Source organism: Ovis canadensis, chromosome 9, assembly GCF_042477335.2.
Source record: "Ovis canadensis isolate MfBH-ARS-UI-01 breed Bighorn chromosome 9, ARS-UI_OviCan_v2, whole genome shotgun sequence".
Taxonomy (NCBI): Eukaryota; Metazoa; Chordata; class Mammalia; order Artiodactyla; family Bovidae; genus Ovis; species Ovis canadensis.
Window position 1 is genome coordinate 103651102 of NC_091253.1, and position 266132 is coordinate 103917233.

At 42.7% G+C, this 266132-nt stretch overlaps 5 protein-coding genes, 4 long non-coding RNA genes and 1 other non-coding gene across 22 annotated transcripts; 6 read left to right on the plus strand and 4 right to left on the minus strand.

Annotated features, from left to right (window-relative positions):
• Window positions 1-60098: 60098 nt before the first annotated feature.
• Window positions 60099-65069, plus strand: LOC138446332 (uncharacterized). The gene is made up of 2 exons (XR_011259272.1): window positions 60099-60239; window positions 62117-65069. It is a non-coding gene; the product is annotated as an uncharacterized lncRNA (long non-coding RNA).
• A 7737-nt stretch (window positions 65070-72806) lies between these two features.
• On the minus strand, window positions 72807-75893 carry LOC138446013 (uncharacterized). Its single transcript, XR_011259093.1, has 2 exons — window positions 75668-75893; window positions 72807-73781 (listed from the first exon to the last, which is right to left on the minus strand). It is a non-coding gene; the product is annotated as an uncharacterized lncRNA (long non-coding RNA).
• Window positions 75763-109442, plus strand: SNX16 (sorting nexin 16). Of its 12 annotated transcripts, none has more exons than XM_069600715.1 (9): window positions 75763-75857; window positions 78497-78745; window positions 78833-78972; window positions 84726-84812; window positions 92341-92489; window positions 101412-101481; window positions 105529-105665; window positions 106186-106305; window positions 107024-109442. In XM_069600715.1, the coding sequence occupies exons 2-9, from the start codon at window positions 78598-78600 to the stop codon at window positions 107115-107117; spliced, it is 945 nt and encodes a 314-aa protein (XP_069456816.1). In that variant the 5' UTR covers window positions 75763-75857; window positions 78497-78597; the 3' UTR covers window positions 107118-109442. The 12 variants fall into 12 exon arrangements, with proteins under 12 accessions (XP_069456816.1, XP_069456812.1, XP_069456807.1 ...); XM_069600713.1 differs by having other exon boundaries at window positions 75825-75948; XM_069600717.1 differs by having other exon boundaries at window positions 75849-75898.
• Window positions 109443-121172: 11730 nt separating this feature from the next.
• On the plus strand, window positions 121173-124636 carry LOC138446015 (uncharacterized). The gene is made up of 3 exons (XR_011259094.1): window positions 121173-121362; window positions 122302-123300; window positions 123589-124636. It is a non-coding gene; the product is annotated as an uncharacterized lncRNA (long non-coding RNA).
• Window positions 124637-133455: 8819 nt separating this feature from the next.
• On the minus strand, window positions 133456-165792 carry CHMP4C (charged multivesicular body protein 4C). The gene is made up of 5 exons (XM_069600720.1): window positions 165339-165792; window positions 143078-143255; window positions 139109-139223; window positions 135803-135965; window positions 133456-135246 (listed from the first exon to the last, which is right to left on the minus strand). Exons 1-5 carry the CDS (start codon window positions 165526-165528, stop codon window positions 135182-135184), a joined length of 711 nt encoding a protein of 236 aa, XP_069456821.1. The 5' UTR covers window positions 165529-165792; the 3' UTR covers window positions 133456-135181.
• LOC138446344 (U4 spliceosomal RNA) lies at window positions 143831-143974 on the minus strand. Its single transcript, XR_011259282.1, has one exon. It is a non-coding gene; the product is annotated as a U4 spliceosomal RNA (small nuclear RNA).
• A 10122-nt stretch (window positions 165793-175914) lies between the features above and the next one.
• Window positions 175915-202860, plus strand: ZFAND1 (zinc finger AN1-type containing 1). The gene is made up of 8 exons (XM_069600724.1): window positions 175915-176048; window positions 179118-179160; window positions 180070-180109; window positions 185364-185491; window positions 185577-185668; window positions 186756-186874; window positions 198446-198601; window positions 198693-202860. The coding sequence occupies exons 1-8, from the start codon at window positions 175994-175996 to the stop codon at window positions 198861-198863; spliced, it is 804 nt and encodes a 267-aa protein (XP_069456825.1). The 5' UTR covers window positions 175915-175993; the 3' UTR covers window positions 198864-202860.
• SLC10A5 (solute carrier family 10 member 5) lies at window positions 202379-204925 on the plus strand. Its single transcript, XM_069600721.1, has one exon. It carries the CDS (start codon window positions 202379-202381, stop codon window positions 203693-203695), a length of 1317 nt encoding a protein of 438 aa, XP_069456822.1. The 3' UTR covers window positions 203696-204925.
• A 2238-nt stretch (window positions 204926-207163) lies between these two features.
• On the plus strand, window positions 207164-243587 carry IMPA1 (inositol monophosphatase 1). Of its 2 annotated transcripts, none has more exons than XM_069600722.1 (9): window positions 207164-209004; window positions 214850-214912; window positions 215286-215419; window positions 217248-217352; window positions 218587-218632; window positions 220805-220913; window positions 223942-224050; window positions 240821-240972; window positions 242008-243587. In XM_069600722.1, the coding sequence occupies exons 1-9, from the start codon at window positions 209002-209004 to the stop codon at window positions 242121-242123; spliced, it is 837 nt and encodes a 278-aa protein (XP_069456823.1). In that variant the 5' UTR covers window positions 207164-209001; the 3' UTR covers window positions 242124-243587. The 2 variants fall into 2 exon arrangements, with proteins under 2 accessions (XP_069456823.1, XP_069456824.1); XM_069600723.1 differs by lacking the exon at window positions 207164-209004 and adding an exon at window positions 211520-211629.
• LOC138446019 (uncharacterized) lies at window positions 215859-241135 on the minus strand. The gene is made up of 3 exons (XR_011259095.1): window positions 240329-241135; window positions 238065-238161; window positions 215859-216646 (listed from the first exon to the last, which is right to left on the minus strand). It is a non-coding gene; the product is annotated as an uncharacterized lncRNA (long non-coding RNA).
• Window positions 243588-266132: the final 22545 nt, after the last annotated feature.

Here is a 266132-nt window from a genome sequence, read left to right on the forward strand (position 1 = left end):
CAAGATAATCACGATGGTGTGATCACTCACCTGGAGCCAGACATCCTCGAATGTGAAGTCAAGTGGGCCTTAGGAAGCATCACAACGAACAAAGCTAGTGGAGGTGATGGAATTCCAGTTGAGCTATTTCAAATCCTAAAAGGTGATGCTGTGAAAGTGCTGCACTCAATACACCAGCAATTTTGGAAAACTCAGCAGTGGCCACAGGACTGGAAAAGGTCAGTTTTCATTCCAATTCCAAAGAAAGGCAATGCCAAAGAAGGTTCAAACTACTGCACAATTGCACTCATCTCAGATGCTAGCAAAGTAATGCTCAAAATTCTCCAAGCTAGGCTTCAACAGTACGTGAACCATGAATTTCCAGATGCTCAAGCTGGATTTAGAAAAGGCAGAGGAACCAGAGATCAAATTGCCAACATCCATCCTAAAGGAAATCACTCCTGACTATCCATTGGAAGGACTGATACTGAAGCTGAAACTCCAATACTTTGGCCAAATGAACTGATTGGATCATTGAAAAGGCAAGAGAATTCCAGAAAAACACCAACTTCTGCTTTATTGACTATGTCAAAGCCTTTGACTGTGTTCAGTTCAGTTTAGATCAGTTCAGTCGCTCAGTCATGTCCAACTTTTTGCAACCCCATGGATTGCAGCATGCCAGACTTCCCTGTCCATCACCAACACCCGTAACTTACTCAAACTCATGTCCATTGAGTTGGATCACTACAAACTGTGGAAAATGCTTAAAGAGATGGGAATACCAGACCACCTGACCTGCCCCCTGAGAAATCTGTATGCAGGTCAAGAAGCAACACTTAGAACTGGACATGGAACAACAGATTAGTTCCAAATCAGGAAAGGAGTACATCTAAGCTGTATACTGTCACCCTGCTTATTTAACTTATATGCAGAGTACATCATGTGAAATGCCGGGCTGGATGAAGCAAAAGCTGGACTCAAAATTGCCGAGAGAAATATCAATAACCTCAGGTATGCAGATGACACCACCCTGATGGCAGAAAGCAAAGAACTAAAGATCCTCTTGAAGAAAGTGAAAAAAGTTGGCTTAAAACTCAACATTCAGGAAACTAAGATCATGGCATCCAGTCTCATCACTTCATGGAAAATAGATGGGGAAATGGTGGAAACAGTGAGACTTTATTTTCTGGGCTCCAAAATCACTGCAGATGGTGACTGCAGCCATGAAATTAAAAGACACTTGCTCCTTGGAAGAAAAGCTATGACCAACCTAGATAGCATATTAAAAAACAGAGACATTACTTTGCCAACAAAGGTCCATCTAGTCAAAGCTATGGTTTTTCCAGTAGTCGTGTATGGATGTGAGAGTTTGAGTATAAAGAAAGCTGAGCACGGAAGAATTGATACTTTTGAACTGTGGAGTTGGAGAAGATAAGAGAGTCCCTTGGACTGCAAGGAGATCCAACCAGTCCATCCTAAAGAAAATCAGTCCTGAATATTCATTGGAAGGACTGATGCTGAAGCTGAAACCACAATACTTTGGCCACCTGATGCGAAGAACTGACTCACTGGAAAAGACCCTGATGCTAGGAAAAATTGAAGGCAGGAGGAGAAGGGGACAACAGAGGATGAGATGGTTGGATGGCATCACCGACTCAATGGACATGAGTTTGGGTAAACTCTGGGAGTTGGTGATGGACAGGGAAGCCTGGCATGCTGCAGTCCATGGGTCACAAAGAGTCAGACATTACTGAGCAACTGAACTTAAGGTTAGGGTTCTGAATGGACATTGACATAAAGCTTAATATGGACATTGAACTATTAAAGTCAAAAGACCTCTACAGAAGAACCTGTCCTTAAAGGCATTCCAGTTTGAGATTGTCGACTGAAAAATATAGCCACAATCTGAAAGTAGAGAGTTATTTTATTTGGTGGGAATTTTTAGGACTCCAAGCCAGGGAGACAGTATCTCTGTAGCTCTGAGAAAACTACTCCAAGGAGGCTGCAGGGGGAGTCAGGCAATATACAAGCTTGCCACAAAGGCAGCAGGCAGTCTGAACATTAAGATCAGGTATGGGTGAAGGAACTTTGTGCTCTGTGTGTGGGAAGATGCAAGCCGCTGGGCTTACTGGGTTCATCCCTTTAGTATGCACCACAGTCATCAGGGGTCAAATCCTGTTTCCCTGTTCACCCTAAGGAGTGGCGGAGGGCTGCTTCCTGCATTCCCCCGGCTCCTCCGCAATCACCGTGTGGGTGGGGTGCCGGCATCCTCTGGATAGCAGTTTGAGGATCCCACATGCACAGTTGGAGACCGGACATCCTGATAGCTGCGACATTTCTTGTCTATTGATATGGCAGGAGATAGTTTCATTTCACAAGACTCAATTTCAGAACAATAAAGCCTATGCCTTTTAAATGATATAACATGAGGCTTTAGTAATAGATACAGTTTACCTTAGTGGATGCTTTTAAAAAATTATATCTAAATATTATTCTCTGTTTTCTTATTACTCCTAACATTCTAGGTGTCAAAACTGTATATTGTGAAAAAAAATTTTAATTTTACTTTCAAGTTTAAAAAGACAGGATAATAATTTTCACTTTAAAATTCTAAAATTACAATTAAAGTATAAGTACTATGAACATAATATACAATAACCATAATCATAGCAACTTCTCTAGGTCAGGAAGTAGGTTTCATACAGCTCAACCCTTGCTATTAGGTAGTTAGAATAGGAAACAGGAATCCAGAATGGCGGTGGCAAAGGAAGGTGGGAGGTCGGAGTGCAGACCTCAGTTAGAACAAGCAGCCCTCCTGGGCAGCGCAGTTTACACAGGGAGGGCCCAGGGGAGCGGAAAACACACAGAAAAAGAGGAGCCCAAGGGCCGGGGTCTGTCTCTCTCTCTCTTTCTCCCTCGCTCTCTCCTTCGCTCTCTCTCTTCGCGTCTTTTAGGTCGGCATGCCCTCACGCCTCAAAGATGTATTTTCCTTTATTTTCTAAATAGAACTGAGCTGTAACACGGAGCCGTAACACTGGTCCATCCAAGGGCTGTAACGCTGGTCCGTCGCTTCAAATTTGAGTTGTAACAAGACAGAACCGAGGAAATTACATCCTTCCCAGACACTTGCCATAAAAATTCAGTGCTATCCAAATTACTTATTTATTTTTATTGGCGGATAATTCCTTGACGGTGTTGTGTTAGCTTCTGCCGAACGACAAAGTGAATCAGCTGTGGGTACACACACAGCCCCTCCCTCGTGCGTCTCCCCCATCCCACCCCAGGGCGTCGCAGAGCCCGCGGGCTCCCTGCGCCTCCAGCAGCTTCCCACCAGCTGCCTGTGTCCCGCGGGCGGTGAATCCGGCAGAGCAGCTCTCTCAGCTCAGCCCACGCTTTCCTTCCCTCCTGCGTCCACAGATCGCTCTGCACGTCTGCATCTCTATCCCTGCCCTGCGAATACGTTCTCCTGCACCATTCTTTCTGGAGTCCACAGATGCGCCTTAATATACTACACCTAACTTCCTCTTTCTGACTTCCTTCACCCTGTATGGCAGACTGGGTTCTTCCACATCACTGCAAGTGACCAGTTTGTTCCTGTTCATTACTGAGTAAAATTCCATTGTGTATACGTACCACAGCTTTTCATCCATTCCTCTGTCAATGGACATTTAGTCCTGACTACTGCAAACAGTGTTGCAGTGAAAACTGAGGTACATGTTTCTTTTTGAATTACGGTGTTCTTAGGGTACATGCACGGTTGTGGGATTGCTGGGTCTTTTTTAGTTTTTTAAGTGACCTCCATACTGTTCTCTAAAGTCAGCGTATCCAAATTATTTTTAACCAAATTACTTTTAAATTGTTAACTGCTATATATCTATACCCCAATGTACAGAATATAAATTTAATTCATAAGTTTATAGTTTGTATATAAATTAAATGGATTTAGCAGACTAACAATGAATTTAACAGATTTAAATTATGTTTAATGGATTTAACAGACAAATCATGCTGAAAATGTAATTAATTACTTAGTTAAGTTAATTACATTTCTAAAACATCAACCAAAAATCATCTGGGCTCAGATTTCTTATCATCAAAATGCTAAATGACAGTGGAGCAAATTTTCCATTTTCTATGTGAAATTGTAATATACCCTTACTTCTGAGGGTGAATCTAGAGCCTATTATACAGAGTGAAATAAGTCAGAAAGAGAAAGAAAAATATCATATACTAACACATATATATGGAATCTAGGAAAATGGTACTGATGAATTTATTTGCAAGGCAGCAATGGAGAAACAGACATAAAGAACAGACTTATGGACACGGAGAGAGAGGAGGAAAGGATAAGACGTATGGGAAGAGTAACATGGAAACTTATATTACCATATGTAAAATAGATAGCCAACAGGAATTTGCTCTATGTCTCAGGGAACTCAAACAGGGACTCTGTATCAACCTAGAGGGGTATAATGGGGAGGGGGAGGGAGAGAGGTTCAAGAAGGAGGTTCAAGAAGGAGGAGCCATTAACCTATGGCTAATTCATGTTAAGGTTTGACAGAAAACAACAAAATTCTATAAAGCAACTATTCTTCAATTATCAATTTTAAAAATGCTAAATGACAATGGAGCAAATTTCCAATTTCTATGTGAAATTATATGCTCACTTCTGTACCATGGCAAATTATAAATCCGATGTGAACACAAATCAAAAATATCTTGAGATATTCAAGAATTTAAAACATCAGTTGACTATTCTTTCCAAGCATGTGAGCATGCATATTCAGTCGTGTCCCACTCTGTGCGACCCCATGGACTGCAGCCCACCAGGCTTCTCTGTCCATGCGGATTCTCCAGGCAAGAGGACTGGGGTGGGCTGCCATTTCCTCCTCCGGGGGATCTGCAGTCTCTTAGGTCTCCTGCGCTGGCAGGCGGGTTCTTCACCACTAGTGCTGCCCGGGAAGCCCCCAGATTTCTTTCCAAGAAACCCACTTAAATAAGAGTGGAAAATAAGAAAGAAGACTTGGGATATGAAATACAGCTTTCCCAGGATTCTGATAGAATGAAGTGTGCAAATAATAGCTGTGCAGCAGGTCTAGGAAATAACAGGTCCAGATGAGAAGAGGAACTTAGTGGGCTCTAAGAAGAAATTTGGACGTGAGAGCTGGACTGCGAAGAAGGCTGAGCGCCAAAGAATTGATGCTTGTGAACTGTGGTGTTGGAGAAGACTCTTGAGAGTCCCTTGGACTGCAAGGAGGTCCAACCAGTCCATCTTAAAGGAGATCAGTCCTGGGTATTCATTGGAAGGAATGATGCTGAAGCTGAAACTCCAATACTTTGGCCACCTCATGTGAAGAATTGACTCACTGGAAAAGACTCTGTTGCTGGGAGGGATTGGGGGCAGGAGGAGAAGGGGACGACCGAGGATAAGATGGCTGGATGGCATCACCGACTCGATGGACATGAGTTTGAGTGAACTCTGGGAGTTGGTGATGGACAGGGAGGCCTGGCGTGCTGCAATTCATGGGGTTGCAAAGAGTCGGACACGACTGAGCAAATGAACAGAACTGAAATGAACTGAGGAAGAAATTCTTCCTAAAGAAAGCCACAAGAAACAACACAGAAATACAGTTTATGAAAAACTCATCTTTGTTATAAGAAGTCAACGACAGTGTGGCATGATTTACAGAAATTTATGAAGGGTTGGAAAAGCTAACCCAGGGACTTCCCTGGCAGCCCAGTGGTTGACTCTGAACTTCCACTGCAGGGGAGTGGGTTCAGTCTCTGGTCAGGGACTTGAGATCTCACATGCTGCTGTGGTACATCCAAAAAAAAGAAAAAAAGCGAATCCATTTGTCCTTAATCTTGGTGATATTCTTTTTCTAACCATGAAGTATTAACAGTGGGCCTTTAGGAAGGAATTCTAGCAAGTAGTGATGATTCTGAAACTAAAAATATTAAAATAAAATTTATTTAGAATCAATATATGAAAGATCCTAAAGTATTTATTTAAATACAGACAATACCTGAAATATTTATCTGGATGCAGGCAAAGCATAGGGTAGTTACCTCAAGTCAACCTCTAGATTAACAGTGAAAGACCCCATTATGCTTGCAAAATCAAATATAAATATTATTAGTAATAATAATGTGAAAGTAAAGCTATAGATGGCACAATTAGGAGAGGAAGGATAAGGGCAGTAACAATTATGTCTCATATTAGTGCAAAGCCAAGAAGAGTTACTATCTGATTTTGATGAAATAATAAGTGTAAGTTGATAAATAATGCTTAATGTTATGAAAGTGAAAGTGTTAGTTACTCAGTCATGTCTGACTCTCTGCAACCCCATGGACTTTAGCCTGTGAGGCAGCTCTGTCCATGGGATTCTCCAGGCAAGAACACTGGAGTGAGGGTAGCCTTTCCCTTTGCCAGGGAGTCTTCCTGACCCAGGGACTGAACCCAGATCTCCAGCATTACAGGCAGATTCTTTACCATCTGAGTCACCAGAGAAGAGTCTGAATTTGAGGAATAATAAGTATAAGTTGACAAATAATGCTTAAAGTTATAAAAGGAGCTAATAAAAGATAATTAATAATACCAATAACAATGATTGAGAAACGAGGAAGGGATTGAAAAATATGAGTTAAATACCAATCTTCCCTAGTCGAGTCAATAGAGCTGATATTTCCAAAGCTGATATTTCAAGAACTACCTTATAGATGCATGGGATTATCCAACAAAAGATCTAATAATAACAGTTGAAAATGATTGTTTCTGACAAGGGAGTATAAAGGATAGAGCTTTTCATTATAAGCTTGTCTGTACTGCTGGAATTTTTAGCATACCCATTCTGTTTTGATCACAACAAATAATTTCAAATAAAATATAAAACAAAGAGAAAGAGTATTTCACAGATAATAGCATGTAACCTTGACTAACAAATGAATGCTCTGAATATATTGCCACTGACATGAGAAAAAAAGCCTATAAAGGCAAGAATAGAACAAATTTCTCTAAGAGGTAGACAATGGCTATAATTCATATAAATTATTCTATGTGCAATTTCATTAGCAATAAAACAAAAATTGATACAGCAAGAATAATTCTACTTCTAAAAGTTCCGCAAGCAATTCTCTTGTACAAGCTAAAGGGAATGTTGAGTCAAAACACTGCAGAGCAGCTTCAGGGCTAAGTCACCCCTGAAAAGATCCAGGTCATCAGTAAATCAAGGACTTCAACAAATCCTTAAAAGGATAAGAAGGTTTAACTCTATTCCAATAATGAGATATATAAATAATGAAAAATGTCAGCCAGCACAGTCTCCAGCAGAATTTCTGAGCCATCCACAATGCTTTCATTAAAGTTTGACTGTCACCAATTAATATAATAGAGAAAATGTCTCCTTCAAAGCTAAGACCTTAGGATCCAGAGGCCTTTCTCTTTACTTGCAGTCTTTTAGTTTACGTCACCTAAATGCCCAGACTATTTTAACAGTTTTAGAAATCTCAGACCCCAAACTACGTAAGGAAGATGCAATGTAAAAGTTCACGATTTTATGTTATTCAACAAGCTTACATACTGAAAACACCAATTGTCTTACAGTCTTCTCAGCTTCAAATGAGTTTCAGCCAGCCCCAGGAGTTGGCAATGGGCAGGGAGGTCTGGCATGCTGCAGTCCATGGGGTCGCAAAGGGTCGGACATGACTGAGCGGCTAGACTGAACTTCTCAGCTTCACCCCTTCTCCAGGTAAACTGGATTCAGCTGTGAACACATCCATGACGCATCAGGTGCTTATCAGGACACACTTACTCCCACCTGCTTCCTAAGAGCAGGCATTCTATTTCTGACCACAAGCTTGCATCTGCAACTTGAGTTCAGGGAAAATCTACTATTCTCACACAGCCATCTAGGTGCTACTCAATATCTTACGGTGAGTAGTGTGGTCCAAAGAATCTTTCTGCTCTGAAATGCATTCAAGTAGATTCTGTTATGTTAGTTACTACAGGACTGCATGACCAGGTGGGTTACACTGCTTGTGCCAAGATGGGGAAGTGGGATGGGAAATCTGTGTGTGTGTGTGTTGCTCGTGGTCACGGGAAGCCAGGCGTTATTAAAGTTACTAGAAGGAGGGAGCGGGAGGAGATCTTAAGTCATATTATGTAACATAACAGTTATAGTAACTGGTGCTCCAAACAGATGTGTAACTTCTCTTAAAGCACCGTAGTATATGATACAACTGCAAAGCTCCAGCAAGAAACACAATGCAAAACCCCGGAGAGCCCGAGAAACAGGCGATAACAGCAAGAGCATCGACAATTAAATGACAAGTATCGAGTGCCTGTGACTCATATAGTTCACCTACACTTACATTTATCTATCTTATCTTATTTAATCTCAAAAAATCCTATGCACTAAGTGCTATCACAACCCTTATTCCATTGATGAGGAAACGGAGACTTGGAAAGGATCTCTAACTTGCCCATACCTCGCAAATGGTATAACATCGATTCAAACCCAGACAGTAGAATTCCAGATCTGACATGATTAAGCACTCAGCGCCTGCATAGCTCAAGGGGGCTTCCCCGGTGGTTCGGTGGTAAAGAATCTGCCTAAAATGCAGGAGACGAAGATTCGATCCTTGGGTTGAGAAGATCCCCTGGAGAAGGAAATGGCAACCCACTCCAGTATTCTTGCCTGGGAAATCACATGGACAGAGGAGCCTGGCGGGCTACAGTCCATGGGGTCAGAGAAGACTTAGTAACTAAACAACACAGGTCAAGACAAAGATTTACATATAAAGAGTAGATGACTGATTTTACTGAAGCTGAGCTAAAAGATATGCATTAGGTATCAAAAAATAAGGGTTAAAAGGAAAATAAGAAAAGGGGGGTAACAACCTGTTGAGCTAGTACTAAGAAAAATTTAAAGGTGCCTAGGAGATCAGCCCTGGGATTTCTTTGGAAGGAATGATGCTAAAGCTGAAACTCCAGTACTTCGGCCACCTCATGCGAAGAGTTGACTCATTGGAAAAGACTCTGATGCTGGGAGGGATTGGGGGCAGGAGGAGAAGGGGACGACCGAGGATGAGATGGCTGGATGGCATCACGGACTCAATGGACATGAGTCTGAGTGAACTCCAGGAGTTGGTGATGGACAGGGAGGCCTGGCGTGCTGCAATTCATGGAGTCGCAAAGAGTCAGACACAACTGAGCGACTGAAATGAACTGAGCTGAATCTCTTTTGTAAATATCTCCCAAAACTCAAGACTGATACAGGAAGTAGTTAGGTATAAATCACAATTAACAAACTACGAGAAAGGCAGAGGTAAGGCTGAACATAGTTTAAGAGTTTATTTGTAAGCAATTTTAATTTAATAGCATATTTTAATAAGGGCTTCCCTGGTGGGTCAGGCAGTAAAGAATCTGTCTGCAATACAGGAGACCTGACTTTGATCCCTGGGTCAGGAAGATCCGCTGAAGAAGGGACTGGCAACCTGCTCCGGCGTTCCTGCCTGGAAAACTGCATGGACAGAGGAGCCTGGTGGGCTACATTCAGTCCATAGGGTAGCCAAGAGTCGGACACGACTAAGTGACCAATGCTTTCACTTTTTAATAAAACAAGTTAAATTTATTTCTATGCATAAACAAAGTACTATGAAAGGAAAAGAAAATATATTTTAAAAACTAAAGGATCTAATCTTATTTTAAAAAGACTGATACACAGAGATTTGTATGGCAAAGGGAGGTGATGAAATTATGAGGTTCAGTATTACAGAAGTTTAATAGGTCATTAATATCTATTTCTGTGTTCAAGCTGACATTCGTTTTTATCTTTTTCTGTAAGCGTTATGGCTGCAACTACATTTTCCCTATTTGCTGAACTTTGAACCTGATATGTCTAAGACCCTCAGTAGTCTTTCAGAAGGAATTAAACTCTAGCCTTTTGGAGAATAGAGTAAGCCCAACCTAATTGAAAAGACTCAAGATTCTATAACTCTGGATCTACTTTGGGACAGAAATTTTTTCAAGACCATTTGGAGTTGAAATACTATCTTCTTTGACAATTTTGTTTTCTAAGAGTTGTGAATACATTTAAATATTAGATTAATAGATGAATAGGTGAAAAGATAGGTAGGTAGGTAGAGAGATGGACTGATTGATTTCTAAGAGAACTTGTGAACACAGAATGTAAACTATGATTAAAAAAAAAAAAACAGTGTAGTCAAAAGGAAAGAATTAAACTCAAAATTCTATCCAAAATAATTCACTTTTGAGATTTCACCAATAAATTATTTACTGAAGTTACACAGACCAAATTTAATATTCTTTGTCAGTGGGACACGTCATGGCTTGTCACCTTCATATCTAAAAACAACTTTTTAACTCTTTTTCTTGAGTTGGCTCAGGTTCCCACAAGTTTCTCTCAGATATTGCCATTTAGCAGTGTGATTGCTACATGTAATATAATATGACAAGACTGCCCATTAATGTGTTCTCTAAAACACCCTTAAGTAACTGATTTAATACAATATTTAGAATGGTGCAATCAGCTGGGAAATCTTGCTCTTGACTATAGTGACTGCTGAGCACAGATGGTAGCATTTCCCTCCAGCCTTTTATCCCTGAGCTTTCAGGGGCAATTTGTTCCCCCTGGAATCAAGTGCTCCAAATCAAATAAAAGTTTTAAAACAATGTTTTCTTCTCTAGAGCACAGAATTTAAAATAGAATAAAGAGGATTCTCCTGCTTAATTTACTATTTTCTTCCTTTCTCTAGAAAATTACTGGTCACACTCAGTTCCCATTAATTGTTCAACTACAAAGGTTATTCAGAACTTCAACATAATTGATGCAGACTCATTACAACAGAAGAGGTTTTTCTAAATGTTACTTTTCCAAGCCTCATTTTTTTCCTTATCTAGTCAAAATACAAATGTAGGATCCACTGTTAAACTACATTTCTCTAGCCATGGAGCATAAATATCTGTTTCTCTCCAGAAATCATCTATCACAACAGAATCTCCAGAGTCTTTATTTCAGATTTACTGGATCAGAATCTCTGAAAAGAAGGCAAGATAAATTGCATTTTAACAAGATTCACAAAAGCTTTTTGGACACATTAAAATTTGAAAGTATTAAATTATAAATTCCATAATTCCTCATCTTGATTGTAGACTTATTAATTGAAGCTTTATGAAGAAGTGAAAAAATTAACATTATATATATATATTATGTGCACATATATAAATAATAAGTTAGTAAAATATTATAATCAAACTTCAAGACTTCAAACTCAGACCCATTAACTATAAGATATTTTTTTAATTTTCAAATAAAAAGGTAAGCCATACTAAATGAAACTTAAAGGGATTGAGATTCTTATTATTTTTAACATGTATATGAAAATATTGAATTCAGAACCAAAAGTTAGGTCAATGAACTCATTGCTCATTCATTCTTTAGCTGATCCGTGTCAATCATTCTACTAAGTGCTGAAGATAGAAACATGAATTAGATATACTCCAGCTAGTAGAATAAACACAAAAAAAGAGTTCTCTGTAACATAACGCAGTAAATATAGGCAAAGGTATATCAGAAGCACCAAAGAATACAACTATCTCCGGCTGGGTGCAAAATGAAGGGATAGTGACAAGACTTCTTGGACATGACTCATGGACTGAGACTTTAAATAGAAGTATCAGTTAGATTGCTCAAGAGTATGAGATAAGAGGATTCTAGGCAGAGACACCAGAATGAACAAAGATACGGAGACAAGAAAAAGTATGGTTTGTGAGAGAAACTGGGAGTCATTCAGTGACCTGAAGAGAAAAACCAGTGTCAGGAATTGGTTTAGATTTGAAACTTGAAGACAGGCAAAAGTCTGATCATTAAATGCCTGGTGAGACATGTGAACTGCCTTGGATTTTAAGTACTTTTTACTTTGCTCTTCCCTTCTCCTGGGACTCCAATTACAGGTTTGATAGACCACGTGGTCATATCCCCAAAGTCACTGAGATTACACACGTTTCAGTTTTCCTCTCCCCAGGCCTCACTGTCTGTGCCCTCTACATCCATATACTCAGGCTCACTGACCCCTACTGCAGTGTCTCACCTGCTATAAAGTCAATCCAGGGGACTGTGTTCTGATTTTATTTTTATCTCTAAAACTTCCACCTCACTTTGTATCCTTTACTTCTCTTCTCTTTATGCTCATTTTCTTTTTTTCACTTTTTAAGCCTTTTTTGTATTGCAGCATGGTTGACTTGGGCTTGCCTGGTGGCTCACATGGTAAAGAATCTGCCTGCAATGCAGGAGACCCAGGTTCACTCCCTGGGTAGGGAAGATCCCTGGGGGAGGGAATGGCTGCCCACTTCCTGCCTGGAGAATCTCACGGACAGAGCAACCTGGAGGGCTACAGTCCATGGGGTCACAAAGAGTTGGACACGACTGAGAGACTCAGCAGAGTTAATTTACAATATTACATTAGCATTAGCTGTACAACAGAGTGATCAAAATCTTTATAAATGTCAGGCAGAGAGAGACAAATAGTGCATATCTTCACTTGTGGAATCTAAAAAATAAAACAAATGGATGTAACAAGACAGAAGCAGACGCAGAGAATGAACTAGCGGTCACCACTGGGGAGCGGAGTAGGGGAGGGGCGAGATCGGGGAAGGAGAGTGAGGACAGACTGAGACGCATAACATGAATAAAATAAAAGCAGGTGATGTACAGCACTGGGGATGCAGCCAATATTTGCTCATGTTTCCTTTTAAATCTCTGAGTGTATTTATAATCTGACGTCATTTGCTAATGGGATAATATTCATCACTTTGCGCATGCTGCTATAGACTGATGTTTCCCCTACTATGGTCACAATTTCCTTCTTCATAAGTCTGGTAATTTTTTATTTATTGATAGATATTGTGTGTGTTTTCCCATATTTGGAGATTAGGTTTTGATCTGACAGGCAGTTAACTTACACGATACTTTTGAAATTTGTTTTTAAACTCTGCAGAGTGGAGATAAAATACTCCTTCTCAGTTAGGTTTCTGCAAGAAAATTAAACCCTAGTGCCTAAGGCAATATTGAACATAATGAATTAATTATGTCTTATGTATTTAGAATGGTATTATATCAACCCTGAAAGAAACAAGAAAAGAGCTATCCGCATTTTCCCCACAGAATGCCAGCTGAGAAACACCAGTGGTTCAGCTGCACTACTAACGCATGGACTTTAGCAGCTTCTCGGAAGGTCCAGGTGTTTAGGGAGGACTCCTCATTCGAACTAAAACTCAAATGTCTTCCAGCTGTGTGTGCATTCTGGAAACGTTCAGCTTACAGCTTCATAGCTGTTCTTTGCCTGACCTCGAGCAGTTTCACCATACACATGTACAACTTAGTATTTAGCAACAAATTCAAGGAGATTCTTGACAGATTTTTGACATTTTTTCTCCAGGCAGCCTCCACCTCCTCGCTATTTTGCTCCATAAATTCCAAATGCCTCAAGGTTCCTGGACAACAGTTCTGTCTACTCAACTCAGTAATACCACTGTGCTCTGTTCGAGACCCCCTCTCTACACTGTAGTCTGGAAAGTGTTTGAAGACAAAATAACTGTTTTGTGCCAATTATTTGCCCAATGTCCAAAAACTGTTGCAGCGTATATATTGTCCAGTTTTATCATTATTTATGGGAGGAAGGTAAGTCCAGTCCCAGAGTGAAAGCTTTACCTTGGACCTTAAATTATAGCTGATGGAGAGCCAACAGAGGATTTTAATCAGAAGACTGACATGGTTAGCTTTGTATCTCAAATGACTGTAGCAGTCCTGTGGAAGGAGAAGGTGAAAAAGATTAGACTGATAAAAGGGAGAAGCTCCAGAAATACTTAGGAGCTGAAACCATCAGGATGAGATGGTTTATTTTTTAAAAAATGTGAGAGGAAGGAGTCAGAAATACCTGTTAAGAACTTAAGCTTGGGTGTCTGAGTGCCATCAATTTATATGAGAAAGGGGACCTAGCTGACGGCAGTTTTGTTGTTCATATTGTCTGTGAGGCGTCTTCGGAACATCCAAATGGAGAGAACCTTTGAAGCCTTGACTACACAAACCTGAAACTCAGGGGATACGATTTTGGTTGGAAGAAATAAAATCACGAGCAATGAGCACATAATATACAGAAACTACAGAGGAAACACTATTGTTCAGGAAGATTATATGGACCCCTAAGACAACATGGGGGAAATAAGCACACTAACATTTAAGGGTGAAAGGGATGAGGTGGAGCTGGAGAAGTCCTCTGGAATGAAGAGAACCAGGAGACTGCAGAGTTTTCAAGGTAATGAAGACTATGATTTCAAATGAGAGCTCTAGCTAAGTAAAAGCTAAGAGAATGGTCATTTGCTTGTGCAATTAAAGAAGTAGAGGGCCTTTACTCACTTAGTAGGTGAGTGTGGCTGAAAGCCAAATGCCAACAGGCAAAGAACATGACGGGGAACGGAGAGCAAGTGAAGCCGACTCCTGTAAAGGCTAAAGAAAGCTCAGGAAGACATGTGTGGGTCAGGAGAGAAGACCTTTAGTATATGAGACTTGAATTCCTGAAAGCTGAAGAGAGGAACTTAAAAATACAGGAGAGGATGGAGAAAATGGATTAAGGTCACAGAAGAGAGAGGCCAAGATGAAGTCAAGAACACAGAAGGATCGATTAGCCTCGATCAAGAGCCTTAATCTCCACTGGTGTCAGAGGAAAGAACATAGAAGTCAGCAACGAAGCCCACACAGGTTTGTTCTGACCGAGGGTTCCCACCTGTTTCCAGAGCAGTGACAAGACCTTGATCTGAGGATAGACTGCTACAGAGGCTGGGAAGAGAGAGCAAGGGTGTTGGAAACTGAGGGCAAGGGCCTTATTCTGAGAGACAGCTTTCGTTCAAAGCCTCTACGGTGCTTTCCTGTTGACTCAGTCAGCAAAGCATCTGCCAGCAGTGCAGGAGACTGCCTGCAATGCAGGAGACCCAAGGTCAACCCCTGGGTGGAGAATATCCCCTGGAGGAGGGAATGGCAACCAACTCCAGGATTCTTGCCTGGAGAATCCCATGGACACTACAGCCCACGGGATCTCAAGAGTCGGACACACTTAGAGACTAAACCACCACCACCACCAGTGACAAGGACCCTGGCTAGGGAACAGTCGCTGAAGGCCTTATTATCAATGCAAGCTGTCACATAGCATTCAGAGAATTTACAGGAGGGGGATACACATGAGAATGTTAATCACAACGATGATGATTAAAACCTGTCCTGACAGATACCTCTCCACCCCGACCCTAACCCACCCGCCCTGTCCCCCCACACACAGGAACTCCCTTCAGAACCGCAGTCCCCTGGCTGCCGAGAAGGCAGTGAAGCCTCAAGGCAAGGGAATCTCCGCAGAAGAGAGGTGCCGTCCCCAAGGTCACGATTCATTCCCAGCTACGGTCTGCACCCCCTGACTGGTCAATGCAAGGACCCAGAAATCCGGCCTCTGTGCCCCATGGGTGGGCTGAACTGCCATTCCAGTTCCAGGTCCCTAGAGAGCCGGCGGAGGCCGTGCTCGCTGTGGACCAGCAGTCCGACCTCTCTGTGTCCACTACCTCCCCTTCCTGCTCACACAGGGGCGTCACACACAGTACAGGACGCTCAGGTCTGAATTTCAGACAATCGTGTTCTGAAGACTGTGTTTCTAATTAAAAAGTACTCATTGCTTGCCAGAAATTTTTAACTGGGCATCCTATATTTTTACCTGCTGAATCTGGCAACCTTATCCACAGGTTTTAATTCTGAGAGTAGTTCCTAGTAAACTTCCTTCACACCAACTCCATTTCAGAGATGGCCTCCAGGGAATGCAACCTGCACTCGTCAGTGAATTCTGGAATTAGTTACCTACTGGACAGCTGGCAGTGAAGAACCCATATCTGGGCATAAGCAGAATATGAACAGTTCCCAGAAGTAGAGTGACGCATGCGTGCTAAGTCGCTTCAGTCGTGTCTGACTCTGTGACTCCATGGACTGTAGCCCGCCAGGCTCCTTTGTCCATGGAATTTTCCAGGCAAGAATACTGGAGTGGGTTGACATTTCCTCCTCCAGGGGGATCTTTCCAACCCAGGGATCAAACCAGAGTCTCCTGCATCTCCTGAATTGGCAGGCAGATTCTTTACCACTGGGCCACCGGGAAAGCTGGAAATAAGAGGTAGCCTTATTTATATCCCTCCCAGGGAAGAACTTGGAGAATTTTTGCTTTTTCCTCACAATTTAGGGCTCTATGGGTTGAGAAGTCCTGACTCCCAAAGCAGGAATTCTACCAGGGGAAACGACAAAAATCTCACTAAACTTTAAGCTATGGTTATCTCTCTAGCACCTTAAGCTTCATGTGACAAAGGACCAGCAGGCAAGAAGTTACCAGACTGGGCAGAGGCAGTTGGTCATTAGAAAGAGACAGAGCTACTATCACATCATGGAGGCAGGGAGAAACAGGTTTGGCGCCCTTAGACATTGCCTGTTACTCCCTCGCTCAGTTTTGATGGTAAGCAGACAAGTACAGAACTCATGACTAGAGAAGGGCATAAATGACTAGGCGCTTTACTATTCGCCCTAAAATGTACTGTGGTGGGACAAGAAAAAATCAAAAGACAGAAGAATAATAGAGGAGTGTTATATAGAGGTCAGAACAAGCTTTCTCTATCAGAGTACATTGATTTCGCCTATCATCTTCTCCTGATTTTCCAAGAATAGAGATCTATTATCACTGAAAAAATTACTACATTATAGAGAATACAAATTAGTGTTTACTGAGAATCTGCTATATGTCAGGCAGTTTTCTTACATTATTCCCACATTAATTCTTACAACAACCTACAGGTTAAATCTTACTCGCCACGGATTGGAAATTGAGTTTTAAGAAGTGAACAGTGAAAGATATTTCTCTTACAGGATGCCCACCTGGGAAACTAATAGAACCTGGGGCTTCAGACAGACCATGGAGACTGAAAACAACACTGATACGGCCAATTAAAATGCTCAAAAGCATGGCTCTGCGATAGAACTTTCTAGGATGATGGAAATGTTTAATATCTATGTGTTTTCTGTCTCACAGGGTAGCCGCTAGCCACAAGCAGCTAGTGAGCAACTGGCATGTAACTAATGCAACTGAGGAATTTTCTTATTTTATTTAAATTTAATTAGCTTAGATTCTCATTTAAATATCCATTTGTATTCAGTAGTACAGATCTAAAGTACCCCTGGAATTTTCTTTGTGCTTCTAATAAAATACACCCAGGGGTTAAGATGGTTGTTACATCAATGCAGCTCTGCATTTCCAGCATTAAGATCTCCACTTTATTGACCATACTTTTCCTCTCCCTCGAGTTCTGACACAACTGCCCTCATGGCACTCCAAGCTCTAACTCTTAAGCAGAGCGAATGTGTCATACAAGCTATGGGCTCCCGGGCAGCTCAGCAGTAAAGAGCCCACCTGCAATGCAGAAGCCGCAGGGAGACTAGTTTGACCTCTAGGTCGGGACGGTCCCCTGGAGGAAGGCGTGACAACTCACTCCAGTCCTCCCACCAAGAGAATTCCATGGACAGAGGAGCCTGGCGTGCTACAGTTCATAGGGTTGCAAAGAGACAGACACGACTGAGTGACTCAGCATGCACACACACATCACAGACATCCAGTAAAGATATTTTTTAGCAGCTACTGCCAATTTCAGAGAGACCCTACTATACAGAGGCTTCTCTGCTGGCTCTGACTGTAAAGAACCTGCCTGCAATGCGGGAGACCTGGGTTCAACCTCTGCTTTGGGAAGATCCCCTGGAGAAGGAGATGGCTGCCCACTGCAGTGTTCTTGCCTGGAGAATTCCGTGGACAGAGGAGCCTGGTGGACTATAGTCCATGGGGTTGCAAACAGTCAGACACGAGCTACTTTTTCCTTCTTCATAAATCCTTAGCTAGATAAAGCCTAATTTTTCTTTCTCAAAAATAATGTAGATCTATATTAAGTTAAACAGCTGTTTTCTCCTTTTTGTTGTTGTTTTTATGCCTGGTTTTGTCGAGAGGGGCCGGTTTTGTTTTGTTTTTCACCGTGTGACTAATCTTTAAATGTCGCCAATTTACTGTTTACTGTCTGTTCAACCTCCTTCTCTAGAGATTTAGACCAAATAGATTTTTCCTGATTAGGTTGCTCATCATTATTTTTTGAGCTTCCAATTAAGTATCATCTGGCAATCTGGCAATTTTGTGAAACATTGAAGCAGGCTGTATTCAGTTCTGCCTTTTAACGTTTAACTTTCATTAAAGAGAATCTATTTTGAGACCACTGCAGAACTGAGACCTCCAAATATTTCATAAGTTTTGACACTTTGCCAAACCTACAAAAAGCTACACTCTGCTTAAAGGGATTTTTTAAATCAAATCCTGACAGACCATTTACCAAATTGAGTATCTTTAACTAATTTTCTGGCTTCTCTCATTTAATCTAGCGAATCACACTGAAATTCTTGAGTTTCGGTAATTCCACAACTTCCACAAATGTTTTGCAATTAACACTCCCTTTCTACAGGTAAAGTATGAAGTGAGAGAAACACCTCTTTGAGAGTGCTAGCAGGGTATCTCTCCCTGCCTTCATGAGCACTCACTTTTAGCACCTGCTTCTTTGCTGAGACGAAAAAGGTGTAGGTTTTTAAAACCTAGAGTGTACTACACATTAAAAAAACAAAAAGAAACACCAAACTTTTACCCTCCAGTTCTTATGGCTTTCAAGTAACTGGCTAGATGATAGAGGCCACACAAAGAGAATCTGAGCAAATGCTCAGCTCTCTGAAGCCAGAGAACCTGAGTTTGAATCCTGATTCTATTGTTGAACATTAGACAATTATTGGACATGTCTGAACCTCTGCTTCTTCATCTAAAAAATAGGGATAATAATACTACCTACCTTATAATGTTGTTTTGAAAATTAAATAAGTTAATATTTGTGTAGCACTTAAAAATAGTGCATGGCATAAAGAAACCTAGCCTAAGTACATGGAATCATAGTATACAAGGGTTGACTAGAACTCCAGATACTATTAACTTTATGTGTATATTTAACACTTGCATGATCTTAGAAACACTTCTTACACATACCTTTGAGACTGTAGTATTTAGATTCTAGACATAGCACTAAAATTTTAAATGTTCATTATAACTTTATACAAAGAGGATTCACAGAAAGGGGGTTTTCACTCAAATTAGAGACTGGTGTTGTGGTATTTCTGTAATGGATACAGACAAGAGCTCTGTCTTCCTAATGGAAACAATGCCTACAGTTCTCACAGTGATGACAGCTATGGGCAGTGATGTGTCTACAGGCACTGCACTGCATTATTCATTCTGAGCAAATCTGCTCATTCAATCAACCGGTGCTCCTAAGTCACCTCCATTTCACCTCTTTCTTTGATTTTATTCACCTTTATTACTAAGTATGAGCAGTAACATTAGCACCGAAATGGCTTTCATGACATTTTACCTTTTACTCTAGTAAAGGATAAAGACATTAATAAAAAAAAAATCACAGAAATGTGAAACTTCAACTGATTTATATGAATTTACTTGAGCATATTAATTGAAGATGTGATCTAGTCAAGAGATTAAGGAATTTTCCCTAGAGAAGAGAGAATTGAACAGATGCCTGAAGGTGTGAGGAAGTTAACCATTCCTAGAAACAGCATGAGCAAAGTGTCATGGAATGAAGTGAAGGTGAATGAGATCATCAATAAAGCTGGAATGGTAGAGAGAGAACAGACCACACTGTGATATTAGGCTACGCTATGGAATCTTACCCACGTCATACAGCCATAAAATCCACTGAAGGATCCTAACCAGGAGGTGAGGAGGGAACAAAGATGATCAGGTTTGACTTCACAGCAAATTAGTAGGCCTACAAGGAGAAGAAGACAGACAGGGAGAGAAGGAGGTAACAGTTAAGTCAGTTAGTAGGGAGGCTATTTAAATATGCTGTCTTGAGCTCCCAGGTGACTAATGGAGATGGAAAGAGGTATAAATTCAAGAGATACTTAGGAATCTTGATTCACTGGGTGTGGGAGGTGAGGAAGAAGAGGTGTCAAAAGCAATTCCTAACTTCTGACTAGTATAACTAGACCAGATTTAGGGAGGGAAAAATCATGAATTTTGAGGGGGGGGATTGCTGCATTTGAAAAGCTTTTCTGTGTGTGCTGGTTTTCTCTGTTCTTTTTTTAATTTAAAGTGCGGTAATTTACGACATCGTATTAGTTTCAGGTGTACAACATAGTGACCCAATATTTCTGTAGATTATAGTCCATTCAAAGTTCTTATAGAATATTGGCTATATTTCCAATATTTTGTGCTGTACAATATATCCTTTGGCTTTATTTTTTTGTTATTTTAAAATTAGTTTTTATTGGAGAATAGTTGCTTTGCCATGTTGTGTTAGTTCTGCTGTACAGCAGAATGATTCAGCCATACATATGCATATACACACGCCCGCCCCCTTTCGGATTTCTTCCTGTTCCTGTCAGCACAGTGCATTAGGCGTGCTCTCACTCGGTATCTACTCCATACGTATACCAGCAGTGTATGCGCGTCAGTCTCCATCTCCCAGTCCCACCCCCTTTCCCCCTTGGTATCCATATATTTGGCCTTCGCTGGTGGCACAGACGATAGAGAATCTGCCTGCAATCCAGGAGACCTGGGCTCCATCCCTGAGTCCAGAAGATCCCCTGTAGAAGGGAACAGAGACCCACTGCAGTGTTCTTGGGGCTTCCCTGGTGGTGTTCTCTATGCCTGTGTCTCTATCTCTGCTTTGCAAATGAGGTCATTTATGCCATTTGTACCTCTCAATTCCTACCTTATTTTGCCCCTCTCTCTTTCCCTCTCCTAAAATATTCAAATACAGATATCAAGTTCACGGTGAGAAAATGTCTAATTTTAAATTCAACAAATTAGCTGGTACCAGACTACTCTTCCCATAGTAAATGATTATAAAACTGACAAAATATATGAAACAGTATTTTCAGATCTTGGTCAAGAAGGCAGCACTGAACTCTAATCCCTGAGAAAGGAAATACACAAAAGAAGTCCCATCATTGCCCTGAATTTCTGCCCCAGTGAAAATTTCCAGATTACAATGCAGGGAGGTGGAGCCCAGCAGAGCAAGGCAATACCACTGGGCTGAGGGATCGAAGGCTGAAGCTGACGAAGAAACTAAGGTTTGTGGAGCTGGATGGTGTAGACAAGGAAGCTGCACAGAAAAAAAAGAGCTCACAAATAGACGTAAAGATCATCTATTACCTAGATATCTGAACATGTTACAAACTTTTGCTCTAAATATTTAGCAGGCCTTCAGGACACGCGTCCAGAGGCAGCTGTTCTCCCGTCCCTGCCGGCTGCCAATAGTCCTTGCTTCGTAGCTACATCACTCCCACCGTGAACACAGTCAGTAATGTTGTGTTGTTGTTTTTTAATAAGAAACAAATTGACTCAAAATGACTGAGAACAAAGTTTTAACATTTTAGCCAATGAAATGCCAAGAAAATGCAAATTCCAGAATCTAAAAAGTACACTGGTGCCTCATGGACTGTCTCAACGAGGAAAGCGGTAGGTTTCCTCAGGCATTTTCTTAAGGACAGAAATGAGCTCTGACTCTTACTCACACCTGGAGGCAAAGGTCTGTGAGTCACATCTCCAAGCCAACAACTGCCACGAGAGGAATAAAAGAGGGATTGCCTCTAACATGCTCGTATACCTACTGCCAAGCCCCTCAGGATTAACAGTAAAGGGTGAAAAGCATGATCCCACAAGAACACGGAGAGCTGGGAGGTACGGACAGCGAATGGGAGGCGTCAGAACTATCGCAGAAGGTAGAAAACACGACCGCGGCGCAATACGCGCGACGATTCCGCAGCCAGTGTCGCAGGTGCCGCAGGGCAGCGGAAGCCAAGAGCGGCGACAAAGCCTCACCGAGAGGCCGCGGGAAGGAGAAGCCTCGCGTAACGAAGGCTCGTCTTTAATATATCGACCGGCCGAAAAGTTTGTTTGGTTTTCCATACCACCTTATGGAAAAACCCAAACCAACTTTTCGGCCAACCTGACAGTAACAAGATCTAGTAGGTATCTAAAATCACGAAACGAACAGAAGCAGCTTCTTTGGACGTATGAAGGAAATGGCAGGAAATGCACAGAGAGAAGGCCGCGCAGCCCCCTTGAAGGGACCCGATCTGGAGTAGAGAGGAGGGGTGTAGAAAACAGCCGCACTCGGTCGTAAGCTTTTAAACTGTGTGATTTTTAACCCTACATATTTTGGACTGATGAGAATTCAGATTGCTTTTCTAAAGTTCAATAAGGCTCAGAATAAGTTCAGTAAGTTTATCAAATACGTCTTTTTTCAAATGTCACACTTTATTAAAAAGGGCTCCAGTTTTCTCAAAAGATCAATACTGTCATTTTCTGACAGTCAGTCTCCTCTGAGTATTACTGTTGAAGGTTGTATATTAATCACTGGCACACGGCGCTAGAAAGAACCTTTCTCTTACGGTTCTTGATTAAAGGATTATCACTTTACTTCTACATTCCTTCCATATATTAATCAATTTGCGAAAATCTTCCCACTACAAACCTCCACTTGCTCACCCTCTGACATGATATTTGAGGAGACATAAAAGATATTCCAGGAGACTGGAAAGAGAGTGGAATTTGAAGCCAGATAGACTGAACTTTGAACTCTTGTTTTCTAACTTCCTAGCTTAAATATATTTATTAATTTCTCCAACCTACATTTTCTCATCTATAAAATGATAGCAATTCCATTATCGTATAAAATAATGTACATAAACACCCTGCAGTGTGCACGGCATGCAGTAGGTATTCAGTAAATGATGGGTATTTTCTTACATCCATTACATGATGGATTTCTATGGTATCTTAATCAGAATTTTGTAATCCGAGTGCCTATAAATTCACAGGCCTACACAACAAGGCCATGTATCCTTTTAAAGTTTAAATTATCATCATCCAACTGTCCACAAGCTTTATTAACCAAAAGATGGTACCCCTAAGTGTCCCCAGTTATTTTAGGTCATCCAAGGAGCCCTGACGGTTGTCCAGAAACCATCACTCCACACTGCTCCTCAGTGTCCTGCCCGTGAGGCACCAGAGAAACCCCCAGACCAGCTCCACCACCACCTCCCGCGACCTACAGGGCCTGAGGGGAGACTCGGGCATGAAGAGGCAACCAGATGAGAGCCCAGACTACAGACAAGATCTGTGAGAGTTATCTGGGGGCGGGGGGCGGGGATAATTTAAGTTAGTTGTTTTTTTTTTAATGAGGCAGGTTTTTAGTCTGTGCATGGGAATTACTGCAGCTAGTTTATCTGCCTTTGGTAAAAAGAGGAGCTACAGCCAGCCATTCTAAATGCTTACGATTCAAGCAGGGGCACGTTTAGAATCAAAAAATTTCTTGAATCAAAGTAACATTGTACCCATCTGAAAAACACAGTGAATCTTCATCATTCGCAGATTCCGTATCTGCAAATTTGCCCACTTGCTTACAGTTTATTGGAGATGCTGAGAGTGGTGAAAAATACGTCATCCGTGCCTGTTCCCGGTGGAAGGCAGAGAGATACTCTGCCTCCCTGTTCTAATTCTCACAATGTAAACGGTGTCCTTTTAAACAAGTGTCCTTCTCAAGGGTATTTAGTGCCACATTTTTCACACGTCATGCTTTCTGTTGGTCATTCCCCTGTGGACAGTGGCCCTGAGCACAGTGCTGAAGAGCTGGCTAGTGTTTCCAACCAAGTATGGGGGGCTGTGATTCGTCTTATGGAGAAAATACATGCGCTAGATAAGCTTCCTTCAGGCAGGGGTTACAGAGCTACCAGCTGCAAGTTCGCTGCTGATGAATCAAGAATATATATTAAATAAGGTTTTTTTTTTAAACAGAAACGTGTATAAAAGAAGGTTACGTACTGAGTGGCTGATGAAAATGCTGTGACTACAGCTCACTGGCATCCAGCCCTGCATTTCCCCCGGGGCCATGATTCCTCTTCTCTGATTCAGTGTTCCTGAAAACCCCTAGATAACAGAAACGAATCATAAGCATCTACTATAGTCTGAGTTATTAAAGTAGTTGAGGGGCCTCTTCTTTGTCTGGGCACTAGGGGAAAATGAACCAGGGAGACGTCAGCTCATTGGGACAGGCTGGGGAGACAAGAACTAGTGAGATTCTGACTCTGCTGTGACAGAAGTTCTTGAGAACGCAGCAGGGGGGAAAGCTCCAAAAGGTCTGAGCCGTAGGTTGCCACAGGTGGTATCAACCGTACCTCAGAATGGACCCTTCTCCAACTCCCCCAGGACTAGCAAGATGAGGGTCCAGGCCACTCAGTCATGGTCCAGGGGAAGCCATCCGCCCTGGAGCTGCCCAGCTCATCTCTACCCAGGGATAGAATGCCTTATTCCCGAGAATCAGCGCGGAGCCAGAAGGGGCAGAATGGGGCCTGGGAAGGACTCATTCTCAGGTTTTCCTGTTTGGGGCCTACACTTACTAAATGGGTTTCTTTCTCGTTTGTTTGTTTAAGTGCCCAGTGTTAAAAGGGTATTGATTTACTTGAACTAGGCAAGCAGACTAGAGTGAAATGGAAAAGGGATGGTAAATCAATAAAGTCAGCCTTTAGAAGCTCTTCTGAAACACTCCAAAGTAACTCTGTTTGCTGTTCACAAGGTCCTGCGCAAGAGTCCTCTCAGCTTCTGACCATCACCTCTTCCTGGCACCTCCCCACATCTTGCTGAGAGCAGCAGTTCTGTTAAGTCTTTAAACACGGCTAATTCAAACCCAGGAAATCAGTCCTGAATATTCATTGGAAGGACTAATGTTGAAGCTGAAACTCCAATACTTTAGCCACTTGGTGCAAAGAACTGACTCAATTGAAAAGACCCTGATGCTGGGAAAGATTGAAGGCAGGAGGAGAAGGGGACGACAGAGGATGAGATGGTTGGATGGCATCACCGACTCGATGGACATGAATTTGAGTATGCTCCGGGAATGATGGACAGGGAGGCCTGGCGTGCTGCAGTCCATGAGGTTGCAAAGAGTCTCACAACAGAGCAACTAAACTGAATTCAATTCAAACCCAGTTCGTTTGCCTGCTTGGAAACAGATTCCAAGCACTGGCTTCATTCTCAGTTCCTTTTCTTTCAGAAGCAACACACACACACACACACACACACACACACACAGAAGCACACCAACTGGTACAAATAAATACTGGTAGAGGCAGCTTTTGCATTATTAGTCTTGTAGTTTAGCTCAACGAGCCCCAAATGGAGAAAAGAGTAGACAAAGAAATGCCCTGCCAACTAAAGACAACAGCAAGAACACGGTGCTTACCAGGTACTAGGGACAAAGTCTTACCTACAGTAACTCATTTAATCCTCACAACTCCATGAGATGGTGATTTTCATAACCCTCATTTAAGACCTATGGCAATCAAGGGGTAGGTAGAACAGTTGAGTAACTTGCCCAGAGTTGCACAGTGACGAGCTTGAACTTGGGCAGTGTGGCTCTACAACCTGCTTTCTGAACCAAAGCACAGCACTGCCTCCCCTACACAATTAGCTGACAAATACAAGTATCTACATGAGAACTTCTCTGAAGCTTGGGCAAGTTTTATAACATGAAACTGTCTTGAACGTTTTCAAGGATTTGTGATGTCCCGTGTAATGCCATTACCAAGGGCAAAATTGTTCCAGTTAGCAGGTGGCGCTGTTTTTCCCTTTCTAGAAAAACACAAGCTAATCTGAGGAACAACGGGCCTTTCCCCAGTTTCCCATAGATAACCCAGTTCAGATTCAAGAGCATGGAGGTTTTGGTTGAAAAATACGGTTATGGGCTTCCCTGGTGGCTCAGGGGTAAAGAATCCACCTTCCAACGCAAGAGCCATGGGTTTGACCCCTGGTCCAGGAAGAACCCACATACTGCAGAGCAACTAAGCCCGTGCACCGCAGCTGCTGAGCTGTCTCTGGAGCCTGGGAGCCTCGACGAAGGAGCCCACGTGCTGCAGCCGCTGAAGCCCGAGCACCCCAGAAGCCGTGCTCTCCAGCAGCAGAAGTACTGCAGAGAGGGGCACACGCCACAGCTAGAGAAGGGCCCCTGCCTGCTGAGACGAGAGGAAAGCCCACCGACGAGAGCCAGCAGAGTCAGGAAGTGAAATAATACATAAAATTAAAATTAAAAAAACACACACACACAAAAATACAGTCATGGTTCTGTGGAGTAGGGAAATAATAACTTTTTGTGATTCTCTGACGGCTGGAATATGAGATGAGAAAAAGGTGAGGTGAATCTGAGATCACATACTCAGAGGAGATGGCACAGCGTTTATGATGAAGGGTGACAAAAAACACTGAGGACACGAGGAAAGGCCATAAACCATGACAAGCAAGTCAGCCTCTGCTATACTGAGACTGCCAACAGAAACATCTGTCAGCCTGGGAGCTCTGTGTCCTGTCAGTCAAATATTTACCGACTGCTTCTCAGGAAGATGCTCAGTGGTAAACATTCCGCAGAGACAAACACATTATACAAATGCGGTAAAATGTGTTGGAGAGATTTCCAGCCACTGCCAACCTCATCTGAGCAAATCTGAACAGTTCATTAACATCCAGACAACCATCCACATCTGACACTCCAGTCATTTTAAACCTTTCAAAAGTGAAAAGATTCAATAGAAATCACCAAAACAAAGTATGTTTCCTACTGTTTGATAAATCAGTAGTATTGTGTTTCTCACAAATATCTAACTCTAGACAGAACTTCAGTGTAGCGATGTGAACAGACTTACAAGCAATATTTTATTTCATTTGTTTGAAGATACCTGTTGATTTCTTATATGTAAACTCCCTAGTTCATTTAATTATTTCTAGGTGATCTGGAACACCATTTTAAAGTTGACTACCCTTCTTTCAGCCTTCCCAGGTGGTGCTAGTGGTAAAGAACCCATCTACCAATAAAGGTTAGACCTAAGAGACATGGGTCTGATCCCTGGTTCGGGTAGATTCCCTGGAGGAGAGTATGGCAACCCACTCCTCATCTGAAGAATCCAGGGACAGAAGAGCCTGGCGGGCTGTAGTCTACAGGTTCACAAAGAGTCAGACACAACTGACGTGACTTAGCATCCGTGCACACCCCCTTCTTTCACACGCCAATCTCTTTGAGATATACAGACTTAATATCTATTAATCAGGCAACAATCATTTGAGTTCTATATACATAAAAGAAGAAATTTCCACAATAATGTCTCTCATTCTTAAATATTGGTCGTGTTGTAACAAGATAATGTTGCCATTTATGTACTAACATAGAATTACTTTACACAGTAAGGTATTGATTTTCAAACTGCTCTCCTGAAGCCCAGGGTTCTGGGATGTGTAAGGAGTCTATTTGGGTGAAAAAGATGAAGAGAACTAAATGGCCAAGGGAACTGGGCCCACAAGCATCATTGTAATCAATTTTTAAATCTATCATAAATTACAGTCTTACATACAATATTTTGGGGAGAAAAATAATTTCTAGCTAAAAAAAATAGGTATTATCTCTAATGGAATTCTGTTCTGCCAAAGGAAAATACTGCAAATCTAATTCTAGTCTCCACCCTGTAAAAATGATAATTATTTTTAGTGGTTTCCAAGATAATGTGCTTCAATTATGCTCAGCTCTTGGTTTAGGTAATTTCATATTAAGTGAATCTCAAATGTAATCAAATATCACAAAACATTTAAGTCACACTTTTAATCTGAAAAAAAATTTAGATACCTTTACCTAAAACAAATATATTACCTTTCACAATAATCATCAAAATGAGGTGAGGTTTTCTTTTGTTTTCCACACCTGTCAATAATGTTTCTTGGTTATTTGCACTTAAATTGACTATTTTCTCTCCAAAGTATTCTACCATCTCCACAAGTTTATTTTTCTATTATTCTATGTGAATAAAAATGAGGCATTCCTATCATACAACAAAATTAAATTATGTTATATGCCTGAAGTTCAAGGATAATTTAATTTTACATTTATTCATTTGTGGTATTTCTAAATTCATTTGAAGTGCTATGTTATTGTACAGAAAAATGTTTCCATCTTTATAATGAAAAATAACTCCATAATTTCATCAAGATTCCATTTAAAGTTATAGAGATAAGAAATATTCAAAATCTCATCAACAGAATTCCTTCATAAATATCAATAGGTGACCAACATGTGTGAGTTGTGAGAAGCGTTTTATACAGAATTAAACTGTATGTAGATCTTTTTATATTCCTCATCACCTCCTTAAAATACGGGAAATTAATAGATTGACAACACTGGATAGAAACTTTGAAATTATTTTATCTAACACATTGTTTTATTGTTTAACATGGTGAATTTAAAGTCCCCCAAAACTCTTCTATCCAAAGCCCTCTCAATTTCATTACCATAAAACAGAATACTATAGACGATGGCATGTAATGACCATAATAGAGAATTGTAGCTGCACGTCAAGACAGCCTTCCCTGAATTCCTACCCTCCAACAGAAATCATAACAATAACCAAAGCACACAGGACATGTTCTATTTAAATATATTTACCAGAAGATTATAGGAATAGTTATTAACATAAAAATATAGATAGCGAGCATTAAATGAGAAAATGACACTCAGATACTAAGCCAACTGCTTAGCCATTTATCACAAACTTTCCCATCTTCGGAACGTCCCTCTGCTCAGGCACAGAGACCAAGGGGCAGACGGCTCCTCGGTGTCCCTCCCACTCTGGCCCGAGGAGGCCCGAGCTCTCTCATCAGGCACTGGCATGCTGGCACCCTTACCATTTCCAGGGTTTTTACAGGAATCATCTCTCACTTTCAGAGAATGGTTTTCAACAGACTGAGAGACGATCACTCTCCTCCTCTCAGACATGCTCAGTCATGTTCACTCTTTGTGACCCCCTGCACTATAGCCCACCAGGCTCCACAGGCCATGGAATTTTCCAGGCAACAATACTAGAGTGGGTTGCTGTCTCCTACTTTAGGGGATCTTCCTGACTCAGGGATCAAGCCCACATCTCCTGCGTTTCCTGTACTGGCAGACAAATTCGTTACCACTGTGCCACCCGGGAAGCTCCCAGGGACAATCAGAAAGTCTAGCAAACAGACAAGATAGCACACGCAAAATTCACCTGGGACCGCAGGCAAGGCGGTGGTGAGGAAAAGTCACCTGAAAACTAGCAAGGAAAGAGATCATTTGTAAAAGGGAATAAAAGGCTGTTTAATCAGGATTTGCTGACAACTGAAAAGAGACATGTATTCTCAAAAACATCATAGACTGTTATTTAAAGCAAAGAACTTTCGAGCACCCTAAGAAATAGGCAATCATTTGGAGGTACTCAAAAGACTGACTGTAGCTCAAGAGGGAAATGTTTGTTCATGGACAGTTGAAACTGATATTAGGCACTAGAGATATAGGCTAGCTATCAAAATGTCATTGACAGAGAACATAGTGGTTTCAAAATTAAACCCAAATCAATTAAGCTAACATAGTGGGATTACAAAATAAATCTCTATTACTACAATATGGGAAAATGAAAGCCAATCTTATCTTTCTAGTGAACCACATTTCACTGAGTAACAAGGAAATTTATACTTTCCAATTAATACTATCTCAGTCATTTCAAGTTTAACTTGTCTCCTTTTAGTATACAATATTTCCTTTCAAGTAACTATGGTTCAAGGATTCTCCCTGTACTTTCCAAAGACTACCAGAATATCTCCCATTTCACCTTCTCTTCTACAATGTGACCTTACCACATACCAGAAAGAAGTGGGGTCTAATTTCCTCAAGGAAGATATACAGAAGATATACAGATGGCACATGAAACGATGTTCAACACTGCTTAGTGTCAGAGTGATGCAGATTAAAACTACAATGACTCGCACCACTCAGAACAGCCATCATCAAAAAAAAAAATCTACATGCAATAAACGCTAGAGAGGGTGTGGGGAAAATGGAACCCTCTTTTGCTGTTGGTGGGAACATAAATTGGTACAGCTACTATGCAGAACAGTATGGAGGTTCCTTAAAAAACTAAAAACGGGACTACATTATGATCCAACAATCCCACTTCTGGGCCTATACATGGAGAAAACCATAATTTGAAAAGATACATGTACCAAAACGTTCATAGCAGCACTACTATTTACAAAAGCCAGGACATGGAAACCACCTAAACATCCATCAACAGAGGAATGGATAGAGAAGCTGTGCTGTATACACACACACATACACACACACATACACACACACACGTGTACACACATACACACACATGCATACATACACACACATGCACACACACAAACACATACACACCCATATACATGCACACATACACACATGCACACATACACACACATATACATGCACGCATACACATACACACACATGCACACACACACATACACATACACAACCCCATATACACACCCACATAAACACATGCACACATACACACACACACATGCACACACACATGCACACACATGCGCGCACACAGGCACACACACATACACACGTACACGCACCCATATACGTGCACACATAACACACGCATGCATAACACACGCACACATACACACGTGCATACATATACACATATACACACACATAACATATACACGCACATAACACACACGCACACATACACACATGCATACACACATATACGCATATACACACGCCCATATACACACACACATAACACATACACACATGTGCACACATGCACACAGATACACACAACACACATAACACACGCACACATAACACATACACATACACACATATACACATGTGCACACGCACACACACATGCACACATGCATGCATACACACATACGCACACATACGCACATATACACACACATATACCCACACACACACACATATAATGGAATATCACTCAGCCACAAAAAACAAACAAAATGATGAAGTAATGCCATTAGCAGCAATGTGGATGGACCTAGAGATTGCCATACTGAGTGAAGAGAGACGCACAAAGACAAATATCATATGATATCTCTTATATGTGAAATCTGAAAAGGGGTACAAATGAGCTTAGTTACAAAACAAACGTAGAAATTAAATGTATGGCTACCAGGGAAGAAAGGAGGGAGGATAAACTGGGAGATGGGAGACTAGGATTGACACATAATACTGCTATATATAAAACTCACAGCTACTAAGAGCCTACTGTATCGGACAGGGAACTCTACTCAATATTCTGGAACATCTGATATGGGAAAAGAATCAAAAAAATACGTGGCTATATGCATCACTCATCCACTACACTGCACCCCTGAAACTAACACAACACAGTAAATCAACTATACCAAAAAAAATCACTTTTGAAAACTGTAATAAGGTGCTACCACATACCGCCATGATGGCTATCACCAAAGAGTCTACAAACGCTGAAGAGGGTGCAGAGAAAACGGACCATCTTACATTGTTGGTAGGAAAGCCAATTTGTACAGCTAGTATGGAAAACAGTATGGAGGCTTCTCAAAAATCAATAAATAAATAAAAGTAGAGTTGCCATATGATCCTGCAATCTCATTTCTGTGCATATAGTCAGAAAAAACTATAATGTGGAATGATACTTTCACCCCAGTGTTCATAGGGGCACTATTTACCATAGCCAGGACATGAAAGGAAAATAATGTCCATTGACAGGTGAATGGATAAAGAAAATGTGTGTGTAATGGAATACTGCTGCTGCTGCTACGTCACTTCAGTCATGTCCAACCCTGTGCAGCCCCATAGACGGCAGCCCATCAGGCTCACCCATCCCTGGGATTCTCAAGGCAAGAACACTGAAGTGGGTTGCCATTTCCTTCTCCAATGCATGGAAGTGAAAGTGAAAGTGAAGTCGCTCAGTCGTGTCCAACTCTTGGTGACCCCATGGACTGCAGCCTACTAGGCTCCTCCGTCTATGGGATTTTCCAGGCAAGAGTACTACTCAGCCATAAAAAAAAGAATGAAATCATGCCATTTCTGGAAACATGGATGGACCTACAGATTATTAGAGTAAATATAGTAAGTCATAAAGAGAAAGATAAATACCATATGATATCACATCTATGTGGAATCTCAGATAGAAGAAGCAAGAACTATAATCCCACAGACTCCAAAGTGAAAAACACAATCACAGAGAGCTAACCACAATGATCACATGGATCACAGCCTTCTGTGACACAATGAAGCTACGAGCCATGCCATGCAGGGCCACCCAAGACAGACGGGTCATGGTGGAGAGAGTTCTGACAAAATGCGGTCCACTGGAGTAGGCAATGGCAGACCACTCCAGTATTCTGCCTCAAGAATCCCATTAACAGTATGAAAAGGCAAAACAGATATGACACCAAAAGCTGAGCCCTGCAAGTCAGAAAGGGCCCAATATGCTACTGGGGAAGAGCGGAGAAATGATCCCAGACAGAATGAAGAAGCTGGGCCAAAGCGGAAATGGCACCCAGTTGTGGCTGTGTCTGATGAAAGTGAAGTCTGATGCTGTGAACAATGTCACATAGAAGCCTGGAACGTTAGGTGCATGAATCAGGGTAAACTGGATGTGGTCCAGCAGGAGATGGCAAGAGTAAACATCAGTATTTTAGGAATCAGTGAACCAAAATGGATGAGAAGGGGGGAATTTAATTCATGGCTGTTATACCTACTACTGTGGGCAAGAATCCCTTAGAAGAAATGGAGTAGCCCTCAAAGTCAAAAAAATTTCAAAATGCAGTACTTGGGTGCAATCTCAAAAACAAAAGAATGATCTCAGCTCCTTTCCAAGGCAAACCGCACAGTATCACAGTAATCCAAGTCTATGCCCCAACCACTAATGCCAAAGAAGCTGACACTGAACAGTTCTATGAAGACCTACAACACCTTCCAGAACTAACACCAAAAAATGATATCTTTTCATCATAGGGAATTGGAATTCAAAAGTAGGAAGTCAAGAGATATCTGGGATAACAGGCAAGTTTGGCCTTGGAGAACAATATGAAACAGGGCAAAGGCTAACTGTTTTGCCAAGAGAACACACGGGTCATAGCAAACACCCTCTTCCAACAACACAAGAGATGACACTACACATGGATATCACTGGATCATCAATAATGAAATCAAACTGATTATATATTCTTTGCAAATGAAGATGGAGAAGCTCTATAAAGTCAGCAAAAATAAGACCTAGAGCTGACTATGGCTCAAATAATGAACTCCTATTGCAAAATTCAGGCTTAAATTGAAGAAAGTAAGGGAAACCACTAGACCATTAAGGTATGACCTATATCAAATCCCTTATGATTATACAGTAGAGGTGACAAATAGATTCAAGGGATTAGGTCTGGTAGACAGAGTGTCTGAAGAACTATGGATGGAGGCTCATGTACAGGAGGTGGTGATTAAAGCCATCCTCAAGAAAAAGAAATACAGGAAGGCAAGTGGTTAACTGAGGAGGCCTTACAAACAGCTGAGAAAAGAAGAGAAGGGAAAGGCAAAGGAGAAAAGGAAAGACATACCCAACTGAATGCAGAGTTCCAAAGATAGAAAGCCTTATTAAACAAGCAAGGTGAAGAAACAGAGGAAAACAGTAGAATGGGAAAGGCTAGAGATCACTTCAAGAAAACAGGAGATACCAAGGGAACATTTCTAGCAAAGATGGGTACAATAAAAGACAGAAACAGCAAGGACCTAGCAGAAGCAGTAGAGGTCAAGAAAAGGTGGCAAGAATACTGAAAGAAACTATATAAAAAAGATCTTAATGACTTGGATAACCATGACAGTGTGGTCATTAACCTACAGTCAGACATCTTGGAATGTGAAGTCAAGTGGGCCTTAGGAAGCATCACAATGATCAAATCTAGTGGAGGTGATGGAATTTCAGCTGAGCTATTTCAGATCCTAAAAGATGATGCTCTGAAAGTGCTGCACTCAGTATGCAAGCAAATTTGGAAGACTAAGCAATGGCCACAGGGGGAAAGTTCAGTTTTCATTTCAATCTCAAAGAAAGGCAATACCAAGGAATGTTCAAAGTACCACACAACTGCATTCATTTCACATGCTAGCAACGTAATGTTCAAAATCCTTCAAGCTAGGCTTCAACACTATGTGAACTGAGAACTTCCAGATGTACAAGCTGGATTTCGAAAAGGCAGAGGAACCAGAAATCAAAGTGCCAATATCCATTGGATCATAGAAAAAGAACTACTCCAGGAAAACATCTACTTCTGCTTTATTGACTACACTAAAGCCTTTGTGTAGATCACAAAAAAACTGGAAAATTCTTAAAAGAGATGGGAATACCAGACTGCCTTGCCTGTATGTAGGTCTGAGGTCCTTTACACTCAGACACTCTTCGTCTCATCTCTGAGCCTCTGACGGACCATTGACACGACCAGTCCCTCCATGTCTCCTCTCTAGAGGATACAGAACTTTCTTAATTTCCTCACACTCTGTGCATACCCAGGAACCAAGAAGGCCGCCTGTGTCATCCCCTCACCATACTCGCGCTTTCACCCTTGCCATATATGTGAGGTTTTCTCTGAACTTTGCAGTCTCCCCTGAGCTCGCTTCTACTTGGCCCTCTGATGTGGTCAGATTCTTCCACACACACGTGCACGTTTTTCCCACAGACGCTGGGCTCCACTTCCGAGAGGAGAAAAATGAGGGCATGAAAACCTAACCTCTTGACCACATCTCCTCTCTCTCTTTTCTCTTCCTAAATCCACATGCTCAGAAAAGGAGAGCATCCTACATATGTTTTTTCCAAGCAAACACTTCTTCATTTTATCTATTGATAACTCCTTCCCAGGAGACATGAAAACTCAGTTCCCAGCCTCAATAATAGAAGAGGGGTCTTCTCCACACTAAGAGATCATATAATCTGAACATCCCTGGCATGGCTCTTCATACGAAAGTCATAAAACTACTAGGAAAAAAGTCCATTTTGGCTTAATATCATGAAAATATCATTTCTGTTACAACACGGAATATTACCGTTTTCTAATCTTTAAATGGGAAAGTGAGCAGAAAGGGACCTGCTTTACCGCTGAGTTGTTTCACTCAGGAGACATAATCTGACTGCAACATATTGGGATCATATTTTTAAAAGTACAGTGGCAGGTTTTCTGATTCCTTTGGATGTGGGTTTCATATCCTCTGGATGTGATCATAGTGTAAGAGTGCAGACATCTCACATGGTATTAATAAATACATAATTAGCAGGTGAAATGAAAATCATTTACCATATGGATTCATAGAGCATCTTCCTCTTAGTGTCTTTATGTCGTTCTGGTAATTCCCAAAACTTCCACGGGGCAAATTTATAAAACAGTGAATATTTGCTTATTTTTGTCCTCCTTATCCATCATTGTTGCCCATTTGTTAAACGGGCAAGATAATTTATATTTGTGAATCAGTTGTCCCCTCTGTACAGCACTAAAAAGCAACAGGAAAATTTCCCGTACCCAAGTCAGATGTAAGGCTACCGACAACAATGCCAATCTGGAACTGAGTAAGAGTCAGTGCGTGGAGTGATCTCTCTAAAGAACTCTTGGGTTTAAAATACATATGTCTGACTAAACCCTAGTCTATGTGTGATCAATACATTAACCAATTTTCTGTTGTTTAAAGTCAAGGGCCAAAAAAAAAATTTTTAAACAAGGGCCAATTACTATAAAATAGCGACAATATGTTTATCACTATTTAACCATTAAGACTTGTCTTCTAATGAGAACTTTTAAGCATATGAACATCAGTAAAATATGCTTCTGAATAAAAAAGAAAATATGGATAGTTCATTATCCATCTATAATTAACCATTATGCCACCTCTATGAAACTGTAAAGGAGAAAGCATTTTAAATTCACATAAGCCTTTTAAATCAGTAGAAGACAGGCACTCTATCTTGCTCATCTCTGTATTTCCAACACTAGCATCTGGCACATAAGCATTCTGAATAAATGAATGAGCCTAGACCAACCATTTTATTTTACAGCTAAGGAAACTGAGACCCAGAGAGGTCATACGTCTTCTCCTATCGTTCAGTAAGAACACTAGGAGGCTGCTAAAGTGAACCTGTACTCAGCATGAATGTTTCATTAATGTTGCTTATGTTATTAATGTATATGCTTATGGTTTATCACCTCCATATACACTTTTAGTATTTGCTCTAGTAATTTAGTTTAATATTGACAGGTACACTCAACTACATTTAGGTTCTTTTTGCTAAGTAAGATATAGCTACTTTTTCTACTGTTTGTTGATAATAAAACAAGAAGAAAAAAACAACAAGAAGAAATTATGTGTATACAATATTTAGTCAGTTTGGGACATATGGCTTCACTATACCCTAAGCTAAAACTTTTCTTTGGAGTGAAATATGTAAGAGATACTCAGGTGCAATAATATAACTAAGTAATTCTGTATGTTACATATGGTCCTTTTGAAGAAGACCAAAAATCTTTAAAATTTCATAATATTGAAAAGTAGGTTGTAGCAAGGCTCTGCTGCTGCTGCTGCTGCTAAGTCGCTTCAGTCGTGTCTGACTCTGTGCGACCCCATAGACGGCAGCCCACCAGGCTCCTCCATCCCTGGGATTCTCTAGGCGAGAACACTGGAGTGGGTTGCGATTTCCCTCTCCAATGCATGAAAGTGAAAAGTGAAAGTGAAGCCGCTCAGTCGTGTCCGACTCTTAGCGACCCCATGGACTGCAGCCCACCAGGCTCCTCTATCCATGGGATTTTCCAGGCAAGAGTATTGGAGTGGGGTGCCATTGCCTTCTCCAAGGATCTGCTACTGCAATTTATATTATTTATTATATATTATTTAGAATTTTTTACTATTTATTGAACAGAAATATATTTATTAAAGGAGAAATACATTTTAATGCAGATTATTCCTAGATCCTTCTTCTATAATATCTTGAAATTTCTACTTAAATTCAGTAATATTTATTGTGTGCCAAGCAGAATTGCCCACCCTGATTGGAATTTTCAGTCTAAAAGGACAAAGGGGGAAAAAATTAAAATATGATTGAAAAGTACCACTGTAGATCTCTATATACATTATTTTAAGGGTGAATATTAGAGATTATTAATTCTGCCTGGGAATCCTTTGAGGCATTTTTTAGAAGAGGTGATTTTGAGCCAGGCTTCAAGGCATATGGAGGAAGTATCAGATTAAAGGAAAGAAATAAAGCTCAAGACCTAAGGAAAAACATGCACAATTACACACAAAAAAGTGTAACAGCTGACAAATACAAGGCGCATCCGATGGTGTTGTGTGAGTAGAACAGGGGACATGAAGAACGGACACTTCCCTGGCATGATTCTCAAAAGCAGAGCTGGGCTCAGATTTTCTCAAAAGTAGAGCTGGGCTCAGATGATGAAGAACATTTTCCATCATGATAAAGAGTTTAACCTCATCTCCCAGGTAATGGAAAGCAATTTCTAAGCGGGAAACTAGTATAATTTGCTTTATAGATTAGAAAAAAGAATCCGTTGGAATAATGCAGAGACTGAAGACAGATTAATAAGAAGGTTATTTAAACAGGTCAAATTTGATGACAAGAACATTATCAGAGAGAACAGAAAGGAGGGAGCAGATTCTGGATACCTTTGAAGAGTTCCTCCTAAAGCCCTTGGCAACTGATGAGCTGTGGACCTTAAAGAGAGACCTGAAGCAAAATTCCTCAGCTGAGCGGCTGAATGGATGCCTGGCAACTTTAACCAAACTGAAATGCACTAAAAAGAGAGTCAGGAGATCATAGCGTTTGTAAGACACAACAGCAAGTGCTCAAAATTTGAAAACTAAATAACTGATTGGTTTAATTTTCATTCAACTAGTAAATCAATCAACTCTATTTTCTCATCACAATGAAAAGCTATATGAGGCCGACAAAGGGCCCTGTTTAATATTCTGCTCCTGAAAACACTATTAAGACATAGTTTGATATAGACCCAAGTCAGACAGAAGATGGGATAACCTTTAGCTTCCCTTCCTTCTTGTAATGAAACCATAGGGCGTGCAGCTTATTTTCCAATCCTGATGTCATAGTCCACGCACGTAAAGGGATATTTGCTCAGCTTCACACTTATCTTTCTCCCCCGCCCCCCCCTACTCAGTCTAGGGGAGATGGGCTGAATTACCTAACAAGTTATTGAGTTTGGAAACTATTACAATGTTAGTTCAAGTCCTCCAGGAAGTTTATGCAAGACAGGATGAGACATGCAAGAGGTTACTGGAGGAAGTGCCCGTTAAGGATGAGGGGAGAGGAGACAGGGAAGGCAGGGAGAGCCTCCATGATGCAGTGCGGGTCTGACTGCGGCTGCGGAGCATCAGTAAAACTCTCAGACCACAGCGCCATTCCGAGAGGCTGGGCAAGGCCAACGGGGCCCTCACAAGGAGGCTGCCCACGAAAAAGCCTGAGGAAGGAGTGGCACCAGTCCGCAAGCCCTGCTCAGTCCGCGCTGGGAGCAGCCCCAGGAGCGCCGAGCTGGCTCCAGAAAGGGCAGAAAGCGGGGCAGTCGGCCAACCACGCTCCCCGCCGCAGAAGACGCAGGCACCGCGCCCGCTCAGCCCGGGAGAGAATGAGCCTCACTGTCTTGCACCTTCCCCCTCCTTTTCTTGGGAACCAGACTCCCCGCAAATTGTTAGACACTCTACTGCTCCAGGTCAGGACATAAGATCTACCCTATGGAGGGCAAGGAGTCCTGTGTTTATTTTTCAGGGAGGAAATATCTTTGTAACAGAAAGGAGGCTGAATCTTTGGGGACTGACATACCCTAGGAGTGATGAAGGCTTCTGGGGTAAGCTATGACCCATGACTTCAGGCTTTTTTGTTTGTCTGTTTACTTTGACCATGTGTAGAAATTATGGACCTTGAAATCTACAATTATCCATTTGTTGTTTTGTTTTGCTGTTCCTGCCCTGGCCTGAGAGACTGTGAGCTTTAAGGACGATGGCATTTTTTCACTTGCTGTCTATCACCGCTTACATAGGCGCTTTCTTTGGGAGGGCAGTGACATCTGCCCCAGGACTAACACGATGATGGCCATAACAAAGGTGGGGTTGCTGCTCCATCGAAGGAAGATCTACAGCTGACTCAGGAGGGCTACAACAGGCTCAGGAGGAGGGCTCCTTAGACAAGTATGGCTTCCTAGGCAGCCACGGCTGAGGCAAAGCTCAGCTGCAAGAAGCAGTCTTTTTACACAGAGGCCCTAAAATTGGACAGGAGACAGAACATTTGCCTCTCTTGTGCTCAAGAAAATTAGAGATACCAAGGGAACATTTCATGCCAAGATGGGCTCAATAAAGGACAGAAGTGGTCTGGACCTAACAGAAGCAGAAGATATTAAAAAGAGGTGGCAAGAATACACAGAAGAACTGTATAAAAAAGATCTTCACGACCCAGATAATCACGATGGTGTGATCACTCATCTAGAGCCAGACATCCTGGAATATGAAGTCAAGTGGGCCTTAGAAAGCATCACTATGAACAAAGCTAGTGGAGGTGATGGCATTCCAGTTGAGCTATTTCAAATCCTGAAAGATGATGCTGTGAAACTGCTGCACTCAATATGCCAGCAAATTTGCAAAACTCAGCAGTGGCCACAGGACTGGAAAAGGTCACTTTTCATTCCAATCCCAAAGAAAGGCAATGCCAAAGAATGCTCAAACTACCACACAATTGCACTCATCTCACATGCTAGTAAAGTAATGCTCAAAATTCTCCAAGCCAGGCTTCAGTAATACGTGAACGGTGAACTTCCAGATGTTCAAGCTGGTTTTCGAAAAGGCAGAGGAACCAGAGATCAAATTGCCAACATCCACTGGATCATGGAAAAAGCAAGAGAGTTCCAGAAAAACATCTATTTCTGCTTTATTGACTATGCCAAAGCCTTTGACTGTGTGGATCACAATAAACTGTGGAAAATTCTGAAAGAGATGGGAATACCAGACCACCTGACCTACCTCTTGAGAAATCTGTATGTAGGTCAGGAAGCAACAGTTAGAACTGGACATGGAACAACAGACTGGTTCCAAATAGGAAAAGGAGTACATCAAGGCTGTATATTGTCACCCTGCTTGTTTCACTTCTATGCAGAGTACATCATGAGAAACGCTGGACTGGAAGAAACACAAGCTAGAATCAAGATTGCCGGGAGAAATATCAATAATCTCAGATATGCAGATGACACCACCCTTATGGCAGAAAGTGAAGAGGAACTCAAAAGCCTCTTGATGAAAGTGAAAGAGGAGAGTGAAAAAGTTGGCTTAAAGCTCAACATTCAGAAAACGATAATCATGGCATCCAGTCCCATCACTTCATGGGAAATAGATGGGGAAACAGTAGAAACAGTGTCAGACTTTATTTTTTTGGGCTCCAAAATCACTGCAGATGGTGACTGCAGCCATGAAATTAAAAGACACTTACTCCTTGGAAGAAAAGTTATGACCAACCTAGATAGCATATTCAAAAGCAGAGACATTACTTGGCTGACTAACGTCCGTCTAGTCAAGGCTATGGTTTTTCCAGTGGTCATGTATGGATGAGAGAGTTGGACTGTGAAGAAGGCTGAGCGCTGAATAATTGATGCTTTTGAACTGTGGGTGTTGGAGAAGACTCTTGAGGGTCCCTTGGACTGCAAGGAGATCCAACCAGTCCATTCTGGAGGAGATCAACCCTGGGATTTCTTTGGAGGGACTGATGCTGAAGCTGAAACTCCAGTACTTTGGCCACCTCATGCGAAGAGTTGACTCATTGGAAAAGACTCTAATGCTGGGAGGGATTGGGGGCAGGAGAAGAAGGGGATGACTGAGGATGAGACAGCTGGATTGCATCACTGACTCAATGGACGTGAGTCTGAGTGAACTCCGGGAGTTGGTGATGGACAGGGAGGCCTGGCGTGCTGGGATTCATGGGGTCGCAAAGAGTCCGGACATGACTGAGCAACTGAACTGAACTGAGCTGAACTGAACCCGAGTTTTGCCTATGCTGCACCACACTAGTGAGTGTCCAGGTTCAGATTTTCAGTGTCAGGCACAGATAAACAGTACAAAGAAGACAGGCAAAAAAAGAGGCTTTGACTATGGGATGGAAATGAGAAACTCCCTGAGATTTTCTGTCTGAAAATTTCTGTCCACCATTAAAATTTCTGAACTTTGAAAAGCAGCAGCCATGTCTCAAATGCAAGATCTGGAAGAGGACATGGTCCACAGAAGTGGATTTTGCTCCATATACACCAAAGAAAAAATTAAACTCTTACTTATTTCTCCCATTTGAGTTTATGACTTCTGGACCAACTCTCAAGCCTGGCTTTACAGCAAAGCTAGATCAAGAATATTTTCTGTGATAGGCAGTTTAAGAAACATATGGCTAATTTATATTTTGGGTGAGATAAAACCTGTGGGAGTTTAGAGAAAATAGTTATCAAAGAAAAACCAGGACAAGACTCATAATATCAGAAAATTATCATTTGGAACATCTACCAATGAAGAATCCTTCTTAAGTCATTTCTTATTTCCTAATTGATAAAAGCTTCTGAAAGTGAAAGTGAAGTCGCTCAGTCGTGTCCAACTCTTTGCGACCCATGGCCTGTAGTCCACCAAGCTCCTCCGTCCATGGGATTCTCCAGGCAAGAATACTGGAATGGGTTGCCATTCCCTTCTCCAGGGGATCTTCCCGACCCAGGAATCAAACCCAGGTCTCCCACATTGCAGGCAGACGCTTTAACCTCTGCACCACCAGGGAAGCCCTTAAATACAAGAATACAGTCTCTCAGAAAACCTCCTACAGAGACACAGAACTTCAGATCCAAGTACTAACACCAAAGATTTCAAGGGAGAAAAGGAAGCCAGGTTGAAAGAAGAAGGGGGAGGAGGCGGGAAAGGGGGGCAAAAGGAGTGGCCTTACAGAGGCCTCCTGCCACCTGCAGATACCCAGGCGTTATGGGACTTTTCCCTGGGCCTCCAGAGAAGAGAGGACTGGAACTCAGCCCTACCAGAAATCAGACCAGACCAGAACCAGAATTCGAGTTCTCTGCCAAGAGGAGGTGATCAGTCTCCAATCCTCAGCTCAGATTGAGGGCCCTTTGACCAGATTCCTGCGTCCAGGACCGGGGGTCTAGAAAAACAGGGAAGGATAAGAAGGGTTAAGGAGAGGAAAGAGAGAGGGGAGGGGAGAGAGGTCAATAAAGTCTCTTGTTCCTTACCGGTCAGGGCACTCTGGCCAGTTGTCTGTGTCAGGAGGAGACCAGGGACAAAAGGGTCCCAGTTGCGGCCACTGGGTCTGGTCCATCAGCAGGCAAGCTGGCCCCTGAGTACCCCGAGTGGTCAGGATGTCAGTCTCAGGGAAGAAGGGTCCCCGCCAGAATCGCCATTTGTTGCAGGAAGGCGGACCCTTTCCAGGGCCCGAAACTGGGCTCTTGTCTAATACTCGGAAATGAATTGTCCGAGGAGACACGAGTGCTGACGAAGAGATTTTATTGGGAAAGGGTGGAGAGCAGCAGCGTAAGGAAACCCAGAACTGCTCTGCCGTGTGGCTCACAATGTCGGGTTTTATGAACCAATGAAGAATCCTTAAGTCATTTCTTATTTCCTAATTGACAAAAACCTCTAGCTTTAAAAAAAAAAAAACACGTTATTTTATATTGGGGTATCATGTCATGCTCGGTTGTCCAGTCATGTCCAACTCTGCATCCCCATGAAATGCAGCCTGCCAGCGTCCCCTGTCCATGGGATCTTCCAGGCAAGAATACTGGAGTGGGTTGCCATTTCCTCCTCCAGGGGATCTTCCTGACCCAGAGATCAAACCCATGTCTCCTACACTGGCAGGCAGATTCTTTACCACTGAGCCCCTTGGGAAGCCCTGAATTGGGATATAGCCAATTAATATGATAGTTTCAGGTGAACACAGAAGGGACTCATCCATACATATACATGTGTCCATTCTCCTCCAATCCCCTCCCATCCAGGCTGCCACATAACACTGAACAGAGTTCCAGGTGCTATACAGTAGGTCCTTTCTGGTTATCTATTTTAAATACAGCAGTTTGTACGCTTTTTTTAAAGTGTGGCTTTTTTTAAAGTCAAATCTTTCTTTTTCGTACTTCCGATGCTAGATTCAGCTTTGTCTTCTGGGAAAGCTTCAAAATTTAGATATTTTGATGTTCAGAGATTTTCTGAGGAATAAGTTTAAACTAAATACATTAACAAAAATGAAAAAAAAGAATTTTTTTTTCTGCATTCCTTCACTTACACATCCTTGAATCAATGCTGTGGTCTTTGACAAACAACACTTACTTAGACTAGATCTTGGGTTCTGGATTCTGGAAATATTACTTTGCCTTGTATAACTGCTCTAGGAACTAGGGATTGGCTCATTTCACAATTTGTTGTGTCTGCCTAAAGCCAACACTTTCTAATGTGCATTTGGTCTCTTTAAAAAAAAAGAGGGCAGCTCATAAGACAAACATTGGACATTAAACAAAGATGACGTCTGAGACTCTGAAGGACCTACACCCAGTGCAGGAGGGAAGAGTCCAGCCTGCAGCTTTTCAAAGAAACCCAACTCCGCCAAGCACTGAGAAACGACTCTACCTGAGGCTGAGCAGAATGTTAAGTTAAACAGGAGGGACTTTGCACTTAAATTTCTCTGGCATTCTACAAACACAAAGGCAACAGAATTTGATTTTGGACTTTATTTCCTTCACGCTTTTTCTTAAACTTGAATTGGTGAGCTGGTTCTTTTCTGCCTGCTCTCCAGATCTCTCTGTATACTTCTTGCCCCAGAGGCGGTGCAGGCGCTTGGCCCTCTGACTCTCCACTGAACTCACCCCCAGGGAAGCACCGGCAGGACAAGAGGGAACTTAGGGCACGTGTTTATCCTCTCTGTTCCTCCCAGGTAGCCGTGAGTTCCTTTTCTCTCTCTGTGTAAGGTGGCCCTCTCCATGCAACTCCTCTCTCCAGAGTCTGAGGCTCCCCTGCTCCGTGGGTCCCTTCAGGCCCAGCATGCTATCAAGTACCCCTCCTGATAACCCCAGGATGCTCTTCATCCTTCTTCACTTTGGATGCCTTGTCTCCACTGCGGTCAACAGTTCTTTTATTAAACCCTTCTCTACTGCCCAGGGTGAGCTGCCATCTGCTTCCTACTAGAAGTTAATGGATACAGCCTGGAAGGGAATTCAGTGGACAAGTTACATTTCTCCCTGGGAATCTGATAATAAGAAGAGGATTGTATTTTATGATTTTTCATTTGCTCTCTTTGAAGAACCTCTGATCGCCCCTTCTGGATATGTGGTTGGATACATTTGGGATGTGAAGTAACATATAAGTGAACTTCAGCCTTCAATGCAGAGAAGTCTTGGAGGAGGTAATTCAATTGGCTGTTGGTTTGTCCTAGAACCGTTTGAGTGTAAAATCTATACTGCCTAGAAGTGGCCCCAGTGGGTACTCAAAGGCGCAGTAACCAGTATTCGCAGAGCAGCCTCAGGAGAAGGGTCATCCTGAGACGCCCGCTCCCCTTTCCGGCTGACAGGGCTATAACTCTGGCTGACCAAAGACTAACAGTTAAGCCCCAGATGGTAAAGCCTCTGCCTGCAGTGCAGAAGACCCAGGTTCAATCCCTGGGTCAGAAGATCCCCTGGAGAAGGGAACGGCAACCACTCCAGTATTCTTGCCTGGAGAGTCCCGTGGACAGAGGAGCCAGGTGGGCTACAGTCCATGGGGTCGCACAAAGTCAGACACGACTGAATGACTAACACTTTCACTTCCCAGTGGATTAAGGTGCAGAAGCTTAGGCAGTTCTCATGGTGAGAGATGTTCCCTGGCCCCTCCTGATGTTCCCCTGGATGCAGAGGGAACCTCATCAGTGAAACGCTGCTGGCCTCTCTCCACCCATAGCCCCCCAGTTCCCAACCCCTTAAATGACACCACGTGACTGGTGAGTCCACGAGAAAGTGGGTGTGAAGCCCTTCCTCCGGTTTGTGCATTCTTTCAGGAAGCCTCTGCCGACAGTGAGCAGGCAGTCTGTTCAGCTCCAGCCACAGATTCCCACCCTTTGGTTCGCGCTGTGTGTGCAGAAGGCGGTCTTAATCCAGACAGTTACGACTCGGTGAGGAAACTGATCTAATTCCAGAATTCAGTATGAAGAAACACATTTGTATACAAACACAGGCCATCAGAGATAATATTTGGACTTCCAACTGCCTTGCTCCTTGGAGAACAGAGGTAGCATTTATTTGTCATCCTCCATGACCCCCCAAAAGTTAAAAGTTTCTCAGACTAAATTCCGTATTTTGCTAACATGATTTCTTGGCATTTATACCACGTAAATACTAATAAAGTTAATATCATTAACCTACCATCAAAGACTGGCTTTCCCCTGAGGCTCAGTGGTAAAGAATTCTCTGGCCAATGCATGAGATGCAAGTTTGATCCCTGAGTTGGGAAAATCCTCTAGAAGAGGGCTCAGAAACTCACCCCAATATTCTTGCCTGAAGAATTCCATGGACAGAGGAGCCTGGTGGGCTAAAGTCCATAGCATGGAACAGTTGGATACAACTGAAGTGACTTGGCAGGCTCGCACCACCAAAGACAAAGCTGTGATTTCATTATTTCTTTCACAAGAAAGGTAAATGCTATAATTGCCAGCAAAAACACAAAACGTTAAACTACATAGCAATCAAGGAAAAACCAAAAATAATATATCTGCCATTGTTTGGAAGATTTCGATTTATTAAGCCAAAATGAGCATGTAATTCTTGAAAAAACCACCTTGAAAACTGAATTAAAATAAATGGTGGAATTTTTCACTTAGTGTTACCTCTCCTGAGTCTTCCATCATTTTCTGTTCAGATAAACTACCAGCTTTGTTTCTTCTTCTTTGTCCTCCGTGTGGAGAATAAAGGTCAAAATCTGAGCGTGCATCTCTGTGGCAACTGTGACTGCTGATGAGGGCGTCGGGAAAGGAGCAGCTGACACCAGGCCAGCTCAAATGACAGAAAAAAGCATTGCACTGATAAGGGAGTCAGGCCTTCCTTGTGCTGTGTCATGTCTGATAGCAGTGGAGCACGCAGGGTAAGTGCTGGTTGACAAAGATACGCTCTTATGTGAAAACTATCAGAGTTCAAATGAGGAAGATTGCTGCTTGGGAGGAATATTTCTGGGTTAAACAATTGAAGAGCTGCCAGAGCAGGCCACTGGAGGGTCATCAACAGCCCTGTTGAGAAAAAGACAAGGCTGGTGGGAAATTTCCCAACACGAGTCCCAGCATTGGTACTGGTGATTTTGTGACATGTCTCTCTGGTGGTGGATTTCACTTCCTGAACAAACCCTTTTCTCAGCAAGGTTTGAGCCGGTCTGTGCTTGATACCAAGAACACAAGACTGACTTGTCCCAGGAGGGACAGTAAGTCACAATGCAAGCAGTGTGGACCAGAAGGAGAATGCTCTGAGAACACCAAGAGAGGACACGGCTCTGCCAGGAGAACCCAGAGATTCATGGGAAGTTGTTCTACACATAAACTACGTCTTGCAAGGAAAGATGACTCACTGGAAAAGACCCTGATACTGGGAAAGATTGAAGGCAAAAGGAGAAGGGGGAGGCAGAGAACAAGGTTATACTGTATTGCCAACTCAATGGACATGAATGTGAGCAAACCCTGGGAGATGGTGAAGAACAGGGGAGCCTGGCGTGCTGCAGTCCATGGGGTCTCAAAGAGTCACACACAACTTAGAGACTGAAAGAGAACACGGAAAAAACAATGTTTGAGGAAGGAAGGGGTATTTCACGAACAAGGAGTGTTCTGCATTACTGTATCACCCGTGCTCATCAACCATAAACTTTCACCCAACATCAGCTCAGTGTCAGAAACTTTGCCAGGCAACGGAAATACCTGCTGTCAAGGAACAGTCAAGTTGAGGATACAGAACATATTTATGAAGCGTCAAACAACATGATAAAGTAGAAGATACTACACAACAGGTCAGGCAGTCAGCTAGTCCAGTCACTCGGTCACGCCCGACTCTTTGTGACCCCATGGACTGCAGCACGCCAGGCCTCCCTGTCCTTCACCAGCTCCCAGAACTTGCTCAAACTCATGTCCATCATGTCAGTGATGCCATCCAACCATCTCATCCTCTGTTGTCACCTTCTCCTCCTGCCTTCAATCTTTCCCAGCATCAGGGAAATGAGTCAGCTCTTCACATCCGGTGGCCAAAGTATTGGAGTTTCAGCTTCAGCATCAGTCCTTCCAATGAATATTCAGGACTGATTTCCTTTAGGATGGACTGGTTGGATCTCCTTGCAATCCAAGGAACTCTAAAGAGTCTTCTCCAGCACCACAGTTCAAAAGTATGTAACAGGCAATAATGAAGAAAGCCAAATATCCCAGTTTTAGGGAAATATACCAATATCAGGCTAGTAGAATCATTTCAATAAGAGAATAGAACCAAACCAACATCCTTGAGTAGTGGTATGGTTTTTCCTGGAAAAAAAGGAGTTTTCCTGTGTCAGTCATACAGAAAGAGGTTAAACCAGAGAGCTGGGATGGGAAGGGGGTGGTAGGGACCTTGGGTATGAGGGACACTAGTCTTTCGGGGAAGGGGCATCTGATGTACTGATGACTGAGAATTCTGGAGTGGTTCTAACGGTGAGGCGTGAGTTGTCCCTGGTCAGAGGACACAGGCTGAGAGCTAGGCAAAGAATGAGGCTATAAGCGATCAGAGGTGTGAGCAGAGGTTTAGGCAACGATTGCCAAGAATTATCTAACTTAAACCTCCCTACTCTTTTTTCTTTTACCATGGTGCACCTAAAAGACCTGAGCAAGAAGTAGCAGGGTCTCAGTTGGATTGAGGCTCATTTAAGAAGGCCTAGTACAAGCACTGTGGGAAAGAATGGCAGGAGTGAGGGTAGTTCTTCCCCGTCCCGGAGAGGATCAGGAGGGGTAAGGCAGGGAGCCAGGGGGCGGGGTAAGGCAGGGAGCCAGGGGGCTGGGCAACGCAGGAGCACCGTGTGGAGCGGCTATCTACTGAGCTATCAGTGGTCAGGAAGGCAGAAGACACCTGAGATCAAGCTCTGTTCATGAAGAAGACTGAGCGGAAGAACCTGGGGTGTCTGGGTCTGAACAGTCAAGAAACCGTACTCTGGGAAGGGCCAGAGATAGCTAAGGTTCATTGTGTGCGCCTGTGTGCTTAGCCGCTCAGCCGTGTCTGACTCTAAAGGTTCCCTTTAATGAATCTCATTTTCTGTCACATAAATTTATGGGAGATTTGCCATACCAATTTGCATATAAAGATAGTTTGCTGTGACTTGATAATAACAGATCTGATAACTGAGGGCTGCACTATTCAGAAGGTAACCATCTGTCTCTTTGCCCAGGTCAGCCCCGATTTATGCCAGTTGTCCCAGCGTAATTATCAGTGGTACGAACGTTCACTATCAACAGAGTCCCAGCTTGAATAAGAAATAATGCAACTTCTCTAACTGAGCACAGCATCAATGGCAAAGAAAAGAAACACACCGCTTCAGACGAGCAGACATCCCTGAGGAACGGGGCTTGGTTCTGAAATGCGTTGAAGCAAAAGAGAGCTGAAATAAAGAAAAAAAATGTAATGATTTTCGGAAAACAAGTGGCATGTGAAAATAAAGTCAAATCTGCCAATTTTGCTGATACAATGTATTGAATTCTTTCCATGTGTCACATATGGTTTTCTGTGATTTTTATGTAAGAACATTTTACTCCCCATAATAACTCTATGTAGTAGATACTGTTATTAGTTCTCTTTCAGTGAGACACAGGCAGTTTAATTAATTTACCCAAGCTATATAGTGAGAAGGTGGCAGAGCAGGAATCAAATACAGGCAACCTGGTCTCTCTAAAGACACTGCCTATCAGGGAATAATGAGCAGATTTATTTTGGTCAAGTTTTTGATGGGAGAATAGCTGTAGATAAAGTTGGCAAGATGGATTAAAGGGTCTGCAGTACCTAATACAGCATCCATACTTCATTCGCCACATGGTACAGACTTAGTGAGGAGTTCTGAGATATTGATTTGGGCAAGTCTTATTTTCAAAAGATTTATCTTTGAGAGAAGCATACAGAAGGAGTCAGAATTAGACTTAAAGGTTGTTTTAATCATACTGGTTTATAATCTCTAATTCATTATGATTGTTACCTTTAATCTACACATTGATATAAACATAGGTGACATTTTTAAGAATTGCTTGCAACTGAGATTTATGGAGAATAAGATTAACAATCAGAATACAGGAAAAGAAAGCTACCAGGGAGGGAGATACACACAGATATTTGAACATATAAATATTTCTTGTTTAGAGATAGGTATCTAAGACAAAGCCCCAGAGCCGAGGTGAAACCCTGTAGGAGCGGATTAAGGCAAAGATGAAAGGAGAAATGAGCCGCAGGACTATGAAATGAGATCAGTGTTTCAGGAAAGACTGGGCATGCTGCTTGCTAGTAAAGTGAGCTCAATGGACAGAAATTTCAGTTCAAACCAGGAAAGAATTTTCAAAGAATTACAACTCCACAAGTGTGATTCTATGAGCACTTGTTCCCAAATTCCTATATTCTAAAAGCTAATCTACTGAATGTCACACAAAAATGGGAAAGAAATGTAACTGACAGAGCATATACATACATACACACGCACACACTTACACACACAGAAGGCAGTAAATGTTCAGTCAGAGAAAGAGAAACATGCATAGTACACACACTATAGGTAAGCTGGTGAGAGGTGAACAAATATTCCTAGGATGCATGCGTGCTCAGTTGCTCTAGCCAGGTCCGACTCTGCAACCCTAGACTAGCCCACCAGGCTCCTCTGTCCATGTGGGCTCTCCAGGCAAGAATACAGGAACGGGTTGCCATGCCCTACTTCAGGGGACCTTCCCCACCCAGGGATCAAACCCGCATCTCTTGTATTTCCTGCACTGGCAGATGGGTTCTCCACCACTAGCGCCATCTGGGAAGCCCTTCACAGGATATGTAGATATTAACTAGATAAATGAACGTCCACGCAAATAGGCAGGTAAGTATTATTACATTTTTTATCAAATTTCCCAATTTCCAAAATGTGAGAACCCAATCAAGACTCCAAGAGTGTTAGGGCTATGCTTGAATAATGATTTGCATGGTCCATGTACCAGTAAATGGGAAAAGGAAAATGACTGAAGACTTTAGTAATTATTTCTAACATCTGGATTTGGACAATTAGCATTTGTTATTGAGGTGAAAATTGGGTAGTATTTCACAGTGTTAAAAATCTACTGAGTATTGGAGTTTGGGGAGATCATTTTCCCTAAAAGGCAAAAAAAACAGTTAAAAGTATTCTTTCATCATGTGAGAAAAATGAATTCATCATGCTTCTTTTATAAGCATCAACATTTGAGGAATCCTACTACATCCAATGTAGTGTTTTTTCATGTACTGGAATTGTGTATGTGTGTGTATGTATAATATAAAATGAAAATTATATTTCTGAAAAATTAAATTATATTCATCTCAAATAGTAAACTTAAAAATTAATTGTTAAAACTCCTATGAAAGCAACTCAATTAAAATCATATATATTTTATTTACCCTAATACATATGTGATATATATATAGTACATATATACATCCAGTTTCCCTTCCTTTGCCTAAGCAACTTATATCTCCCAGTAGCCCAAATGAAAATTCCAGTACAGAACCAGACACTTGTCTTCTAATGGCAATATAAATATTATATTATAATATATATTATGTATAATATACTCAAAGTAATATAAATATTACTTTAAAAATGGATTCTGCAGAGGAACAGGAATAAAAATATATTCATTTTAGATCATTTATTTCAGTAGAAAGACAACTAAAGTTTTTTATTTATATTTTTACTTTATATAATGAAGTCATTATTTCCAGATGATAATTCTTCTGTCCAATTGCTTGAAACCACTGTCATAATAATTCGATTCAGATTGGGAAGAAACAATCATAGTCACTTTTCAATTAAGAGACATTTCATTTTCCAATACCTCCAGTTTCTTCATTTCTTCTAAAACTCATTATAAAATAAATTATTTCATTCAGACCAGGCAATTTCTGAAAACACAATCAAGGGTTACAGCATAAGCATGAATTTTTAATTTTTTAGTTTATCTTTTTCTCGGGAACATTGTACATTAACAGTCAGAAACTCCAGCTTTTAAAAATATTTCCCTAGGGTAGTACATTTGCAGTGAAAAACAATATTCAGGAAAACTATCATTTTTCTCCAGGATTAGCATCATATAGCACCATTAAAACATGCTTTGTAAGACACAAATGTTGTCAAGAAACAATGATTGGTGTATGATCAAAGAGAGCAAATAAAAGGAAGTTTAAAATAAAAACAATCCCAGGTATGTGAGTTTTTAAAGTCAGGAAAATAAAAATGTATTCTTCATATGTCTATGCATGTGTGTGTATGTGTGTTTAAGCTAATTTCAGAAGCAATGCTACTCCCTAAAAATTTAGTAATCAAGCAGGACTTTCCAACACCATGTGGAAGGGCCAAAATAGAGCTTATATATTATTAATTTTTTCCTTTCCTTTATCAAGTTTTTATTTAAAATATATTAAATATATTAAAATACATTAAATTAAAATAATAAATATGTGATACTATATTAATAAAATATTGTATCATATAGTTTATTATATAATTAAATTATTATGTTATTTATACAATAAATAAATTAATTAATTATATTAAAAACTTTAAGAAGGAAAGGAAAAAAATTACCTATAATTCTTAGCTCCAAGAATTTCACCACTTTACACATGCAGTTAAGTCATTAAATCTTTTCAACAGTTCAGTAAGGAAGGTTGTTATCACTGCCTTTATTTTATGGATGAAGAAAGTGAAGCTGAAAAGAAAAAAAAGGAGCAAATTACCCAAGATCATACAAATTGTGGCAAAGTAAAAATTTCAAACCAGACGTCAATTCAAAATCCTTCCCTTACTGACATGAGGATTCTTTAATGTACTATACTATGATTTACCTAGACAAAGCACAATGAAGTCAGCATTGAAAAGACATAAGAAAATATTGATAGCCATTTAAGAGAGTAATGTGCTAGTAGCTATCAAAATTTTAAACATAAAAAAAGTATATCCTTTTACCCAGTAATTCACTGTTAGGGAACCATCCTATAGAAATTCTTGTTATGCACAAGTACACCATTGCAACATTAATTATAATATTCAACAATAAAATGTAGGCTCACCTTACTGTTCAGAAATAAGGAACTATTTCATTCATAAAGTGTGCCTACACCACAAAATTGTACATAACAATATAAGATTATGGTGATTCTACACATACATACACAAAAAGATCTCTAAGATGTATCTTTAAGAGTAAAAGAAAAATAGAATATTACAAGTAACATGATCTTATTTATGAGTTATATTAAATTACAAATAGAATACTGATTGATAGATAAATAGACATATTGAGAAAGAGACCTTCTTACCATCCAGAGATCCTGCAACCTGATTTATCTTTACTCCTAGAAAGAGCCCACATTACATTTCAAAAACCAAGAATTAAAATGTTTCCTTCACGGGTCTATTGGAGCTTCAGGACTGAACCCACTACTACCATATTCACTGTAAAATACATCTGACATTTACCATTTTAAAGCACTTTTGCTCAGTTCCCACAATATCCATAATCAAAGTATCCCAGAGCAGACAAAAGCCATGTCATACTATGCTATGCTAATATAAACATACATACATTTTATGCTAATATAAACTCACCTTTATTCATTTGACAAGCATTTATTGAGGGTTTACTATGAGGCTGCTCCTCATAATATGTGCTGTCAGGGTAGAAAGATGAATCAGATTGGATAAAGATCCTAACACTGAATAAAACGAGCAACAAGAGTGTATGTGTTGGGAGAAGCAGTGAGTTACAAGATCTATGCACAAAGAACGTAATTTAAGCAAAAAAGTGAATAGATGACATCAAAAAGGTACCAAAAAACATACAAACTATGGTCTCAGTGATGTGCAAATCTCGAAGCCTTCTGTAAGAGTCAAAACTCCAAATTCAAGTTATCATGTCACTTTCTTCGCTTGTTTATTCACAACAGTTCTTTTAAGATGGTGCTGATCCCACAACACTCTACTCTTCGATAGAACCAAGGGACGCGCACACAAAGTCGGAGACCAGTGAGACGGGTCTGCTGAGGCGGCTCCACTTACTGGCTGTTTGGGAGCATCATCCAAACCCTCCGAGCCTCCATGTGGGAAACTGTATTTTATAAAAGTGATCGCAACCAACACTCCTCTTCAGGACCTTGTCGCTTCTGCATCAAGGGGAAAAGCCAGTCTCCTCGCCTTGCGTCTGGGCGCCCCCATACTCACACAGTCACCCAGCAGCAGAATGCGGCAAGCTGCACTGCCGCTCCATTCAAGGCTGCTGACACCAACGGCCTCCCTCGCCCCTCTCCCTCCGTCTCTTTCCGTCTCACCCTCCCTCTCCACTCCTAACGCTCACCCCTGAAATCAACCCACCACGCTCACAGTCCTCAGCATCCATCAGCACCAACTACTCAACTCGTCAGTGGATGAGCCTTCAGATGACCACAGGCTCTGCTTTCCAAGCTTCCAGCTGAGGTCATGGACACTGCGGAATGGAGAGATAAGCCATTCCCATCTGAATTTCTTGTCCACAAATCCGTAAGCATAACAAATGGTTGCCTTGATGTAATCTGTAACAAGGGTAGAGTAATTAGAGCACCCAATTTCCTCATCAGAACAAAGTGGGGAGAGAGCACGGGGGCAAGAGAGTGGTTTGGGATTAAGAAATACAAATACACAGTAATATATAAAATAGATGAGCAACAAGGGTATAATGTACAGTACAGAGAAATATACTCACCGATTTTTAATAACTTTAAATGGAGTATAATCTATAAAAATATTGAATCACTATGAGGTACACCTGAAACTAATAGCATCAATAAACTATACTTCAATTAAAAAAAAATTACTGAGACTTGTTTTGAGGCCTAACGTGATCTATCCAGGAGACTGGATAGATTCAGCCTCCGTTCCAACATCCATTCCATGTACGCCTGATGGTATTCTGAAGTTTTTGAGTGGCATATTCTACAGGTATTATTAAACACATCTGATCTAAAGTATTGTGTAAGGCCAGTGCTTACTGACTGATTTTTGTCTGGATGACCTATCCATGGATATGAGTGGGGTTAAAGTCCCCTACTATTATTGCATTACTGTCGATTTCTCCCTTTACATCTAAAGTTACTATTCACTTTACATGTTTAGGTGCTCCTGAGCTGTGTGGATAAACACTTAGCAACATTATATCCACCTCTTGCACTGACCTCCTTTATCATTATGTAATGCTCTTCTCTGCTTTTTGCTACAGTCTTTCTTTTAAAGCTCATTCTGTTTGATATGAATATTGGTACCCCACCTTTCCTTCCATTTCCATTTCCATGGAGCATCTTTCTCCTTCCCTCCGTTTTCGGTCTTTGCGTGCCTCTAGATCTGGAGTGAATCTACTGTAGGCAGCGTCTCCATTCAGTCGCCCTCTGTCGACTGTTTATCCCGTTTACATTTGAAGCGCTATTGACAGGTATTCCATACTGTCATTTGTTAGCCATTCTTCGTTTATGTCTGCTCCGTTCTTTCTGTGATCTTTTCCCTTGTGATTGAACAACTTTCTTTCATGTTGTTTAGGCTCCTGTTTTGTCCGTGTGAACCGATTGCACGTTTTGGTTTGTGGTTTAGCACACAGTTCATATACGTCAACCTGTATGCTGCTGCTGCTGCTGCTAAGTCGCTTCAGTCGTGTTCGACTCTGTGCGACCCCATAGACGGCAGCCCACTAGGCTCCTCTGTCCCTGGGATTCTCCAGGCAAGAGTACTGGAGTGGGTTGCCATTGCCTTCTCCAGTGCATGAAAGTGAAGAGTGAAAGTGAAGTTGCTCAGTCGTGTCTGACTCTTAGAGACCCCATGGACTGCAGCCCACCAGGCTCCTCCGTCCATGGGATTTTCCAGGCAAGAGTACTGGAGCGGGGTGCCATTGCCTTCTCCATCAACCTGTATACAGTGATTTATTTTAAGCTAATAGTTGTGTAACTTAAAATGCTTCCTAAAATCACTACAATTTTTTACTTCACCTTCCCACATTTTTATGTCATATCTTTTTATGTCTTTTTAGTTTTTATCTCATATAATTATTATAGTGGATTTTATGACTTTTGTCTATTAACATTCATACTACTTTTTAGGTGGCTGAACCACTGCCTTCACTATATATTTGCTGTTACCAGTGAGATTTTTTTTCTTTCATATAGTTTCTTTTTCCAAGTTATGGTTTTTTCTTTCCTGCTTAAAGAACACTCTCTTAAATTTTCTAGTAAGGTCAGTTTAGTGGTTGTGAACAGCTTTAGTCTTTGGCTGTCTGAGAAACTCTCTCTCTCCAATTCTGAATGATAGTCTTGGCAGGTAGAATAGTCTTGGTTGAAATTTTTTTCCCTTTCAGCACTCCCTTCTGGCCTGCCTGTTTTCTGCTGAGAAATCAACTGTTAGCCTTACGGGGTTTCCCTTGTATGGGACGAGCTGTTTTCCTTTGCTGCTTTTAAAATGTTCTCTTTACCTTGTGCCATCTTAATTATGATAGGTATTCATGCGAATCTCTTTGCCTTTTTCTGATTTGGGATTTTGGGCAATTCTTCGACCTGGATATTTGTTTCCCGGCCCAGGTTAGGGAGGTTGTCAAGTCACTATTTCATCACACACACTTTTTGCCCCTTTTTCTTTCCTCTCCTTTTGAGAGTCCTAGATGCGGATGTTAGCACGCCTGATGTTGTCTCTGCAGTCCCTTAAACTACTCCCATTTCTTTTAAGCTCTTTCTTCTTTTGCTGTTCTCATTGGGTGCTTTGCACTACTTTATCTTCTAGATCACCGATCGATTCTTATCATTTTTTATGCTGTTTATTCCCTATAGCGTATTTTTTATTTCAATTTTTGTATTTTTCAGCTCTGACTGGTTTTTCCTTTCGTTTTCAAAGTCCCTGTTGATATCTTCTGTTTCTCCATTCTCCTCCAAATTTCACGGAGCGTGCGTATGACTATTACTTTGAACTCTTTATCAGGTAAATTATCTCCATTTCCATAGGATTTCTTCCTGGGGTTTTATCTTGTTCTTCCATAGGGAACATATTTTCTGTCTCCTCATTTTGTTTAACTTTCTCTGTTTCTATGAATTAGGCAAAACAATTACCTCTCCCACTCTTGACGGTGTGTGTGTATAGGCGAGCCTCTTATATAGACTGCATGTATTGGGGGGTGCTGAAGTGGGTGCCAGCTGAGGGTGGCATCCAAGAGTTGCCTTGACAAGACGGCTGGAGCTGGGGCAGGTGCAGACACGGCAGGGAAGGGTCCGGGGTGTGGCACATGAGGCCCACCTTGGCAGGGTGACTGTGGTGGGCACACTAGGGGGAGACCACAGAGCATGGCATGCCAGGGCCCCTTTGGGGGACAGTAGGAGCTGGTTTGAGCCAGGGCCCGGAGGCACACTGACAGGGCTCTGGCAAACCTGCCCAAACACATTCCTGCTTACACTAACAAGATGTCAGGGGAACAAGGAAAACGGCACTCTGCTCGCCAGCGAGTCTGCCCAGGAGAGCTCCAGAAGACCCCCGCCGACAGGCCGACGCTCCAGGGTTAGGTCTGATGCGTGGACTTCCTGCACGCACAGTCCTCTCGCCTGGTACTCCAGCGCACGCAAGTCTGCGCACCAGCCCCTCCCAGCTATCCCTTCCTCCTGGAGGTACCTCCATCTCTCCGACCCGTCTGGAGGCAGCCGCTCTCTCCTTTGCTGTGCAGAAGCTGTTCAACTAGTCCTTAGCGCTTCTTCAGGAGAAATGGCTCTATTAAGTATAGATTCAATGTGTCCATAGAAGCATGTGAACTCAGGGTCTTCCTACACTGCTCTTCTTGAACTTACTCCCTTCCACCCCCGCCCCCCCCCAGTTTGTTCTCTACATAGTAACAAAAGTAACTTATAAAAAGTAAATTTGAAAACAAAAAAAAGTAACTGAAACTTCTGCTTTAAAAAGAAAAAGGAGATCTTCTTCCCCTTATTTCTCCTGTGAAGTACAACTGAAAACCCTGGAAACTGTACGTAAAACAAACATAAGAAGACTCTGAAAAGTGGAGAGAAGGCAAACCAGCCAGGTACGCGATGACAGAGGAACCACAGAGCAACGAGTTAACCTGTGTTTTCTGTTAAGCCCATGTACCCCAGATCTGGAGGTGAAGAGCTGGCAACTCAGAAATGCCAACAGACATACACGAACAAAAAGCCCAAACAGAAGCCACACATCTTTGGGGATCTGAGAGGGATAAATACACCTGGAAGTGAGAGGGGAGGCAAGAGTCGGGGGAGAGGGTTCGTTAGCAACAGCTGCCTGGGCCGCTGCTTCCCTTTTCTCCTCCTTTCAGCCCCGCTCACCTACTTCTCCCCCCACAGACCAGGGTAGTTTACGCTTCAGATCCCCCGGCTACACTTCCAGGCCATCACCACCCACTCGACTCCACCACCACCAGACAGGAGTCAGACTGTCCAGTGAAATCTGGGAACAGGAATGAAGGAAACGAGAAACAGACAGAGAGTGAGACGCCCAATTAACCTCTTAACTTCCAATAAATTCTCAAAGTGTCAGTGAAGAAGGGAAAAGAGAGGAAGCTCTACGGAAATGGTGTGGCGACCCCTACGTCAGCGCACATCGTGAACACTCGCTGAGAGCTGCAAACTGCACCACATTCAATCAAACGGGGAAGATTTTTATGGAAGACATGAACATGTGAGAATCAGCTGAAGGAAGGATTCAGCGAGTCGCTGGGATGTAAGAAAGAAACTTAGGAAAAACTGCAAAGGTGTCAACATAAGAATTGAACCAAAAAGGAAATTTAGTATACAACTACTGTTATATAAATATATTAAAATATATAATAAAGTTTCATTTTTAAGGTCCAAATCAGTGTTGAAACTGAGCATACTAGGAAGCAGCTCAAACCTTGAAATGAGCATTTTATGTATAAATCCATTAGTGTTGTATGCAATATACTAATGAATTACTCTAGGTTTTTTGAATTCCCAATAAATACTTTTGGATAAAATTTTCTAAAGTTAAAAGCAAACTGAATATATCAGAAACCATATCAAGTGACTTGCATATAACATATATTAATATATATTCAAATACCTTTTGTTTTGCTATCCAATGATTCCTTTTAAAGCTGCTTATGATTTTTTGTTCAGCATATATAACTGTGAAATGCTAAATATTACCACAAGGTGGCTCTTCTTATATTCTAAATGAACCGTATCATGTAAGTAGCACTGAAAAGACAATTTCCATAGAGAATATATTATTTCTTATATGTTCTTTTAAAATGAATACTATTGAAATAAAGCCAGTCTGGGAAAGGAGAAAAATATAATATATACAACTACATACTCTTTCAATGATTTTGGTGTGTTCATGGTGGAGGAGAGAGGGCAACTGACTTGAAAATCCATGCTTTAACCTTTTTTACTTGTATAGTTCCAAGAGTATATTTCCAATTCAGTGCTGGGTATAGGATACGAAATGTCAGATATGAAATAATTTACTTAAGGAATGTCTTAACTAACATTTGAGAGAAGCCCAAATTATCAATACAAAACATTCATCCATTCAACAATTATATATTGGTTCTGACTACATTCCAGACTGCAATAGTCAATATAACAGAATGGTTCAGAACACAGACCCTGGAGCCAAACTGTCTAGGTTCCACTAGTAGTCTCGCCCACCTTACCATCTGTGTCTTAGAAATACTTAACTTATTGTACCTATATTTACTCACATATGAAATGGGCCCAGTAATACAAGCTATATAAGCTTCCCATGTAGCTCAGTCAGTAAAGAATCTGCAAGCAGTGCAGGAGACCCATCCAGATTTGATCCTTGAGTTGGAAAGATCCTCTGGAGAAGGAAATGGCAAACCCCTCCAGTATTCCTGCCTGGAGAATCCTATGGACAGAGGAGCCTGGCAGGCTACAACCCATGGGGTTGCAAGAGTCAGACACAACTTAGCTACTAAACCACCACTCGCCAGTACAAGGTTATCATGAGAATCAAATACTCAACATAAGTAAAAAGTATAGAAGAGCACTTTCTAAGTTTAAGTACTTAAGTATTAGCTATAAAATTAGGTACTGTAGTTAATTTAAATCACATCAGCAAATTCCTTGACACTCCTCCCATCAAAATTCTTATTTTCTTTTCTTTAGGTATGCTGCTGCTGCTGCTAAGTTGCTTCAGTCGTGTCCGACTCTGTGTGACCCCATAGGCGGCAGCCCACCAGGCTCCCCCGTCCCTGGGATTCTCCAGGCAAGAGTACTGGGGTGGGGTGCCATTGCCTTCTCCACTTTAGGTATGAGCAAGCCTTAATAAGGTGTTCCCGACAAGCAGAAATGCAGGTTAGTTTAAAAAAGCAATACAACCTCAGCATGGTCCACTCTTTCTTAGGATGCTCACCCTTGGAAGCCAGATGCTATATTGTCAGGAAACAAGGAGCAAGACACAAGGAAAGTCCAGGGGGAGGGGTCCTGGGCAAGAGCCCCAACTAAGGTTCCAGGCAACCGTGAGCATCAGCTGGCAGGCGTGCGTGAAGGAGCCCACAGGTGACCCCAGTCCCACCTTCGAGCCGCCCGAGGTGCTGCTCAGTAGAACAGAGCCAACTTTTCTTTCCCAAGCCATGCCTGCTTCCTTTGCAGAGGCATGAGCAAACTAAATGCTATCGCTTTAAGCCACTATATCTGCATGTTTAATCACTCACTAATAGATAACCAGGACAGGCACTGAACCCATAAATAAGACACAGCTTCTTCCTTCAGAGAGGACTACAGTGAGTACACAGGGGCAGCGTGACCTCCTAAGAAAAGGTGTGGACTTTGGAGTCCGATAGTCCAGAGTCCGAATCCCATTTAGTGCCAAACACCTCCCTGAGCTCTGCTTCTTCATCTGGAAAATCAAGGTAAATAATAACCCTTGCCTTCAAAGGATTGCTCTATACCCTAGCAAATCACCTCCCCGCCTTGAGTCTTACCTTTCTATTTCTTCCAGATGCCAGAGACAGAGGAATCGGTCTGAAATGCAAATGTGATCCTGGGACCTTCTCCCTGTCTTCCCACTGCCCACTCCCGAGAGGAAACTTCTCTGTTTCTCAGCCTTGCTTTCAGGGCCCTCTGTGACCTGGTCCTCCACCTTCCTGGCCTCATCGTGAACCTTCCCTAACTCTATGCTTTGAGATACTTGTTCTCTGAACATTCTCTTCTTGCATTTCCTTCCGAAATCCACAGAATTACCAGTCCAGTCTCTGTGTGGTGTCCCAGCCACAGAAACGTGAGCCTTGAGTCCAGAAGTCGGAGGGACAGCATAGACCTTAACTGTGACGTTCTTAGAGAGGGTAGACCTTAACTGTGACGTTCTTAGAGAGGGGAGACCTTAACTGTGACGTTCTTAGAGAGGGTAGACCTTAACTGCGACGTTCTTAGAGAGGGGAGACCTTAACTGCGACATTCTAGAGAGGGTAGACCTTAACTGTGACGTTCTTAGAGGGGGAGACCTTAACTGTGACGTTCTTAGAGAGGGGAGACCTTAACTGCAACATTCTAGAGAGGGTAGACCTTAACTGTGACGTTCTTAGAGAGGGTAGACCTTAACTGCGACGTTCTTAGAGAGGGGAGACCTTAACTGCGACATTCTAGAGAGGGTAGACCTTAACTGTGACGTTCTTAGAGAGGGGAGACCTTAACTGCGACATTCTAGAGAGGGTAGACCTTAACTGTGACGTTCTTAGAGAGGGGAGACCTTAACTGCGACATTCTAGAGAGGGGAGACCTTAACTGTGACGTTCTTAGAGAGGGTAGACCTTAACTGCGACGTTCTTAGAGAGGGGAGACCTTAACTGCGACATTCTAGAGAGGGTAGACCTTAACTGTGACGTTCTTAGAGAGGGTAGACCTTAACTGCGACGTTCTTAGAGAGGGTAGACCTTAACTGCGACGTTCTTAGAGAGGGTAGACCTTAACTGCGACATTCTAGAGAGGGTAGACCTTAACTGTGACGTTCTTAGAGAGGGTAGACCTTAACTGCGACGTTCTTAGAGAGGGGAGACCTTAACTGCGACATTCTAGAGAGGGTAGACCTTAACTGTGACGTTCTTAGAGAGGGTAGACCTTAACTGTGACGTTCTTAAAGAGGCGACCCAGGACTTTCACACAGAATTTCTCAGAATGCTACCTAGGCATTGCCTTTATGCAGCTTTCTTTCCCCTGAAGGTTTTCCATGGCCTCTGAAGCTGGCAAAGATCTTTTCCCCCATGTGGCTTCCTTACAGTCAGGTAGTTCTCCCTCCATTCCATCCCACCCCCACCATGCAGCTCTCTTGGTCCCCATTCTTCCACTCAAGCCCACTAGCTAAGGTAATCCATCCTAGGATGGCCCAGGACAGCCAGACAAGCCAGCAGATCAGCCCCCTAGAATTCTCTTGCATCCTCAGAGAGGGAGCACACATGGAGCTTCCTGGGAATGGCAGTCACAACTACCCTCTTTGTTGCTGAAATTATTTTTGAAAAATCAGGCTATTTCCATATTGCATGAAAGACCTAAGCAGCAAGATTGACTCCTCTAAGGTCTAGGGCGCACAGAAAATTGTACAAATTCATATACTTGCAATGCTTTGCCCCTAAGACACTTGACTCTGCCATGCTGTTCTTCACTACCTGACCTTAGAAAGTACTGTCCTGCCTAGAATGTCTTCCTCCCTCACTTCCAATCCCACGCGCTTCTCCTGCCTGACTTTTCATAATCCTTCAGGTCTGACCTTACTAACAGGTGCTGTTTCCTCCAGGAAGTCCTCGCTGACAGCCCACCTGCAGCCTGGGTTGGCCCACCTCCTCTGCATGAACCCTCTGCCCAGCTGCAGTGCTTGCTACGCTGCATCGCAATAGCCTGTTTGGTCTGCCACCTTTGAATTGCGCTGTGAACGCCATGAGGGCAATAGCTGATTCTGACCCGATCAGCACTGTATCTCTCGGTCCAGAGCACGGTAACCGTGAGTCTTCAGTAAGCGCCCACGGTGAGGGAGAGTAACTGGGGCAGCACACGCCACTTGACGGCCACTATCGATGGCCCAGCACACAAGCCCCAACTCCGGGCAGCAGAGCCGCTTTCACCCTTACACTGACCGGGCACCCTGCTGAGAGACCCATCCTGCCATCCAGAACACACTCATATTTACTTATTCAAGTGCCTATCTCTATTTAACTGCTCAACCAAGCTGGTGAATATTAAGTGTTTATTTGTAAAGAGCTAGCACTCAGCACTGTGCTTCACACACGCAAAGTGCTCTGGAAATGTGGGCTGACTGAACGAAGTGGGAGACAAATATGAAGACAATTTCAGCACCGTGTGATCAAGGCCGAAATTTACACAAGGGACACACAGAAGCACAGAGGAGGAAATGCCAACCAAGCGTGGGCAACTTACGGAAAAACACACGAAGGACCTAAAACGTGAGCTTTATGAACAGGATCTTTCAAAGAGAGAGAAGCAGCAGCACAGACCAAGGAGGGGAGACATGTCACATCTGCAGCAAGCACGTCACCCAATACATGGGCTAAAGAGAGAGAGAGAAATCAGGAAGGAGGCTAGAGAGGCAGGCAGCAGCCAGACCAAGGAGGGGAGACATCTCACACCTGCAGCAAGCGCATCACCCAATACATGGGCTAAAGAGAGAGAGAGAAATCAGGAAGGAGGCTAGAGAGGCAGGCAGCAGCCAGACCAAGGAGGGGAGACATCTCACATCTGCAACAAGCGGGTCACCCAATACATGGGCTAAAGAGAGAGAGAGAAATCAGGAAGGAGGAGGCTAGAGAGGCAGGCAGCAGCCAGACCACAAAGTCTTTGTTCGGTGCCAGTTGTCAAGCAAAAGAGTTTTGCATTTCATCTCTTAAACAATGAGTGATAATGAAAGAATCTGAACAGGTGAGGTAGGATGCATATAGAGCTATGTTCCAAAATTCTAACTCTAGTAGCGAAAGACGAGAATGAAAGTCTGGTGTCAAACATACCAGTGTGGAGTCAGTTGTCTCAGTCCAGGCCAATATATACGGATGCCCAGAGGAAGGTATTTGTAGTGATAACAGAAGAGAAAACAGTTTTGAAAGATATTTTTAGAGACAACCAACAGACTACTTCTGACAGGGTGGAAGGAAGGGAGAAATGAAAAGCTGGGATAATTCTTAAGTTTTTATTTCAAGTTATCTGGCTGGTAAAAATACTGTCACCAACAAAAGCAGAGAGGAGGGAGATACTGGTCTTAGAGTGATGATGGAACATTCAAGTAGAAATTCAACCGTCTTCAAGGACTAAGCCCAAGGGGAATGTTCCTCCCTTTTTTGTTCACTTCTAGAAAATAAAAACCTGGGGGTGAGGGTTAGCTTTACCATTTTTTCCAACTGGACTGTTAACAACAGGCAAACACTTCTCATCACTCAGCAGACACAATGAACCTTGCTTAATTAATCCCAATTAATCTTGCTTAATCAATAAGGAAATTTATTATCTCAGACCACTTCAAAACCAGAAGCAGTGTGGACTCCAGGAACAGTGAATTCAGAGGTGCCATGACGTCATCAGGACGCTTACCCTGCTTCACTACTCTGCCATCCCCACACTGCTCCATCCCAAAGTGACTCCCTTGCGGTTGCAAGATGACAGGTAACGGCAGTCAGGACTCTGCCTTCCTTGCTCATAGCCAACCGCAGAGAAGAGAATATTTCCCCTCAAGTTGTTGTTGCTGTTGTTCAGTCGCTCAGTCGTGTCCGACTCCTTTGTGACCCCATGGACTGCAGCACGCCAGGCCTCCCTGTCCTCCACCATCTCCCAGAGTTTGCTCAAACTCACGTCCATCGAGTTGGTGATGCCATCCAGCCATCTCATCCTCTGTTGTCCCCTTCTCCTCCTACCTTCAATCCTTCCCAGCATCAGGGTCTTTTCTAACGAGTCAGTTCTTCCCATCAGGTGGCTGAAGTATTGGAGCTTCAGCTTCAGCATCAGTCCTTCCAATGTATATTCAGGACTGATTTCCTTTAGGATGGACTGGTTGGATCTCCTTGCAGTCCAAGGGACTCTTAAGAGTCTTCCCCAGCACAATTCAAAAACATCAATTTCTCAGAATTAAAAGACATGTGTGCCCCAATGTTCATTGAAGCACTGTTTACAATAGCTAGGACATGGAAGCAACCTAGAGGTCCATCAGCAGACAAATGGATAAGAAAGCTGTGGTACTTATACACAATGGAATATTACTCAGCTATTAAAAAGAATGCATTTGAATCAGTTCTAATGAGCTGGATGAAACTGGAACCTATTATAGAGAGTGAAGTAAGTCAGAAAGAAAAACACCAACACAGTATATTAATGCATATACGTGGAATTTAGAAAGATGGTAATGATGACCTTATATGTAAGACAGCAAAGAGACACAAAGAACAGACTTTTGGACTCTGTGGGAGAAGGCAAGGGGTGGGATGATTTGAGAAAATAGCATTGGAACATGTATATTACCATATTGTGAAACAGATCACCAGTCCAAGTTCAATGCATAAAACTGGGCACTCAAAGCCGGTGAACTGGGATGACCCCGAGGGATGGGATGGAGAGGGAGGTGGGAGGGGGTTTCAGGATGGGGGACACATGTATACCCATGGCTGATTCATATCTATGCACAGCAAAAACCACTACAATATTGTAAAGTAATTAGCCTCCAATTAAAATAAATTAATTAATTTAAAAAGAAATAGGGCTGATTTCTTTTAGGATTGACTGGTTTGATCTCCTTGCTGTCCAAGGGACTCTCAAGAGTCTTCTCTAGCACCACAGTTCAAAGGCATCAATTCCCCTCAATTTAAATCATTCCTTTTTCTTGGCCTTTCTCTTCACCCTTCTCTTCACTTCCTTATGTAGCAAGCATCTCAAAAGTGGTTCTGTCAAATTTACCACATTACTGACTGGGGGATTTTTGAAGAAACTAACACCTGTGGCTGGAGATTTGTTATGCAGGCAAATATTAAAACATTCCAGTCAATAATGTTTGGGTAACAAAAGATGTATTAACATGCCTATGGTCAGTAAGTTGGTAAGAGAAAGGAAAAACTTTAAGGATATTGACTAGCTTACAGAACTCTGAAATCCCTGGGGACACTGCATGCATGTATGCTAAGTTCAAATCCTGGAAGATGATGCTGTGAAAGTGCTGCACTCAATAGCCAGCAAATTTGGAAAACTCAGCAGTGGCCACAGGACTGGAAAAGGTCAGTTTTCATTCCAATCCCAAAGAAAGGCAATGCCAAAGAATGCTCAAACTACTGCACAATTGCACTCATCTCACATGCTAGTAAAGTAATGCTCAAAATTCTCCAAGCCACGCTTCAGCAATATGTGAACCGTGAACTCCCTGATGTTCAAGCTGGTTTTAGAAAAGGCAGAGGAACCAGAGATCAAATTGCCAACATCCACTGGATCATGGAAAAAGCAAGAGAGTTCCAGAAAAACATCTATTTCTGCTTTATTGACTATGCCAAAGCCTTTGACTGTGTGGATCACAATAAACTGTGGAAAATTCTGAGAGAGATGGGAATACCAGATCACCTGACCTGCCTCTTGAGAAATCTGTATGCAGGTCAGGAAGCAACAGTTAGAACTGGACATGGAACAACAGACTGGTTCCAGATAGGAAAAGGAGTGCGTCAAGGCTGTATATTGTCACCCTGCTTATTTAACTTCTATGCAGAGTACATCATGAGAAACACTGGACTGGAAGAAACAAGCTGGAATCAAGATTGCCAGGAGAAATATCAATAACCTCAGATATGCAGATGACACCACCCTTACGGCAGAAAGTGAAGAGGAACTCAAAAGCCTCTTGATGAAAGTGAAAGAGGAGAGTGAAAAAGTTGGCTTAAAGCTCAACATTCAGAAAACAAAGATCATGGCATCCAGTCCCATCACTTCATGGAAAATAGATGGGGAAACAGTGGAAACAGTGTCAGACTTTATTTTTTTGGGCTCCAAAATCACTGCAGATGGTGACTGCAGTTATGAAATTAAAAGACGCTTACTCCTTGGAAGAAAAGTTATGCCCAACCTAGACAGCATATTCAAAAGCAGAGACATTACTTTGCCAACTAAGGTCCATCTAGTCAAGGCTATGGTTTTTCCTGTGGTCATGTATGGATGTGAGAGTTGGACTGTGAAGAAGGCTGAGCGCCGAAGAATTGATGCTTTTGAACTGTGGTGTTGGAGAAGACTCCTGAGAGTCCCTTGGACTCAAGGAGATCCACCCAGTCCAATCTGAAGGAGATCAACCCTGGGATTTCTTTGGAAGGAATGATGCTAAAGCTGAAACTCCAGTACTTTGGCCACCTCATGCGAAGAGTTGACTCATTGGAAAAGACTCTGGTGCTGGGAGGGATTGGGGGCAGGAGGAGAAGGGGACGACAGAGGATGAGATGGCTGGATGGCATCACGGACTCAATGGACGTGAGTCTGAGTGAACTCCGGCAGATGGTGATGGACAGGGAGGCCTGGCATGCTGCGATTCATGGGGTTGCAAAGAGTCGGACACGACTGAGCGACTGAACTGAAATGAACTGAACTGATGCTAAGTTGCTCAACTGTATCCAACTCTTTGCAACCCTGTGGACCGTAGCCCACCAGGCTCCTCGGTCCTTGGGATTCTCCAGGCAAGAACACCGGAGTGGGTTGCAGGAACATATCCTGCTTGGGCACTCAGTCATACCCGACCCCGTGGACTATAGCTCACCAGGCTCCTCCGTCCATGGGATTCTCCAGGTGAGAATACTGGAGTGGGTTGCCATTTCCTACTGCAGGCAAGCTTTCTGACCCAGGGATCAAACTCACATCTCCTGTGTCTCCTGCACTGGCAGGAGGATTCTCTGCCACTGTGCCACTCAGAAAGCCCAAAACCAAACCATATGAGTCTTGTGAGCAAGCCACTACCTCTGAGCATTAGACCCTGTACTTCACACAACACAGCAGGCGTGGGAAGAGTCCTCTGATTGGTCATGCTGAGGCATGTTCTGTACCCTAGCTGGAATGAGGTTCAGAAAGCAAGGATACGGCAATCTAGAATTTGAGAGTGGGAAGTGGGCTCTGACCTCTCACCAAGATTCACAGGGTGGGAATTCCCTAGACGCAGAAAGACACTCAGAGAGTTGGCATCCGATGAAGTCCACTGCAGAACTGTTACAGGAGCTTCAACCAGCTCAGCCACCCATATGGATGGCGCTCCCTGGGGAAAAGAGGACTACGTGAGCAAAGCGCAAAGGGGGTGCCTGACAAAGTCTGCAACACTTGGGGATTCAGGCAAAAGTGCACGTTCTCCGTCTCAGTGGTAGCAGACTGCTGCCCGGCAGGCCTCCCGTTCAGCGGGGCAGCGAGCCCTGCAGGAAGTCCTCCAGCTGGTGTCTGTGTGAGAGCTTGGCTCAAGGGGCACTGAGTGTCTCACCTCTGGTCGTGGGAAGGCAACTGTGGAGCTGTCGATACGAGCAGGATCCTGCCGGTGGCAAAGCAGGGGCAGCGGCTCACCCAGCCGTGAAGGGAGTAATAACCAAAACAGAGTCCCTGGCGCAAAGAAGACGACTCCTGTGGAGTTTAAGGATGAGCAGAAAATGGAAAATTGACACAACACTAGAATTCCTTAAAATGAAGTGGGAACTTGAAACTAGCAAGACTGGGATATTAGTGTTAAAATTCAACGTGTCAGAAACAAATGGATCACATATGCAACTGCAGAAACATCTGGCGTCTTACTTCCTGGGACCAGAGCTCTTAGGAAAAGGAAGAAAGAGCGCTCTGGCTAAGTGGTTTCCTTTTTCCTCCTACACAGCATATGAGGCAGCCTTCCTAGAATGCTCTGCCTACATCCTCAGGTTTGCAAAATTGTTTTCTTCTAGATGTCCAAATCTCAGCAATCAAGACACATGTTCAGAGCGGTCTGCTCCGACGCCCCAGTGGGTAACTGCTGCACATTCCCCTGCCCCACCGACTCTGATCATGTGACTCACCCTATTGTCTTCAAAGAATATAAACCTAGATAAACTCTTAACACTTATTTCTTGTTACGTTTATTGGCTGTCCCCACGTAAACATTTACCAAACACGGGTTCCATGAGAAGAGTGGTTTTGCGTATGTTGTTCCTGATAAATTCCTAGAGGCTTAGAACAATAACTGGCGCATATGGTGGGCGGGCAACAAAGCCCTGTCAAATGAAGAGGAGGGCGGGCTCCTCAGAGTGAAGGCTATTCAGTATCACACAAACATTGAAACTGCAAGTCTGTCTTTATTTCAGTTCAAACAACTTTGTCTCTCATTATTAAAAAATTTCTGTATAAAATCCTCTACACCTTTTCTGCCTAGGATACTCCTCTTCCCAACTGCACCCCCACTTCCAATTCCTATCCAGGCACATACTCTACCTGCTTAATTCCTTCCCAATCCTTCTGGTCCATCCAATCTTTCAACAAGGAAGATGAGAGAAGCCAGGGCTCAGAATCAACATAAACATCAAATGAGAACAGCAGGAGAGCCTCTGAGGACAGGAGAGGCACAAGAGAACATCTACCAAGACAGAGCATTTTAGGAGCCAAACCCAGGATGTGTGAATTATACTACAGCTGGGCAAGAGTCAAAGAGAAGGACAAAAGAAATGAAATCACTCGGGCCAGCTCCCATAGCGTTAAATGAAGTGAGACGCCATGTGTTTCTGGAACTAAGTCTAAAGACTTCACTTTCAATCTCTGTCTTGCCAAGGATGGCCTTCTGAGGGGCGATGCTTCATCCCATAAGATGAAAGAGAGAGGGATGGTGGGAGAAATCTGAACATGGGCTTCTGAGACAGACAGAACCGGGCTTGAGTCCTTTAACCTTTCCAAACAAGGCTGTTCTTGTGGCTTAGTCACTGAGTCGTGTCTGACTGTTTGCAACCCATGGACTGTAGCCCACCAGGCTCCTCTGTCCATGGGACTTCCCAGGCAAGAATACTGGAATGGGTTGCCATTTCTTTCTCCTCCAAACCAGATAACTTCTCAGAGAATAACTTTTCATATATAAAGAGCTGCTATTTGGCCTCTTAGAGACTCAGTCCAGAAAGAATCAATCATAACAACACTATCTGACTCATGGGATTATTTTGAGGGTTAAATAAGTTAATGTACATAAAATAAATAGTGCAGATCTCTGCTCATAGTTAACTACTATTCATTGCATATGATAGGTACTTAATAAATGGCTGGTAAATTAATTAATGAATTAATTCATCTAGAGGAAACAGACCATAAAAGAGATAAAAGTCATTACATGAAGGGACTCATGGACCTACTCAAAAATTTAATTTTATTCTCTAAACCAGGAGTGGAAAATGTGTAAATCTAGAAGAATATTCTAGGAAATGTGCACCAGTAAGATGAGCCAGGTATTTTAAAAAGTACTTATTATGGAGACTATACCCAAAGTACCTGCCTTATTCGGGTACCATATAAGGTCAGCACATGGATGTCCAATACACAGTCCTGGCCCTTATGCTGTACATTTAATGAAAGTGAAAGTGTCAGTTGTTCAGGCATTTCCGACTCTTTGCAGCCCCATGGACTGAAGCCCACCAGACTTCTCTGTCCATGGGATTCTCCAGGCAAGAATACTGGAGTGGGTTGCTGTTCCCTTCTCCAGGGGATCTTCTCAACCCAGGGATCAAACCCAAGTCTCCTGAATTGCAGGAGGATTCTTTACTGTCTGAGCCACCGAGGAAGTCCTCACAAATAATGCAATGACTGCCTCCACTCATGTACCAAATACAAGGTGCTCACAGAGGCTTGTGTAAGTGCTCACTTAATTCCATCTGAAGAAAGCAGGAAGGTATTACTAATGAAGCTATATTTGAGATGGACTTGAGGGATGAGTAGGAGCTCATATCTCTATTTCCAGCTACATTCAAAGGCCCTTCAATTCAATCAGGCTGGTCTACTCAGAGTTTCACAACACTCCACACAGTTATGCCCTTTCTCGAGTTTTTTACTTTGCCCAGTGTGCTCTGCCTGGTGGCTCAGACCATAAAGAGTCTGCCCATAAAGCAGGAGATCCAGGTTCAATCCCTGGATCAAGACGATCCCCTGGAGAAGCAAACGGCAACCCACCCCAGTACTCTTGCCTGGAGAATCCCATGAATGGAGGAGCCTGGCAGGTTACAGCCCATGGGGTCACAGAGTCGGACACAACTGAGTGACTTCACTTTCATTTTCGTTTTTTGCCCTGCCTGCATCCTTCACTTATTCAATTCCTAGCAACACTTTAAGCCCAATGTAGGTCCTCCTCATGCACAAAATCTATGAAGACTTCCCAGGCATCAAATGTTAACTGAGAATGTAGCAGGGGCAAGACACTATTGGAAGGATGACAGACATTTAGGACCCAAGTGCAAATGTGCTCAGAAAAGGGCATCTTACTATCCCGAGTAAGAAGCTTACCAGTTTGAGAACCAAGAGTTCATGGGCAATGGAACTGATTACAAACAGATCCTTTAGCTTCTGTTTTCCTTTCTGTTTTTGAGGAAATGAAAGGGTCATTTTAGAGTCATTTTAGACTCTAAAATGGAGACTTATCTTCAAGATCATTATGGTCTCTTTCAGTTCGAAAACTGATTTTGCGAAGAAATTTGGTCTCTTTGTTATATTTCCAGTAGAATTTCCACACATGCTTTCAAAGTCTTTCTTATGTAATAGGAGTAGAAAATTACAAATCCATGCTAGTAGTATGAAAGGCTCTTCTCTGTGCCATTATAAATGCCATGTAATTCCCACCCTGGATTTAGGGCATCCACAGGTCACACACTCACTGTAATAAAGTTGGCTATCATGTTGCTCCATTGCTACTTTGGTCACCTCCTGTCACTCTAAGAACAGACTACCTATAGTTCTTTTTCTGAACTTTTAAAATTTCATGACAGGGAGAAAACAGAGGGCAGGTGGAGTTCAGATCCTGACTATTAAAATTATAGAAACACTGCCTATGGAAAACAAGGAATCCGTGAAATTATACCAAAGTAATAACTGCAGCCATGAAACCACAAGACAATTGCTTCTTGGCAGGAAAGTGATGACAAACCTAGACTGTGTGTAGAAAAGCAGAGACATCACTCTGCCAACAAAGGCCCATATAGCCTAGGATGTGGTCGCCCCAGTGGTCATGTATGGTTGAGAGCTGGACCATAAGGAAGGCAGAAAACCAAAGAATTGATGCCTTCAAACTGTGATGCTGGAGAAGACTCCTGAAAGTCCCTTGAGCAGCAAGGAGATCAAGCCAGTCAATCTTAAGGGAGCTCAACCCTGAATATTCACTGAAGGACTGATGCTGAAGCTAAAGCTCCAGGATTTTGGTCATCTGATGCGCACAGATGACTCACTGGAAAAGTCCCTGATTCTGGGAAAGATTGAGGGCAGAAGAAGAGGGTGTCAGAGGATGCGATAGCTGGACGGCATCACTACAATGAACATGAACTTGGGCAAACTCCAGGAGATGGTGAGGGACAGGGAGGCCTGGTGTGCTGCAGTCTAAGAAGTCGCAAGGAGTCGGACACAACTGGGCGACTAAACAACAACAACAATAATTGGAAAAGAGTCATTTTATGTTATTTCAGTTATTTCAAATCATTGATAAGGGATTGTTTGTATTTTATCAACTGTCACTTTGCGCATTCAGTTTGTCTCATTTCAATGGGCCATATTAGTTGTACTCTCAGTTATAAGCAAAATAACCAGCTCTGGCTAGATTTAAGTAAAAAGCAAATCTACTGGAAGAACATTAAGGTACTCATGAACTCCAAAAAAAGTGGATAATGGGGAAGAACCAGACCAACTCCAGTGACCTCAGCCATGGGACTTTATGGACCTTCACACAAAATTTCCTTTATCTGACTTTAACTCCTGTGACTTCCAGTCTGTATACTCACCTTCCTACAAGACAGTAGAAGAGAGTATCATTTGGACATAACTGGGTCAAAAGTCCTGTTCAGACACAATCAACTATGACAAAAACTTGTTAAAAGAGTAACATATTATGAACATGACCACAAGGACTCATCCTTGTAGAAGAGGGACAAACTTTACAGAAGGGGGAAATGTTGAGATCTAAGAGGCTACCTCAAGAGATGTCTGCCTATTGCACATAATTTATTCTGCTGTGTTTTTTCTTACCTTCATTCTTCCTCCCCCTTAAACCCTCTACCTCTATGTGCCAATATCTACATATCATTGTATAAAATCATACCTTGAGCGGGCTCCATATGTCCTGCTATGTGTATATGTTTTATACAAAATTAAAATTATGAAAGAAGAGAAAAATGATCTTCTGTTACTTTAAAAATTAAAATGAATGCAATTCAATTTGATTGTGTGCACTGTATAAAGGCATCATAGCTCAAATAAAATATTCCATACACAGAGACTAGCCATTAGATGCTATCTGTGTTAATATAACTTTTATTTTGACAATCACAGATATTCTTTCTTGATTGTTAAGGATGTCCTGGAGCTCAGAAGTAAACCCATATGCATACGGCCAATTCATTTACAACTAAGGAGCCAAGAATATTGTTATTGTTGTTTTTCAGTCACTAAGTCGTGTCCAACTCTTTGCGACCCCATGGACTGTAGTACATCAGGCTCCTCTGTCTCCAGTATCTCCCAGAGTTCACTCAAATCCATTGAATCAGTGATGCTGTCTAACCATGGACTCCTCTGTCACCCCTTTTCCATTTGCCTTTAGTCTTTCCCAGCATCAGGGTCTTTTCCAATGCGTCAGCTCTTCACATCAGGTGGCCAGAGAAAAGCTTCAGCTTCAGCATCAGTCCTTCCAATGAATATTCAGGGTTGATTTCCTTTAGAGTTGACTGGTTTGATCTCCTGCAGTCCAAGGGACTCTCAAGAGTCTTCCCCAGCACAATTCAAAAACATCAGTTCTTCAGTGCTCAGCCTTCTTTATGGTCTAACTCTAACACCTACATGACTACTGGAAAAATCATAGCTTTGACGATATGGACCTTTATCAGCAAAGTGATGTCTCTGCTTTTTAATATGCTATCTAGGTTTGCCATAGCTTTCCATTCAAGTTCGAAGCATCTTTTAATTTCATGGCTGCAGTCACTGTCCACAGTGGTTTTGGAGCCTAAGAAAAAAACCTGTCACTGCTTCCACTTTTTCTCCTTCTATTTGCCATGAATTGATGGGATTGAATGCCATGATCTAAGTTTTTTTCACGTTGAGTTTTAACCTAGCTTTTTCACTCCCCTCTTTCACTTTCATCAAGAAGCTCTTTAGCTCCTCTTCACTTTCTGCCATTAGAGTATTATTATCTGCATATCTGAGGCTGTTGATATTTCTTCTGGCAACACTGATTCCAGCTTGTGATTCATCCAGCCCAGAATTTCACATGATGTACTCTGCAAAGAAGTTAAATCAGTAGGGTGACAATACACAACCCTGACATACTCCTTTCCCAATCTGGAACCAGTCAGTTATTCCATGTCCAGTCCTAACTGTTGCTCCTTGACCCACATACAGGTTTCTCAGAAGACAAGCAAGGTGGTCTGGTACTCCCATCTCTTTAAGAATTTTCCACAGTTTGTTGTGATCCACACAGTCAAAGAGTTTAACATAGTCAATGAAGCAAAAGTAGATATTTTTCTGGAATTCTCTAGACTTACTATAGTGATCACTTCACAATGAGTACAAATATTAAGTCATTATGTTGCATACTTGAAACTAGTATAATTTACACTGTTAATTGGAATCTCATTAAAATATTTTTAAGAAGTGTTCATTTTCTAAAAGTAAAATCTAGACATTCATCTATGCCAGATATTCTGGAAGACAAAGAATACATATAGTATGCAGGTCCTGTATGCTCCTTTAAATAATTTGTGAAGGAAGTTCTTCTTGGACAATTCCAATGATCTTTTCTAAATCTTTTTTCTATCCCTAACTGAGGTATGTGTATACTTTGCTTCTTGAAAGTTTAATATTCCTTTGCTTCCTGGATATTAGATTATAAGATTTTCCATTTTCAAACTTATCTTTTGCTGCAGTCCTGACAAGTGAGGGAAATGTTCCAAAGCTCCTTTTTCTTTTCTACACCTTTATTAACTTACAGAATTCAAGGATATATCTGCCACCTCTCAGCCAAGGCTGCCTAGTCTATCCTGAAAACTACCTCATGTTTTAGTCTACCATCTCTACAGAATTCTTTTTTATTTTTCAATTTTATTTATTTATTCCACTGTAGGAGGAAGCATGTGGGATCTTAGTTTCTCCACCAGGGATGCAAACTTTGTCTTCTGCACTGGAAGCACAGAGTCTTAACTACTCCACTGCCAGAGAAGTCACTAGAATTCTCTTTTTATGTCTCATTCACACTGAAAGAGCAATATTATCAATCAAACACCATCAATATGCCACAAGCCAGATTATCTTCCTATGTTCACTTTGAAATTACAAGTATCATGTTTTCCCAGTCTTGGGACTATTCCAACGCCTTAGAACTCATGGAATGATTTTTGTATCAAATTGCTCAATTCTAATAATAAACAGGCCTGCAGACGGGTCTGAATTTTAGTATTTGTCTATCAAAGAGCCATTTTTCTGATCATCTTCAGGTCTTTAGACATGCACGTCTAACAAGCCTGTGTGCTAAGTTGTTTCAGTCCTGCCGAGTCTTTGCGACCCCACGGACTGTAGCCCACCAAGCTCCTCTGTCCATGGGATTCTCCAGGCAAGAATACTGGAGCGGGTTGTCATGGCCTCCTCCAAGGGACCCAGGGATGGAACCAAGGTCTCCCCACTGGAAGCCCCTAACAGGCCTAATATTTATTTGAATCAAAATTTCTCTCGAGATTAAAAAAAAAAAAACCAAGGTCTCCCCACTGGAAGCCCCTAACAGGCCTAACATTTATTTGAATCAAAATTTCTCTCGAGATTTAAAAAAAAAAAAAAACCGCCACACTGAACAACTTCAGTTCTCTGAAATTACTCCTTCTCATTGGAGGAATTACTCCTCCTCATTGGAGGCCTGCGTCCCCCTTTTAGAATCAGCTGTCCTCTGAGACGCGGCTCCTTCTGGAAACCAGTCTCTAACCGGGTAGAACCAGCCCCGCAGGGGATGACTACGAGTCCCAAGACGCAAAGCGAGCCCCGGCCCACGTTGGCCGCAGTTGCTCCCGGGAATTGTAGTCTTCTCATCACCTGTCGTTCAAACTAGGGACCGTAGCCTCCACGTCTCAAAAGTTAACTGATAAAAATAAAGCTATGGGAAAGAAGGTAAAATTCTTACCACAAACTAGGTTCGACTCGGGCGCCGAGGACCCCTGAGACCACGACTCACGCCCCTGAGGCGGGCGCCCTCGACGTGACGTCACTTCCGGGAGCGGCGGCGCCCAGCCCCTCCCTCCTCCTGGCAGGGACTCTGGGCCCGCGGCCCGCGCGGAGGCGGGCGGGAGCCGCTGTTTTCGGGAAGGGGTCACGTGAGTTCTCCGGGTGCGGTGGGTGGAGACGGAAAGCTGCGGTGAGGGTCGGAGTTAACCCTCCCGGGGCAGCGCGCCCGAGTGGGCGGAGGTAGGGAGCGGGCTGGGGAGCGGAGCGCGCTGAGGTAGGTGAGGGGCGCGCTGAGGTAGGTGAGGGGCGCGCTGAGGTAGGTACGGAGCGCGCTGAGGTAGGTACGGAGCGCGCTGAGGTGAGGAGCGCGCTGAGGTGGGTGAGGGGCGCGCTGAGGTAGGTGAGGGGCGCGCTGAGGTAGGTACGGAGCGCGCTGAGGTGAGGAGCGCGCTGAGGTGGGTGAGGGGAGCGCTGAGGTAGGTGAGGGGCGCGCTGAGGTAGGTGGGGCGTGCGCTGAGGTAGGTACGGAGCGCGCTGAGGTGAGGAGCGCGCTGAGGTGGGTGAGGGGAGCGCTGAGGTAGGTGGGGGGTGCGCTGAGGTAGGTGGGGCGTGCGCTGAGGTAGGTACGGAGCGCGCTGAGGTGAGGAGCGCGCTGAGGTGGGTGAGGGGTGCGCTGAGGTAGGTGGGGGGTGCGCTGAGGTGGGGGCCGCGCTGAGGTGGGTGAGGGTGCGCTGAGGTGGGCGGTGCGCTGAGGTGGGGGGCGCGCTGAGGTGGGTGAGGGTGCGCTGAGGTGGGGGGCGCGCTGAGGTGGGTGAGGGTGCGCTGAGGTGGGGGGCGCGCTGAGATAGGTGGAGGGTGCGCTGAGGTAGGTAGGGGGAGCGCTTAGGTGGGGGGCGCGCTGAGATAGGTTGGGGGCGCGCTGAGGTAGGTTGGGGGCGCGCTGAGGTGGGGGGCGCGCTGAGATAGGTGGGGGGGCGCACTGAGGTGGGGGGCGCGCTGAGGTGGGGGGCGCGCTGAGGTGGGTGAGGGGTGCGCTGAGGTAGGTGGGGGGTGCGCTGAGGTAGGTGGGGGGCGCGCTGAGGTGAGGGGCGCGCTGAGGTAGGTGGGGGTGCGCTGAGATAGGTTGGGGGCGCGCTGAGATAGGTGGGGGGGCGCACTGAGGTGGGGGGCGCGCTGAGGTAGGTGGGGAGCGCGCGGCGGCTGACACTTGGGCCCCGGTGGCGGGCGGGGGGAACTCCCACGGAGGGCCGGGAGTGCGACAGAGCCCGGGCGGCCACCGGCTCTGCCGCGCGCCGGGGCGGAGGCGGGGGCGTCTTGGGGCCCCCGGGAGCGGGGGCTCGCCGCCCCCCGAGCCGAGGAGCCCTGGCCTGCGCCGACCGTCCGGGGTAGTCCCGGCTCTGCGCTGCCCGCACGCCGCGACCTGTCTCGCTCGCCGAGCTGCTCGGGCTCGGGCCACCTCACCTGCCCGTGGTCCTCCAGAGGACCGAGAGGTTCTTCTCAGAGCAGGTCGAGGCCGCGGCGCGAGCCCCGCTTGCTGTCTTCCCGCCGGGCAGCGCTGAGGGCCTCGCGAGCTCAGAGGCTGTTCGGGTCCGGTGCTCCCCCGGCCCTGAGGCCTCAGGTGGTCGAGTGGCCAAGGGCGGGGCGACCCCGCCGGCCGTCAGGAGGCTGAGTTCAGGCTTTTATTTACTTCTTTGGGGGGAAGCCGTCGGGTGGAACCGAGGAGCGGTGAATCAGCAGCTCGGGCTTCCGGAGTTCCCGATGATGGGGAAGGGTGCCCAGAGCCACGTGCTGGGTTAGAAATGTTGTCTCCGCGTCTCTCGGACCCTGAGCGGCTTGTCTCTTTACCTTTCTCACCAGTAGAGTTGCGTGGACGTAGTTGAATAGGTAGACCGGTTCTTGTGTGCCATTTCCCCGATCTGTACTTTCCTGCCATTTCGTAGTTTATTAACAGCCTAGTGGGAAACCTTTTTTCCTGTATCATTGTGAAATTATGAGACAAGATAAACTCCTTTTGACACCAGAGCTTATGGAGTATGGGTTTTGAACATTTGTTCAGTACTTGCAGTTTATGGTGTAGCAGAATTAGGGATGGTCTGGAAACAAGAAGAACGTTTAAACTTTTAATCATTTAATCTTGTTCGATACGTTTAACGTTCATTGCGGTTTATTTGATTAATTTGACCAAGTTCCCCCCCACCCCCAAATCCGTTTGATCCTGGTTTTAATAAACTGTTACTTTAAGAACTGTCTATTATTTACCTTACAAGCTGTCAAAGCTTCTGGTTGACTGTCATTACTCTGGGTAATTTTTTAGTTTCCCTAGTTAAATCGGAAGGAAATATAAATAATTTCTCTCCCTTTCTTTCCTTCCCTTATCCCTCCGCTGCCTGTACAATATTTAGTAGTGTCAGGATCGTAATAAAGAAAATAAAGTTTCAGGACCATCTTTATCACTTTTCCGCTTTTCAACTCCTCTATGTCCATGATGTCAGGTTACAGTGACCCTTAAAGCAATCCATCACAAAGAAAGAAAGTGAGGGAAAAAGGATAACATATAATATTAGGATCGAGAAAAAGGGTGTAGAATACTTCTGCTCTCCTCATCTTGCAAACAGGAGTTCTTAGAGGTGATATTTTTGGATTAAAGAAAGAAGTTTGGGGTGTGTTTTCTTTCTAAACAAAATAATAGTGTCACAATATTAAAAGAAATGGATATGAGTATTTTGTTTTCTTTTGAATAATCCTCCTGATCAAAGACTAATCTTTCATGTGTTCCTCTCATTTTTAGAGAGTGAATTCCTTAAGAAGAAAATAATGCATTGCTTACTACTTGTTCTCTAATTGTTCGGACTCAGAAGTGTGCAAGTTTGTTACAAAAGCCAAAAGAAGATGGCAACTCCTTACGTTCCAGTTCCTATGCCCCTAGGGAACTCTGCTTCCAGTTTTGCAACCACCAGAAACCAAAGAAGTTCTTCTTTTGGGAGTATCTCAACAAGCTCAAATTCTTCCAAAGGCCAGTTAGAAGACTCAAATATGGGTAATTTTAAACAGACCAGTGTATCTGACCAAATGGAAAGCACTTCATCTGTCTGTAGCAGTCCCCTCATTAGGACTAAATTTACAGGTGCAGATTCTTCCATTGAATATTCTGCTAGACCAAGAGAAAATGAAGAACAAAGTCCTGAAACAGTAACTTTGGAAGATAGACCTTCTACACCTATTATCCTGGGTTATGAGGTGATGGAAGAAAGAGCTAAATTCACTGTGAGTATTGACTTCTGCTATCCGTCATTAGATGAAAGATTTATTAACCTGTGCTCGAAACTTGTGCTGAATGATGTTAGCCTATACTTGTAATTTATTGAACGTAAGAGTCAATTGGTTTATACCCCTTAAGTTGTCATGCTGTTGGTGTACTTTTGCTTTACTTGAATGAATTTTTGCAAACCAGACAGAGCGGTGAAACCAGCACACAAATCAAGAATAGACCATTACAACATCCTTAAAGCCTCCCCTCATGCTCTGTCAGTCAATACCCACTCTACTGATGGCCTAGGTTAATTTTGCCTGTTTCTGTACTTCATGTTAGTGGAATTATGGAGTATTTACTCTTGGGTATGGTCTCTTCAGCATATGTTTGAAAGATTCATCCTTGATCTTGCATGTAATTGTAGGCAGTTCACTTTCATTACTGATGTTACTCCTTTATGTGAATATACTACAGCTTATCCATTCTACTGCTGAATGGCCTTTTAATCATTTCCAGTTTGGGACTTTTATAGATACTGCTGCAAACCTGTTAGTACTTGTCCCTCAGTAAACACATATACTCACTTCTGTTTGATATAAAGTTCTAAGAATAAAGTTTCTAGATCATCTGCCCAGCTTTAGAAGATACTGATGAACAATGTACCAGAGCGGCCATACTAAGTTATATTTCTTTAAGCAGTGTATGAGAATTCTAGTTATTCCACACCTTCCCAGTTCAGTTCAGTCACACAGTCATGTCCAACTCTACAACCCCATGGGCTGCAGCACGCCAAGCTTCCCTCCATCACCAACTCCTGGAGTTCACTCAGACCCACGTCCATTGAGTTAGTGATGCCATCCAGCCATCTCATCCTCTGTCGTCCCCTTCTCCTCCTGCCCCTAATCCCTCCCAGCATCAGAGTCTTTTCCAATGAGTCAACTCTTCGCATGAGGTGGTCAAAGTACTGGAGTTTCAGCTTCAGCATCATTCCTTCCAAAGAAATCCCAGGGTTGATCTCCTTCAGAATGGACTGGTTGGATCTCCTTGCAGCATCAATTCTTCGGTACTCAGCTTTCTTCACGGTCCAACTCTCACATCCATACATGACCACAGGAAAAACCATAGCCTCGATTAGACAGACAGTAGTTGGCAAAGTAATCTCTCTGCTTTTCAATATTCTATCTAGGTTGGTCATAACTTTTCTTCCAAGGAGCAAGTGTCTTTTAATTTCATGGCTGCAGTCACCATCTGCAGTGATTCTGGAGCCCAGAAGAATAAAGTCTGACACTGTTTCCACTGTTTGCCCATCTATTTCCCATGAAGTGATGGGATCAGATGCCATAATCTTCGTTTTCTGAATGTTGAGCTTTAGGCTAGGTTTTCCACTCTCCTCTTTCACTTTCATCAAGAAGCTTTTTAGTTCCTCTTCACTTTCTGCCATAAGGGTGGTGTCATCTGCATATCTGAGGTTATTGAGATTTCTCCCAGCAATCTTGATTCCAGCTTGTGCTGCTTCCAGCACAGTGTTTCTCATGATGTGCTCTGCATATAAGTTAAATCAGCAAGGTGACAATATACAGCCTTGATGTATTCCTTTTCCTATTTGGAACCAGTCTGTTGTTCCATATCCAGTTCTAACTGTTGCTTCCTGACCTGCATATAGTTAGCCCTTTTTAAAATCTGCCTCCTCCCAGATTACAAGTATGTTGTCCTATGTTTTCTTCTAAGAGCTTTATTGTTGGACTTTTCATAGGTAGAGCTATAAACTGTCTGGAATTGATTTTTGTCCATGGTATGAAGTAAGAGTCAAGACACATTTTTTTCTCCCTGAAATCAGGATTTTATTGAAAAAGCAGCTCTATCTCCTTTGCATTTGCTGTGTCGCATGTGTCACACTCAGGTGACCATGAATGTGTGGGGCTGACTCTGTGCTCCGTTTCTGCCTTCTTTACTGGTTTCACCCTGCCTTTAATTACTAAGGCCTGATGGTAGTATTGACATCTGGTAGCTAAGTACTATAGCTTTGGTGTTCCTCTTCAGGGTTGTCTTGGCCCTTTGCATTGAGATTGTATTAAATCTATCTAGGGAGAACTGACATATTTATAGTACCGAGTCTTTGAATCTACAAACCTAAACCATGTCCTTAAGTCTTTAACTTATTTAAATAATATTTTAATTAATTTTAAATAATGTTTTAATAAGTTATTAAATAATATTTAATAATATTTTAAGTAATAGTTTTCATGGCAGAAGTCTTAACCTCTTTTGCTAAGATTTATTACTAAGTATGGATATTGTTTGATATTCTCTACATCTTTTCATGTTTTCTGTTTGTTCATTGCTAGTTTAATCTATTTTGTCCTCGTTATATATTACATATTTATATATCCAATGACCTTGTTAAATCCACTTATAAGCTTGTTCTTTGAAACTGTTCTTTCTTTGGGATTTTCTGGAAGTAATGATTTCATATTTACTTCAACATTTCGTGTTATATAGTTAATAACAGTATGGAAGGATCTTCTAGGAAAAAGAATATTGAAATTATAAAGAGGCAGTTTTTAGAGTTAAAATATTGTAAGACATGATATGGGTGGCAAATCTGCATGGATCTGACTTTTTTGTGAGTGATTTTTGGAAATTATAATAAATTGGTGGCTCATTTCTGTACGGTGACCTACCTTCTCTATGCAAGAATAAGCATTCACTGAAGTAATGTGTGTGAAAAGTTTATATATAAAGTCTTTCAAGACAATACAGAGGAAGAAATAAACGGCACATATAGAATCAATCATATTCACTTATTTATAATTTAGTGTTTTTGGAGTACCTCTTATGTGCCAAGCCCTCTTCCAGGTAATAGTGGTACAAGAGCTCAACTGAACGTATGAAATATAGATAAGCAATTTTATTCTTAATGTTAGTTTGTCACATGGTGATAAGTGCTATAGAGAAGAATCAAAAGGAGGAAAGAAATAGTTTCTTGAAACCAGAGTTGCAATTTAAGTGGCAATGCTAGTCATGGCCTCACAGGAAAGATGTAGCACTGAGAGAAAGTGACAGGGACAGACAGAGAGGCCTGGTATGCTGCAGTCCATGGGGTCACAAAGAGTCGGACATGACTGAGCCACTGAACTGAAGAGAAAATGAGCCATGACCATACCCAGGACATTGAGTGGTGAGGGAGGGGGCTTCCCAGACAGGTGGTGTAACTGCCGAGACCCTAGTGGCTGACAGCAGAATAATCAATGGGGAGAAATGTAGGAACTGAGGTAAAAGCAAGGGAGTGTGACCCTCAGTTCAAATAGAGCACAGAAGCCTTTATAAAGCCGTTAGAGTTTCCCCCATTGTGAGCTGGGAATCTCAAAAAGATTTTAAAAGGGAAAATTAGATGATCTGACTTAAGCTTTTTAAAGGCTCATTCTGGCTGCTGAATTGAGACTAGATTTTGTGGGAGAAAAAGGAAGGCAGGAGACGGTTAGGTTCTTACAGTAATCCATGGGAGATGTGGTGGTGTGCACCAGGTAGGGGAAGGGGGCCTGAGAAATTCCCAGATTCTGAAGATGTCTTGAAGAGAGAGCCTTTGGATGGGGGAGATGGAGAAAGCAAAGATGATCCCAACACTTCTCACCTAAACAATGTAAAAAGTAGAGTTGCCATTGAATGAAATGGCAGATTTTGAGGAAAAGACCAGAATTTGTTTTTGCACGTGCTAGGTTTGAAACATTTGCTAGACATCAAGTGGAGATGTCAGTTATGTGTATGTATATATGAGGGTGTACACATGCATATGTATTTTATCTCTCTCTATATATATACACACACATATATATATTCAGTGTTCAGTTTAGGGGAGAGGTCTAAGCTAGAGTTACAAGCTTGAGAGTCAGGTTTGTCAAATAATTTCACCTTGGTATATTTCTTTGAGTTGATCTCTTAACTGAAGAAAGTTTAGGGAAAACTGGTGAGGTCTTAAACATAGAGAGAGTGTCATGTCTTTGAAAAGTGATTAAAAACAAAAAGTAAATGGGAGGGGTGGTGAGCAGGTTCCGGAAAGAGTCATGGGGTGGACTTCTTTGGTAATGTTTTGTTTCTTCCTCTTGCTACTCGGTACATGGTGTGTTTACTCTGTGAAAATCCATTAAGTGGTGTACTGAAGTTTTTGTGCTTTTCTGTATGTATTTTATGATCAGTGTATGTGTCTACATTTGCTTACTTAAAGCATAGACTGCATACATAAAACAAGAGTACAAAGTGTAGTATACACTAAGTTTCAAATAAAGAGTAGAGATAGTAACTGCTATTAGAATTTAGAGGAAGCAATAATCAGTACTGTACATAGTTTTCATTGAAAGTACTACTTAAGTAGATAGGAGAGCTTTCTAGAAATAATAAACCAAAAATTTATCCTGTATTTTTCCCAGAGAAAAAAGGAGTGTTTAGAGACCACTGTGAAGGGTAGCAGTTAGAAAAGGGCTCATTTTCTAAAAAGAATATTTACTTTTTATCCCCTGCATGACTATTTTACATCAGGACTTTCTGGAGACTTTACAGGGTATCCAAATAATCTTCATCCTCACCTTTATATGTTGCAAAGATAAATTATTTACTTTTTACTTGAAAACTAAAGAATCCAATCTAACCTTTGCTGATTCTCTCCCTTCAAAGCTGAAAAAGAAGTCTGTAAGGGAGAAGAATCAAATGGTAAGGATGATCAACAATCCCTAACTAATAAATTGTCTCTTGATCATCCACTAGAGTTATGAGTCATACTTATAATTTAAAAAATTCCTAATTTTTAGTGTTAAAAAAAGTAAAAAGAAACTGATTATTTAGTAATGTATTTTGTTTAATATATTTAAAATATGATCATTTCAACATGTAACCAATATATAATCTTTTTAATGAAGTATTTTTACATCTTTTTTCATACTAAGTCTTTGAAATCTGGTCTATATTACACTCACAGCATGTGTCAAAGTCACATTTCAAGTATTCTATAGCTGTTTGCAGCTAGAGTGCAGCTCTAGAACTACAGTTGAAAGTTATTCCACACCTTAACTTGAAGGAAAAAAGTTGCTCTTTTTAAGAGAGTTTCACTCATTCAGTAGATAGTGACCGAGTACATTCTGTGTGTCATGTATTTAGCTTAGCGCAAAACACTGTACCAGAAACTACCAGATGTTTCTCTGAGATTCTGTTGTAAACAGTATTTCTTCGCAATAAATTCTAAAATTATCCTTAGGAAATATAGAATCTTCTTAAGTACCTTTTAAAATATCGACATGCTTCAACCAAATTTTTCTATTCAGTAGCCTAGAAAATTGTACTTAATTATAGAAATGTAAACTTTCATCTAATACGGATATATTCTACCTTGTATTTCATCCTTGAAGATTAAAACATCTAATTTATTAGAAAACTTTGCTTGGCAGTTATTGGGTTTAAAAATTAAATTGTGTAAGACAACAGTGGCTATTTTTTCATATTAATTTTAGAATATATTAGCATAAAATATCGGAGAAGGCAGTGGCAACCCACTCAAGTACTCTTACCTGGAGAATCCCAGGCAAGACAGGGACAGGGGAGCTTGGTGGGCTGCTGTTTATGAAGTCGCACAGAGTTGGACATGACCGAAGCAACTTAGCAGTAGCCCCAGCAGCAGCATAAAATATATTTTAGAGGCTGATGAGTTTATTTATTATTAGTGTGCTTCAGAAAAGCATTTTACCTCAAATTAACTCTCTGTCTCTCACTCTCTCCATAGGTATATAAAATATTAGTAAAGAAGACCCCAGAAGAAAGCTGGGTAGTTTTTAGAAGATACACTGACTTCTCTAGGCTTAATGATAAAGTAAGTACTTTAATAAATCTAAAACTGACTTTTCAGTTTGGAATTATTATCTGTTCCTAGAGTTCTACTGTTGTTACTTGTTTTTTTTCCTTTGTTGATTATTTAAGTGAAGTTGAATCTTTGCTGTTTCCTAACAACTGTTTCATTTAATTTTAAGAGTCTGAACTCCCATCTCTACATATAACTTCCTTTTGTTGGAAACAAAAAATTATTTTTAATATTAAAAATGTGAAAACCTTAAAATTGGCAACAGAAATATGATTAATTACAAAATCTTATAACTTTGAAAAGATGTATGTGTGTGAGACCCCCAAAATCATACGACTATAGTAGAAGAATGAAAAAAAAAAATTTAGCATATTATGATTAGTTTCCTTTGCTGTATTACAAATTATCACAAACTTTGTGGCTTAAAACACACCTCTTCGTTATTTAGAGATTTGGAGTGCTCAGCTGGGTTTGCTGCTTAGGGTCAAACAAGGTCAAAATCAAAATATTGACTTGACTGGCCTTTTATCTGGAGGCTCTGGGAAAGAATCGGCTTTCAGTATCATTGTTGTTGGCAGAGTTTGATTTCTTGTGATTGTGAGACAAGGTCCCTGTTTCCTTGCTGGTTGTCAGCCAAAGGTTGTTCTTGGCCCATAGATACTATTCTTCAGCTCTTGCACATGACCCTTCCATCTTTAAAGTCAGCAAGAGTTGGTCAAGTTTTTCTTGTGCTAGAATATCTCTGGCTTTCTCTTTTGTCACCAGCCAGGAAGAAGCTTTACCTTTATAGAGCTTGACTAATAAGATTAGGCTCATGTAAATAGTTTTCCTGTCTTAAGGTCAACTCAATAGTAACCCTAATTGCATGTACAAAATCTTTTTTACTGTGTAACAAGGAAACACAGAGGCTACACCAGGGGCAAAGGTCATGAGGCCATCTAGAATTCACACAAAGAAGATAATAATAAACAGTAGTACATTAAGTACCCTTAAAAATAAGTAACAAGAAACACCCCAAAATAGAAAATTCAGCAAGTGATATGAACAGTGTAATCCACAGAAGAAATATAAATGACCAATAAATTTGGAAACCATTTACTATCACAAGTACCCCAAGAAAAGAAAATTAAGACACTATTTTTCACCTGTTGGGCTTCCCTGGTGGCTCAGTGGTAAAGAATCTGCCTGCCATTGCAGCAGACATGGGTTCAGGCCCTGGTCTGGAGGGTTTCCCATACGCCACAGAGCGACTGAACCCGGGCACCACACCTGCCGAGCCTGTGCTTCATAGCCCGGGAGCCACCACTGCTGAGCCTGTGCTCCATAGCCCGGGCACCACACCTGCCGAGCCTGTGCTCCATAGCCTGGGAGCCACCACTGCTGAGGCCACGTGCTGCAGCTGCTGAAGGCAGTGTGCCCTGGAGCCTGTGCTCCGCAACAGGAGAGGCCGCCCCAGGAAGAGGTTCGCATACTGCCACTGGAGAGCGGCCCTCGCTCTGCCATTAGAGGAAAGTCTGCACAGCCATGAAGACCCCGCACCACCAATAAATAAATACAATTACAGTTAAAGAAAAGGAAGAAAAACTATTTTAATTTTCACCTATCAGGTTGACAGCCTTTAAGTGGTATGTCTATTGTTAGAAATATAAGTCTTCCTAGAGGACATCCTAAAGCTATGCATAATTTTACATGATAATTACATTTCTGGGATTTATCCTATATAATAAATTATTGATATGGGCAGTATGTAGCCCTAAGGATACTTCTCATGGTATCATGTTTTATGTATTGTTGTTCTCTTTTTTCATTTTGTTTTAAATAGTTAAAAATTTTAGAACCAACCTAAATTTCTAACACTAGGGAACTGATGGAGTAAATTGCAGTAAGACTTCAGTAGGGAAACAGCAGCTGAAGTGTTCACAGAGCTGGAGGAAAATCAAGTAGGACAGGTAGGGGTAATTGGTATTTAAGAAACCAAGAGAAAAAGCATTTTTCCAAAAGAAGCAAGCAGTTTATGATGCTTCAGAGAGGCCAAATAAGATGACCTTGGACCACGGATTACTCCCTAATTTTGATAGATGTTGAGTAGAAGAAACTTTATGGGTCCTACTTTCCCACCTGCCATCTTCCCTATCGCTTTCTTGACTCTCAGAACTTCTCAAGTTGGTATGTTCTTAAAACGTTTGGTGATGGGAAATTCCATTTCTGTGACTTTGCAACTGCCGGGATGCCAAAAAAGCTTCCACCATTCTTAAACCTCAGTTTCAATGAAAAGGTAAAATATAAAATGCTAAACTGTTTTACCTTAATTAAGGTATTGTTAAGATGACTTATTGCAACATGTCAAAATACTTAATATTTATTCCTAAGATTTATATCATGCATAAATTTTATTTTCTGTTCCTGAGTTCTTATTTTACATGGTTGATTTAAAAACCTGTAATTCTTTACTTCTGTTCATCTTTTTAAATGATTAAAACACACGAGAAGACCAAAGTGATTCATTAAGTTAACATACTTAAGTGGAATTCTTAGCTTTCTTATGAAATTGTTATGATTTTTGTTCATACAGACTCATTTCTAACAGTTTCAGTTCAGAGCTATTTCATCCTTTATGACGTTTGTTCTCAGGACTCAACTGTTATTTAGTGTTTGCTTCCTTTTATCTCTCTGGATTCATCTTTATTGCCAAAATGTTTCTTGCCTTAGGCAAGCTGGGATTTAGATTGCTCTTAAGCTTTTGAAAAAATATGTTAATGGAATCTTAATTTAAGTCTTGTAAATATCTCCTTGATACTCTTAAGTTGGGCACTTAAAATTAATAAGTGTATATGTCAGTCTTCTAGGTACCAGAAAGAGCTCCACTCATCACCTGATTTTACTGGCAAGAGTCAAAAATGTGTGTCAGACAGCAGCAGCCACACAGTTTAAATGGTAGTTATTATTTTTATAATTGTTAAAGTAAAATCTTAGCATCTTTCATTTTGTAAAACCAATCATGAAATTTTTGAGTTCATCACTGTGCTAGGAATTTGGTATCATATGGAAACTATATAGATCTGATTCTACCTTTGAGGAGTTTACATTTTCCATTTTTCTATAGTAATGAGGAAAAAAGTCATTGACAATGTGAAAATCATTTTAGTTAAAATAACACTGTTTAGAAAGAGAAATTTTTCCTTCCTCTGTTTTTAACTTCCTGGGTTATAATCTGGCTTCAGCTTCTCTAGGAGTTTCTAAGAGCCTCTTCTGAGAAAGTCAGAGGGCAAAGTCATGAGCAAGGTCTGGAACACAGCTCCCTAGAGTTGCAGCATCTGGCAGAGGAGTGGAGCAGGCTGGTGATGAATAGTTTGCAGCAATGTGGCATGAGAGTGGGGTTTTCTTTATTTTTTGCTAGAAAGCTCACTATTTTCTACTTCCAGTTTGCAGAAGTAGTTTAAAACTGAGTAATTCTCTGAGGTAAAATGATTATTCTCGATTGGTTCCACCCAGCAGAGCATAGAGAGGAAGCAGAACCATTTTCAGCCCACTGTCAAGACAAGCAGAGCTCATATGAAAATCTGGGCTAAGCTCAACCAAGCATTCAGTCCTTCCATTAAAAAGAAATCCATGGTAATCTTCAACATGTCTGTCTCTTGGGTCACACTGTCCTGCACTGCCCCAGGCTGACTGACATCAGGCGGTCATAAAGCTGCCTTTCGCTCTTTCTGGGGTTTTTTCCCTTTTTCCGTTGTCGGGTTTTGTTTCCTCTGTGTTGTGTCTTCTTTCTTGGATCACGGTCTCCTCTTGGCAGAACTAACCCTTCAGTGGCTTCTTGAGGAAGACCACATGGGAAGTGGTGTCCTTTAGACCCTGCACGTCCAAAATGCTCACTCCGTTTTCATACGTAGTTGATGCTCACTCTGTTTTCACACTTGGTTGAAATGTGGGCTGGGTATAGAATTCTAAGTTGGAAAATGTTCTTCCAGAATTTTGAAGACGTTACCCTATTTTATCTTGTTCTTAGTGTTGTGTATTGCCCTTGAGAAGTCCAAAGCTGTTCTCGCTCCTTATCACTTGCATGTCACCTGTTTTTTTCTTCTTTAGAAGTCTTTTGAATCTTCCCTGTATAATTAATCTAAAATTTCACAGTGACCTTTTTTTTCCACCTTCTAAATTTATTTTTTAATTGAAGTAAGATTGCTTTACAGAATTGTGTTGGTTTCTGCCAAACATCAACATGAGTAGCCAATGGGAATTTGCTGTATGACTCAGGGTACTCAAACCAAGGCTCTCTAACAACCTGTAGGGTGGGGTGGGGAGGGAGGTGGGAGGGAGGTTCAAGAGGAAGGGGACACAGGAGGACTTTTTGTAGGTTCTTCTCTTGTATTAACTTAGACACTCTGTGGGTGGTCCATGTCTTTCAGTTCAGAGAAGTGTTTTTGAAGCTGTTTTAATGAATTCCTCCCTCCTGTGTTCTGTCACCTCTCTTGTAAAACAGACCTTTGGGCTGATTCTCTATGATTCTGGATCTTTTCCTCCCCATTTGCTATTTTTTGTTGTTGTTGTTGTTGCTGCTGCTATTTTGAAGGCAGTTTTCCTTTTCTCTCTCTAAGACCATCTTTCCTCTGAATGTCCTCTCTTTTGGGCATCTTATTCTTATTTCTTAATGTAGTATCTTAATCCATTGACTGTATTAGTGATTGTATTTTTATTCATACTTTTTCCTCTTTGTGTTGTCTTTGTTTCTCTCCTTGTGATATGTCTTCGTCTTCCATGTTAAGCATTAGTGTGTAGTAATTCTTGGTTGTCTGCTCATGATTGAAAGTTGGGTACTGATAGCTGATTGGAATCTCTTACTTCGTGGGAGAGTCTTGTGTTGACTTCAAGATTCACTGTATAATGAGAAAGGTCGGCTTTTGCTGGAGAACTTCTGATTTCAGGATCTTAAAGTCATTCTTGTTGAGTTGATCAGACTCTCCACCTGTCCTTGGAGGTGTTTTCCAATCTCCTACCTTGTGCTGCCAGTTTGTGAACAGTCTGAGGTAACTAAAAACTTGGAATAGTTTTTCTACACCTCAGGTTTCTTGGCTGTCTTGAGTCAATTGCTGCTCTCCTCAGTGCTTTTTAGTTTCCAATATGTTGTGTTAAGTTTCTTTCCTCTTCACCATAATTTTAGCAGAACTCAGACAGACAGAATGAGATGAGTGTGCTCAGTTCTCCATCTTAATGCCACAGCATGTGTGTCATTTTCTAAAGGCTTTTTTATAGAAATATCAAATGCCTATTTTGATGTCATTTCACAGGATATCTAGTAAAGTTTAATGAAATATAAAAGCTACCATTTATTGGTTATTTCAAGCTAATGTATAGTTCCCAAATTATCCTTTGTTCAAAATAAAGTTATTGAATAAGCAGTTATGAACACTTTGTGAAGGCCTAATTATGGAACAACTCACTCTTTTCTGAAGATTATTTTTTAAGGGGAAAAAAAATCTAACCATACATGTGGACATATGTTACGTTTAAATTTTAAAGCTTAAAATTAATTTTTTTAATGACTATTTTTATTTCATCCCTATGGCTTTTATTACTTTTACACAGTAAACACTCACACTCCAAGGCCAAAAATATTTACATCTTGAAATCAAATCAGAATTTTCAGTATAGAAATGTTAACAGAATGTTTTATATTTTTATTTAGCTTTTTACCCTGTGAATTTTTCTCCTTTGCTAGTTTTTTTTCCTTACATTGTAATATTTTGTCTTGTATTTAAGTAGAGAAATGTGAATGTACATGGTTCCATTTCATTCATCATTTGTTGAACATAGATTATTGACTACTTGTAATGTAGCAGGCATTATGTTAGGCATTGGGGGTGCAACTGTATGTAAAATGGTTCTCAATCTTAGCTGTACTTTGCACTTCCCTGGAAAGCTTTTTAAAATTACAATGCCCAGGCCATATCCCAAGCAGTGAAAATCCAAATATGTCAGAGGTAGGACACAGTCATTAATATAAATCATGATTAATCATCTTCAGACAAAAGGGAGCTGTTCAACAGTGGAGCCTTCTCAGAATCTCTGTGAGTTCCTACTCAAAAGTTCGTGGGTGATTCCAATATGCAGCCAACATTTGGAATGACTGGTCTGGTAAGAGAGTCCAAAATTAAATAAACATTACTTAATTTGCCTCATGATAAATATCATTCAAAAAATAAGTGAAGGATTTGACAATGTGTGGCAGATTGTGTGTTCCAAAAATGTCTGCAGCAGCATTCTCAGTCCCATATGCTCTCCCAGAATCTTGCCACTTACCATCAAGGGGTAGAATCTTGTTTCCTCTCCACCTCGAACATGGGTGAGCTTATGACTGATCTAACTAATAGAGGACAGTGGAACTGATGCTGTGTGAATGAGCCTAGATCATAAGAAGTAAACAGCTTCATCCTGGCTTTCTCTCTTGGGATGCTCCCTCTTTGAAACCCAGTCTTGATGCCGTGAGAAAGTCCACAAAACATGGAGAGTCCATGTCAGGCTTGTGATTGACAGCCCCAGCTAAGGTCTCAGCCAGCAAACGCCTATTCCCGTATAAATACGTGGGAGTGAACTTCAGATGCTTCTCAACCTCAGGTGTCCAGCTGAAGTTCTAATTCATTATGAAACAAATAATCCATCCTCACCCTGCCCTGTAGGAATTGCCAGCCCACAGAGTCCATGGCCTAATAAATGATTATTTTACACCACTGAATTTTGAGGTACCTTGTTATCCAGTTATATTAATATATTCAGTTAATCAGAGTATATAAAGGGAAATCTCACCCAGCTAAGAAGGTGGAAAAGCCTTCCCTAAGAAAGTAAAATGTAAGCCAAATATGCAAAATGGATTATAAGCCAAAATGTAAATGTTAAAACTATGAACATCTAGGAAAAAACATGGAAGAAAATTTTTACAGCCCTAGAGTGAGCACAGGTTTTTTAGATAGTATCTAAAACAGCATAAACCAGAAAAGGAAAAAAAAAAGGATGAGTTAGGAAACAGTAAAGATTTTTAAATGTGCTCTGTTAAGAATAACATGAAAAGTCAAAACATAGTTTGGGAGAATATGTTCATCGTACATATACCTGACAAAGGCCTTGTATCTAGGCTATATAAAGAACTCTGACAACTTAATCCAAAGACAAGTACCCAGTTTTTTGAAAAGCAGAGGGTTCAGAAGATCTGAATAAATCCAAGCACATGAGAAGATACTTAACACCATTTGTCAACAGAGATATGCAAATTAAAGCTGCAATGAAACACTGCTACACACCTAGTAAGATGGCTAACATTAAAAAGATGGACAATACCAAGTGTTGGCAGCGACAAGGAGCAACTGTAACTCCTGTGCATACGCCACTGGTAGAAATCAAAACAGTCAAGGCGTAAAAAGCATATCTGAATTTAAATCTTTTATTGTAAGCCTGTTTTGTGAATAGTTTCATAGAGTCAACAGGTTAGATTTTGTAGAATTCAAGTGATTTAGTTGAACATTGTATTTTCTTTTTTCTTCTTTTTCAGTTGAAAGAGATGTTTCCAGGCTTTCGATTAGCCCTTCCACCGAAACGCTGGTTTAGAGATAATTACAATGCGGACTTTTTAGAAGATAGGCAATTAGGATTACAAGCGTTTCTTCAGAATTTAGTAGCTCACAAGGACATTGCTAACTGGTATGTAACAATTTGAATAAGAGTTATAAATGCATTCCAGTAACTGAGTTAAGCTAGAGAATAAATCTAGGGCCATATTTATTCAAGCACAAAAACTATAAGGTAGGAGTATAATTACTTATCCTGTCTAAAAGCAGTAACTGTGATTTTCTTGGCCTTTTTTCAGTAAGGACTTATTTGGTGTTTGATTTTTATTAACACTTCCAAAAAGTGTAGCAAAGTTAGACTTTGTGTGCCATATAGTCAAACCATCCACCAAGCTGTAAACTTGATTTCAGTATTTTAGTAATAACTTAAAACAGTAGCTAACATATTGGTAGATTTTTGGTAAATATGACACCATATAATTTTGACAGTATTTTTAATTCTCCAAAGTAATACAAAAATCGTGAAATCAGGTTAATTTATACAGAGAATGAAGTAGAAATACCAGAAACTATTAGAAAGAGAAAGAAAGGATCTATATCCTTTCTTTATTTTTTGTATCTGAATATATTTACAAGAAAATTACTAAATGATCTGATTGCATCTGGGTATCTAATCTTGGAACTTACATTATCAGATACATTAGAACATTTTGAAAACAATTAGAGAGCATTTATAGCTTCCCAGGTGCCTCGGTGGTAAAGAATCCACCTGCCAGTATATGAGACAGGGGTTGGATCACTGGGTCAGGAAGATCCCCTAGAGGAGGAAATGGCAACCCACTCCAGTGTTCTTGCCTGGAGAATCCCAGGGATGGGGGAGCCTGACGGGCTGCAGTCCACGGGGTCGCGAAAGACTCAGACACGCCTTCGTTGACCAGACAGCAGCAGAGAACGTTTACAGCGCTGCAACAGCATGTTGTGTGGACGCACTTCTGTCACAGTCTCCAGCAGTCTTCACCCTTTTCCTTAGTGTCTCTCTTATTTGCATCGCCTCACATTGCACGACACACGCGCTGTACGGACACACCTCGCTTCCTAGTGTGCACTAAGCTCAGTGACTGCGTGAGGCCTCTGCCGCCCTCCTCCCTCTCCTCTAATAAGGCAGCCGCAGGCCAGGCCCCTCCTCCCGTTCCCAGACCCACTGCTGAGGTTGCCTCCCTGCTGTCTCCCTCAGACGTCTCAGTGTGACCTCAGACCTAGAACAGATGTCACAGCGCATTCTCTCCCTTTCCCCCAAGATTCAGCCCATTGTCTACCCAAAACCCAGTCATCTGGACACATCCCTGCCTTTATACTTTAAATACTACTCAAACCTGTCAGCTTTTCTCCATCCTGCCACTGCCACTGTAGCCTAAGAGGTTGCCTCTCGCTTAAATTACTCCTTTCCACCACTGTCTTCCTCAGCCACTCCTCGCCCATTGGAGCCACAGTGACCTTTTGTAATGCAATTTAAGTCCTCCTTTCTGGGCCCTGACTACATGTCTGTCTTTCCCACCTTATGTTTCATTGTTCCTCCCTGCTCCCATTCTCTACATCAGACATAATTGGTCTTGTACTTTTTTCGAGTCACCTGTTCCTTTTTTAATAAGCTGTTCCTAGAAAGGCATCTCACACTACTGCGCTTGCTCCCCTGGCCCCAGCCTAGATGACTCCTTCAGCCTTCAAGCAGACTTCACTTCCTTAGGTCGGTCTCCTGACCAACCCCTCATCCATCACCACCACTAAAAATTAGGTCAAGTCTTTCTCATTGTATCTTCTCTGCTGGTTCTGAAAGTTAGTTCCTAATGCCTTAAGATACCCGTTGCATGTAACTAACTTCTCTCTAGAATGATACTAGCCATATACCACCAGTCTTAAGAGAACTGAGAAAATAGTCACTCATATCATTGGCAATAGGATTTAATCCTCATGTGGAGTCCCAGCCAAAAAAGGCTGGTTGGAACTTAACTTTAGTAGCCTTTCAGTTTGTAACTATTTCTGTGACTATTTGACTGTTCTCCCACCAGTCTGAAAGGTACATGCACAGAGTAGGTCATTGGCCCTTTGACCCACCATTCAGTGTGCAGGGTCTGTTAGCATAATGCAGCCGTCCATGTCGAAAAGTCCTTGCTGAATGAGTGGCAGAGCTGCTGATAGCTGTTATTATACTGCTTATAAGAAAAAGAGGGTGAAACGAATATGATCAAAATTAGCGATTGTGTGTTCTTGTCTAGGTGGTGGGCAGATGTATGCTCCCTACTATTCTGTATTTTTTTTTTTAATCTCTCTCCAAAGGGGGGAAAAAAATTAGTGTTAATTCAGATATGCAAAGCAGGAATAAAAGCCAGCAAGCTCTAAAGTCATAGAGAAAACCTTGAAGAAAATATATTTTATACCATACCATAAAATACTTTTATCTCTAAGAAATCAACAAATCCTGTCCCTTTTCTCTTACTCCTTATTCAGTAAACCTTTATATATTTGTATTGAAAATATGGCAAATTAAAATTGAATTTATTCTATGACTACATCATCTTTTTATTTAATGAAATATTATATAGTATGAACCACATTGATAAACTCATGATTTCTTGATTTTTTTTAAACATTAAAAATGTGTCTTAGTTGACCTGTATCTTTTTTTAATTATTGGTACTAGATCTCTGTAGAGTACACATTCAAGATGCTGTTTCTAAAACAGTCCTTAGAACAGTGATAGTGGTCTTGTTCAGTTCACAGATAGATGTTTTCAGGAAAAGAAAGATTTCTTGGTCAAGTAAGTTGCAGAAAGGTTTCATTTAACATTCCTAGAATATTAAAGGTTGTAAAGTCTTGCACAAAAACCTGTCGTGTGCCTCACGCTTACCTGCCTGTGTGTTTTTGTCATATATCTCATACTGAAGGAATTCAGTAAGATAACTTAACTAGACTCTAAATCGTGTATGTGTTGCTGTTGCTGTTGTTCAGTCGTTAATTCAGGTCCAACTCTGCCGCCCCATGGAAGTAAGGTGAGCGTAGAAACCTTGTTTGTTCTAGGGCACTATCTTTTTCATGAGTGATGAGTAGCATTTTTTATTTTACATTTTAAGCAGTTTCTTACTTAGTATTTAAAACATGACTTGGCAGAGGGAAGCGTTATTAATCTATATCTTAAGAATTTGTCCCTTTTCGTACTAAGAAGGATATAATAGAAATTGAGGATCTATTTACTAATCTTAATTCCTTTAAAGACATTCGGCTTCTCTTCTAACAAAACAAGGGAGATTATAAACTTCTACTTGACATGATACAGATGGTAAAAGTGAAAGGAATTCAGAGAAGGGGAGGATCAGTCCTGTTTGCAGTGAGCCAAACAACACTGCAAGTAGGGAGTGGGGTTTGAGGACCATGAATGACAAATTAAGATTACGGGTCCATCTGTGAATCTCTTCCAAGGGAGGAAAGGGGAAAGACAGAATCCCAACTCTTCTTTATAAAAACATGAAACTGCATGTTTAAGAATCACTGTTTAAAGTGTCGGTTAGTTTACATCACCTGTTGGTACGCCTGTTAGCATCCTGTCACAGTTGGATGGCAGCATAGGAAGTCACTGTCTCTATACGGCCAAGTAATCGTTTGATATGATACTAACTCTTTACGCAGTTCTTTCACTTCACTTTTTGATTCCTTAGCACCTCAGATCGCAGTTGAGATCCGAGGGATTTAAGAATTGTTGGTTTAAGTGTTTTAAGAGAATAATATTTTCAGATACATTTAGAGAATACAGAATAAAACAAAAATGTGAATATTTTCATGATAAAATCTCTTAATGGTTTGTTCAATAAATGTTTATTTAGGTCTTTTATGGTATATAAGGTATTGCAGCTACACAAAGAAAGGTTCATTAGATGCTAATCCTTTATTTAAGAAAACTAAATAGGAAGAAGACACACCAAAAAACTAAAAGTTGGATATCTGTCTTTTTCAGAAGGGGAAGAAAAGAGAAAACTTTTAACTGGAGGAGTTAGAGGAGGCTTCCTAGACGGTGGTATTTAAGTTGGGTTTCAAAGAATTACTGATATTTGAACTGACAGAGAGAAAGTAAAGAAGGACTTTCCAAATAAGAAGGAATATTACATCAAAATGCAGAAGCAAGCAGGCCCAGTCCTGTACCCAAAACAGCATCTAACTTAGCTTGTCAAATGTGTAAAGATGGATGGATGGGGAAGGTCTCTCATGGCTGTATAGTTAAAATATAGCTGTTGTTTTATCCTGGCTTCTGCTATTTTGAAATAATTACATAATTTAATCAGCACAGCAAATATCTTACTACTCCATGTTTTTAGAATTACTACACATATATCCTGATTTACCAGATTTTTCTTCTTAATGCTTTAAAATGCAAGAGTTAAAATTACATATATTTTCCTTATATTACCATCTATCTATAAGGGGTTCAGTGCCGGAATTCAGTGTTTTAAATTCTACATCTGTTTTAAAAGGAAAAAAAGTCCAGGTATATCTGGATTAACAGAAGCTCATTATTTTTAAAAAATACTATCCAAACATTTTACATGAGGAATCAATTGAAAGAAATGAGAATCTTTACCCCTTGAAAAGAAAACTTACTTGGAGAGACATGATAACCATATTCAGGTGTTTGAAAGGCTTGTGATGGGGAAAAGAATCAAATGAGGGCTTCCCTGGTGGCTCAGGGGTAAAGAATCCTCCTGCCAGTGCAGGAGACACAGGTTCCATTCCTGATCCGGGAAGATCCCACACGCCTCGGGGCGACTGAGTCCAGGCGCTGCAGCTGGTGAGCCTGTGCCCTGGAGCCTGGGGACTGCAGCCGCTGAAGCCCGGCTGCCCCGGAGTGCTCCGCAAGAGAGACCCCCGCCCCCAGAGTAGCCCCTGCTCTCCACAGCTAAATACCACGCAGCAGTGAAGACCAAGCGTGGATGAGATGAGTGAATGCATGAACACCCAGGAAATAGTCAGTCAGATGATAGTTAGCTCTAAAGGCAGGCTTCTCCACTGTCAGGCACATCATGTTCAAACGCAGGTTCTGAATTAGCAAGGTCTGGAGTGGAGATGCGGCATTTCTAACTGGTTTCTCAGTGATGCCGATGCCACTGGCCTAGGACCTCATTTTGAACAGCAAGACTAACATGTAAAACTCAGAATAAATGAGAAGTTAGAGGAAGCCCCCCTAAACTCAGATAAAAAAGTTACATATCCTTCCAAGCTATCTGGTATAGAAATGTGTTCTGCCTTTTGAGTAAGTGAGTTTACCTTAAGTATTAGAAGAGACTAGGGTAGGTAACTAGCAGTGGTATTAAAGAGGGAATTATTACATGGGATATATTGAATTAATGACTTCTTAGGGGTTTCTTCTAGTTGTAAAAGTCAGTAAATTATAAATTTTGAGCAAGAATATCTAAAGTAACTTTTTTATACATGTTCATATCTTCTCATGTGTATAAGTTGTTTTTATATATAAAGAGACTATCATGAGAGATTGAGTTAACCTTAGTATTTTTAGAAAATGAAGGAACTTAGTTATGTAAGCAATAACTTAGATATAAGCAATAGCTTATATAATGCCAGGTCATGAGAATGAACACATTATTGCTAAGGTTGGTTGGGCGATTTTTACACAAAACATTAGTTTGGTAGACATTTAATTATGGATAGTTTTCTTTTTAATGCAGTAAAGCTAAATATGTTGTATTCAGATACACGTAAACTCTTACCTAATTGGGTCTCAAAGATCTTATGCAAAGTTCAGTTTTCTGAGCTTGGTAGTGAAATACTTTTAAGCAATTACTTAACTGATTTTAATCAATGTCTCCAATTAGAAAATGAAGTAATTAGACTAAATGGTCTCTAAAAGTCTCCCCTTTTAGCTCTAAGTTTCTTATTCTTTTTGTTGTGCTTCTTTATAAATCTTGAAGTGATACCATCAGAAGCAACCAAATTCTAACCTTCTTTTAACTCTGAAGACTTCTGGTCTTACATTTTGCTGTCTAAGCTTACTTTCTCATGAAAGTAGGAATATCTGTTGAAAACTAAAATCCATCTCAAATCTGAGAGTTCTGCTGTGTTATTTATCTACAGAGTGAACAGAAGTTTGTTCTGATGCTCTTAGGAATTTCAGTCCTTTTTTTTTTTTTTCCTAATTGCATAGCTCTTACAAATAAATTCATTATTTTTGAACACTAACTCTGTGCTGTGCTAATTAATTGGTTCAGATTCTGTACAGTCCTGAAACTTGTCATCTACTTTTTGATGAAGCAGAAGACTGCTTAAACAGATAATACTAATAAGACCATGTGGAAGTCCCGTGAAAGGGATGTCTTCAAGGTGGTGTCGTAATGCGTATAAGAGCACTGAGCCTGGTAGCATGTAGAGGAGAGGCTGGACCAGGATGATAGCGGCAGGCGTGAGACAGCACCATTTCTGAAGTGTCAAATACGAAAGGCGGTTAAAGTTTGAATGTGCGCGGGTACTTTATGCCAACACCAAGACCTCAGCTTTGTTCTTTCTTGTTAGAGGACACGCAGATGGGTTTTAAGGTGGGTTAGACATAAAACATTTGTTCTGGAAGCATTTCGTGTTAGAAGGAATAAAAGTGAAGGTTGGGACACAAATGAGCTGAAAGTAACCAGGTGAGCCATAATCAAGGTGTAAACCAGGCCCACACATCCGCCACAGGAATGGAAGCATGAGCCCTTCAGCCTCACACCCACCAGTCCAGCTCCTGCACGGCGACCCTCACTGCCACCAGCCTTGAGAGTCCCTGTCCTCAGGGCTATAGTCAATGTCAAATTTTGTTATTTTCTTTTTACTAGTTGAGAATACTGAAGAGAAGTAGTAACTGATAAACATTTCTATCTGAAATCCCTCATTAATTTTTTCATGCAGCGACCTTTTGTGCTTAATTTGGTTTTGACAGAATTAGTATCTAGTATTTTAGTATGTTTTTTACTTAGCTCTTTTAATGAGTTGTAGGCATTATTTTTAGCTTTTTTTAATATAAATTTTGAGATAAAGAGCACATTTAGCTTTAAATTACTGGTCTGTTAGGAAACTGGGATATAAACAAATACATACCCATGAAAGAAAAAAAAAAAACATTATGAAATAGAAGGTGAAGATTCACTGAGTGAAATAGTTTTTTAAGAAATTTGAAAATTACAGTGAAACTTTTCTAAAGGAAACTCTTTCAGGAGACTCAAAGGAAGAGTCTAAGTTACAGGGCAAATATGCTCTGATAAAAACAGTGTTGAAGGATACCATCTTTGGTTTCCTTATCTTTGGTCACATTAAATTAACAATTGATCACAATTTTAAAATAGGGATTTCCCAACCACTGTAAAAATCTAGGTACTAAAGAGAGCAGAAAGGTGGTCTTTTCTTACCTTTCAGTTCCAGATTATTGGCTTTTCTCCTAGATAGATTTCTCTCCTATCCTGATACTACCTTTATTATCATGGTCAAATGAAAAGTATTAAGCATTGAATACAGAAGAGAGATTAGGGGTTATATTGAACTTATCAGTGAACAAGTAAAACTTTTTTAAAAGAATTGACTTTTATTTAATCCATAGGTCACTTAAAAATATAGACTCTTTGGTACTTTATTTGAATTTACTTGATTTATTTATAAATCATACATTGATGATATATAAAAAATCACTGAGCAGACCATGGCAATCAAATGTTTATCAAATCTAAGTTAAGTTCTCTAGTCAGTGATTCTCAAGAAGGGGGAAGAGCTTGATTTTCTAGGCAGGAAAAAAGGATCAGAATTTTTGATAAAGCAGTTGTTTTCTCAAACACGTCTCTCTATCAGACATTCTTGTCTGCCCCTTTTCTTGGATAAGAAAAAAAGCTTGAGAGTATTAACTGTCTTCCTCCATCAGCTGAGTCCTATTGAAACAGAAGAAATGTATTGAGCACCTTAAAAAAGTGTTTTGTAAATTACAGTTGTGATGCCAGTTTTAAATTTCATTCTTATGCCACAGATTAAACAAAGTGGGACATAGAATATAACCTTAGAATTATAGTGAAAAAAAAATTTAGAGAATCCATTGGACTTCATTTGAGTAGAACTCTTGTTTAGTCACTAAGTTGTGTCCAACTGTTTGCAACCCCATGGACTATAGCCCACCAGGCCCTTCTGTCCAGGGGGTTTCCCAGGCAAGAATATTGGAGTGGATTGTCATTTCCTTCTCCAGGGGATCTTCCTGACCATCTCCTGTATTGCAGCTGAGTTCTTTATTGCTGAGCCACTGAGGAAGCCCAGTCATACTAAGTATCTGCATTTTTAACACACACATAGAGCTGTCTCTCAATCCCAAATTACTTTTTAGAAAGAGGAATGTCATATAACAAGGAAGTTCAGTTTTTACCTTCTTAACCTGTTTCTGATTGTTGAAAAGTATAGCTATAACTATCCATATTATTTCATTATTTTGAAATTTTGGGTACTTCATAAATGGGATGGTCAGAAATCTTTGTCTTGAACTCTCTAGAGAAAATATTTAAGTAAATTAATATAATAAACATAATTGCAAGAAAAACCTTTAATTTGTAATTTAGAATCATCTCCTGAAGAAGAAACAATGATGTATAAATTAGAAATTGTATTTCTTCATAACAAGATAATGACTTTTTTAAACTAGTTCAAATTAACATTTCTCTGAATGTAATGCTATGCCTGTTCACCATTTAAGTTGCTCTCTTGTACTGTTATTCAGATTTATGTTTTATGTCATATAAACTATGTAACAAATTCAGAATCTCTGTTTATGTTCATAGGATCTTAGAAATAACCTAAAATCTTCGTATCTTCGATAGATTTTATATTTGTATTTTGTTACCTGTGTGAAAACACATAAGCCATCTTGCTTATTTTCTTGCTTATCAGAAGAACCAATGTACTTAAAACACCATAACTTCGGAATAACTTTTGCTTTCTGCTGTCTTTTGTAAACTTATTTGTACCCCAGCTATTTTTTCTTTTCCTTTGAAAGCCTTGCAGTGAGAGACTTTCTTTGTCTGGATGATCCGCCAGGTCCGTTTGATAGCTTGGAAGAAAGCAGGGTAAGTGCCGTATTATATATCACGTGAAAAGAGGAGCAAATAATACCATACAGTAGCTGCATTGTCTCTTGAATGAAACAGCAAACAGCAAAATTACAATTTCAGGCTGGTAGTTTTGCACAGAAAGCTTTTAATGTTCGAGTCAAAGCTTTCTTTCATTGAAGTATATGGACCTAATTCAGTAAAAAAAGTAAAATTTCTTACATGTCATATAGTCAGTGAAGCTCTAAAATTAAATCCTACATTTATTTTCTGTGTTTTTACCATTTCAGAAAACAAACAAAAAAACTACTTGGAAATTTATTTTACATTCAAAAGCAATATATGTATATTGAATTTTCTTCCATCCAAGTATCAAAGTAAGGAAACTACATTTAAAATCAAATCCAAAAAACTAATCTCCAGAAGTTGAAGTTACTATCTTATTATCAGTTCAGCTCAAGCTTGATGCTACTCAAATTACGCTAATTGACGTTTAGAGTGGCCTATTTCTTGAAGAAATTGGCTAGATTCACAGATTTGATAATAATAAATTAGCTAGGATTTTATGCAAGTTTTTCCCTAAGTGTTTAATGACTTTTAAGTGTAACATTTAATTGTTAATGTTTTCAGTTAAACTGAGTCAGTTTTTTGTGTTAGAAGAATGCCATAGCTTTTTTAAAAAACAGCTTTATTGAAGTAAAATTTTCATCCATAAAATTTATTATTTGCTATTTCATTGTAAATGTACAACTTAATAACTTTTCGTAAATTTGTAGAGTTGTGCCTTCATTAACATACTCCAGTTTTAGAAATTTCCACAACCGCAAAAAAAATTCTACAAGCCATCTTGCAGTGCCAGCCTCAGATGACTACTGTCTGGCTCTCAGTCTCTGCGAATCTCTTTTCTGGTTATTTCATGCAGATAGGACCATACCGTGTATATACAGTGCTTCCCCAGCGGCTCAGCAGTAAAGAGTCTGTTTGCGATGCAGGAGACACCGGTTTCATCCCTGAATGGGGAAGATCCCCTGGAGGAGGGCATAGCAACCCATTCCAGTATTCTTGCTTGGAGAATCCCGTGGACAGAGGAGCCTGGCAGCCACAGTCCACAGGGTTGTAAAGAACTGAACACTACTAAAACAACTTACACACGTGTGTATATAAATATGTATCAGTTCAGTTCAGTCACTCAGTCGTGTCCGACTCTTTGCGACCCCATGGACTGCAGCACGCCAGGCTTCCCTGTCCATCACCAACTCACGTGCATGTAAATGTATATGTATCTATATAAATACATAATACCATATGTACAATATGCATAATTTAACATAATGCTTCTGAGCACCATCCGTGTTATGTGTGCTAATGATGTGCTCAGTCTCTCAGTCATGTCAGACTCTTTGTGACCCCATGGACTGTGGCCCACCAGGCTCCTCTGTCCGTGAAATTTTTCAGGCAGAAATACTGGAGTGAGTTGCCATTTTCCACTCCAGGGATCTTCCCAACCCAGGGCTTGAACCCAGGTCTCTTGCATCTCCTGCACTGGCAGGCAAATTCTTTACCCCTGGGGAGTGTCAACCTGGGAAGCCCATCCATGTTACAGTCTCTCAGTGACTCATTACTTTTTATTATTGGATGGTTTTCCGCTGGATACATGTACCACATTTTGTTTATCCAGTCACCAGCTGAGGGATATTTGGATTATTTCCAGCTTTGTACTATTATGAATAATACAGCTATGAACAATTTCAAGAAGACTTTATGTGGACAGATGTCTTCTCTTCTCTTAGGTTGGTTCCTGAGAGTAGAATGTCTGGTTATATGGCAAACATAATTTGCCGTATAACCAAACATTTATGTTAACTTCTTTTGAGAAGCAGAATTTTCTCAAGTGGCTGTACCATTTTACGTTCCCACTTGCCGTGTATGAGAGTTCCAGTTTCTCCAGATTCTCACAGGCATTAGATGTTATCTGTCTTTTGGATTATAGCCTTTCTTGTAGATATGTCATGGTCTTTCATTAAACTTTGAATTTTATTTCTGTAATGATTTTCATGTTAATTGCTTCTTCATGTGCTTTTTATGCCATTTGTATGTTTTCCTTGATGAAGCTTTTTGCTTATTTTTTTAGTTGGATTGTTTGTCTTACTGAGTTGTGAGAATTCTTTAGATACAAGTCCTTTATCGAATACATTTTTTGCACATATTTTCTCATAGTCTGTATGTGTCTTTTTATCTTCTCAATGGTATACTTTGAAGTACTAATGTTTTTAATTATTAAGATATTCATTTTATCACTTTTCTATTTTGGCTTATGCTTTTGGCATTGTATCACAAGAACTCTGCCTAACATATGACCACAAGTATTTTCTCCTATTTTTTTTCTAGAAGCTTTATAGTTTTAACTCTTATATCCATCCTGAGCTAATTTTGTATAAGGTGTGAAATAATGATCCTGAGTTTCTATAAATATTTAATCGTCAGTGCCCTGTGTTGAGTTATATTGGCACCTTTATCAAAAGTCCAAGTGAATGTGAAAGAACAGGGTTCACGTCTGGACTGTCTTCTTTCATTGACCTCATTAATTATCCTTATGCTGCCAGTACTGCAGAGTAGAAATGAATAAATGACAAACACATGCAAGATGTTAATGAGTCAGCGGAAGAGGAGGAGAAGAGGGGAGTGGAAAAGACTGGGCTGCCTGGGTCGTAGAAAGCAGCAAAATGCCATGATCTAAGAGGCCTGCCTGGTGGATTTGGTGATTCGGGATTAGGAGGGAGAGCAGATGTTCCCTTGGGAGTGCATTCTAACCTACTGTTGGTCCATCCAATTGAAGAGGACCAATAGGCATATGAATGACAACTATGTTCTCAGGAAAGGTCTGGGCTGGAGAGTAGCAGGGGGAAAAAAAAGGAAGTAGATAGCAAATAGCATAGGTTATAGTTGAAGTGCTAACAGTAATTGCCCAAGGATGTCATATAGAGCAAGAGAATATATAATCAAGGACAAAACTGCGAATTCCCACATGCAAAGAACAAGTAGAAATCTCACTGTTTTGTTTTTTTTTTTTACTTTTTAAGTATAGTGACATGCTGTGTAGTTGAGAAAACCAGCATTTTGGATTTGACAATTAGAAGTCATTATTAGCATTTGCCTTGGCACAGTTAGTATAGAAAAGAGAGTAAGACTTTTAGTGAATTTGGCCATAGGTAGGGATGGGAGGGAGGGGGTAAATTTGGATGATAAAAAATTTCATCCCAAGGATTCTGGGAGGGTAGCATTTTTTGGGGGGATGGGAATAAAGATCATCTGCTGGGCTTGGGATAACCAGGAGTGACATACTATAGGGAGTTTGCAGGAATGAAGGATTCAAACAGTCACACAGGAGACAGGGGATGATAGATACCAAGAGATCAGTCAAAGAATTGATCAGCAATGCTGAAAAGAAAACCTCAGTGTGTAAGTGACCCAGATTTTTTCATGACATCATTCTTCATGCCAGTATGATTTTGATTTTTATTTCAGTAGTGTAGCTTCCTGTTATAAAGGATAGAATGTCCTGGCATGAATATAATGAAAGGAGAAGTAAGGGGAAATAATATTGAAGGTACTATAATGGAAATTCTGATTATCAGATATGTCTTCTGAGCTAACACAAATGGAATCAATAATCACAGTTTGTTTCCATTTTGTTTTTTAAGTTAAATCATCTCAGAGTGGGCAAAAGCAGAATGAGGAGAATAGAAACTAAAACAGTGGTTACTGGTAATTTTCTCCAAGTTGTACACTGGAGACATATCACGTATTCATTTCTGGCACCCTGACTTACTATTTAATAATTCTCAGGAAAAGGGACTTGTATTTATGATTTCTCCAGTAAGTGGGAGCTAAGGTAGCAGAGACCTAAAAAGGGGAGAGTGGAGAGCAAAGCACCTGGATTGTATCCATATTATTTTGATTACCTGTGTTCTTGAGCTCTTCAGGCACACTTCAGCAGTGCCCTGCAGAAGTAGTTCATGTTACTCTCTTTTTGCATGTGGTTTCTATTTGCTGTTTGTTTTTAAGGCTTTCTGTGAAACTTTAGAAGAGACAAACTACCGTTTTCAAAAAGAACTACTTGAAAAACAAAAAGAGTTGGAATCACTGAAGAAACTGCTCAGTGAGAAGCAACTTCTTATAGACACTCTAGAAAACAGAATCAGGTATGTGCTGTGGACTGCATTTTCAGTCCAACAAGTTCAGCTCAGTACTCTGGACTAAATACCTTTTGTCCATTTAGGAAATTTCTGACTCCAGAAGTCTTAGACTCATGGTGTACATCCTCATTGATGGGGAAAATTATTGTCTGGTTATTTCTTTAGAAGGCTGAAAATTTGAAGGATAGGAAATACCAGGAAAATAAAGCTAGCTGTTCACCAAGGCAAACATTATTTATTTTAACCTATTTAAATTATATGTTTGTTTCTAGTCATTTATACCAACTTTTCACATATTGAAACTTCTAGTTTCCCTTCTTGTCAGCGTATATCAAATTGATGTTAAAATCATTTTAAATTAATCATAAGTACTGATTTCACTGTTGACACTTAGAGTCAGCAGTTTATTAAGTATATGACTCCACTTAGAGCAGCTAAAAGCTGCTAAAGCTACGTGCATCGACAACAATAGATATATACCTATTTTATTCATAGAAAACAACTTGTCACTGTACTTTACCTCTAGGACGTTATCTCTGAAACCTGAAGAGTCGCTGCTTACATCAGGAACAGACGGCAGACAGACCCTGAATGTGGAGCCCTCTGCGCTTGAGGTTGATCAGGGTTCCCTGGATGAAGAATCTAGGTATATAAGGTTTGGCTGACTGTAGCCTAATCATCTGAGTAGTTGGCGGGAAATAGTCATGCTCTGTGGGACCTGTTTTTGTGAGTTCAGGATCATTGTACCATGGCTCTGATGAGCAAACACAGGGAGACGACATATTCTAGGCTGCCCCTAAAAGTGGGTCTGTGTTATCCAGGCTGCACAGTTTATTACTCATTTTGAAGATATGTCTGAATTAACAGGGATGTGACTCAGTTAATTCGTTGATTCTGTAACCTTGACAAGTCCCTTTAATCTCTCTCAGTGTCAGGCTCTTCCGTGCCAGCATGGGGCACTGTCATAACATCCACCCTGTCTACATAATAGGAGTCATGAATAGATAGTATATTTGAACACACAGAATTTGTATTGTGTATAAATCCAGGTCATCATTAATACTTCAGTGATAGTCGTTAAGCTTATAACCATGAGAACAAATTTTATGTTGGTAAAGGTCATTACAAACTAGATTTTTATTGAAAAATAGTAGGTCAGAAAGCTGAAAGAGTTAAAAATAAATCCCCAAAGGTGTTATCTGGCAATGATAACTTTATTAAATTTCTGATTGAATATTTAGATATTCTTTTTTATTGAGTATTTTTCCATTTAATATTCTTTACAGGAGGTAAAAAAAAATTATAAGGTAATAGGTGAAGTAGTGTACATCTGGTCTCTTCATTGTGTTTCTCTTTTATTGCAGGGCTGATAATAAGCAATACTCAAGTTTTAGTGAACCGAAAAATTCCATATCAGACATAGAAGTAGCAGAAGTGGCGTATAATGCAGAAGACTGATGCAGCTCCAGTGGCTCCTTCCATTTTCATGTTCCTGTGAATTTGGAATAGCGTGACAGATATTTAAAAAGAAAAGAGAGACTGAAGCGTCCACGTTAAACAGCTAGATTGCACATGTATAAAGTTTACATAAAGGAGAATTTAATTTATTGGTGTAGGAAATATATTCACTGTTGCTTTAAATTGTCTTTTAGACAAACTTTGTATTTAATACACTGAAAAAAAATCTAGTTAAGAGTTCTGTCATCAAGGCCCACATCCTTAAATACTGCACATAAATTATTTTGGTATTTTGCCAATATATTGATCCAGACTAACATGGGTGAGCACACTGTGTGTGTATGTGTTTAAATCGCCAGTTGTATTAGTTCAGTGGACATAAATTGCATGTTGCTGTCTGTTGAATATATACTTCCTTGTGTCTCTGACCTGATATATTTTTATTAATGGTTTAAATGAGTGGTAAAGATGAGTTTTAAATATTGACATGTTTATCATCTCTAAATGAAAGTTGCTTATTTGGAATGTTACTATTTACAAGAAGAAGAAAACTTTCTAGTACCAAAGCAAAACTCTGAAAGAGCTATAATAACATAGCCAAAGTGATAAAATAGCTTTGATTTGAAAAGCAAATTCATTAATATCCAAATACTATAATAAGTGTACCAGTGTATTACATGTTACACTTATTTATTTTCCATGTAATCTTTATCTTAAATCTCTACCTATAGAATCAATGGGTTTGCCTTTTTCAGAACACTACCTCTTTTAGCTAATCAGGGCATACTCCTTTGAAAATACAGATTCTAAGCAAATAGGCAGTCATACAAAAAATAAGAGAGAAAAAGCCATATACCCTGCAGAGTTGCTGTGTCAGCTCCTGGCATTGCGTTTTTATTTCTGTACATATAAACATGTTGCTATAATGTCTTGATGCTGATTTTCTTCTTAATATATTTAGCTAAGTGATGCACTTTATGATAATTAAACTCCTTTGTGCCAAGTTTAATTGGTGAATTTCTTTAGTAAGTGGAGTTAGGAAAAAGAATTATATAGTGCCTTCACTATTTCACCTTTTACAAAAGTCTTCTTTAGTCCTTTGAGTCTGCTTTATGAAAAAGATGTTTATTTCAGCTTTGCATATAGTTGTCCAAAGTGCCTTGTTTTGTTTTATAGTATGAAGTTACTCATTTTATTTTATATTTCTACTGTTTTGCATATTGCTGTTAATAAATCATTCTAGCATTTTGAAATTCCAGTTGGTATATTGAACTGCATATGCTTTCTAAAAACTGAAGGAAACTTATTGGGGAATTAGAATAACAATCTCCATTTTTTCCCTCCTCTAAAATTTATCAGTGTCTTGACATACAGCATATTAAGGTGCAGTTGTTTAAAATTCTACTGACATAGATAAACAGATACAATGGCTATTGTTAGTCTTTGACCTAAAAAGGAGACTGCTTTTTACCAAAGTACCAAAACTTTTTTTAAAGTTTTCATCAAAATGGACAGGTATGCTTTATCTCAGAATATTTTCGACAAATTGTATTAGAAATATGTTTCCTATCCTGGGAAACAGAAAGAGTATAATAAAATGGCCTACTTGTTCATTTCAAAATGTTTAAAAAGGCTTAAAGAGAACAATCATTTAAATTGATACCACTTTTAGTAAATAAAACACGATAATAAATTTCAGGTATTATAGTGCTACATATATGTCTGTTTACAGTGAACCAGACACTTTCAGAATCTAGCCTTTCAGAAGATTGTATTTAAAACTTAAATGGTTGAAGAAAAACTCTTGTTAATTAGGGAAATCACTATTATTTATATGTATTTAGAATTTAATTTTTTTTTACTTTTATAATGCATTTTATTCCCAGTATTATATTCATTTAGTAAATTATTTTTTCAGGAAATAGTAGCTGTCTTGTCAGATCATGAATGCCATTTTTCCCCTCCAGTTTCTGTGTTCTTATTGTCCCTACAATTACTGTAAATTGAACTGTAGTGGACTGTAGTGACTAACCCAACAGGTATTTGCATTCCTCTTCTTCGCCAGCTCCAGAATGAGAGCTGGGGAAGCTTGTTTTCTCTGCTCCCCTTGCAGCTGGGTTTGAGACTGCGGCATATATCGTCAGTGGCACACGGGGACATTTGCTGGCAGCTGCGTCTGCTGCGTTGCACAGATGGGGACTGAGTCTGTGATTGTTAAGTTTATGCTTTATATTACTGATCACTTTAAGTCTCTCTGAATAGGTGCAGTGCACTTCAAATGTAACCAATATCAATAAAAAATTTGAACATAGCTGAAACAGAAAACATTCTGTGAATAGTTTTTTAACCTTTTGAAAATTAAGTCCATGTATAAGAAACACAACCATAAAATTCAGCATTTAGAATGTGTTCTATCTACTAAACTTAGATTAGCCATTTAAAGCACATTCATTTAGAAAACCATGGTCGAGGACATCCCCAGTGGCCATGACTCTGCACTCCAGTGCTGGGTCCTGGGTTCAGTCCCTGGTGAGGGAGCTACTCCCACACGCCACCACGAAGAACCTACATGCCACAACTAAAGACTCCGCCTGCCACAACTGAGACGCAGCACAGCCAAATCAGCAACAGCTATTTTTTTTTAGTCAACAAATGTTTATTTAAAGGAAGGAAACACTGTCCTGAGATAAACCATGTAGTTTACTGCACATGTCTGTGAGACTAGAAGGAAACAGTGGCCTTAGGTCCAAGAATGGTTAGTCTGTTTTTGAAATGGGTTTTTATTACTTCCAGCGATGTTAAAACAAGTTTGTATTCCCAACTAGTAAAGAAAGGAATCTAAATTTTCTGGCAGATTTTCAAAGAGCTACACATTTGGTCCACGTTTTGATTCTTCGCAGAAGTAGCTTTGTTCCGTTGCTGTTTGTTTAGATGCTGTTGGCTTGTACTGGCAAAAACGGTCACCAACACTTGTATTTTCAACACGTGTGTTTAAAACTGATGTCTTCTCTGTCACATTGTGTACCTGTTATGAGAACTCATGGGAGAGAATTCTCTTAGGTCTCAGTTCCAGTAAAACCTGTGCTTCTCCTAAACAAGTGATTTGTTTTTATCTTGAAGACTATATTACTATCTTGTTTTGTTTTCTGGGCAGCTGTAAGCCAAATTGTGGTCCACCCATAGCTACTGTATAGAAGCTTATGAGTTGTGCTTTTGTGTAGTGAATATGACTTTATTTTTCTCTCATTTTCTCTTAACTCCAATTTTCTTCACTATTTATCTTATTCAGTTAGAGCAGGTGTATTTTTGTTCCAGTAAAGTCTCAGGCCTGAATATTTTAGACTCCGTTAGATAAGAACTTGCCATAGCCTGCACTGAAAATTCTTGCACCCTTAAGTGATACCAGTAACTATACAAATTACTTTAAAAGGGGCCTTTGAGTAAAATCAGTAAACGTGAGTGCAAATTTAGACATGCTGTCTGTTGGTAGCTATTGGTAGCTTCTTGGCCAGAGCACAATATTAATAAACTTGTTATGGTTTTAACTGTTGCCTCAAATTAGAGCAGGTGCTACTTACCATTTTGATATTTATCACTGACAGAAACGTGATAAATATCAGAAAGTGACAAAAGTGATCTTTTCCATAAGATATTACAGAAAAGCCTGAACGAAATTTTGGCCAACCCAATAGAACAGTGTTGTGTTATCTCCAGATAAATAATTAAAAATACAGCCAATGTGTACTCAGTAGATGAAAGGGAGCATTTTAGATGCAGGGAAGACTAGATACAGACTTGAAATGTCCTAGTGAAATGTTTGCAACCAGCTAATTATACTCAAAGGGTCACTAGTGTCAGTACCCGAACTCCTTTGCTGCAGTGTGAAATACAAAGCCCGTCCTGGGGAGGTGAAGCTCATGAGCAGAGAAGTCAAGAACGACCTGATCCGCCAGTCTAGTTTTCCAGTTCCCTATATGACAAATATGCAATGACTAACCCAACAGGTATTTCCGTTCCTCCTCTTTGCCACCTCCAAAATAAAACTGAAGAAACTTGTCTCAGCTCCCCTTGCAGCTCGGTTTGAGCCTGTGACACAGTCAGTCAGTGACACACGTGGGCGCTCGCTGGTAGCTTCTGGGAGGCGGCTCGCTTTTCTTATAAGAAGGTAAACATGTCACTGACCTAGCCTCTCCAGCTTCCTCCTGTTTTGACCTCGGTGCTCTCCAGGGGTATCACGAAAACCACGTTGCAAATGAGGTGTGTGACAAGCATGGGGGAAGAGAAAGAATCACAGAGACTCCAGCTACTTGTCAAACCACCCTGAGTTGTAGCTTTTTGTTAATTATGCCAAGGTAAAAGTTATCTTAAATTTGGATTGTAGGTTGTAAGCTTCAGGAGAAGATAAAAACCCTTCCTGTGATGTTACTGTATATCACCAAAGAAAAAAAGGAGAAAAAAGCTTTGAAAGCTAGAGGGAAGATACGAAATCTATTAGACATATCAAAGGTCGCTTTACATTTGAGGCTCCTTTTGACAAATCAAATATGAATGAAAAGATCTATTATTCTATGTATAGATATTAGTCTGGTCAGGTAACTAAAACACCACCACAGACTGGATGCCTGAAGCAATGAATGTACAGTGGAGGCTGGGCACCAAGATCTAGGGGCCAGCAGGGCGGGTGTCCGATGAAGACTGTCCCTGGGGTTGCAGTCAGCTGCCTTCTCATTGTGGCTTCACGTGGCCCTTCCTTAGGGTGTCTCTCATAAGTACAGTAGTCCTGTTGGATCAGGGCCTACCCTTGCGACCTCGTTTAAACTTCATTACTCCCCTGTGAGTATGTGTGCGTGTCCGTGTGTGTGCTCAGTCGTGTCTGACTTCTTGCAAACCCCTGGACTATAACCCAGCAGGTTCCTCTGTCCATGGGATTTCCCAGGCAAGAATACCGGAGTGCATTGCCGCTTTCTGCTCCAGGGGATCTTCCCAAACCAGGGATCGTTCCCACGGCTTCTGCATTGCAGATGGATTTTTTGCTACTGAGCCACTTCAGAAGCCAGAGGCTCCATTTACAAACACAGGCAACACTCGGGAGGTAGGACTTCAATATATGAATTTGGGAAGAACGTGAACATTCGGTTCCGAACAGTATGGAATGAATATGACATCATTACATGTCTACAAAGATTTTTCTCAGTTCAAAAGATAAAAGGAGATAGACTTGAAAAAAAAAAAAAAAACACCCAGCCTATTCTTTCATTTGTTCATTCAACAACACTGAATATCTACTGTGTATCTTCTCTGGGTTATAAAAATTGTTGAGAAGTATGTGATCCCTTCCAGGAGTTTAGAGTGAGTGGGTTTTTTTATTATCTATAGCAGCATGAGGTAAACGTGATAATAGAGATATTCATGATGAACTGCAGGAATGAGAGGACTGGAAGGGGGCAAATAGAGACAAGCAGCAGAAGTCCAGTGCTTTAGCTGCTTTTTCAGGTGGAACGCAGGGGCACACCAAGCGCAAGTGTCAGCTCCAGCCTGCACAAGACACAGGTATTAGCCCTAATTCTCCCTCCCTCTTCCCATGCCTTAGGAACAGCTACAAACTGCCGAAGTCCACCTCCCTGATGTAATAGATCAGAGACACACACTGCGATACACCCGGCAGGCGTTTTAATGTAGGGTACATACTGTATCTTCATTTACTAATGTTCTGACAGCGGTTCAAACTTTTACTTGGTATAGCTTCACTAGGATGAGAGTTTCTGGTTCTCTCTCTTGATAAGCCACACCCCTAGCACTTTTGTCTGAAGCTTAGCTTTGGTTTGGGTCCTGTGACGTGAAACATATTTTCTTACTGTTTTCTTCAGTCCTGTAGTTATTTTGCCTTTATTTTACCAAGTGTCATCTGACCTGGTTTTTCCCAGAAATAATTATCTCATATTTCACTGCTTTATTTACTATTAATAAATATATTTAAACTTAGTTTAAGTATGGCTGATACAGTTTTGAAAACAAAACTGATAGTTTGGTAATCAGTCACACACGAGTGCAGGTGTTCTAGGCAGCCAGCCGTGAACATTCAGCTTACCACAGACGTCGGTGAGCCCATTCTATCGAGAACGTGGGAACCGTGAGTGGGTAAATTATGTCTGTATTCTGAGCTTGGAGGTGACAGCAGATCGCTTGTCTCATGCCTTGAATCTACCCAGTTCTCTTCGTCTCCACTGCCATCGCCCTGACCGGAACCACAAAAACCCCTCATGAAATACAGCACTGGGAGGGTCTGTCAGCTTCCACCTTTGCCCCACTTTAATCCAGTCTCCCAGAGCAGCCTTGCTGTTCTTTTTGAAAAACATTAATCATACCATGTTTTTTTCTCTGCCTAAACATTTTCAAAGATTCCTCATCACTTTTAATATTATAATGCCCAAACCTCTCTCTGAGGTCTCCAAACATGGCTCCACTGTGCCACCCCTCTCCCTAACGCCCGCTACAGGCCACCTTCCCATAACCCCTGTCTAGAGAGCCATACCCCAAGTCCTACCTGGCTCCTCTCCTCCAAGTCTCAGGTTAAATGTTTCCTCTTCAGGCAACATAAAATGGTCCTCAAAACAGTCATTTCCATGTCAATTTTCTTATTTTCTTATTTTCTGTTCCACTTGCCCGCCTCCCCAAAGCTTGCCCCAAAAGGCAAGGCTTTGCCTATTTTCCTCTAATCCCTGCCTGCCCCACAACTACCAAGCTTAGAAAGAAATGGCAGATGCTCAAAATATTTATTGAATAACCTAAGTTAGGGTAATAGTAGAGAAAATAGAGGTATTTGAAAGAAAAATGTAAGTCTTGGGGATTGATACTTCCTGTGGGTTGTGCTGCCAACTGAGGAAGAGAATAACACAGGAAGAGGCGGGTCTAGGGGCTTGATTCAGCTTGGGGCACACTGGATTTGAAATACGGTAGGTCATGCAAGTGGAGCTCTCGAGCAGGCATCCAAAATTCAGAGGAGCGGTCTGCCTTGCAGAACTCAAGTCAGATTCATAAGGATTAACTGTTCTTCACACCCGTTGCCTAGTCTACATTGATCTAAACCCTGTCAGGGCCTCGTATGTTAGCAGTGCTAAAATGAACACCAGAAACGCATGATCCCAGGTATACTACTGTGACAAGCATCAGAAATACACTTCATGGGCCCAGCTGTCTCATCCAGATAATTTGTTTTTCATTCCAAAAGTAATTTATAATCAGAGAGAACCATGTTTCTCTTCTTCCTTTAGAGGGGATACAATAAGAGCACCATACCACAGTTTTGTCTTGTTTGGGCTAATTTTAATATTTAGCATTTAAAGTAAAGGTTAAGAAAAATTCAAATATACAGTAAAATGTAAATACTTCAACCTCACTAGTAATCAGATATAGTTGCTTTTTTTTAATGTATTTTCACTAGAGTTGGAGCAATGAAGAAATGTATATGATGTTTAAAAATTTTGGTTAAAGGATATACATCACATTTATCTTGAACATGTCAGCCAGTTTCCAGTACTGAGGAGATTTTGTCAAATATTTTATGATAGATAAAAAGTAGACTGTATTGTACCCAATAAAGCGATGTTACAGAAGATTTAAAGATATTCATGGTATAATTAAAATAAGCATACTTCAAGATAGCACTATCTCACTTTTAGAAGTAAAAAGGTATTCAACATTTATGCATTTGTATACAGAAAAAATAAAATCATAGTCATGGTTATCTACTTGATGGAATTATGAAGCAGTCTTATTTCCTTCCTATCATGAATCTGTATTCTCTCTCTTTTCTATAATAAGCATGTACTGAAAAAAGTCTTCGTAATTTTTAAATTACTTTCTAACTAATAGTAATTAGTATGTGCATCACCCCATCATCTGCAGTGTGTTTGCCTCAAGGCCAGTTCCTTCATCTACTTCACTCCTGTCAAAGGAAGACAGTGCCATCCGCACTGTGGCCCTGTGGTGGTCCAAATGGAGTGTGGAAACCCTCAGCTCAGCCTCTCCCATAGCAGGTGCTCGTAAAGGAAGAGACTCTGACAAACGACCCCCTGCACCGAATAGCGTCACCTTGGCCCTTCAGGAGTCTACCTGTGAACAGGAGAAACACTGGGAAGCCTTCATTAAACTGACGTTGGTGGACGGACTGAGAGTCGTTCGTTAACTAACCTAGTCATTCCATCATTTACCCTATATTTTACATTCTGAAAGCTTGAGTAGGCTCTGTCCGGTTTACAAATGGTTTTTGTTCTAACCACACTTCCCTGTGACTTAATCTGTTGAGACTGCATGTTAAGGCCCTCCTCAGTCATGTCCAACTCTGTGCGACCCCATGGACTGTAGCCCTCCAGGCTCCTCTGTCCATGGGAGTGGGCAGGTTGCCATGCCCTCCTCCAGGGGATCTTCCCCATCCAGGGATCTATAAAGTTTGAACTGGTGATTAAGCAAGAAAACTTTAAAGCAAATATTTGTGTGGACAAACAGGGCTTCAGGGGGCTCCCCAGGTGGTGCTAGTGGTAAAGAACCCATTTGTCAACACAGGAGACATAAGAGACTCAGGTTCGATTCCTGGGTTGGGAAGATCCCCTGGAGGAGGGGATGGCAGTCCGCTCCAGTATTCTTGCCTGGAGAATCCCATGGACAGAGGAGCCTGGCGGGCTATAGTCCATGGGGTCGCAAAGAGTTGGACAGGACAGAAGCGATTTAGCACCCATGCACAGGGCTTCAGGAAAGCAGATAAGTTAGAGATGAAAGTTAAGTGGAGACTTTTGTAAAGAATCGAATGGGAGATTTCCAAGTGAGCCAGGCCCAGCACAAAGAGATGATACAGATTTGGAGTCTCCTCAAAATGACACATCAGGCCACCTCAACTGCATGGGCCCACAAGCAGTGCAAACGGTTTGCCAGAAGGATACAGACCGCTTCCAAGCCAGCCTCCAGCCTGGTGACTCAGGCAGCACACTCGAGGCAACAACTGCACAAAGTCACGGAAGCGGAGAAACCGCCAGGTCCCTCGCTGTGTTCGGTCCACCAGCCGAGGCGGAGCCAAGTCAGCCCACCTACCGCCATACAAGGGAACCCCTTGCCGAGACACCATTACCTGACAGTTCGTTCTATTTTTTAATGTCTTCATGCATTCATGTTTCACAAAAGACTATCAATCACCAGCTCTAATTTTATACTCATTAATCAAAGTAAGGGCTGTGCTTTTGCCTAAAACGGATCAATAATGCTTTACTTATGATAAATGGACAGGAATTGGAAGACAGAGGCAGAAGTGAAAGGTGGCCCGAGGTGAAGTGATGGAAGCTTGCATAATAAGGGAGAGCAAGTCACAGCAGCAAACGGCTCATGCCCCAGAAATGGAGGCGAGGTGAAGGTGGAGGGGAGTGCAACAGGCGGACACAGGAGGGCGCTCAGCATGGGAGGCTGATAAGTCACAGTTTCAGACCGCAATCCTGGAGCTACTCCATCAGTGATTTATTTACAGGATCTTGGAGACACTGGTTTTATAGTATGTGAATGGCTTTATGTTCAAAGTAAGATTTTACTGTATGTGTTGAAAGATAGAAATATATTTGGAAATGTCTTTCAGTTTTTAGCTAGGCAATACATTAACTTCTCCTTTATGGAGGAATCTTTGTGGTTGATACAGCTTGTGTGTGTGTGTGTGTGTGTGTGTGTGTGTGTGTGTGTGTGTGTGTGTTAGTCACTCAGTCGTGTCTGACCCTTTGCAACCCAATGGACTGTAGCCCACCAGGCTCCTCTGTCCATGGAATTCTCCAGGCAAGAACACTGGAGAAGGTTGCCATGTCCTTCTCCAGGGGAATCTTCCCAACCCAGGGATTGAACCCAGGTCTCCTGCACTGTAGGCAGATTCTTTACCATCTGAGCCCCCAGGGAAGCCCCTGATATAGTTTACATGGATATATTCATAATGCCATCCTCAAAATATTTTGTAAAAATCTGTGGGGTTTACTTTTCTGAATATGTCATATCTACAAAATGTTTCCTTATTTTCTCCAGTTCTTGGAACCCCAGAACCTTCCAAGTTCACTTTTCTCTTAATCCAAAGCTAGTTAAGAATATACTTTAAAATTAAACAGACCTAAGCTTGGGTTCTTGCTTCTTACCAAGTAAAGCAAACTACCTCGGCTCTCTGAGCCTCAGTGCTCCTTTGAAATAGAGATAATGGGAGTGCTCACCAGCTCACTTTGTTGAAAGGAGGACACGTGGGAGGGTATGTCGAGCACGCAGCTGTGGACCTGGCACCACCCGCGGCCTGGAACCAGCCGAGCCCAGGGCAGCGGGGGGCTTGCACAGGTGCCTCACGCAGTGCCCACCAAGCTGTGTCCCTGAGAGGTCGCAGTTCAGCCACAGCGGGTGCGTTAAGAGGAGGAGAGAAAGCTCCCTGAAATGCTGAACTGTCCATATTCCTACCACTCACAGTTTTCTCTTTTTTTTCCCACAGTTTTCTTTGGTGATGGTGGGATCTCTGTTTGAATATGTTCACGGACATGCACGTTTAAGGCACCCTAGTTGACAATTAACCTGAGGTCACCTCCTCAAGGTCGCCTCTCACTCTGCTCACTTCTTAGTCATACTAGCCTTTTAAGCACCTGGAATGTTCTACTTGCCTACCCCAAACCTTCCAGGACAACATTATCGCTACATTTTCTTTCAATAGAAGAATAAAGCCAAAACCCACGGAAACCTCAACTTCCTGCTTCTGCAGTTTGCCCAATAAGTCTTGTTTTATGAGTGATGCTTACAACTGTTCTATAAACACTGAAATTTAAAGTGTAAATGTAAATACATAAAGCAAATAGGCATATTGCTTAAGGACACAAAGAAATAGGGAAATGAGAGAAGCTGATTTGTTGTCAGATATCAAATTCCTTCAAACATTCTTGGAAGCATTTTTCTTTTGGTTTAATCTCACCTTTCAAATATGTCAGAGGAATACTGTTGATTCGGTGTGCTGTCAAGGCATAAGAAGCTGATACAGAAGTCACTTCCTAAATTTATTTTCCAGGCACAGAATGGCCACCGTGACCAGACGGACAGTATGCCTTGCACCTTGGTTGGTGCCTCACTCAACTGCATAGAGAGCTTTTAATTCTGAAATGTTTGAAAGCAAACATTATTTGAGTAATGTTATTCCATTCTTTGTTCACAAGCTTCTGCTAAGAAGTGACATCATCTAACAAATTTGTATTTTGAGATATGTAAATAAGAATTTCCTTGTGTGCAGTGTACATGCTAAGTCGCTTCAGTTGTGTCTGACTCTTTGTGACCCCATGGACCATAGCCTGCCAGGCTCCTCTGTCCATGGGATTCTCTAGGCAAAGATCCTGGAATGGATTGCCATTTCCTTCTCCAGGAGATCTTCCCGGCCCAGGGAAAAACCCATATCTCTTATGTCTCCTGCATTGGCAGGCGGGTTCTTTACCACATCCCGCCTGGGACGCTCTAAGAATTTCCTTAAATTTAACCAATTTAATCATGAAAGTCTTGCCCATGTCGATAGCGTTTCTGGAAAAATGATGGCAACAAAAACACAATCTATGCTGGCATTGGATTCTGTCCACAGAAATATCACAGGAACATTTTAGACTTTGCTCTCAATTACCCAGCATTTTGTGGTCTGTTTGCCCACCTCAGTGTAGGGCCTGTGCTTGACATGTGTGCAATGAACAAGGCCCTTCCTGACCCAGCCACTTCCGCAGGCGCCTCTGAGAGCCCTCGACTCCGGACATGCTGTCTTCCAGCTCTGCATGGCGAGTCTCCACCAGGACACCCGGAAGGTGGGCCCCTAGCACCGAGTGCACGCCTCTAGTAGGGCACTTACTGCTTTGGGTTGTGCTTGTTTAAGGTCATTCCCCATGCAGACGCTAAGCATACGCACGCCAGAGGCTCTACGGATACTTGTTTCATATGAATGGGTGGATTAATCTTGGAAACTAAAAATAGGTTAAAAATAAGGTATTTGAACCTCTTAGCCCTCAGACATGCCTTATGATTAATATGGACTCAGAGGGTGTAGTATAACTAAAAGTACTTTGAGAATTGGCTGGTTTAAACTGACCCTTAGCACGAATCCCATAGGTAACAAATCTGCCTTTCCCCCAGAAGCTACTGTGATTCAAAAAACTTTTCCACAGCAGTTGAGGGGTGCAAGTTTGCAGACAGACTCTACTTCATTAGCTCCGAATCCTAGAACGTTCATGCCTGATGGAGCCCATCAAGTAAGTCTTCTGCTCCAAACCCCTCATCTTACAGGTAAAACCTCACACCAGGAAGATTACCTGAATACTGATCAAGCAGTAGAATGCTGTGGAAAACAGGTCTCTTTGGTTCCCAGCCCGGTGCTGTTGTGTTTGGTTATATCCATAAAGATGGCATGGATATTGGATCATAGCCACTATCTGTGTGTTAACTTTTTCACAGCCACTGGAGAGAGGTTCTCAATTTTGTCCTTGATTCCAGACTCCAGTTCAACCTTTTAGGCTTACATCGATGGAAGACGTTGGTGAAGAAAGGTCATGCAACATATTTTAAGTACTTACTTATTTAGTTGGAGTGTAGTTGCTTTACAATGTTGTCTCAGTTTCTGCTGCACAGCAAAGCGAATCAGCCATATATATACGTATATATATGGGATAGACTATATAGGTATGTATATATATACCCTCTTCCTTGTATTTCATGCAGCACATTTTATTCTTTTTAATTGGAGTGTAGTTGCTTTACAATGTTGTGTTAGTTTCTGCTGTGCAGAAAAGTCAATCAGCCACATGTATACATATATTCCCTCTTCTTGGGTTTCACGAGTCACATTTTAATACCAGTAAGTGTGAGTGCGTGCGTGCTAAGCTGTTCCAGTCCTGTCCGGCCCTGTGCGACCCCAGGGACTGTAGCCCACCAGGCTCCTCTGTCCATGGGATCCTGCAGGCAAGAACATTGGCGTGGGGCGCCATGCCGTCCTCCAGGGGATCTTGCGGACTCAGGAATGGAACCTGCGTCTCTTACGTCTCCTGCCTCGGGAGGCGAGTTCTTCACCACTAGCGCCCCCTGGGGAGCTCAGTATCCGTAAGCAGGGTCAATAGCTCCCAGCCTGAGCCTGGATGCATGCATTCTATCCTCCTTCCTGATGGCTTTGAGAATGGCTGCCCATTCCGACGCTGGAAGCTCGCAGCTAAGGAGCGCTGTGGCTCTGAATTTACTGGAATGTTGAGCCCTCAACTGCTGCTGCAATCATGCCGTCCTGATTCCTCTCTGCCCTTGAGCCGTGAAAGCCCCGCCCCTGGGAGCCGCCTGCTGCAGAAGTTACTGGTGCTTCTCGCCTGGCGGAGCAAGCACGTTGGCTCCTATCAGTTCCTTGAGAAGCAGTCAGCCCAGGCGACCCCCAGGGAGCGCAGTCGCAGGCCCCTGTGCTGGGGAGGAGCCTCCAGCGCTCTCACAGCAAACTTGGGGTGGTCACCGGCCGCCTCGCCTCGCTGGTGCACAAGAGGGAGCGTGAGACGAAGAAAAGAGGGTCCCAAAGACGGCCGACTTTCAGGCTCGGTTAAACCATACGGCCAGCCTTGTTGCCTAGATTATAAAGAAGCAGGTATCCGTTCTAAAGTTCCGATGAGTAAAATTCAAACAGCATTTTTTCAGGAAAGGAGCAGCTTCTGGCCAAGTTTAGCGAGCCGCTCCTCTTGGCCTTGGCGATGAGCTAGGAGGGCCGCCTGGTGGGCCGGGCGCCGGTGAGGGGGGCGCCGGTGGGAGGGGCGCCTGGTGGGCGGGGCGCCGGTGGGAGGGGCGCCGGTGGGAGGGGCGCCGGTGGGAGGGGCGCCGGTGGGCGGGGCGCCGGTGGGGGGCGCCGGTGGGCGGGGCTGAGGTGGGAGGGCCGCTGGCGGGAGGGGGCGCCTGGTGGGCGGGGCGCCGGTACGAGGGGTGCCGGGTGGGCGGGGCGCCGGTGAGGGGGCGGTGGGAGGGACAGCGGGTGGAGGCGGGGGTGGGAGGGGCGCCGGTGGACGGGGCTCCCGCGGCCCCGGGTAGCATCATGGCTACCCGATGGAGGCCTCGAACTTAGGTCCGCGGTCTGGGCCGGGCTGCTGTTCCAGGGTCTGTCTGACCAAAAGGAGGCGAAGTCCAGAAAGCTTCTCTTGAGTGACTGTCTCATCTGAGAAAACTGGGCTTACCATCCCATCCAGACCTCCAAGAGCAAGGGAGGAAGGTATTTCGTTTACTGTAGAATTTTTGGTGAATTGTTACCTTCGCAAGGTAGGAACAGAAAACTGACTTTTGCCTTACTTTTATATTTGAAATTTCAAAAGTCATTATCAACCGCTTTTTCATTGTAGCAGACTTCAGAGTATCCGTTTGTATTATTTTACCTATTTTTCACTTAGGATGCCAGCTACACAAGTTTGAAAGTTGTTGCTAAAAGTTTTTCATTTTCTCACGTTCTCTTTATTCTATTTTCAAAACTTTTCTTGGGCTTTAGCTCCTTTTTCACTCAGCTAGTATTCTAAACATTGTATGCTTGACAACTTTTGTCACTTTATTTTGAAAAAATGAAATTCTTCCTCTTTACTCCATTTCTTTCTTTTGAAGGAGAAGTTGACATTCAGAACGAAGTGGCTTTGCTCAAATAATTAAAAGACGGAAAGCTGCTTCCTGACTGCATGGAAATAGGACTTTTTTCCACACTGTCAAAATACAGTAGAAGCTAGAAAGCCTCCTGGACTTTCCCTGCTCCCATTCCTTCCTCCGTTGGGATTCCCACCGCCAGTCTGGTGGCCGGTCCTCTCCCAGCCTGCCGCCTTCTCTCCATGGCTGCAATCACGAGCTCCACGCTCTGACCCTCCTGCAGATCGCCCTCAGCAGCCCTGAGGTCACCGACAGGCCCCAAACCGCGGTGTGGATGGACCGGCCCACACCGGTCTCCACCCCACCCCCGGGTCCCCCTGCCTCCGGGTACCCTCTCCCCCAGGAAAGGGTCCCCGCATCCGCCAAGCCCCTCGAATGGGAAGGTGAGCGTATCTGACTCTTCAGTCCCTCCTGACCTCCCTCCACTTCCAAACCCCACTGCCCTGCGCTCAGTTCACGAAGCCCGGGGTGAGTCTCCTCTGTTCACTCTGGCCCTCTCCAGTTGTGTCTGTTTTTGTGACAGGCTGGACTTTGTGAGCGCCAAAGAATTGATGCTTTTGAACTGTGGTGTTGGAGAAGACTCTTGAGAGTCCCTTGGACTGCAAGGAGATCCAACCAGTCCATTCTGAAGGAGATCAAGCCCTGGGATTTCTTTGGAAGGAATGATGCTAAAGCTGAAGCTCCAGTACTTTGGCCACCTCATGCAAAGAGTTGACTCATTGGAAAAGACTCTGATGCTGGGAGGGATTGGGGGCAGGAGGAGAAGGGGTCAACAGAGGCTGGATGGCATCACTGACTCGATGGACGTGAGTCTGAGTGAACTAGGTCTGGCGTGCTGCGATTCATGGGGTCGCAAAGAGTCAGACACGACTGAGCGACTGAACTGGACTGGACTGGACTGGACTTTGTAAACCGCAAGTTGATCAGCACTTAAAAATCTTCCCTTGCCTTCCTAGTACCTTCCGCATAACCCAAACCCTCCCCTAGGACATCTGAGGCCTTCAGCACTTGCTCCCAGGAGCCTCATCTTTCCCCACCTGCTGTCTCTCACCTTCCCTTCCTGGTGTGCCGGACCCCCTGGAGCCCAGCGTTCTCTTTCACTTTACCCATCAGCAGCGCAGACTAGACCCTTCAGCACTCAACCAGGCAACAGCTGGTCCGGAAGGCCAGCCCAAGGCAGCCAAGCAACACTGGGACCCTTACACATCATACAGGACTGACTTGGGTGTGCCAGCCTCCCCTGATCAGACGTCTTGAGGGCACGGAACTGTGCTTACCCGCTTCTGAAAACCTAGTGCCCTCCAGAGTGGTGGTTGTATCCACTAGAGAAGCTGTGAGCAAGATGACAATGGAGAATTTTTGCAGGGTCTCATGTGCCGGGCACAACATGGATGTTGTTGCCTGTATTGTTATATTTAATCCTAATTTTGACCATGTAAAGATATCTTCAACACTTATCTGACACATGAAGAAAATAAAGATCAACAAAGTTCAATGATGGAAGGTCATTGCGGTGGAAGCGGTAAGGTGACTTCTGAATCCCCTCCAGCAGAGGACTGCCGGGCTCGCCTCCTCGCCGCATTGCCTGTGGCTCTCCTCACCCCAAGACCGCGCCCTCTGGCTGGCAGCCGCACCCCGAGTGAGCACCACGGGGTCGCCCGCACTCAGGCGCCGCTTCCTGGTGCCCTCGTGGAGTCAGCAAGGCCTCCCGTGAGACCGCACTGCCTCTCAGCTCTCTGTCTAATCCCTCCCTGGGGCACTGATGCCAAAGCCGGCCTTAATCAGCTTCCTGTTTTCCTTTCTGTCTCAGAGTCAGCTTCCCAGGGAGCCTCGCCAGGAGGAGTCTGGCAGCCAGTAGCTGGTGGCCCCCGGGGACCAGACGAGCGGCCCGCCTCAGCGCTCTGCTTGTGCTCCCCTGGACTGCACCCCCTCTTGTGATAAACAGGCCTTTCTTTCCTCTGTATCCCCGGGACTCAGCAGAGGCACTCAGCAAGTACCTGCCCGCCATCCTTCGCTCTGTGGTCTGGCTCGGGTGCTTAGGTTCATTTGTTGACAGCTCTCGCCCCCGGAATCCTCACAATGAAGTCTGCTGCCTCGAGGGGCCAGGCAAACGATCTTCTAAACTCAGGACGTCGGATCAGGTCAGGAGTGGTCAATTCAGTTGCTTCGAGCAATACCCAAACCCTCTAATGTTAGACTTTGTTTTCTTTATCAATGTTTTCAGAAACTCAAACATTTCACAATTCCATTTCTCCTGCTTAAATAACAAGGCTGATCCAAGTCTTATTGATGGTATTAACTAAATATCTTTAAAGGGTTGAGAACAGAATGTTTTAAGAGAAGGGGAAGTCCCGAGCGCTGGCCCTGGGCCTGAGGGCGTGCGTTCACTCACGTCCCGTTGTGCGCGTTGTAACCTGTAACCGGCGCTGGGGGACTTCAGGCGCCGCAGTCATCAGAAGCCGCAGAGGCGGCTCCGTGCCCCAGATCCTGCCCACAGGCATCTTCAGGAAAGAAGTGAGGGCGAAAGCAACTCACATGCCTTTGAGCCTTCGTTGGAAAACCTGATCTTGAACTTGTCGATCTTGACCAAGAACTATAGAAGGGCTACCTTTTCCAGTAGGGACTCAGGGGAGTCAGTGTTTGAGCTATTATTGCCTCAGTCTTCTCAGCTAAAGTTTGCGTTCCTTCTCTGCAAAAAGCATACATGTTCATTAAAATAAAAACTATCAGAAAATAATTAACATTAGAAATGCACCAATCTGGCCCAGTTTCCCAGGAGCTTCTGATACAGTTTTAGGCTTATGTAATTTTGTTGTTTTGCACTGTCCGAAGTAAAATAATCTTGATCTTGTTGTTCAGTTGCTAAGTCATGTCTGACTCTTTGGGGACAAAATAACCTTCTGGGAGATATGCTAGGAGGACTCCTGCACCATTTTTCTCAGTCTGGACCTCTGCTGCCCTCTACAGCCAAGGAAAGACAGACAACGGTCTTTTCTTAGGTTCTACTTGTCTGGAACTTTTTTTTTTTAAGGATTTTATGTCCTTGTCATCTTGTGAGGAAGCACTTGTATCAGCAGAAATACAGGGAAGACGTTAAGGATATAGGTATTGAACTAAGTGAAAGCGTTAGTCTGTCAGTTGTAGCCGTCTTTGCAGCCCCGTGGACTGTAGCCTGACAGGTTCCTCTGTCCATGAGGTTTCCCAGGCAAGAACGCTGGAGTGGGTTGCCATCCCTTCTCCAGGGGATCTTCCTGACCCAGGGATGGAACCCACATCTCCTACATTGCAGGAAGATTCATTCTTTACCATCTGAGCCACCAAGGAAACTTGATTTCAAATTCTTCATCCTAATTAGCAATTGTATGACCTCAGAAAGTTGCTTCATCTTTTTGAGCCACTTTCAGATTTATTAATGACTACATATATTAATTAATTAATATCTAATTCAAAGCCATGTTTTACAAACTAGCAAAATACTGAATAAGACCTTTTGTGCTCAGTTGGCATAGAATTAGCACATGGCAGAGGGTGACAGGTGATACCTAAATTGCCTCTGTTGCTTTGAGAATTGGCAAGAGGAGAAAGAAAGTAATTATTAAGCATTAATTTTGTACCAGGTACTGTACCAGTTTTACATATATATTCCCATTTAATTCTCATGATAATCCAGTGATGTCAAGGATATAGTCTTCCTATTATATCAAAAAGGTATTTCAGCCTCAGAGAAGTTAAGAAACTTTCCTAAGGTCACAGAGCTGGACTGTGACCTACCTAAGAGCAGGATCTGTGTCTTTCTTAAACTCACAATATCTATAATTAAGTAGTCTTTGGTGCAAGCATATATGAAAAAATGAATAATCTGGGGAATGCATAAGGTAAATATGAACCTTATTTCCCATGCAGTGCAGACTGCAGATGTCTCACTCAAGGAAACAGGAGTTTTGCTGGAATGTTAGCAAACCACGTGGACTGTGATTCTGCTTTTGTAAAAGGCACAGAGAGCGCTGCACACCACTTTGTGCAGGATATTTTGTTTTATACAACATATTTTAGTTCCAAGTACTTAAGGAAATCTGCGTTCAATTATTAACTGACCACTAGTGGAACAGAGACTTCACTGGACACACACAGCAGAGACTACAGACCAAAAAAAATGAGTTCAGAAAAGTAAGCAAGCAAACACGTTCAAGAAACAACAAACACTGCGGGAAGGATTATAATAGTCACATGTATGATATCAGAATGCCCTGTTTCCAACAACAGCAAAGTAATATGACACACACAAATAAGACAGTGCACTCCAACCACAAGGGGGGAGCAGTCAGTAGACACTGTCCCCAAACAAACCAGCTGCTGGGCTTTTAGACAGATAGTTAAAACTGGCTATTAAAAATATCTTCAAACAGCTAAAACTTCTAAAACACTAGAGGAAATCATGAGAATAGTTTCTCACCAATAGGAAATATCAACGAAGAGAGAGATTTCATGAAAAACGACCTAAATGGAAATTCGGAAGTTGAAAAACACAATATAATAACTGAAATGAAAATTCACTAGAGGAAATCAGCAACAAACGAGCAGGCAGAGAGAAGGAATCAGTGGACTTGAAGACAGACCAATTAAGATTATCTAGTCTGAAAAGGAAAAAAATGGGGAAAGAAATGAACAGAGCATAAGAGACCTGTGTGAGGCCAGCAAGCAAAGAGACGTGTAATTGGGTGCCCAGGTAAAGAGAAAGAGAGGAAGAGGAAGGGGCAGAAAGAATATTTGAAAAAATAATGACAAATACTTCCCAACTTTGATGAAAGATATGAATCAACAAATCCAAGAAGCTCAATGAAACTCAAGTTGGAAAAACTCAAAACCTCTACACACATTTTAATCAAATTGTCTAAAGACAATCTTTAAAGTAGCAAGACAGAAGAGACTCATCACATATAAAGAATCCTCCATAAGATTAACAGCTGTTTTCTCATAAAAAACCATGGTGCCCAGAAGAAAGTAGCATATTCAAATTTTTAGGAGAAAAAAATTGTTATCCAAAATTTTTAACTAGCAAAACTATTCTTTAAAAAAAATGGAGGAGAAATTAAGAACTCCCTAATAAAGAAAAACTGCAAGAATTCGTTGTTAGTAGACATGCCTCACAAGACACGCTAAAAGGAGACCTTCAGGCAGTAATGAAAGGACACCCAGAGAGGAATCTGAACCAACACAAATAATAAAGAACAGCAGTAAAGGTGCCTGTACAGGCAAATGTCAGCCAGTGTGAGGATTTCTACTTGTGACTCCTCTTTTTTCCATTTTATTTAAAAGACAAGTGTAATCACTACAAGTCTGTGTTTACGGGCACACATGCCTAAAGATGGAGTTTATGTACTGTAAAGGAAGATGGGAGATATATAGAAGCAAAGCTTTATATAATATTGAAGTTGTTTGTATTTAAACTAGTTTGTTATAATTAAAGTGTTATTTGTAATCCCCAAGGAAAAGCACTAAGAAAATAAATTACATAGTGAAAGAAGCTGCGGGAGAATTAAAATAGTACACTACAGTGTATTTATTTGCTAGCTGTTTATTAACTTTTTGAAAGAAGGAAGTAATGGAGAAATTAAGGGAAAAAAGACATAAGACATAAATTATAGAAAACAAGCACCAAAATGGCAAATTCAGTAAATACATTACATATGAACGATTGACCTCTCCAACTAAAAGGCAGAGATTGGGGAATGGATTAAAAAAAAGAAATATCTAATTTTATGCTACCTACAAAAGACTCACGGTAGATTCAAGCACAAATATAGATTGAGAATAAAAAGATGGGAAAAGATACTCTATGCAAAATGTAATCAAAAGAGAGCCGAGGAGAGTAGCTAATACAAACACCAGGCAAAGTAGACTTTGAGACAAAGATGTCGATATGGAAGTGACGCCAGGAAGACTCATGTGAACCTCTAGCCCCTCGGTGACTAGCGCTTGGGATAGAGGTCACGGCTGGACTGCGACTGCAGGACTGCTTCAGCTTTAATCCCCATGCTGACTCGGAGCTCAGAGGACAGTGTTTAGCAAATACCAGGTGATTGGATGAGTAAATGTATATGAGCAATATAAGTCATTCTCTCATAGAAAGGATAGTTGAAGCTATGATTTAAAATGATACCTACAAATAGTAAAGACAAGAGAGAGCAAATAACTGAGTTATTAAAGGTCTGGGAAAGATTCACATTTATGAGTCAGGAAGAAGACAGCCCTCCAAAGAGAAAAAGATGCAAGAGCTGGGACTGAGGGAGCCCAGGAGGATTGTGGAGGGCGAGGAGCCGCAGACTTTCCAGAGTCCGGGACACACACACTGTATTAATGTAGAGAGTGAGTGTGACTGCTGGAGAAGGTGACCCGCTCCAGTGTCCTTGCCTGGGGAATCCCATGGACAGGGGAGCCTGGTGGGCTGCAGTCCACGGGGTTGCAAAGAGTCAGACACGACTGCAGCTATACATGTCTTAACACACGTGTATAATTTGTACATGAGCATATATGATCCACTTAGACTCATTTCAGATATATAAACATATCACATAAAAGCATGCCACACGCCACCCACATGTCACCCTTTTGGTGCTTCACAGAGAATTCTGAATTGGAGACTTTCTGGATGCTGAAAAGGAACATTTAACCCTCCCAATAGCAAAAGTAATAGTGTATAGACAGCCTTCAGTAGCCTGTGAATATCAGAACTGTTCAGGAGGATTCACAATCAGAGGCATTGCCTACTTGCTCAGCATTTGAACACCTCTCTTCTGAAGAGCAGTTTTACTGTTTTGCCCTGTCTGTACTCCGTCAATATACACTGTCTTCTTTTTCCAGAACAATAGCTCCAAGGTCTTGTATAAAATGCAATAAAACTTCTGGCCAGCCAGGAAACAAATGATGTAAAGTAAATTTGAAGTTGGAGTATTTTAGCTAACTTAAGAAATACTGTGGATCACAACAAACTGGAAAATTCTTGAAGAGAGCAGAATACCCAACCACCTTACTTGTCTCCTGAGAAAACTATATGTAGATCAAGAAGCAACAGTTAGAACCAGAAATGGAGCAACTGACTGGTTCCAGATTGGGGAAGGAGGATGACAAGGCTGTACATTGTCACCTGCTTATTGATTTTATATGCAGAGTGCGTGCTAAGCCACTCAGTTGGGTCCTACTCTTTGCAACCCCATGGACTGTAGCCACCAGGCTCCTCTGTCCATGGGATTCTCCAGGCAGGAACACTGGAGCAGTTGTCATGCTCTCCTCCAGGGGATCTTCCCAGCCCAGGGATCGAACCTGAGACTCCTACCACTCCTGCATTGCAGGCCGATTCTTAGCTGCTGAGCCATCTGAGAAGCCCGTTATATGCAGAATGCATCCTGCAAAACGCCAAGTTGCATGAATCCCAGGCTGGAATTAAGATTTCCCAGAGAAACATCAACAACCACAAGTGCAAGTGATACCCCTGTAACGAACTACAGAGCCTCTTGATGAAGGTGAAAGAGGAGAGTGAAAAAGCTGGCTTGCAACTCAACATTCGAAAAACTAAGATCGTGGCATCCAGTCCCATCACTTAACAGCAAACAGAACGGGCAAAAGTGGAAGCAGTGGCAGACTATTTTCTTGAGCTCCCAAATCATCGCAGATGGTAACTGTAGCAATGAAATTAAAAGACACTTGTTCCTTGGAGGGAGAGCTATGACAAACCTGGACAGCATATATTAAAAAGCAGAGACATTACTTTACTGACAAAGATCCCTATAGTCAAAACAACGGTTTTTCCAGTAGTCATGTACGGATGTGAGATTTGGACCATAAATTAGAAGGCTGAATGCTGGAGAATTGATGCTTTCAAATTGACGTACAGGAGAAGGCTCTTGAGAGTCCCTTGGACACCAAGAAGATCAAACCATTCAATCCTAAAAGAAATCAACCCTGATTATTTATTGGCAGGACTATCGCTAAAGCTGAAGCTTCAATACATTGGCCTGTTGGAAAGAGTGACTTATTAGAAAAGACCCTAATGCTGGGCAAGATTGAAGGCAGGAGATGGTTGTATGGCATCACCTACTCAATGGACATGAATTTGAGCAAACTCTGGAAGGTAGTGGAGGACAGAGGAGCCTGGCATGCCAAGTCCAAGTCAAAAAGAGGCAGCCATTGCTTAGCAACTGAACAGCAATAAGAAATACTTTCTCCAGCAGAAACATCAGTATGTCTCTTAAAAGAAACGAAAAGAAGTAGAGACATGAGCTAGACTTTGACCAACAGTTCATAGGCTGGTTCCACTGGGCTATAATGTGATGCTACCAAGGTGTCCTTGTTGGTCCTAGCTTCTCTGGAATTTTTCCTTTCTCTTTTTCTTCCTTCTTGCTTGGACTCCTAACTTTAACAGATTATTCTGTTTGTTTTAGTAAGACACAGACGATTGCAGTGTGTAAGGTACCTACTACTCCAGTTTCTACTAAATAAATCAGTGCTCAGACTCAGTGTTTGCCAAGGAGGAGGAAATGCTGCAGTTCAAACTGAATCATTCTCAGTGGGTGCGTGGGCATTTGCTGTTTGAGGTGGTGGTTTAGATTGAGAAGGCCAACATCCATTCCGTCTTCTTCAGGTAAGAGAACCTCGATTATGCTTTAGCAAACCTCCCTTCCTGCTTCTCAGCTCAAGAGCATCCAGGGAGCTTGGCCAATTAAATATTCTGGCTTTGAAATTTGATCCTGAACGGAATAACAGCTTCTTCAGAATGGCCACAGCTTACCTTTCCTCGCTGTGGGGACTGAGAAGATGGAGTCCCTTAGTCTGAGCTCCAGAGTCTCTGGCTCCTAACATTCCTCTGATTTGCATTTCCCGCATTTTCTTTGATTATGGGAACTGTCTCCAGATCACTTCTAAAAAGTCTTAAGTTATGCTGAACGGGTTGCATGCACACAGGCTCAGTTGCTCCAGTCGGGTCTGACTCTGCGACCCCGTGGACTGGGGCCCTCCAGGCTCCCCTGTCCATGGGATTGCCCGGGCAGGAACACTGGAGTGGGCTGCCATGCCCTCCTGCAGGGGATCTTCCCGACCCAGGGATCAAACCTGTCTCCTGCACTGGCGAGTGGATTCTTTACCACTGAGCCATCAAGTGTTTCTTATTAAAAAAAAGGAGGAAAAAAACCTGAGTGATATATTGGAAAACACTTTATTTAAAAATGCAAAACAGCCGTAACCAAATGGAGATCCACCCCTGAGGTACCACTGAGTTGCAGTGAGACCAGTTCTTAGCAAACATCCCAGACTTCGTAACTTCCAAACAGAAGCTTTTCCATTCTAAGATGCCTCGCTGGAAACATATTTAGCTGACTGATTAGTACCTTTGTTCTTTCCAGTACCGCTTCAATCTAAGGATGATTTACTTTTATACCTTCTCTCTCATTTCTTTCACTCCTTCCTTATTGTCAACAGAGGGGCAACATTACGCTTTTATTTCAGTGTATTTTGTCTGTTTTCAGAATAAGAGGTCACCTTCTACAGAATGTGTTCCATTTTGAACACAGGCATTTTAGTACTTCAGATCCACCTGTGCACGCATCAATAATGAGAAACTGGTCTTCTTGCCCAAGGCTAACCAATAGAAATAGAATGTGAACCACATACGTAATTTTTAATTTCCAAGTAGCCACATTTTAAAATGGTGAAAAGAAACAGCTGAAATTAATTTTAATAATATATTTTACTTAATACATTGAAAACTATTTCAACATAAACTCTATATAAAGGTATTAATAAGATATTCTACAATCTTCTTATACTCAGTCTTTGAAATCCAATGTGTGTTTTACACTCAGAGCACATCTCAGTTCAGATGCAAATGTTAATTAGAAAGACTTGGTCTGTGTAGGGCTTCCCAAGTGGCTCAGTGGTAAAGAACCTTCCTGCCAATCTGGGAGACGCTGGAGACCCTGGTTCAATCTCTGGGTTGGGAAGATCCCCTGGAGGAGGAAATGACAACCCACTCCAGTATTCTTGCCTCCAGAATCCCACGGATGGAGGAGCCCAGAGGGCTACAGTCCATGGGGTGGCAAGAGTCGGACACGACGGAAGTGACTTAGCACGCATGCACACGAGCTTCACTGAACTGTAGATTTATTGTTTTCACAAGCTTGGAAATTTCTCAGCCATTATTTCTACAGAAGTTTTTTTCTATCCTATTCCATTCCCTACCCCAAACAAGCCCCCTCCCCCCCAAATTCATCCAGCCCACCACCAAAATTCCAGACTTCAATAACCCGCATGTTAGACAGCTTAATGTGGTCTCAAAGCTTATTCTTGCTTTATTTTTTCCATTTTTTCTCTTTAGTATTTTATTTAGGGTAATTTCTGTTGCTATGTCTCTAAGTTTACTAACCTCTTCCTCTGCAATGTCTAACCTGACTATCTCCCACCGACTATCTTCTATATTTTCATTTCAGATATTTTTCATCTCTAGAGTTTCAGTTTGCGTCTTTTTTATTATATCTGCCATTTCTCTCTTCGTTGTGATCATGTTTGTCTCTTCTTTTCCAAACATATGGAGTATATTTACTGTAGCAGTTTTATGAAGAATATATGTTTAGTAGCCGTCTTACTATCCCTTGCCTTTAAATTCCATCTTCTGGGTCCCTTCTGAGTCCATTCCTACCGTGTGACTTTTCTCCTGGTTTTGGGTTGCATTTTCCTGCTTCTTGGCATGCCTGAAATTTTCTCATTGGATGCCAGGCTTTGGGGATGTTATCTGTTGAGTGCCAGTTTTAATTGTCTGTTGTTACTACTTATTAGTTTTTCTATTCCTTTAAGCACTGGGGGTTTTGCTCTGGGATGCAGTGAAGTTACTTGTTTCATCCTTTTGAAACTGGCTTTTAACCTTTCTGTGGCGCTTTCCTGGTAGCTTAGACAGTAAAGAATCTGCCTGCAATGCGGAAGACTTGGGTTTGATCCCTGGGTCGGTAAGATCCCCTGAGGAAGTGAATGGCTAACCACTCGAGTATTCTTGCCTGGAGAATCCCATGGACGGAGGAGCCTGGGGCTACAGTTCATGGGGTCACAGAGGCAGACACCACTGAGTGACTAGCACTTTCACTTTTAAGCTTTTTAGGGTGGACCTAGAACAGCCTTTAGCCTAGGCATAATTTGACCTCACTAATGAGGCAATATCCTTCCAAGGACTCAATCTGATACCGTTTGGCAGGAGGTCTTCCCCGTGGCTGATGGAGACACATTCCCCTGCCCTGTGTGAGCTCTCGGGACTGACCTGCTTGCTTCTTTCCAGTGGTCCCTCCTCTGACAGTTACTTCCTCAGACATGTATACAGACCAGTTCTGAGCCAAAAACTTTGAAGGGGCCACTCTGCGGATTTCCAGCACCCTCCCCCCTCTCCATGCAGCACCCTCCTTTCCAGAAGCCTCCCCCTTGGATTTCCTCCCTCGGTAAGCCCACCAGGCTCCGTGAGGCCGCGAGCGGGAACCAGAGTCCACCTTTCATCTGTCTGCCTCCTCTCTGCTGCCTTCCATCCAGTGTCTGACAACCGCTGCTTCATATATTCCATCCAGTTTTCCAGTTATGTGACAGAAGAAGGTAAATCCAGTTCCTGTTATTCTATCATGACCTAAAGAGGTAAAAATAGTCTTCCATATAATATTGATAAACCTTTATTAAATGACAGCTGCATGAGAGAGGCTGTGCAGAGATGCGCGGGTGGACTGAATGGGCGGAGACACAGTGCCTGCCCTCCAAGCAGCACGTGCAGCAGGGAGGAGCCCCTTTGTGGATCACCGCCTCCTCGTGGCAGAGGGCCTTGAGGAACTCAGTGATGCTAAGAGCCGTGCGGGTCACGCCACCCGAGTCGGACGGGTGGCACTCGAGCTCTGATGAAACGCGGCCCATCGGAGGAGGGAACGGGGGCCACGCTGGTGTTCCTGCCACGAGAACCCCACGAGACGGACCGTGGGATTGCAGAGAGTTGGCACGACTGAGGGACTGACGCACAGCAGCAAAGGAGAGGAAAAGCAGTAAGAGCGCTCATTTAAGGAAACACGCAGCATACACTGTGATGGGCGGCAGGGGAGAAAGCAGACGGCTACGGAAGCATTTAGAAGGAAGACCTGAGTTAGTCTGCAATCAGGGAAATATTTCCCGAAACAAGGGACGGTTTAACTGGGACTGAAGAACTAAGTAAGGTGTGGTATCTGTGTTGCGGGGGGTAGAAAGACTGCTAAGAAGGACTTCATACGCAAAAGGCCTGTGGCAGGACGGAACCGTCAGCCCTTAGATTTCTCAGTGGAAAAACACAGATGAGCTTACTGTGTTCGTGGCGGAGCGGGAAACAGGATCCAGAACTCCTTCCTCCAAGTCTGGTGTTGTCTCCATCCCACTGGCGCTTGTATTCCCTGAGCTAATGCTGGGAATTGCTAGACCATTCTCTATAATGACATTTCTCATTTTATGGCCCATGACACGTTATGGGCAACACATAATTCTGAATTTTACTTCCCATTTAAAAATCATTATGGCCAAATTTTATCTAAGATATATTTTTAATTGCCTATATTTTTATGTATTTACAAAGAATATGACACAAATTGTAAATAAATGTACAAGAGAGCCCAAAACAGAAAAGAAGGAACACACACATTTAGCACACTGAAGCCATAATAACATCATAATGGCCTGGGAACGGTAATGCAGCTCCCTAAGTGGCTAAATGACACCCAGGAGGGGCTCGCTCAGCAGTGGAAGCTGTTAGCGCTTTCAGACATTTGGGGAAATGCAGCCATTGCCCCATTCCAAGCTTAACTGGCATAGTAAATGTCAATTAAAACTCCTTTAAGATTTTAAATTGCAAAACTCAATGAAACTATTTATGTGTAAACTCACACAAGACTTCTTTACAAGAAGCCTCTCCTATAAAAAGTTGTATTTCTTGTACATTTACCGTGGGCTACAAATCTCCTAACATGGACACTCACTGCAAACCTGCCTTCGCACAGGGAGGAAAGTTCAGAACACGTCACTCTGAAGTGGCTGATAGTTGATTATATGTTTTACATGTTAATAGGATTCAGTTTCTTTTCAACAAATACATAGAGAGTACCAACTACATGCCAGGACTGGAAATACAGCAGGGAAGAAGGTAGAATGGTCCCGCCTATCGGGAGGAAGAGATCCTCCAAAACGCTACCGGGAAGTCCCGTTTCATCTTAAAGGGATCCTAAATCTACACATGACTCCTTTAACTTTTACCTATGAGGCTTAAAAGACAATCATTCATCCAGTATAAATATAAAACAATCTGTGTTAGCTTCTGTATTTGGCAAAAACATCTTCGTGGCTTATGTACAGCTGTGTCCAAAACTTCCATTCTAAGTAGCCCAAGCTGCCAAATGTTGGATGTCATCATCCTCTCCGCCTGTCCTCCTAGAAGATGCTGGAACAAAAAAAAAAGGATGAAAATCAGTCACTGGTGACATTCACACCTTCAGCACAGAAAACAAATTAGAATTATTCATTAAAAGGTATATGTTTCTGAAATGGAAAATAAGTGCTGAAGAGACGTGTGTGCTAAGTCGCTTCAGTCGTGTCCGACTCTTTGCGACCCCACGGACCCAGCTCCTGTGTCCATGGGACTCTGCAGGCAGGAACACTGGAGTGGGCTGCCATGCCCTCCTCCAGGGGATCTTCCCAGCCCAGGGACAAACCTGCGTCTCTTCCATCTCCTGCATAGCAGGCAGGCTCTTTACCACTAGTGCCACCTGGAAGCCCAGGCATGCTCACTACTCTTGAGAGTCTCTTTTTTCTTGGCTGTGCAGGGCCTGAGGAATCTTACTTCCCTGACCAGGAATCAAACCCACACCCCGCAGTGGAGGCACTGAGTCTGAACCACTAGGTTGCCAGGGAAGTCTACGGGAGAGGTCCTCCTGAGATGGGCCTGGCCATGACTTCAGGTCAGTATTTGACCACGGGCGCTGCGGTGAGGCACAGACCTGCTCGAGAGCGGTGTGCCGAGGACGCGCCGGGCATCCTGCCCGACCCTCTGTCCGGCTGAGCTGGGAGCGAGGAAGAAGGTGCATTCGGGAGTCGGATATTTGTCATCTTCTTATTTAATTCTTCCTGCTCCAGTTCTTCAAGTTCTGCCATCAGCTCATCCTGAACATAGGAGAAAGAAAGAATTATGGAGTTAACGTTTCAAGACGTGGGTTTCCTCAAACACAATAACAAAAACATCTGCTACCCAATTGATATGTGAGAATCCAGTGAAATGGAATATTTATTTTAAGACTAAGTCTTTTTTGCAACACTGAGCAATAATTAAAATATGAATATTTGGGGCTGTGCAAATTTGTTGTAGCTAATCTTATAATACTTCAGTCAACAGTTTTTTTAGGTAATTTGTGCTAGCTGAATATATAACCTCCAGAGCTTCTAGAAAATTTACACTTTGCCTGTCATTTTTGCAATGTAACTTTTATGTTCTACTGTTAAGAATTCAGAATCTGTGAAACTTTAATTAAAGGAAATATATATTTTCATTTTGGCTAATGCTACTGAAAATAAACCAGATATAGCAAAACCTTAACATACCAAACGTAAAAAGAATCAAAGATACTATGGCTCCTTTGTTAAATTACCAGAGCCGATGAAAACCATGCTGTGTGTCTGAGTTAAGAATAACTCCAGGTGGGTACACTGTATTTCCTTCTGTTAGCAATAGTCCCAGACAGTCTGGCTTAATCTTAAATTACTCTGTCCCAAGAACATTAGAAAAGCAAGTCCAGTGTGAGACTTTGAGGGTAAAAGCCACCTTATGACAGACATGATATGGCTTGAGATGACTAGTTCAGGTCTAACTGGCTCCAAGAGTCCTCAGGTTGAGCCCAACCCCCTGAGAGAGGTTGGGAGTCAAAACTAAACTTGTCATCATTATAATTCTGAGGCCGTTGTCATGAGCAATGACCTAAGACACTCATATTCCACCAAGGATTTTTCTTCATTTATTCATTTGGCACTGAACAAATTTATCGAGAGCTCACTCCAGGCCAGGCATGAACTCCGGGCTCGAGAGACAAAGTCCAATCAACAGTCCCTACATTTAAGGAGCTTTCTGGAATGCAGGAGAAAGGCTCACAAATAATTATTCTATCTTAAAATGAGAGTAACAGTACTAAGGCCAAGAGTGGAGAACTTGAAGCCAAGCACAATATTGGATCAAGTCAGCATGTATCAGACATACTGCGAGCTGAGCTGTCTGGGAACTGTTTTATCTACCTCAAAAAAGAAAATAAACACGAAAATGTACAGCATGAGGCGCTGTGAAATAGTGCCTCAGGCTAGTTGCTGGCTGTACAGTCCTCCACAGGCTGAAGGAATAAAAGACCCTCAGAATGAATATTCTGACACCCTGTTTCTGCTAAAAGGACAATTAGGAACGAATATAGCAAGTGCAGTAATGGCAGAACACGCTGCCCTGCGCTGAAGGTGCGCCCAGGGCCGCCAGCAGTGCTTGACGGTCATTAACAGCACTGAAAAGATCGCTAGTTCCTATAACAAATATGCGAGCACAGAATAATCATTTCCATCACTTTCAGACTTCAGGTAGCAAACACTTATTCATTCGCTGATAAAAGCATTTTAGAATTTAAGGGACTGCAGAATAGTCTACTGATCGTCATGTTCGTTTTATAAATGAGAAAACTGAGGGCCCGAAAGTGAAAGGGCCTCGCAGGGCTCAGCGGCCCGTGGCAGAGCGGGGCGTCCTCGCGGGCCCAGGGCCCCCCGCAGCGCGCATACAGCCCCCGCATGCCCACGGGCCAGCCAGCGGCAGGCGCGCTTCTGCGAAGGGCCGGACCGCGCCGCCTCCGGCGCTGCAGCCCGCAGACGGCCCCTGGCGAGCGGCCTTCTGTTGCTGCAGTCGTTGCGGCTGCGGTTGCCCGCAGTGCTTTAAACATAGGAAAACCATCTTGCTTCACGGGCCAAACAAAAACAGAGCTCGGGAAAGATCTGGCCTGAAAGCCACCCTTTCCAAGCCGTGGCCTACAGCATTTAAAAAGCTGCTGAAGAAACGGACCGGCGGACGCAGAAAACAAGCGCATGGCTACCAAAGGGGATGGGGACGGGGTTACATGAGGGGTCTGGGGGTTACATGAGGGGTCTGGATTAACATGTACTCAGTGTTATAAATGAAACAGATAACCACAAGGACCATGGTACAGCGAACTCTACCAATAATAACCTATGAGAGAAAAGAATCTGAGAAAATGGTTACGTGTATGTACAACAGAATCACGTTGCCGCACACCCGGAATTAGGCAGTATTGGTAAATCAACTACCTCTCAATTTTTTAAAAAAAGGAGAATGGAGGAAAATGAGATGAAATCAAATAACGTATAGAAACAAAAGAGCGGCTGACACCCAATCCTCACTTTCACGGGCTCCGAGGAACCACATCTGACTCCCTAGATGGGCTGTGCTTATCAGTACGTGAATGCAGGAAGGCAGATTCTTGGCCGCGCTAATCTGAGACATTCCAAACCATGCGCCAGTCCTTCCTGTGTGCGCTTTGAGGGGGACAATTGAAATTCACAGCGCAGACTTCACCAGTATGATTAGTCTGTTATTACTGGACTGACTAATCTCAGTGGAATGTGTGTGTTAATGCCACTCCACGTTTGTTTCATAGCCCGGGTAATACACAGAGGCAGCCGAAGCCCTGATTTAGCAGGAGCGTGATCTGCCTGTCCCTGCAGAGGGACAGTCTGCTCTGCTTCGCCCAGATGTGTGAGCACTCAATTTCTCGTAATGGGGCTGTTTACGCAGCCGTCAACAATTAAAACTCAGGGACTTCACATCATCACACGCTGCTTTTCTAATAGCTGAGAACTTAATTAGGGGGCTATTTGCCAAACTATATTAATCTTTCCTTTAAATCAGAGCTGCCAACACTTCATTTCCCTCTTAAGACAGTGTTTTTCTAACAGATATCACTCATTCTTTAGTGATATTAAAGGACATGTGTAAGAACACCTGCTCGCTTCACATGGTGGGAAGCTATCTTTTCTTTCAAGAATTTTTTTTTTTGAGGTGGACCACTTTTAAAGTATTTATTGAATTTGTTACAATATTGCTTGTTTTATGTCTTGGGTTTTTGGCCCTGAAGTACGTGGGGTCCAACCAGGGATGGAACCCACACCCCCTGCGCTGGAATGTGAAGTCGTGACCAGCGGCCTCCAGGGAGGTCCCAGGAAGAGCTATCCTCAGCAGCACCCGCTCCGTTCCACACTGTGACACCCACCTCATCAAAGTCATCGCCAAATCCAACCCGTTGAGAAAATGCTTCAGAGATTTCTTGGGCAATATCCTGTTGCTCTGTGATCTCTTGCATCAAATCGTCTATTTTGTTCAGATCCCTGGGAAACAATGTTTTGTTGAAATACTGTAGAATTTTACTTTAAAATTATGAATTTAGACACAATCCCCCATGAAAAGTGAGCCAACTCAACATAAACTCTTGGTTATTTCAGTAGAATTATAAACGTCCCTGGTGGTAAGACTGATCAACTTGAAGAATTTACATTTCAAGAAATTAATAATTCTGTATATGCACATATATTTTAAATTATGTAAGTTAAATTGATAGCCATTACGTTTGGGAGTCACTAGGGGGCATATCTGTAGACCCATTTTGAAATTTTTTCTGGTAGGACATGCTCAGGTGCTAAGTCGTGTCCAGCCCTTTGCAACCCCATGGACTGTAGCCCACCAGGCTCAGACTTTGTCCATGGGATTTCCTAGGCAGGTTGCCATTTCCTTCTCCAGGGTGGAAGGGCATATGAAACGGTTAAATACATGCTATGTATTAACTCTGCAGGAAGCAACACCACAGGTCATCAAGGACCACAGCGAGTGAGATAAGCTGGGGTGGTACTCAGAAGCCGCTATCAGAGCAGCTTTTTGTAGAAGATGGACTCTGGAGACCAGAGATCTATTTTCCAGAATGCCTTGTAGTCCTGAGATTCTGACTTCCTGAGAACTTCCCCATGGCTGCTGATGGGCCGGGAGACAAAGGATGAGAGCAGGGTTAGGCCTGTGAAGGCCTCAGAAGAATCAGCAGCTTCAGCAAAGGATCACAGGCCCAGGGCCGATGGCAGGTCTCAAGCCAGCTCCTGGTGCCTGAGCCCCTATAGCCCCTGCAGCCCCACAGGCTCGGGTCCGAACGTCTGGCGGCCGGGTCTGCATCCCTTCTCCAAATCATCCCTCCAGCTCTGAGCCCAGGCCACACTGATGGGTACCAGGGAGGTGACAAGGTTACTCATTACTGAGCCACTAATGCTGACATTGTCATTCCTAGTGGAATTAAATGCTTTGCATGTTTTCCAGACTCCACATAGAGGAAAAGCTGGATATCTGACAGCATTTCATGCAGTAATCAAAAAGAGAACTGCCTGGAGCCAGCGTGAGGAATCCCGCCCGTGACAAGGTCATGAGGAAGGAAGCTGACACACGCAAGGTCGTGATCAGACTTCAGGAATTCCCCCTGGCATTTCCTGAGCATCCACCCCCCAAAAAAATAAGAATCTGCCTGCTTTTCCACTCTTCTGATATTCTCTGGAAAAAAGTCAACTCAGGGCTTTAGTCTTCTGCATTTGAAAGGGATGTTTCAGTTAAACCCCCTCTGATAGCTCTCTAGCTTGCCTAATAGGTTCCCCCAGACCTCTTACAGCTTGTGAATTGCTTACAGCCCCCCAACTGCGAGAGGCACAAAGCTTAAAAGCATCTTAAAGATACAGAGCCTTTTCTAAAGAGTTAAAAATTATATTGGTAGAGGGTTTTCACTGTTGACTCAATGACTGCTGCCAGGCCTCCATATTCTTTACCTTTTAGGCGCCTGGGAGGATGTAATCAATGTAAACGGAATATGGAAAAAGATATATAGTAGTTTTGATGTTAGCAACACTAAACTTTTGAGTTAATTACTTTTCTCTTTGTTATATATCACTGCACTCCTCTTGTGTCCTTGCTATGTAAGAATGTAACTTTATTTAGTGCTTTCTGAGAGTGGCACCAGACTTTGGGAAGATCAACACAAATAAGTCTTCTGGTTGACAAACCCTTATCAGAAAAAAGGCTGTAAAATGTTAATTGGCCCTTTTTGGCCAGAAGATGATGTAAATCACCTAAGACTTGTGTATACAATTAGGTATGCAGAGAGAAAAGCCTGGTTTTGATAAGAGTCTGGACTGCTAACGCTGCATAATTTTGTATTACCCATTGATCTCTATGTACAATCAGAAAAAAGGTATAAAAGGCCTTTCTAGACAATAGGGGCCGGAGCCAGTCACTGGACTGGTTTCCCCTGTGTGTGTGTCTCTCTCTCCTTTTCTCCCTTTCCCCCGTGTCTCCTCTTTACTTTAATTTCAGGCTGACTTCCCATCTGAAGCACTGAGGCTCGCCAAGTCTACTTACTTGCCCTGGCTGTTAAGACCCGCGCAAAAGGGAGCCTAAGGCGAGGCACCCTTAGATATTCAAGCGAGTGCCAGTGGCCCAACGTAGATGGTGCAAATTCCTTGTCTGGAATTGGTCTTCCGCATAATCCAAGTTATTCAGCCCTCTTTCCCCACTTAATTTTCCTACTACACTATTGTTTCCTAATCTAATCTTATATCAATCAATGAATAAGCTTTCCCCGCCAACGCCGTCCACCCTTCGAATTCCCTGGATCCACCAGGGCTGGACCCCAGCAGAGAACTTTGGCATCTTGCTGCGCCGTGCTGTGCGGTGCTAAGGTGCTCAGGCGTGTCTGCCTCTTTGCGACCCCATGGGCCACAGCCCGCCAGGCTCCTCTGTCCCCGGACTCTCTGGGCAGGACACCGGCGGGGGCCGTGGATCCTCCTCCAGCCACCCTCTGCCCACCCCTTATTTCCAGTTCCTATATTCTTAACAAAGATAGTAGGATCGTGTATTTGAAACTCATATGTGAAATGTACAGCTAAAATGTGGGCCCAGCAGTAAATTCTTCCCAAAAGGGACACCCAGGGAGGATGAGGCTGAGCTGCCTGGGAGAAGGGCTATGATTCTGGAACACAGTTAGCACCTAACTCACAGCAACGACAGCGGGTGGTGACTCTGAGAGTGAATCTAACGATCCCTCAGAAGCTGTCAAAATGACGCTGATGGTCCACTGGTTATCAGGTCAGGAAAATGTCAGCAAAGCCGCCTTCACTGACCGCGGGCTCTCTTCCCCCCGTCTCCCATCCACGGAACCTTCTCCATGGGTCCCTCAGACACTTGTTGCCCTTGTACCCCTTTGGCCCAAACTTCCCCATCATATTTAAGCTCAGGAAAGGATTAGATTCTCTGTGCAAATAAAAAGCAAACAGTCACGAGCCCCACTACCGCTATGAATACTGACGACTGAGTGCTTACTTTACCCCAGGAACTCCTGACGGCAGTGTATCTAGTTTCTCATTGACTGTCACAAGAACCACATGAGGTAAGTATGATTATTATCTTCAACTTACAGCCAAGGAAACTGAATCAGGAAGAGACAAAGTATTGTCCAAGGACAGTCAGCCAGGATCTGGGATTACAATCCAGAAAACCTGCCCCAAATCCACATTTTTATCTATTATATTGTATGCCAATGGTTCTCGAACACTGGTTAATATCAGAGTCACCCGGAGAACTTGGTTGAAAACAAAAAGGCCCAGTCCCAAGCTTTCTCAAAGGGGTGTGGGCATCTCGGTTCTCTTTAGTAGTGATTTCTGAGTCCGCCCAAAGTTTGACCTTGGGAGGGGAAGTTCCCCTGGAGAAGGAAATGGCAACCCACTCCAGTACTCTTGCCTGGAAAATTTCAGGGATGGAGGAGCCTGGTAGGCTACAGTCTTTGGGGTCGCAAAGAGTCAGGCATGACTGAGCAGCTTCACTTCTGCAAAGTTTGACAGCCACTATTGTACAGTTCTAATATCCTCAAGGATGTTACCACTTAAGCCTTTTTGAAACTAGAGGATGAAAATATTTGCAGGTGGAGTATCAGAGAACAGTGAGGCCTGGAAAACATTAAAGGCAAGGTGAATGCCTTTTATTTTCTCATGATCTTTTCTTCTTCTGCTAATAGATTAAAACTTCTGCTCTTTCTCTGTGGAAGCATTCCATTCCAACATGTCAAAGAGTCTCAGATGAGTAAGCCCATCCCTGCCCAAGCCATCAGAGTTCCAAAGCTCTGAGGGAACGTGAGACTCAGAGGGAGATGGTGGTCACTCACATGTTCTCATGAACGGCTTTCATAGCTTTTGCTGCAAGGCCCATGTTCTTTAACACCTCCGTGTTGGTATATGAGTTTTCCAAGGCTTCTCTCTGGAACTCAATGGTGGAAAGTGTGCCATCAATCTGAGTGAGCTGCTTCTCAAGCCTCTTCTTCCTCTTCAGAGCCTGTAATGCAGCTAAATAAGGGAGAAGCCACATTTATAAGGAGCTTTACGTAAGCTCTTTACTCAAGAGACATTTACTCAGCATTAACCATGGAGACCCAGGTTCGATCCCTGGGTGGGGAAGATCCCCTGGAGAAGAGAATGGCAACCGGCTCCAGTGTTCTTGCCTGAAGAATCCCATGGACAGAGGAGCCTGGGGGGCTAGAGTCCATGATGATGCAGAGAGTCAGACACAACCGAGCTCCAGATGAGTGAGTGAGTGAACCATGGACTCGGCACTGTAGAAACCCACAAGCTCAGTTCAGTTCAGTTCAGCCGCTCAGTCATGTCTGACTCTTTGCGACCCCATGAATCGCAGCACGCCCACAAAGAGGACTTCAGATAAAGCTGAGGAATGTACAGGCAGCATCTGTCCTTGCGATTGCTTGCAAAAACTATCACTCCCTAAAACATGTTGTTATTCTCCCAAAAATCTGCCAGGTGTCAGAGGATGAAAAGTCAGAGTACCATATTCTATAATATATACCACAGAAACATTTCTGTTAATGTTGGATTTTAGAAAAAGACTAGGTAAAAATAGAAGCACATATTGCATAATATGAAAATAAAGCCTAAGAGAAAGAAAGAGCCTGAAGGGCTATCTATCTTAGCCCTATATTCTTATTTCAGTTAGCAATAATCACGCCTCGAATAAACATCACTGGCTATGATACTGCCACTCTTGCAAAGTTATTCTTATTTCAAAGACAAGTTAGTGAGATCCAGAAAAGTTATATGAGTTGCCTGAATTTAATAACAGTCCAAAACCTAGCAAGCCAACCATGTCTTGATCTGAAGTGACTATGAGACAGTCAGTAAGGTTGCATCTAATCCTAAATGTCATGAAATCAACAGTCATACTCGAGGATTAGACGGCATACTGCTGACAGAAAAGACAGTTGCCTTCAGAAAAATGACATCCAAATTCCCTCCCATCAGCACTCAGCAAAATCTTAACACGCATCTTTCAGAAATCACAAAGCTAATGAGTCCATTTGACTAGAGCACCTTGGAAGGCACCCTGAGAAACAGGCCTTAAAATGAGAGTTTTGAAAAGGCATTTAGTGAAAGTGCAGGAAAGAGCAGCGGAAGAACGCTAACATGAAGATGATCAAACGGAGCTGACAACAGAGCTCAAACAGCTTTATGGTTTCAGAGCAGCACGTGTGATTGCAACAGAGATTCCTGAGAGAACGCTCTTCTCTGTTGTGAACCATTTCTTCTTGCACTTCCAACAGATTTAGTATATTTATTCCAATGCTTTTTGTTTGGTGCACAAAGACTCCTAGCCATTATACTTTCCTGTTGGATTTTTATTAGTGATCAATAAATAAATATTTCTTTGTTGCTTAATCACTAATTCGTGTCCAACTCTTTTGTGACCCCATGGACTGTGGCTAACCAGGCTCCTCTGTCCACGAGATTTCCCAGGCAAGAATCCTAGAGTGGGCTGCCATATTACTTGCTGTCCATTTAATCCTTTTTACCTTAAATTCCATTTTGTTTTATATTAACACTTAATATAAAATTAATACTTATATACTATATATTAGCATTAAGGAAAATTAATATTTCAACTTTCTTTTTGTTGAAATTTACCTGTAATACTTCTGTGTGGACCTCAATTTCAAAATTTTTTCTAATTTTTTTGTATGCCTATAACAGGTAGGATATATTTCAATGTTTAATATGTATGATTATTTTTAACCATTCGGATAGTCTCCAACTTTTAAGGTAAGTTTTTAAGTTATTTTTATTTATTGTAATAACTGATATTTGTCCAAAATGGTCTTTTTGCCATCATTTTTTGTGTTTTCTGTTTGTTATGCTTTTTATTTTCTTTTTGCTTTCTTGTCTATATATAATTTTCCTTTGTTCATTTTATCCCCCTTTAATTGTAGGATAGTTATACATACTAAATTTATTCTCCGATTGGATACTCTTGTATTTAAATAATATGCTTAAAATCAAACTTTTTTCTATACATGTTGAAAAATAATCAGTATCTATAAAACGAATTGTTCCTAAACAAGATTGTCTTAACACCCCAAAGCCCCAAGTGTTTCATTGAAATAATCTTACTTTTATTAGTTCCAGATGACTACCAGTTTTTAAAATTATTCTTTCAATTTTTTAAGGAAATATTTCTTAACAACTACATTAAGCTTCATAGACACAATTTCAACAGTTATTTACACTAAACTGAGAGTGTCTTCTGGCTTGTTTTCTTACTACTGCTTCTTGTATCCTATAATATCATGAACCCAAGAGAAGAGAGATAATGTAGAGAATAAAATATGTTAAGTAAAATCTGTTAAAAACAAAACTTACATTAGTGTCTACAGGGGGATCAAGAGGCTATTGTGTTATAAGACAAGAATGGGCTGTCTTAAAAATGAGCAACTAGAAAACAAGAAACAGTTCTTAGAAATTAAAAACATAACTAAAACATAAATTTAAATGTTTAAAAAGTAGAATAATAAATACAGCAGATGACTAAATTAGTGATCTGGAATATAAAGTTAGAGAATTCTCCCAGAACAGAGAACAAAAAGACAGATAATTAATTCAATAAATTAGAGGACAGAACCAAGGAATCCAACATCCATCTTACGGGAAGTTCAAAAGAGAGAGAATGTTTCAGGGGAAGTGTGCATACTAATATAAAAATAAGCAGCAGTTTCAGTAGAAAATAGGCAGAAATAATGGAGGGGAAGACGCAATAAAGAAATCACAGAATGTGCTGGAACCTTCTGCACACCCAACGCTTAGGACTCAGCCTGCCACTGCAGCGGCCCCCGGTTTGGTCCCAGGTTGGGGAACTAAGACCCTGGGAGCCATGTCCTGTGGCCACTAACGATGTGATGAAAAAGAAATTAAAGAGTACAGTTTCCCCAAGACGAAGGAAGATGATTCTTCAGAATAAAAATACTCACTGGACACGTAGATGGAAAAACAAAAAATAAAAGGCACATACCTAGACCTCCATCGTGAAATTTCATTTCTCCAAGGTAAAAAAAAAGAGAGAGAGAAAGAATCTTAAATGTTTCCAGAGAGGAATCAAGCGAAACAATTATTGACAAACGGATGAGACTGATACCATCAGTAAACTTAAGACATGTTGGCTCTCCAACAGCAGCAGCATAGCGTCTTGCAACTTTGGCAACGTGTTGAAGCTAGAATTCTGTAAAAATCCAAGCAATTATTTAAGTTTGAAACAAATGAAGTCAACTTGAGACACATAGGTATTTAGAGAATTTATATTTATGTACCCTTTCTGAAAAAGAATTAAGTTTTACTCCAGTAAAACTAAAAAAAAAAAGTCTTAGGACAATCTAGATACCGGAAGCAACATTAAGGAAATAAGCCAGCAGACACCGTGGTTTGACGGAAATAGCTGCTGCGATCATAGTCACAGAGGTGTGATTCTCCCCCAGGCCTCCCCATGGAACTGGGCAGGGCGTGCCAACGGGCAGGCCTGCTTTCGGGCGGGGGAGGAAGCAGGCAGGCCGGGCGCTCCTGCAGTCGCCAAGGACGCTGTAGGTGCGGACATTCTTCCGCTTCCCTCGCGGTGGTAACTCTTCCTCCCCGTCCCTTCCGCCTGTGGGGAAGGTCCAGGGTCATCTCGCCTCCTCCCTGGGGGCAACACTGCAGTTTCCGGGATCGCAGGAACAGCACTTACTCCTAACTTTAAGAACAGTTTGTATGTATTTATTTAATCTGTCCTTTAGGAAGGAAACTTGAAAAAAGAGGCCTCTGGCCCAAGGGCCTTCCTACAAAATCACACAGCGCCGCTCTGCGGGGAGGCTCAGCTCGGTGGACGAGCAGGGCCGTGCAATCCGCCCGAGGGCCACGACTGCGCTGCGCGCCTCACACGGGACTGCAATTCTGTGTTAACAAAATCTATCCGACCCCGTCTCCCCAACACTGAGCGTAAGCCCCCTGTGGAAAGATACAGTATTTTATTCACCTGTTTCCCCAGCACCCGACCCAGCTCAGGGCACACAGCCAAACAAAACACAAAACAAAAGCCAACTTTTATGGAGCATTTGAAGTGAAGACAGCATATTCAAAAGCAGAGACATTACTTTGCCAACAAAGGTCCGTCTAGTCAAGGCTATGGTTTTTCCTGTGGTCATGTACGGATGTGAGAGTTGGACTATAAAGAAAGCTGAACGCGGAAGAACTGATGCTTTTGAACTGTGGTGTTGAAGACTCTTGAGAGTCCCTTGGACTGCAAGGAGATCCACCCAGTCCATTCTGAAGGAGATCAGCCCTGGGATTTCTTTGGAAGGAATGATGCTAAAGCTGAAGCTCCAGTACTTTGGCCACCTCATGCGAAGAGTTGGCTCATTGGAAAAGACTGATGCTGGGAGGGATTGGGGGCAGGAGGAGAAGGGGACGACCGAGGATGAGATGGCTGGATGGCATCACGGACTCGATGGACGTGAGTCTGAGTGAACTCTGGGAGATGGTGATGGACAGGGAGGCCTGGCGTGCTGCGATTCATGGGGTCGCAAAGAGTCGGACACGACTGAGGGACTGAACTGAACTGAAGTGAGAGTCGCTCAGTCGTATCCGACTCTTTGCAACACTGTGGACCGTACACTCCATGGAATTCTCCAGACCAGAATACTGGTGTGGGTAGCCTATCCTTCGCCAGGGGGTCTTCCTGACCCAGGGATCAAACCCAGGTCTCCTGCATTGCTGGCAGATTCTGCACCAGCTGAGCCCCCGTTTGTTACACACCAAACTGGTGTGAAGTGCTTCGCGTGCCTCATGTGACATGGTTAGCTCTCACAAAAACTGCGAGAGTAAACACAGTCATTGATCCATTTCACAGAAGACACGATGAATGAATGTTAAGAGAGTAAATCTGATGATTCTGTGCACCGTGACAGCACAGTATAGTGGAAAGAGTATGACCTTCAAAGCCGGAGGCTGAATTTTTCTTCCGTGACTTAACAGACATATATTCTTGAATAAGTTAGTTCCCTTCTCTGAGTTTCAGTCTGCTGTGCTGGAAAAGGAAGACAGAATCCCCCAGAGGCTGGGCGACTATTCTAAGAATTAGTGATCATTTGTGGAGACTGCCTTAGACTGAGCAACTAAATATTATTACTAATAACAGTGATTTATATGATTCCTTACTTAATGAGACTGTATATCTTATCTCTTTTTTGTTTCTTTTTTTATTGAAGTATGGACAGAGGAGCCTGGTGGGATACAGTGCTTAGGGTAGCGAAGAGTCTGGCATGACTTAGGGACTAAACAAAATAGTTGATTTACAATGTTGCATGAACTCCTGCTGGATAGCAAAGGGACTCAGGTACACCCTTACCCATTCTTTTTTATACTCTTTTCCATTATGATTTCCCTCGAGGTGTTGAGTATAGTCCCTGTACTGTACAGCAGGACCATGCTGTTTATCCGTCCTATATTACAGTTTGCATCCGCTAATCTGAAACTCTCAGGCCATGGATATCTTGTTTCTGAGACCCTCTGGGCAACAAGTTACCTGTTTTTTCATCATAGTTCACCATAACAGGAATATACTATTACAAAACAGCTCCACATTTCAGTGGTACAGTACAAAATACTACAACACAGCAGAGTATCCTAAGAAGTTAAACTCTAAATACACATCTCCACCCAACAGAGCCAGAAGTGCAATGTCAACGGCCGTCTCCTCCCTGCCTTGCCAAGCAGGCTCAGTGTTTATTCTCTTTCGGAACCACTAACCCCAAGACATTTTATTTTGAGAACTTTACAAAACTTTTTCATTTAAAAATATGCCACGTTTCCTAGTAAGAATTAATTTTAGATTACTTTCTATAAATTGAGAAATAGAATTTGGTATAAAAGACGGGGCTTTGGGGTCACTGCTGCTGCTGCTAAGTCGCGTCAGCCGTGTCTGACTCTGTGCAACCCCATAGATGGCAGCCCACCAGGCTCCTCTGTCCCTGGGATTCTCCAGGCAAGAGTACTGGAGTGGGTTGCCATTGCCTTCTCCTTGGGGTCACTAGATCGACATTTTAATCCTACCTATACCAATTAAAACCTGTGTGTAATACCCTTAGTATGTGACCTTAATTATCCTTAAATGATGCTTCCTCACTTGAACAATAACTGTTGTTTTTCTTTAGTTGCTAAGTCACATTAACTCTTTTGCAACCCCATGGACTGTAGCCTGCCTGACTCCTCTGTCCATGGGATTCTCCAGGCAAAAATACTGCAGTGGGTTGCCACTCCCTTCTCCAGGAGATCTTTCAGACTCAGGGATCAAACCCACATCTCCTGCACTGGCAGTCAGATTCTTCACCACTAAGCCACCTAGGAAGCCCCCACAAACCACAATAACAACACACGGAGGATGCAAACAGGCCGCTGCACTCTGGGGTCAGGTTGCCTCCTTTCAAATCTAGCCTCCACCCACCCCCTGCGGCGTGGCCTTACAAAGTTGCTTATGGGAAAACGGGAATAAAACTCACATTGTTGTTGAAGATTAAAATGAATAAGGTACGTAAAGTACTTAGACTGGCACCTGCTGAGTGATTAATACATATCAGAAACCTGCATCATTATCACCACCTCCTTCACAAGATGTCAGACCACATGGTGGAAGCCACATGCTGTCATGCATGCCCAACCTTGCCAATATTTTTAAATTAATAATAATAAGTTTGGGTTTGGACATAGTTTTGAATGTTTGTGTTCACATATGGGTTTGGTTCTTCAAAATAATTGGGAGAAATTTGAAATTCACCAGTATGTGAGGTCTCAACTTCCACTATAATCCACATACTGCAAGCTACACAGTGGCCTGAATCAAAATCCTAAATTCTGAAAGCCGGCAGGTAATGAAGGTAAGTGACTGAGAAAGAGGTCAACGGGAAAAGCTTTCTTCATTTGCTCACCTTTGAGAAAGAGAGTGCAGTGTTTCACTATTATCACAATTAAAGTGCAAGAGTGACAATAAACAGCAGTGGACGCTGGCTCCAGCATCAGGGGGCCAGCAGGAACAAGTGGGGCCTCTGGCCACCAGGAGAGGTCGAGCCCGACCCGTGGAGGCAACACGGCTGGGCTCCCACCCACCGCTGCCATGAAGCTGCACACCCAGCATGCTCAAAACAAGCCAGACATCTGGGTTTGCATCCCAAATCCTTCAAATTTAAAACCTAAGCTACATTTTCAAAAAAACCTTGTGTGAGCCAAATTGATGAGGTGTGCATGGCTGGACCTGGCCCCAGGACAATGGGCACTCCTTGTAGCTTCTATCTGGCACAGTAAGCTAAGACACCCAGACAAGAGGCTTCTGTTTCAAAGAGCCAAGAGGTGTACATGTCAGGAGTCTCTCTGTGAACTGTTTCTCATGAAATGATGATACCACGGGCCAACCATAAATTGGACAAGCTTTAACTTGTTTCCTAATAACCAATCTAGGAAAGAAACAGCTGTATTTTTTTTCCAAAGATGTGCAACAACTGTAGCAATTGAAGCATGCCTCCGGATTTCGCAAAGAAGGACACTTTCAGAATCCTGTCATTTAACCTGTGTAAAATGCGCAGCTCAATCTTCCAAGCTCCTACATGTGGTTTTCGGCAGCTGATGAAACCTGGGGAACACTGCTTTGAAAACAAAGGCATCTGCTGTACTCTGTTGAGAGGGGAAAGCTTGCAGGGGTTTTGTCTCCTTCCGTAACAGTGACGTTCCCTCAGCGATGGAGCTGCAGGACAATGTGCTGTGTGTGCTCTGCCGAGGGATCAGGAAGAGCCCTCCACTGTACAGTGCACTGAGCATTTGAGACCAAAATGTAAGAATCACTCACTTGAACCAAAACTCAACTAGCCCTATGCGACTTCATCACATTGCCAGAGGAGGAAGGCTTTCAGTCACCCACTAAAAAAATACCTTCAAACAGCAGAAAAGAGCTGCAGTTTCATTGCTCAGATAAGGTAAGGTACAGGGCATCCCAGTTAGAAAGGTCAATTTGTTCTTTGCTCATTCAAGGCATATAAACGTGTCCATTGTTCATCCATCAGGTGGCAAAAAAGAAAAAACCTTTTCGGAACCATCATACGCAGGGACTATAGACAAAACTGTTTCTGAAATATGCAACTGTGTTATGACAGCTCCTCTCTCTCCCAGGAATGGATGATTTCTGGAGAAGGCCTAAAAAGACGAAGCCTGGAAGATTTAATCCTAGACAGCGCTTAATTGACGTATGCCACACATAATTGCTTATGGTTCTCTTTTGTTTTTAACTGAGAAGTCTCATAATCATGTTGTTTTATATGAGAAACTTTAACGCAAGTCCTGTGACTCATATAAAACTCACTTGATTCATTACCCAGTACCTTCAATTTATGGCTCCTTGTTACTGTTCTCAAAAAACACAATCTGAGTAAGCACCACCACACTCATTCCATAAATGGAATACAAACAAAATGTGTCTCAAAAAGTCACAGGTTAGATGGAAAACAGCCAGTGAAATATTAGAGAATTCTAACACTTATTTACTTGTCCAGGGCCAGGCCTTAATGAATTCTCCCTGGCCTTCTTCATTAAAATATATATATATATATTTAATATATATATTCCTCATCTGTTCATTTTCAGACACTCCACAAATATGCACTGAAGTATCACCACATGCCCATCATTGTGTTAGGCCCCTGCAGGGACGAAGAAGGCTATGATCTCAGAGGAAGCAAAAGATAAAAATGGGCGTTCATTCACTTATCCATCATTCAGCAACAGTACCATCTTACAGAACTGTCCCCATGGATACTAGTGTGTGTAAGGTACCTCCTTCACTTCCCTGGTGGTTCAGATGGTTAGCAGTCTGCCTGCAATGCAGGAGACGAGGGTTCAATCCCTGGCTCAGGAAGATCCCCGGAGAAGGAAATGGCAGCCCACTCGAGTATTCCTGCCTGGAGAATCCCATGGACAGAGGAGCCTGGCCGGCTGCAGTCCATGGGGTCGCAAAGAGTCGGACACGACTAAGCGAGCAACACACTCCCTTCAAGCAGCAGAGGCGGCACAGAGGAAAAGAATGAGCCAAGTACGAGGCCCAGAAGGTACACGGGGGAGCGCATCGACTCTCCGGGGGGTGAGGGACACATTCACCGGGGAGCGCACCGACTGTCCGGAGGGCGAGGGAGGCCCTCACGGGGGAGGTGACGCAGATGAAGCCAGGGTCAGGGTGACTGTCTACACGGATTCTCAAACACACAGCCTGGTGAGGACCGTGAGTGAGGAAAGGTATTACACAAGGGCCCCCCACCCTCTTCCCTATTGCAAGTCGCCTAAATGAGGCAAAGTTTCTGGCTGAGATACATTAGACACCAGAGCAAATCACGCCAGCTTGCCACACTAGCTGAAACTTATAAGCAGGATCCCATGTTCGGAGGTCTCACCAATATTAAATGTCACGAAAAAAGGATGAATAGCAAGCTAAAAGGAGACTAGACCACAGAAATGATGCAGCGGATTATACAGCAGCAAAGCAGACGCCCTAGAAAACAGTGGAAAGAAATGAGACTGGACAAAGTAAGAAAGAGGCATTCTGAGGAAAGGGCATTTGGAAGAGGGACTTACTAAGCAGCTAGTAAGGTTGGGCTGGATTTTGCATAAAAAGAAAGAGAAGAGTATTGATTAATATTGTACGGTGTGAAAGGTTACAGTGAGATGTCCTCACCCATCTGCAGAAAGACAGAAAGAGACAAGGGAAGCTGTTTCCCAATAGAAATGTCCATCTCGTCATCCTAGAAAGCTCAGACTCGCTTTCGGAGATGAGCAGGTGCTTACTGTCGGGATGTCACCAAGAGATCATCAGAGGAGATAAATCTGAGAGGAGAAGGTCATGACCTCAAAGTGCCATCAGGCTTGAGTTGACGAAAAAGGAAGAAAGGCTTGCATAAAAGACTCATTTTAAATATCCACTGAAATTCCTTTTTTTTTTAAATAATTAATTGCTTCCAAGGTCAATTTCCAGGCAAGTAAATTAACTTGATATTAGAACATGATACCGAACTACTCATTAAGGTCTACTTGATATTCTTTGTAAAAACCCAATTAAGTGACCAGGCTGAATATATAATCAATTGAATGGATGTTTTCTTCTTGCTACTAGTATTACTGGTAACCTTACACACTGGTAACCTTGTGGGCCTGCTATTGCCGAGAATACAGGGAGAAAAGTATAAACCTGAAACCGGCAAATACTGAGCAGAAAAACTCAGAAACAGCTGATTATGCTTCATTCCACGGGGTAGACACAGGCACCTAGGATGTAATTTTGTGTGGTGTGCTACGTTTGTGTACGTCTGCATAAACGAATACATGTACGTGTGTACATCTGTGTGCACGGGCATACATGTATGTGCATGTGTGTGCATGTGCCTATCTGCGTGTGTATATACGTGTGTGTGTGACGTGCCTCTTTTATACTTGTAACCATTCCTTGTTCACATGATGTACCAGTATTTGCAACTACTGTCGCTGTGCCTTGTAGGTGCTCCTGACAAGCAGCAAACTTTATCCCTAGAGTCCCCTTCAGCTCCCACTGCCTGTGACTCTATGATTTTTCCCCAGGGATCCTGTGATCAGCAAATCTGGAGCACTCCATAGCGCCTGTCCCCAAAGCAAGCTATCACTATCAGTACCTTTAATTCTTAAAAGACACATTTAACTTGACATTGGTGGTGAATGATAAGCACTATTCTTTAGCTTTTCAAATGTGAGAGGAAAACACTCAGCAAATATAGTTCACACAAATAAAGCAGTCCAATTGCTCAAAAAATGATAAAACATAGGTTCTTGGGTATATGATCTTTGAACTACATATCAATATAAACTGGCTTAACATAATCGTAATTTTTTTTCTTTCTGCAGTTAACACAGTAGAAGTTCTGAGTTAGGATAATATCTTTATTCAAACTCCAAGGTTATATTGACTTTCACTTTACATGAACAAAATAGATGGAAAGAACTGGTAATGTAAATAGCTCTGCTCACTAAGGAAGGCTGTTGAACAAAGTTCCTGCTACAGCAAAAAAGGCACACCCACTATGACGAGCAGCATGCCGCACTATGTGAGAGAAGCAGACAGATTCGCTTGAAGCTCACGTTCAAACAGAGAATGAAATATCCAAAGTGCTTGCCAAATGTTTGGCCACACAGTTGTCTCTTTTATGCGTAACCAAATATAAAAGTGTAAACTTCATTCATTTAAACTAGATGGTTGTAAATTTTAATTTGCAAATAAAGAACTTCTAATGCAGGGATTCCCAACTTTTAGCAGAGAATAACCCACTTTTCTTTTCCTATACTTCTAAAGTCGCCATTCCTGCTTATTGCTGTCGGAGAGCTTGTTTGGTCTTAGGGTAGCCATTACACCGTCGGTATTTCAGTCACTAGACTGCTGGATTCAGAAGAGCTGACGGAGGCTGCACAGAGCAGATGGCAGGTGGGGCTTTAGCTTTTCCCCATCCTCTCGCTGGAAATACCCACAAGGGAGAACTATTTGAGACAAAGGCTTAGCTTGGACTGAGAAAGCCTCTGGTCCAGGTTTAAGAGTTCTTACTGCTTTAAAGTATAACCATATAAACTTCGGACCAAGTCCTAGATATTTCCAGTGAGTCTGGAAAAGACTCTGATGCTGGGAAAGACTGAGGGCAGGAGGAGAAGGGGCTCATGGAGGATCAAATGGTTGGATGGTACCACCAACTCAATAGACATGAGTCTGAGCAAACTCCAGGAGATAGTGAAGGACAGAGAAGCCTGATGTGCTGTAGTTCATGGGGTCACAAAGAGTTGCCTACGACTTAGCAATGGAACAACAACAATTCCCCATTAGCACCATTTCTTTAAGGTAAGTAATTAAAATCTCTGGTACAAGAAAGTTAGTTACTCAGGAAATGGTTTACTATTTGCTTTATATTTGTTCCATACTCTTGGGTTTGTTTTTTTCTTTTGGTTCCTTCACCTTCTGCAAATTTTTGAGCCAATTGTGTATGTTAGAACTTCTATCAAATAATAGAAAAAGTAGGAGAGGTGGGAGGGGGGCTCAGGATTGGGAACTCATGTACACCCGTGGCAGATTCATGTCAATGTATGGCAAAACCAATACAGTATTGTAAAGTAAAATAAATTAAATATAATAATTAAAAAAAAAGAAAAAGTAGGAGAAACTAAAATTACCAGTATATACTAGAAGTTTTGACTACAGGTTGCTAAAGCAGAGGACTGAGAGTGTGACTTTAAAAGATAAACCCTCAATATTATCTATATATTTTAAGCATTGGTGATCATTTTGTCTCTTAAAAGCACAAATAAATTCATGTGTACTTAAACATATAACAAAAATTGAATACCAAATTGGATTAATTATGTCCTTTCCAAACCAGAGCCCCAAAGCAAGGCATCATAAACTTTAAAACTTAGAATTGGAGCTCTTGTCTTATAGCTCATGTTTTGAGTTGTGTTTTATTCTGTTATCTTGAAAATAAAATCTGATCTGAAATAAGTAGTCCTAAATGCTGAGAAACATACTAATAATACTAAGCACCCCTGAGGGCAAGCTCAGAGGTCTCCTCCTGCCATAGTTTCTTAAAGCTACAACAGGTCATGGGATTTTGGCATAATCATGGTATCAGTAGTAACTTTTCTATCTTATTCTATTTTATTGTGGCTGATTCAATAAACTGTAAGATAGCATAAATTATGGAAAATTATATTTTTGCTGAATGGAAATATTTCCTAAAATAAGGTGCTCTTTATTTTCAGCTTTGTGGAATTTAGATGAAGAATAATAACAAATAAATGCTCCTATATTTATAATATTGCTTCAGATTCATGAAGGAAAAAGTTAACTGTATATATAAAATGTTATATAATACAAAAAATAGTAGCAATTAGCTTCATATAAGGAACTATAATACATCAGCAAACTGTCAAAATTTGTGCCACAGGTACTTGAAAGAATGATTCTAGAACAGAAGCACTATATACTCCAGTTTCCGAGGAAGTAGAAAAGAAGCCAGTGGTAACTAGAGGTCAATTCAAGTTCACAAAGATGAAAAATGAGTTCAAAAACTAATCTCTAGGCTTCTTTTCTCTGGGTTACTGAAAGCTGACCCTAAGAAAAAGTATGGGCCACCCACTGGCTTTCTAGCCTTAAATATATCAAAATCGCCCAGAAAGCTAGGAGTACAACTCATCCCAGACCTCAGCATCTCCTGCTGGGGCAGCTTAAAAGCTCTCCAGGTGAACCTGATGAAGCTCACACACTGTTTATTCATAAGCTGGCATTTGTGAACCAGAGGCGTGTGAATATAGTTTGGTTTTAGGAAGATAATTCACAAGGTATGCGAGGCATTGGTAGGGAAAAGAGAAAAAAATAAGAGGAGTAAGACACATGGGCCAGAGATAGAGGTCAGGCGTATTCACAGCCGGATGAGTAACTGAACTCACTGAGTGCCGAGCTGTCAAACTGGTAATCTTGCCTTAGCTGAATCTCACATGCAACAGTGTTGCTCCACGCAGACAGGATCCTGGACTGACGCCTCTAGAAGCATCCACCAGGCTCTATCCTTGTGCGTGTGTGCGCAGTCCCTTCAGTCGTGTCTGTCTCTTTGCGACCCCATGGACTGCAGCCCGCCAGGCTCCTCTGTCCATGGGATTTTTCAGGCAAGAACACTGGAGGGCGTTGCCATTTCCTCCTCCAGAGGATCTTTCAGACCCAGGGATCTAATCTCTTGCGGCTCCTGAATTGGCAGGCGATTCTTTACCACTAGCACCACGTGGGAAGTTTTATTTGGTATATTTTAACAAATACTTTGACAACAACAACAACAAAAGGAAGCTGATTCAACTAAAAGAAATTGCTCATACATTGTTTTTGTCATTCAGTTGCCCAGTCGTGTCCAACTCTTTGTAGCCCTGTGGACTGCAGCACGACAGGCCTCTCTGTCCCTCACCATCTCCCAAAGTTTGCCCAAGTTCAAGTCCATTGCATCAGTGATGCCACCCAGCCGTCTCATCCTCTGACTCCCTCTTCTCCTTCTGCCCTCAATCTTTCCCAGCATCAGGGACTTTTCCAATAGTGATCACATCAGATGATCAAAATACTGGAGTTTCAGCTTCAGCATCAGTCCTTCCAACGAGTATTCAGAGTTGTTTTCCCTTAAGATTGACTGGTTTGTCAATACGTCTTACGTCTCATACATAAGACAATGAAATTACAATTTAAAAATCTTAATTTTAAGACGAGTGAAAATAAGATGATATTGAATAGACATAAACATAAAACATGGAATGCAAGCTTAACATATTGATTTGAATAAAGGGGCAAGGGTAAATCTGGCTGGGATTTTTTTAACTCTTTCGAAGTCCAGCTGAAGAAAAAGCAGCTAATATGGCATCTGAAAAAAGCAGATACAAACTCAAACTGTGTCAGCAAAAAAGAGACACAACTCTAAGTGTGTAAGTGAGTGTGTAAATCTATGCAGGACCCTTGCCAGGGCTCAGAGGGGAGAAGGAGGTATCAGGAAAGCAAGTTTTTAAAATGACAGCTTAAGTGAATAGAGCTCCCAGGGCTGGTTCAGGTATTTTAGGTCTCGGTAAAGAACCTGCCTGCCAACGCAGGAGATGCAGGAGGCATGGGTTCGATCCCTGGGTCGAAAAGATCTCCTGGAGGAGGAAATGTTAACCCACTCCAGGATTCTTGCCTCCAGAATCCCATGAACAGAGGAGCTGGCGGGCTACAGTCCGTGGGGTCGCAAAGAGTGAGCAGGACTGCAGCGGCATAGCATACATAACAGACACCATGGGGTAAGGCGCGACGGGCTCCCGAGGTGAGAGAGGGAAATAGAGGTTAAGAAAGTATCACATTTATATTGATCTGTCTTTTCCAGGAGAGAGCGAGGCAGTCGACAGGAGAATAAAACCTAGATGCTGCTTGTTAGGGGCTTCCCAGGCGGCTCAGCGGTAAAGAATCCACCTGCCAATGCAGGAGACGCAAGTTTGATCCCTGGGTCAGGAAGATCCCCTGGAGAAGGGCATGGCGACCCACTCCAGGATTCTTGCCTGAGAATCCCGTGGACGGAGGAGCTGGTGGGCCACAGTCCACGGGGTCGCAGAGTCAGACACAACTGTGCCCCTAGTGCTCCAGGAATAACGTTCCTTTCCCTGACTCCGAGCATCGTGCGGTGAAAATAATCGGACAACCAGAGACCAACAGAACGCTTCATTCTGAGACGCTTGGGGGCGATCTGAATACCGGGGGACCCTGGGGCCCTTCACGGAGCCTGTGCAGTTACAGGACCGTGTGGCTTTCCTGCTGGAAGCTAATGCGGGTGCCTGAAAGGCCTTGCCAGGAGCTCGGGAAATGTTCCCTCCCAGTCCTCACGCGGGAGGCGGTGGACGCTTCCCCAGTACCTGAGCGGCGGCAGGCGGCGGGGAGACACAGAGGGACGGACGACGGAAAAGCAGAGCGGAGACGGGCCCCCGTTTCCGGCCGCTGAACCCGTCGCAGATCCTGACGGCAGCCGAGTGACCGCGCCGTCTGTCCAGAGCTCAGGTTCCCGACCCCTCCGCTCGCCCACTGAACGGGAATTTTTAGGGGCGCCCTGTAAGGACACCCCTTCACCAGCACTCTCGGGCTCCGGTGCGGCTGGCCTGAGGCCCGGTGGTGGAAGCTTTGTGCAGAAAGGAGGCCGCCGGGTGGGTGAGGCCTCCCGGGGACCTTCCCCGCCGCCGGGCTGTCTCGCGTTACCTGGGCCCCTGGCACTCACCCCGCGGGGCCCCGGGGGCGTCCTCGTCGCCCCGTCCTTCGGGGCCCTGGTGTGCGGCTGCAGGATTCAGCGCCCTGACCACCGTCCTAGAAAGCCCGACCGGAGTCCAGCCCGGCGCTCACCCGGGAGGGCTGCGCGCACAGCCGGCTCCGAGGACGCCGGGCCGCATCCCGACTTGAAGGCACAGTCATCCCTGCCCCGGCAGCGCGGGGCTCGGCGCGGGAGCCGCGCACACAGCGGACTCCCCACCCGGGGCCGTCATTTCACCCAGGCCTGGAGGAGCGGTGGCCGGGCTCAGCCCCGCGGTCGGCGCCGCGCCCGGAGCCCCGCGGCCCCCGGCCGCCGCTGCCCGCGCGGAGACAAGCCTGGGTTTCCTGCTCGGCCCGGGAGGCCGCCGCGGGCTGAGAGGACAGGGCAGAGGGGCCCAGACGCCCGTGCCGCCCTCGGCCGCGCCGAGAGCAACCCCCTGCGAGGGGCGAGCCAGGGACAGGCCTGCGCTGCAGCCCAGGCGGCCCGGGGCGGACTGACCGCGGCCTCCGGACGCCGGCGGCCTGCACGGACCGAGGGCCGCATTCACCCGTCGTCTCAGAAAGCAAGCCTGAGCCCGCGTGCGGCCGACCTCACCTTGAACAAACTGCCGCGGCATCGCAAAGACGGCTGCTTACGGAGCACTGAGTTAAGGGCGTCACACAGTAAAGTCAAGCGCCCTCAGCCCTGAGGATCAACCTTATCAACTTCACGCAGGGGAAGAGCCTGAGGCTCAGGCCGGCCCAGCCAACGGCTGAAAATCACCAGCTTCCAAGTGGCAGGACGAGGCCAGGATCACGCCCAGGGCTACGTGCTCGGAAGCCCAGGCTCCCGACTACAACGCCAAGTTACTTTCTGCCAAATGTTTACACGTTTGATGGAAGCTGAAGAGGTGTATTACAGTCAAGCGAATCCCTGTGACCATCTCTTAATGATACTAGCTTAAAAAAAAAAAAAAAGAAAAGCCTCATAAGGGAGGTTAGACCTGGGACCTAAGGCCTAAGGGTTCCACCGACCCGTGCGGCAGGAGGGGCCTGCAAGGCACTGAAACGCTGAGGCCCCCGCTCAGGGTCAAGAGTCCTTGGACACACGGCTGTCACTGTCCGTTTGCAGTGTGATGCAGACGCGGAGCACAGACTTGTGGACACGGCGGGGAGGGAGAGGGTGGGGCAGACTGAGAGAGCAGCGTGCACACACACACGGCCACGTGTAACAGAGACGGCGGGAGGGAGTTTGCTGGGTCTGGGTGACGCAGAGACCCCACCCCAGCCCTGCGAATACCTGGAGGGTGGGATGGGACGGGGCTCCGGAGGGAGGGGACACGTGAACCCCTGTGCCTGGTTCATGCTGATGCATGGCGGAAACCATCACAAACTGTGAAGCAACTACCCTCCAAGTAAAACGCATTTTAAAAAATAGATAACTAGTGAGAACCTATGAATAACACAGAGAACTTCACTTAAATGGGAAGGAAATCCAAAAAAGAGGGGGAGAGAGAGAGAGAGTGTGTGTGTGTGTGTGTGTGTCTCAGAGAAGGCACTGGCACCCCACTCCAGTACTCTTGCCTGGAGAATCCCAGGGACGGAGAAGCCTGATGGGCTACAGTCCATGGGGTCGCTGAGAGTCGGACATGACTGAGCAACTTCTGAAGCGAATTAGCAGCACGTTGTGTCTGACTCTGTGCAACCCCATAGACGGCAGCCTACCAGGCTGCCCTGTTCCTGGGATTCTCCAGGCAAGAGTACTGGAGTGGGGTGCCATTGCCTTCTCCGATATGTGTGTATATATATATATAGCCGATTCACTTTGCCTTACAGTAGAGACTAACACAGCGTTGTAAAGCAACTATACTCGAATAAAGTTTTAAAAATAAATGAATAAAACAATTTTTTTAAGTCCTCAAGCTGCTGGTCCTTGGTTATCCCAGAGACACAGACAAATGTTGTCAGTGCTCACGAGTGCCATGATATGAAATCAGCTAGGAAGCACTTGTATTTCCACGCCATTAACATGACCACGGATTTAGTTCCCTCATCCTTAACCCTAGCCACAGGGCAGAGTCACCCCCAGAGGCACTTTCAAAAACTGACGTCCCAGCCCCACTCCGGCCAGTTACACTAGAATCTGCGGGGGTGGGATCCTCCGAGCATCAGGGCGACTTTCACATACAGCCAGGATTGAAGACTGCTCTTGAGAACAGTCCTCAGCAGAAGCAGAAAAAGGAATTAAGTGGTATCTAAAAAATGTGCTTTTCCACAAAGCAGATTGCTAGTTATAAAGGAGTTCTATCATAGTAATCTAAATGAACTGTACTAAAGAATTTCTACTCTTCTCGAGTTTTTAACCAAAGTATAGACCTTGCTTCCAAATGTTACTCTTTCAGATCAACAGGGCCTTGATACCATGGTTGTTTTCACTCAGGCTCGTTTAGGTAGAACATGGTACCTGCCAGACAAGTCTGAAGGGAGCATTACCACCACTGCACAGCCTTGTTCTGAGTTACAGTGAAAGCAAGTTTCAGACTCAGATCTGCAGATACGCCTATTAAACAAACATCTTGGCCACGCAGGCCAAAACAGTCTGTCAACCAGCTTTATGAGCTCACTGGAGCCCCAGCTCCATGTCTTTTAGTCCAATATACATGATATGAAAGGCTCACTGAACATAGACAGTGACCTTCACTGGCAGGGTGCTATGCTCTGTGGAAGGTCAGACACCCACCTGAACCCAGGACTGGACACTGCACCGATCTGACCAAGCCCCAGGCACCATCCTAATGTTAGTTATACACACCTCATACATCCTTAATGCCTGTCCTTACATTGAGAGCACGGAAGTACCTCTAAACACTTCCCCAACCCACATTTAGGATATCCACAATTTTACCAATGAGATCCCATTTCTAACGTTTATTACGCTGATATAACAGTTACTCATTTTACCAATAAAACCCATTTTTGACACGGAGGATGCCAACGGTCTAAACTTCTGTTGTGGAGATCATGGAAGAATGAGAACTGGCCAGGAATGTACAATGTCCCCTGCAGCACTGTTCACAGCAGCCAACACACAGAGGCAGCCAAATGTCCACCGACAGAGGGATGGACACTAAGACTCGGTGCGTGTATACGGCGAAACACTGTTCTTGTTGCTAGTCACTCAGCTGTGTCTAACGCTTTTGCAATCCAGTGGACTCTAGCCTGCCCAGCTCCTCTGCCCATGGGACTTCCCAGGCAAGAACACTGGTGTGGACTGCCGTTTCCTTCTGGAGTGGAATACTGCTGCTGCTGCTAAGTCACTTCAGTCGTGTCCGACTCTGTGTGACCCCATAGACAGCAGCCCACCAGGCTCCCCCATCCCTGGGATTCTCCAGGCAAGAACACTGGAGTGGGTTGCCATTTCCCTCTGGAGTGGAATATTACTCAGCCATTAAAAAGAGTGAAATAACGCCATTTGCAGCAGCAAGGATGGATCTACAGATTGTCATAGCGAGTAAAGTAACAAAAAGAAGGAGAAATAGCATGATATTCTCTATATGCAGAATATAAAAAGAACTCTAAAAAAGAATCTAAAAAGAAATGACACAAGTGAACTTATTTACAAGACAGAAACAAACTCACAGACTTAGAGAATGCAGTTACGGTTGCCAGAGGGATACGAATAGGAGGAAGAGACAGTGAGGGAGTTTGGACTTGATGTGTACACACGGCTATATTTAAAGTGGACGACCAACAGGAGCCTACTGTGGAGCACAGGGAACTCTGCTCAATGTTATGTGGCAGCCCGGAGGGGAGGGGAGTTTGGGGGAGAATGGATACAGGGATATGTATGGCTGAGTCCCTTTGCTATTCACTTGAAACTATCACAACATTGTTATCGGCCATTCTCCAATATAAAATAAAAAGTTGTGTTTTTTTTTAATTGTTCCTTCTGGGAGTGTGGCCCTTTCCAAAATGATATTAACTGGCCACCCAACGAGTGTTCTTGACAGCATGTTATCAGACTAACCAGCTCTAGGAGTAAAACTTTAACTGCAGGGACACATGTCACTCTGATTACCAGGTAAGTTACAGCCATTCTAACACTGACATTGTGTAGCACAAGGCCCTTTTAGTAGTAAGCACATTTAGCTTTATTACGTGTGTGAAAATATTTCTTAGTGGCTAATGGAAAATAGTGGCCATGAGGATGTGAAGTTACTTGGTTTATTTGGAAGATGCTGATACTGACAGTGTTTCCAACGCATGGTCTATGACTGGATTCTTTCATAGCTTAGATTACAGATGGCCTCACCCCAACCACACTCTTCCTATTGCAGGCCCACTGCAGAACCAGGTCGGGGCCACACGAGTAAAGATCCCATGGATAAATGACATGGCCTTTCTGACATCAACTGATTATTAATATTTGAACTTGAGACTTACATCTGTAGCTACTCTGATTTAAGGAAGTCAGATTGACGTTCTTATTAGTGTTGTCTTTGTGTGTGTGAATCTTTATAAAGTCTTAGAGACACTTTAGTGTATTGCCACCTCAAGAACATTTCTATATTATTTTACATTAGTTTCTTCTGAAAGCAAATCTATATTTCCACCACTTCACAAAAGCAGATTTTTTTTTTTCAGATTTTTTAAGCCAATATTTAGTTAACAACCACTGTGGATAAAGCTACAAACAGATCCAAATGGATAACAAAACAAAACAAAACAAAAACCTTGACAGACACTAAGCAAATGTCAGAGTGCCTATCAAACCGAAGAGGAAGAACCCAGGAAAAGAACAACCAATGGCTTTTTAGGAAGTCTTAATGTCAGAGTCTCTCTGCATAAACTGCCATTGAATAACATCCCAAAATATTTTCAGACATGAAATAAAAATAGAAACCAGCACTTAACTCTAAAACAGGCCATAATGGGGACAAGAGTTGTACCCAAAAGCAGAGGAAAATGAAACTTGGTTTCTTTATTGTTGGTTATAAAATGGGCACAAATGTAGCGGGCACATTTTGGGGGGAGAGCAAGACTTTCAAGGTCAATTCCAAGACATGATTCCCTTCCAGCATTAAACAATGGCAGGGTCGTTTAGGGCGAACTAAACCTTCCCAAGGTTTCATTATGACTCAGAAAGCCTAACTTCTTGAGGATGCAAGTTCAGGGTTTGGTGGTGAGCAGAGTCCTGAATTGCCAGCCCTATTTTGGGTCTGCCATTGACCTTGTGCTACAAGAGCAAATCATTTCAACTTCTTGCTGAGTTTTCATATGCGCCACGGGGCTGTTTGGATTTGTTCTCTATAGAGAGAGCCATTCACTGAAGAAAGCAATTCACCCTGGCAAAGAACAAAGGTTCAAGGTGCAAAAGAGGCACCCAGAATCATTACTGACTCAAAGTCCTTCCCAAGTGGCAACAGCCAGGGGTAGAATTAATATTTAAATCTCTGACTTTTTTTTTTTTTCATATCTCAACTGCACCACCAACTAAAGTCTTCAACAGCGAAGGGAACCGGAACACACCAGAATATGCTTCCCTGGAGATTTACAGGCAAGTTAAACTGTGTGATTCAAAATACAAACGCAGGGCAGAAAAGTTGATATGTGCTGCTGGAGTCAGCAGGACTGGACCAGGGTGAGACAAGCCAGGGGCAAACTTTAAAGCGGCAAAAAAAGATTATCTTCTAACCAAGATAAGTAAGATTTTATTGGAATATTTTTAAAATTCAAAATTAAGGTAAAAAACTCGATGATGAACAAAACATCACATTTTAAAATGAATTTGATTTTTTTTAAGTCTGTACAGGACACATAGGTGTGTATGTTAGTCGCTCAGTCCTGTCCGACTCTTTATGACCCCATGGACTATAGCCCACCAGCCTCCTTTGTCCGTGGGATTCTCCAGGCAAGAATACTGGAGAAGGTTTCCATTTCCTTCTCCAGAACACATAGGAGCCAACTGCAAAAGACAAGAATCAATAACACCAATCCGGTCTTTACTTTAAATGTTGATGTTTTGTTCGTTACAGATGCTTCTGTGTCAACTTTGAGCTTTCTAAAGATCGTATTAAAAATGCGATTCGTCTTGATCACTGAGATTTTTGGTGTGTCTTCCTCTTTCGCCATCGAGGATGGTGCTGCGCTCAGCCCTCTCCCAGTCCGGCCCGGGGGATCATCACCAGTTCCCAGAAAGGCCGGGCCAGGTGCCGGTGGACGGGGCTGCCCCGGCCCAGGGGGGTGCCTACCTCGTTTGTTCTGCGTGCCGTGCTTCCTGGCCAGGCTGAGCTCTCTCTGGATGCGGCCTTCCAGGTACTCCTGCTTCTTGCCCAGCATCTCCTCCGTCTCCCGAAGTCGGGCCAGAGCTTCCTGGGCCCTGGGGGCCGCGCGGCTCTTGGAAGAGCCTCCGCCTTTGAAGAACTTGCCCAACTTGCTCATGGTGCCGGGGGCCGCAGCGGTCCGCGGGGCTCGGGGCTCGGGGCTCCGGGCGCGCCTGCCAGCAGGTGAGCGGCGTCCGCCCGGGTCTCGGCCAGGCTCCGGGAGGCGGCGCCCCCGAGTCCACACGCCGTCGGGCGCAGGTGACTCCCTCTCCCGGGCATTTCCTGGCGGCCGGGCCCGCCCCGCGCGCCGGGAGGGGAGGGCACCGCCGGCGGACGCGGCGGCCCCGCCCGGGCCCCGGGCATCGGGAGGAAAGACAAGGAAAGAGCTGCAAAGGCCGCCGGGGCCGCAGCCCGGGGCCGCTGTACCCACGCTGGGGACTCACCCGGGTCCAGTGACCGGTTTGATGCCGGCTCGGAGGAGCGCAGACCGCTGTCGGGGGTCTAGTGCGGGCCGAAGTTCAGTTCAGTTCGGTTCAGTCGCTCAGTCGTGTCCCACTCTGCGCGACCCCATGGACCGCAGCACGCCAGGCCTCCCTGCCCATCACCAACTCCCGGAGTCCACCCAAACCATCGAGTCGGTGATGCCATCCAGCCATCTCATCCTCTGTCCTCCGCTTCTCCCTTCTCCAATCTTTCCAGCTTCAGGGTCTTTTCCAATGAGTCAGTTCTTCGCATCAGGTGGCCAAAGTATTAGAGTTTCAGATTCAGCATCAGTCCTTCCAATGAATGTTCAGGACTGATTTCCTTTAGGATGGATTGGTTGGATCTCCTTGCAGTCCAAGGGACTCTCAAGAGTCTTCTCCAACACCACAGTTCAAAAGCATCAATTTTTCGGTGCTCAGCCTTCTTCACAGTCCAACTCTCACATCCATACATGACCACTGGAAAAACCATAGGTTTGACTAGAAAGACCTTTGTTGGCAAAGTAATGTCTCTGCTTTTTAATATGCTGTCTAGGTTGGTCATAACTTTTCTTCCAAGGAGTGTCTTTTAATTTCATGGCTGCAGTCACCATCTGCAGTGATTTTGGAGCCCAAAAGAATAAAGTCTGTCTCCGTTTCCACTTTTTCCCTGAAAGCCGGTGTGTAATGTACGTGCGCCTTGCCGACCTGGCCTGGAAGGACAAGATGCTAGTGTTCCACGTGTGTGTTCTGTGTGTTTTTGTCTGTGATTGCATATGAGCACAGGGTCAGGTCTCTGTGAATAAGGATATTCAGGTAGGTTCGCCCCGGGGGGCATGGTGCGGGTTGGGAGGGTGGGGGCACCGGCTTGCAGGGACATTTGTCTGCCCCTGTGATGCAGGTGTGATGGCTTATTCTCAGAGCACCTGGGCTGACTGGGCGTGTCGCTGCAGGTGTAGACTGGGCAGGTTGATGTGTGCTGGCTGCCAGTAGGCATGGGTGGATTCTAGATCACCCCCCACCCACGGCTTGAAGTGAGGGAGGCGAGGAGCATCTCTTTTCCTAACGTGGGGACTTTGGAGTATGTTTGGTGACCGCATTCAATTCGGTATCACTGTTAGTATCTCTCTATGTTTAGTTGCTAAGTCGTGTCCAACTCTTGCGATCCCAGGGACTGTGGCCTGCCAGGCTCCTCTGACCATGGGATTCTCCAGGCAAGAATACCGGAGAGGGTTGCCATTTCCTTCTCAACTGTTGGTATATACAAAGCCTTTAATGGGGCATCCTTATGTTTGGATCTATATCAGATGCCTTTGCAGAGACATCTCAGTAACAAAAGGGAAAGAATGTCTTAGAGAAAAGCAACATTCTTTTGTTCCTTTTCAATATCTCAGTCCTATCTATTAGAGCTGCAAACAAAGAATTTGGTAAGATGAAAGGACAGCAACGGGTAATGATTATAGATGATGCAATTCAACTGAAAATCTGTGCAGAGCATGCTACAAAGATGTGGGACACGGGACTGAGTCTGTGTCCTAGTTTTCCAGGGCTATGATGTCCTCCACATAATACAGAACTATTTGAGCAACATTGCCCACTGCCATCAGGACCTGGTTGTGACCATTAGCTACCCACTGATTATTAAAGGCAGGGGGCGGGGAGCACCCATTACTGTGACCGACACACCTTGCTACTCAAGACCAATAACCCACTTTTGTCTGCCATCACACCAACCCAGAAGCATTAGTCCAAGCCATTGTACCCAACATTGGTAGATCCAGCATTGCATCTTGACCAAGAAATCGGAAATTTTTATAAGAGGCTGACAGTCCTATACCTTAGACACACGAACATGTGAACTTATAGTTTCCCAGTAACTACAGCCTGCCGCCTCTAACCATTTCCTGCCTGGCCATCCTAAGCACGTATGAACTGTAATACATCTAATCTTGTGTATATTACACTATAATAAGCGTTATCTTTTGTTATTATCTAAATGGTTCATAAATCTGTTCTGGAACTTATTTTCTTGCTTAGATTTTAAGCCCTTTGAGAGCAGAGAAATTGCACGTTCTGCTGGCCAGTTTAACCAAAGTTTACTGAGGGTATTTTACACACAAGGTCCTGGGAATGCAACTATAGTCTGCCATCTGGGCGCTCAGCTTATAGTAATAGCAGTAACGGGCGCCATATTTGAGCACCTACTGTATGGCATGCACACCACATGCCTTCTTAATAACCCCTACATCAACCAAGCAAAACAGGTGCTGCCACTTCTCTGGCAGATAAACAACCCGGCTCAGCTGGCGACTTGGACAAGTTCACATAGGTAGTGAGTGTGAAAGATCCGTTTGTTTTAAAGCTTCTGGTCTTTCTGTTGTTTACATGACCTTTCCCTCTGTGTGGTTTGGACCAGAAGAGAAACTCACAGAGCATTTATTTAATTAAATAACTGCGGGAGTAAAGAGGCTGGTATGAGGTATCAACTTTCAGAGATCATACAAGCATTACTGAGTCCATAGAGGGGTATGTTTAAATAAGAACCTCTCCAGTATAGAAAAAACAGTCCTTTCTGGCTCAGTAGACACTGTATTTTTGTTGAGAAAACATTGAACAAGTAGAAAAAGGGACGGAAAGTTATAATGAGCTGCCTAGTCACCCATCTGTCCATAGTTTCATTCAACAGCGACTCATGGAGCACCTCTGTTTCGGGCATTATGGTAGACAGTGAGGAGATGATTAAGAACAAGATGAAGGCATTTTACAGGTTAGGAGAGAAGACAGGAGGTAAGCAACTTATCCCACAAATAATAGACTTTATAAGTTAAAGTTTTAATAAGTGCTATGGAGAACTCAGAAGGACAGAGACCTGTCAGAACAAATTGTAGATAAAGCTGATTTTGTCTTGGGTGTCAAAAAAAGGTGGCTTGAAAAAGTGACATTTAACCTGGAATTTGAATGATGAATAGAGAATAGCTTGGTATAGAGAAGGGAAACTGGTGTTCCAAGATAAGGAATCATTCATGCGCCATTTTTTTCTGAGTGCATACAATATAGCCAGCACAGATCTAGATGCTGGAGACTCCCAGTGAAGAAAGAGAAACTAAAATCCATGCATTTTTGAAGCCTACTTTCTAGTCAGGAAATGATGGACAATTAATTAAGAAAGCAATGTACTCGATGGAAAAAATAGAGCAGGTAGTGTCAGAGAATTAACATTTCAGACAATATGTGGAAAAACATTGAGTCTAAAGAAGTAGGTTTTGACATAAGGCCAGGTTTCTGGTGACAGAAGAGCAGGGCGCTGTGAGACGGTCTCTAAATGTCAGCTGAGTCCTGATCACATAGGGGCCACCTGATATTCTAAGGATCTTGTTTTGTATCCAAAGAGCAAATGAAAATCAGTCAGAAATTAAAACAAAGGATGGAATCGTTGATTTAAAATTCAATGGAAAAATCTATTTTACTCAATTTGGTGTGTCACACTTTCAGAAACACACGTGGTGTGCAAAGCAAGCTACTTTTGAATTAGAAATTGTTCCCTCCCATTAATATGTAATCTCAATAGGGAAAAAATAATACTGGCAAGCAAGCAAGCCATCCAAATATATATTAGTGTTTAATCCAGCAGTGGGATTTAGATAATAAATGTTTAAATCAATTATGTAGAAGCTGAAAATAACACATTAATCTTCGTTCAATACTCATCCTACAAATGTGGTTTCATAAAGAGTTCTCAGCATCTAGTGTATTTTTCATTTTTTAATCTCAATTGATCTCAGCTAATAAGGAGGCTGTTGTTCAAAAGAATGATCTTGTTCAGAATGATTTACCATGGTTAAGATGGCAAAGGAAATTGGAACTTTATAGATCTGTTAAAAAGACTTAGATGTCAGGCTAATTGATACATTTTGGTCACCCCTTGAAGTTACAACCATTTTTAGAATGCCAAATGAACTCTCCAAAGCAGCAGAAGAAGAATTACCCTTTAAACACACTGCAGAATCATCATCAGATAGTTATTTATTAAACAGCTCAACAAGCGTGCACACATTCTTTCCATCAGCAGTTTTTTGTTTGTTTCTCAGGACTAGATATTCATTGTATACAGCACAATCACAGTAATGACTACAAAAGTAGCCACTTTGAAAAACAATAATTTTGCAAAAATAAAAGTTTATTGCCCTAATTGATAATGAAGATCTAAGGTGCCTGTGACTGAGTTCTGCCTGCATAGCTCTGTATCCATATTTTCTCATATCTCTGTCCATGCCTGATTAGAAAGAAATTAAAGAATCTAAGGGCTTTCAGATTGAGCTGTAAAGTGTTTTCTACACCAGCCACTTAATGAATATAAAAGGAGAGATAACCCGTCTACCTCAGCATCCTCTTTATCACATAACCTTCCCAAAGTTGATTCTTGATGCATGCTAAGTCACTTCAGTCGTGTCTGACTCTTTGTGACTCTATGGACTATAGCCTGCCAGGCTCCTCTGTCCATGAGGTTCTCCAGGGAAGAATACTGGAGTGGGTTGCTCTGCCCTCCTTCAGGGGATCTTCCCGATGCAGAGATTGAACCCGCGTCTCTTACGTCTATCTGCACTGGCAGGTGGGTTCTTTACCATTAGTGCCACCTGGGAAGCCCCTGATTCTTAACAAAGATCACTGGGGAATTGGATTCTCCCCCAAGAGCCTGCAGAAGGAACAGTTATGCCAACGCGTTGGTTGCAGTCTTCACGCCCAGTTACTGTGCGGTAATAAATTTGTGTTTTTTTAAGCCATCAAATTTGTGGGAATTTGTTGTAGCAACAATAGAAAACTAGTACATATAACAAGGAGCTGATCTGATCTAGGGCGGGTCCTAGAAACTCTTTTGAGAGTTGGACAATGAAGAGGAGAAAACTAAGTAAGTGAGGAAAGGAGAGAGCATCCCAGACTGAGAGACTGGTCCACATGGCGGAGCAGAATGTGTGGTGAGCACAGTTGCTTAAGAGGCCCGTGGGAGACAGAAGGAGAGTAGTTTCGGAAGGAGAGTAGTTTCAGATGCTAGGGACAGGGAAGCGGGAGGTGGGCAATTTTTTAAGCCATTCTATGAAATGGGAGTAATAATAGCATATATCTTAAAGTGTCATTATAAAGATTAAATGATTCATTTAGGAGCCTGGTACACAATAAAATAATCCAAAATTTTAGCTGTTTTTATTGTTCAGTTCAGTTCAGTTGCTCAGTTGTGTCTGACTCTTCGACCCCATGGACTGCAGCATACCAGGCCTCCCTGTCCATCACCAACTCCTGGAGCTTGTTCAAACTCATGTCCTTTGAGTCAGAGATGCCATCCAACCATCTCATCTTCTGTCATCCCCTTCTCCTCCAGCCTTCGATCTTTCCCAGCATCAGGGTCTTTTCAAATGAGTCAGCTCTTTGCATCAGCTGGCCAAAGTATCGGAGTTTCAGCTTCAACATCAGTCCTTCCAATGAATATTCAGGACTGATTTCCTTTAGGATAGACTGGTTGGATCTCCTTGCAGTCCAAGGGACTCTCAAGAGTCCTCTCCAGGACTGTTAGGTTTGAATAAATGTTCAAGATTTGATTTTTAATATATTGTGCAAGATGAGTGTTAGGAATACAGCAAATCTACTGAACGTTACATGAACATCTAGAGACAGATGAATGGACAGCTATACAGTGAACGTCTGTGTAACCAGAACACAGCCCTCTGTCCTCATGGAGCTCACAGTACAGAGGGGAAGACAAACATCAATCAAATAATCGTATAAACAAGTAGGAAATCAAATCCGGGACAAATGTCTTGGAGGGGATACTAGGTGAATAATAGCAGGATTTGTCCTAGACAGGAAGAACAAAGAAGAATTTTCTAAGAAAAACATGCTTGTGGTGACTGCTAAAGGAAAAGCAGAAGTGAACCAGATCAAATGGGAGAGGGAAGGGTATTCCAGGTGCGAAGAACACCAGGTGCGAAGGGCCTGAGACCGTGAACATGGAGAGGCCCCCGGGAGATAAACGGAAGAGAAAGACGGGTTGGGCAAGATTTGTAAGACTTTAAATGCCAAGCAGAGACATTCCTTTCTAGATCATGTGCGCTCCTTGAGATTGGGTCTTAATCAATTCTTTATCAAACCTAGATTTTTTTTTTTTTGATATATAACAGATACTCAAAGGACTCACTAAGTTGACTTAAGTGCAGATTTTATTTTGTAGCTAATAGAAGCCACTGAAGAGTTTTTTCTTTTTTCTGGTGGGGGGTGGGGGGCGCAGGTAAATTATAATCTTGCCTGGTTAGCGTTAGTAAGGAAAATATGTTTCAAGTCCCACTTACTATAGCAGACGGCTAATGTCCTGGAGGACTGAATTTTTGCCTGTGAACTCAGAAGTCTTTCCCAGGTAAAAGGGTAAAAGCGTTACACTCTGAAGGTGGAGTACGAGTGAACCCTGTTTGCTAAACTGGTCCAGTGAGAAGAATGACAGAGCGCGCGCTTGTTAAAAACGTAGCTCCCCAGGACCCATCCCAGACCCTGTAAAGAAGGCTCCGGAAAAGGTGTGCGCAGCTGTATTTATTGACACACACTTTACCTGATTCTTATTCTCAAGAAGGTTTGGGGAACTCTGGTATAGAGGACCTTGAAGGGCCACGGAAAGACATGTGCAAAAGTGTGAACATCCGAAAGAGCCAGGAGGTATCTTATGAAAATGACTGGGGAACAGGGCACCCGAGAGGAAGTGGCTGTTACTGAGGCTGGAAATTGTGAAAACCTTTACCGGTAAAGTTTGTCCTCGCTAAGCTGAAAAATCTTGTGAATAATGGAGACCCAGTGGAAGATCTTAGGCAAGAAAGTGAGTTTTGGGGGAGGAAATAATTCAAGAAATGGAAAAGTACAGGTTTGAGAGGCATTTTTGAGAAATAATTGAGAGTGCTTAATGGCTGCTTTTATGAGAGAAGTGAGAAAGGAGAGGTGGAGAATGAATCCAAGGCTTCTCATGTGGCAGAGTGCCTTTGTTGGGGAGCAGATGATGTGGCAAGAAAGCATTCCATTTTAGACTCAGAAATATGGAAGGAGAAACCTCCAATTTGGGAGGAAGTTCTCAAGGCAGAGAATATGCTTATGGAAGTCATCGGGACCACGGAAGTTTCACTTGTATGCGGGTGTGAACTGACAAATGGTCCAAGCACAGAATCATGGGGAAATGGGCATGTTCATGTAGCACTTACAGAAATCCTTCCCAGGTGGCTCTGTGATAAAGAACCCACCTACCAGTGCAGGAGACGCAGGAGATGTAGGTTCCCTCCCTGGGTCAGGAAGATTCCCTGGAGAAAGGAACAGCTACCCACTCCAGTATTCTTGCCTGGGAAATCCCATGGACAGAGGAGCCTGGCAGGCTGCAGTCCATGGGGTCACAAAAGAGCAGGACACAACTTAGCAACTAAACAGCAGCAAGAGGGGAAATCAGCAAAGAGACTCGATGGAGATGGAAGAGTTAGCAACTGTGGTCTCAGCTGTCCTCACCATCTACTGGCAACCGCCTTCGAAAGGGCTTATGCCAGGACAGTTGTACTCAGTGCCCCTGACCCCACAGCAGACCAGCACTGACCCACGCCTCTGCTGGAGACTCCTGGACACTCACAGTGAGTCTGGCTCGGTCTCAGTGGGGCCACTGCTCCTTTCTCGTGCCTCCTGGTGCACGCAAGGTTTTGTCTGTGCCCTCCAAGAGCCTGCTTCTCCAGTCCTGCAGAAGCTCGGTAACAAATCCCACTGGCCTTCAAAGCCAAATTCCCTGGAGGTTCTCAGTCCCTTTGCCAGATCCCCAGGTCGGGAAATCTGTTGTGGGTCCTAGAACTTTCATAACAGTGTGAGAACTTCTTTGGTATAATTGTTCTCCAGTTTGTGGGACCACCTACTGCTTCCTATACTCTCATGCTAGTGAATTGAGAGAACAAAAGCATTTCCATTATTATTGCACTGATAAATAAATATTTGCCACCTATCTAGAACATTTAACAGGAAAATTCTAGAAAATCTGCCCTTGGTTAATGCTATCAGATAAAGAAACACAAAATCTATATAAGCCACTGGTTTTTTTCTTTATTTTTATTGGAGTATAGTTGATTTACACTATTGTTTTACCTTCTGCTATACAGCAAAGTGAATCAGTTATATATATATATATATATATATATATATATATCCACTCTTTTTTTAGGCTCTTTTCCCATATAGGCCATTAAAGAGTATTGAGTAAAGTTCCCTGTGCTATTCAGTAGGTTCTGACTAGTTATCTCTTTTATATATAGCAGTGAGCATGTCATCCCAACCTCCCAATTTATCCCTTCCCCCAAGCTGAGCTTCCCTGTGGCTCAGTGGGTGAAGAATTCTCCTGCAATGCAGGAGATGGGGGTTTGATTCCTGTGTCGGGAAGATCCCCTGGAGAAAGAAAGGGTAACCCACTCCAGTACTTTTGCCTGGGAAATACTGTGGACAGAGGAGCCTGGTAGGTTACAGTCCATGGGGTCGCAAAAGCCAGATAAAACTTAGTGACTAAATCACCAATCTCCTCCAAGCCACTGGTTCTTCAAAATACCGGAAACTGTTGACACTTGGATTTTAGTCTGAACTCTTCTACTAACTTGGGCAAATCATTTAATTTCTCTCAACCTGCAATGCATGAGTCAGGGTGCTCAGGGCTGGTGCGCTGGGATGACCCTGAGGGATGAGATTGGGAGGGAGGCGGGAGCGGGGTTCAGCACGGGGAACACATGGACACCCATGGCTGACTCACGGGAATGTATGGCAAAAACCACAATATTGTGAAGTAATTACCCTTCAATTAAAATTTTAAAAAATTCACACACAAAAAGAATTTCTCTGAACCTGTTTATCTATCTTCAAAAAAAAAAAAAGAAGAAGAAGAAGAAGGAAGCTGGCATAGCTAGATATCTTCTGCTACTTCCAGCTCTAAAATCTAAAGTTTCTCTCCAGACCCAAACAAGGCTGAGATGAAAATTTTGAACAGATTTTTTAAAAGCAAATCTTGAAGTAAGGATACCCGTTTCCCAATCCACACTCTCCCTTCCTCAATGAATATTTGTTGGGAAATAGTCAAAGTTATATAGGATGCATTGGATACTTTTACAGTTCTTGTCCTTAGCACAGCTTTGTCACTCATCCACTCTGAGTCGTGTGGTGTCACATCAGTGGCATGGCATCCATTTAACCCCACCTAGGAGAGCCTCTTTTTTCTCAGTACCTTTTAAGTGACTCATCAAACACATGAAGCTTCCTACCTCCCCATGGAATGACCAAAAGCTTTCTTCAGGATGTGTGTTAAATGAGTCTGCGCTCTCTCAACTGAGGGGCCCTAGGCGGCTCAGTGCACACTCAGGACTTGAAGCGCTAAAGACTTTTTTTTCTGCCAGAACGTTAAACAAACAAACGTCTACATTTTAAAAACCCTGATTCTCTAGCAAGGAGTACTTATATCATCAAGTAACACTGGTGTAGAATGAGTCAGAAATTCACACACATGCGCGCACACACTCCTGAGGAAGCCTTCCGCAACTCCGATTTCGCGGAAGCAAGATAGGCACAGAGGGCACACAAGCAAGCAACTTGCCAGACAACTGGGTATTTTTTCTAGAGACTGGTGGACAGGACTCCCACAAACGCCGAACAGATCAACTCCCCCTCACCCGGCTCTGGACGCTCCGAGCGTCCGATCCCTCTCGGCACGGGCCACACCCCCATCTGTAGGCCCTGCCCGCTCCCCGCCCGTTCCCAGCGGGCGCCGCGCGCCGCCTCGCCCCGCCCTCTCTGCGCCAGCCCCTCGCCCCGCCCCACCTTCATGCCCCGCCCCACCTTCATGCCCCGCCCCCACCTTCATGCCCCGCCCCACCTTCATGCCCCGCCCCCACCTTCATGCCCCGCCCCCACCTTCATGCCCCGCCCCACCTTCATGCCCCGCCCCCTCCCAGCGGGCGCCGCGCGCCGCCTCGCCCCGCCCCTCGCCCCGCCCCCGCTCCCGCCGGCAGGCCCCCGCCCCTCCCGCCCGTTCCCAGCGGCCGCTGCGCACCGCCTCGCCCCCTCGCCCTCCCCCTCGGGTGCGTCGAGATGGCGGAGCTGGACGTCGGGCGGCATTGCCAGGTGGAGCGCTGCAGGCGGCTAGGTGATGCGGCGTCCCAGCCCCGGCCTCGGGGGTCCGGGCCGCGCTCTACCTGCGGGGCGGCGGGCGGGGCCTGAGGGCCGCGGCGCGGGGCGGAGGCTGAGAAGGGGCAGGGCGTGTCCTGCGGGCCCCGCAGCTGGCCGGGTCGGAGCCTTTCTGGCGGCCCTGGGGCCTGGGAGCGGCTTGTCCCCCTGAGGGGCCTGCGCGATTCCTGGAAGCACAGCCGGCAGCGCGAGCCCGCCGCTGTCTGATGAACCCGGGAAGGAGCGCGTTTTGGTGTGGAAAGCGGGAGGGTGCCCTGTCCCGCCGCGGCGACCTGGGTCGTCGTCCGCAGCCCTTCCGTTGTCTGTCAGCTTTGAGCCTCGTTTTTGCTGGCTGCTCAGGGGACGGACTTCCAGTGAGAAGGCCCGGAGCCTTGCCTTGGGAGCGTGTCTGTGCGCTCGCAGCTCTCTCTTCTTCGGCTCTGACTGTCTCTGACTTAGTAGACGTGTACTGAGCACCTGCCTTGCTTCTGGCCCACGTAAGGGTCTAAGACATGGCCGTTTCCACAGAGAAGCTCTCAGGGTGGTTCGCTGCGTTTTAGAGCTTCAGTCAGGTGATGTTCTGTCTCTGCTGAACTGAGAGACCTTGTGACACACGCAGTCCAAGCTCACGGCCAGTGGGCGTGTGGCGCAGGCCTTAGGAATGTGCAGCAGGCAAGTCCTGAAGCTGAGAGCCACACAGAACGCCGTCTGTCTCTGGTACCTGGCTTGCACTCCAGATGGGTGCTATCACGTCTGGCTCGTGCTGTTACACATCCCGGGGCCAAACAAGTTTTCTCTCCCATTGCAGCTTCAGTCGTTGGTAGCAGGTACCCTGTCAGTATTGAGAGGGGCTCTGGGAGTTAGCCCAGAATTAGTGGGAGTGCTCCAGTTGATCAGTGATGACCTGTTGTAGACGATGGGCTAAAGGACTCAATCCCTACCAGGTTCTTGTTACTTACAGGACTCTGATTGTAGCTTTCACCACTGGCTGTCATCCTCCGCCATTCAGTAGGCAAGGACCCATGTTTCCTTGCAGACTCTCATAGGGAAGCTTAGCCGGTTGGGTTTTGACAGTAAGTGATGTAATTCTGGTATACCTGATTATCAAGTCCCTGATATCTACCATCTGTGACATAGTCCATCTTCCCTTCCAACTTCAGGTGTCTCTTAAAATGTAAGCACTGAAATGAGGCCAGGGTCTGGCTCTTTTGGAGTTCAGATTTTTCGCAGTCTCTAGTGGAGAGCAGTTAAGATTTAGAGGATATTGTGAGTACTAGATTTCATTTAGCTTCTGGATGAATAGAAGAATGGTGTCGAGTGTTAGGAAATTACCTTAACTCTTACCTCTGGGTCCTCTTAGTTTGCATCTAATACTTAGTTGGTCACCAAAGTCTCTAAAAGTAGCAATCGTGTACATTTTCCCCATTTTAAAGAGACATATGAGTCTTGCAGAGTAATGTATATTTCAGTTTTCTTCTCTTTGACAAATACACATCTACATGTCTGGTATGGAATAGATGCTTACAATACCATGCTTTCAGGACAATAGTAACAATGCATTAAGCTCACTTCTCAGGTGAGGGAAGAACTATATTAGAGTCCTCTTGTCCCACAAGCAGCAAATAGCCAAGGGTCCCTTTGGGTTCCTGTGCATGTGTGTTCAGTCACTTCTTTCGTGTCTGATTCTCTGTGACCCTATGGGCTATAGCCTCCAGCCTCCTTGGTCCATGGGTTTCTCCACGCAAGAATACTGGAGTGGGTTGCCATGCCCTCCTCCAGGGGATCTTCCCGACCCAGGGATTGAACCTGCGTCTCTTACATCTCCTGCATTAGCAGGCAGACTCTTTACCGCTAGCACCAACAGGGAAGCCCTGGGTAGGACCTCTTTTTTCTTATGGGTTAAGAGACCTTGTAGGATGAGATCTTTTGGAGTAATAGTGGCTTTCTCTTAAATGCAGTACTTTCTGTTTTCATTTTGTAAAGGCAGTGTGATTAGATATATCCAGCCTCACTTGTCTGTGTACTGTAATTTATTATGACGTACATTGAAAACAGATTAGAGAATGAGTGATTATATTCAGCGATTTGTGGTCAATTGCCACATCTAAAAACAGGTACTTTCGTGTGCTTTCCAAAAATTCATTTCCTGACTTAATTGTTGCTTAGTCCTAACTTTGTTGTTCCTTAACAGCAAGGAAGGAAACAATTCAGAACTAAATTTTTCACTATGAATCCATCTATTTAATTTCTGGAATTTCTTTGAACATGTCTCTCTACCTAGTCACCCCAGGATTTTCCTCAGAGTTTGAGTCTATTCAAAACAAGTGAATTGTTGTAATTATTCCTGTCAATTGCAGTTCTTATCTTACTATTCTTATCTTTTACATATCTCATTTAGTTTTTACAATCACCCTATGAAGGAAGTGTGGCGTATAACACAGATATGTACACACAGTAGATAGACACACACACATATGCATATGCACACAGACGCAATGTACTTATATCCTATTTTTATCTGTATTACCTAATAATATATTTTTGATTTTGTATACCTATACAATACCATATACTGTATCTATATCTATATATATATCTAGTGTATATATATATATATGTATATATATATAAAACCCAGAGCTCTACTGTTCAGTAACTTGCCTAGCATTGCTAGATTAGTAAGCAGTGCAATCAAAATTGAAATCTAAGATTGTCACTTCAAATACAGGATTTTTGTGGTATATGGTCCTCAGAAGCAACATCTGGTAAATCTGAAGCAACATCTGGTAAATAAGGGGAAAAACACAGGACTTCTTGTTTTGATTTGGTATGTTACTACAGGTAATATTTGTCTCCTGATAATCTGGTTACTCTCAGAGTACTTGAGGTTGTGATAGCTTTTGTTTAACCACTACTTGCTGCACTAGGATATTGTTCAAAAGGAAATTTCTCCTGTAACCACAGTTCAGTACTTGATTCTTTTTACTTAAGAAACCTAAATCAAAATCAGGTACTGACCAGAACATATAACATTTTCCCTTTATTTTAGATTTTCTTCCATTTGTATGTGATGGATGTTCAGGAGTATTTTGGTAAGTTAAGTTTTTATGCAGGATTTAGGAGTAATTTTAGTGTTTATATGAGATTTATTTCTAAAAAGCAGAATGATTTAAATAGTCATTTAGCCATTGATATCTGATATTCACTAGAATAACCACTTGAGGAAAAAAGATTAGTCATGGGCTCTGATTACTTATGCATATATGTGGCTAGTCTAGAGTTATGTGTATGAGTTTTATGTAACAGTTATGTGTATTAATCACAAGGAGATAATATATCCAGAATATAAAGAATATCATTTTTTAAATCCAATTATGATTATTAGTTTTTATTTTTATTAGTACAATGAAAAGAGTCCAACCTATATATTTCTTAAATTGGGTTCTATATGGCCTTGGCATATACATTACATGCAATGTAAAACCTGGGAACAAACAAGAATTTTGGAAAATGTATTTTCAATTAAACTTTCAAGTATCAGGCATTTAATTTATTTAATAGAGCACTGAAGATAAATTCTTTTCAGACAATAGTTCAGAAAGACTTATTAGAAGTAAATAAAAATAGTACATATTTTTAAGTCATTCAGAACTAGAATACTCCTTTGACATACTATTATTAGTTATTTTTGAGAAATAAAAGGAATCGAAAGAGCCTCTGTGTTTTCACATACCTTAAAACACTCAAAGTAAAAAGGTAATTGAGAGGTGAATTATTTGCACTCACATTAAAGTGGAACAGTAGTTGGGTTTTAAAACTTATGGGACCATAGGTGCTCTTTTGTTTGTCTTTTCAGCTTATTCTTGTGTACAGAATTGTTAATGTCATGTGAGTGTAATTAATCTTAAGGATTTAACCATTAAAATATCTCAAATTTCTGCAGTATGTTTAAGTACGTTATTTGATTACATTTAAATAAACACTTTTCTTTGTTATTTAAGCCTTGAACACAGGAGCAGAGAGTCCCATAGCTGTCCTGAGGTATGTTCATATTTCCTAGTGAAACGTGTTTGTATTTCAGAATTTGATTCTGTTTATTGTGGTTGTGCTGTGTCTTCCCTGCTGCTCACGGGCCTTCTCTAGGTGCAGAGCACAGGGACTCCTCTCTGGTTGCCGAGCGTGGGCTCTGGGCACCGGGGTGCAGTGGGTGCGGTGTTCAGACTCGGGCTAGTAGGCTTCGGTAACTGTAACTGTGACTCTGGGGCCCCAGAACGCACAGGCTCTAGTAGTTGTGGCCCACGGGCTTCAGTTGCTCCACGGCATGTGGGATCTTTCTGGACCAAGAATCGAACATATGTCCCCTGCATTGGCAGGTGAACTCCTGTCCACTGTATTGCCAGGGAAGTATTGATTCTGATTAAAACTTGGCATACTAAACTGATTTATAAGAGACTGTTACTTTATATTTTTTCCCAATTTGTTTTAAAAATAAACTTTTCTCCTTGGTATTTATAAATTCTTATTCTTATAATTTTCATTCCTTTATACTACAGTTCTGTGGAGGTAGCCCACGTTTAGCTTCAGGCTCTATATTTATAAATATGTAACGGAATTAACATCCTCATCATGTGCTCCCTCCAGTTTGCTTCACTGTGTGCTCATTTTCACTGGTGCCTGGGGTTAGGATTCTGTGGTAATAAGCTGTGCTGACTCCATCAGCCTTAGATCATCAGGAGCAAACCTGTAGCCCAGCAAAATCCCTACCCTAATTCCGACCACATCAAAGATTAAAAAGAGCTGTTAGATAAAAGCCAAAATATCATCTTTATGACTGGTAAAGAATAAGTTGAATGATGAAGCTAAATGTAGAGCCAAAAAGATCTTCAAAGAAAATCCAAAATTAGGTGGATCTGCCACCTGTCACAGCAGTGCTGCCCCAGGTTAGGCCTCTTAGGAAATAAAGAGAAAGCTGAGCCTAATTAATTTTCCTGAATTTGTAATCAGAGAAGTTGCTCCGCCTCCTTTGGGTCAGAGGTTGGCCAGAAGTTAAACTGAATTCACTCCATTTGGAAAGAAGCATTTGCCTGCCATTTTGCAGTTGATATTTATTCCTTCCCACCATTTACCAAACACTTTACCAAGGATTTTTACATCTGTTCTCTCAATTATAAAAATTAAGATTAAATGAGCTTCAGTCAAAATCTGGCCCTCTGAAGTTTTGATGATTTGAGGGATATAAAAATTAATTAACAGGTATTCTTCACAGAGCTAGAACAAATAATTTCAAGATTTGTATGGAAATCCAAAAAAACCTCGAACAGCCGAAGCAGTCTTGAGAAAGAAGAATGGAACTGGAGGAATCAACCTGCCTGACTTCAGGCTCTACTACAAAGCCACAGTCATCAAGACAATATGGTACTGGCACAAAGACAGAAATATAGATCAATGGAACAAAATAGAAAGCCCAGAGATAAATCGACACACCTATGGACACATTATCTTTGACAAAGGAGGCAAGAATATACAATGGATTAAAGACAATCTCTTTAACAAGTGGTCCTGGGAAAACTGGTCAACCACTTGTAAAAGAATGAAACTAGAACACTTTCTAACACCATACACAAAAATAAACTCAAAACAGATTAAAGATCTAAATGTAAGACCAGAAACTATAAAACTCCTAGAAGAGAACATAGGCAAAACACTCTGCAACATACATCACAGCAGGATCCTCTATGACCCACCTCCCAGAATATTGGAAATAAAAGCAAAAATAAACAAATGGGACCTAATTAAAAGCTTCTGCACAACAAAGGAAACTATAAGCAAGGTGAAAAGACAGCCTTCAGAATGGAGAAAATAATAGCAAATGAAGCAACTGACAAACAACTAATCTCAAAAATGTACAAGCAACTCCTACAGCTCAATCCCAGAAAAATAAAGAACCCAATCAAAAAAATGGGCCAAAGAACTAAATAGACGTTTCTCCAAAGAAGACATACAGATGGCTAACAAACACATGAAAAGATGCTCAGTTCAGTTCAGTTCAGTTGCTCAGTCGTGTCCGACTCCGCGGCCCCATGAATCACAGCACGCGAGGCCTCCCTGTCCATCACCATCTCCCAGAGTTCACTCAGACTCAACATCCATCAAGTCAGTGATGCCATCCAGCCATCTCATCCTCTGTCGTCCCCTTCTCCTGCCCCAAATCCTTCCCAGCATCAGAGTCTTTTCCAGTGAGTCAACTCTTCACATGAGGTGGCCAAAGTACTGGAGCTTCAGCTTCAGCATCATTCCTTCCAAAGGAATCCCAGGGTTGATCTCCTTCAGAATGGACTGGTTGGATCTCCTTGCAGTCCAAGGGACTCTCAAGAGTCTTCTCCAACACCACAGTTCAAAAGCATCAATTCTTCAGCACTCAGCCTTCTTCACAGTCCAACTCTCACATCCATACATGACCATTATAGGGGACTGGCATGCAAAAGTAGGAAGTCAAGAAACACCTAGAGTAACAGGCAAATTTGGCCTTGGAATGCGGAATGAAGCAGGGCAAAGACTAATAGAGTTTTGCCAAGAAAATGCACTGGTCATAGCAAACACCCTCTTCCAACAACATAAGAGAAGACTCTACACATGGACATCACCAGATGGTCAACACCGAAAGCAGGTTGATTATATTCTTTGCAGCCAAAGATGGAGAAACTGTATACAGTCAACAAAAACAAGACCAGGAGCTGACTGGCTCACATCATGAACTCCTTATTACCAAATTCAGACTCAAATTGAAGAAAGTAGGGAAAACCGCTAGACCATTCAGGTATGACTTAAATCAAATCCCTTATGATTATACAGTGGAAGTGAGAAATAGATTTAAGGGCCTAGATCTGATAGATAGAGTGCCTGACGAACTATGGAATGAGGTTCGTGACATTGTACAGGAGACAGGGATCAAGACCATCCCCATGGAAAAGAAATGCAAAAAAAAAAAGATGCTCAACATCACTCATTATCAGAGAAATGCAAATCAAAACCACAATGAGGTCACCATTTCACACCAGTCAGATCCAAAAGTCTGCAAGCAATAAATGCTGGAGAGGGTGTGGAGAAAAGGGAACTCTCTTACACTGTTGGTGGGAATGCAAACTAGTACAGCCACTATGGAGAACAGTGTGGAGATTCCTTAAAAAACTGAACTTAAAAATAGAACTGCTATATGACCCAGCAATGCCACTGCTGGGCATACACATGGAGGAAACCAGAATTGAAAGAGACACGTGTAACCCAATGTTCATCGCAGCACAGTTTATAATAGCCAGAACCTGGTAGCAACCTAGATGTCCATCAGCAGATGAATGGATAAGAAAGCTGTGGTATGTATACACAATGGAGTATTAGCCATTAAAAAAAAATACATTTGAATCAGTTCTAATGAGGTGGATGAAACTGGAACCTATTATACAGAGTGAAGTAAGCCAGAAAGAAAAACACCAATACAGTATACTAACACATATATATGGAATTTAGAAAGATGGGAACGATAACCCTGTATGTGAGACAGCAAGAGACACAGATGTATAGAACAGTGTTTTGGACTCTGTGGAAGAGGGCGAGGGTGGGATGATTTGGGAGAATGGCATTGAAACATGTATAATATATATGAAACGAGTCGCCAGCCCAGGTTCAGTGCATGATACTGGATGCTTGGGGCTGGTGCACTGGGACGACCCAGAGGGATAGTACGGGGAGGGAGGTGGGAGGGGGTTCAGGATGGGGAACACATGTATACCTGTGGCGGATTCATGTTGATGTATGGCAAAACCAATACAATATTGTAAAGTAATTAGCCTCCAGTTAAAATAAATAAAATTTTTAAAATTAATTAATATACTGGTATTACTCAGGATTAACTGGAGAGAAATACTCAGAGTCATATAGTAAACATTATTTCTCACGTAGCTTATAAATCTCTGTGCTTGCTTTTTTCTTGTGATATAATTTGCTTTCTATGAATGTCTCAGAATGTCTCTCAGTTAGATCTTATTAAGTAGTGAAATGAAAATCTTCTACCTTTAGATCATTGAAACAAATTTGGAAAAATGATAAAGAAATTACTTCCAGTGAGATGTAACTATATTTTTATAGAGGATACCTTTAGTCATAGATTTCAAGCAGTTACCATTGGCCTTGAATGACACAGGTTTGAACTGTGTGTGTGTCCCCTTAGATGTGGCTCTTTTTTTTTTTTCCACTAACTGTGCATCACAAAGCGATGAGCCTACAGATGCAGAACTGCAGCTCTGGAAAGCTAACTGTGGAGACGTACTTGGATTTTTAACAATGTGGGGAGTTCGTACCCTAGCTCCTGAGTTGTCCAAGAGTCAGCTGAGTTCATTTAACTCTAGAAACCTGTTTACTTAGTACTACAATAGCCTAAGTGATCTGGATTTTTTTTTTTTTCCATAGAATCTTTTTCCTCTGGTGTAATTGCTAGTAATACAGTAGGCGGCGCTAGTGGTAAAGAATCTGCCTGTCAGTGCAGAAGATGGAAGAGGCGTGGGTTCTACCCCTGGGTTAGGAAGATTCTCTGGAAAAGGAAATGGCAACTTACTTCAGTAATCTTGCCTGGGAAATCCAATGGACAGGAGCCTGGCGATCCACAGTCCATGAGGTTGCAAGATCAGAACTGACTGAGCATACACACAAAGAATATTACATCATTGTGGAAACTGTATCATGGAAAAATACAATTTTAAGTGTTCTTTTACGTATATTTAAGCCTCTAAAATCAGTGTGGAAAGTGGATATGACTTGTCATTTGAGGTGATGGGCTGATTCCCTAGTCTGTGAAAGTCACTCAGTTGTGTCCAAGGACTATATACAATCCACGGGATTCTCCAGGCCAGAATGCTGGAGTGGGTAGCCTGTCCCTTCTCCAGAAGATCTTCCTGACCCAGGGATCGAACTGGGGTCTCCTGCACTGCAGGAGGACCCTTCACCAACCGAGCTGTTACTGGAACGTTGCTGCGTAGTACGTTGCAAAGCAGGCTAAAGTCATGGAGAAGAACAGAGTGGCCGTTTTAACCTGACCTAGAAGAGAAACACGCCACGGAAGGGAAATTGGAAATGTGGGGCAGTCAGCGCAGTGATCGTTCTGCACACAGCTGTCACAGTCTGTGCAAGACTGTGTGGGTTGCTTTCACACGTTGAAGCAAAAATGCTCTGGATATCGAGAATAGATTTGTTGATTTGCGTTTAATGTGAAATATGACGCCATGCTCCCCTTCTACCTTTTCAGGTGACTGTAATCAACGAGAGGCCGGAGTCAGACCCCCGTGCATCTCACCCGTGCTCCTTCACGGACTGTGCTGAGAGAGGGCTTGTGCCCCTTATGTGTCCTTACTGTGAGAAGGACTTTTGCCTGAGGTGACCACTAAGACCGTTCAAACTGTGTATCTGTTTAAGTCACATGCAAGCACATGAACTACTGTCCCTCTTCTGTCGCTCACAGACACCGTCGCCAGTCAGATCATGAATGTGAAAAACTGGAAATCCCTAAGCCTCGTATGGCTGCCACTCAGAAGCTCGTTAAAGACATTATTGGCAAGTATCTGGAAAGCGTGTTTGTTGGTTACTTAATGCCGTATACTCGTGAATTCCAGAGCCCTGCTTCTGTCAGCTTGCCAGTTATGGAAGGTGCTGTTAGCAGCCCTGATGGTTATAACTTGCTTTAGATTTTGAGGACATTCTTGTGACAGTATTTTTCACAAGTCTTACTAGCCAGTGGAAATTTGGAAATTCCATCGAAATATCCGGCAGGTGTTCTCTTTTGCTGGACCACTTATCAGCTGGTTAACCATCTTGGCTAGAAATTACATTCATGACGCTAAAGTAGTGGTTTACGTTCTTCAAAGACTAAAGTTAGGACTTCCTGATGGTCCAGTGGTTAAGAATCCACCTGCCAATGCAGGGGACAGGGGTTTAATCCCTGACACGAGAAGATCCCACATGCTGTGGGGCAGCCAAGCCCGTGTGCCCTGGAGTCTGTGTTCCTCAAAAGAAGCCTGAACACCGCGACTAGAGAGGAGCCTCATTCGCCACAAAGAGAGAAAGCCCTCATGCTGCAGCGAAAACCCAGCACGGCCAAAAACAAATAAGTAAAAATTAAATGAAAAAATAAAATGTAGAACTATAAAAAAAACAAACCTTTAAGAAAATGAAAGAAAAAGATCCCTTTTAAAAAAAAGGACTAAGCCGAGTCAGTTGTCCTCTGAATGCTGCTGATAATCTGATGTGTGAGGAAAGAATATATTTGTGATGTTGACCACTCTCACTGCCAACATACTCAACTGAATTTTCATTTTATATTAAGGGTAGTAATTTAAATTAAATTCTATTAAGTAAAAAGTCTTCTGTAACCCTTCTCTGTAGAAGTGTTAGTGATTGCTTTGGATTAAATAGATTTAAGTTGGAAAGAAGCACATGTAACTCACGTTTTTTAATGTGCAGCTCACTTAACGTCCACTCAGTGGTTTTCCATTGTTCTTGTAAATATAATATCTATAGAATGAATGTGGTCTCCGTATATCTCTAGTATATGTAATTCATATATGTTTCAAGGCCACAGTTAATAAAACTCTGGAAAATGGGCAAGTTCCCGTTTGCTTATATCCTTATGCTTGCTTCTTAGATTCCAAGACAGGAGAGACAAGTAAGCGACGGAAAGGTGCAAAGAATAGTGAAACAGCTGCAAAGGTAGCGCTGATGAAATTAAAGATGCATGCTGCTGGAGACAAATCATTGCCACAGGTTGGTTTCAGATATTTAGGAAACAAAAAGTTCCAGATACGGTTGGAGCCCCCTTTGTGCTCTTCCCTTTCATTAGAACCGACTAAACCTGAACTTGATGTGAATCATTTCTGATATTACAAGGTATAAGCCTGCATAAATAATAGTCTTAGGAGTTTTTTGTGTGTTATAAAAATGGCAGGAAGCCGTATGTATCCTTCAACCTTTCTCTTCTACCCTTGGTATCATGTTTTTAAACATATATCCGTGCCAATATGTTTTGCCTCTTTCATTCATTTTGGTAGCTCACATTTTTCTGTAGTATGTATGTACCACCGTTTATCTATTCTCTTAGTGAACACGATTCAGATTCCTTTTCCAAGCTGTTTACTGTTATAAACTGTTCACAGTGAACACCCTGTGTACACATGGAACATTTCTCTAAGGCAGTTTCTCTCAAGCTCCACATTATCAACTACATTTTCTGTAACCACCCAGCACACATGTGCCTACATACATGCACAGGTCTAGTAAGGCCTGTGAGGATGTGTATCTGCTCTGGCATTTTTTGTTCTATTTAAAGACTGTTGGCTTTATAGCCCCTGAAGGGTTGAGACCATCAATTCGAAAAATGATATTCCAGGGAACATACCTAGAAACAGAAAACTGGAGAATGGGGTTTGCTCATCTTTGGCTTTATTAGATGTTGTCAGTTTTTTATTGTTAGTAATTGTGCTGATTTATCTTCTTCTTGCAGAGTTTCCTGCCAGTGTTGGTATTGCTCATTATTACCGATCTGACAGGTTGAAATGACGCAGCACTGAGGCTTAAAGTTGAATTTCCCTGTGACAGTGAGGCTCAGCTCCTTTGCATGTGTTTATTGGCTATTTGACTTTCTCTTGTGAACTGCGTATCTTCTGCTGGGTTGTTTGGAACTTTTAAAAAGGTCTATAAGGGTCTGTATATTCTAAGTTCTGATCTTTTCTTGATTAAATACGTTGCACGTATCTTCTCTCAGTCTATAGCTTGTGTTTATTTTGTTTTTGATCTTTTTAGTGATCCAGACTTTAAAAATTTTAACACACTCAAATCTATTAATTATTTCTTTAGAATTATAAATCTTAAAATGAGTTTTTTACTTACATTTTCCTTTAAAAGTTTTATTGCATTTTTTTTGCTTAGCTTTTTATTCCATCTGGAACTTAATTGTAAGTAAGCAGAGGCAGGGATTTATTCCTCCCCCTCTCACCCAGCGGGTTACTTGTCATAACCTAAGAAAGTGAAGAGTTCTCCCTTGTAATGTCGCTTCTGTTACACACCAGATTGTTCTGTAAATGTGAGACTCATCTGGGGATCTCAGTTCTGTTCCTTTGGTCTGACTCTCGGCATCACTATCATACTGTGTTAATCGTAGTAGCTTTTACAGTAGTAAATAGGAGAAGGCTGTCCACCTCATTCTTGGCTTCCAACTGTGTCTATTCTTGGCCATTTATTCTTTTGTAAAAATTTTAGGATCACTTCGTCCTGTTCTGTGAAATGGTGATTTTGATAGAAATTGTGCTAAATTTTAAGTGAGAGACAGTGGACGTCTTTAAAATTTCCTTCCTCCTATTCGCCTCCATAGTCTATCCCAACTCTGTTTAGGTCTTTATTTATGTCATTCTATAATGCCTACCATACATATTTAGATGTCTTAAGTTTATTTGGCTCTTCATAATTTTTGCTGCCATTATAAATGGTAATTTTTTTAAATTAACATTTTCCTAATTTGGTTATTGGTGGTTGTTGTATAATGTCTTTCTATCCAGCAAATAAACTCTGATAGTTCCCATATTTTGTAGATTTCCTGTCTAGTTTTCTGTGTGGTCACATCTTCGGCAAATGATGGTTTTGTGTGGTTTTTGTTTTCAAATTTTCTGTTCTATCACTCTTCCCCCTTCTCACTACTCTGTGTCGCTGTATTGGCTGAAACCCCCGCCACAGCGTCCGATCACGTAAGTGATAGCGGGGGTCTCTGTCCTGTTTCTGACTTCAGTGCAAATGATTCTAAAGTTTCATCACTAAATATTATATTTGCTGTGGATTTTTGATAGTAGCCTTCCTTGGGTTAATAATATTTTTCTATTCCTAGTTTTCTAGGAATTTATATCAGGAATGGGTATTAAATATTGCTATAATTTTTTTCCTCCATCTGGTAAGATGATTATCTGGAGAAGGCAATGGCAACCCACTCCAGTACTCTTGCCTGGAAAATCCCGTGGATGGAGGAGCCTGGTAGGCTGGTCCATGGGGTTGCAAAGAGTGGGACACAATTGAGCGACTTCCTTTTCACTGTCATGCATTGGAAAAGGAAACGGCATCCCACTCCAGTATTCTTGCCTGGAGAATTCCAGGGACGGGGGAGCATGGTGGGCTGCCATCTATGGGGTTGCACAGAGTCGGACATGACTGAAGTGACTTAGCAGCAGCAGCAGTAAGATGATTATATATATTTTTTTCCTTATTAATGTAATGAATTACATTGATCATCTTCTGTTGTGAATCACCCACATATTCTCAGATAAACCACTTGACTCTGGTATATAATTCTTCTGAAATGTACTGCTAAACTGATTCACTAATATATTATTTACTGTTTTGTCATGACATTAGTAACAAAAAAAACTAGTTGAGTAGCTTTCCTCTTCTATTCTTTGAAATAGAGGCATATTGTTCTTGAAGGTTTGGCAATGGTTGTTACAACCTTCAAATTTATTGCGTTTTGTAGGGGGAGGATTTTGAATACTAATTAATCTGTTAAATAGTTCCTTGGTTTATTTGGATAATCTATGTCTTCTGAAATATATGTTGGTAAATAACATTTTTCTTAAAAATTTTTGTTTAATACAGATTTTTCAGCTTATTGTTACTTACCCACATCTCTGTTGTGTCTTTCATTAGTCATTCTTAATATTTTTCACTTGTACTTTGATTTCCCTTTGAATGGTCTTGCTAGAGGTTTGTGTTTACTTTTTCAATTTGCATTTTAGTTTTTTCAAAGAATTGTGTTTTGGTTTTATTGACTTCTCTAATGTTTCTTTGCTTCCTGCTTTACTGATTTTGTTTTTATATTATTATTTCCTTTTTCTGATTTGCTTAGATTATCTCTAATGTTGTTCTTCTAACTTCTCACATTGGATGGTGAGCTTACTTTTTCAACCTACTTATTTAGGTGTTTTTTTCTAGGGGAGGTAACTTTATTTTGGGTTTCCCGTGTGGCACTAGTGGTAAAGACTCCGCCTGCCACTGGAGGAGACATAAGAGATGTGGGCTCAATCCCCGGGTCAGGAAGATCCCCTGGAGGAGGGCGTGGCAACCCACTCCAGCGTTCTTGCCTGGGAAATTCGTGGACAGAGGAGCCTGGTGGGCTACAGTCTATGAGGTCACAAAGAGCTGGACACGACTGAAGTGACTTAGCACACATGCATGCAACTTTATTTTAATACAATTTCAAATCCAGAAAAGTTCTAGAATAGTACAAAGAATGCTCCATGCTGGTTACCCAGGTGTTCCCGTTGCTGGCATTTTGTCCTGTTTGTTATTTCCCTCTGTTTGTCCACGTGTGTGTGTGCGCGGGCGGGCGTGTGTGTGTGTGTGTGCGCGCGCGTGTGTGTGTGCGGGCGTGTGCACGCGCGTGTGTGTGCGTGTGCGTGCGTGCGTGTGTGTGTGCGGGCGTATGCGCGTGTGTGCGTGTGTGTGCGTGTGTGTGTGCGCGTGTGTGTGTGGGCGTATGCGCGTGTGTGTGCGTGTGTGCGCGTGTGTGCGCGTGTGTGCGTGTGTGTGGGCGTATGCGCGTGTGTGTGTGCGCGTGTGTGCGCGTGTGTGTGTGTGTGCGTGCGCGTGCGTGTGTGTGCTTACTGACTTCTAGTCAGCTTGATCTGTCAGGTTCTGAAACAGACGGTATTAAATGAAATCTCTCACTGTAGCTGTGGTTTTGTCAGTTTTTTTCCGTATAATTCTAATAGTTTTGCTGAGTTCTATATTATCAGGTACATCATTATGTCTTCAGTATGAATTTTTTGCCTTAAATCTATTTTGAATTATGATGATGTTTCGCTACGTTTCTTTTGGTGAATAGTTACTACTCTGTGTGTATTCCTTTGTATTCAACTTTTCTGTGTTGTTTTATTTTTAGAGTGTTTCTTGTAAGCTGTATGTAGCTGGACTTTGTTTTTTTAATCCAATCTGATAATATCTCTTATAGGTGAGTTGAACCCATTTATATTTATTATGATCACAAGCATTTAAATATATTTTTTCTATCTTATTTTTTTTGCTGATCATCCTCTTGCTATTGTTATTTATTTCCTTCCAGTCATCTTTCGTATTGATTGAATTTTCTGTATTCTCTTTTATTCTGCTGGTCTAGAAACCATTGATTATAAACTTCTTCTAATAATTTTTTTAATGTTTCTTTTTTGAAGCCTTCCTTATTTTTAAGTTATAGAAATACTACATACTTTTAACAAGGGTAACTTAAAAAGCTGTGTAAGGGAAAAAGCCGAACACACCCTCCTGCGTCCGCATTCATCCCACTAAAGCAGTGGTTGTCAAGTGAGGGTGGCTGTGCCCCTTGGGGAGGCCGGACAGTGTCTGCAGACAGTTCCGGTTGTCGCCCCTGGGCACGGGGACGCTACTGGCACAGTAGGCAGAGGCCAGGGGTGCTCTCAGCATGGGACAGCGCCTGCAGGAAAGCACTCACTGTCCAGCACATGGCGTCAGCAGCGGCGTAACTGAGAGGCCTGCTCTAGCGTGTCCAGTACTATCATTCCCATTACTGTGCAGTTCTTTTATGACTTAAGACATAGTAGCAGAAATTTCTGTAGCACTTACTTTGTTCCAGGCCCTCTTCTAACACGTTTAATCCTCGCAGCAGCTTTGAAATATATACTATTCTCTCTGCCTAATAGATGAGATAATTGAGGCACAAAAATGTTAAGTAACTTGGTAGGAACACAGCTAATTAAGTGGAGAACTGCAAACTGAAATCAGGCAGACTGGCTCAGAAAGCAGGTTCTCAGCACACTCAACACTTTACCACAGAGCACGCAGGTCTGTAGATAGAAATTTTCCCCCCGCCTCATTAAGATTTGTGTGTGTGTGTACATGTATGTGAGAAGGAAATAGCAACCCACTGCACTGTTCTTGCCTGGAGAATCCCAGGGACGGGGGAGCCTGGTGGGCTGCCGTCTCTGGGGTCACACAGTCGGACACGACTGAAGCGACTTAGCAGTAGCAGCATACGTGTATGTATGTACTGACATAAGTTATTTATATATATATCCACACCCCTGTATATATTAATATATGTATATATATTTTACATAAAGCAAAGTGTCTACTGGTATATGTATGCAAAGATATGAAGAGTGCTTTAGGATCATTATTTCATAAAAAGGGCATCATATTCATTTAGTCAACACTTTTTTTGAATACCTGCTATAAATCGGGCCCTGGGGATATGACAGTAAATTGTTAAAGTCCCTGCACATATAGAGTTTATATTCCAGTAGGAGGAGATGGTTATTTAATGTATACTACAATTTTCAGATAGTGATAAAGCCTATAAATAAAAATAAAGCAGGTTTCAGATAGATAATATATTCTTTCAGCTCTGTATATTCCTCTAGAAGTTTCTAACAGCAGTTCCTCCAAGGGAACTAGCATGGTTTGAAGTCATTTTCTTCGAAAGATGGATAATCCAAGGTATCCTGAATTTCGTTGCCTTTTTCCTATTAATGAACATTCACTTTGTTTCCCGTTTTGGTGACTGGTTTCCTATTTTTGATTTCCTGTGTCTATGAGATAGATTCCCTGGAGCATGGTTGCCAAGTCCAAGGGTCTGTCTATTTTAAATCCTTGTAGACGTTGTCAAGCTGCTTTACAAAGAAGTTACAAGAATTCACACTTCTACCATCAGTAATTAGGGTAGTGAACTTTTACTGGCTGTGTTATCCCAAGCATTGTCTTGTGGCTCTGGGTTTTTTACCTCCCTTAATACTCACGGCTATCCCGTGATATATCATCATCCTCATTTCACAGATGAGTAATCTGAAGTGTTAAGATCACTCACCTGGTCAGAACCTGCCGTCTGCCCTGTGTAGTACACTGCCTCTTTTGGTCACACATGAGCATACCTCTCCCCTCCCGTGGTGTCCAGTAACTGTTTAGATAATCTTTTTAAATGTATTCCAGTCTAAGGGCTGTGGAAATATATCTTCTAATTGTTTGATTTCGGGTTTCCTTGACCATTGTTGAGTTTGTTGTTGTTGTTCAGTTGCTAAATCGAGTCCGACTCTTCGTGACCACATGGGCTGCTGCACACCAGGCTTCCCTGCCCTTCGCTGTCTCCCAGAGTCTGCTCAAACTCACGTCCATTGAGTTGGGGATGCCATCCAGCCATCTCATCCTCTGTCGCCCCCTTCTTCTCCTGCCCTCAGTCTTTCCCAGCATCAAGGTCTTTTCCAATAAGTCGGCTCTTTGGGTCCTTGTGTTCAGTAGCCAAAGTATCGTTCAGTTTAAAGTATCTTTTCATTATGTTCATTGGCCAGGCATGAATGCTCTTCCCTGAACTGCCTGTGCATATCCTGTGATCATTTTTCTTTTACATTGTTACTTTTATTTCACTTTTGTTTTGCTTGGTCAACCGTGGAAATTCTCGGAACAGAATCGATATTGATCCTTTACCTGTAATCAGTCTGCTTTGGCAACTTTTTTTCAAAATTTATCAAATAATCTTGATTTTACTTATGTACCTTATTGACATATCATTGTTCTAAATTTTTCTAGGGTCTGTCTTTTCTTTCATGTCTCATTTGGTTTTCTTAGGGTTTTAATTTTTTTTCACCTGTCTTTAATTGGTCTGGAATTTTATTTTAACATATTATATGAGCTAAGGATATTTTCTTCCAGTTGTTTAGCTAGTTTTGCCCACTAATTATTAAATAAATCATTTTTGTCGTATTAAATTGAAATACCAACTATCACCTTCATGTTAAATTCGAGATGTACTTTTTACTAGGTTTGTTTTTGGATTTCCTATTCTAACCCTTTATCTGTTTTTTACTTGTATGTTAATACCAAGTTGACTTCATGTAGTAACTTCATAGAATGTTCTAGCATATGACCAGGTAAGTCCCGTCCATACTTTCCCATATTTTGCCTTAGCAGTTCTTCTTTTTTCTTTTGGTTTATTCATCCATATGAACCTTACGATTATTATATACACTGTTTTTTTTTAATCCATCTTGGGATCTCTATGGTTGTCATAATGGGACAAGGTTGTCAGTGACAGACTCCAGAAGATACTGTTGAAGGATGTAGGCTCTTTAAAAGCCAAAATGGAGAAACGGAGAGAAATCATTATGAAAAGCAAAAACGAACACAGCTTGATCTTAGAATGTAGTTTATCTGTCACTGTTTCCCACAAGGATGTAGGCTGTGAATAACGGTGCCTGCAGAAGCCAGATTGCCTTCTCAGGAGGATCTCTCACCCTGTTGGCTTCGTCCTCTTTGTGCTGGGGATTCTGGCTCCCTCCCTACCCACCAGGTGTAAGTGATTGATACAAGACCTCCTTTGTATTATCAAGTGATTTCTGCAAAGTTTCCCAGCAGCATCTATTAACAAGTCCTGACTGAGGATCATTCCTGAGGGTTTCTCTGATTTTGCTTTACATGATATATATTAATTTTGAGAGAAATGACATTTTTATAACATTATCTTCCTGTCTACGAACTTTATGTCTTCTCTTTTATTTAGATATTTTATTGCCTTCTGTAACATTTTATATGTTTTTCTTCATCTAAGTCTTATTCCTTGTTGAATCTGCCTGCAATGCAGGAAGTGTGAGTTTGGAAGATCCCCTGGAGGAGGGGCAACCCTCTCCAGTATTCTTGCCTGGAGACTTGCATGGGCAGAGGAGCCTGGTGGGCTGCCGTCCATAGGGTCACAGGGAGTCAGACACGACTGAAGCCACTGAGCATGCACATATAAACATCTCTAATTATCTTACGGATTTGCTTTCTTTGGTGAACAGAATATTTCCCTGTACCTGTTTCCAGAACTTGCTGTTCACATAGAAGGAGAAAAGGTCTTGATTTCTGTATATTCATTGTATTCAATCACAGCATCAAATCATCAAATTCTTTTATTTATTTTAGAAGTTGTTTTGTTTTTGCCTTTGATTTCCTAGGTATACAATTACATCCCATTGACAAAAAGCTTTAGTTTTCACCTTTCAATAATTAGTTCATTTTCTTATACTATATTATATATAATCTCCAATATAATGTTTTATAGTAATGGTGATAAGAGGCATGTGCTTATATTTACAATTTTTAACATATATGATTAAATACCAATTCTTCTCTCAAAATCTAAAGTTACTTGAGATTGTATCCTCTGGAATAAGACAGAGTTTGACATGTTTTCTGCAGTTGAGTATCTCCCATTTCATTGAGTTAGTTTACACATGATTGTTTTTAAGTCAGTTGCTATTTAAATTTGCCAATATATTTTTTGAGTTTCTTTTTTTTCTTAAGACTCACTTTTATTTTGGCTCAAGCACATTCTTTAGTAGTTCATTCATCAAGGGTCATTGTGGTAAACGTAAATCTTTTTTGTCTGAAACTGCGCTTATTTTCCCTCGCTTGAGCTGGATTGTCTGTCTGCCTCTCTCAGCTCTTCTAATAGGCTGCTCATTGGCCTCTTTTGTCTATTGCTTGGGAAGTATGTGCTGCAGATCTTGCTCTTGCTGCTCTGTGGGTGGCCTATACCTTTTTTGTGACTGGAGATTTTTGTCTATGATGTTTGCAGTTTCAGTGCAGGATTTCTAGGTATGATTTGTCTCAATCACACAGCTTGACCCTTGAAGTGCATTTTAGCTGTTGATCCCTTACCCTTAGAAGATTGTTGTTGTTTTCTTTCTGAACATTGCTTCCTTCTCTTCTTTTCTGAAAGTCTTACTGGACATGTTTCGGGGATTTATAATTTCTATAGATGTCTGTTTGTGTTGCCTTCTAGATGACTGCCTCACATCCATCTTTCAATTAATTAAACCTTTTTATTGACTATTATAGAAATTTATTGTTTAAGTTTCTTATTTCACAAACTGTATTTTTAAGTTTTTTTTTTAAATTTCTAATTGGTTCTTCATAGCTTTTCATGTTTCATTTCTGCCTGTTTTGGTTTTATAACTGTTTGTTCTGTTTCTATGAATATTATTCTTTAATTTTTCTCATTGTTCGTCCTAAATAGGGGCTTCCCAGGTAGCTCAGTGGTGAAAGAATCTGTTTGCCAATTCAGGGGACACAAGAAATGCCAGTTCCATCCCTGGGTCAGGAAGCTTCCCTGGAGGAAGAAATGACAATCCACTCCAATATTGCCTGGAAAATCCCATGGACAGAGGAGCCCAGCGGGCTGCAGTCCCTGGGGTCACAAAGAGACACAGCTGCGTGACTGAGGACCCACAGATATCCTGAGCAACTCTTTTCATGTCTTTTTCAAGTTTGGTTTCTCCTGCCCATAGTAAGCTGAGCTCTGCCGTGTTCCCAAGTTCCAGCTTCTAGCTTCTGCGTGTCCGCGTTGAGGAGGCGTTTCTTTCTGTGCCTCTCCTGACTGTCTCACTCGCCTCTCCCCGAGTGTCGCCTTTTCTTCCACAGGCCCGCCTACCCACACCCTCTGTTTCAAACCCAGGTCTGAGACTGACAGTTGGTGCTTCTGCTCTGCGGAGCTTTTCAGCCTGCTGCAGATCCACTACTGAGCTGGAAGGCTTTGGCTTTGTTCCCTCGCAGGAGGCTGTATCTGTGCTCTTGTGCCTCCCTGAATGGCGGCTTTGTGAGCAGCAGCCTAAGTCGGCCTGCAGCAGTGACTTCCTCAGCCTCCTCTGCTGGGGGCCCCATCCCAAACCGGCCTCTGCCTCCAGGCAGTCAGCCAGAGGCAGGGGCCCCTCGCCATGTGGCCTTGCTTTTTCCGTTAACCTGCCTCTTCTGAGCCCTGGGGCCTGTGGCTCAGCCCTCCTGCTGTTACTCTGCGTTTCTGTTCCATTTTGGATACTCAGACACATAGTTATTTTTTTACTTTAAGGGTATATCTTTTAAAATTTCTCTTTTCATTTGTATGCTTTTATTGCCATGTTTCTGGAGCAAGAACTGTAAGGTTACAGAGTTGTCCCAAAGCTGGAATTTCCCATAATTTCTTCTTTTCCTGTTATATGTAATAACGCATTCCACTGGTCTTTAACAAATCTAAATTTCTTAGTGCTGAGATGGAAATTGTGTTGAATCTAGTATTTCTTAAAATAATTGTGATCTTTCCCTATAACTAAGAGACCTTCCAGTTATGCCAACATATTTATTATAGCAGGAATTGGTCTATAAAGCCAGCACTTTTTAAAAGTGATTTTAGGAAAGAAGGGTAGCTCAGAAGCTAAATACCGTTGCTTCTATTCTTGTTTCTTACATTTATAATTTTGCAAGAAAATGCAATATAAAGGAAGCATATAGGGTATAGAATACTAGCGGAGCCATCTCTGAATTTCTGAGTCTTTCTCTTTTGTTGACATGGTACTTTTCTGATTTTTACAGTCTCTTTTTTTCTCAAAGGTCCTGCTGTCTCTAAGTATGTAGCGAGGTCTTTCAGGTGAACAGAAGTGTATATGTATCAGGTATTTTTCAGTTGTAAGAGACAGAAACTTGACTGAAACTCACTAGCCATTTCTTCTCTCGTATAATGAAAAGTAATGCATTGATCTGGTCTCACGGGATGACTGAATGCCAGGACTCAAATGCCCTTGAGAGACGCCGTCGGTTTTCTTGACTTCTCTCTTTATGTGTGTTGTTGCTGCTGCTGCTGCTAAGTCGCTTCAGTCGTGTCCGACTCTGTGACCCCAGAGATGGCAGCCCACCAGGCTCCCCCGTCCCTGGGATTCTCCAGGCAAGAACACTGGAGTAGGTTGCCATTTCCTTTTCCAGTGCATGAAAGTGAAAAGTGAAAGTGAAGTCACTCAGTCGGGTCCGACTCTCAGCGACCCCATGGACTGCAGCCCTCCAGGCTCCTCCGTCCATGGGATTTTATATGTGTTAGACTCACTGTTTTTCCTTTGAAGAAACTTGTCTACATTGGTTCAGGAGTGGCTGAGAGGCACGGGGGATAACTGTAGAAACCTTTGGATGTAATTTAGCAAGACTTTTAAAAAAAAACACCTCTGAAAAAAATGTTGCTCCTCCCTACCCCCAGGGTTTGAATGCACAATCCCAGGAAATGACTAGCCTGATTCAGGGCACAGGCCTATTTGGCACAGATCATCCAGACTAGGGACTTGGGTCCTCTGCCCAGGCGTTTAGGTGGGCACTGGGGTCTATGATTGTCTTCCCACTCAAACGTGCCCACGCGTTTAGGTGGACACTGGGGTCTATGATTGTCTTCCCGCTCAAAGGTGTCTCATCAGAGGCCAGTCCTTCTCTGGCCTGGAGAGGCAAGGAAGCGATGTCACCAGACAGAACCAGATGTCTCCCTCGTGTATGTAACCTGCATTTTAACTTTTATCTTTACAGACGGAAAGAGTTTACTTTCAGGTTTTCTTACCTAAGGGGGGCAAAGAAAAGAGGAGAGCCATGTTCTTCTGCCGAGGGTGGAGCATTGGAAGGGCCACAGACTGCGCTGCTTCTTTAGCCAGCCTTAAAAATGACAACAACAGACCAACAGCTAAGGTAACAACAGGGCAGAACTTTCCCTGAGAGTTTTAGAATACTCTATGAAGCATGTTTATGTACTGCATATGATGTATTTCTGTCTTAACAGAAATTGAGGTTGTGTCACAGTGTCTCAGGAGAGGCCTTACCCTTGGATCATATTTTGGAAACCTGGATTGCTAAGGAGGATTGTCCTTTGTACAATGGTGGAAATATTATCTTGGAATATCTGAGTGATGAAGAACAGTTTTTAAAAAATGTTGATTCTTACTTGGAATAGCCATGCAGGGACTCAAGCCAGAAATCACGAGGAAAATTCATCGTTAGTCAACTTCTTTTACTACAAATACTATATGTGTATATATATATTTTTTTCTTAAGTTGCTTTTGAATGCATTATGTCATAATTTATATTATTAGTCTTCTATTAAATTGAATTTGAATTTTTGTCTTTTCAAGTGTAACCATGAACTGACATCCAGTTAAACAAATGCTTGTATCTAATTAACTTTTATTAGTTCATGCTGTAATTACAACAACAAAGATGTATTTCCCATTTGGTTAATGTGAGCTCTGATGGGCCGTGACTCTGCTCTACGCTATCTTTACTCCAGAATCTAAGATGAAGCAATGACCCTTTTTGGGGACACTGCCATTCTTATGGTAGGAAGAAGAAATGGCTCTTAGAAGATAAGATGCGTGACCTTTCGCTTTAAGCAAGACACATGACCAGGCCTAGCCTCATGGGGCGGGGAAGTATAGCCTTAGTATCTGCCTCCATTATGATGGGTCAATTGGTGTGTATGCATGAATCATAGAAACTTAGAGGTCATCTCAATCACTCTATAAAGTTTGTAGATGAGGAATCTCAGACCTAGGAAGAAGAAGTTATTTTTTTGTTGCCACCTAAGTGGTTCGGGGCATCTCTCTGATAAAAACCCCTCCGGTGACTTCATCACTTTGTCAGTATGGAGATATTACAATAAAAAGGAAGATGGGATGCCGAAGTTAAGGCCCTTTATATATACCCAAGCGCAACACATGCCAAAAGTAACAACCTGTACCAACACATTAAAATTAATGCTCCTAACTGATGTCTTCCATCTATACTCCACAAAGTACCACCATAGAGAAGGGATGGAAGTTACTTCTGTTTGTTATCTGTCCCTTTCCTACTTTGCAATAGACAGGGGTAGTGGCTTTAGGTTTAATTAAGGGAATAAACTCAGAATGTTTATTTCATCTCTAATTCTTTCTTCATACTGTTTTCATGCAGTGAATGGAGATAACTTCTGATTCTATCAGCAGCTTGAACATTCATTTATTAACCAAGTTTTTCAAGTACCTTCTAAATGATAGGATTTGATTCTAACTGCCATGGTGGATACAGTGAAGAAATGCATACTTAATTAGAACTATAATACAAAGCAGTATGGCTAGTGCCAAATGAATATGTAGTAAGTGCCATTATGCTCTAATAACTCTTTTATCAGAAACCAGAAGACCAGAAGTAAAAATAATCCTTAAACATATTCCAGAGACCAGAAGGTTTAATACCAGCTAATACCTTAGCATCTGTCATAATTACTTGCACATAGTAAGCTGACAAACACGTCTCATGAACTGAACAAAAGCTAAATATACCAGAAAAAATACCAGTGGGGGTTGAAAAGAGAGAAAGTACGGCTGCAGAGATTGAGCTTAATTTAAGGAGACCAAAGAACAGGTCCTGTCATGATTAGAAAAGAAAGCAGCTTGGAGGGAAGGACTTACTTAAATCATCAGAAATCTGATCTCGGATAGTTGAGTGGACTAGTTGGAAGAGGCACAGGTGCCAGCATTCTTGGAGGCGCTGTGGATCCAGATGCATTGTGGGCAGGAGAGGAGGTCCCTCAAGGGTCTCATTTCCAAATGACTCTTGAAATCCTACCTCTTTCTTAGGCTTTCTTTTAAGGCTTGTGTCTGCTTAATATAATTCTAAGATTGACTGTACCCACCTGCCCCTTTAGAATCTTTTCACTGCCCACAGGCAACTAGAACTAAAAGGAGAAAGCCCGCAAATTGAAAGAAGTTTTAAACTCAGATAAATATTTAACGTACATGATGACAGAAATGAGTTGTCATATAAGTAGCCAGTAAAGACATGTGAATGATAAACTACTGATTTTCCCCAGATTTGTCAGATTTTATCCTGGATGATTCTTAAGGAAAAGGGGAAAGGCTGCAGATGGAAGAATCTGAGGAAAGTAAAGTTTACATTTCGCACCTCTTTGACCTGGGACACAATAATTGTGAATAAGATGTTTGGTCACATAACATAACGGCAGCTTTGGCTTCAAGTCCTTCATGTTTGTCTTCCTCATCTTTTTAAACCAGGGAAGTTCCCTGAGAATTTACACTGATTGGTACACTGTATCTTATTTTTCTTAATGTAATACATGGAAATAAAACTTATGAACTAAAATGTATTGCATTTGAAATATTAACCTACATAAATCAGATTTTCAAAAACGTGTAAAAATGTCCAATAAAAATTGCTTGGACAGTTTTTGAAGAGCAAACGTTTTATGATCTAAAATACTCAATACATAGCTGTCATTGTTGGATGAGACACAGTGTCGTGATTACATGAAGGGTCTGCTGAAATGGTTAGATGATCAGAGGCTAGTAGACCTATAGGCTCAGTAGTAGATAACTGTAAAGGGTTTTCTGTTGTTTTGTCTCTTTTTTTTTTTTTTTTCTGCTTAGCATCACAAACCCCTCCTCTCGTTTGGGTAATTGAAAGCATTTGTGAGTCTGTGGATTGAAGTCCAAAAAGCCTGATACTTTTCCTTGTTTCTGGCAGCCCTCAAGCATATGACCCAAGTTGGGTCAATTGAATATCTTTGCCCTCGCTGTGAACTAGGAGTAGTGTTACAAGGAAGGAAGAAGAGTTCAGAGTTAGTCCCAGTGGCCTTCCGTTGCCCCATTGGTCAGAGTCCCAGTGCCCAGCAGCAGCGGTCCACTAACCAGACTGTTTCTTCAGCCGTGGATACAGCTATGTGCTTCTCTAGGTTGCCAAGCTATCTAGTAACCACCCAGGGAATTGTTTTTCTACCTAAAGACACCACAGACAGTTCCAGTTTTTGCCTCACTGATAGGATCACTGTTTAGAGTTGTGGGAAAACTTATTAACCTAAGGCTGCTGCAAGGCCAGTTTATGCGCTCCGCAGTTTCCTAAGAAATGATTAAGAGCCACCAGGACTAAGCTCCAGGAGGGAAGAGTCAGCTGGCTTGGCTACTGTGGTGTACCCTGCTCCTAGCCCAGGCCCCCAGCACATGCATTTAGTAAATTTTTATTTGATTTTGACCTGAATGAATAAAATAATAGTACTCAACTTTAGGCCTCCTCAACATCTGTTTAAATTTTTGGGTCCTGTCTGCTTTTAGCATAGGAGGGAACAGAACTCAAAAGACGATGACACTAAGGTGTTAAATTCAGGTAAACAGGAGGCTGTTTTTCCAGTGGCAGAAATGAGGAAGTGGAGGGGCGGGAAAGAGCTAGGTTTCAATGGTGATGAACTGAACCTGTTAAATGCTGTGTCTTTTGCGTTTCATAACTGGGTTAAACCGGTTGTGTCACTCCTTAGACAGCTCTGTACTTGTTTGAACAGTACAACAGTCCCTCCTACTGAACTTTGATCCAGCAGAAACAACTGTTACCTAACAACTTCAGACCATCACCGGAACACCTGTATGAAGAATGTTCTTCAGTTTAACTAGCTTTGCGTACGTGATTTCTTTTAAACTTTTAAAATGATTAGAAAACTTTTTATTGCCCTGCTTTTGTCATCTGTGACTCTTGGAGAAGCCAGGAAATCCTTTCTCAGTTTCCTGAACATGGAAAAGACTGAAGTTCTGTTTTTCACAAAGACGGAAGAAGCTGTCGTTGTGAGGTCAACTTACAGAGATAAACAGCCCAACTCCAGCTACCTCCTTGTGCAACTGGGAGACGATAGAATACTCCAGGTGGCGAATGTGACCAAGACCTTATCGGACGTGACCAACTTTACCATAAACCTGGTGATGGGTGGAGACGGAGAGACGAATCTGACCGTTCAGCTGTGGGATTCGGAAGGTAGGGGCCAAAGGCTCATTGAAGAGATCCAGAATGTCCGAGTTAGCGTGCTCAGACAGAGACGTGACAGTCGTTCCCAGGCACCAGACCTCCTCAACAGAAACATCCTAATGCTGTTTCTGCCAATGATACTGTTAAATAAATGTGCGTTTGGGTGCAAGATTGAGTTCCAGGTGTTTGAAACAGTGTGGAAGAGACCTTTGCCCGTAGTTCTTGGGGTGGTCATACAGTTTTTTCTTATGCCGTTTTGCGGATTCCTTCTGACGCAGATTTTGGCCTTGCCTGAGGCCCAGGCGTTTGGGTTTATAGTCACCTGCACGTGCCCAGGTGGGGGTGGGGGCTACCTCTTCGCCCTGCTTCTAGAAGGAGATGTCACTTTGGCCATTCTGATGACCTGTACGTCAACGTTTCTGGCCCTGGTCACGATGCCTACCAATTCATACATATACAGTAGAATCTTAGGGTTATCGGGCACACTGCATATCCCTATTTCTAAAATTATGTCAACCCTCCTTTTCATCCTCACACCGATGTCAGTGGGAATAGCCATCAAGCGTAGACTGCCTGACAAAGCCAAGTTCTTGGAGAGGATCATTAGGCCTCTGAGTTTTATTTTAATGTGTGTAGGGATTTATTTGACTTTCAGCATGGGATTGGTGTTTCTGAAAGCAATGAACCTGGACGTGCTTCTGTTGGGTGTCTCAGTTCCTGCTTTGGGTTTGTCGTTCGGGTACTTTTTTGCTAAAATTTCTATGCTCCCTCTTCCTGTTTGTAAAACTGTTGCTATTGAAGGTGGGGTGCTGAATAGTTTCTTAGCCCTTGCCATTATTCAGCTTTCCTTTTCACAGTCTGATGCAGACTTGGCATCTGTGGCTCCATTTACAGTGGCCATGTGTTCTGCATGTGAAATGTTACTGATCCTTCTGTTCTACAAGGCTAAGAAAAGGTGTGTCCTTAACACAGAAGAAAAAAGAATGAAAAATCCCCCAGTCTAACGGTTAAAGCTTTCCTGAATTTTCCTACTCTGAATTAGTTACTGTGGGAGATGCAAAGAATATCTGAGATGATTCCTGCTCTCAACTCACTTATGATCTGATTGAAAACATGACATTAGGGGAGAAAGACAGTCATATGTGCCTAACACCCAGTGGACAGTCCAGACTGTTAAATGTGCAGGAATTCAGAAGGAGACTACTATAGCATTGGAATGGAATATAATACCTTATTATGATGTATCCCAAGTATTTACAGGAGGGCTGCCCTTCCACAATAGGCATTTGGTAATCACTCACACAGTGAACGGACATGTCAATTCCTATTTGAAATCAGTCCATCTTCAATGCAGCATCTCTGGTCTCCTCGGTGTCCCTTGCATCGTCTCCACCTGAGACGCCGCCATTTGCCCTGGGGCACAGGGTCCTCTCTCCCCACTCTTCTCACTTCTTCCCTCCTCTTTCCCTCGTTACAGGTTACAGTAGAACTGTTTCCTACAGACCGTCTCCTGTAATGCCTCTCTGTTGGCCTCCTCTCCATTCTCAGACCCGCTTTTGTGCTGCCCCCTAAACGTTTCTTCCCCAGCTTTTGGCCTCTCTGTCTACTCTCCAGTACACTGGCAGATAAATGTCCCTAAACTTAACTTTGGTCATGTGCTTTCCCTGCTGCAAAGCCTTGTCACCTCTTGAATAAAGTCTGTATTCCTAGTGAGGCATTTCCTACTCTCTTAGCTTTCCGGTTTTATCTCCTCTCCCACTTTTTACATGCAGGCTTTGTTCCAGTCAGCAGATGACTGGGTCACTCATGACTGTGCTTTTGTTCACATTGTCCCTGCAACCTGAGGGGCCCACATCATCTCTGTCTAAACGCGGACCACTCTCACAGACCTGGCTGAAACACAAGCTTTGACTAATCCCTGTTAGCTACCAGGAATTGAAGTTTCCTCTAGATTCTCATCACAGTTTTCTACATCCATAGTATTTAGCCAGCCTGGCTTGTGTTACAGTTCTTTGTGTTGCTATTGTATCCTCCCTATTTTGCTATAAGTCTTTGAACATGTGTTTTATAGACATAACATGTAAACCATGCAATATGATAAGTTTATATAATAGCATAAATAGTATAATATAAACAGTAGAATATGATAATGCAAATAATATTTATTTTGATACTTTACATAATGTCTAGCACATTTCCTATGTGCTGATTCAAATAAAGTGTTGAAGCACAAACTAGGGCCCAAATGAATAGTATGCTTGTTTTTATACTAACATTGAGTTTTTAAAGGCAGGTTTTAGTATCTAGTTTCAGTTTTCACTTTACTCCAGAGAGAGTGTGGGCATCAAGAAAGAGAAGTCACTCTAAATGAACCTGCTTCCCACATTTCACAAGCGTGCAGTTGTAGGCAAATTACTTAATCACTCTGTAGTACCATTTGCTCGTCTAAAAAACTGAAATGATAGTGTCAACGCCATCAAATTGTCATAGGAGTTAACTGAGATCTTATGGACAGTGTACTTAGAACAGGGTACATGCTCCTCAAGTGTTAGCTGCTGTAATTCTTTTACCACACTTCAAACTTTTGACCCTAGTGTACCTACTATTGTTTTGAAATACCAATCTGATAACTTTAGTGTGGAGGCTAAAATTTTGAACATTTCCCTATCAGTGTGATTCCCCATCTTACAGTATTAGGGAACTTTTGTTCCGTTTGCGAACTGACAACTATAGTTCTTTTTTTCTTATTTTACCAAATCCAGTATTTGAATACCAAGATTTATGAAAGCCCTGGTTTGGCATGGTTGGTGGATGGTTATTATTCATTTTATAAAATGATAATTGCCTACATGAAACACTTTACTATTGACTCCATTAAAACAGAAATCTCCACTTAGGGCCTTATATTGTAATTAAGCTTGCATGCATTTGACTTTTACATATTTTCATGAACATATTTTACTGATCGGGAGATAAGAAATTGCCTTTCTAGTTGTACTTTATCCTTAACTTTGTGGCTTCAAACAAGACATTTTCTCTGCAGTTCAGTTTTCAAATTTGTAAAAGGAAGAGATTCAGTTGAAGTTTAAGATATTGCTCAATTCCTACGCCTGTAATTCTGGCATGAAACTCTGGGTCATTAACACCATAGATGGTGATGGATTCAGGTTGACAATAATAACCACCCACAGCAGCTGCTTTCTACTGGAGGCAAAAACCAAAATAGTTTCCTGAAGGCAGAGACCACATATTATTTATTCTTCGAATTCCTCGTAGTTTTTAACCAATGCCTTTAATCATGTTGGTGCTCAGAAAACACTGAGTTAATTAATCATTAATGTCTGTAAAGAAGTGAAGTGAAGTTGCTCAGTCGTGTCCGACTCTTTGCAACCCCATGGACTGTAGCCTACCAGGCTTCTCTGTCCATGGGATTTTTCAGGCAAGAGTACTGGAGTGGGTTGCCATATACTCAGGGGCCAGGTTATGCCTGGGTCTTCATTTCCAGCTCTATCACCAGCTGGGTGACATTGGTCAAGCTACTTAATCTCTCTGTGCCTAAATTGATGTGGAAAGTGGGGATAATGATAATATATACCTAATGGTATTTTCATGAGAAGTAAATTAGTTAACATTAGTAAGATCCTCAGAATAATGCCTAACACACAGTAAACTCTAATTATTATGGTTACTCTATGCATGTTTGATCTTGCACCTAAAAGCAGACAAATGTGTATGAATGGAACTTGAAATGTATTTCATTTATCTTACAGATGTATCAGGGAAAGACCGAAATTTTACATGAGAAAGTTTGTTTAATTTAGACGGGGATGAAGTTATTCAAGCTACTTATTTGTTCTTTAAGAATGAGAGACATAAAGCAGGCTACCTAATTGCTTGAGTTCAGACCAACAACTTGTCCAGCAATAATCAGTATCAAAGCTGCAGAGAACAAAGAGATTTATTTGAGGTTTTAAGAACTGCAGTTCAAGAGACACAGATTTTGGTAAACCCAAAAGAGTGTCTATCTTAGGGGAGAAAAAGAGTCAGGAGCTTATACAGGTGAAAGTTACAAGGATGTTCACGAATTTTGACTAACCTTGATTCAAGAAAGGAAATAATTGTCCTCAAGGGACAGGCTGTCGTGAGTCATTTTAGGTTAAGGGCTCAGTAATATCTTGAGTTTCTGGAACACTGGGTAGATGTTCTGGGTGCATGTGTTAAGATATTAAGGTGTATTTGGGCTGAGACGTAAATCACACTTCCTCAATGGCATCCTGACTATGAGCTCCATCTTGATTTTCCTTTCACATGTTTCTTTTCACATTGGTTAGACAAAAGATCCAGGGGTAAAGGGATGTCATGTTTAAAAAAAAGTTTCATTCCAATCTTTAATAGAGATGATTCTATGATATATATATATATATATATATATATATATATATATATAGCTACTAAAAATTGTCGGCAATTTCAGCCTCTGTTATGTCAAAACATGAAACCTTGTTAGGTATCCTGAAGATTCCACTCATGAAGGCCCCCATTTTGTGTGTATAAATTCTTATCATTTTTAATCAAAGTCCACTAACAATTAATTATTAAGAAAATCTTGGTATGTAGAATCAGATTCTGTGTGTGTATGTGTGTGTGTGTGTTTGTGAGAGAGAGAGAGAAAGACAGAGAGAAAGGAGATTCCATTTAAAAGAAATCCACTCCAGAGACTAAACAGAGTTAGCAAGATACCCAGGACTGCCAGGAGAGGAATCACGTTGAAGGTCACTCTTTATTACACAAATACAATGCAGCTGGATGGCCATCACTCAGGCAGGTGACTACCGAGCACTCTGCTTGACAAAGGAAATCCTTCCCAGCACCTCTCCATGAACACTCAGGTCTCAGGAGGTGTTAACGGCACTGGATCTCACCTCCCCTCCAGGTTCTCATGGATGGAAGTCAGCTAGTAGGAAAAGGTATCAACAGCCCCTAAGAGGGATCTCCTTATTAGGGAAACCTGGAATGGTGACCTGGACATCATGCCAGGGAGCAGATTCTGTCCTGAGGCAGTGGAAGCTGAACCCTCTATAGCCCCCAAGCACTCTGGCACAGCACACAGTCGAGGATTGGGAACAAAGTCTGCAGGCGCGACTGTAACTTTAAAAATTACCCCTTTGGGAAGCCAAGGGCAGCGCACCAGGCACCAGGTCTCCGCAGCCATCTGAACCGCTCAGCACTGGACAAAAGCCTTGTGGATAGTGGGGAACCAGTGTGCAACACCGCCAAAACCAGGTCTGAGCACTAGACCTCTCTGAGCACTAGAGGACTCTTCATTTCACTTTCGGTCAGGCATCTGAAAGCAGAACAGCTTCCTTGGACTGAGAAATTTCCAAGTTACTTGAGGACAGTGGTAAACTATCAGCTGAGGCCACTAGAAAAAGGCTGTACTTTCCACTCATTGGAGGTAGAGAGCTTGAAATAGTTTTTAATTTCAAGGAGTGAAATAGTCCATCCATCTTATTTCACTTCCAGTACTCTGATTTTAGCAGCTTTGCCAAAGCAGTGGGACCATGTTTATTTAAATGAGGTTTAAAGAGGGCTCATGACATTTCTGCAAATGCCTGGAAAATTTTATTTGGTTAAAACCCAACACTTGTCATCACGTAGTTGGCAAGATTATTATTTTAAGATAACTGACGATGAAGAACCAAAAATTAATTTCTGAAGTGGTTTTTTTTTATCAATAAAACAAAAGCAGCTTTTATTAGACAAATCAAGGTCATCAAATCAGATACAGCATCATTCTTTCAAAGGAGACAACGTTCTGGCTCTTTGTGAGGTTTGAGAATTGATCCCACGCTTCATGTCATTCACCTTTGAGAATTCTCATTTGCAATACATTGGTGACAATATCCCATCTTCTGCTGAAGCTAAGAGAAGAAATCACTGCAAATACAAAAAGCCAAATAACCTGCTTCCTTGATCCTGTTGTGACATCTTACGTCTGTGCTATTTGTGTTATAATGGTAAGACTGTATGATGCCAGATGTGTTATTTCAAGAACAGGAAACATTTTAAGGACTGTAGACTAGTCCTTGCACCTCGTGCGATGCAACCTCGTCATGCCAACACCACATTCCCTGAATGTGGACTTCGGAGTCACTGCTTTCTATACTTTGCTCTTGCTGTGGGACTTGAGGATAAATAAACTCCCTGAGCCTCAGTTTCCTCCTCCGTATGATGCAGCTGATTATATCTTCTCATGGAACTGTCTCGATATTCAAGTAAAGTAACGCATGTGAAAACAAGTGCCTGAAGCATGGTAAGTCCTCAGTAAATGGTAAGAAACCAAAATAATTCTTAATAGGGGCAGTTGGTTCTGGCCAACAAATACCTATCTATCTATCTGTCTGTCTATCAACTATCTATTAATCATGGGTTAACTATAGTGTATATTGGTCGGAGGAAAGAAAACTTGCCTCTAGGGAACCGTCTAAATTCTTCTGACTGGACTAAGAATTAAATTGACGTGAAAGTGACAGTTGCTCAGTCATGTCTGGCTCTTTGCAACCCCATGGACCATACAGTCCACAGAACTCTCCAGGCCAGAATCCTGGAGTGGGCAGCCTTTCCCTTCTCCAGGGGATCTTCCCAACCCAGGGATCGAACCCAGGTCTCCTGCATTGCAGGCAGAGTCTTTACCAGCTGAGCCACAAGGGAAGCCCTAAGATGACATGAGACAGAGGCAACAGGAGAAAATCAAGTTTAATTTTATGCTTGTGAGAATTCCACAAAGATAAGAGAGCCAGAGACCCCACGTGCAGGAGAGGGTCAGAGGCAGAAAAGTAAAATGAGGGCTCTATACCATCCTCAAGGAGGTCAGTCCTGGGTGTCCATTGGAAGGACTGGTGTTGAAGCGGAAACTCCAATACTTTGGCCACCTGATGTGAAGAACTGACTCATTTGAAAAGACCCTAATGCTGGGAAAGATTGAAAGCGAGAGGAGAAGGGGATGACAGAGGATGAGATGGTTGGATGGCATCACCGACTCAATGGACATGCGTTTGGGTAAGCTCCGGGAGCTGGTGATGGACAGGGAGGCCTGGCATGCTGAGGTTCATGGGGTCACAGTCAGACACCACTGAGCGACTGAACTGAACTGATATACCATCCTGAGCTAAGGAATGGGATGGGTCCTGAGAGCTTCCAAGGATAGGAGAATGATAAGAAAAGCAGATGTTTGGTGATTAGATATTTGCCCTACCATATAGATGGGCCCTTTAGATAAAGCGCATCTCCAGTAATAAACTGTTTTCTGAGCAAACCCCCCAATTTAAATTCTTCTAGGTGGTTAAGGGAGGGACAGTAATTTCTCTTGCATTCACCAGGTCTCAGTTGCCTTTAGCTCAAAATAATCCTCTTGCAAAAGTGGAACATTTGGAAGAGGCTCCTTATGAACCCCTGTAACATGCAAACATACAGTGTACGTTTACACAGCATCAGTTCAGTTTAGTCACTCAGTCGTGTCCGAGTCTTTGTGATCCCATGGACTGCAGCATGCCAGGCTTCCCTGTCCATCACCAACTCGCAGAGCTTACTCAAACTCATGTCCACTGAGTTGGTGATGCCATCCAACCATCTCATCCTCTGTCATCCCCTTCTCCTCTCGCTTTCAATCTTTCCCAGCATTAGGGTCTTTTCAAATGAGTCAGTTCTTTGCATCAGGTGGCCAATGTATTGGCGCTTCAGCATCAGTCCTTCTAATGAATATTCGGGACTGATTTCCTTTAGGATTGACTGGTTATCTCCTTGCAGTCCAAGGGACTCTCAATAGTCTCCAACACCACAGTTCAAAAGCATCAATTCTTCGGGGCTCAGCTTCTTTGTAGTCCAACTCTCACATCCATACATGACCACTGGAAAAACCAAAGCCTTGACTAGATGGACCTTTGTCGGCAAAGTGATGTCTCTGCTTTTAAATATGCTGTCTAGATTGGTCATAGCTTTTCTTCCAAGGAGAAAGCGTCTTTTAATTTCATGGCTGCAGTCACCATCTGCAGTGATTTTGGAGCCCCAAAGCATAAAGTCTCTCACTGTTTCCACTGTTCCTCCATCTATTTGCCATGAAGTGATGGGACCAGATGCCCTTATCTTCCTTCTCTGAATGTTGAGTTTTAGGCCAACGTTTTCACTCTCCTCTTTCACTTTCACGCAGCATGCTGCTGCTGCTAAGTCGCTTCAGTCGTGTCCGACTCTGTCCGACCCCATAGACAGCAGCCCACCAGGCTCCCCTGTCCCTGGGATTCTCCAGGGAAGAATACTAGAGTGAGTTGCCATTTCCTTTTCCAATGCATGAAAGTGAAAGTGAAGTCGCTCAGTCGTGTCTGACTCTTAGCGACCCCATGGACTGCAGCCTACCAGGCTCCTCCATCCATGGGATTTTCCAGGCAAGGGTACTGGAGTGGGCTGCCACTGCCTTCATGCAGCATAGGTTTAACAAATAAAAATTGCAAAGCTAGAGACATACCTCCAGTTTGTGTTTTGTCAAAAGAGTAGTCTGGAATAAAAGACAGGGAGAAAGAAATGGAAATAGGAAGACTGGAAGGAATGAAAAACGCGAGAAATGGCAAAATAGAGGAGAGGAATTTTCTTTTAATTACAGACAAATGTATGGGCAGGAGAAAGAAGCACAGATGAAAGAAGGTGCAGACCCTGAAGGCCTAGGCAGGGTGTGGCGGCTCCGGCCGCTCAGCCGCGGGGCTGGGGGCTGGGTGCAGGATGCAGGGTGCAGCGGTGCGCGGTGTGGGCGGGGCATGCGCAGGCCCCGCCCGTGGGCGGGCGGCGGGGCGGGACTTCCTGTCGGGCGGACGCTCTGGCTCCCCTCCCGCTGCCCTGTCGCTGCGGAAGCGCCGCGCGTCTGACAGGCTGGTGCGCCCGCCGCTCTGAGGTGAGCCCGGTCTCCCCGCTGCACTTTGGGCGGGCGTGGGGTCGGCTGGCGCCTGCGGCCCCGCACAGCGGGTCGAGGAGGTGGGCTCGGCCGGGGGCACCCGGCGCGGAGGCCTCGGTCGAGGGGCTGAGGGTCCGGGACGGCCCCCGCGCCGCGGGGCCTCTGAGCGGCGGGTGCGGGGTGACCCACTGGCTCTCGTCCCGCCGATCCCGGAGGCCCGGTCCGTGTCCAGGGCGGGTGGTCCCCGCCTGCCCTCGACCGCGTGTAGCGCTTCCGCGGACGGGCGGCAGGAGGCGGCGAGCGGGGCAGAGACGTCCACGCGCCTCAGGGGTTAGTCTCCGAGCAGGCGAAGGCGGACTAAGGTGCTTCCTTTGGGCTTGTCGTAAGACTGGTTGAAGGCGAAGGCGCGCACACAGCTGAGCACAGTGTAGGAAAGACCCCCGAGTGCGCCAGGGGTGACGGACGGCGGCCCGTGGGCTTCCAGGCCGGGCGGCCTCCTCAGAGTGTCCGTCAGAGGCGGCGCTCAGTGGCTGCCTGCTCACGTAACTTACGTGTTTGTGTCTGCAGGCCGTACCTCTCTTTTGAGGTCAGGATCATGTGTTCAGCGGCCTAATGGACCTCTCCTTTTGGCTTCACAAAGGCTCCTCACGCTCTTCTAATTAAACTTTTGATCCCCCCACCTCCTAACCAGATCTCAGATTTGACTCTCTTCTATCGTTCCAAGTTTCGGTTAATGTCACGTTATCCATTCATTTGCCTAAGTGGGAAATCTGGGCCTCATTAAACTCTCCCCCTCCCTCAAGCTCCATATCCACTTTATTGCCGAGTGCCCTCACCTTTTCCTCCCAGAGCGGTTTCCCTACTGTCCATTCCTCCCTCCACCCCCGCGTCCGTCTTGTCCTGCAGCCCCCATGTAATGATTCCTCATGGCTCTCAAATCGAAATCATGCCTCTAAGGGGTGATCATCATGACAGGACCCCCCAGCCACATCCCTCTTCCTGTTCCTCTTAATCTCTGAGCTGTCACTTAGGCCTTTTGGTTCCTCTTCACTTACCAGGAGTCCTGCAGTTGAGTTAGTCCTTCAAATCTTGGTTGAATCGTGTTCTTAGGGAAAGGATATCTGGTACCTAAGACCAGGTCAGTGTTCTCCTGTTAGATGCTTCTCATTGAATAAATACTCAATGCATAGCTCTCGAATGATTAAACAAGTACAGCCTCTGGGTGGAGAATCCCCAAAAGAAAGGGTAACTGTTGAAATGATCCTGGAAGAATTGGTAGGAATTACACATATCAGTGCTGTGAGAAGGGGGAGATATGAGTGGCTTAAGCACAGTTTCCCACTAGAAAGCAGATTCACGGTGAGAAAATCCAGTTCTGTTGAAGCCTAATAGAAGGGAACAGGAGTAAGAATGAAAAGAAGAAAGATCTTAGAAACAATTCTTGAACTGCTCTGAGTAATTCAAAAAGTGGCTTCCTTCTAAAATCATGTAAATGCTTATATTAAGAAACAGGCTTCCCATGTGGCTCAGTGTTAAAACAATCTGCCCGCCCAGGCAGGAGTTGCAGCAGACCCTGGATTGATCCCTGGATTGGGAAGATCCCCTGGAGAAGGAAATGGCACCCCACTCCAGTACTCTTGCCTGGAGAACCCCATGGACAGAGGAGCCTGGCGGGCTACAATCCATGGGGTTGCAAAGAGTCGGACACAACTGAGCACGCACGCATAAAATATATATATATTAAAAAGAAACAGCTAGCAGAAACAGCTCAAAGTATCTGCCGAAGAATTGATGCTTTTGAACTGTGGTGTTGGAGAAGACTCTTGAGAGTCCCTTGGACTGCAAGGAGATCCAATCAGTCCATTCTGAAGATCAGTCCTGGGTGTTCTTTGGAAGGAATGATGCTAAAGCTGAAACTCCTGTAATTTGGCCACCTCATGCGAAGAGTTGACTCATTGGGAAAGACTCTGATGCTGGGAGGGATTGGGGGCAGGAGGAGAAGGGGACGACAGAGGATAAGATGGCTGGATGGCATCACTGACTTGATGGACATGAGTCTGAGTGAACTCTAGGAGTTGGTGATGGACAGAGAGGCCTGGCATGCTGCGATTCATGGGGTCGCAAAGAGTCAGACACGACTGAACAACTGAACTGAACTGATCTGTCATTTGCCCCCACCCCCATCCCCTCTCCTCCCCATTCGGATACTGTGAGCACCATGATTGGGATTTCAGACCAGTCTCGGGTCTAAAAGTCTGTCAGTTCTTCTCAACTGTAAAGATTACACAATTAGGGTTGCTTTATAAATGATGCCACACATTTCTGAGTCTGACCTCTTAAAAAGCTTCATTGTCCTAGGTATAGATTTTAGAGTGTGGTTAAGCCTGTGGTGAGTTATTTTAATCTTCTCTGCAAAAGTCAGTGGAAAGTTGGACAGTTCGGAAGACAAAACTGTTTTATTTTTTGCCCTCTCTGAAACCTGCAGCAGTTCCTTTCTAGCTTTATACATTTTTTTTAGTCCTAGAATTTTCTTCCCTCAGAATGTCACAGTGGAAAAAGCAGTGGGCTTTCAATTCAGAATCAAGTTCAAATTCTGGTTGTGTCATCTGTCTATAAAATCTTGGGCAAATTAGTTATATTCACTGAGCTTTAAGTTCTTCATCTTTACAATCTCTTTAAAAATAATTTTACATGTACAAAGCACCATACTGCCTGATACTCAATTAGTGCTTTCTCCCCCTTCCCTCTAAAACTTCTTTAATTTCTATCCATGGTCAGTTGAATCCATGGATGCCAAAACTGCGATACTGAGGGCTGACTGTTCCTTGTATTCTTTTTCTGATTTTTACTTTTTTCTTAAACCCAAATATGCATCTATGTTTTAGAATATTTCTTATGTCATTTATTCTCCATTCCTCAAATGATTGTCGTTTTTTAAAGTGTGATATGGTATGGGCCCTTTGAGAAACACTTTCATTGAATACTTTTTGTTATGAAAATGTTTCTACAATAGAAGTGAATGAAGCTAGGTTAAAAATGTTTCTTAATGAACCTGTGATGAATATTGAAAAAAAATGAATTCTAGAATCAGGAGGAGGGTGAATCCTGAATGGAAGTATTTTGCAAATTGAGATGTTTTTGTGAACAGACTTCTGTAATTAAGACTTTTTAAGCAATGTGTAACTGCTTTGTCTCTGTATGTGTTCCATCTGTTGAGAAGATGGCTGACCCTTGGCAGGAATGCATGGATTATGCAGTAACCCTCGCAGGACAAGCTGGAGAGGTACGAACTGAAAGCTCCGCCATGATGTGATGGATGTGGGCAGTGTGTGGTTGCCTTCTTAAACAAAACATGTATTTTTATTGATCTGGATTTGTTTTCAATTTACTTAATGGGTGAATACTTCCATTTTATGTCATTAAACATTTTATAATAACAGTTGTATATCTAAAATTGGCTGTAAGATTCTATGGTTTTCTACGTAGAAAGTCGTAACCACTAAGGGTTTATTTTATATACATTGTGGTAAGAAACATTTAAGAATACCATTCCATAAAGATTGATTGTTTCAAATCATTTCTATTATTCATCTTTTAATTTGGTTTAAAATGACTTATATGCTTTTCTTATTTGCTTACCAAAAAAATCTTTTTAGGTGGTTCGTGAAGCGCTCAAGAATGAAATGAATATTATGGTTAAAAGTTCTCCGGCTGATTTGGTAACTGCTACTGACCAAAAAGTTGAAAAAATGCTTATCTCATCCATAAAGGAAAAGTATCCATCTCACAGGTATTGCTTATGTCATTTTCATGTGATAAAAATGAAATCTAGGTTGGTGTCCAAGATTTTGACTTTAGACTCAGAAACTGACTGTGCTTAATTTAAGCTGAACTGGAGTTTATTTGGAGGGTGTCAGAATCCCTGAGAGTAGGACTGAGCACCCAGGGAGGAAGGCAGAGCTGTAGGGTTGGGTTGGGGTTGGGTCAGGGTTAGGTGCCATCGTTCAGAAGCTTGCTGATAGCCTCACTCCTGACTGCTCTCTTTAGATGTCTTACCCCATTAGCTCAAGGTTACAAATCGTGGGCAAAAACATCACTTGCTGAACTTAGGGTTTTTTCCCCTAAGCTCAAACTTCCAGGGAGCGGTGAACAGGGGATATTTGGATTCCTTTTTAGAAAGAGGAGTGTTGGATGCTGGGAAGTTAGTGTGACAAATATCTGTCATAGAGAAGATTTGAAAGTTCAGTTTTATTCTCTATATTGCAAACATTTTTAGGTGCTAAAGGGGTGGTAGCTTTGAGTTTGAGAGAAAATACTAAAATCTGTCTCTCTTACGGGCACAGAAATACAACTAAAATATTGTCATCATTTTTAAGTTTTAACATTGTCATTTGCCAGTTCGTCTTGATCATGCCATCGGCCTTTCCTGGTATTTCAGCCACTGAGGAGAAAAAAAAATTAAAGCTGCATATGCTTTCTCTCAGTAAAAGGATTTATAGCTAAGAGAAAAAGAAATAAAAGAAATTCATGGTAATGATTATTAGGACTTTTCAGCTTTGAATAAAGGACATAAATAACAAAGAAAGTAGGAAAGGAAAGAAGAAATCCAATGAATTCAGACACCATTTACAGAGTTCGCCTGACATTTACTATGTAGTATGTTTTAGGAATGCATATTGATACAGTAATTTTGGTGGGTGATTTTCTTTCTCTAACTTATTTCATGTTCTCTGTATTATCTGTTGCCGCATAGCAAGTTACTCTTTAAAAACTTAACAGCTCTAGATATCATAGAGTTTTCTAGGATCAGGAATATGGGAGTAGCTGGAATGCGTGGTTCTGGCAAGGGTCTCATAGAGTCAATCTCCTCAAGGCTCAGCTGAGGCTAAAGGACCCATTCGCTTGTGGTTGTTGGTGACCTCAGTTCCTCGTGGCTTGTCTGCTGGCAGCTTCCTTCAGTTTCCTCACCACGCGGGCCCCTCCACAGAGTGGCTCACAGTGTGGTGAGCGGCTTCGCCTAGGAAGCAGAGGGAAGGGGAAGGAGGAGAAATAGAGTGAATAATACGGAAACCTCAGTGTCGTTTTGTCAGAGAGTCTTCAGAATTGCATGTTGTCACGTACACTTTGTTCTTCTGGCTAGAAATGAGTCACTAAGTCCAAATTCACACTCAAGGCAAGGGACATTAACCTCCACCTCTTGAAGAGAGGGTTACGAGAGAATTGGTAGACTTAAACCTCCACATTTCCTTAGTAAGTTATTAGCATGTGTCTTTCCTTATCTTGGTAATACATTTGAGAATTTTGAATTCTGTCATCTTTCACATAGCTTGTTTTGGGGGAAATAAAATTTTCTCACTTTCATCTGTCTGAAGGAAAAACAATAGAAAAGTGTAGTTGTGTAGACTTTTGTTATGTTTTATACAATGGCACCCCACTCCAGTCCTCTTGCCTGGAAAATCCCATGGACGGAGGAGCCTGGTAGGCTGCAGTCCATGGAGTCACTAAGAGTCGGACATGACTGAGCGACTTCACTTTCACTTTCACTTCATAGTAGACTAAGGGTTTGAAAATTATTGAAAACAGTGTAAAGATTCAGAATTTGTCATATTTGCTTTTAGTTTCATCGGTGAGGAATCTGTGGCAGCTGGGGAAAAAAGTATCTTAACCGACAACCCTACGTGGATCATTGACCCTATTGATGGAACAACTAACTTTGTACATGGGTATGTTTTTAAAATTTTAATATTGTAATTACTGTTTGTATATTAACTGAATGGACTGTTCAGTATGGTTTTCATAATCACATATACTTTAGAGAATTCTGTGATTGTAAAATATGTTATGCATAATTTTCATCAGCTTGGATGAGGTAATGAGCGATTAATGTTATAGACATGTGCAGTCAAGTGCCCTGTTCACCATTCTTGTTCTCATTGTAGAAACCACATAAAAATGTATGCAAGCAACATTGCTGCTTTGAAATCAATTAAGGAACTGACTAACTCAGTCCTAGAGTGTGCCTTTATAGAATGCATTTAATCCAGGAGAAGAAACTGTAAAAGAACATGGGTTTAGAATGTGTGACCTTGTGACCTTGGGCAAGTTACTTAATCTTTTTAAGCCTTAGTTTTATTTTTTTTCATTCTCTAAAATGGGCACATTGATGGTACCTGCCTCATAAGATTGTTGATGGGACCTAATGAGTTGTACATTTATATAAAAACTTAATATAGTGCCTGGCACAAAGTAAGTATGTAATTCAGTATATGCTGAGAAGAATATGTTGAAAAAATATATATATATGTATACAAATTAAGTGTATAAGTCCAAATACATAGAAGAAAGCCTGATGGAATTAAGAGTTTCAACAAGTAGCCGAGTTTGGTGGGATGACACATAATTGTTATATTTGAAGTTGCCGTACATGGCTGTATGTATCTTTACGAATAGAACTGTTAAAGCCATAAAGCTAAGAGGTAGGATCTATATATCATGGAATGTTACTGCAGAAAGATGCTCATGATATGAGGTAACATACAGAAGATTATAGTACAGTGGACAGTATGATCCCATTTTTGTTGACATTTAAGCTATATTCGTGGAACTTGGCATTCAAAAGTATAGAAAGGCATGCGGTGCCACGTGGCCTTCCCACTTCTGACCCCAGCTTCTCAGAACCCATTTCTGGAGGCATCTATTGTTACCCGTTTCTTGTGAATCCTTTGAGAGATGTCTCGTGCCTGGAGAAGCATTATGCGTGTATGCATCTGTGTATTCTCCCCGCCAACCCTCCACCCCCGCACTTACACAGAGAGCTGAACGCTGTATACACAGTTCTCGGGAGGGATGAGACTGTTCACAGGAAAAAAATTGTAAGCAGTTATATTATGAAAAAAAGTTTGTTGAAAATAAGTTCTATCTTGGTAAATTTGTGTGTGTGTTTTTTTTTTTTTTAAGATTTCCTTTTGTAGCTGTTTCAATTGGCTTTGTGGTAAATAAAAAGGTATGTTGTTTAAATTTATGGTTGGTAAAATGCCTTGCTCTCATTTTCTGAGAAAGAGTAAACGAGTCTCCATAATAAATTTAGGTTTGTCTCTATTCAATATATGCAGAGCATTATTTTGAAATAAAATACACGCCTGCTAAACTTGTTGTGATAGTTTTTTCCAGTGAAGAAAATGTAGTGTCTTCTGAGAAGATTTTACAAGGAAAAAATATGCACAAGTAACTGAAATACGATTCAGTATTTAATCACCGTTATATATGTGAATATGATAGGAATTGATGTAGGATCTGAAATGTTTAATGGAAAAGTTGGGTGCTAAGCTAGGAATGCTTTAGTAGACATTTAGTGAGGGGAAAGACCAGGATAGTGGTAGGGGCCAAGTATTCTGAGAAAATATAGAGTATATTCAGGAACCTAAATACTTGCTATATCTAAAGCCCAGTAGAGTATGCTCTACACCTATTGCGTTTCCATGCTATTTGAGTATTTGATTAATAAAAAGAATGATGTTTACTAACACCTTACATAACTGTTTTCAAGGAGTTTGTGATGTATTTGATCAACATGTACACAAAAGAGTTAAGAAAACCCTGAAAATAAAAACATATATTAGTGCAAATGAAATCTTTGTATTAATCAGTGAGAAATGATTGTATTAATCAATGAGAACCTTCAAAAGGAGATAAGCGAGCATTTCTCTTATCATCAGTTCTGGGCTGTAGAATTCCCAGTTCAGTGCAAAAGTTACATGTCGAACTATGAAAAAATTTTTAAAAAGTACTCTAAGAACATGAAGAGGGTATAACATATCCTGCCATCAGTGGTTTGAGGAAATCTTCATAATAAATAGAAGGGATCTTTGAATTTGGTCATGTGAGTTGGGTCATATTAGGAATTTTCCAGGTAAAGAAGAAAAGGAAAGCATTTTAATCAGAAAGAACAGTTTGGGGACGAGCGGGATGTGTATGGGCGACAGTGAGATGTTCATTGTACGTGAAACTCTGGAAATGGTTGAAGCAGAACTGGTGAGGTGAGCTTGCTGTGGTCAGGCCATGAGGCACTGTGGTCTGTCAGTGCCGGAACACTTAGTGGCTTCGAGGTGGTCGGAAACCAGGAGAGGTTTTGCAGTGCAGGGTGCCAATAATTCCAGCAACATTAGAGGTCACACCAGGGGGGTGGGCAGTTCTGAACTGAGATGGAGGCGGTGAGAATAACTGAGGAAATGGCCAAAATCAGGAAGTGTTTTCAAGATAAAATTGACTCATGGGGAAGGACTGAAGCGTGCGTGATCAGGTAGCAAGTGAGTGTGATCTCTTTGGCTGAAGTTCTGCAAGCCTGTGTTCTGAAGCACGACTCAGCCTGTGTTGATGGGGTTGGTGGGAGCCACACATAGAGGGATAGTTGGTTTTGCGGACCAGAAAGAGAAACCTGTAAGAATCGAGAGAGCTAAAAGGGAATTGGAAGAAAAGGAAGAATGAAAACCCCTGAGACACACAACTGTTGGGGGTTAGGCAGAGAATGTCAGAAGAAAAAGTGACCCCAAGAGAGATCGGAGGTAGGAGGACACCACCAGGAACACAGAGTATGGGGTTAACTGTTGGTGGTCCACAGCCTCCAGGTCTTCAGAGAAGACGTTTGGTCCGTAAGAGTCCGTTCACAATCTCTTTGCAGGGAGTTTCAAGAGATGCATGATCAGAGCAGAAGCCAGATTGTAATGTAGAAAGAGAATGAGAGACGCAAAGTCTCAACCACTGTGTGGCAAAGAAGAAAGGAGGAGAAGGTAATGAAGGCTTGGTGAGGGAGTGGAGTGGCGAAACAGTGGCGAAAGTACCAGAACCAAAGCCCAAGAGGCAGGGAGCCGTTGATGGAGCAGTGTTTCAGGGAAGGATTCACCTTAGAAAACAGCGAAGATTGCCTTCATCTGAGCTGGGAAGGAAAGAGGTCAAAACATAGGCCCCGAATTTGGAAATTGATGGGAGGGGAGTCAGGGTTCAGACCTGATGAGCTCTTCTTCAACTCAGCTGGGAATTAGCATTTTACAGAGCCCATGGTCTACCCATTTAAAAACATTAACATACCAGATATTCTTTTTGCTTTCTGAGAAACAGTATTGATTGAATGAAGAAAAATACTCAGGTTTTGTAAAGAAAGCTTGCATTCCTTCCACAGATGGAGTTTGGAATTGTGTACAGTTGCCTGGAGGATAAGATGTACACTGGCCGGAAAGGAAAAGGTGCCTTTTGTAATGGTCAAAAACTACAGGTTTCACGCCAAGAAGGTAGGTTTACCCTCTAATTTTTGGTGTGATTCATACCATGTACTGGTATGGTAACCTTAGAGTTCTCCAAGTGTTACCTGACTCATACGTGTGTCTGTTTCCTCTGTACCTTCTCATCGTGACCACAGTTGTGGATGCGGTCGTGGAAGCGGGGAAGGCAAGGGCAGTGGAGCAGACGACTCCGGCTTTGCCAGGGGCCCTTGGCGGAGCGAGAGTGCCTCCCACCCTCACGGCGCTATCGGGTCATTGCTTCAGCCTCTGTGTCTCAGATTCTTTCTAGAATTCCTCTGCTCTGATGCCACTGGGACTAGTTATTAGTAAATTGAAAGGGAAAAGGCCCTTCAAGTTGGAATCATTTAAAATGAGACATAAAGCTATTATATATGTAGGATGGGTAAACAGCATCTTTCTACTGTATAGCGCAGGGAACTATATTCAGGGTCCCATGGTAAACCATAATGGAAAAGAATATGAAAAAGAATACCTAGATACATATATGTAAAGCTATAACTGAATCACTTTGCTGTACAACAGAAACTAACACAACATAGTAAATCAACTGTACTTCAATATATTTTTTTAAAATGAGGCGTAACACTTTTTGTAATGAGCTTAGTGATCGGCCTTTTTAAGTCTGCTTTCTCTGGGACAGCTCACTGTGTTTTGGAGGCACTTATCTTCCCTAAAGCAATCCCAACATTTTCCACAGTTTACACTTGCAGATTCGTTTCTTTTCTTTTCTTTTTCTTTCTAAGATTCTTTTATGTGCAGCAAAAACTTTAGAATCCTCCTCCGCTTTTGTAATTTTTCTCCTCAGGCACTTAATTTGAGGGCAGATTTTGAATTTGTTTTCTTTTCATTGAACTCTAAGACCCCAGAGATTAGAAGATACATCCTAATTTTTGAGATGTTAACGTGAAAAAAATGTGCATTTCAGAATTGAAGGAATGTGGCAGCTTTTATAGAAAGAACTCGTTCCCCTTTTCTGTTATTTATCTCACTTAAACAGGTTATGTGATCGTTAGAAGAGTTCACAGTTATAAAAAAGGGTCAGAACAAGCTGGTGGGCGTACATCTCAGCTGTGGGTGCAGATGAAGTGTGAGGTGTCCCAAGAGTAGCCTGTGAGCCAGGAAGGTTGAGTGCTTCGTGAGCTTTGGTCACGATGTTTCCAAGAGAAAATGGAAAATGCAGGCTAATTTGTCAAGTTAGTGAATGAAGGTCAGATGATTTATTTCGATTTTACTGAAGCATAGTCGACTTACAGTGTGTTAATCTCCACTGTACAGCAAAGCGGCGCCACTGTACACTGCGTTCTTTTCCACATCCTTTTCCGTTGTGGCTGATCACAGGATGTCGGGCATGGCTCCCTCTGCTGTGTAGTAGGGCCTGTTTATCTGTTCTATAGGTAGTAGCTTGCGTTCTCCAATCCCAAACTCCCAGTCTTCCCTGCCCGCCTTCTCCCCTCGGGCGACCCCCAGGCGGTTCTCTGCCTGCTTCTGCTCCACAGGCATGTTCATGGGTCATGTGTTAGACTCCACGTGCAGGCGACGCTGTAAGATGTCTGCCTTTCTCTCTCGCTTCTCTCAGTACGATAGCCTCCAGGCTCACCCACTAGCTGCAAACGGCAGCATCTCGTGGTCGAGCAGCACTCCACTGTGCGCGTGCCCCGCATCCTCTCTGCCCACCCTCCTGCTGACGGGCACTGAGGTCGCGTCCATGTCGTGGCTGTTGTGAACAGTGCGGCAGCAGATGCAGGCGTGCATGTGTCTTTTCGAATTGCAGTTTTGTGTGGATACATGTCCAGCTAGATGATATGACAACTCCATTTTTGGTATTCTGAGGAACCTCCGTACTGTTTTCCATAGTGGTTACACCTGTTTACATTTCTACCAACAATCAGTCAGTCAGTCAGTTCATTCACTCAGTCATGTCCAGCTCTTTGCGACCCCATGGACTGCAGCACGCCAGGCCTCCCTGTCCATCACCAACTCCCGGAGCTTACTCAAACTCATGTCCATTGAGTTGGTGAAGCCATCCAACCATCTCATACTTTGTCATCCCCTTCTCCTCCCACCTTCAATCTTTCCCAGCATCAGAATCTTTTCAAATGAGTCAGTTCTCCATATCAGGTGGTCAAAGTATTGGAGTTTCAGCTTCAGCATCAGTCCTTCCAATGAATATTCAGGACTGATCTCCTTTAGGATGGACTGGTTGGATCTCCTTGCTGTCCAAGGGACTCTCAACAGTCTTCTCCAACACCACAGTTCAAAAGCATCAATTCTTAAGTGCTCAGCTTTCTTTATAGTCCAACTCTCACATCCATACATGACTACTGGAAAAACCATAGCCTTGACTAGATGGACCTTTGTTGGCAAAGTGATATCTCTGCTTTTTAATATGCTATCTAGGTTTGTCATAGCTTTTCTTCCAGGGAGCAAACGTCTTTTAATTTCATAGCTGCAGTCACCATCTGCAGTGATTTTGGAGCCCCAAAAAATAAAGTCTCACAGTTTCCATTGTTCCCCCATCTATTTGCCATGAAGTGATGGGACCGGATGCCATGACCTTCGTTTTCTGAATGTTGAGTTTTAAGCCAACTTTTTCACTCTTCTCTTTCACTTTCATCAAGAGGCTCTTTAGTTCTTCTTCACTTAACAGTGGTACAATTTAGTTTTAATTTTTGTTTTATTTCAAATCTATATATAAATTATTTATAAATTCTACTTTTAAAAAAAATATATAAGGCATTTGGTGGCTAAATGTATTATGTATGTAGGCAAACTGGTTATATTCTGCATTTTGGGGGAGGTAGTCTAAGAAGCTAGACGCCTTTTGATGATTATAAAAATGATGATAAAATGACTAGAAGAGAAGAAAAATTCATAAATATTTAAAGTCTTAGAAAGAAATATGATTCAACTAGGAAGAAGGATAAAAATGTCCAATTTGTTGAGCTACAAGTGTCAAACTTTTTTATCAGGTTCTTATTTATAAACTGTAGTAATTATTTGAAACTTTTTCTTTTAGATGTTACCAAATCTCTCTTGGTGACAGAGTTGGGCTCTTCCAGAACACCAGAGACTGTGAGAATTATTCTTTCTAATATGGAAAGGCTTCTTTGCCTTCCCATCCATGGGTAAGCTCTTTTCACTTTATCCCTAAAGTTGAACATTCTATTATATTAATGCTATAGATAATTTGACATTCTAAGGAATGAATTTTTATTTAGAAATGAACTTTTAATTAATAGACATGGAGTAAGTACCATAATTCTAATTTTAAAATGTGATTTTTATAACTTTTATTTGAAAATAATTTGAAATTTTAAAAAATTTGCAGAAATAAAAACCTATAAGAAACAGCAGTATGCAGTTAAAAACCTATAAGAACAACTCAGCTATTGTTAACATTGTGCCCATTGCTTTATCATTTTCTCATTCCTTCTTTTCCCTTTCTTTGTGTATGTGTGTGTGTGTGTAAATATTCTTTTTGTCCCCTCAACTATTTCATGGTAAATTACTTAGTGTGTGGCTCTTTATCCCTAAGTAATTCAGTTTGTTATTTCCTAAGAATAGGGATATTCTCTTCCATAACCACAACTATTGGCTTCATAGTTTTATCTATCCACACATACTTAGTTTTGTCAGTTGATATCTAACTATGTCTTCTATAGCTTTTTTTTTTTTTTTCCTCCAGGGCAAGATTCAGTCTAGGGTTAGCTTTACCTTTGGTTGTCATGTCTATTTCACTGCCTTTAATCTGGAACATTTCCATAGCCTAAGCATTACCCACTTTCTCTAAGTTTTCAAGTTATTTGCACAAGGTATGCTAGGTAGACTCTTATAGTTTATTTCTGGCCTGTCTTTATCAGTAGTTTTCTTCCCCCCCTTATCATTTCTTATTTTATGTTACTTGTTCTTCTTTTTTAAAAATCTTGCTTAAATTACTTGGCAGTTTGTCAGTTTTTTTTCAAAGAAAGAACCAGGATTTTGACTATTAATCTGGTCTGCTGTCTTTATCCTCCCTGCTTTAGTATCTTCATCATTGTGCTTTCTTGTCGTTCATTTTGTTGTTTCCTGTTTTTTTTTTTCCTTTTCAAGTAGAGAATTTATTTTTATGCTTTGATTTTTATTGAGGTGAGTATTTAGGCTATGAGTTTTTATCTGATTGCTGCTTTAAATGTATCTCACAGATTCTGATGTGTTTTCTTTTTTTTTTTTTTTTTTAATGTCTTAATTAGGTTTATTTTTATTTGTAATTAATAATCTTAAGAATAAAGACAAAGATTTGTAATGAAAACATAAGAAGCAGTGCTGGAGTTACTTTTTACAGTTTGTGATAGCATCATAAACAAAAGAATCAAGTCCTGTTTAGTGACTCAAATAATTGGTCCAATGCATTGCCTTTGGAAATGTCTAAACTGTGTCATTTCTCTCTTTGCTGGTTAATCATTAAACCCATCAGCATTTCAGGGTAAACCTAATCAGCTTCCAATTTATTGTCACTAAATTCATTAGAAAGTTGTTTCTAAAGTGTTAGTTCACGACAAATGAGCTTTTTGAACCATTTTAAAATACTTTCAGGACCTCGTATTTAGAGACAAAAATAAAAAAGTCATGCTTCTTTCTATGTCACTGGACTGAAATCCCACCGAGGAGAGTTCTCACTTAGCAATTCTAAAAGTCAGAATAGATTTTCAACTTGAAAAAGCACATCTTCTACTGCTATTCTCCAGTGTGGTTCAATCTTTTCTCCCTTTCCACGGATTTGATATTTAAGAAATTGAACTCTGACTTCAATTTAAAGGGTAACTGAGCACTTCTCTTTGGTTATCTTTTTCACCATTAACATAGTAAGATAAAACCTGATGAGAATAACTCTTTTTAACTCTTTGATCAGATTCATATTTTTTTTTTTGAGAAAGTTGATTGCTTTTTATTTTTTTTAATTTTTTTTTGATTTTTTTTAATTTTTTTTAATTTTAGTTTTTTATTTTTTAAATTTTAAAATCTTTAATTCTTACATGCATTCCCAAACATGAACCCCCCTCCCACCTCCCTCCCCATAACAACTTTCTGGGTCATACCCATGCACCAGCCCCAAGCATGCTGCATCCTGCGTCAGACATAGACTGGCGATTCAATTCACATGATAGTATACATGTTAGAATGTCATTCTCCCAAATCATCCCACCCTCTCCCTCTCCCTCTGAGTCCAAAAGTCCGTTATACACATCTGTGTCTCTTTCCCTGTCTTGCATACAGGGTCGTCATTGCCATCTTCCTAAATTCCATATATATGTGTTAGTATACTGTATTGGTGTTTTTCTTTCTGGCTTACTTCACTCTGTATAATCGGCTCCAGTTTCATCCATCTCATCAGAACTGATTCAAATGAATTCTTTTTAATGGCTGAGTAATACTCCATTGTGTATATGTACCACAGCTTTCTTATCCATTCATCTGCTGATGGACATCTAGGTTGTTTCCATGTCCTGGCTATTATAAACAGTGCTGCAATGAACATTGGGGTACATGTGTCTCTTTCAATTCTGGTTTCCTCGGTGTGTATGCCCAGAAGTGGGATTGCTGGGTCATAAGGTAGTTCTATTTGCAATTTTTTAAGGAATCTCCACACCGTTCTCCATAGTGGCTGTACTAGTTTGCATTCCCACCAACAGTGTAGGAGGGTTCCCTTTTCTCCACACCCTCTCCAGCATTTATTGCTTGCAGATTTTTGGATCGCAGCCATTCTGACTGGTGTGAAGTGGTACCTCATTGTGGTTTTGATTTGCATTTCTCTAATAATGAGTGATGTTGAGCATCTTTTCATGTGTTTGTTAGCCATCCGTATGTCTTCTTTGGAGAAATGTCTATTTAGTTCTTTGGCCCATTTTTTGATTGGGTCGTTTATTTTTCTGGAATTGAGCTGCATAAGTTGCTTGTATATTTTTGAGATTAGTTGTTTGTCAGTTGCTTCATTTGCTATTATTTTCTCCCATTCAGAAGGCTGTCTTTTCACCTTGCTTATAGTTTCCTTTGTTGTGCAGAAGCTTTTAATTTTAATTAGATCCCATTTGTTTATTTTTGCTTTTATTTCCAGAATTCTGGGAGGTGGATCATAGAGGATCCTGCTGTGATTTATGTCTGAGAGTGTTTTGCCTATGTTCTCCTCTAGGAGTTTTATAGTTTCTGATCTTACATTTAGATCTTTAATCCATTTTGAGTTTATTTTTGTGTGCGGTGTTAGAAAGTGATCTAGTTTCATTCTTTTACAAGTGGTTGACCAGTTTTCCCAGCACCACTTGTTAAAGAGATTGTCTTTACTCCATTGTATATTCTTGCCTCCTTTGTCAAAGATAAGGTGTCCATATGTGTGTGGATTTATCTCTGGGCTTTCTATTTTGTTCCATTGATCTATATGTCTGTCTTTGTGCCAGTACCATACTGTCTTGATGACTGTGGCTTTGTAGTAGAGCCTGAAGTCAGGCAAGTTGATTCCTCCAGTTCCATTCTTCTTTCTCAAGATTGCTTTGGCTATTCGAGGTTTTTTGTATTTCCATACAAATCTTGAAATTATTTGTTCTAGTTCTGTGAAAAATGTGGCTGGTAGCTTGATAGGGATTGCATTGAATTTGTAAATTGCTTTGGGTAGTATACTCATTTTCACTATATTGATTCTTCCAATCCATGAACATGGTATATTTCTCCATCTATTAGTGTCCTCTTTGATTTCTTTCATCAGTGTTTTATAGTTTTCTATATACAGGTCTTTAGTTTCTTTAGGTAGATATATTCCTAAGTATTTTATTCTTTTCGTTGCAATGGTGAATGGAATTGTTTCCTTAATTTCTTTTTCTACTTTCTCATTATTCGTGTATAGGAATGCAAGGGATTTCTGTGTGTTGATTTTATATCCTGCAACTTTACTATATTCATTGATTAGCTCTAGTAAATTTCTGGTGGAGTCTTTAGGGTTTTCCATGTAGAGGATCATGTCATCTGCAAACAGTGAGAGTTTTATCTCTTCTTTTCCAATTTGGATTCCTTTTATTTCTTTTTCTGCTCTGATTGCTGTGGCCAAAACTTCCAGAACTATGTTGAATAGTAGCGGTGAAATTGGACACCCTTGTCTTGTTCCTGACTTTAGGGGAAATGCTTTCAATTTTTCACCATTGAGGATAATGTTTGCTGTGGGTTTGTCATAGATAGCTTTTATTATGTTGAGGTATGTTCCTTCTATTCCTGCTTTCTGGAGAGTTTTTATCATAAATGGATGTTGAATTTTGTCAAAGGCCTTCTCTGCATCTATTGAGATAATCATATGGTTTTTATTTTTCAATTTGTTAATGTGGTGAATTACATTGATTGATTTGCGGATATTGAAGAATCCTTGCATCCCTGGGATAAAGCCCACTTGGTCATGGTGTATGATCTTTTTAATGTGTTGTTGGATTCTGATTGCTAGAATTTTGTTGAGGATTTTTGCATCTATGTTCATCAGAGATATTGGCCTGTAGTTTTCCTTTTTTGTGACATCTTTGTCAGGTTTTGGTATTAGGGTGATGGTGGCCTCATAGAATGAGTTTGGAAGTTTACCTTCCTCTGCAATTTTCTGGAAGAGTTTGAGGAGGATAGGTGTTAGCTCTTCTCTAAATTTTTGGTAGAATTCAGCTGTGAAGCCATCTGGACCTGGGCTTTTGTTTGCTGGAAGATTTCTGATTACAGTATCAATTTCCGTGCTTGTGATGGGTCTGTTAAGATTTTCTATTTCTTCCTGGTTCAGTTTTGGAAAATTGTACTTTTCTAAGAATTTGTCCATTTCTTCCACGTTGTCCATTTTATTGGCATACAACTGCTGATAGTAGTCTCTTATGATCCTTTGTATTTCTGTGTTGTCTGTTGTGATCTCTCCATTTTCATTTCTAATTTTATTGATTTGATTTTTCTCTCTTTGCTTCTTGATGAGTCTGGCTAATGGTTTGTCAATTTTATTTATCCTTTCAAAGAACCAGCTTTTGGCTTTGTTGATTTTTGCTATGGTCTCTTTTGTTTCTTTTGCATTTATTTCTGCCCTAATTTTTAAGATTTCTTTCCTTCTACTAACTCTGGGGTTCTCCAACTCTTCCTTTTCTAGTTGCTTTAGTTGTAGAGTTAGGTTATTTATTTGACTTTTTCTTGTTTCTTGAGGTATGCCTGTATTGCTATGAACTTTCCTCTTAGCACTGCTTTTATAGTGTCCCACAGGTTTTGGGTTGTTGTGTTTTCATTTTCATTAGTTTCTATGCATATTTTGATTTCTTTTTTGATTTCTTCTGTGATTTGTTGGTTATTCAGAAGTGTGTTGTTCAACCTCCATATGTTGGAATTTTTAATAGTTTTCCTCCTGTAATTGAGATCTAATCTTAATGCATTATGGTCAGAAAAGATGCTTGGAATGATTTCGACTTTCTTGAATTTATCAAGTTTAGCTTTATGGCCCAGGATGTGATCTATCCTGGAGAAGGTTCCATGAGCACTTGAAAAAAAGGTGAAATTCGTTGTTTTGGGGTGAAATGTCCTATAGATATCAATTAGGTCTAACTGATCTAATGTATCATTTAAAGTTTGCGTTTCTTTGTTAATTTTCTGTTTAGTTGATCTGTCCATAGGTGTGAGTGGGGTATTAAAGTCTCCCACTATTATTGTGTTATTGTTGATTTCCCCTTTCATACTTGTTAGCATTTGTCTTACATATTGTGGTGCTCCTATATTGGGTGCATATATATTTATAATTGTTATATCTTCTTCTTGGATTGTTCCTTTGATCATTATGTAGTGGCCTTCTTTGTCTCTTTTCACAGCCTTTGTTTTAAAGTCTATTTTATCGGATATGAGTATTGCCACTCCTGCTTTCTTTTGGTCTCTATTCGCGTGGTATATCTTTTTCCAGCCCTTCACTTTCAGTCTGTATGTGTCCCTTGTTTTGAGGTGGGTCTCTTGTAAGCAGCATATAGAGGGGTCTTGTTTTTGTATCCATTCGGCCAGTCTTTGTCTTTTGGTTGGGGCGTTCAACCCATTTACGTTTAAGGTAATTATTGATAAGTATGATCCCGTTGCCATTTACTTTATTGTTTTGGGTTCGGGTTTATACACCCTTTTCGTGTTTCCTGTCTAGAGGATATCCTTTAGAATTTGTTGGAGAGCTGGTTTGGTGGTGCTGAATTCTCTCAGCTTTTGCTTGTCTGTAAAGCTTTTGATTTCTCCTTCGTATTTGAATGAGATCCTTGCTGGGTACAGTAATCTGGGCTGTAGGTTATTGTCTTTCATCACTTTAAGTATGTCTTGCCATTCCCTCCTGGCCTGAAGAGTTTCTATTGACAGATCAGCTGTTATCCTTATGGGAATCCCCTTGTGTGTTATTTGTTGTTTTTCCCTTGCTGCTTTTAATATTTGTTCTTTGTGTTTGATCTTTGTTAATTTGATTAATATGTGTCTTGGGGTGTTTCGCCTTGGGTTTATCCTATTTGGGACTCTCTGTGTTTCTTGGACTTGGGTGATTATTTCCTTCCCCATTTTAGGGAAGTTTTCAACTATTATCTCCTCAAGGATTTTCTCATGGTCTTTCTTTCTGTCTTCTTCTTCTGGGACTCCTATAATTCGAATGTTGGAGCGTTTCATATTGTCCTGGAGGTCTCTGAGATTGTCCTCGTTTCTTTTAATTCGTTTTTCTTGTTTCCTCTCTGATTCATTTATTTCTACCATTCTATCTTCTATTTCACTAATCCTATCTTCTGCCTCCGTTATTCTACTATTTGTTGCCTCCAGAGAGTTTCTGATCTCATTTATTGTGTTATTCATTATATTTTGACTCTTTTTTATTTCTTCTAGGTCCTTGTTAAACCTTTCTTGCATCTTCTCAATCCTTGTCTCTAGGCTATTTATCTGTGTTTCCATTTTGATTTCAAGATTTTGAATCATTTTCACTATCAATATTCGGAATTCCTTCTCCTGTAGATTCCCTACTTCTTCCTCTTTTGTTTGGTTTGGTGGGCAACTTTCCTGTTCCTTTACCTGCTGAGTATTCCTCTGTCTCTTCATCTTGGTTATATTGCTGTGTTTGGGGTGGCCTTTTTATATTCTGATAATTTGTGGAGTTCTCTTTATTATGGAGCTTCCTCACTTTGGGTGGGGTTCTATCAGTGGCTTGTCAAGGTTTCCTGGTTAGGGAGGCTTGTGTTGGAGTTTTGGTGGGTGGAGCTGGGTTTCTTCTCTCTGGAGTGCAGTGGAGTGACCCGTAATGGGTTATGAGACATCAAAGGTTTTGGGATAATTTTGAGCTGCCTGTATATTGAGGCTCAGGGGAGTGTTCCTGTGTTGCTGGAGAATTTGGGTGGTATGTCTTGTTTTGGAACTTGTTGGCCCTTGGGTGGAGCTTGGTTTCAGTGTAGGTATGAAGGCATTTGATGAGCTCCTATTGCTTAATGTTCCCTGAATTCAAGAGTTCTCTAATGTTTTCAGGCTTTGGGTTTAAGCTTCCTGCTTCTGGTTTTCAGTTTTATTTTTACAGTAGCCTCTAGACTTCTCCATCTATACAGCACCGATGATAAAACATCTAGGTTAAAGATGAAAAGTTTCTCCACATTGAAGGACACTCAGAGAGGTTCACTGAGTTACAAGGAGAAGAGAAGATGGAGGGGGTAGTTAGAGGTAACTGGAATGAGATGCGGTGAGATCAAGAGAGGAGAGAGCAAGCTAGCCAGTAGTCACTTCCTTATGTGCGCTCTATAGTCTGGACTGCTCAGAGGTATTTACAGAGTTATACGGGGAAGAGGAGAGGGAGGAAGTAGACAGAGGTGACCAGGAGGATAAGAGAGAGGAATGAGTAGGAGAGAGACAAATCCTGCCAGTAACCAGTTCCTTAGGTGTTCTCTACCGTCTGGAACACACAGAGATTCACAGAGTTGGATAGAGAAGAAATGGGGGAGAAAAGAGACAGAGGCCACCTGGTGGAGAAAAAGGAGAGTCCAGAGGAGGAGAGAGTGGTCAAGCCAGTAATCTCGCTCTCAGGTAAACTTGGGTAGTGAAGTTTGGGTTTTTAAATGTACAAAATTGACAACAAAAACCTAAGAGCAAAGATTAAAAATCTGGAGTAGAGGTTGGATTTTCATAGATACAATATTAAAGAAAAGCAGAAGGAAAAAGGAAGAAAGAAAAAAAAAGAATTATTAAAAAACAAACAAACAAAAAAAAACAAAACAAAACACCAACAACCATCCAAAGAGTATATATGGTGTTTGCCTTAAAAAAAAAAAAAAAGTCTTTTTTTTTTTTAAAAAATAGTAATGCTAGGTTATAGAAATAAAAATTAGAGGAGAAATAGAAGACTTAACAATTAAAAAAAAGCTCGGAAAAAAAATGAAAAAAAAAAGCAAAAAGCAAAAAAAAAAGAATGATTTTAAAAATATTAAAAAATTAAAAATATATCTGGCTCTTCTCTGATGTTATGGGCCGTGTGGGCTCACTTCCAAGGTGGTTCCCTCTGTTTAACTTCTTCTGTTTGCTGGTTTTTAGGCTCACTAGTTCAGTCGCGCTGTGGGGAGGGGGGATGCTGCAAACAAATAGCACTGTCGTGTGTACACAGTATCTCTGCCCCGCTTGACCTGTCCTTTCTCGCGGCGCACAAACCGCTCCGGCTCTACGATGCTCAGCCGGGAACCGTCTGGGGCCGGCCCTAGGCTGCGTGCACTTCCCCGGTCCAAGCCGCTCAGGTTCGGTGCTCAGGCAGCCCTCAGAGGCACAAATGCGGCTGGGACTGCGCTTTGTGCCCTTCCCAGGTCCGAGTAGCTCAGGAGTTTGGCGAGCGCAATCGCCGCGGCTTGTCACCTTTTCCGCCGCTGCCGCTCAGCTCTCTGGGTGGACCGCTGGCGCACCCCGTGAGGCAGACTGTGACTGTCCAGCACCCCCAGAAGTCTTAGCAAAGGAGCCTGCTTGCAGTTAGGTAAGTAAAGTCTCTCCGGGTCTGCAATTGCCCCTTTCCAGTCCTTACAGCTCTGGCTGCCTGTCCCCGGCGGGGAATGGTCTGCAGCCGGCTTTTTCCGCTCCGTCCTTTGTTCTGTGCTCAGTCCTGGTGGTGTCTTATGTTCGAGCTTTTCGCGTGGTAGCTATCCCACAGTCTGGTTTGCTAGCCCAAGTTAGATCGTTCTGGTTGCGGGTGGGGCGTTCCTGCCCGATTCTTGCAAAGCTCTGCAGCCCGCGCCTCCCGCGCGTCCCTGCCCTGCCCCCACTTCCCAATGGCGGATGCAGGCGTCTGTGCTGCTTTTCCGCTGGGGGAGTTACTGGTGGGCTTGTAATCTGTTGGTTTTAATTATTTATCTATTTTTCCTTCCTATTATGTTGCCCTCTGTGTTTCCAAGGCTCGCCACAGACTCGGCAGGGAGAGTGTTTCCTGGTGTTTGGAAACCTCTCTTCTTAAAATTCCCTTCCCGGGACGGGCTTCCCTTCTCGGGACGGAGCTCCCTCCCCACCTCCTTTGTCTCCTTTTTCGTCTTTTATATTTTTTCCTACCTGTTTTTGAAGACAATGGTCTGCTTTTCTGGTTGCCTGATGTCCTCTGCCAGCCTACAGAAGTTGTTTTGTGGAGTTTGCTCGGCGTTGAAATGTTCTTTTGAGGAATTTGTGAGGGAGAACGTGATCTTCCCGTCCTATTCCTCCGCCATCTTTCCCTCTCCTCCCCTGATGTGTTTTCATTGCAATTATTTTTCTGGTAACTTCTGTTTGTATTTCCCCTTTTACCCAAGAGTTGTATTCTTAAACTTCCATGGGGAAATGCTTTTTGTGCTTTCTTAGTTTTGCTTTTTAATTTGTAGTTTTATTACATTGTAATAAGTATATTTCATGGAGCTTTATGTTTCCTTTGTGCCCAGTATATGATCAGTTTTTGTGGAACTTCTGTATGCACTGGAAAAAAGTACACTTTGTACTTTGATGTTTGGACTTGAAATCTACTTTGACATCAGAATCGCAGTCCCTGCTCTTCTCATTGTTTCCATTTGTCTGGTTAATCTTTGTCCACCTTTATTTTTAGTGGTTTTGAAATCAGTGCATTTTAAGTACACCTCTTGAATACACCATAGGGTGGAGTTTTGCTCTATAATCAATTTGAAAATCTTTTCTTTTTAATAAAAAAGTTAGGCTTGTTCATTTATTTATATGACCATTTTGTTTGGTCTCAATTTTGTGTTATCTTCTGTTGTATTGTGATTTGTATATTATGTTATGTTGTATATTAAGTACTCTGTACTTATTTAGTGTATCCTCTTTTTTTTCTCTTTTTCTGTTTATAAGAGATTCCATTTTATTCTCATGGGTTTCTTTTGTATTAAAGCTCTTTATAGTGCCCTTAATGTTCTTTTTTCTTATGTAACCGTTCCGTTAGTTCTGTAAAGACTCCAGAACTGCTTGGCTGCCGCCTGTTGCCTGTATGACATCCAGTGATTTTACTCTGCTTCTCTCTTTTTCTCTCCCTCTTAGTCTAGCTTGTTGTTTTTTTTTAAGTTGCAGTCTTTCCAGTTTGTTGGGCGTGCTGTTACTACGTATTGTCTCACCCATAGTCCCATCCTGTGGTCTTAGTTTTTCCTTTATAAAACGGTCACTGTCCTCTGGAGTCTTCCTGGTGTCAGAAGTTCAGAAACCATTGAGTCACTGAATTCAATATTTATTGTGCACACACCAAAAAGTCACTTTGCAAACCAGGAACACCCAGACCAAAACATGGGATGAGGCTCAGCCATGTATTGTTATAAAGCAGCTTATACGGTGAGAAGGCAGAGACAACTTATTCTTCAAAACGATTGGCTATAATAGAGTTTCCTTAAATGATAGGGAATTGATTAGCGGTTAACTCATATCTACCTTGAGAAACAATTTGAGGTTTGCTTGTAATTTTCAGAAGCATAAGCAAGAGATGATCCAGGTCTAGTTACTTTTGCAAAATGTGCTAAATTAAGCTTTGTTTTCATGACTAAACTGATTTGGTCCGCTCCGGGAATTTTCAAGACTGGTCTCTGCTTTTTGCTCTAACACCTATCACCTTTGGATTGGTGAAGCTCATCCTCTAGTAGATTCCTTGGGAAGGGCTCCTGTGCATGGTATGCCATGATTTCTGGCATATTCCAACCTGTTTTCCTATGGTCTTGAAACTCCAAGGACAGCTTGGCTGGATAGAACATCCTTAGTGAAAGAAAGTATGAAGAATATTTCTTCAAAAATGCTGTTTCACTGTTGCTTTGCTTTGTATGTTGTTTTTGAGAAATCTGATGCCAGTCTGATTTTATTGGCTTTTAAATTATTTCATGTTTTGTTTGGAGTCTCTGAGACATTTTTTTTTTCCTTTTAATCTTTCATGGCTGGCACTTTTATAAGGGTATATCTTGGAGTTCTTAGAGTTGCTTGTTGTGGGATGGTTTTCTCCCTTTAATCGGTAGATTAATGTCTCTTTTCTTTTTTTCTGGCAAGTTTCTTGAATTTTAAATATTAGTTCACTTATACTGTTTTCTTTTTCTTCTTCAAAGACCCCAGCAGGAGCATTCAGCCTCCTTTGTATCGTCTCTTCTGTTACTTTCTCTCTGGCCCTTTTTACTTTCTTTTAGTTTTTTCTCACTGCTCTTTTTCAAGCTTTCATTTGCATCTGTTCTCTTTAAGGGTACCTTGTGGTTCAGTCTTAATTTTTGATAAAGTTTTATCTTTTTACACTCCCCTTCATTTCTAAGTTCTATTATCTCTTATATTATTTTCTCCTTTTATTTCATTCACTTCTGGGCTTACTTTTCCTTTGGCAGAGCAACTCTATCAGCCGGAAAAGCCCACACACTTTATTACTAGGGTGGTTGGTGTCTCACTGTAGTTGCGTGCAGCTGTGTCTCCTTCTTCCCGTCTCTGTTCACTTTGGGATCTGGGTTCCTGGTTCTTTCTTCATTAGCTCTGTTTTGTGTAGTTTCTGTTATGAATCTCTGTCAGGTGTAGGAGGTGGGGATTGGCATGTCATTTTCTCTTTCATTTCTCAGGATTTTTCATTTCTTTTACTTTTTAAAGACTTATTCATTTATTTCTGGCGGTGCTGGGTCTTCATTGCCATGCTCAGGCTTTCTCTAGTTGTGACGAGCAGGGCTGCTCTCCACGGCGGGCCACAGGCTCTGGGGCACACGGGCTCAGGGGCTGTGGCGCACAGGCTTTAGGGCACATGGGCTCAGGGGCTGTGGCATACGGGCTTTACGGTACCCGGGCTCAGGGGCTGGGGCTCACGGGCTTCAGTAGTTGTGGCTCTTGGGCTCTGGAACGTGAGTCAGTCATGGTGGTTTCCAGGCTTAGTTGCTCCATGGCATGTGGGGTCTTCCCAGACCAGGGATTGAACCCGCATCCCCTGTATTGGCAGGTGGATTCTTTACCACTAGATCATCAGGGAAGCTCACGACCTCCTTTATTTTAAATTGAAGTATCAGTTCAGTTCAGTTCAGTTGCTCAGTCGTGTCCGACTCTTTGCAACCCCATGAATCGCAGCACGCCAGGCCTCCCTGTCCATCACCAACTCCTAGAGTTCACTCAGGCTCACGTCCATCAAGTCGGTGATGCCATCCAGCCATCTCATCCTCTGTCGTCCCCTTCTCCTCCTGCCCCCAATCCCTCCCAGCATCAGAGTCTTTTCCAATGAGTAAACCCTTCACATGAGGTGGCCAAAGTACTGGAGTTTCAGCTTTAGCATCATTCCTTCCAAAGAAATCCCAGGGTTGATCTCCTTCAGAATGGACTGGTTGGATCTCTTTGCTGTCCAAGGGACTCTCAAAGAGTCTTCTCCAACACCACAGTTCAAAAGCATCAATTCTTTGGTGCTCAGCCTCCTTCACAGTCCAACTCTCACATCCATACATGACCACAGGAAAAACCATAGCCTTGACTAGATGGACCTTAGTTGGCAAAGTAATGTCTCTGCTTTTGAATATGCTATCTAGGTTGCTCATAACCTTTCTTCCAAAGAGTAAGCGTCTTTTAATTTCATGGCTGCAGTCACCATCTGCAGTGATTTTGGAGTCCCCAAAAAAATAAAGTCTGACACTGTTTCCCCATCTATTTCCCATGAAGTGATGGGACTGGATGCCATGATCTTCATTTTCTCAATGTTGAGCTTTAAGCCAACTTTTTCACTCTCCTCTTTCACTTTCATCAAGAGGCTTTTGAGTTTCTCTTCACATTCTGCCATAAGGGTGGCATCATCTGCATATCTGAGGTTATTGAGATTTCTCCTGGCAAACTTGATTCCAGCTTGTGTTTCTTCCAATCCAGCGTTTCTCATGATGTACTCTGCATAGAAGTTAAATAAGCAGGGTGACAATATACAGCCTTGACGTACTCCTTTTCCTATTTGGAACCAATCTGTTGTTCCATCCAGTTCTAACTATTGCTTCCTGACCTGCATACAGATTTCTCAAGAGGCAGGTCAGGTGGTCTGGTATTCCCATCTCTCTTAGAATTTTCCACAGTTTATTGTGATCCACAGTCAAAGGCTTTGGCATAGTCAATAAAGCAGAAATAGATGTTTTTCTGGAACTCTCTTGCTTTTTCCATGATCCAGTGGATGTTGGCAAATTGAAGTATAACTGTATATTAATTATCAGTGAGATTTATGAGGCAGAGTAAATCATTATGGTTCAGTTTCCTTTTATTAACTATTTGGGGGTTCATTTAACGAAATGCACTATATTTTTTACTTCAGTGATGTTTCTTGTGTGTTACTTTAGGGAGTGACTTGATCATGACATGGCTCCTCTTTTGAGGCCCTCGAATCTGCTGGCCACTTTGCTTCTGTTGTTTCTAGTCATTGCAGCCATAGCCAAGTCAGTTATCCCCATTCCGATGACAAGAAGAGTAAAACTTGAAGAAGAAACTTCTTTCAAAATTACAGCTTTTAAGCCACTGAGCAGGGGAGCAAACTCAAATCTTTGTGATTCTGAAGATGGATAGATTCTTTTTAGCTCTATACCATCCTAACTGTAAAGAAGGATCAGACTAACATAGGATTCAGACAGAACACATTTGCAAAATCTAGGCCACAGCCTCAATTGTTTGGCAATTAAGTACTATCTTTAGTAATACTTACCCATAAAAGATTATACTTACTGATCAAAAGACCTCTTGCCAGAGAGCTGTTGAGATTCATCAGAAGTAGGCAGAAGCGTTGCATCTAGCGTTGGTCTTCCAGCCCAAGGTTCTGTGTCTGAATAGAATGCCGAGAGATGATTTGTGGAAGACCTTGGTATTTTCTTTCTATGATGTGAGATATGAACTATCACATTTCCCCTGAGAAAGTGGGGCAAGTGCACCATTCTTGATAACTGAAAAAAGCCATAATGTTGATTTGGGTTTATATATCTATGGACATTTTTGGAGTTGCTAGTTCTTAATTTTGATATATAATAAAACTGTAGGCAGTAAAATGTATTTGAAAATCAAGGGCATCATGTAATTCTGGTCCTTTTTTGTTGTTGAATTGTACTGGCATGAAGGATGTAGTCGGCACAGTACTAGTTTACGTTTATTTTTTAGATGCAAAACAGATGCCACATTATTTCTTTTTTAATTTTAATTGTATTGGAGTATAGTTAATTTCGTTTCAGGGGTATAGCAAAGTGATTCAGTTACACACATTCATATTCATTCTTGTTTAGGTTCTTTTCTCACATGGGTTGTCCCAGAAGATTGAGTAGACTTCGCTGTGCTAGACAGTAGGCCCTTGTTGGTTGTCTGTCTTACATACAGTGGTGTGTGTTCATCTCAGCCCTGATTGATGCCTCCCCCATGTTTCCCCTGTGGACCATAAGCTTGCTTTCAGTATCTGTCTGTTTCTGTTTTGTGAATAAGTTCATTTGTCTCAATTTTTTAAAATTAGATTCCATGTATCATACGATATTACTGACATGTAAAATCCTCTTATTTTTTAAAAAATAATGAAGGGTCTCAGTGAACAATCCTGACTGCTTTATTTTCAGAGGACTTCCTGGTGGCTTAGAGGGTAAAGCATCTGCCTGCAATGCGGCAGACCTAGGTTTGATCCCTGGGTTGGGAAGATCCCCTGGAGAAGGAAATGGCAACCCATTCCAGTATTCTGGCCTGGAGAATTCCATGGAGAGTCAGACAGACATGACTAAGTGATTTTCACTTTCATTTTCAAACAATTAAAAAAAGAGTTTGTAGTAAAAACCATTTGAAAGTAGTCAATTTACAGACATGGCGACTCCTTTTTCTTAAATACTTCCGTGTGTGTATTTTTGATAAAGGACATACACTGAGATAACCACAGCACAGTTATAAAGTTATAAAGGAAATTAGCTTTGATCCATTGGCTAATACAGTGACAATTAAATTTTGAAAGAATTCTAATCCAAGGTCCAAGCCAGAATCATATGCTGCACTCTAAGTGTCATTCTCATCAAGCTTTTTTTTTGAGATTCATAGGATTCGGCTGTGCTGGGTCTTGGCTGTGGCGAGGGGGCTGCTCTCCACGGGGGTGCGGGGCCCCTCCCTGCAGGGCCTCCTCTGGTCCGGACGCACAGCCCCGCACGGGTGAAGGAGTTGCGGCTCCCAGGCTCTAGAGCCTGGCTCAGGGACTGCGGTGCTTGGGCTCAGTTGCTCCTTGGCACGTGGGGTCTTCCCGGACCAAGGATCAAACCTGTATCCCTGCATTGGCAGGCAGATTCTTTACCATTTGAGCCACCAGGGAAGCCCTCATCAATGCCTTTTAATCTAGAACAGTTGCTTAGCCTCTATCTTTTATGACCTTGACGTTTTTGAAAAATATAGGGCAGCTGCTTTACAGCATGCCTTCTGATTTGAGTTTGTTGGATTTCCTCTTGATTAGATTTGGGTTAGGCACTTTTGGCAGGAATGCAGCCGAAGCTCTGTTATGTCCTCCTTCTCAGTCCATTCTGTCAGGAGACACAGAGTACCTTTGTTCCGTTGTGTGTGTGTGTGTGTGTGTGTGTGTGTGTGTGTGTGTGTGTGGCTCAGTCGTGTCCAACTCTTTGTGACCCCATGGACTGTGGCCCACCAGGCTTCTCTGTCCGTGGAATTCTCCAGGCAAGAATACTGCAGCGGGTTGTCATGCCCTCCTCCAGGGAATCCCCCAATCCTGGGATGAACCCAGGTCTCCTGCATTGCAGGCAGATTCTTTACCAGCTGAGCCACCAGGGATGCCCTTTGTCCCATTACTGGATGCTAACTTTGATCACTTGGTAGTGATCTTGCCATCCTTCCCATCGTAATTATTATGTATCTTATAGGGAGATACTTTGATGTGTAAATATCAATCGTTTTAGCATTTATTGATGATTCTTTCCTGAATCAGTTATTACTATAATGGCTAATAAAGTGATGTCTATACTTACCCTAACTTGGTGTATTTCCAAGGACAAGGTTCAGTGAGAAGGCAGACCTGAAGCAGGCCTCGTGGGCAGGCCTCAGTGTCAGCAGAGCCCAGTGGGGCTGTCACCTCCTGGGCACACACGCCGATGCCTGCGCTGCTGGGGGTGGCCAGGGGCACACTTGCACGAAACTCCTGCAGACGGCTTGTATTGTGGGGCACTCGTCCCCAGATGTAGACCACAGTGACAAAGCATGCATGCCACGGTGGCGGAATTAGTGCCCAAAGTATCATCATTTTAATGTTTTTCTTACACATGATTGCTTTGTTAGGCTTCATTCTGTCTGTAGTGTATCATGATAATTAGGTTTTACGTATTTTGATTTTAAAATTAAGTACCACCCTTTTTTTTTAACAGTCTGTAGATTGGTTCAAGTGATCTCAGTCCCCACTTGAAACTGCAGCTAAGGAGGAATGCCTTATTTGAAGATTTATGTTTTCCCATCTTGTCTGTTAGGATCCGGGGTGTTGGAACAGCAGCTCTGAACATGTGCCTGGTGGCCGCTGGGGCTGCGGACGCGTATTATGAAATGGGGATCCACTGCTGGGATGTTGCGGGTGCCGGCATCATCGTGACTGAAGCTGGCGGAGTGCTCCTGGATGTCACAGGTAAAACTGCGGAACAGGAAGGCTTTGTTTTCTTCCCATACCTATGGGACAGTACTCCAAATATGGCTTTTTTTTTTTTAGATGTATCTTTAAATGTTTCCCTTTACTATTTTTTTCGATGTTTACACTTCAGCTCTTCAGGCAACACAAACCATGTAATTTTCTGCAGAATCAAAATAGCAGATATTGGGAGACAGAGGCAAAAATGAGAAGCTAATGGTAGTGTACAATTAATAATAATAAATGGCTAAACCTCTTCAGGGCTTCCCTGGTGGCTCAGCTGGTAAAAAATCTGCCTGCAATGCAGGAGACCCGGGTTCAGTCCGTGGGTGGGGAAGATTCCCCTAGGGAAGGGAAAGGCTGCCCACCCCAGTATTCTGGCCTGGAGGATTCCAAGGACTGTATAGTCCATGGGGTCACAAAGAGTCATACACAGCTGGGCGACTTGCACTCTCACTTTCAAGCCTCTTCAACTATGAGTACCAGGAACTCTTGAGAGGCTATAGGAAAAGCCTGGAAAGGCACCGGATCTGAGGCCGTACCAAGGTCCCTCTGAGTGGTGACTGCGGCGGCAGCTGAGTATGGGCTTCCTCCACCCTCACTTTCTGCCTTGGCCCTGTGGGGGTTACATGCTTTCTCTGCACTGATGACGACATGTTTAAAAGTAAAGAGTGAACCTGGGTTAAAACAGTTTACCAGCAGTCTGGGAGAAAAGCAGCAAAGAATGAAGGAGCTGGGCAGGAGAGCAGTGTGCGAATCCCTGGCCTCGGGTTTTCTGTTGATAGGTTCCATCAAAGGGGAGAGGAGGACGGCGGGGCTCAGACCCCGCTCCCTTCAAAACGGGTCTCTAAAGGATGCTTAGAGACTCATTATGTATTAGCGAAGCTTAAACATTGTGCTTATGACACAGTGTAGTGTGTTTTCAAGATAATAGAAAATATTAAATGTTATGATCAACCATAGTACATACTGCTATGCTTGTTCTATAGGAATTATTTTTTATAAGATATAACCATTTTCCATATTTGATTTTAGGTGGACCATTTGATTTGATGTCACGAAGAGTAATTGCTTCAAGCAGTAAAACATTAGCAGAAAGGATAGCCAGAGAAATTCAGATCATACCTCTTCAAAGGGATGATGAAGATTAACTCTGACAGCTTCACACATTCAGTCACGGTTGCGCCTCTCCAGGTTTCTGATGCACTCACGGTGTTACACAATTCAGGACTTCTGTTTCACTTGAACAATATGATCGGTGTAAATTGCTTTCAGCGTCCATATTTAAAAACTACAGCTTGTTCTGTGTTTCACTAAGAGTAGGTGTGCAAGAGTGGATGAAATAGCCCACTGCTTTAAAAGCGTCTGTGTGGTAAGGCTGTCCTCTGGGAAAGGCCACGGGCAGTTGGTGAGGCAGGCTATCACGCCAACTGCAATAGGCAGCAGTGTCGAGCCCCTAAGCATTTATGAGCCTGTGAGCCTGTGACTCACTGTCTCTGTGCACATGCACTCCTAGTGAGACAGCTACCTTTTTGGAAAAAGCTTTTTTAGTTTCAAAAGCCATAGTGCATTAGATTTGTAAGAAGCATAGAATGAATACTGCCTGGAGCAGGATTTCTTTATCTGCAGAAAACCTTGCTCTGTTCATCAGTGCGGCACCCCACATGGAGCCTGTCAAATAGGGGGCAATCCAAAAGCAAGCAGAGGAAGAGTGGGCGCTCTGAAGCCGGTGATTCCTAGCTGCTACGGAAAGAAGCGAGCTGATCGCTGTGTGATTTTACTTCGGGTTTGGACATAAGAACTATCTGGTCATCCTGTTTATATCTCACCCGACCCTTCCTGTTCACATTTCATATTACCATGCCGCTCCAGTGACGGCACCAAACAGAACTCGCCGCGCCGCTCCCCGCTCCAGGGCCGCGCTTTTGTTTTAAGTGGACAGTGGCCGCAGTGAGAGCAGAGGAGAGCCCGCTGAGCCAGAGACGCCGTTCTCGCGCCTGCGTGGGGCCGTGTGTGTCGCTTTCCTGTTGCACAGAACGCGTTGTCCCCGGGCCTGGTAGCGTCCGGTGGGGCCTGCTTATTAAGCCACAGTCCTGGCGTCAGGAGCCCCGGCGCCTTGGCCAGCATCCTGTCCCGAGGGTCTTCCGCGAGCTTGCAGTCGAGACTTGACCGGAGCTGCAGTGTCTCAGAGTCCGACGGGGGCTGAAGCGCCTCCTCAGTCTCGTGCGCGCGGCTGCTGGTGGCAGCTCCTGCTGTCTGGCAGCGGGAGGGTTGCCTTCCTCTCCATCTTCGAGGCTGAGTGTCCTCAGCGCCTGGCGCCTGCCTTCCCCCGGAAGTGAACCGACAGCGGAGGCAAGCAGGAAATGGCTGTGCCTCTTGTAACCTAGTCCCTGAAGTATCCCTATCACTTCCTTTCTTTTCTGTTTAATGGATGCGGCTCTTTAAGTCAGCCACACTCAAAGGCTGGGGAATTCCGCGAATAGATAGCATCATTCTAGAATTCTCTCTCCCGAGCTCCAGACTCATGCTTCCAGAGGCCGAGTGAAATCCCTCTCAGTGTGTTGCAGATGTCTCATACCGAACGTGTCTCCAAATAAACTCAATCCCTGCTCCCATCTGTTCCTCTGCTTACATTTTTTCTCTTAGTTAATAGTATTTTACCCAGGCAGACAGGTGATATTTTTACCCTCCCGTGCCTCTCACCTCCTACACGCAGCTGGCCACCAGCTGTGTGCAGATGTATCCGGAAGTCTCTCTGGAATTTTCTCCAGTTCCGCATCTCCTGCGACACCTGGGCAGTTACCTCTGGAATTACTGCAGTAGTCTTGAGTCACTAGAGCCCCCTCCAGTCTCTCCTCCACACTAACACCCAGATCTCTCACTTAAAATCTAATCACCCACATAAATATGAAAAGAAAAAAAAAAAAAGGACTCCTGTGATGGTCGGGTGGTTAAGAATCTCCACCCCCTTGCAATTCAGGGGACTCGGGTTCAAGCCCTCTTCAGGGAGCCAAGATCCCCCTGCTGTGGGGCAGCCAAGTCCACAACCAGAGAGACGCCTGCCGGCAGTGACAGAGGAGCCTGCCTCCTCGACTGAGACCCAGGTGAGATCCCCCTGCTGTGAGGCAGTGAGGCCCACTAGAGAGACGCCTGCCCGCAGCGACAGAGGGGCCTGCATGCTGCAACGGAGACCCAGCGCAGCCCAAAAAAGCATGTTCTCAGATCTAGTCTCTCCCCAGGCAAGGATCCTGGGGTGGAAGCCCACGTAACACACACCTGGGCTTCCCTGTGGCTCAGTCAGTAAAGAAGCCGCCTGCAGTGCAGGAGACCCGGGTTCCATCCCTAGGTCGGGAAGGTCCCTGGAGGAGGAGGTGGAAGGTGGAAGCCCACTCCAGTGTTCCGGCCTGCGGAATCTCACGGTCAGAGGAGCCTGGTGGGCTGCGGCTACAGTTGCAAGTCAAACACGACATAGCGAGTAAACCGCCACCACCACCACTCACCAGATTAAATTTCTCTCTGATCCGTCACTTCCAACACGCAAACCCCAATCCCTCACTGATGCCCGCATCCTTGCACTGTTGGACTCGCCCCTTCCAGCTGCTTTTGGCCGAAGCCCCACAGGCAACCTGCAATCAAGCCACCACCAGAAAGTGCCAGAGGAGGCTTCCCACCCAAGCTCCATCTGCCTGGAATTCCCCCGCCTACCAGACTCAACCTCCAAAACATAAGCCAAAGGTCACTGCCTGTCTGCCCTGTCTTTGGCTCACCTCTTCTTTCGGATTGTATGCAAACCCATATTGAATTTGTCTCAGTAAGTAAGAGTTTTTGTTTGTATATCTGTATCCCCACAATACTCTGAGCTCTTTGGGAGCAAGGATCCTGAGTCAGTCAGTTTTCTGACTGTGAAGCAGTAAATGTCAATATTTTGGTGGGGAAAAAAAATTGGTATGTATTAATTATTTTTTAAGAGAATGGGTTTTATTCAGCCATAGTTTGTTCTTTTATGAGTGACTGCTTTCTGGAGAAAGTGAAATCTTTTTTAGATTTCTGAGTGGATAAATTTGGCTTAAAGAACAGAATATCTACATTTCAGAATTCCCGGCGTGTCTGTTTGCTGAAGACCCCCTCCACTCTGTCCTCTGCGCTGGCAGAAAATGGCCACTAGGGGGCATCATAGTTACACTCACGTTATTCGCTGTGACGTGATTAACCTCAGGGCAAAAGCCAGTTTTGAAAACAAAAATCTCTTTATGACCCACGGTTGTTTGTTTACTATGCATGCCTTTTGAAAGAAAATTAACATTTAAACTTCCTACCCCTTATCTCCATTCTGCCTGCCACTCAGAAATCCTTCCGCCAACAGTCATATTTGGAATGTTTGCTAAGAAAACTCAACTCCCCATTTTCCCTCTACCTCCAGCAAATTCTTCACTAAACAAAACATTATCTCCAACTCTACACAAACCAGTTTGACAGAAAATATCGAAGATAGAACATTTTCAACCAGCATTTATTAGGAGGCAGGCACTGTGCTGAGGTGTACATAGGTAGGGGAAAGTAACTAAGAGGTGGTACATAGCTCGTTTGTCTATTTATAACCTAAGGTGAAAAAAAGTACCTTTGGGCATTTTACAGAAGTAACAGAGCAGAAGAATAAGTCTGCAAAAAAAGCAGCAGTGCAGGCACTCGGAAACAACCGGGGCCAGTCGCCGGACTTAGGGGGAGGGCTTCGCTGGACTTAGGGGAGGAGAAAGCCAGTTTAGGGGTGGGGGTTGGGGGGTGGGCCATGCTGCAGAGGAGACAGTGGCACCCCACTCCGTACTCTTGCCTGGAAAATCCCACGGACAGAGGAGCCTGGTGGGCTGCCGTCCATGGGGTCGCACAGAGTCGGACATGACTGAAACGACTTAGTAGCAGTAGTAGTAGTTGGCCATGCTGTGTGGCTTATGGGATCTTAGTTCGATGACCAGGGATCAAATCCATGCCCCTTGCTCTGGGAGCTTGGAGTCTCAGTGACTGGACTGGCGGGGAAGTCCTGAGTAAGCCAATTTAGGAAGAGCATATACCGAGAAAATGTAAAGGAACGGTGCGTACGTTTCCACTATTGACAGCCTGTTCCAGACAAAACAGTCAACCCTGCGTAAGAATGTGCTTTCTAAGTGGAAGAAGAAATCCCCAGGTCTCTGTTTAAAAAGAGCTGTGATGGTTGAGGGACTAACCAGTAAATCCTGAGACTTTCTTAAGGATATATCTCCCGCGTATTCCATACATTGCATTCAACGTGTTCAATGAATCAGAAGACTAGCTTTGGAACAGGAGGATAGGGAAGGTGGGCCTTAGAATCTGCATTTACCAAAGACCACGAGAGAGGGTAGAGTGGCTGAACAAACGGGAATCTTCTCTGAAGGACAGCATTCTTAACTTAGACGTTGGAGTGCCCACAGATTAAAATCAACCATCTGTGAGTTTATAGTCAAAGGTCACCAAACACGGGATAAGCCACCACCAGTGAAAATTACAGGAAGCAAAAATTTAGACACCTTAGGACCTCAGATCTCAGAACTGTCAGACACAAGAAACAAAATAGCTAGATGTAAACTGTTTAAATACAGCTAGGGTGAAAGTTGCATACTTAGTCACTTCAGTCACGTCCGACTCTGCCACCCCACGGACTGTAGCCTGCTAGGCTCCTCTGTCCATGGGATTCTCCAGGCAAGAATCCTGGAGTGGATTGCCACGCCCTCCACGAGGGGACCTTCCCGACCCACAGACGGATCCCGCGTCTCTCATATCTCCTGCACCGGCAGGCAGGTTCTTCACCACCAGAGCCACCTGGGAAACCAGGGTAAAATGTACACAGATAATGAGCGGATATACTTGGGGAAAAGAACAAGACAACTTTTAGGAATGAAATAAAGGTCGTTTAAGTACAGAGCTTAGTATGTAGGTAAAAGAGCAAAATGCAGATCTTCTGTGGCACCCGATGGGGCCCGTGTGCCTTCACTTAAGTCCCGTCCAACTGCGACCCCGGGGACGGCAGCCCACTGGGCTCCTCTGCCCACGGGAGTCTCCAGGCAGCAATACTGGAGTGCGTGGCTGTGCCCTCCTCCGGGGAGCTTCCCGACCCAGGGGTCAAACCTGCGTCTTCTCTGTTGGCAGGCGGATTCTTTACCACCAGCACCAGCTGACGGGGTCACATCCCTGTAAACAATCGTAAACTGAAAATACTTGAGCCAAAATGGATTGAATACACCTACTGAACATCAAAGCTTGGCCTAGCCTGCCTTAAATGTGCTCAGAACAGTTACATCAGCCTGCGGCAGAGTAAACTACCTAACATGAGACCTAATATACGATGAAATTGAACACACTCTTGAATATCCAATGGGTCAAAAAACCAGTAATGGCACTTCTATCCATTTACCCCAGAGAAACGAAAACATGAGCATAAAACAGAAAGCAGCGCCCAGATGTTCACACTTTACACATAATTGAGCAAGAAACAGCCCAGATGCCCTTTAACAAGCACGTGGTTAGCACACTCCGGCACGTCCATACCACTTGTGCAAGCAGAGTCACGGGCTCTCAGCGACGCCCACGCCCTACCTCCACAAGCTGCGTGTCTCTTCTCAACGTGTGAATGACGGCTGGCTCTGTAGGTGTGACGGTGGGCACAGGCCAGCAGCCATCAGAGTGTGCGCGACATCGCCAGCCAGCAGGACGTACAAGCTAAAGCCGTGTGGCAGAGCGTTCTGGTCTGAGAATGGCTGAGAATAACCCTTCTAGAGCAGAATGATGGTAATGTGGAGCAGCTGGAATGTTCATTCATCATCACTAGTTAATATGAAATTGCACACGCACTTTGGAAAAGTTTTTTTTTTTTTTAAAGTAGACATCGTCTTTCCTTATATTCTGGCAACTCCGCTTCTAGGACTCTAACCAAAATAAACAAAAGCTTGTGTCCACAAAAAGGCTTGCATCAGAAGTTTACTGCAACTATGTCTGGAAGGGCCAAGCTGGGGGGGACAAACCAGGTGTCCAGCAAGAAGTAAAGGGTGAGACTGTTGTTGTTCGGCCACTGAGTCGCGTTCCTCTGTGACCCCACGGACTGCAGCACGCCAAGCTCCCCTGTTCTTCCCTGTCTCCCAGAGGTTGCTCAGACTCACAGCCTTTGAGTTGGTGATGCCATCTAACCATCTCTAAATGGGTAAATAAATTTCTCTAAATAGATAAATTATGGTAGATTTTTTCAATGGAATATTACTGAAAAACAGTGACCTGCTAGTGTGACATCACTGCTGAGATGACAGTACTGTGGTGGTGGGCACATGACTACACTTTTAAAAACTCGACGAACTAGACCAGTAGAGAGTCGTTTTTACCACATGCAAAATGGAAACACTCAACCAGGACAGTGGGGAGGAAGGAAGATTAAATGCAGGCTGCAACAAGTGAATTTAACTTTATTACAGATGAATGGCATAACCCAACTGGAGGGGAAGGGGAAGAAATAAACTGGCCTAAATATCTTTGTCAAAAAGTCGGTCTGGGAGGAATCACTTCTCAACACACCTGTAGGAAAAGAAACTGTTTTGACATATACGGTATGTAGGGGAAACTGCACTCTGTACTCTGGTTGAAATTTTCGTTTCTTGCAGGGATATGAATAACCATTCCGAAACAACTTTACATGTAGACTGAGACTGAACAGTTTAGTCAATAAACTGTCGATGGTGAGAGACAGGTTTCTCACTGTCACAGAAAAGAAGCTGCAAGTTAACAAAGGCGAGATGTTAGAATGAGCCCTGTGAGACCACCGGGTTGGAATCAGAGACGCCACGTGACCTCAGGTTTCTCCCAATGTGTGTGCACCTTAGAATCTGCGTATCTACTCATGTCTGTGTGTACACACACATACAGACTGATCGATTCAGACATGAGCAGAGATGTGTGTACATACGGGTTAGCAGAAATACATTTATTTCCCAGATGTTAATATAAGAAGAACCTGGAAGTAATATTTTTACCAACTCCCAACAAGTATAAATTATTTCAGCATTTAATAAATTATATAAACTTAGAATTAAGTTCTGTCATACAGACACAGATCAGACTTGTGGGTGCCGAGGGAGAGGACGGCTGGGGAGGGGCCAAGTAGGAGACTGGGGTTAACAGAGGCGGATCGCTGACCGCAGAGTGGAGATGCAACAGGCCCTCCTGTCCGGCACAAGGAACCAGCTTCAGTATCCTGTGATAAACCACAGTGGAAAAGCATATAAAAGAGAAGTAGATAAGACTGAACCACTTTGCTGTACAGCAGAAACTAACACAACATTGTAAGCCAGCTATACTTCATTTTTAAAATATTATATTGAAGTTAGGAAAAGAATAATAACTGCTGCCAGATGTGAAAATATGGATGGGTCTCAAAAGAAATTATGAGTAAAAGAAAATAGACCTTAGAGTTCATAATGTATGATTCTATTCATATCAACTTTGAGAACAGGCAAAAGTAATGGTGATAGAAATTTTATAGTGAGTGCCCCTCACTATAGGGAGGGAATGACTGCAAAAGAATATAAGAGAACTTTCTGGGTGAGTGAAAATACCCTGTGTCTTAACCGAGGTGATGGCTACATGGGTGTGTACTAAAGTCTCATCAAACTGCACTTTAATGGTGCATTTATTATATGTAAACGATACCCCAGTTAAGTTGCCTTTTAAAAAAGAAAAGAGTAGGAAAATGAATTTAAAGCCAAAACGAATAAAACATATGAGAGATAAATAAAATAACACTAACTTGATCAAGGGAAAGACCCAAGGACAAGCTCGGGTCTGCTTAAAGCTTTGAAAATAACCGTAACCTCTAGACTGATCCCAAACTTCTGAGCACCGAAACTGGAAAATGTCCTAAACTCCAGGAAACTAGGGTGAAAGCAGGCTGTCCCCGTAGTCTTGGCCTCCATGTCTGTTTGAGATTAGTTTACAACTATTAAAGTCCTAATAAACAGTCGGTACCTGGGGCACCCATTCTGTGCAGCAGCTCGTTCTGAAACTCATGCCTTTTCCTTCCTTTGCTTGGAAGCTCCTGAGGCCAAAGACTGCTGTTATCCAAAGAGCCTGTTCAACAGTGCATCCAAAGAGTTAACCCGCACACCCTGGAGTCACCAACACCCACACCTCCAGCCCCACAGAAGAACCCCCTGGGGGCCTGCCAAGTCCGTAAGCCACTGACAGGGGAAATTTAGCTGGAAAAAAAGGTCATGGAAAAGAGCTAACTTAGAGACCCTTTTCACACGTCATTGGCATGACAGGAATGGGGGTCTGGGGAAGAGACAAATCTGACGGAGAAAGGACCCTGGGCTTAGGTGTCACTGGGGCCAGAAATCTGGAAAATGTGTTCTTGGGAAACTTGTTCAGACCATCTGGGATTAAGTTACCTCATCTGCAAAAAACATTGGTCACTCAGTTGCGTCCGACTCTTTGGGACCCCGTGGACTGCAGCCTCTGTCCATGGAAATGCCCCAGGCAAGAACACTGGAGTGGGGTAGCCATGCCCTTCTCCAGGGGATCTTCCTGGCCCAGGGATTGAACCTGGGTCTCCTGCACTGCAGGCAGATTTGTTACCATCTGAGCCACCAGGGAAGCCCCAGGTGAAAGTGCCAGTCGCGTCCAGCTCTTCGGGACCCCATGCCCTGTCACATGCCCGGTTCCTCAGGCCGTGGGATTCTCCAGGCAAGAACACTGGAGTGGGTTGCATTCCCTTCTCCAGGAGATCCTCCTAACCGGGGATCCAACTCAGGTTTCCTGCGTTGCAGGCAGATTCTTCACCATCTGAGCCACCAGGGAAGTCCCAAGAATTCCATGGACTGAGGAACCTGGCAGGCTACAGTTCATGGGGTCGCCGAGCCAGACAAGAGCAACTAACACTTTCACTTTTCACCTCTGAGGAAAATGAGCACATTCGTGTCCAGGTATACCCACATTACGTTAGTAACCCTGCCTGGAGAGCTATTGGATACGGCAAACCTAAGCGAAAGGGCTTCCCTGGCAGCTTAGATGGCAAAGCGTCTGCCTGCAATGCGGGAGACCTCGGTTCGATCCCCAGGTCGGGAAGATCCCCAGGAGAAGGAAATGGCAACCCACTCCAGTATTCTTGCCTGGAGAACACCATGGACGGAGGAGCCTGGCGGGCTACGGTCCATGGCATCACTGAGTTGGACACGACTGAGCAATTGGGCACAATACTGTGTCCTTGTGATTAGGGCCAAGTTTCCACCTGGGATAGGCTTAGCCCAGGTGAGATGCTGAGGTCTTCTCATTGCACGTGATTTCAAACTGCCCCGTTACTGGTCATGTTCACTTTATCACTCGTTTGAGAAAAGAGGGTGGAAGTGGGCCACGTGGCAGGCTGTAAAGCAGACGGGTGGCAAGGCAGAAGCTGCCACGCGGCCCTGGGCACCCTGCTCTGGCAACACCAGGCGTCTGGCGAGCGAAAGGCTGCCCCACGGTTTCTGAGCACAATCCAGAGAAGGGAAATACATCTCACGTCCCCCATTCCGAGGAGATGGCATTTTCTTTCTCTTTGGAGAACAGACCAAAGTGAAAGGTCGTCCTCCCAGAGGTCTGGAGCCTTTTTATAACCGTTTCCTACTGAATCTGTAGCCATAGTCTGCCCTCTTCCGTTGCCACGTCGGTCTGTATGATTGAAGCAAAACCCAAGGCTGTGGCTTTCCGGGGAAGAAAAGAATTCCTAAGAATAATAGAATAACAGTTGAAGGGGAACAAATCTCATTTCAAAGGGGTTCCACATCACCAACCATGCAGCCCAGCTGAGCGCTGGACCAGCCCTGGCATGAACAAGCCAGCAGCCCTTCTTATCTGTCAAAGGGGAGGCTCCTTAAATGTTGAGTTACAGCTGTCTGAAGACTTGATTCCAGAACGAGAACTGCACTTCGTCCCTTTCTCCTTGGTCATCCGCTCCACGGAAGAACTTATTTTTATACACTTTTCTTTCCTACACTCAATGCACACACGTACACATACACACGTCTACGCACCTTTCTTTCCTTAGCCGAGAACATGGACACTTAGATTAAAGCCAGCAATGCCCTATCCTTGCAGAGTTGACTTTCATCTTTAATTTTCCTTGTGAGACTTTGGATAAACACATCAGCTATTTCCATTTCTAGACAATATTACATGAATCACATAAGCTTTGAGGTCAAAGAGAACCATGTTCATATCCTTAAGTGCCAATACTTCCTGGGTGACTTAATTCAAATCACTTAAATCCACATCCTCAACGCCTTGCACTATATCAGTTTAGTAGAGTTTGGGCATTTAGACAGAATAAATATGAGCACTATGAAATATAAAAAATATTTGCAAAGCTCTATGAACACAAAATTTCATTTTCAGTAAAACTATTATTTAGAGCATGATATTTAGTTTAAAAAGTTCTTTACATGTATACTATCTAAATAAGATAATAAATAATGCTGCATAATGACCTTAATAGGGTAATGTTATCAGAAGTCCTATTTCACAGATCAAGAAACCCAGACTGCCAATAGTTAGGTAACTTGGCAAAGATCATGCACATAGTAAATACAGAATGAAGGCTTTAAAGACAGATGTCAAAAAATAATATAACAACATTACAGAAAGTCTAGAAGTTTTGCTATTTACAGATTTTAGATTTCCAGTTAATGTTGTACCTTTCATGATACGTTGGGGACATATTCTCAATATATTGACTCTATTTCTGACCCAAATGGCTTTGAACCCAGTCAAAGATAACAGAACATGAATTCGGGTTGTGGTCACCCACTGTGTCCACGACCCTGATGCTGGGAAAGATTGAGGACAGAAGGAGAAGAGGGCGGCAGAGGATGAGATGTTGGATGGTATCACCGACTCAACGGACATGAACTTGAGTAAACTCTGGGAGATGGTGATGGACGGGGACATGGCATGCTGCAGTCCATGGGGCCTCGAAGAGTCAGACACACCTTGGCGACCAGACAACGAGATCCACTACAGAGCCAAGAATAAATGTGAGCCTCAGCCAACTATTTGTAGAATGGGGATATAGTAGCTTTAGGAAGATTTCACAAGACCACATATGCGAGGCACCTAGTGGGGTGCCTGGTAGAAGGTGGTCAAAACACATTGGTTTCTCTTTTCCTCTGTACCCCTGCCCCACTGCTCTGAGTATTCACTGTCGGCAGCTCACAGCTGCCTTTCCCCAACTCAGGCAAGGAAAGTCATCTTTCCGGGAAGGTACACACCTTCCTGGTTGACACACAAGTACAAAAGACTGACCTTGGCTTTACTACGGAGTCTCTGATGTTCTGTGGGCCCCGTGGGCCCCAAGACTAGACTTTATTAATACCCTGAGAGTTTATCTTGGCTCCTTCCTTCTTCCCTTGTTTTTTTTTTTGTTTGTCTTTTTTTAATAGGATCTTCCTGAAAGGTGCTCCTTCAGTAAATCACCTTTATTGGTCACACCAGTTCCTGCATCTAGAGAACCAGAGATGAGATACTTAGAGGGTCCAAGCTCAAATAACTCTCCTCTAAGTCTTTTGACAATAATTCCTACGGAAACTGGCTAAATGCATTTTTCTATCTTGAATCAGCTCAAAACTCCTCCATTCTGACATGGGCCCAGGGAGCTCGACTGCCTATCAGCGATCTTTCACCCAAGGAAAGCCAGTCTCATAGTTAACCTGAGCTCTGCAGAGTGGATACTCTGTGTCTGTCCGTGGAAGCCATCTAGTTGATGTTCAGTCGCTAAGTCGTGTCCCTTTGCGTCCCCATGGACCACAGCCTGCCAGGCTCCTCTGTCCACAGAATTTCCCAGGCGAGAATACTGGAGTGGGTTGCCATTTCCTCCTCCAGGGGATCGAACCTACGTCCCCTATGTTAGCAGGAGGATGCTTGACCACTGAACTGTCAGGCGGCCCAGACGCCATCTGACTTCCATCCTGCTACAGTTTGTTAGGAAAATGGAGGTTATCTAGAGCTCAGAAAAAATAAGTGAGATTTCTTGATGTGGAATAGCCTGGTTTTAAAATCTATAGGCTTCTAGAAGTAACTATAACTATTTTTAGCCTAAAACTGGTTGACATATCTACATAAATTTTCCTTTTCCTTTGATTTCTTATAAAGCAAGTTCTGGAGACTGGTAACATGAAGGGGAATCAGGGCTTCTTGAGAAAACATTGGGTTTAAAAATGGTTCCATGTGGCTCGAAATATATTTTAGACATTCGGTAGGAAAAAGTGTGCACTTAATCATAATAATGAGATTTGGAAAAGGTTTCTGTTAGCAGAAAACTCCAGGGAGGAGCTGGGGACTGTGAGGCATAACCTTAAATGGTTACGTACAAAGCTTGTTCTCACCAGCAAGCTGGAAAGAGAGACTGGGTTGAGTGAAAGAGGGATGCTGGTGGCGGGAAGAGGCACAGAGTACGGGCGGGTGTGTGAGCGATCAGGACTAGTTGCTGTGGACATTTAACAAGGAGCCGTCTATTGACAGATGCAGGGATGGGCAACAAGTAGGTAGCCTCCAGCAGAAAATGGGTGGTAGAAATCTTAGAGAGCTCAGATTCATCCATCCTGTCATGCATGCATTCAACAGCATTCTGTTTCTATGTACTGGGAACACAGTTCAGTTCAGTTCAGTCGCTCAGTCGTGTCCGACTCTCTGCAACCCCATGAATCGAAGCACGCCAGGCCTCCCTGTCCATCACCAACTCCCGGAGTTCCCTCAGACTCACGTCCATCGAGTCAGTGATGCCATCCAGCCATCTCATCCTTGGTCGTCCCCTTCTCCTCCTGCCCCCAATCCCTCCCAGCATCAGAGGCTTTTCCAATGAGTCAACTCTCCGCATGAGGTGGCCAAAGTACTGGAGTTTCAGCTTAAGCATCAGTCCTTCCAATGAACACTCAGGACTGACCTCCTTTAGAATGGACTGGTTGGATCTCCTTGCAGTCCAAGGGACTCTCAAGAGTCTTCTCCAACACCACAGTTCAAAAGCATCAATTCTTCAGCGCTCAGCCTTCTTCACAGTCCAACTCTCACACCCATACATGACCACTGGAAAAACCACAGCCTTGACTAGACGGATCTTTGTAGGAAAAGTAATGTCTCTACTTTTTAATATGTATGGGGTAGAGGGAGAAAAAGTTTGAGAGAATATATACTCCCCCAAAGCGGGCGCCCTAAACTCAAATCCCCCGTGTCCAGGGCAGCGAGGTGGGGAGCCCTCCTTCCCGCCCCGACCCCCTCGATGGGCTCCTCCCCCGTCTGCGCTGGGCATCGCTTCCAGGGCTCGGCTTCTCCTTTTCTCCATACTTCAACCATCTTCTAGCTTCACCAGTTCTCCAACCCAGCCTCTTCCCAGAACCCTAGGATCTCTCTTCCCTCAACTTCTCATTTGCCTTTAAAGATGTTGTTAAATCCAGGATCAAGATGTCCTGGTTTCTATTGTTTCAGTTGTGTTAAGAACATAATATGAGAACGACCTTCTTAACAAATTTTTAGCACAGGTACAATGTTGTTACACACAAGCACGAGGTTGAACACAGATCTCTAGAGCTTATTTATCTTGTATTACTAAAACTTTACACCCATTAAACAACATCGCTCCTATTTCCCCAGTCCCAGCCCCTGGCAACCACCATTCTTCTTCCTGCTTCTTTGAGTCTGACTATTTAAAACACCTCACTTAAGCGGAAGCACACTGCAAGTCCGCCGAAGGGCGCACGGGTAGCACAGCGCGTGTGCTGTCGCTCAGTTGCTGAGTCATGTTCAACTCTTTGTGACCCCAGGGGCTGCAGTGAGCCAGGTGCCTCTGTCCTCTACTATCTCCCAGAGTTTGCTCAAATTCTTGTCCTTTGAGTCAGTGATGCTATGTAACCATCTCATCCTCTGTTGCCCGCTTCTCCTCCTGCCCTCAGTCTTTCCCAGCATCAGGGTCTTTTCCAATGAGTCAGCTCTTTGCAACAAGTGGCCAAAGTATCAAAGCTTCAGCAATAGTCCTTTCAGTGAATATTCAGAGTTGATTTCCTTTAGGATTGACTGGTTGGCTCTCTTTGCTGTCCAAGGGACTCTCAAGAGTCTTCTCCAACACCACAGTTCAAAAGCATCAATTCTTCAGCACCCAATGTTCAAACTACTGTACAATTGGGGTCATTTCACATTCTAGCAAGGTTATGCTCAAAATCCTTCAAGCTAGGCTTCAGCAGGACATGAAATGGAATATTATTCAGCCATAAAAAAAGTCTTACCATATGCAATAATATGAATGAATTTTGAGGACATAGTGCTAAGTGAAATGAGACGGGATCCATTCTTACAGCTGGTCTTTGAATATGGAAACCTCCCTAGGGGTTTTACTCATCGTTGTGATCATGGCATCTGGTCCTATCACTTCATGGCAAATAGATGGGGAAACAATGGAAACAGTGACAGACTTTACTTTGGGGGCTCCAAAATCACTGCAGATGGTGACTGCAGCCATGAAATTAAAAGACGCTTACTTCTTGGAAGAAAAGTTATGATCAACCTAGACAGCATATTTAAAAGCAGAGACATTACTTTGGCAACAAAGGTTCATCTAGTCAAAAGAAAAAAGAAAGAAAATGAAGTCACTCAGTTGTATCCAACCCTATGTGACCCCCATGGACAGTAGCCCATCAGGCTCCTCCATCCATGGGATTTTCCAGGCAAGAATACTGGGATGGGTTGCCATTTCCTTCTCCAGGGGATCTTCCCAACCCAGGGATCAAATGTTGGCCGCTTGCTTTGTAGACAGATGCTTTTACCATCTGAGCCACCAGGGAAGTCAGTCAAAGCTATGGTTTTTCCAGTAGTCATGTATGGATGTGAGAGTCGGACTATAAAGAAAGCTGAGCGCTGAAGAATTGATGCTTTTGAACTGAGGTGTTGGAGAAGACTCTTGAGAGTCCCTTGGACTGCAAGGAGATCCACCCAGTCCATCCTAAAGGAGATCAGTCCTGAATACTGGAAGGACTGATGCTGAAACTGAAACTCCAATACTTTGACCACCTGATGCGAAGAGCCAACTCATTAGAAAAGACCCTGATGCTGGGAGGGATTGAAGTGGGAGGAGAAGGGGATGAGATGGCTGGATGGCATCACTGACTCAATGGATGGGAGTCTGAGTGAACTCCGGGAGTTGGTGATGGACAGGGAGGCCTGGCGTACTGCGATTCAAGGAGTCGCAAAGAGTTGGACACGACTGAGCAGCTGAACTGACTGAGCCCATACATGCAGGACTGTGTATGAGCTGATCAGCTTCACCCTCCCCTGCTCAGTGAGCATTACACTCTATCCTAAGCACCTTGATTCTTTTTAAATTTTTTCTAAAAGCGTGATTAGGAAAATAAGAAAAGGAGATAGGACTGGAGGCAAGGAAGGAAAAGGGGGAGACATTCTTCAGGCTCTGCATGGCTGTTGAGAATCCGAGGAATCGGGAAGGCAGAGAATGAAACTCAAAATGAAATGCCAATGAAGTAAGGTCCGTCTAGTCAAGGCTATGGTTTTTCCACTGGTCATGTATGGATGTGAGAGTTGCACTATAAAGAAAGCTGAGCACCAAAGAATTGATGCTTTTGAACTGTGGTGTTGGAGAAGACTCTCTTGGACTGCAAGGAGATCCAACCAGTCCATCCTAAAGCAGATCAGTCTTGGGTGTTCATTGGAAGGACTGATGCTTAAGCTGAAACTCCAATACTTTGGCCACCTCATGCGAAGAGCTGACTCATTGGAAAGGACCCTGATGCTGGGAAAGATTGAGGGCAGGAGGAGAAGGGGATGACAGAGGATGAGATGGTTGGATGGCATCATCGACTTGATGGACATGGGTTTGGGTGGACTCTGGGAGTTGGTGATGGACGGGGAGGCCTGGCATGCTGCAGTTCATGGGGTCACGAAGAGTCAGATACCACTGAGCAACTGAACTGGACTGAACTGAAGCTAAGCCAACCTACAGATAAGAGCTGAGAGAGACACATGAAAGAAAACAAAATCTGGCAAAATGGCAGAAAGAGAAAGAGCGAGAGATTCCTTTTAGAGCAACTATAAGATGGGAGAATAGAAGGGAAGAGAAAAGTGCATTTAAAACTATTTTGCCCTGCATTATTGACTAAATTCCCCTAAGAGATAAATGGCATACATTGATTTATTTCAGCAATGATTTTTATAACCGAACACTTCCTTTGACTGCCACATTTAGTTAGGATTGGGTCATATTAATCCTGAGATTTATGCAGGATACAGAAGTTCTACCCTTGAATATAACTTCAGATCGGCCCATTTCGGATCGTTTCTTGCTTATGATCATCTTCCAACCTGCATATGCAAACTGGAGATTGCAGGTATGAACTGATTTGCCCCCGTCACAATATTAGTGAGTGAAAACACATTTGTCAGACTCCATACCCCAAAATGGAGCAGCTCTACCTGAGAACTGACTTTAAGGAGTCACAGTCTTGTATGTGTGTAACTACAATGGAAAGGCACGGTGCTCACTGAAATTAGAAAAAACACGAACAAAAATGGAAAACCTGCTGATTTGTATATGGGGTGGGTGTGTGTGTGTGTATGTGAGTCGCTCAGTCGTGTCTGACTCTTTGCGACCCCATGGACTGTAGGCCCCAGGCTCCTCTGTCTATCTGATTCTCCAGGCACTGGAGTGGGCTGCCACGCCCTCCTCCAGGGGAACTTCCCGACCCAGGGATCGACCCCGTGCCTCTTAGGTCTCCTGCACTGGCAGGCAGGTTCTTTACCACCTGCCACCGTATTCTGTTGCTTAATGCAATCCCAGGACACGCTCAGATTCAAGGGGGTAGAAAACTTAATTCTACCCCTAATGAGGGAGGGGAAGAGAAAGTCATGTCGCATGTGGGATAAGCTATAATCTGCCACGATCATTATTATTCTGCATGTCAAGTTAAGTAAGTTGCTTAAGAACACAAAGGTAGTAGGCGGAACCAGATCTGAAACGTGAGCATGTAAACCCATCAATGCCCGTTAATGACTCCAGAGTCAGTTCACACGCTGAACCAGTCATCTGCTCGCCTGCCTCTCTTCAGAGACGTGTGCTTCCGAAGCTGCCGTTTAGTCAGGATCCAGCTTGTTGAAACCTCACGGACTGTAGCCCGCCAGGCTCCCTGTCCATGGGATTTCCCAGACAAGAACACTGGCGTGGGTTGCCACTTTCTTCTCCAGGGGATCTTCCCGACCCAGGGATCGAACCCGGGTCTCCTGTGTCTCCTGCATCGGCAGGCGGGTTCCTCACTGCTGAGCCATCGGGGCAGCCCTCGCTCCACCAGGGCTGGGTCTAATTCCTCTTTGTATTTTTCTCAGTGTCTGGTACAAGTTCTGTCACAGGGCGATTACTCAACAGTTTTTGCTGAGAAAACAAGTGAATCATAGGACATCACTCGTTCCACCAAGCTCAGAAGAAGCTATTTTCTGGAATGATCTGTGTTTTAGCCCCTCTGGACATAAACGATGCCGATGACAAGGAAATTCCTGAAGCAGATCAGCTCTGAATTATTCGCTGCAGAGCAAAGACACGATCCTGTAGGCAAGAGTTTATCATCTTTCTAACTCATTCTCATTGCAAACGTTGATGGTAAAATTGAAGCATGAAGACAGGAGTGCCCGGCTTCAGCGGGAGGGGAGTTTGGGGGAAAATGGACACGTGTATAGGCATGGCTGAGTCCTTTTGTCCTTTGTCCACCTGAAACTATCACAACATTGTTAAGCAGCTATACTCCAATATAAAATAAAAGGTTTAATAAAAAAAAGAAAGGAACTCATGCTGGAAAACATCTTCGCAAACGACTCTAGTCCATGCGTATAAATTTGTGCCTGATTTATTTTTAATCACTATGTCCATTTTTTATTCATAACTCCTGAACTCTGAGAGGTGATCTATATGTTGGAGGAACGTGCCGGGTACTCCCCACTCTCTTTCTCCACCCTTTTCGGACTGGCAGAGTTGACCTGTGTCGGCAGAATCACTGGGTCCTCTGTCTGGGCAGTTCTGGCCGGGGCAGTAACGGCGGGGGTGGAACGAGCTGGCGTGCACCCTCGGAATGCGCCTCGCAGGCCCGGGGCGGGCTCCTCTGCAGAAGCCGCTTCACTTCAGGGCCAGGCACCCCACCCCGCGGCCTCTGCACCCCGGATTCCAGCCCGACGGCCAGGCCTCAGCTTCCAGGCTCAGGAGCAAGACAAGGGCGCGCGCCTCTGCTACCGCACTTCTCCCGGGCTGGCGTCCGTAAATCAGCCTTGGCGCTCACGCCCAGTCATTCATTACAGTCACCTCCACCACCTTGCTTAAGTGGATTTTCTGTCAGACCCTGACTGATAAAAATGGTGTTAGGAATTTGAAGCTTTGTAAACGGCTTGGAATGAACTCCCTCGTGAATCACTCACGACTTTGGTTAATGTTCTAAATCTGTGTTACAGCGGGAAGTTGGGGGTGGTGGAGGGGATATGAAATCAGCTTCTCCTTGAATCTTAGCTTCGGCTGTCCTTGGCTTCTATGTAACAAAAGAAGAACGTTTTACATGAGGTTTTCTCCCTGCCTTGCTCCTTTAAGATGCATACTTCACGGTCATTAGTTTCACATCTTTTCGTAGTCAATCTTACTTTTCAATCATCAGTTCAGTTCAGTTCAGTTCAGTTCAGTCGCTCAGTCGTGTCCGACTCTTTGCGACCCCATGAACCGCAGCACGCCAGGCCTCCGTGTCCATCACCAACTCCCGGAGTTCACTCAGACTCACGTCCAGTCCATCGAGTCCGTGATGCCATCCAGCCATCTCATCTTCTGTCATCCCCTTCTCCTCCTGCCCCTAATCCCTCCCAGCATCAGAGTCTTTCCCAATGAGTCAACTCTTCGCATGAGGTGGCCAAAGTACTGGAGTTGCAGCTTTAGCATCATTCCTTCCAAAGAAACCCCAGGGCTGATCTCCTTCAGAATGGACTGGTTGGATCTCCTTGCAGTCCAAGGGACTCTCAAGAGTCTTCTCCAACACCACAGTTCAAAAGCATCAATTCTTTGGCGCTCAGCCTTCTTCACAGTCCAACTCTCACATCCACACATGACCACAGGAAAAACCACAGCCTTGACTAGACAGACCTTAGTCGGCAAAGTAATGTCTCTGCTTTTGAATATGCTATCTAGGTTGGTCATAACTTTTCTTCCAAGGAGTAAGTGTCTTTTAATTTCATGGCTGCAGTCACCATCTGCAGTGATAAAGTCTGACACTGTTTCCACTGTTTCCCCATCTATTTCCCATGAAGTGATGGGACTGGATGCCATGATCTTCGTTTTCTGAATGTTGAGCTTTAAGCCAACTTTTTCACTCTCCTCTTTCACTTTCATCAAGAGGCTTTTTACTTCCTCTTCACTTTCTGCCATAAGGGTGGTGTCATCTGCATATCTGAGGTTATTGACATTTCTCCTGGCAATCTTGATTCCAGCTTGTGTTTCTTCCAGTCCAGCGTTTCTCATAATGTACTCTGCATATAGGTTAAATAAGCAGGGTGACAATATATAGCCTTGATGTACTCCTTTTCCTATTTGGAACCAGTCTGTTGTTCCATGTCCAACTCTAACTGTTGCTTCCTGACCTGCATACAGATTTCTCAAGAGGCAGGTCAGATGGTCTGGTATTCCCATCTCTTGAAGAATTTTCCACAGTTTATTGTGATCCACACAGTCAAAGCTTTGGCATAGTCAATAAAGCAGAAATAGATGTTTTTCTGGAACTCTCTTGCTTTTTCCATGATCCAGTGGATGTTGGCAATTTGATCTCTGGTTCCTCTACCTTTTCTAAATCCAGCTTGAACATCTGGAAGTTCATGGTTCATGTATTGCTGAAGCCTGGCTTGGAGAATTTTGAGCATTACTTTACTAGCATGTGAGATGAGTGCAATTATGTGATAGTTTGAGCATTCTTTGGCATTGCCTTTCTTTGGGATTGGAATGAAAACTGACCTTTTCCAGTCCTGTGGCCACTGCTGAGTTTTCCAAACTTGCTGGCATATTGAGTGCAGCACTTTCACAGCATCATCTTTCAGGATTTGAAACAGCTCAACTGGAATGCCCTCACCTCCACTAGCTTTGTTCGTAGTGATGCTTTCTAAGGCCCACTTGACTTCACATTCCAGGATATCTGGCTCTAGGTGAGTGATCACACCATCGTGATTATCTGGGTCGTGAAGATCTTTTTCATACAGTTCTTCTGTGTATTCTTGCCACCTCTTCTGAATATCTTCTGCTTCTGTTAGGTCCATACCATTTCTATCCTTTATCGAGCCCATCTTTGCATGAAATGTTCCCCTGGTATCTCTAATTTTCTTGAAGAAATCTCCAGTCTTTCCCATTTTGTTGTTTTCCTCTATTTCTTTGCATTGATCACTGAAGAAGGCTTTCTTATCTCTTCTTGCTGTTCTCTGGAACTCTGCATTCAGATGCTTATATCTTTCCTTTTCTCCTTTGCTTTTCGCCTCTCTTCTTTTCACAGCTATTTGTAAGGCCTCCCCAGACAGCCATTTTGTTTTTTTGCATCTCTTTTCCATGGGGATGGTCTTGATCCCTGTCTCCTGTACAATGTCACGAACCTCATTCCATAGTTCATCAGGCACTCTATCTATCAGATCTAGGCCCTTAAATCTATTTCTCACTTCCACTGTATAATCATAAGGGATTTGATTTAAGTCATACCTGAATGGTCTAGCGGTTTTCCCTACTTTCTTCAATTTAAGTCTGAATTTGGCAATAAGGAGCTCATGATCTGAGCCACAGTCAGCTCCTGGTCTTGTTGACTGTATAGAGCTTCTCCATCTTTGGCTGCAAAGAATATAATCAATCTGATTTTGGTGTTGACCATCTGGTGATGTCCATGTGTAGAGTCTTCTCTTGTGTTGTTGGAAGAGGGTATTTGCTATTACCAGTGCATTTTCTTGGCAAAAGTCTATTAGCCTTTGCCCTGTTTTATTCTGCATTCCAAGGCCAAATTTGCCTGTTACTCCAGGTGTTTCTTGACTTCCTACTTTTGCATTCCAGTCTCCTATAATGAAAAGGACACCTTTTTTAGGCGTTATGACATAGAACCACAAAAAGATTGATTTCAGTGGATTTATGTCACAAAAGGAAATTAATTGAATAAATATATATATATATATATATGTATTTTAGCTGATACTATGTTCTAAGCACAGGATCAGATTCTGAGGATGGACACATTGACTTAAAACATAGATTCACACATACATATCTTATCACAGCTTTACTGAAACATAATTCACACACCATATGATTCCCCCTTTTAAGTGTACAATACCCCCATCAGTTCAGTTAAGTTCAGTTCAGTCGCTCAGTCATGGCCGACTCTTTGCGACCCCATGAATCGCAGCACGCCAGGCCTCCCTGTCCATCACCAACTCCCAGAGTTCACTCAGACTCACATCCATTGAGTCCGTGATGCCACCCAGCCATCTCATCCTTGGTCGTCCCCTTCTCCTCCTGCCCCCAATCCCTCCCAGCATCAGAGTCTTTTCCAATGAGTCAACTCTTCGCATGAGGTGGCCAAAGTACTGGAGGTTCAGCTTTAGCATCAGTCCTTCCAAAGAACACCCAGGGCTATCTCCTTTAGAATGGACTGGTTGGATCTCCTTGCAGTCCAAGGGACTCTCAATAGTTTAGTGAAAAAAAGACTATCATGCCAGATTAAATACAGTGAAATATTTAGCATTGTCTTCCATGTCCATCAATAATAGAACAGAATGATATAATAGTTGGAAAAATTTTGAAGTGCATTCATAGTTGTCTACTGAAAAATAAGTTATATCCACAGCCTTTGATGTGGAAATATATCAGTGATGTATTGTTAAGTGAGAAAGGACATTTGTAGAGTAATGTACATGATGTAATTTCACTTTTTATTAAAAAAAATAAAAGACCAGCCAAAACAATTCTAGACACATCTCTGTACCCTTTGTCCATAAATAGGGAAAAAAGGATAGAGGATCTTTAAGTGTTAACATTACTCTGGAGTAATTGGGATGAAGAAATGTGTTAATATTTACTTTACATAACTTTGCATTTATGTAGTGAATGCAGTGTGAGCAGTTTTTGAAGGTATTTTTGGTATGTGTATAATTTTCCAGAGAAATTTAGCAGGAAAATGTTAAGAGGAAAAACAAGACTCATCCCCACATCTAGAGCTGCTCCTAAATTTTCTGACTAGTAAATAGTGACTGATAGCTTACATCACCTGTCTTTGATGCTATGTGGAACATGAGTGAAAAAATTCGAATTTATTGTGGTAAATAGGGGCAGCAACAGCAGGCAAATGGAATTCCGTTTGTTTAAAAGAGCATAATCAATTTTCTCACATATTAACATTTCTCTCAATGACCAGAATATAGACTAGCACTGACTGGACGGCTGTCTTCTGATCGTGCCTCCTCCTGAAGCGGAAGGTGTGGCTGCATGGGCACCACCCACTGACCTGTCCTCATCCATCACGAAACAACCGCTATCGCCAAGGATATCTATCTCCAGCTTGGTTTGGGTACCAACTGCACATCCAATCCTGAACCAATCAATGATAGGAGCTGAAGCTCCAATACTTTGGCCACCTGATGAGAAGAGCCAACCCTTTGAAAAAGGCTCTGCTGCCGGGAAGACTGAGGGCGGGAGGAGAAGAGGGCAACAGAGGATGAGATGGTTGGATGGCATCACCTACTTAATAAGCATGAGTTTGAGCAAGCTCCGGGAGACAGTGATAGGCAGGGAAGACTGGCTTCCCTGTCCTTCACTATCTTCCCTGACTGTCTGTGTCCACGGGGTCACAAAGGGTCAGAGACAACTTTGAGACTGAACAGCAACAGGAAGGGAGATGAATTCTGCTGCCTGATGAAACCAATTTGAAGCAAGCCACTAGCAACAAGAGACTATTGTTAGGATCAACAGTCTCTTCTAATTCACATGGCAACAATGGTTAATTCAAGGATGTATTCATGCCTAAATTGGTCATAACAGGCAAAGGACTTCGGTTTGATAGCAGAAAGATTTTCTCTTTCTCTCTGGGATGTAAACAAGAAGACACTGGCCTGAGTTGCTGCCAGTAAGTATCTTAAACCGTGTGGGGACTTCATAATGACATTAAGCCCCTGGAAAGCAAAGCAGAACAATAAAAAGAAACTAACACCTTGATTCTGCTGTTGAGTCACTGGCTCATACCTAGCCTGAAGTGCATACTCACACTGGGTTTTATAGTTATGGAAACCAATACATTTTAAAATTGACTACATCTGTCTATTTTTATTATTTTTCTGCTCACGCAACCAAAACATCCTAAAAAGTATTCCCCCCACGCACCATCTGCATAGTCGAGATTGCGAAAGAAAAAGCTGAAGCTGTATTTCCCTCTACATGTTTTACTGAGAAAACTCTGGCATTTTTAAAGCAGCGCAACAAACACGCCCCACTAAGGGAAGGGGAAAAGAAGCAAAACCCAGGCCATGAAAAGAGCACGATGGTTTTTCTCAGGGATGACACCCACCAGAGCTGGGACGTGCTCTCCACCCGATTTCACATTTTATTCACTCATATCCTGTCGCCTGGCATTTGCTTTTCTCAGAAGTGAGCCACAGGCACAGCTCTTAGTATATCGTAAAACTCTTCAGCAAAGCAGATCCTTGTCTCCACTGCTAATAAACATCACAGCCTTCAGCCAGCCTCACCATCCGCGGCAGGGAGAGTCTGAGTTTGTTAAACCCATCTTCTTTTTGGCTCCCCGTTCACCGAGCTTCACCCTGTGTTTGGCCTGCAAAGAGAGAGGCCTACCCAGCTCTCCTGAAAGCCGTGGAGGTCACGGCCTCATGGCCGGAATCTGGAGGTCGTTTGGAAAGTCCTGCTCGGAAGCAAGCACCTTCGGCGGCTTCTTGGTGGAGGCAGCTTGGTTGAATGGTCTGGAGTCAGACGCTCTTGGGTTTGAATAAAACCTTGGCACCATCGGACACATTTCTTACCACAGACATACCTCTGCATTCCCCTCCGTGCCATGGAGACGGTAACTAGTGCCACCTCTCTGGGCTCTAAGGTT

Coding starts and splice junctions, on each gene's coding strand:
- SNX16 (XM_069600711.1), top strand. CDS start 78,598: ATGGCAACTCCTTACGTTCCAGTTCCTATGCCCCTAGGGAACTCTGCT. Junction 92,490..101,411: donor CACAAGGACATTGCTAACTG/GTATGTAACAAT, acceptor TTCCTTTGAAAG/CCTTGCAGTGAGAGACTTTC. Junction 101,482..105,528: donor ATAGCTTGGAAGAAAGCAGG/GTAAGTGCCGTA, acceptor TTTGTTTTTAAG/GCTTTCTGTGAAACTTTAGA.
- CHMP4C (XM_069600720.1), bottom strand. CDS start 165,528: ATGAGCAAGTTGGGCAAGTTCTTCAAAGGCGGAGGCTCTTCCAAGAGC. Junction 143,256..165,338: donor CGGCACGCAGAACAAACGAG/GTAGGCACCCCC, acceptor TCCCTTATTTAG/CTGCATTACAGGCTCTGAAG. Junction 135,966..139,108: donor TTGGCGATGACTTTGATGAG/GTGGGTGTCACA, acceptor TCCTATGTTCAG/GATGAGCTGATGGCAGAACT.
- ZFAND1 (XM_069600724.1), top strand. CDS start 175,994: ATGGCGGAGCTGGACGTCGGGCGGCATTGCCAGGTGGAGCGCTGCAGG. Junction 185,669..186,755: donor GCTCGTTAAAGACATTATTG/GCAAGTATCTGG, acceptor CTTGCTTCTTAG/ATTCCAAGACAGGAGAGACA. Junction 198,602..198,692: donor ACAACAGACCAACAGCTAAG/GTAACAACAGGG, acceptor CTGTCTTAACAG/AAATTGAGGTTGTGTCACAG.
- SLC10A5 (XM_069600721.1), top strand. CDS start 202,379: ATGATTAGAAAACTTTTTATTGCCCTGCTTTTGTCATCTGTGACTCTT.
- IMPA1 (XM_069600722.1), top strand. Junction 215,420..217,247: donor GAAAAGTATCCATCTCACAG/GTATTGCTTATG, acceptor ATTTGCTTTTAG/TTTCATCGGTGAGGAATCTG. Junction 218,633..220,804: donor GCTTTGTGGTAAATAAAAAG/GTATGTTGTTTA, acceptor TTCCTTCCACAG/ATGGAGTTTGGAATTGTGTA.